This window comes from Carcharodon carcharias, chromosome 6 (assembly GCF_017639515.1).
Source record: "Carcharodon carcharias isolate sCarCar2 chromosome 6, sCarCar2.pri, whole genome shotgun sequence".
NCBI classification, from domain to species: Eukaryota; Metazoa; Chordata; class Chondrichthyes; order Lamniformes; family Lamnidae; genus Carcharodon; species Carcharodon carcharias.
The window spans coordinates 10619940-10828826 of NC_054472.1; the positions used below are offsets into that span (position 1 = coordinate 10619940).

The 208887-nt window shown below is 42.9% G+C and overlaps 1 protein-coding gene and 2 long non-coding RNA genes across 5 annotated transcripts; 1 reads left to right on the forward strand and 2 right to left on the reverse strand.

Moving 5' to 3' along the window:
• Window positions 1-50446: 50446 nt before the first annotated feature.
• LOC121278742 lies at window positions 50447-69462 on the reverse strand. The gene is made up of 3 exons (XR_005943272.1): window positions 69309-69462; window positions 51511-51686; window positions 50447-51378 (listed from the first exon to the last, which is right to left on the reverse strand). It is a non-coding gene; the product is annotated as an uncharacterized LOC121278742 (long non-coding RNA).
• Window positions 69463-69587: 125 nt separating this feature from the next.
• Window positions 69588-207391, forward strand: LOC121278741 (zinc finger protein 236-like). Of its 3 annotated transcripts, none has more exons than XM_041189124.1 (32): window positions 69588-69653; window positions 99849-100006; window positions 104954-105118; window positions 106161-106339; window positions 107794-107921; window positions 112055-112227; window positions 115673-115822; window positions 117436-117612; window positions 118160-118382; window positions 120941-121213; window positions 122804-123004; window positions 130518-130671; window positions 134389-134649; window positions 139329-139597; window positions 144039-144128; window positions 150758-150909; window positions 153038-153141; window positions 154489-154640; window positions 156057-156242; window positions 157754-158024; window positions 161919-162022; window positions 166955-167314; window positions 169335-169483; window positions 180070-180310; window positions 183526-183705; window positions 189396-189566; window positions 190295-190488; window positions 193491-193625; window positions 196065-196262; window positions 198811-198940; window positions 202945-203121; window positions 204975-207391. In XM_041189124.1, the coding sequence occupies exons 1-32, from the start codon at window positions 69605-69607 to the stop codon at window positions 205103-205105; spliced, it is 5685 nt and encodes a 1894-aa protein (XP_041045058.1). In that variant the 5' UTR covers window positions 69588-69604; the 3' UTR covers window positions 205106-207391. The 3 variants fall into 3 exon arrangements, with proteins under 3 accessions (XP_041045058.1, XP_041045059.1, XP_041045060.1); XM_041189125.1 differs by having other exon boundaries at window positions 169365-169483; XM_041189126.1 differs by lacking the exon at window positions 196065-196262.
• Window positions 127517-150863, reverse strand: LOC121278743. Its single transcript, XR_005943273.1, has 4 exons — window positions 150746-150863; window positions 150552-150622; window positions 131443-131507; window positions 127517-128117 (listed from the first exon to the last, which is right to left on the reverse strand). It is a non-coding gene; the product is annotated as an uncharacterized LOC121278743 (long non-coding RNA).
• Window positions 207392-208887: the final 1496 nt, after the last annotated feature.

A 208887-nucleotide genomic window follows, 5' to 3' on the forward strand; every position in this document is an offset into this window, starting at 1 on the left:
GCAAGCTAGGGAACATCAGGAAGGGATGTCCACTGCATGCCTCAGATTGCAAGGCACGATGGAGGACTCTGTCTGTCTTCAGGCTGAGGTGATAAATCTGGCATTGCAACACACCGAGGTCAACACTGGTAGGGTGGCGGCCACCATAGAGACCTCAGTTCAGGACTTCGCTCCTGCACTGCTGCACGGGCTCAACTCCATCACTGATGCCATAGTTGGCCTCCAACAGTGTGTACGCAAGAGGGGTGGCAGGCAGATCGATCTCACTCCAGCTACCTCTGCTCCTTAAGGAGTCAGCCTGGGGCACACTCCGGGCCCATCCCGCCGGGTGACTCCGAGAGTGACCGGCCCGTCCGACTCCCCCCTTCCTGTGACCTCAGCAGCTCTAGCTCCGCAGGCCAAGGAGGGTGCCACTGACACACAGCAGGACCCCGAAAACAGGCCAAGGCCTCCAAATCTTGGCCCTCCAGGTGACGCCCACCAAAGTCATCACAGACAGGGCGTCACAGGCGGTAGGCTGCTTCTACCTCTGCTGTGGATGTCCAGGGGGCAGCAAGATGTAGCAGCAAGATTAGGAAAATTAAGGAGAATTAGTTGCACAGCCTATGCCCGAGTGTTAATCACTTGTTTACACTGTTCACTATTGTCAATAAACTCTCAAGAATATCTCCCTGCCTATGGCTCCTTGTTCTGATGAGCAGTGTTCATGTCACTCAGATGTGAAACCTTTCTGCACAGGATAAAGGCAGGTGTCTCAGTCCAGGGCATCTTCCCTGTGCTTTGTGCAGCCTTCAGACCAAAGTGATGGTCCGGCCTCTGACTCCTTGGACACATTACTGATGTCTTTTCCTTGACAGTGCTTGTGATTGTTGCCAGAATGTAGTGGGCAGGCACCACAGAGTTCCATCATTCTCTCTGTGTGCTCTCAGCACATTTAAGATGGGACTGGCCCCCATCTCTTCAGCATTTGTGGCTATTGATGCCGTGCTCCAGCTCGTGGAGGGCTCAGGTGCTGAAGGCAGACAAAGGTCAGATACTTCTGAAGATTCATGGCTGTATCACTATGATATGGCTCTGATCACAGAGCGCAAGCAAGCTGCCCTCGGCCAGACAGGAGTCAGACATTCTCAGAGGCTGTGTGAAGATCTATGGAGTGTCCTCACTGCATGCTGTCATCATCCTCCTGCAATTGAGCCACCATTAGGGCCTCCACTGCATCCTCCAGGAGCATTCTCAGAGTGTATTTGCACTGCCATAAGCCAGACTGGGGTCAAACACTGACAGATATGATGTGAGGAACTATGGGGTCACATCACTGCATGTCATCATCATCCTCCCCAAGTCTGGCAGCAATGAGGGCTTCCTGAGCACGCCTGCCTCACCTGACCAGTGAGAGGGCCTCATCCCCATCACCATCGCCTCTGAGGACCTCCTCATCCTTATCCCTATCGGTGTCCTCCTCATTGGAGGAGACATGCAGCTCCTCCATCTTCTCCTCAGCCAGCTCCTCTCCCTGTTGCAGCGCCAGGTTGTAAAGGGCACAGCAGATGACGACGATGTGTGACACCCTCTGTGGTCTATATTACAGGGCTCCACCAGACTGGTCCAGGCGCCAGAACCTCATTTTCAGCATCCCGATGGTTTGCTTCACCAAGTTGCGAATTGCAGCATGAGCCTCATTCTGCTGCAGTTTGAGGCCGCCACACGGGTGTCATCAGCCACGTCCTCAGTGGGTAACCCTTGTCCCCGAGGAACCATCCCTACAGCTTCTGTGGACCCTGGAAGACTCCTGGGATCTGTGACCAACTGAGGATGTAGCATCGTGCTCACAGGATGCATTTCTGGTGGTCGCACGCCAGATGCACATTCAGCAAATGGAAGCCCTTGCGGTTGATGTAGTCCACTATGTGTTATGATGGAGAACTGGGCGCCATGTGAGTGCAGTTGATCACACCCTGCACCTGTGGGAAACCCGAGATCTGGGCAAATCCAATCGTTCTTGCATCCTGGCTGTCATGGTCTCAGGTGAAAAGCACAAAGTGCCCTCGCAAAGATAGCATCCATGACCTCATGGATGCATTTGTGGGTGGAGGCTTGAGAGATCCCACAGATGTCACCTATGGAGCCCTGAAAGGAGCCACTGGCACAGAAATTGAGCATCGCGGTCACTTTCACAGCCACTGGCAGTGGATGCCCTCCATGCCCCCATTGTGCCAAATCCTGCAGTAGCTGGCAGATGTGACCAACCAGTTCCCGACACATGCACAGTCTTGGGTGACGCTGGTTTTTGGTCATTTGCAGGGATGAAAGGTGGCATCTATAGACCCTGGTTTCCCGCCATCATAAAACCAATCACACCATACTGTCCACTCACACCACTGATCATGCCCGACGCCAGTGGGCACACAAAATTCCACGCCTGGAGTGGGATTTGAACCCAAACCTACCGAGGTCAGGGATGAGTGTATTACTAACTGAGCCATGCTCAATACTCACAGCCAAGTGCCTGAAATGAAACACAATTCTTTTCTCTTTTCTGGAATTTGGCAATTTAGGGTAAAATAATGGGGTAACGTGGCCTGTTCCATTTACTTCCAAGATAGAATATGGTTAAGGCCTAAAGAATAGCTAATCAGTGCTTTTATGTGGATACAAGGCCCATGTGATTCATGTTGCGATGGAGATGGGCTTTGAGAGGGGAGAATCCTTAGGAAACCATTTGCAGGATTGGTTATAGGCTTTCTTAAAATATCACTGAATCTCACAGGTAAGTTAGTCTCTCCGGATCTGGGAGAGAGGGAGCAGCCAGAGGCCAAAAGCCTCTGTGATTCACCATGCAGGAATGCAGGTGTGACGTTGAGCTCAGATTGAAAAGACCAAATTCATGAAGACTTGAAGCTGAAAGATTTGCCTAACTTGCGCTAGAGAGTGAATCTCCAGGGAAAAAACCCTCACCGTGAAAGACAGTCCTGGGGTTTCAAGTTACCAGGCTGAGAAAGGAAGGGAAGGGAATAAAACCTTCAGGAACCAAGAATCACTTTGGACTGTTTCCAGGAGAATTGAATGTCTACCTAAGGGACAGTGTAAAGTAAAGTTGTGAAGTTGAAAGTGTTAAAAGTAAACAGGAAAGCTCTGTTTGGTTGTTTAAAATATAAGTTGTCAACACAAATTGTGTTTATTGAGTGTTGCTCCTCATTTGCTTCTTACAGTAAAAGCCTTATAATATGAAACTTTGTCATGTCATCCTTTCAGCTCTTAATTGGAAGTTTGAATTTCTTTTTTTAAAAGTTAGTGTTCTCTGCAGAGGTTGTAACATTTTTAAAAAGTGGCGTTGCATTCGTAATATATAACAGTAACAGGATTGTAATGCAGCCTGGACATTCCGAGGAGCTCCTAACAACAGAAGCACACCACAATGAGCATTCAGTGTCATCTGATAAACTATCAATTGTCTTAACAATTTGTTGACACATTTGAAGGAATTTGTTACTTTGTCTTCCTTATCTCACCACTTCCTCATTATTTGGCCCATCATGCCTGTGTCAACTCTTTGAAAGAGCTATCCAATTAGTCCCACTCCCCTGCTCGTAGGGTGACTGACTGTCCCTTGTTTTACAGGATCATCCCATATCTGAGGACACCATCCTGGGTCCTGGGCTGCATGGGGCCAGGCCACAGTTTGTCCCATAACTTGGACCTTTAAATTTCGCGCATGCACAGTACTTGCTTTCCTGTTTTTTAAAATTCATTTTACAGGATGTGGGCATCACTGGCAAGGCCAGCATTTATTGCCCATCCCTAATTGCCCTTGAGAAGGTGGTGGTGAGCTGCCTTCTTGAACCACTGCAGTCCATGTGGTGTAGGTACATCCACAGTGCTGTTAGGGAGAGAGTTCCAGGATTTTGGCCCAGTGACAGAGAAGGAATGGCGATATATTTCCAAGTCAGGATGGTGAGTGACTTGGAGAGGAACTTCCAGGTGGTGGTGTCTCCCATGTGCCTGCTGCCCTTGTCCTTCTAGATGGCAGTGGTCATGGGTTTGGAAGGTGCTGCCTAAGGAACCTTTTGTGCTCTAACAACCTCCCTCCCCGTGCCGCCCCTCCGCCCCCCCACTCTCACAGCTCTAGCAGCAGACTCCTCCGCTGTCCCACTTTCAAAGGTCTGGCAGCCCCCCGCCCATTCCCACCTGTATGGACCCCCAAGGCAGACTGTCCCTTAATTTTCTCCATCAGAATTGGTCAACTTGTCTGTTCGTTCCCTGCAGTCCTGTAATTTTCTCATCAACAAGTATATGTATTTCTTTTGAAGGTTACCACTGAATCTGCTTCCATCCTCCTTTCAGATATTACTAGATCATAACAACTGCAATACCTGCATTTCTTCTTTCAGGGGTCGTGGGTGTCGCTGTCAAGACCATCATTTGTTGTCAATTCCTTATTGCTCTTGAACTGAGTGACTTGCTGGGCCATTTCAGAGGACAACTGAGAGTCAACTGTATGTTTAGGGGGATGGTAGGATAGTTGTTACATTGCTAAAATAGTAATCCAGCAAACCCAGATTAACAATCTAGGGATATGGGTCCAAATCCCACCATGGGAGTCAGTAAATTTAAATTCAGTGAAATTAAATAAATTTGGAATAATAAAGCCAGTGTCAAGAAATGGTGAGCATGAAATTGTCATAAAAATCTAACTGGTTCACTAATGTCCTTTAGTGAAGGAAATCTGCTCCTTATTTATGAAGAGACATAATTAAATTAGAAAGAGTTCAGAGAAGGTTCACTTGGCTGATTCCTGGGATGAAGGAGTGTTCCTATGAGGAAAGGCTGGACAGGCTGGGCCTGTATCTTTTGGATTTTAGACGAATGAGAGGTGATCTTATTGAAACATATAAGATCCTGGGGGATTTGACAGGATGGATGCTGAAAGGATGTTTCCCCTTGTGGGAGAGACTAGAACGAGGGACATAGTTTAAAAATAAAGGGCCTCCCATTTATGATGGAGATGAGGAGAATTTATTTCTCTCAGAGGGTTGTGAATTACAGGATCACAGGATTGCTACAGTGCAGAAGGAGGCCATTCAGCCCATTATGTCTGCACCAGCTCTCCGAATGAGCATTATGACTCCGTACCATTCTCCTGCCTTTTCCCTGTACCGTTGCACAGTTTTTCTATTCAAATAATCATCTAGTGCCCTCTTGAATGCCTCGGTTGAACCTGCCTCCACAACACTTCCAAGCAGAGCATTCCAGACGTGAACCACTCACTGCGTGAAAAAGCTATTTGTCATGTCGCATTTGCTTCTTTTGCAAATCACTTTAAATCTGTGCCCTCTTGTTCTCGATCCTTTTATGAACAGGAAAAGCTTCGCCATTTCTACTCTATCCAGCCCACTCATTATTTTGAACACCTCTTCAAATCTCATCTTAGTCTTCTCCTCTCCAAAGAGAACAGTCCCAACCTTTCCAATCTATCTTCAAAACTGAAGTTTCTCATCCCTGGAACCATTCTTGTAAACCTCTTCTGCACTCTCTCCAATGCATTCACATCCTTCCTATAGTGTGGTGCCCAGAACTGTGCACAATATTCCAGCTGAGGTCTAACTAGTGTCTTATATAAATTCAGCATAACCTCCCTGATCTTGTACTCTATGCCCCTACTGATAAAGCCCAGGATACTGTATGCATTATTAACTACTCTCCACCTGTTCTGCCACCTTCAGTAATCTATACACACTTAAAACCAGGTCCCTCTGCTTCTGCATCCCCTTAAGAATTGTATCCCTTAGTTTATATTGTCTCTCCATGTTCTTCCTTCCAAAATGCATCACCTCACATTTCTCTGCATTGAACTTCATCTGCCACCTATATGTCCACTCCACCAACTTGTCTATGTCCTCTTGAAGTTCTATACCCTCCTCCTCACAGTTTGCAATGCTTCCAAGTTTCATATAATCCGCAAACTTCGAAAGTGTCCCCTGCACATCAAGATCTAGATCATTAAAATATATCAGGAAAAGCAAGAGTCTCAGTACTGAGCCCTTGGGGAACTCCACTACAAACCTTCCTCCAGCTTGAAAAATATTCATTGACCATTACTCTCTGCTTCCTATGTTTCAACCAATTTTGCTACTGTCCCTTTTATTCCAGAGAGCGGTGAAGGCAGGGTCACTGAATATTTTTAATGTAGAGGTAGATAGTTTCTTGACTAACAAGGCAATCAAAGGGTATTGGGGGTAGGCAGCATAGTGGCTTTAAGGCTACAATCAGATCAGCCATGATCTTATTGAGTGGCGAAGCAAGCCTGAGGGGCTGAACGGCCTACTCCTGCTCCTAATTCTTATGTTTGTATGTTCATCTTTACGCACTCTGGCCTACATGTATGTGACTCCAGACTCACAGTGGCTGACTCTTAACTGCCCTTTGAAATGGCCTAGCAAGCCACTCAGTTGTACCAAGAAAAATAGCACCGTGGGTGCACTTACACCATATGGACTGCAGCGGTTCATGAAGGAAGCTCACCACTGCATCGTGTGAACGAATAAACAGATGAAGACACCCTCTGGGGCTGTTTGTTGAACACAAAATGCTATGCAGAGTGGGCAGCTGGCAGAGCCATCACACTAGCGAGAGGCCTAAACCTTTTTCGCAGATGGGCCTTATTTGAACTGGATTCGTAAGCTGCCAACATTAGCGTTTTGGAGGGCAGGTGGGGTGTGGAATCCAGAAGCTGATTGTTCTGGAGGAGGGAAGGGGAGGCAAACGTGGGCCATTGACTCTAGTGGAAAGGAAAATTTGGTGGTGCCTATAACGAGTTGTCAATCTGCCAGCTTCAAGATCACCTCCCGAGCCCACAACCACTGCCACTGAGAAGGACAAGAGCAGCAGGTGTACAGAAACACCACCACCTCCCGATTCCCCTCTGAATCACACATCATTCCGATATTAGCTGCTCCTTCATCATGTCCGGGCCAGTATCCCCACTTAGCAGCACCAAGGGTGCGCCTACACCTCATGGACTGCAGCGGTTCAAGAAAGCGATTCACCACCACCCTCTCAAAGGCAATTAGGGAGAGGCTTTAAATGCCAGTGATGCACGTATCCCAAGAGGGATTTTTTTTTAATGATGTGAAAACGACACCAAAGAGCTGTCAATTGCTGATATAAAACATTTCGGTGACAGGTGGATCACAAAATCATAGGAAGTTTACGGCACAGAAAGGGGCCACTCAGCCCATCGTGTCTGCACCAGTGAAAAACGAGCCACCCAGGTTAATCCCACTTTCTAGCACCTGGTCCATAGCCCTGCAGGTAACAGCACTTGAGGTGCACATCCTGACACCTTTTCAATGAGTTGAGGGTTTCTGCACTACTACCCTTTCAGGCAATGAGTTCCAGACCCCTGGGTGAAAAAGTTTTTCCTCATCTCCTCTCTAATCTTCCTACTGATCACTTTACATCTCTGCCCCCCTCAGTCACTTACCTCGCTGCGAAGGTAAATAGGCCCTTCCCATCCACTCGATCCAGGCCCGTCACAACTTTGTACATCCCAGTCAAATCTCCCCTCAGCCTCCTCTGTTCCAAGGAGAACAACCCCAACCCATCCCATCTTTTCCCATAGCTGCCATTTTCCAACCCTGGCAACAGTTAGACAAATTTTACCGCAATTCCCAGATAGCTTTGGTGCATCGAACTCACAAATCCCAAATTTTGCCCCCCTTCGACACTGCAGATACCTCACTTTTGCTCCAAGATTGCTCTCTACTAAAGAAACGGGATCCTCCCTTCTGGAAGATTTTTCTTCACTTCAATTTTTTTCGCCTTACCCTGGCAAACATTTTTTGTTTCTTTTCTTGTCTCAACAACATTCCATCCAAGTTCCGACCGGGAAAATACATTCACATTAGCTGAAGTGGGGAGAGAAAGGTAGATTTGTATGTTAAACATTAACTGAAACATAAATAAATGGTCAAGTTACATGCCCAACATAAGATGGGAAAGGAATACATAGATGCACACACTTAAAAACTAGCTGAAAAATTCAAGTGGTTTCCTTTGTGTCTCTTTAAATTGAAATGCCAAGCAGCTTCCTTTTAATATCTATTTATAATGGAAGGATTTTCCACATAGCTTTGCAAATATGAACAAAGACTAAAGTGTGGTGTGAAGAATGCAGGCATATATAGGATTCCAAAGGGAGTGAGTAGGAGTGTGTAGGCATATGTCAGAAGGAAACACGCCCTGGGGCATGATTGCTGCAGGGACCAAGGTAGAATTTCCCCAGAACCCACATAAGGCTGGAACTTCCTTCACTCAACATATGCCCGAAATGACGCTGAGATTTATACTGAGATTGTCGATGGCAGCATACACGGGTGTGACGAGTGGAGTCCCACACGGGGTCTGTACTGGGGCCTCAGCTTTTTATGATTTACATCAATGACTTAGATGAGGGGAGTGAAGACATGGGCAGAATTTTGCCCCTTGGCGTGCGGGCTCGGTAGAGGTGGCTGGGGGCTGTTGGGAAACCACCCGCCACCCGCAATCGGGCCCATAAGACCATAAGACATAGGAGCAGGAATTAGGCCATTCGGCCCATCGAGTCAGCTCCGCCATTCAATCATGGCTGATAATTTTCTCAACCCCTTTCTCCCGCCTTCTCCCCGTGACCTTTGATCCCCTTACCAATCAAGAACCTACCTATCACAGTCAATTTCACGCTGGTGGGCCAATTAAGGCCCACCCAGGAGAAACGCGAGCGGCAGCGCTGAGCGGAGCTGAGGTGGGTGGATTGTGAGCTAGGCTAGCGTGACCTTCGCACATGCTCGCGAGTGCGTGCTACATAATCCCCCCGAGGCAGAGAGCTGCCTCGGGGAGATGAGCTGATTTCGATTAGAAAAAAATTAAAGATCTTATAAGTGTTGTGAAACATGTTCCCTCATGTGACTCTGTCACCTGACCAGGGACATGTTTTTAATTCAAGTGCAAAATTTTTATGTGATTTTTATTTGCTTTAGGAAGCCTCATCCCGCCCGTGGATGAGGTTTCCTAAAAAAAAAATGTAAAGGCCGCTTGGCCTTTTCGCCAGCCCACCAACTGTTAGATTGGACGGGCAGCATAAATTTGGATTTAGTTAGCTTTTTATTGGCCTTAATAGGCCTTTTAATTGTCAGCGGGTGCGCTGCCGACTAGGGCGCGCCCCCACCGAATGAAATATCCTGGGGATGTGCAATGATGTCAGGAAGCTCGCCTGACATCATCGCGCATCATTTTACGCTTGGCCGGGTTGTGTGCACACCCGCCGAACATAATTTTCTGCCCATGGTAGCTAAATTTGCAGATGACACAAAGATAGATAGGAAGGAATGTCATGAAGAGGACATGAGGAGGTTGCAGATGGATATAGATAGGTTGAGTGAGTGGGCAAAGGTCTAGCAAATGGAATCTAATGTGGGAAAATGTGAAGTTGTTCACTTTGGCAGGAAGAACAAAAAGGCAGAGTATTGCTTAAATGGGGAATGGCTGCATTATTCTGAGGTGCAGAGGGATCTAGGTTTTCTAGTACATGAGATACAAAAAGATAGTATGCAGGCACAGCAAGTAATTGGGAAGGCTAATTGGAATGCTATCCTTTATTACAAGAGGGATTAAACATAAAAGTAAGGATGTTATGCTTCAGTTATACAGGGCATTGGTGAGACTGCACCTCAAATACTGTGTGCAGTTTTGGTCTCCTTATTTAAGGAAGGATGTAAATGCATTGGAGACAGTTCAAGGGAGGTTTACAAGATTGATACCTGGAATGAGAGGGTTGTGTTATGAGGAAAGATTGGACAGACTGGGCTTGTTTCCACTGGAGTTTAGAAGAGTGAGGGGTGATTTGATTGAAGTATAAAAGATCCTTGACAAGGTGGGTGTTGAAAGGATGTTTCCTCTTGTGGGTGAGTCCAGGACTAGGAGGACATTGTTTTAAAATTAGGGGACACCCTTTTAGGACAGAGGTGAGGAGAATTTTTTTTCTCTCAGAGGGCTGTGTGACTTTGGAACTCTCTGCCTCAGAAGGTGGTGGAGGCGGGGTCATTGAATATTTTTAAGGCAGAGCTAGATAGATTCTTGTTAGACAAGGGAATCAAAGGTTATCAAGGTTAGATGGGAATGTGGAAATCGAAACACAAGCAGATCAGCCATGATCTTATTGAATGACAGAGCAGGTTCGAAGGGCTGAATTGTCTACTCCTCTTCCTATTTCTTATGTTCCTCAGGAAATATTGTAGCCTGATTTCTCACCCAGTCACTTATTTAATTGCACTGATGGTGCTGACCCCACTCAGATGGAAGCCCAGCACTTTGCGACTGATCATTTGAGCAACAGCTGAACGAGACAAGACCAAGAACAGCTCCTGGTCAGCGCAATGTTTCACCGTTATTAAACTATCTTTCAAAGAACACGAAATTATATCAGTTAGCCCCGGTGAGACAAATTACACCCTGAACAGGTTTAACTGGTTTGTGACTCCCTGTTTCTTTTATGGATGGGATTCAGCAACAGGAATTTTGTAGCTAGAGTTTTCCAATTCTGCTGAAGTGATTGCTAAAAAAAAGTACCAAAATAACCTGCTGTTAAGGCAGGGAACTTCTATAAAGCTGGAATTTCCTACTTAACACTTAAATCATGCTGAAATTCATGCTGAGATTGCCAACAGCAACTTTGACTGAAATTCCTGCTCAAGGACATTGGAATATGTTGGAGCCATATCAAAACAATTGGGGCTCAATAAAATAGTGTAGCATAGACCATTCTTTAAATTCTTCTTTATCTCATTCATTCTACGGAAATTAAAGTTTCAAACCATCACTTATGCTCATTAGCATGTTTAAGAAAATTCAATTTTGGGCGTTCATTTTCTCCTTTTCAGGTGACAGATTTTGAAGTCTTAAAAAGGAATTTGAAGGCATAAATACAATGCAGAGCTCAGTAAGGAGAAATAAGTTAAAAACATCACTGATAAAAACCCACGATAAAACACCAGGAATTGGCTTCTGCCTCACTTAACATTTTGGACTTAAACTTATGCCCATTCAGCACTGGATTAAAAATTCTCTCATTTTCTAAACTTTGCCTCGATGGGGGTATGGAGACTGGTGAGTGATGGGTGGTCCTAGGTCAGCGAGATAAGTGGGGTTGGAGCAGTTAGGACTTGGAGTGCTGCAAAAGATTGTGGAAACTCCTTTGTAGTGAGAATCTAGCACAGAAACAGGGTAAGGTACAAACTCGCGACTTTCTTTTTAAAAAAAACGCACGGGGGATAGAGTTCCTGCTTTAATTACATTTTGTACCTAAATTGCACCCATTTTGAGAAATGTATTTTTCCATGCGTTTCCAGTCCAACTCACTGGCATGTAGCCAAATATGAAACCTGCCATGAACCAGCACAATCAGGCTGCATTTTAATAAGTCATTTTAAAAAAAAAAATTGCTTTATAAGATAGCGTCTGCTATATTTAAGAGTGACAATTTGGTCCAGGTTTGTTAATATAGCTGAAAATGAGTTCATCACAAAGGACGTGTTTGAAATCACAGTGTCAATCCACCAGCTTTGAGTAACCCAATTTTAAAGTACTGCAAATTAGATTTAAAAAATATACAGAGCCCTTTGCCAGTTATATTGAGCTACAGTACCCGGTTTCTTAGTAAACTTTAAAAAGAATGAAGCTGAAAAGCTTCTAACACATGCCCGCCTTGGCCTCCAAAAGGACCAAATTAAGTTTGAAGGCCCAGAAATGAAAACAATTAGCATATAACGCCCAACACTGATTGATTTTTGGGAGGGAGTGCCACTCCTATTTCAAAAGCTTGGAAAGGTTCGATTTTATAGGGCATAAGTTGTGCTCATAATTCCACAATCTGTTGCGTGGGTTATGTCAATTTTTGGGTGACTTACACCTCAAGAACCAGTGCAGCCAAGCAGAAACCATACTCATGGTCATTGTGAGAAAATTCCTGGTCTCTACCTTGTAGATTTAATCTGTACGATAGTCTTGCCACTGATTTCGAGAGCCAAGGCTACATTTCCACAAAATACAATTCTGCTGTCCGAATAAACATGAATCCAGCATTCCCTACATAAAGTCTTTTGAAAGCAATTTATTTCAATGCATTGCAATAACAGAATGGTGCCTGAGGGAAATCATGGAAAACAATAAAGGTATTTCCTTATGCCACTAACACGTGCACAATGCAGTCTTTGAGAACAAAGCAAAAACAACAAATGATTCAAGTCTTACGAGACTTCCACCCACAAAACAACAGCTGCAGTCACTTAGAAAACTATTTCTCAATCAATTCCATGTCTCAAAGAGTACTTTCCTTGACAAATTTTCCCATTAAGGTTGTGGTAAATTCAATATTTAAACTGAACCATTTGCGCTGGTTCTGTTCTTTTTATATAATGTTAGCTAATATAATGCTTGCATTTATATGCTTGCTTTAGCAGGTTGGAATATCAAAATACACCATGCACAATGAATTATCTTGAACATAACGGGTGTTATGTAGCCTGTCATTCTATACTAGCATTGGCCCACAAGCAACCACAAGAGGAGGGTCATTTTTTACTGTTGATATTGCTTGAATGACATATGCTGCCCAGGACAGTGGAAGGACCACAAACATTTCTTTAAATAATAACATGGGTGTTTGTAACTCCTTTCAGAATTGCCCTGATCTTCAATTGTGCCTTTGTTGGGACATAGCTAGAGATAGCAGTCGCTTGAGGACACCCCTTCTCGAAAGCCTACCTCATGATCTTGAAGACCTGCCTGAACTCCTTTAACAGGCAGCTAGAGCTTGATTTAGAAACTCACCCTAAGGCAGCAGCATCCCTGGAAATATAGCGTTCCCTCTATACTGTACTGGAGTTAGAACCATCGAACCGTACAGCACGGAAGGAGGCCATTCTGCCCATTGCGCCTGTGCTGGCTCTTTGAAAGAGCCAAGTCACTCATCTACGACCTTCTGACCCAGAGCCAAATGTTATCAATTCAACTGGAGACAATGTTAATGGAAGTAAATGTGGCATAAAGTTAACTCTTGTGGTTGCTGGTGTAATATCCTGGAAAGTTTGAACATTTCAAAGGGTGCACAAAATACCTTAGGAAAAAAGTTTCAAAATAACCAAGAACAAGAACTTGAATAAGGCTTCCCTAATCCAATGGGATCTCTCTTGTGTTTGACTCACTCATGATAAATATTGGAAATTTATGGTTCTGTCCCTATCTTTATTCACACTCTCAGGTACATGCCATTTTTCCCCTTATATAGAATATCTACCACTCGATGGAATGGTAGGATACATATACTCGACTGCAGTTCCACATACAGGGAACAGGAACATACATAGGAATTTAGGAACAGGAGTAGAGTACTCAACCTCTTATGCCTGTTCTGTCATTCATTACCTCATTACAGCCTTGGTCCAAACATGAACAAAAGAGCTGAACTCACGAAGTGAGGTAAGAGTGACTGACTTTGACATCAAGGCCACATTTGACTGGGTGTGGCAGCAAGGCACCCTAGAAAAACTGAAGTCAATGGGAATCAGGGGGAAAACTCTTCACTGGTTGGAGTCATACATAGCAGAAGGGAATGTGATTGTGGTTGTTGGAGATCAATCATCTCAGCTCCAGGACATCATTGCAAGAGTTCCTTAGGGTAGTGTCCTAGGCCCAACCGTCTTCAATTGCTCCATCAGTGACCTTTGTTCCATCATGAGGTTAGGCGTGGGGATGTTCACTGATGATTGCACAATGTTCAGCGTTAATGGAAACTCCCCAGGTACTGAAGCAGTCCATGTCCATTGCAGCAAGACCTGGGTGACATTTAGGCTTGGGCTGATAATGTTCTGGCACACAAATGCCAAGCAATGACCATAACGTCAGTGTTAGGGAAACTATTGGAGAAAATTCTGAAGTAGACAATCTATCTCCACTTGGAGAGGCAAGGTTTGATCAGGGATAGTCAGCATGGCTTTGTCAGAGGGAGGTCATGCCTAACAAACTTGATTGAATGTTTTGAGGAGGTGACCAGGTGTGTAGATGAGGGTAGTGCAGTTGATGCAGTTTATATGGATTTTAGCAAAGCCTTTGACAAGGTCCCTCATGGGAGACTTATAAAGAAGGCAAATGCACATGGAGTAAAGGGTAATTTGATAAGGTGAATTCAAAATTGGCTTAGTTGTAAGAGACAGAGGGTGATGACAGAAGGATGCTTTAGTGACTGGAAGCCAGTGTCCAGTGGCGTACCATAGGGATCTGTGCTAGGTCCCTTAATATCCGTCTTTTATATAAATGACATAGATGACTATGTGGGGGGGTAGGATTAGTAAGTTTGCGGATGACACAAAGATTGGCCGGGTGGTTAACAGCCATGTTGAGTGTTTTGGACTACAGGAAGATATAGACGGGATGGTCAAATGGGCAGATAAGTGGCAGATGGAATTTAACCCTGAAAAGTGTGAAGTGATACTCTTTGGAAGGAGTAATTTGACAAGGAAGTATTCAGTGAATGGCATGACACTAGGAAGTTCTGGGGAACAAAGGGACCTTGGCATGCGTGTCCATAGATCGCTGAAGGCGGAGGGGCATGTTAGTGGGGTGGTGAAAATGGCATATGGGACACTTGCCTTTATCAATCGAGGCATAGATTACAAAAGTGGGGATGTCATTTTGGAGTTGTGTAGAACCTTGGTGAGGCCACAGCTGGAGTACTGTGTGCAGTTCTGGTCACCACATTATAGGAAGGATGTGATTGCACTGGAGGGGGTGCAGAGGAGATTCACCAGGATGTTGCCTGGGATGAAACATTTAAGTTATGAAGAGAGGTTGGATAGACTCGGATTGTTTTCGTTGGAGCAGAGAAGACTGAGGGGCGACCTGATCGAGGTGTACAAGATTATGAGGGGCATGGACAGGGTGGATAGGGAGCAGCTGTTCCCCTTAGTTGAAGGGTCAGTCACAAAGGGACATAAGTTCAAGGTGAGGGGCAGGAGGTTTAGGGGGGATGTGAGGAAAAACTTTTTTACCCAGAGGGTGGTGACGGTCTGGAATGCGCTGCCTGGAAGGGTGGTGGAGGCGGGTTGCCTCACATCCTTTAAAAAGTACCTGGATGAGCACTTGGCACGTCATAACATTCAAGGCTATGGGCCAAGTGCTGGTAAATGGGATTAGATAGGTAGATGGGTGCAGACCCGATGGGCCAAAGGGCCTCTTCTGCACTGTGTGATTCTGTGATTCTGTGATTCTGTGACCTCCAACAAGAGAGAATTGAACCATTGCCCCTTGACATTCAATGACATTGCCATTGCTGAATTCCCCCACTATCAACATCTTGGGGGTTACCATTGACCAGAAACTGAACTGGACTAGCCATATAAATACTGTGGCTATAAGAAAAGGTCAAGGGCTGGGAATTCTGCACTCCTGACTCCCTTCTGACTCCCCAAAGCCTGTCCACCATCTACAAGGCACAAGTCAGGAGTGTGATGGAATACTCCCTACTTGCCTGGATGAGTGCAGCTCCCACAACACTCAAGAAGCTTGACACCATCCAGGACAAAGGAGTCTGCTTGATTGGCACCGCATCCACAAACATTCACTCCCTCCACCACCAGCGCACATTGGCAGCAGTGTGTACCATCCACAAAATGCACTGCAGCAATTCATCAAGGCTCCTTCGACAATACCTTCCAAACCCACGACCACTACCACCTAGAAGGACAGGGGCAGCAGACACATGGGAACAGCACCACCTGGAAGATCCCCTCCAAGGCACACACCATCCTGACTTGGAAATATATCGCCGTCCTTTCACTGTTGCTGGATCAACATCCTGGAACTCCGTCTCTAACAGCACTGTGGGTGCGCTGTACACCACATGGACTGCAGCGGTTCAAGAAGGCAGCTCACCCACCACTTTCTCAAGGGCAAATAGGGATGGGCAATAAATGCTGGTCTAGTCAGCGATGCCCGCATCCCATGATCGATTAAATAAAAAAGAGATGATATATTTTCTGTTACCCAACTCCATATGCCTACTGTAAATGGGCCACATACCAAAGCAATGCTTTGCTATTCAACTGGTTTCTGACAAATATTTACCGTAAACCGGGTGGGTATTTGTGAAACGGCCTTTGATTCTGCCAGCGATTTGTATTAAAGATTGAGAATCGCTGCAGCTTTATCATGAACAAGATCTGTGGCTGCCTATACTGAGTAAATGAAAGCCTAAAAACAAAATACACAAGGCTCGAAGCTGCCTTTTGATCTAACACTTGCAGAGCAAAAGGAAATGCATGCTCAAAAAACTTACTAAGCTTCATACAAAATCATCAGAACCACACTGTAAGCTATTGATGTGGTTTTAATGCATTATTTATGTTTAATTGTACAGCCATAAATTTAGACCAGTGACATTACTGAGCTGTGTGAAAAATGTTGATATACATGTTAAAGAATACAATTATTTATAAGTCTTCAAGCAGTGGAGATCCTGGCAGCTTTAACTCTTTCATTTAAAGATTGAATGTCTACTATCACCTTTTGGATGAAAATTAAGACAAAGGAATAAACACACAAGAGACTGAGAGATTGGGATAAACAAAGGCATTGTATTAGCAAGTATTTAGGATTAATGGGTTAACCAAGGTCAGCCGGCTTGGCATTATTTTAGGAATGCTCTGTTTGACAAATTTGAGTTATTTTTGAAGAAGCGGTTGATTGGATAGGTATTTGGAGTACAGAAGATGTAAAATATAAGGACTTTTCGGAGGGCTTCGATAAGATGGCTTTACGAGAATCTTGTTAGAATATTGCAGGTGGGTAGTGTAGGGGGGAAAATTAAGAGAATAGTTAGAAATTTGGCCAACAGACATGAAACAAAGGTCAGAATTTTACGGAGGGGGGTGTGTTGGTAGGTGGGGGGGGAACATAAAATTAGGTGCCCACCACCCACCTGCCCCTGCGGATATTTTACCCATGTAGGTGATGGGCATAGTGCTGTTGCCATGGTGTCCAAAAGAGGTAGGTTTTAAGGAGTACCTTAAAGGAGGAAAGTGAGGTGGAGAGGCAAAGAGGTTTAGGGAGGGAATTCCAGAGCTTAGGTGCCTGGGCAGCAATGTTGGGGCGATTAAAACCGGTGATGCTCTAGATGCCAGGATTAGGTTTACACAGAGATCCCAGTGGGCTGTGGGGCTGGAGGATTTTAGGAGGGGCAAGGCCATGGAGGGATTTGCAAACAAGAATGATCATTTTAAAATCAAGATACTGGAAACCTGCAATGACAATGGAAAATGCTGGAAATGTTCAGCAGGTCAGGCAGGATCCATGGGGAGAGAAACAGAGTTAACATTTCAGATCAATGGTCTTTCGTCAGAGCTGGAGAAAGTCAGCGATGTAATAGGTTTTAAGCAAGTGCTGAGGTGGTGAAAGGGGTGGGGAAGGGGAAACTACAGAAAGGAAGATCTGTGAGAGGGTGGGAAGGCGGGAGAGATTAAATGGCCAAAGGTGCGGTAATGGGTCAAATGAAGAAACAAAAGGTGGGTCGAGGGGAGGTGTGAAAGGAAAAGCAGAATCGTCACCAACAACTGTTGTCTGAAAAATGGGAGCAGTGGTTATGATCTGAAATTGTTGAACTCAGTGTTGAGTCCAGAAGCTGTAAAGTGCCTGATCGATAGATGAGTTGCTGTTCTTCAAGCTAATGTTGAGCTTCTTTGGAACAGTGTGGCAGACCGAGGACAGAGAGGTTGGTGTAGGAGTGGGGAGGAGAATTAAAATGACAGGTGTGACATTAAAAATGACAGATTTCTACCAGTTTTTGCTATCGTTACATGAAGTAAACACATCATCGAAAACACGTACAACCAATAACATAACCGAGAAAAGAAAGCACTTCTGCTGTATCACAAAAGTGATTGGAGTGTGTGAGCAGGTGCAGTTTGGCGCTGAGGTTGGTTATATTTCGTGCACTGGCAATTTAAAGCCAGACAGTGGGGACACCTTTATGCTATGTTCAAGATTTTTCCAGAATGCATGAGACTTGGATCAAATTCAGAACAGAAGGGGGCCATTCAGCCTATTCTGCCAATGCCGACTCTTTGAAGGAGCGAACAAATCAATCCAACTCAACCTGGCTCTTTCCCCATTGTCCCTGAAAATTTCTCCAAGAAACATTTGCTTTTTTCTGCCATTTTACTGCATTCTAACCTGTTGTGCTTTCAGCTGCTTGAGTAATACCAGAGGGAGTTCACTGTAACTAGACAAAGACATGGAATGACAATAATGGGGTGATTTGTTCAATCCCCAATCTTAGCATTTATTATGGGACAAAACTTAACAAAAAGAACAAAATAATCTCTTCATAAAAGAGCAATGATGAATAAATTGCGATGGACAAAATTTTAGCATAAAATATGCCATTTGAAATTCACATCTGTTAACTGTTTAAAGCATTTCCTTACCCAAAAAATTGAACTAAATGATACATAAATTACACTGCATTTATTATCCCTACAGCTTCTGTTTTATCCATGCATTGTAAGCATTTATAACACATGCTGAAATGTGCATTTTCAAATCCGGAATTTCAAAGTGCTATAGTTTGAGCAGGTTCTTGAATCAAAGGGAACTTACCGTTTTCCTACCTACCTGATGCAAATGGCAGCAATAGTGCCCTTGACTGGCTTGCAAAAAGGACAATTATTTGAAGAGAAACAAGTTGCAGGGGTGTGGGGAAAAGGCAGGGGAGTGAAAGTAACTCGGTACCTCTTGCAGAGAGTCAGCATGGACATGATGGGCCAAATGGCCTGCTTCCATGCTGCTCCCTTTCTATGCTTCTATGATTCATCAGCATTTTGTGTATTGAACTGTTCAAAGGCTCATTTTTGACATTAACTGTGAAACGTGGGTTGCAAGGGCTATACTTACTGGTGTCATGTTTTGTGCTTTGCCAATTATTTTTTAAGATTCTTTTATAAAGTGCTAGCATTCGAAAGTTTAGAAGCAGATTTTTCACTTTATTTCGCTGAGCCTTGATTTTTAAAATTCTCATCCTTCTTTTCAAATCCCTCCATGGCCTCACTCTCTTCCTATCTCTGTAATATCCTCTAGCTTTGTAACCCTCTGTGACCTCTGCGCTTCTCCGATTCTGGCTTCTTGCACATCCCCGATTTTAATTGCTCAACCATTGGCAGCCATGCCTTCAGCAATCTGGGGCCTAAGTGCTGAAATTCCCTCCCTAAACATCTCCACCTCTCCTCCTTTAAGAGACTCTTCAAAATCTACCTCTTTGACCAAGCTTTTGGTCTTCAGTCCTAATATCTCCTTAAGTGGCTTGGCGTCAAAATCTGTTTGACGATGGCTCCTGTGAAGCTCCTTAGGATGTTTCACTGCATTAATGATGCTGTATAAATTCACATTGTTGTTGTTGAGCTGTTTCTTTGGCAAGAGGCCTTACTGATTGTACCTGCAGTGCTGTGCACATGTTCCAACTATAGCTCTCAGCAGCAAAGGTCATTCCAGGTGTGTACTGTGACCTTGAGCATTTCTATGTTATCATCTGATAGCAAGTCAGTTGCCATGCTCCAGTGTTACTGCATGCCATAGGTCTCTCTCTCTCTCTCTCTATGGGCTTTACAGTTCTGACCTATGATGTTCCCCTCAGTGCTGGAGAGTGAATTCAGTTGTATAAATATAGAAACAATAGGCTACATCTTTACTGGGAAAAGGTAGCTTTCCATCGCACCTTAGTGTTGAAGTTGCTCTTTCATGTGTGAGTTGGGTTGCTTTAATCTTGCTGCAAAGAGACGAATGTTGCCAAATCTTTTCGTCTTGCACTCATCAGGACAAATGCAAGAATGCCAAATTTCAAACGATCACAGCGATTTTTATTTATTCGTTCACAAGATGTGGGCCTCACTGGCTGGGACAGCATTTATTGCCCATCCTTAATTGCCCTTGAGAAGGTGGTGGTGAGCTGCCTTCTTGAACCGCTGCAGTCCATGTGGTGTAGGTACACCCACAGTGCTGTTAGGGAGGGAGTTCCAGGATTTTGACCCAGTGACAGTGAAGGAACGACGATATATTTCCAAGTCAGGATGGTGAGTGGCTTGGAGGGGAACTTCCAGGTGGTGGTGTTCCCATGCATCTGCTGCCCTCGTCCTTCTAGGTGGTAGTGGTTGCGAGTTTGGAACATCAAAGGACAATTTATACTCCATTTGTTTTTTTTAATGCCTTTTTAAATTTTATTTTTATTTTTGTTTTATTTCTTTCATTTTTGTGTTGCGTGCAAGACAAAAATCTTCAGCAAAAAGCCTGTCTGTTCAGCAATAATCGGGTTCTGTATTACCAAGTGACTGGGCAGGTTCTCAAAGAGCTGATAAAACCTTATTTCCTGTTTATAATTCTGGTAATCTGAGGTGGAATACACCTTTAAGAGGATGTGAGCAGATTGGCCACGTGACTGTATTACCCAATTGCTGTGCAGCATGGGCTACAATGTTAATCAGTAGTTTAGAATAGGGTCTGGTTGGAGAAGCACACATTGTGTTAGTGCTGTGTGACTTGTGTTAATAAACAGCATGTGCTTCATCTTACATTGGCCTCTGCATCTGCAGTATCTTGTTTACCAACTCACTCACCAGTAGATAGGCGTGCAACCGTGTTCGCTGGGCAAAGCCACCCGACAGAGAAGGAACTTAATAATAATCATCAAATCAGAGGCAGATTCAACCTGCAGCACCAATGAGTACATTCCTGATACTGTTTAAGCTCAATTCTGTTAATGCTCAATTTGTTCCTGGTGACTGTTCTTGTTATATTTAGGTAGAAGGAATTTGCTTCTGATCGGTCTGAGTGGCTGATTCGTAGCCGTTTTGTAAGATGAGTTGGGTATTGGCCAGGTCTCTGGAAGGCATACTTAACACAAATAATCCAGCAATGTTTTCACATACCTCGGTCGGAGGTTAATATCAATATCTCATTTCTGCCTTTTCACTAAATGCACTGTGGTTTGAAACAGGTGGCAGGTTAGCTTCCTGTTTGTCTAATGGAGTTAAAGTATCTTATGAGAGACTTAAAACCTTATTTGTATTTAACAGTATCCTGGCAAGTCCATGATCCTGTCATCCTAGCTTGCTGAGGAGTGAGCAGAAATTAGAGAATTGGGGGCTACAATGTCGTATCTGATCCTTCATCTGACCCATGTCCCTTGCAAGACTGGCTCCTCAATGGGAGTGTACTATCAGCCCTATAACGTTATGTGTGTTTTGTGGGTGTGTGTAGCTTTACAGAATTCCAGAATGGTTACAACAGAGAAGGAGGCCAATCGAGCCATCATGTCTGCAGGGCTCACCAAATGAGCGATGCACCTACTGCCAGTCCCCCACCTTCTCCCCGGAACCCTGCAAATCTTCCCTTTGCAGATAACAATCCAATTTCCTCCCGAATGGCTCGATCGAACCTGCCTCCCTCAATAATTTGAAATAATCCTAGCAGACCTTCCAGCGCATTTCTGCGAGTTGTGTATAGAGGAAGTGAAGTAAATGTATACTGGTACAAATGTGTTATTTGAACATTTCAAATTTTGCAGGAATGGATCAAATTTTGGGGGGAGTTACCTTTGAGGCAATCAATTTTTTTTCCTGGCCTCGTGTACAGTCAAGGCTGACACTCCAGTCCAGGGAGTGCTACAATGTCTGAGGTGCCAACTTTTGGATGAGACATTAAACCCAGGCAGGCCCCGTCTGCTCACTCTGATAGACGTAAAGGTCCCACAACACTTTTTCGAAAAAGACCAGTGGAGAATTCTCCCCACTTTTCTGTCCAACACCACTAAAAGCAAACATTCTGGCCATTGCTACATTGTTGTTTCTGGGAGCTTGCTGTGCGTAAATTGGCTGCCACGCTTCCTGCATTTAAACAGTGACTAGGCTTCAAATGGTGGTTCGTTGGCTGGAAAGCACTTTGGGACTCTCTGAGGTTGTGAAAGGTGCTATAGAAATGCAAGCTTTTCTTTCATACATTTATTCATACCTAATATCACTTGTGGTGGAAACATCATTGAGAGAGGGGAAAAAATTATATGTAAGGGGCTTTGCCTTTACGAAAAACCTATAGGGCAGAATTTTCACCTCAGGGCACAGGCCCATCCCACTCGAGCGTGAAATGACACACAGTGGCGCAATGGTTCAGTTAGCAGGTGCGCATGGGAATCGGCAGTGTGCCCGCTGGAAATTAAAAGGCCTGTTAAAGCTATTAAAATATCGGTTAAGTTACATTTTTCACTGCCCATCCAACCTTATAGTTGACGGGCAGGCGAAAAGGCCAAGCAGGCCTATATATTTTTTTTGGAAACCTCATCCACGGGCGGGATGAGGATTCCAAGGTCAAACAAAACTAAAATGAAATTTTTTGCAATTTCACTTATAACATGTCCCTACTCAAGTGACAGAGGCACGTTTTGTAACATTCTTCTAATCCTTATTTTTTTTTTAATGAAAGCTCTTCATCTCCCTCAGGCAGCTCTGTGCCTCAGGGAGGTTTTCAAGCGCGCACTTAATTGGCCCCGCCAGCGTGAAATGCCCTTCCGGACCGCCTGTGCTGAGCCCACCCGACAAGGGTTAAATTCTGCCCATAGATTTTGTTGTTCTGTAGGAGGGATGAATAATATATAAAAAAAAAGAAACTGGGTCAGTTTTCAAAGTAAAATGCAGCACAGAAGGAGGCCATTTGGCCCATCATTCCAGTGTTGGATCTTTGGTGGAGCTATTGGAAGTTGGTCCCTTTCTCTCTCACACTTTCCTCGTAGGACTGCATTTTTTTTCCTTTTCAAGTATATACCCTTTTGAATCTAATCTCGCCATCCTTTCTCAGGCAGCGCACACAAATCACAAGAACACACCATGTAAAACAAATTCTTCTTATCCCACCCCTGGCTTTTATACCAATTAACTTGAAGTCGGTTTCTTCTAGTTACCGACTGTCCATGTCTTTCTATCAAGCGAGCACAAATGGACTAACCCACTCTTGCTCGTATCTGCCCCCTGTATTACCATTCTGATCAACCCACCCCTGCTCTTGTTCAGCCTGGTTCACTATTTGCCAAAGCTCTTATTCTGGTGTCACCAGAAGGGGTGGGAGATTGTGACCTGTTTCCAAATCTACCTGTCCAGAGAAGAAAGTGGGCCCAGTACAAACTGCTGGGACATAGACCTTCCAATATATCTCCAGACTGAGCAACAGACATTAACGCTAACTCTTTGGGCTGAGTTTTACATGGTAGTGGTGGTGGTGGTGGTGGTGGTGGGGGGTGGGGGGGGGTGGTTGGGTGTGGAGCCAGTGACCTCATCCTGCTGGTGTAAAAGCCCTCCTGTGTCGGCCAGCTCATCCCATAGCCGTTTCGCCGTTGTCTGACGTGCCTTCTGCCACCCACCCCCCACCCCCGATTAGACGGGAAGTCCGGCCTCCGAGAGCTGCCGGCCAATCAAATGCGCAGAATCCCTCTTGTCCAAGCCACACCACCAGGAGCAGTGCGGGCTACTGCTGGGACTTTGGTCAGCACAAATAAACTGGATACTGGCAAGAGAGTGGCGTCTCCTTAGCCGGCGCCGGAGAATCATTGGGCAGGATTGTCAGGTCGTTGGGCCGGCCCAGGGGTGGGGGGGGCGGGGTGGTGGCAAGCCGGGCTTGGCCCATAAAACCGCGATGGGCCCTCGACCGCGATTCCACACCGGCCGGCCAGTGAGTGACCGGCCGGCGTGAAAGGCGCGCTGAAAGGCTCAGCGCTGCCGGGGTGGAGGCAGAAGGAGGCTGAGCGCTGAAGCCTGCGTAGGCGTGGGGGGAGTGCTCAATAAAAGCTCCCCAAAGGCAGGGAGCTGAGGAATTTTAAAAACGAGAAAAAAAAAGGATTTTTGAACCTCGGAAAAAAATTCCCACGTGTGGGACTCAGTGTCACCTGAACATGTAGATAATAAAAATTCTGCCAAAACACTTGTATCTTTTTAAAACTAATCTCGGAAACCTCATCCCGTCTGCCGGTGACGTTCGCTGAAACACCCAAAGGCCGCCCGGCAGCTTCGCCCGCCCGCCAACCGTAAGGGTGGACGGGCAGTGAAAAATCGCTCTTACCCTAATACGTTAATGGCCTTAATGGGCCTCTTAATTGCGGGGTGGGTTGGGGGGGTGGGGGGGGGTGGTGGCACCTGCCGACTCCTGTGCGCGCCCGCCGACCGAAATATCGCGTGAGTGTGCGACATCTTCGCCCGCCATTTTATACGCCCGATCGGGTTGGGTCGCCGCCCGCGGGATGTAAAGTCCTGCCCATAGGATCATAGAGAAGTCACAGCACTGAAGGTGTCATTTCGCCCACCGAGCCACTGCCAGCCCTTTGCAAGGGCAATTTACCCCGTTCCGGTCCCCTCCACCATTCCCCACCCCCACCCCACCCCTTAGCCCCGCAATTATTTTCTCTTCAGCTGTTTATCCAATTCCCTTCTGAAAGCCACGATTGAATCTACTTCTTCCACACTCACAGGCAGTGCATCCCGGATCCTAACCACTCACTGCATGAGAAGGAATTCCTCCTGTCGCGCTGGCTCTTTTGCCAATCACTGATTCCCTGATTCTCAACGCTTTCACCATGACCTTGGCCTGGAGCACTCCAATAGTAGGCTGCCAAAGTGAAATTAGACTTCCGGAAAGGATTTCAAACTCCATGGATTTTTAAGCAGATTTCCCCAAAACACAACTAGCGTGTGCTGCATTTTGCCTCCCCTCTCCTGCCACAATGGGTGCACATGACACATCAATACCAGTCGGGTACTGATTAATGCCAATGGCTGATCCCGAAATCCTGCTGGGTGTTCAGATCTGCATCTCACCAGTGGATGAAGTGGAAGGGTTGGGATGTTGAGGTGAAATTCTCTCCCAGGGAATAATTACAGCAACACAGCTGGTGGGCATATCACCAAGGCTCTGAATTGAAACTGTGTAGCTACAACTAAAGAGCGCTTTTCAACCCTGTTCAGATGGCCATTAACGAACCTAAGCAAAGACGTGTTTGCAAGTTGAGGGGGTTGGTAGAGATACTGAAAACCCCACTCCACACCCCGACAGGAAACTCAAACTTTTATATGGGTGAAAATTGTACATGTTCTCAGGATGCGGGCATCACTGACAGGGCTGGCACTTAATGCCCATTCCAAGTTGCCCTAGAGAAGGTGACAGGAAGCCTCCTTCTTGAGTCGCCGGAGTCCGCACGGTGAAGGTACTCCCATAGCGCTGTGAGGGAGGGAGCTTGGCCCAGTGGTAATGAAAGAATGGCTGGTGTATGTCCGAGTCAAGATGGTGTGCGTGACTTGGAGGGGAATGTGGAGGTGGTGGCATTCCCTTGCGTCTATCACGGATTTGGGAAATGCTGTCAAAGAAGCCTTGGCAACTGTTCATAATGCAGACAAATTGCTGATGAATAGAGGTAATGTACTTCATTCTGACCTCATGCCAGGATACAAGGTGTTGGAAATCAGATAGCCTTGTGAGTGCTGAACTTTACTATCCTCTTAACTGAGTAATGCAAGTGCTGACCTGTGTTTTAATATCAAATCATTGCGGGTGTGGATTTTTAGCCTGTAGTTTCTGTAAGGATAATACCCTTGTAAACTTGTCTCTTGAGTTTTAATAACACTTAGCTGGATAAGGTGGTGAAGATCATTTATGGTCTTCATTTAGGCTTTTCAACATCTGCAGGGCTAGGGCTTGCTTGGGGAAGGGGGAGAAGAGGCCTCAGGCTAGGGAAGAGGCTGCAGGGTGAGGGCTATACTGGGAAAGGGGGGGTATCCCAGGGTGTGTGTGGGGGCACATGTTGATCTGTGCTAGTGGCATCAAGAGGGTGAGGGCTGAGGAGGCGGCCTCCAGAGGAGATGAGGCCAGATGGAGATGTGAGGGTGTGTGTGTGAGAGAGTGAGTGGTGATGTCCCTTGAGCTGGCAGTGAGTGAGATACCAGTGAATGTGTGATGGGTTTGTGAGTGTGTGAGTTTAGAGTGATGAGATGGTAGCCTTACCCTGGAGGTATGGATAAGATCATTCATCCTCTTTCTGCACTGGTTGGCCAACCTCTTGTGTGCGGTGTTGGCACTGACCACCTCTGCCACCGCCTCCCAAGCAAGAGTGGTGAGGCTGATGGGGGCCTCCTGCGGCAGAGCGGGGCTAGAGGACATCGTAGCTTCCACGGCATCCAGATGCATCCTTGGGCATTAGATTTCCCCACTAACAGATGCCCAAGGATGCGTCGCTGAATCCGGTGGGGGGAGGGGGGTGGCTGTACTCTTCTTGGCTTTTGGGGCCATGTCTTCAACGGAACAGTCCTGGGCTGCAAACGTTGAAATTTGTACGTGGGGCTGCAGTATAAATGTGGTGACCCGTGCGAGGAAGCGGCGAGGTAAGTGGCATAGCGGGTGAATCGAAGGCCGCCCGTCAGCAGACAGCGTGTTTCCGGTGGCTGCATTAATTAATGAGGCGGGAGTGGGATGGTGCGGCATGAAAAGCCGCCATTGTGGCAGATGGATAAAACCACTTTTTTCCCACCCCCGGCCTCACTTTGTGCAAACCTGGGACGATTCCGCTCTATATCAACATAACAGAATATGCTGGACTTCAGGCATCACGTTGTTACTTATACAAGACACTGTAAGCTGTGGTTTGCAGCAGAAACTATATTGTATAGAGCTGGACAATTATTGAGCTAAATAATACTGGCTGCCTTTCTGCCCTGTATTTGTCAGTATGGTCTGATCGCTTTGTTTATCTGTTAGTGGGGAAATCTTATTTTGGCATATATATATAGGTGACAAGATATCCCCTCTTAGAATGGTCACAGTTCATGATGCCTACAAGCAAAATACTTTCAGTTGTTGCTGGTGAGGTGATATCTGGGTTATCAGTCATGACACATTTATTGGCAGGAGTTTCTGTTCTCGCCGCCCGTAAATTTAACATGCTTGCTGTAGCGTCTTCCCTGAGTGCCGCCTGTTGGCTGAGTTGGGGAGCTGGAATTTGTTTACTTTTTCATGGCATGCGCATGTCATTGGCAAGGCCAGCATTTGTTGCCCATCCTTAATCGCCTCATACCAGACATTATCAAAGAGATTGTCCATTACGTGTCCTTGGTTAGTTTCTTTAAGGTCTGCAAGGGAATTTGGTAGAGGCAAATTTCCCTCCCTGATTCGGGCAGGATCTTGAGACTTGTGTCACACCACTAAAGGATGCAGCACCATTGCTGTGAGGCTATCGGATTGTGCGATTTCACACACCGCGTCTGTAAGTTTCCTGATTATGTAAAGAAGAGTCACTGAAACAGCAAAATGCAAATGGCTGCGGTGAATCTCTATTGCATGAGGGAAAACACTCAAAATCGCACCTGTGCTTCTAACACAAACAGACAATAATTGGTGGTGCTGCGTTGGGTGCTTGTTCCACTGCAGTTTTGGCAAACGAGCTCCACAGGAAATTTTGATGTAAGTTCTTGCTGGCAGGATTGGGGCTGAAATCACCACCAATTTTGTTGTTATTTCCGTATTGAGTGTAATGCAGGAAATTCGAGACCCAATTGTTCAATGGCCAGTAAAACACAGGGGAAGGGGAAACGAAGATGTCACACATAAAATTATGCAGGAGTTTGATGGGGGTAGACATAGAGAAGATGCTTCCCCACTCCCCCCCCATTTGTGGGGGAGACAAAAATGAGAAACCATAAGTATAAGATAGTCACTGATAAATGCTAGACAGAGCAACTCCTTTACTCAGAAAGCGGTGGGAACATGGAACTCACCACCCCAGGGAGTGAACAATAGAGATGTATTTTAAGGGAAGCTAGATAAACACATGAAAAATGCATAGAAAGATATGTTGATCGGGTGAGACCAAGAGGGATGTACAGAGCATAACACTCCATAAGCATGTCCGATTGAATGGTCTGATTCTGTGCTGTAAATTCTATGCAATTCCACGTAATGTAAAGCACATTAAGCACTTGCATGTTAATATCATACAAAGCAATTTCACCCCACTCTTGTTTGAATTCAGAGTCAGGAACGTAGGGGGTTGGTGGTGGGGTAGTCTTATGATGAATGTTTACAGGTTTTTTTGAGACAATATTAAATGTATTTAATTGTCAGACATATTATTGTGTCTAGCATTTTTGAATCTGTTACTTGCTACAAGGGTGTCCTTTTTAAAAAAAATATATAATTTCTGATTCTTCTTTTTCTGGCTGGATTGAAAAAAAACTGTAATGCCATTAAGACAATGGATGACTGCCAGCCACAATATAGAACTTGCATTCCACCCAAGTGGGATGAAAAAAAGAACAGGCACCCAAATCCCCCGTGGAGTGTGAAAGACCCCATACCCTATTGGCTTTCACACTATCCTGAAACTCTTCAAAGGGTTCTGAGATGAGACATCAAAATGCAATTACCTGTTCTAAAAAAGCAATGACTATAGCCGGCATGGATTCAGCGAATTCCTCTGGAATATACAGCCAGCAGGACTTTAAGAATGGTTTACCAAGTCAGAGAGATTAGATATCAGAATGCTGTACTGAAAGGCTGCAAAGAAGCTGTTTCTTTCCCTCTATCTCTCTCTCTCTCTCTCAGAAGTATTGTGCCAGGATTTGCAAAATAACCATCCTGAGAAGAGGAATCTACTGCAAACCGAGATCTTTTGGGAATAAAATGTGGAAATCTGCTCTATACAACTATACCCAGGAAGGCAAACTGAGTAAAATGGCCATAACATGGAATCACTACATCGAGACCAGCCAAAGTTAACTGGTATATTCCTTTGGTTGTTTATCTTCTTCACAAACAGTAAATAATCTTTAAGCCCATCCTCTTATTCTACCACTAGAGTGTCTGTGGGCCCAGGGAATGTGTGTGACATATAAACGGGGGTTGAAATTTACCTAGTTATTTTTTAATTCAGGAAGTAGTATCAAGAAACTTATCTTGTTCTTTGCTTAAACTTAGAAAACATGTTTGACTAATTCTTTGTAATCTGTAAGCATACAGAGTGGGACTCCAGCAGTATTGGCAAAGTCAATCTTCTCCAAATTCACCAAAAAAACCCTGTTACAGTCAGACCTGGAGTTCTAGGATAGGCGAATCATTCTTTTACTCCTCCTCATGTGGTTGTAACATGCCAAAAAAGGTGAATGGATTTATTCTCTAATGCCTCCCACACCTCACCCCATCACCAGCTCCAGATTCCTGAACAGAAAGCTGCCACTCTCTTTATAGGGTGGGTTCTCCTGATCCCACATTACTGTTAAGGATACCCATCCCCATTATTTGAGTGACCCCCATTCCTGTGAACTGGAGGCTGACAGGTAGATATTGCACCCTGCTGCACATTTGCTGTCATAACAGCACCACTGCAATTTTTAAGCATCATTAAGTCTCTGAACTCTGTACAAGAGTGGAATGAAATTGCATTGTATGATATTAACATGTGAATGCTTAATGTGCTTTGCAGCTACAAGCTTCCCACCACCGACGCACAGTGGCAGCAGTGTGTACCATCTACAAGATGCGCTGCAGCCACTCACCAAGGATCCTTTGATAGCACCTTCTAAACCCACAACCTCTACCAGCTGGAGGCACAAGGGCAATAGATGCATGGGAACACCACCACCTGCAAGTTCCCCTCCAAGCCACACACCATCCTGACTTGGAACTATATTGCTGTTCCTTCACTGTCACTGGATCAAAATCCTGGAACTCCCTCCCTCTCCATACCGTGGGTGTACCCACACCAGCTGGACCACCCTGAAGAAGAGCCAAATGGACTCAAAACACTAACTCTGTTTCTCTCTCCACGCATGCTGCCAGACCTGCTGAGTTTTCCAGCACTTTCTGTTTTAATTCCAGATGGACTGCAGCAGTTCAAGAAAGCGGCTCACCACCAACTTCTCAAGGGCAATCAGGGATGGCCAACAAATGTTGATCTTGTCAGTGAAGCTCACATCCAATGAGCGAATAAACAAATATAAATGGAAATCTTTCTCTACATAGAATTGCATAGAATTTGTAGTAAAGAAACAGGCCCTTTGGCCCAACCAATCTGTGCCGATACTTGTGCTCCGCACGGATCTGTTCACACTCGTCTTCATCAAACCCCATGCTTTTATTCCTTTCTTCCCCAGGCATAAACCTAGCTTCTCTTTAAGTGCATGTATGTTATGTTCTTCAGCCATGTGGTAAAACACATATTTCAAAAGTTATATAAATTCTGATTTATTTTGCCCTGGACTTGAAACTTCTTGTGTAGCTAGAATCCCAGATGTCTCAGAATAATATAATTGATGTTGCGCTGTTGCGTTAATGCCCTACATGGTATATGACATCATCCTGTGTAGGTTAATATATATTGGTCCTACCTCCCTCAGGACTGACTTATATCCTGAGTGTATTACCCCAGTGTTTCACTTTTATTTCGGTGAGGTCCCACTGGATCTCTTTTCTTTATCTGCAATTTCAAAAGTACACTATTAAAGGCAGAATTTGAAAATGAATGTAAGATGTGTTGTGGTTTGAATGCATTTTCCAGCTAGCATTATTTAGTTTTGCCTGAAAATAGCACTTCGGAATCAGGGTCGTGGAAGTATTTGTGCCATCTACTTTGTGATTATTTTAGATTTTAAACAGAATAATTGCCACCTTCTAGATTCTAGTTACGAAAAAGAAATTTAGACATTGCAGCCAGGTGCAGACAATGCGCTGTGGGGATGTTACTAAAAGAAGGTTTGCCTTAATATCACGAATTGATGGCTAAGTTTCCAATAGATGTGTCAGGTTTCCTGCTCGAGTGACTTCTGGGTTTGCCAACCCTCCAGGATTGTCCCGGAGTCTCCAGGAATTAAATATTAATATTCAGGACACTGCCCTGAGCAAAAACCAGGGGAAAATCCATCTAGGGTGTGAAAAACAAAATATTTTTTTAAAATTTTCTTAAGAGTAAAGCATTCAGTTCTGGTCACCACACTTTAGGGAGGGTGTGAGAGTGTTTGAGAGGGAGATTTGCCAGAACGATTTCAGGGGTGACAGATTTTGACCGCATGGTTTGGCAGGAGAACTTGTTCTCCTTAGAGCAAAGGAGGCTGAGGGGAGATTTGATAGAGGTGTACAAGATGATGACAGGTTTGGATAAGGTAGACAAAGAAAAGCTGTTCCCATTAGCTGATGGAACCAGGACTAGGAGACACAGATTTAAGGTTTTGGGTAATTGACACAGAATGCGAGGAAGAACTTGCTGCCTACGAGGGTGCTGGAAGCAGAGACAATTCCTTTTGAAATCATGAATCGTCTTTGCTTCCACCACCATCATTTATGCCACTTCTTCAATCATCTATCTATTTTTTTAAATCTGATACCTGGACCCCTATAATTAGTTATTCACCCAAGTTAAGAACAATTAATATGACACTGAATATGGCTGTAAAAAAATGTATCAGTGCTTTAAGTCTCCCAAACGTAATTTGAAAGGGGACAGCATTATCTAGCACATTTCAAGTGCAGAGGATCCAGACTCACCCTGGTGCAGTTGTGTTAGTCCTGCATTTGGTTAGTGAGCTGAACTGTTCCATCATAACTGACATGAGACCAAGGCCAGCTGTACCTTGGTTGACTCTACAGTAACCCTAGTGAGTTATGCTGTAGCTATTACTGCTGAATGGGTTTTCCATTGGCTTGTGCTTGTCAGATTATACAGAGGATCAACATTGCCCCATTGTGGTGACAATGCGTATTCCCTACAACTTTCTGTATGACTTTGACAATTAAACAGCGGTTCTTCTCCGTTAATATATTTGTGCAACTTGTTTGAGGTTTGGTAGAAACACAGGTCTTTTTGCAGAGTATTATTTTACCAAGCAACATCTGATTTAAAGTAGGCTTGTTCTTTTTAATTTCAGTTTATTTGTACTCTGTCAATTTTCTTGTACCCTGTCCACCAAAAGCATTGAGTCCTTGCTGGTTTCTAGTTCCACATGCAGCAATATTGCATCTGACTGGATATTATTCATGTTTTGCGCATGAAAATAGTTATTGGTGGATCTTTTACCAAAGATAGCATCATGACCGAGCTTTCATTTTATTCATTCACAGGATGTGGGTATCGATGACAAGGCTGGCATTCATTGCCAAACCCTTTGAGGAGGTGGTGTTTGTTGCCTCCTCCTTTCAACACTGCAGTCCATGTGGTATAGGTACACCCACAGTGCTGATGGGGGGGAGCCAGGATTTTGACCCAGCGACAATGAAAGATCTGGACCAGGGCTTTGCCAAGCCTCCCTTGGCTCACCATTGGAGGCAATAGTTATTGCTCAGGCTGGATTATCCCCAGGTCCAACTTACTCTGGCTCCTGACTTAGAGACTGAGCAACAGTGAAGGAACGGCGATATATTTTCAAGTCAGGATGGTGAATGGCTTGGAGGGGAACTTGGTGGTGTTCCCATGTGTCTGCTGTCCTTGTCCTTCTAGGTGGTAGAGGTCGCGGGTTTGGAAGGTGTTGTCAAAGGAACCTTGGCAAGTTACTGCAGTGCATCTAGTAAATGGTACACACTGCTGCCAATGTGCATCAATGGTGATTCTGCCCTTTGCACAAATCTACTTATACACACTTTGAGTAGAAGTGACTGGCTGGTGATCAGGAATGGGCACTGTGGCTGATTTTCTCCGTCCCTAAAATACATGACATGGAATTCCAGCAGGAACATGCTTTCCATGCAGAGATCAGGACCCGCAACTGTTTTAACATGTAAAGGAGGTTAAATGTATTTTTAGACTCAATAAAGACATCTTGGTGAAGTTTTGGTCTCATGAAAAAAGCTATGGAAGGCCAGAATAATATTTGGAAGCAAAGTTTTGCAACATCTGGTCTGGAAAAAATAGGCAGTGAAAATGGGTTGCTGTTTGTATTTTTTTTTGAAGAAGAATAAAGCTTGATAGGTATGTGAAAGTTTGGTTAACAGATATTTACGGGCAGTGCAGTAGCAGAGCTTTGCTCTGTAGCACAGTGCAAGAAGATGCAGATCAACACCCACTCAGTCCAGCTGATGGGCTGAGCTGTACCAAGCTTGGGGTGAGTTCAATAAATAGAGGCGATAGAATCTCTAAGACAGGAGCAGGAGTAAGTTGGACCTGGGGATAATCCAGCTTAAGCAGTAACTATTGCCTCCAATGGTGAGCCAAAGGAGACTTGGCAAAGCTCCGGACAAGATCCTGTACTCTCTGTAGAGTCATAAGTCCACGTGGAATGAAGACCCGCAATTTTTTTCTTAATTTGGAAAAACTCCCATAAAATGATGAATGATTTTTTAAAAATATGACACCACTGAATGAGTTCACAGCACGATATACAAGATGGACCGTTATGCAAAAGTCAGCTGCCTGTATCCTAACTCATAACAAGTCATATTCACCTCTCACTTCCTGCGCTCTCTGGGCTACATTGGCTCTCAGTCCAACAACGGCTCAATTTTAAAATTCTCATCACTGACCTACACTGGCTCCGACGATGTCTTGATTTGAAAATTTTCATCCTCATTTTCAAATCGCTCTGGGGCCTGGCCCCTCACTATCTATTTAACCCACTCCAGCCTGACAACACCTACCCCTGAGATCTCTGTCCTCCTCCAATCCTGTTGCCAGATGCACATCTCCAATTTCTGCTGTTCCACCATTGGTGGCCTTTGTTCAAACATTGGGCTTTACAAGACAGTTATGTTTTAAACTGTCTCCTTTAATTCAAGGTAAAATGGAGTAATTTGGAGAGGAGGATGTGATCTTCTACAGAATCTTCCCAGAGATAAGCCCATATTAAATCTGCCTGGAGACAAACCTGTGTGACCTGGTTGTTATGGAAACAGAAACTCAAATAAATACTTATTGAAAGTAAGGTGCAAGCTTTAACACCTGGGCAAAAAGAAGGAGGCAACTGGCTTTGTTGCCTACAGACTCAGACTCTCAGGCAGACAGAGAAATTAGCGAAGGAGACCCACAACCAATGCAGCTTAGGCTGAAGAAAAGGGCTATTTTCGGGATAATGACCAAGCAGAGTGCTGGCGAGCAGGGATACCTGCTCAAAGAAATGGGGCTTGTGGGGAGTTAAAGAACAAGGAGTCACCAGAGGTACCTTGCTACTAGAAGTCCATTTGTATATGCTCAGGAGATTGAGTGAATGGGACTTTGTTTAAAGTCACTGGAAGATTAACCCTGATGGAGCAAGGAGAAAAGATTTTGTTAAAGCCAGGAGGAGCTTGGGACTTTAAACACAAGACTACAATTCTGTGGAGAGTGAAGTATAATGTATAATCATGGCATGGGGTTTTTGATTGTGTTAAGAATTTAATGGGGAATATAGTTTCTGCATTTTAGTGTATTACTTTCCTACTAAGTAATGTTTAGTAGGTGCTGATTTCGGTTTGTCTGTTACAGTTAAAATCTTAAAATGTGAAATCTTCGCTGTGCAATTTTTTCTGTTGGTTGTTGGGAACTTCATATTTCTTTGTAAAAATTATTGGTCTCTATGGGGATCATAACACCGTGACTTTAAATTTTGATTGATAACACTCTTGTGAAGTATTTTTGGTTGTTTAATTATTACATAAATTCAAGTTGTTGTTAAACTGCCTGATGTCAATATTTAATTTTTCTAATCCTTCAGCAGCAGTTTTGTTTAAAACCGGTTTTGATAAAAAAATTCTATCGAGTCACTTACAGATTATGGAAACTTTGAAGGAAAACATCACTTCTTTCCTTGGGCCCAACTTTGATGCCATGCCGTTTTTGCAATACACTCCAGATTTTCAACATAAACCGTAGCAATAGAAAGATAAAATTAAAATATGGTATCACATATCTGAGATCTGGTGTCACCCTGAAAGTAGAATCATAGGATAACATCTTCATTACATTGACATCTCCTTGGGGGGAAATCTATTTGCGAATCCTTATGCAAAGCTAAGTGATTTAAGTGATGTTGAGTCAATTTAACTGTCAGGCTTATAACTAGGATGGTTGATACAGTGACTGGGTGACAGAATCAAATGCGTAGAAATTGGTTACAACATGGGAGTCAGAGATGTGAGTCTGTTCTAATAAGAGAAGCCATTGAACAATTAATTACTCCTGTCGAAATGTTTGCTCAATCATGGGCAAAGTCTTTACAATCCAATCCTGTTGGGGAGAAAGCTGTTCCTCTAAATTATAACCGTAATATGATTTCCGCTGATTGTCATGATTGCTTTGGACTGGTTCAGAACTGAGCTGTTTCAGAGAACAAACTGCATGAATAAACTTAAAATTGCAAATGAACTTTCAATTTACTATATTGCATGAAAACCCAATCGGGGTAGATTTTGTAATGGCTGTCATCCTCACAGGGGCTTACTTCTGGAAATTTGGAACTCCCGCCTGCCTCAGGTAGTAGACCCAAGGTTGGGGTCCTGTGATGTACTTAAGAGCTTCCTGTGCAGGTTTAACAGAAGTTGGCCAGAGCCGCACCGCCCACATCTCGCCCAGTTTTAGTAAGCAATATAGCAGGAAAGGCATCAAAAAAGGGTAAATTTAACATTAATTTCCTGGGCCAGGCCCCACAAGGAAAGTAAAGATGATGACCTGTAGGGGCCTCTTCCGCCTCGGCCCACCTTCCTCACCCCAGCCCCTCTTCTTCATTCGCAGGAGAAGCTATGGTAGCCTTCCCTATTAAGGTCAAAATGCACATCAGGTCCCACAATAACTTTACAGTGCAGAAGGAGGCCATTCAGCCCATTGAGTCTGCACTGGCTCTCTGAAAGAGCACTTCACCTAGTCCCACTCTCTGCCTTATCTCCGTAACCTTGCACATTCTCTCTTTTCAGATAGCAATCCGATTCCCTTTTGGATACCTCAGTCGAACCAGCCTCCACCACTCTTTCAGGGATGCAATGATATTGCAGCGCGCACATGTAAAGGAGGACCCATGTGGGCTCTGGCTATGTGTCGCTGTTGCCTCCTGCTCACGTAGTGCAGGTTAGAATTGGGAACAGTGAGTTCCTGGTGACTCCAGTTCACTATTCACTATTCTGGTTCAGTAACTATTATGATTTGAACCTGCAGCCCTTGACCAGCTTCTGCTAAGTAGGGAAGGTGAAGTTCGCCTCCAATTGAATTTGGTCGTCTAGGTCAGGGATATGCAATGCCATCTTTAGATCAATACATTTATCTGACCTAGCACCATGCCAAAATAGATTGAAATCACCGTGTGCACAACACACCAAAACTTACAGGTCTTCTCCTCCCATTTGTTTCAAGGGGAATCTGGAGTGACTCAGAGTTATGCCCGCTGACATTTATGGTTGGTGCAAGTACCCATCATGCTGTAAAGAAGAGGGTGGCAGCATCTCTATTGGGGGGATGATTACAATATGGATATGGATAAATAAGAATTTTGAATCGCTGGTAGCCATTGCAAACTCTTTAAATAAAACCAAGTCAAGGGAACTGCAGAGAGCAACGCAAATAAATTCAACAGTGTTATAAAACACGATGCTACAGTTTGTAAGAGGAAGCCAATCATTAGAAAGAATCAGACTTTGTGGTCTGGCGAGAAAACTCAGTGATATAAGTATGTGTCTTTCTCTGAGTTTTACTGGTGGACGGGCCTGTGAAAACTTACAGGACCGAAGAATGAGCAGGTCAGAGGAATTACCGAGGAATTCAACGGTGTCTCACAACCTGTCTCCCGATGTTATCACCAAGTACAGAGCGGGTATAATGGTGGTTGGCAGGCAGGCATGTGGCCAGAAGCTCATCTGGCATTTTAACTGCCCGTTTGGCTCCATTCCCAACTGATGGCCAGGGTTAAAGTCAGACTTTTAGGCTGAAAATTACACCATTGCTGATACAATCTCATGAGGTATTACCAGTCACATTTCAGCAGAAGGTTTTTCTGTCGCCCCAGCAGTTGCTTGGATTAAATTACCAAACGTGCAGAAATGACAGCGCACGCTTTTGAAATCGAAGATTAAATTGAATATCAAATGAATGCCTTTTTTGTGCTGGTGGCAGTTTGAGATTGACATGCCTTGTTATTACAACGATTGAATGATTTTTTAATTTTATTTTCTGCCTGTTTGGTAGTGGAACTTCAGCTTAGTGCAGTTTCTGGCTTGTTCATCTGTACATTTTCATTGCGCTGGAGTCCATTTCTGAGAATTGTATCGACACCTCTGCTGACACATTGTGGATTAAATTCTCATCTTTCAAGCTGATATGTATCCAATAGCAACTTGCATTTATACAGGGTTCCATATCGGGCTGACACCATTCTACTTGGCCAGAATGGAGCTGATAGGGTAATTCTCCTGTCAATCGCACCCGGGGAATACGCTGCAGCAAATGACTGGGATGGATTTACATTGTGTAATTATCCTCCACTCACTGCATTCGGATGGAGGAACAGTTCTGCTTCTGTTGGGAGATGTTGCTGTAGTTTGGGTTGTGTGTTCTGTTTGAAGACAGAATCTGCTTATATGGACTCTGCTGAGTAAATAATCTGTTGTGAAACAGGCTCTGTTTTAATAAATGCTGCCATAAATCCCACCTACCTCCAATTCATTGGCTGGCAGCAGTGCCGATGATCACCATGTAAATATTGTTTGTCCCTGTAATTTTTTTAAAAGCATTTCCCTGTCTGTCTTACTCAACTTGCAGAATCTCTGAAGCTATCAGAGAGATAAGTCAGTAGAGGCAAAGCCACGTCAAAGCCATGATAAAGAGAATTCTGAGGTGCCCTGTGTCTGTTATATTACTGCACTATAAAAAATTATATACATATGATAATAATAACATTAATTTTCCTATGACACAGATTGATAGAATTCCTCAACTTGTTTCATATTTAGATGTTTATGGGGCTATAAGATTTATGATTGGAAGAGAGAAAGAAGGACAGCATTCACCTGCTCTAGCCTGCTTTGCCATTCAAATAGATTAAGGCTGATTTGTCTCTTGATCCATTTACCCGCTTTGGTTCCGTAACTTCTAATACCCTTGGTCGAACAAAAATCAAAAATCATTCTCAGTTTTGACATATTCAGTTATTGGGGAAAGAGTTTCAAATTTTTATGAACAGGTGCTTCCTGACAACAGCTGTGAATGCTTAACTCTAGTTTTAAAGTTATACTACCTTGTTTTGGATTTTAAATATGGGGGCGAGCAGCAGCCTAGTGATATTGTCACTGGACTAGTATTCTAAAGACCCAAGATAATACTGCAGGGACCTGGGTTCAAATCCCACCACTGCAGATGGTGAAATTTGAATACAATAAAAATCTGCTTATAAAAGCCAGATTGTCAAAAAAGAAACACATCTGGGGCTGCATCTTACCTATGTCGGGCTTGCACAGAGCTGATCGGTTGCATGCTGTCATTATACAAAGGTGGGCCTTAACGCGCGGCTGGTAGAGCTCAGCGCTACCTGTGCGGGCTTGGAGAGGAGGGGTGGAGCCTGCCTCAGGGGGATTAGGTTGATAATCAAGGTTTTGAATAAACGAACGCAAAAATTATTTAAACATGTCCCCTTATGTGAGTGCGTCGCATGAGATGGAACATGTTTTCGTATTAATGAAATTTTTAAAATTTATTTAATAAAAGCTTTAGGAAACCTCATCCCGCTCATGGATGGGATTTCCTGAAAGACACGAAGGCTGCTTGGCCTTTTCGCCTGCCCGCCAACCTTAAGGTTTCACGGGCAGCATTTCTGATAACCTTAATCAAATCCTTAACAAAAACAGAATTACCTGGAAAAACTCAGCAGGTCTGGCAGCATCGGCGGAGAAGAAAAGAGTTGACGTTTCGAGTCCTCACGACCCTTCGATAGAACTTAAGTTCGAGTCCAAGAAAGAGTTGAAATATAAGCTGGTTTAAGGTGTTGGGGGGGAGTGGGGGATCCTTAATGGCCTTAATAGGCCGTTTAAATACCGGCGGGGGTACAGCCTACTTCAGCGTGTGCCCGCTGAACAAAACATCACTGCTCAGCACGGTGATGTCGGGACACACGCCTGAGGTCACCCCCGTGTCATTTTATGTGTCGGTGTAGCAGGCCCCACCCCCGCATGCCAACTAGAAAACCCTGCCCCTAGTTTGGTGGTGGGTGTGGAAGTGTGAGTGATTCCTGATGGGCGGGGAGCAGGGTAGGTTGGGATGGGGTGGGGGAACAGGACGACAGTGGTCTTGCGCTGTTCAGCTCGTTACTTACGCCTTCTCCACCGTTACCTCATGGGCTGGAAGGTCTGGGCGCCATATTTAATGGGCAAACGCACAGCCTCCATCCCTTCTCCGCTTAACCTGTCTGCCAGGTCCTGCCTCCACTCCACTGTACCACCTCCACCACCCCACTACTCCTCTCCCCCCACCACCACCCCCCCACCACTACCATGGTGCAGCTTGCTGGCATCTGATGGGTGTGAGTGGTCTCCAAGGAGGTGAAAGCACTGTATACTGATGTCAAGGTAGTGGAAGAAGTGAAGCTCGCCAGGTGCACGCCACTTATATACCGCCTTAAAAGTGAAGGTTCTAACTTCCTGCTGGTGGGGGAGCTTAATTCCAGCGAGGTGGCCATTTAATGAGCCTGCGTGACATTGTTCTCAGGGAAGATCGACCCCCCCCCCCCACCTTTAAAGTCCCAGGAGCATAATTCTAACAGTTCAGCCCCACGTCGGGAAACCGATTTTTTGGCCTCCCCTCTGGATTAGGTTACTCCGCCTACCAAGCTTCCCGCTGCAGGGCGGGGCCAGAATATTCTGCTCGGAGTTTCTGTCGGCCCCACCAACTCATTTAGATCATCTTAATCACAAATTGTAACCATTTAATAAGTTTCTACCAAGACCTCGAACATTACTGACTGGGATACGGTAGAGAATACAAAGGGCAGAATCTTGCCGTCGGCGTGCTGGGGGCGGGACCCGCTCGCCAGCGCATAAATGACACGGGATGATGTTGGGCGGAACCTCCGATGTCACCCCGCCCCATTTAAATATTCAGGAAGGTGGGCAGACAGCTGATCGCGCTATCCGCCCACCGACCTGTCAATGGCCAATTGAGGCCATTGACAGGGTAGTTAAAACAATTAAAGGACCTGCCCGTCCAACCTTAAGGTTGTCGGGCAGGCCAGGAGCCCCAGTGGGCTTCTGGAAAAAACATGAAACCGTTCCTTTTTAAAAAAACTTTAATAACGTTTTTTGTGATATTTATTAACATGTCCCATCTCGTGTGACACTGTCACATGAGGGGGACATGTGAATGGTTTTTTTTTTATTGTTCTATTTTTTTTAAAGTTTCAAAAACTTTCAGCGATCTCCCTGAGGCTGCACTTAGCCTCAGGGAGATGTGCGCTCTTTCACCTGCATGCGCCAAAGAGCGCACTCTCTCATTTGGGGAATCCCCCCCCACCCCCCCCCCCGCCCGCACAGGGAGCGCATAGCGCTTCCCGCCGGGCATCACGCTGAGTGGGCCTTAATTGGCCTGCCCACTTAAAATGGCAGCGGGCCCCGTTTCGTCGCTGGTGGCGATCGGCTGCCCACCTGCCGCCCAGCCACTGCCTGTCCACCCATCAAGGGCAAAATTCTGCCCAAAATTGCTCCTTGAGATACGGACAAGGAACGTGGAAAAAAAGAACCATTATAAAGAAGGTAGCTGTTCTAACACTTGGTGAAATACAGATTTTTGCTGTAATCCAGCTGTGCTTCAAGCACAGGTTACTATAAATACCTGCAGGCCTATCACACTGTGACAATAGCTGGAACAAAACATGTTATCTGATGGTCCAGGTAACTATTTACAGACATGTTGTTACTACACTCACTTTAAAAGAACACGAACTCACATATCATAAGCTGCAAGAAGTGAGAATACACAGATACAGATCTACAAACGCTCAATGTATGAGACACAAAATGATCCTTAGATCAAACAGGTTTGGGTTGCATCTGGCAAGGATGTGCCCAACAACCCCCCATGTCTTTATTACTACTTCAATGCTATGCTGGCTGGCCTCTTGCCTTGAACCCACTGTAAACCTGAGCTCATCCAAAATTCTGCTCTCCATGTCCTAACTTGCAGCAAGTCCCATTCAGCCATCCCCCCTGTGCTTGCTGGCCTACACTGGCTCCCACTCGAGAAATGTCTTTATTTTAAAATTCTCATTCTTGTTTTCAAATCTCTCACAAGGTCTTCTAACTCTATCTCTGTAACTTCCTCCATTCCCACAATCCTCTTGAGGTATCTGCGCTCCTCTCATTCTGGCCTCTTGTGCATCCTCAATTCTCATCAGTCTGCCATTGGTGGTCATGCCTGCAGCTGCCTAGGTCCTAAGCTCTGAAATTCCCTCCTTAAACCTCTCTACCTCTCCTCCTTTACAGCACTCCTTAAGACCCACTTCTGTGACCAAGCCAGTGGTCACATTTCCTACTATTTCTTTATGGCTCAGTGCCAAGTATAGGGTTGCCAACTGCGATTAAATCTATTCCTGAAGGTTTCATCAGACGATTTGCCCCCACACTCCAGCTATTGGTCTTCAGCACATCCGTCCTCGTGATGCTCTGCCTTCCTACGCCAGTTGGATCATTGCATAATTGGATGATGTTTGGCTGCCAGCCAAGCAGCCTCTTTCCCCCCTGTTTTCAGCTTTTCATATCTGGTGAAAGGTTCAAAGAAAATGACAAAAAAAAACAGCCTATCCTTTTTTTTTAATGTTCCAATGGTATTTTTTCCCCTCCGGGGTAGCGCACAGCAGTGTGCTGGAGATTGAGCTTCAATTCCTGGAGACCCCAGGCCAATCCTGGAGGGTTGGCAGCCCTAAGTGGTAGTCATGGCTACAGCTGTGTAAGTCTAAGCTCTGGAATTCCCTCCTTAAACCTCTCCTGCTTTACTACACTTTTCCAGACCTACTTCTTTGAACAAGCCGTTGGTCGCACGTCCCACCATCTCTGTATACAAGCCAGTGCCCAAATACCGTTTGATAATGTGTCTGTGAAGCATCTTGGAATGTTTTGCTATGGTAAGGCCACTAAATGAATGATGTTGCTACGTAGTAGGTTTGGGGGGAAAAAAAAGTCACAGCACATCGCACAGTGGATGACAATGGCCCAACAAGTAAATTTTCACCTTTTGAGTACAGGTTAAATTTTCCTCGGATTATTGGGTTAGAAGTCAAGCAGTGAACTTCTGCAGCACCCCTGGCCTGCTTTCTTTCTGCCTGGAGTAGCCCCGATTATGTATTCACGACAGTTTTGAAGTGGGGCTGCTGCTGCCTGTCAGCTTGCTAACCCCTGAGAGGGGGATGATATGAATGGTGCTGCGGCATTTTAAACCTGACAGCCTTGGCAGATGTCCTTTTCAGCAGAAATGAGGTTCGGAAGTGAAAACTTCCTTAGGATGGAGGGCAGAAAATCCCTTGTCAGGCTGAGTCCGGCTTCATGCAAGGAGGTGACACTGAGTCCAATCGCTACCAACCTCACCTCGTATTTTTTGGCCTGAAAAAGATTAAGGTGCAATTTCCAGACAAGAAATATTTGCAGCTCAAGCCAAACCCTATACTTTTCATAATGCTTACAGAAATCCGGTGATATATCATGCAATGTGAGGATATTAATAGGTTGGGTAAATGTTTCAACAGTTAACAAATACTTTGAATATATGTAATGCTGAAGCTGAATGATTAAATGGCTTTATCAGCACTCCATCAACTAGCATTAATTCTAGGAATTACAGATGATTCAGAGTCTTGCACGTTTTCTTTCACTGGCTGTCTAATATATTTTATGTCTTACAATGTTAATCATGTTTTGTTCATTAAAAAACTTAATTACTACAGATAACAAACTTCACTGCACCAACAGATAATTCAGTCTTCTGTCCTAATTGATAAACACTGTACAGAAAACTTCTTTTGAAAGACAATCATTGGAACAAACCGGAGAATTCTTACAGGTTGACATAGTTTCATTGACCACAATGAATGTCACGGCTGGTGGGTTTTGCATTACATTCACTTTTACGATGAGGGTTCAATTTAATTAAATTTCACTAGACAATACTGAAAGTAGCAATGTACTTAGTTGATAGCACATGTTTTTCTGCGCTGATGTAACATTTTACCTCGTCTTCATGTGGATTAATTTACTCTTCTCACATTTCTGAGTTGGTGAAATATACATTTAGGCTGCTTTCAGCCCTTGATATTTCTTTTGAGGGATGTAGAGCAACATTATATTCCTTAGTTTACAGCAACAAAATCATTGAGTTTTAAACATGTGGCGTTAATCATACTTAAAAAATTTCTTCCTGCATTTCACATTGTTTGGCAACTTTTTGTTCTCTTTACATAGAATATGCAGAACAGAAGTAGACCATTCAGCCTAACTAGTCTGCACTGATGTTTACCCATCACATCTCACGTTCAATCTGCTTCATCTCAGCCTTTCAGAATAACTTTCTATTCCCTTTTCTCCCACATACTTGTCTAGTTTTCTTTCAAAAGCATGTAAGCATTTGCCTCAACCATTTTCTGTGGTAGTAAGTTTCGTATTCTAACCACTCTCTAAATATGGAGATTTCGCCTTATTCCTCTGTTGGATTTATTCATAATTATCCTGTATTTATGGCTTCTAAGTTGGATTCTCCCACAAGTGGAAACAGCATCTCCACATCTAACAATCTTTTCACATCTACCCCATGCAACCCAGTCATAATTTTAAAGACTTCCATTAGGTCTGATCCCTACACGTTGGTGTATTTCCATATTCAGCACACTGTCTTGCCAGGAGATGCCCAGTATTGGGACGAATATTTTGAGTCAGTTGCGTTTCCATTGGCTGGGTCATGTGAGCTGAATGGATGATGGCCACATCCCCAAAGACATGCTGTATTGTAAGCTTGCTATCGGCATAAGACCAACAGGTCACCCACGTCTGCGATACAAGGATGTCTGCAAGCAAGACTTCAAGTTGACCAGGATCGGAGTCAATAAATGAGAAGTCCTTGCTAATGACTGGAGTGCCTGGAGACAAGCAGTCAGGAAAGGTGTGGGAAAAGCAGAGGTCAAAAGAAATGACCAGATGGCAGTAAAGAGAGCCTGCCAGGAGGGAAAAAAATCAGCCAACCTCTGGCCAATACTATTCATCTGTGCCAACTGCCGAAGGGACTGCCACTCACGAATTGTCCTCTACAGCCACAACAGACGATGTTCAGTTCAGAAGTGACACACACCCTGGGCGCAGTCCATTGTCTCCTGAGAGATGCTTTCATCATCATTATCAGCTCTCCCCTAAGTCTTCTTTTTCTAAAGAAACAAGCCCCAACCTGTTAAATCTTTCCAAAAACTGTGATCTCTCAGTCCCTTAGATGAAAGTATAAACCAATGACTCAATCTCACACTTTACACAATTTATAGATATAAAACAAAGGGGCCATGCTGCTTGTATATGTAAATGCATTGTGAAATTTTAATTGTATGATTCACATGGCAACAGCAGTTAAAATTACAGTTTGAATAGCACTTGTTCTCACACTTGCTACATTACGAAATGGTACTTTGGCCAGACTGACACCCTTGAAATAAGAAACATGCATTTGAACTTGGTCAAAGTATGTCTTTTATCATGCTGTAATTACCATGGAGTTGTCACTCAATATTCAGGCTGTTTTCATTTTAGGGTGCTGTTTTATTCAATTAATGTCCTTTGCAAAAAAAAAACAAGCAGAATAAAAAATATGAAAGTGTTTGATAAGGTAGATGTAGAGACTCCAACACTAGGAACCATAGATATGTCATTAATAAGTCCAATGAGGAATTCAGGAAAAACTCATTCCCAGTGAGTGTTGAGAATGTGAAACTTGCTACCACATGGACTAACTGAAGCTGGATAAGAATATGAGGGAAAAAGGAACAGAAGGATCTTCTGATAAGATGAAATGAAGAAAGAGGCCACATGGAGCACAACTACGACATAGATCATTAGGGCCAATGGCCTATAAAAATAATGCAAAATTAGAGCATTTAAGAAAATCATATTCAAAAGTTTCATTCAGCAACAATACTGAGTAAGGACTATGTAACTTGAAGATATGTACATAACTGGCATGTATGCCGAACTGTATTGGTGCAAGATTTCCAGTGATATATTATGCAAGTCTACAAGGAATATCCATTACATGTAATACAGTTATGTATAAGTCAAAATGGAAAAAAATATTGCTAATCGAATAAGAAGCGATTTGGAACAATGCCAAAAATTGAAGAATAAAATTCCCTTTTAAACACATTATCAATTTTCTGAATGTTTGCATATTCGTTTTGCACCAGATATAAGGAGCTTGATCATCAGCATCCTTCCATCTTCGTTAGATGATGGACATGCAGAAAATCCAATCCGTTGGGGATGGGGGTAGATTCATAGGGTGCACTTTTGCAGATGGCTAGAGAGACCAATCTGAGAGAAGCAGGTTCTGCCACAAGTGCCACATACAAAGCGGTTATCAGATATCATTGTGGGTTGTTTTCGATGTTGGTGACAGTTGCAAAACCACTGATAATCACGGTGTTGCACGCCGACCCACTGGTGCTGTCACCCTTTCTCTCTGTCGTCACTTAGTGTCTCCTAGGTGCAAGAATCAACGTTCAGGGCCTTCGTGTCAAGCTTGCAAATGTCCCATGAAGCAGGGTGGTTGTCTGGCTTCAGCCATCTCGCCGTACAGAAAATTGTTAGGTATGCATCAGTCCTCCATCCGGTGAATGTGCCCGGGCCAGGGAAGTCATTTCTACTTGACGAGTGCCAAAGGGAGCTTGATAGTGTTTATATAACCTTCATTTGGCAATTCGATATTAAATAGGAGCTTGGGAAGGTGGCATTCAAATGAAGAACCATGACCTCCACAGAGGCTGCACTCCCCTTCTTTTGAATTTTACTGAAGGGTGAAGGCGAATTTATGAAGAAATGGGGCGGGACAGGGCGGGGCAAGCAGGGAGGAGGTGCAGTGCAGTGCAAATTTTCTTCTTGGTACAGTATGGGTGTAAAAATCATGTGGGAGGATTGCATGCTAATTTTCTGACCAATAATTTAAAATTTGGCCTGTTTGACATGTAGTTCCGAGGCCACAGTTGAATCCCAGGCTCTTGAGGCAGACAAAAACCTTGAATTAAAAAGATTAATCAAGATATTACACAAAAGACAAGTCAGAGAATACATTTCGTTAAAATTATCTTTCTCGAGCCTTACTCCAGACATCAAAAATTTCAGTTCCTGGGAGAAAAATTGTCATTTGTTCACAAACAATTTTGAGTCATTTTGATTTAATATATAAACCATGATAGCAAACCATTTGTATCTTTAGATCTTTCAATGTTTAATTGACATAATAAAGGTGACACAAGGGCCAAAATCTTCGGGTCAGCGAGCAGGGGCGGACTCTGCTCGCTGACACGTAACATGAAGTGCAGTGACGTCAGGCGTGTGTCGCGATGTCACCACACGTCATTCAGATCTTCAGTTCGGCAGGCGCGCACCGGAGTTGGCTGCGCACCCGCCGAACTGTCAAAGGCCTGTTAAAGCCATTTAAAAACCAATTAAAATAATTAACTGAGCTGCCCATCCAGCCTTAAGGTTGGCGGGGGGAGGGGGTGGGGGGGCAGGCGAAGAGCCCAGACGGCCTTCGCATTTATTATGAAACCTCAACCACGGGCGGGATGAGGTTTCATGAAGGCTTTTAAAGTTTAATAAAAATTTTTAATAAAATTCATTGACATTCCCAGCTCATGTGACACTGTCACATGAAAGGACATGTCTTAAAATTTCTTTTTTCTTTATTAAAATTTTTAAAATTCAAACTAATCTCCGAGGCAATTCTGTGCCTCCCGGAGATTTCTGTGCTGTCTCGTGTGCATGCGTGAAAGAGCACAGGCCCGGACTCAGCCTATTCCCCCTGCCCGCACAGGGAGTGCTCAGTTAATTGACCCACCCACGTAAATTGGCGGCGCACACCCGATCGTGGGAGGTGATTGGCTGCGCGTCCGCCTGCACCCGCTCCTGCCTAATGCCCCCCCCCAAAGGAGAGAAAATTCTCCCAAGGTGCTTATTGGTAGGAAGTGTTTGGCATTGCAAATTTTTATGTAACGAGTTTATTTCCTGCACCAATGCACAGTAAGTCAGGGAACATGATTTCTCTCTCTTACCTGTCTCTGTTTTCATTTGCTTTTCCAACCCACTTCAGAGACCCTGCTGATTATGCCAATGACCACAGTGAAGGCTCTCCCCACAACATATCTTCCCTAAAGCTTCTGTGGTTGTCTAGAAACCGAAATATCAATCAGGTTTCAATCAAGTCACCTCTTAAGCTTCTAAACTCCAATGGATACAAACCTAAACTGTTCAACCTTTCCTCATTAGACAATCTGCCCATTCCCAGTATTGATCTAAACCTTCTCTGAACTGCTTCTAACGCTTTTACATCCTACCTTAAATAGGAAGACCAATACTGTACACACTACTCCAGATATGGTCTCACCAGTGCCCTGTGCAACTGAAGCATAATCTCTCTACTTTTGTAATCAATTCCCCTCACAATAAACGATAACATTCTATTAGCTTTCCTAATTACCTGCTGTACCTGCATACTAGCCTTTTGTGATTCATGCACTAGGACACCCAGATCCCTCTGAATCTCAGAGCTCTGCAATCTCTCACCATTTAAAAAATGTATTTTTTATTCTTCCTGCCAAAATAGACAATTTCACATTTGCCCACATTAAACTCCATTTGCTGGATCTTTGCCCACTCACTTAACCTATCTATGTCACTTTGTAGCCTCCTTATGTCCTCTTCACAACTTACTCTCCTACCTTTGCATCGTCAGCAAATTTAGCAGCCATACCTTCAGTCCCTTCATCCAAGTAATTTATATAAATTGTAAATGTTGAGGCCCCAGCACTGATCCCTGTGCACACCACTTGTTACATCCCGCCAACCAGAAAAAAGACCCATTTATGGCCCATAAAAGGCCTCCAAAATGGAAGGCATGTAGCATTCAGGCATTACAACCCAAAAATATGCCACCTGCCATTAGTAAAGGCCAAACAGAAATCAGCGGGCAGTGCCTAAGCTTGAAAGAGGCATTTGAAAATACAAATAAAGGGCCTAACATATGTTTGAAGTCCTCAATTGTGTAAGGCCTAACAGGATGTCATTAAAGACCACAACCCAACAAGGTTGTTATTAAAATATATTTAGCTGAATGTGGAGCAGGGAGGCCTTCCAATTCCACATTCGAAGAACATGTGCCACCACTACCTCCTGATGCAATCAATCAACTTGCAAACCTGTTCAAACTCGCCACCTCCCCCACTCTTTAATTGTTCACTTACCCAAGGACGACTGCTGGTATTATGGCCCAATCTTATCCCTGCATTGTTAGTGAGCTGTCTGTTACATTCTGTGCATATATCAAATAATTTCTAGGCCATAATCTTTATGTATGGTTCACTATCACGCCATCGCATATTGATTAAGTCACATCTTAAAAATCAAATTATCAAGAATGCAAGTGATACCTTGCATTTCTTCTCCGCTGCTCAGCTGGGTCACAATTGTGTCTAACCTTTGCTGTCTCAGTTTGACATTAGTTGCAAGCATGGGTGAGGGGTAGTTTGAAAGATCTATTTTTTTGGGACATGGACTTGCTCTATATTGTTGCACTCCTGTGTCTATCAGTAATAAAAATGAGAACGTTAAAATCAATTTTTCTGCATTAGTAATCATGGGATGGCTGTACTTCAGTTCTAAAATTAAAATGTTGTATACAGAGGACCTTACTGAATAGTTTACATATATCACTTATGCACTTCATATGAATCATAGCCATTTGACTTTTAACAAAAGATAGCTTCATTTTGTTTGATGGAAGGACTATATTTCAGTTTTTAATTAACCTCTTTATAATTTTTCAGCGTTGTTATTCAATTACCCTAGATGGCTGAAGCCAGACAACCACCCTGCTTCATGGGACATTTGTTCTTAGCCTTGTTATTGCCACTCACATCTCAAGAAAAAAATACGAGGCAAAAGAAAAAAATAAGAGGCAAAAGGAAAGCTGAAGAGCAAGATGAGACAAAACTTGAGGGAAAAAAGATGAAAGTGAATGCCTGAGCGAGGGAGAGAAACACTTGGAGGAGACCTAAACAGAGCAAACACAGGAGAGAAACTAAAGCAGAACTGGAGAGAAACTACTGTTTGTGGTATACTCATAACCCAGGATGCTTAGCTAGGAGCACATGAAGTGGTGAATATGCTAATACAACCAAGCCTGATAGAATTTAGAACTAAATCAGGTAGTTATTTTCAAAATATATTGCTCATACTGACAATTGTTCTGGGATGGGCGTGTGTGTAGGCAGGCTGTCAATGTCCTTACTACCAATTTGTCTGGGATTGAGGCTTTGTTTGTGAAATAACTAATGATAATTAGAGAATTAAAAGGGCTTCAGGGACCCTTTCTATCTTTTTATACCTAGAATTGATACTATTGATGACTTTTTTCTCTACTCAAGGAATGGGAATGCTTCCTCCTTTCAAGTAATCTTTTTTATTAAGAATTCAGTTGACAAATTCAGCTTTAAATCCTTAAAATGCTGTTTCTGTTTGATACCAATAATTGCTCTTGTTTTAGATGTCATTTGTAGACTTACGTATCATTAGTATCTCTTCATTAACAGTTTGCTAAGAATGACATCTGTGTATTGATTGATGAAATATTGGCAACTCTACTGGTACCTTACCAGAAGTAAAATTAGTTTTATGTCAAAGTGTGAATATTCCCACTTTTCTTATGTTCATGGGGTGAGCACCACTGGCAAGGCCAGCATTTATTCCCTATTCTTTGTTTCCCTTCAGAAGGTGGTGGTGAGCCACCTTCTTGAGCCGCTGCAGTTCACATGATGTAGGTGCACCCACAGTGCAGTTAGGAGGATGTTCCAGGATGTTGATCCAGTGACAACAAAGGAATGGCGATATATTTCCAAGTCAAGATGGCAAGCAACTTGGAATGGAACTTGGAGGTGGTGATGTTCCCAAGCATCTGCCACCATGTTCTACTAGATGGTAGAGGTTGAGAGTTTGAAGTTATTCGGAGATGAAGAATGCCTGACAGATACAAAATGTGGCAGTCATAAACATTATTGCAAGCCAATATGTTGTGTAGTAAATAACAATGTAGTTATGTCTCAGTTTGCCAAAGATTATACAATCAACTTGGAATGCTATAGTATTGTATAAAAACTGCAAAATGATTTACTGATTTCACAAATGCCCGCTACTGGTAGGAAGCATAATCTCCATGTCAGAAAATCACATGCATGCTCTGTATGGTATTGTCTTAGTACATTAAAATAATCTTCTGATCCAGACTCTAGTATCAAGTTGATTTTATTTCAGTTATTAATTACAGTAAGCAGACAGACAATATATACAGTCCTGTCTACAAGCAAACAGGTCATTGAGATAACCCAGCCCTCCAGTTCTTACCTCTACTCCAGGTACTTCCAAATTGCCCAACTTCTCCCACAAACCTCACCTTTACATATCCCCACATAGCCCACCCCTTCTTGATTCACCACTCTTGACTAATATGGCCAAATGTGTAAGCCAGCAGCACAATGCTCGTTGCCGCCCTGCTACTGCCCCACCGCCCAAAGGCCTCAAACCATGAGTAATCTATTTAGCAAAGGCAAAATTCAGAAGCAACGGTTGTCAAGACAGCCTTCACAGGAAAATAGCATTAGGTGATGATTTAGTTCCTGGTTAATCATATTGTCAGCTGATACCAAACAAAAACAATGAGACAGTCTCACAAAGTCAGAGATAAGGAGGTTAGTTAGTCCTGTATTCAGGGGAAATGTGTGTGTGAATGCTCACTAGTTTTCATACATCCATAGCATTACTAGCCAATCTTGCTCATAACTCTTCACACACAAACGTTTTTCACAAAAATTATCCTTAAAAATATGAGCAAGTAAATAATTGAGGAATTGGGCAAAGAATATTAAGTGCTTGCAATATATGTCCACAACAGGATGCAAAAAGAAAAAGTTTTAACGTATATAATTGAGAATGAGATTTTGTAAAGTGGTAACTAATAAAACATTATTGGATCTCCCATGTTGTGGCTCATAGGAAGCCATCATAAGCATCTGTTACTTCATCAAAAACAGAAAATGCTGAAAAAAAACTCAGCAGGTCTAGCAGCACCTGTGGAGAGAGAAACAGAGTTAACGTTTTGAGTTCGTATGACCCTTCTTCAGAACTCTGTGGGCTAAATGTTTCTGTGCTGTAAGTATACTGCAGTTGCAGAATTGTACTAGCCAAGGGAATGTTATCTACCTGAACTCTTGGATGGAGGAGATGGTATATATCACAGTGAAAGCAGAGGAGAAAGGTAAACACAGCAATACAATTCTATAATTAGGCTTGGAGTATCAAATGTGGTCCAGCATGTTTTCCCCTGATTTGTCCTTGCAACACACGGAATAATGTTTAGCCCATGTTCATGTGATAATCTGGTTGAAATCAAGAATATATTATAAAATTTAGCAATTTTCATTCCTGCTATATACAGCATCAATTCATTATGCTCTTCTATGTACAGAACTGGATAATTATATGCAAGTGACTTATCCAGAAGATCAAAAGTAATGGTATGCTGTACAACATCTTTTCTTTACTTGTCCCATTACTGTCTCATTTTGCCTTGCCTCATCACCTGTTTTGTCATTTAATCTGTCTTCCACCCTATACACAACCTCTCTAGTTCTTTCCTCCTCCCCTGCCCCCTCACATTTCCCTGCCTACGTATTTGCTTAAAATCTGCTACATTTCTTAATTTCTCCCAGTCCTGATGAAACATTGGGCTGATCTTTATGTCCGGCAGGCAGGTGCCACCTGACCCGATTGGGTGTAAAATTGCACGAGAAGAGGTCGGGCAAGCATCCCGACGTCATCCCGCACTTGCATGTTTCGTTGGGTCTGTGCGCGCCAAAGTTGGAAGTGCACCTGCCGACAATTAAGAGGGCAATTAAGCTCATTAATGGCGCAATTGTCTCCAATGTTTCATGGCCCGTCCAACCTTATGGTTGGCAGAAGGGCAGAACGGCTAGGTGGTCTTTACATTTTTCATCAAACCTCATCCAAGGGCAGGATGAAATTTCCATTAAGAAATAAAATAATAATAAATATCTGTGGACCGCATTTTTATCAGCTGTATTTTCAGGTAGCTGTTTGTGATGCATGGACTTTTTTTTGCAGCTTTTTAAACATTTATTTGATGATTTTCAAGTCTGCAGCTCCCTGAGGCGGTTGTCTGCCTTCAGGGAGCTTTCTCGCAGCGCTCACCCGCGCCCGCGGAAATATCATCGCCCGCCCTCTTCCCGCCCCCACCCCGGCAGCGCTGAGCATTTTCAGCGCGTGTTTCATACAGGCCAGCCAGTATGAAATTGCGGTCGGCAGCCAGTCGCGTTTGAGGGCTCATTTCCCGACCGCTCCCAGGCCCACCAATCGTGCGCGCCCGCCAAAGGCAAAATTCGGGCCATTCACTTTTTTCTTCTCTCCGCAGATGTTGCCCGGCCAGCTGAGTATGTCCGGTATTTTGATCTTATTTTGTATTTTGGCTAACGTGGCTTATTTTCCCTTTAGTTAAGGGGTCTGACAGATGATGCTTAAATCTGGTGCAAAGGCCTACAACAGTTATTGCACTTTGAAAGTACTTCATTGGCTGTAAATGGAGGTTGTGAAAGGCACTATTTAAATGGAAGTTTTTTTTCTTTTTGTTCTACCGATGAAGCACCTTGGGATATTTTTCCAAGTTAAAGGCACTACAACAAATGCAAATTATTGTTTTTTTTTGGTTCTGAGTGAATTTGGAGTTAGAAATAGTTTGCCTCCTGTATCAGTAATTATCGGCTGCTAATTGTGGTAGATTTCAGTACTTCGTTGAAAGAGAAGTACTCAAACAAACTGTACAATATCAAAGAATGCATCTAATAGTAATATTGATATTTCATAATTCTAGTTCTATGGAATGCAAGATTTATATGAACATATATCTCACACAATTTATAGCACAGGAAAAGGCTTTCAGCTCCACTGGTCTATGCCAGTGTTTATGCTCCAGAGGAACCTCCCTCTCCAACCTACTTCATCTAACCCTTTTAGCATATCCTTCCATTCCTCTCATCATGTACTTATCTAGCTTCCCTTTTAATGCAACAATTTTCCTCTAATTCTTGTGGCACGTTCCACATTCTGATCACCCTGTGGTTAAAGGGCTTTCTCCTGAATTTATTAGTGACTATCTTATATTAATGACCCCTAGCTATAAGTGAAAGTCTCACCTCTACTTGTATCCTATTGAATTCTTCATAATTTTACAAGACTGCTATTGGGTCAGCTCACAGTCTTCACTTTTCTAAAGAACAGAGCTTAGGCCTGTTCAGTAAGAATGAACACACTTGAATTTACACGCACCTTTTAGGACCTCAGGGTCTACTGGCAATTAAGCATTTTTGAAGTGGTAAGGATGTTCCAATAATTTGAAGTCGTTACCTAACCCTTTTTAAGCCCACCCACTGCAGCTCATTTTTAAAATTTATTTGTTCGTGGGATGTGGGCGTCACTGGCTAGGCCAGCATTTATTGCCCATCCCTAATTACCCTTGAGAAGTTGCTGGTGAACTGCCTTCTTGAACTGCTGCAGTCCATGCGGTGTAGGTACACCCACTGTGCTGTTAGGGAGTTCCAGAATTTTGACGCCTCGAAAGTGAAGGAACGGCTGTTCTCATTACAGCCTTGTTCAAACATAGGCAAAAGAGTTGAACTCCAGAGTGAGGCGAGGTAAGTGACTGCCCTTGACATCAAGACAGCATTTGACCGAGTGTGGCATCAAGGAGCCCTAGCAAAACTGCAGTCAATGGGAATCGGGGGGGGGGGGGGAATTCTCCGCTGGTTGGAGCCATACTTAGCAAAAAGCAAGATGGTTGCGGTTGACGGAAATCAATCACCTCAGTTCCGGACATCACTGCGGGAGCTCCTCAGGGTAGTCTCCTAGGCCCAACTATCTTCAGCTGCTTCATCAATGACCTGCCTTCAATCATAAGGTCAGAAGTGGCATGTTTACTGATGATTGCACAATGTTCAGCAGTATTCGCGACTCCTCAGATACTGTAGTAGTCCGTGTTCAAATGCCAGGCAATGACCATCTCCAATAATAGAGAATCAAACCAAGGCCCCTTGATATTCAATGGCATTGCCATCGCTGAATTCCCCCATTATAAACATCCTGGGGGGGTTACCATTGACCAGGAACTGAATTGGACTAGCCATATAAATACTGTGGCTACCAGAGCAGGTCAGAGGCTAGGAATCCTGTGCGAGTCACATCTCCTGACTCCCAAAAGTCTGTCTACCATCTACAAGGCACAAGTCAGAAGTGTGATGGAATACTCTCCGCTTACCTGGGTGAGTGCAGTGCCAACACTCAAGAAGCTTGACACCATCCAGGACAAAGCAGCATGCTTCATTGGCACCCCTCCCACAAACAAACATTCACTTCCTCCACCACTGAAACAGTGGCAGCAGTGTGTACCATCTACAAGATGCATTGCTGAAGCTCACTCAGGCTCCTTAGGCAGCAACGTCCAAACCTGTGACCACTACCATCTTGAAGGACAGGGGCAGCACACCTGGGAACATCACCTGGAAGTTCCCCTCTTAACTACTCACTATCCTGACTTGGAAATATATCGCCGTTCCAGTTGCTGGGTCAAAATCCTGGAACTCCCTCCCTAACAAAACTGTGGGTGTGCCCACACCACGTGGACTGCAGTGGTTCAAGAAGGCAGCTCACCATCGCCTGCTCAAGGGCAATTAGGGATGGGCAATTAATGCTGGCCTGGCCAGCGACACCCACATCCTGTAAATGAATTAATAAAAAACTGAAAGTCAGGATGGCTTGTGGCTTTTTATTTTTACAAATCAATTACTTGAGCTTAATACAAAAGCAAGAAACTGCTGACGCTGGAAGGCTGAAATAAAGAGAGAGAATGCTCAAAGTACTCAGCAGTTCAGGCCAGTTCTGGCCGTAGGGCATTGACCTGAAATGTTCACTCGGTTTTTCTCTCTACAGATGCTGCTGACCTGCTGAGGTCTAATTTCCAACATTATTTGTTTTTATGATGTTTTACTTTTTTGACGTCCAAATAATTACCACTTCCTTAACTACCTAGTGGCTTTGCTATTTTCAACCTCGATGGTGTAGGGTCTGATACAATCAGAATATGTTAATGGGGAGCCCATGCCTATGAACGAGTCGGTGAAAATAACTTTTTTTACAAATACATGTTATGTCTTGTGGTTCCTAGAAGTTTGAAACAATCACAGTTTAGACTCAAATGCTGGAACTTCATCAAATGTATTTCTCAGATCACACCATGTGCTACAGGCGGATACATTGTTGGTTCAGTACACAAACTGTGGTGCAGTAATGAGTGAGGTGGCACTCTGGATACTTATGCATGCGTACATACATACCCATGAAATAATATAACATGGTTGGTGATCCTTATGCATATACCTTAAAGATCTGAAACATCTCTTATAGCCACAGTATTTATATGGCTAGTGCAGTTCAGTTCCTGTTCAATAGTAACCTCCAGGATGTTGATAATGGGGGATTCAGTGATGGCAATGCCATTGAATGTCAAGGGACCATGGTTAGATTCTCTGTTGTTGGGGTTGGTCATTGCCTGGCACCTGTGTGGCATGAATTTCCTGGGGATATGGTGGTGTAGGGGTAATGTCACTAGGGACAGGGGTTCAAATCCCACCACAGAAGCTGGTGGAATTTAAATTCAGTTAATGAATCTGGAATCTAAAACTAGTCACAGTAATCGATTGTTGTAAAAACCCATTTGCCATCCTGGCCTCTCCAGATCCACAGCAATGTGGTTGACTCTTAACTGCTCTCTGAAATGGCCTAGCAAGCCACTCAGTTCAAGGGCAATTAGGAATGGGCAACAAATGCTGGCCTTACCAGCAATGCCCACATCACATGAAAGAATGAAAAACCATTAACAGTGTTCACAGATGCTGCCTGAACTGCTGAGTATTTTGAGCATTTTCTAATTCTTTTCTGCAGATTTCCTGCAGTATCTTTCTTTGGATAATATATATTTGTGGGCAGTGCACACCTACTAACATTGACAGCAAATGTAAAAACATTTCTTTTACAAATACGCCTCCTCTGGGAGAGCTCTTGTGACAGAGTGAAGCTCCGAGTTCGAATGAGTCCCATTCCAGGACTTGATGGCCATGGGAGGTGCATTCATAATGCGGTTAAACAAGTTGAGTATTAACCTGCAAATCCTTCCGACACACGTCAATGGCAGACGTTAAAAGTAGGAGAGATTTCTGGTCAGTCATGTGGTGAAAAGAACTTTGGAGTTCAGGGTGGACAACTGTACAATATTTCAAGGGATTTCCCCTTATGATTGCACAATCTTCAGCACCATTCGCAACGACTCAGATACTGAAGCAGTCCATGTCCAAATGCAGCAAGACTTGGACAACGTTCAGGCTTGGGCTGATAAGTGGCAAGTAACATTCATGCCACACAAGTGTCAGGCAATTACCATCTCCAACAAGAGAACCCTGACCACCTCCTCACGACATTCAGTGGCATTAAATCCCCCACTATCGGTATCCTGGGAGGGGTTACCATTGACCAAAAACAGAGCTATGGCTGTAGGAGCAGGTCGGAGGCTGGGAATTCTGTAGAGGGTAACTCACCTCATGATTCCCCAAAGCCTGCCCACTATCTACTAGGCACAGGTAAGGAGTGTGATGGAATACTCTCCAATTGCCTGGATGGGTGCAGTGACAACACTCAAGAAGCTCGACACCATCCAGGACAAAGCAGTCTGCTTGGTTGGCATCTCATCCACCACCTTCAACATCCATTACCCCCAACACACTGGCAGCAGTGTGTACCATCTACAAGATGTGCTGCATCAACTCAGCAAGACTCCTTTGAAAGCATCTTCCAAACCTGTGACCTCTACCACCTAGAAGGCAGATGCATGGGAACACCACCACCACCAGCAAGTTGCCCTTCAAGCCACACACCATCCTGACTTGGAATTATATCGCCATTCCTTCACTGTCACTGGGTCAAAAACCTGGAACTTCCTCCCTTAACAGCACTGTGGGTGTACCTACTGGGACTCCCGAAATGAACTGTGACACCACCACCACCCTCTATATAGACTGTGCTGCCAGCTTACTGGTCTCCCTGCCTCACGCAGCCTCATACACATTCTCACACACCCTCCTGACCTCCCTCTCACATTCTCACCCTCCCTATCAAACACGCACACCCCCTGCTCTTGGCACCCATTCTCCCTCCCTTCTGCCTCATCCCCCTCCCTGCCTTCTCCTACCCGCATGCGCAGCCCCTCAGCCACTCTCCCTCGCCTGCCTCCCACGCAAACCCTCACCCCCTCTCATCGCCCTCTCGCGCCACACCGCTGGCTCCTCTCATCGCCATCCCATGCAACTTCGCCGCTCCCTCTCACCGCCCTCCCGCGCCACACTGCCAACCCCTCTCACCATGCTCCTGTACCACACCCTCTCACCAAGCTCCCGCGTCATACCACCGCCCCCTCTCACCGCCCTCTCGCGCCACACTGCCACCCCCTCTCACCGAGCTCCTGTACCACCCCCTCTCACCGTCCTCCCGCGCCACACTGCCACCCTCTCTCACCGCGCTCCTGCGCCACTCCCTCTCACCAAGCTCCTGCGCCACACTGCTGCCTCCTCTCACTGACCTCCCGTGCAACCCCCCGCCCCCTCTCACCAAGCTCCTGCGCCACACCATCACCCCCTCTCACCGCATTCCTGTGCCACACCCTCTCACTGCGCTCCTGCGCCACTGCCACCCCCTTGCCACACCCTCTCAACGCGCTCCCGCGCCACACCACTGCCCCCTCTCACCACGCTCCCGCGCCACACCACTGCCACCTCTCACCATGCTCCTGCGCCACACCACTGCCCCCTCTCACCACGCTCCTGCGCCACACCCTCTCACTGCTCTCCTGTGCAACCCCACCACCCCCTCTCACCGCCCTCCTGCGCCACACCGCCACCCCCTGTCAGCACGCTCCCGCATAACCCCTTGCCACCCCCAATCCCACTCTCGCTCCCCCAATCCCTCATTCCCCACAACGAAAACAGAAAAAGCAGGGAAAACTCAGCAGGTCTAACAGCATCTGTGGAGAGAAAGACAGAGTTAAGGTTTCGAGTCCATATGACTTCTTCAGAGCTCTGACGAACAGTCACACAGACTCGTAACATTAACTCCGTTTCCCAACCTTCCCACTGCGCCCTGCCCACCCCCCACCCCCTTGTCGTCACACAACCACGCCCCTCTCCCTGCCACACCACCAAGCCCTGACCCCCTTCATCCACTCTCACCCACACCACTCCCCTCGCTTTCACTCCCCGATTCAACCACACCATCCCCCCGTCCTCCCCACTTCATCCACTCTCACCCACCACATCCCCCTTCATCCCCCCTCGCCATCAGCCCCCTAATCCCCATCCTCTCGCAACCACCCCCCCCACAAACACCGGTCCCTCCATCCCCTCTCACCCACAAGCTCCCCTAGACCCTCCTGACACGCCCAGCCCCACTTATGCACTTCCCCAAACCCGCACATGCCCCCCACCCCCAACCATTATCACCTTCATCCCCCCCAAACCCCTATCGCTCACATGCTCCTCCCATCACCTCTCACCCATGACCCCGCCAACCCCTCACGCTCCCCCACCCCCACCTCGCAACCCCCATCCTCATCTGACGCCCCCATCCTCATCTCGCCCTCTCGCACCCACTGCATCGCCCTCCCCACAATCCCCTCTCAAACTCACCCCTCTATCCCCTCCCGCCCACCCCCAATCCCCTCGCCCCACACACACACACCCCCCCATCCCCTCCCCACCCCCCATACACACACACACACATCCCCTCCCCCCATACACACACAAACCCCCATCCCCTCCCCTCCCCCATACACACACCCCATCCCCTCCCCTCCCCTCATACACACACACCCCCATCCCCTCCCCCCATACACACACGCCCCCCCATCCCCTCCCCCCATATACACCCCCCCATCCCCTCCCCCCATACACACACACCCCCATACACACACGCACCCCCATCCCCTCATACACACACGTCCCCCCATCCCCTCCCCCCACATACACACACGCCTCCCCATCCCCTCCCCCCATATACACCCCCCCATCCCCTCCCCCCATACACACACACCCCCATACACACACGCACCCCCATCCCCTCATACACACACGTCCCCCCATCCCCTCCCCCCACATACACACACGCCTCCCCATCCCCTCCCCCCATATACACCCCCCCATCCCCTCCCCCCATACACACACTCCCCCATACACACACGCACCCCCATCCCCTCATACACACACGCCCCCCCATCCGCTCCCCCCATACACACACAACTCCCCATCACCTCCCCTCATACACACACGCCCCCGCCATACACACACATACCCCCATCCCCTCTGCCCATACACACACACACACCCCATCCCCTCCCCCCATACGCACACGCCCCCCCATCCCCTCCCCCCATACACACACACCCCCCCCATCCCCTCCCCCCATACACACACACACTCCCCATCCCCTCCCCCCATACACACACACACACCCCATCCCCTCCCCCCATACACACACACGCCCCCATATACACAACCCCCCATCCCCTCCCTCCACACACACACACCCCCTTCCCCTCCCCGATACACACAACTCCCATCCCCTCCCCCATATACACACCCCAATCCCCTCCCCCCATACACACACACAGCCCCCATCCCCTCCCCCCAAACACACACGGCCCCCCCATCCCCTCCCCCCATACACACACCCCCCCATCCCCTCCCCCCATACACACACCCCCCCATCCCCTCCCCCCATACACACACCCCCCCCATCCCCTCCCCCCATACACACACCCCCCCACCTTCCCCACCCCCCATACACACACACCCCCATTCCCTCCCCATCCCCTCACACACACCTCCATCCCCTCCCCCTCACACACACCACCTCCAATCCCCTCCACCTCACGCCCCCCCAAACCCCTCCCCCATACACACCCCCATCCCCTCCCCCCCATATACACCCCCCAATCCCCTTCCCCCTCACACACACACCCCCAATCCCCTCACACTCCCCCAATCCCTTCCCTCTCACACCCCCCCCCCCAATCCCCTCCCCCTCACACACCCGCCCAATCCCCTCCCCCCACACACATACACACCCAAAAAACCCCTCCCCTTCACACATACGCCCCCAAAAAACCCCTCCCCCTCACACACACACCCGCCCAATCCCCTCCCCCTCACACACACACCCCAATCCTCTCACACACCCCCAATCCCCTCCCGCTCACACACACACCCCAATCCCCTCCCCCCTTACACATACACACCCTCTCAATCCCCTCCTCCCTACACATACACACCCACCCAATCCCTTCCCCCTACACACACACCTCTCAATCACCTTCCCCTCCCCCCCACACCCCCAATCGACTCCCCCTCACACACACACACCCCAAACCCCTCCCCCTCACACACCCCAATCCCCTCCCCCTCACACACCCCAATCCCCTCCCCCTCACACACCCCAATCCCCGCCCCCTCACACACCCCAATCCCCACCCCCTCACAAACACACACCCCCAATCCCCTCCCCTCCACACATACACACACCTCCCAATCCCCTCCCCCCCACACATACACACCCCTCAATCTCTTCCCCCTCACACACACCCCCAAACCCCTCCACCCTACACATACACAGCCCCCCAATCCCCACCCCCACCCCCTCACACACCCCCCCCAATCCCCTCCCCACTACACACCCTACCAATCCCCTCCCCCCTACACATACACCCCCCAATCACCTACCCTACACATACACACCCCCCCAATCCCCACCCCCTACACATACACCCCCCAATCACCTACCCTACACATACACCGCCCAATCCCCTACCCCTACACACCCCCCAATCCTCTCCCCCTACACATACACACCCCCCCAATCCCCTCCCCATACACATACACACCCCCCAATTCCCTCCCCCTCACACCGCAATCCCCTCCCCCTCACACACACCCCCAACAATCCCCTCCCCCCTACACATATACACACCCCAATCCTCTCCCCCTACACATACACAGCCCCCCAATCCCCACCCCCTACACATACAACCCCCCCAATCACCTCCCCTTACACATATAAACCACCCCAAGCCCCTCCCCATCACACACACCCCCAATCCCCTCCCCCTCACACTTGCACACCCCCACAATCCCCTCCCCTTCACACATACCCTCCCCCAAATCCCCTCACCCCTACACACGCCCCCAATCCGCTCCCCCCTACACATACACAACCCCCCAATCCCCTCCCCCTACACATCCTCAAACCCCTCCCCCTACAAATACACCCCCCCAATCACCTCCCCCTACACATACACCCCCCTAATCCCCTCCCCAACACAAACACCCCCCAATCCGCCCCACTACACAAACACCCCCCCAATCCCCTCCCCCTACACGTACACAACCCCCAATCCCCTCCCCCTACACACACACCCCCTCCAATTCCCAACCTCTACACATACACACACACACCCCCCAATCCCCTCCCTCCTACACATACACACCCCCCAATCCCCTCCCCCTACACACACACCTCCCCAATCCCCTCACACACCCCCAATCCCCTCCCCCTCACACACACCCCCCAATTCCCTCCCCCTCACACACACCCCCCAATCCCCTCCCCCTCACACACACCCCCCAATCCCCTCCCCCTCACACACACCCCCCAATCCCCTCCCCCTCACACACACACCCCCCAATCCCCTCCCCCTCACACACACCCCCCAATCCCCTCCCCTACACACCCCCCAATTCCCTTCCCCTACACATACACACTCCCCCAATCCCCTCCCCCTACACATACACACTCCCCCAATCCCCTCCCCCTACACACTCCCCCAATCTCCTCCTCCTACATATACACACCACCCCAATCCCCTCCCCTACACATACACACCCCCCAATCCCCTTCTCCTACACATACACACCCCCCAATCCCCTTCTCCTACACATACACACCCCCCAATCCCATTCTCCTACACATACACCCCCCAATCCCCTACACATACACACCCCCCCAATCCCCTTCCCCTACACATACACACCCCGCAATCCCCTCCCCCTACACATACACACCCCCAATTCCCTCCCCCTACACATACACACCCCCAATCCCCTCCCCCTACACATACACACCCCCCAATCCCCTCCCCCCTAAACATACACACTACCCCAATCCCCTCACACACACCCCCCCAATCCCCTCCCCCTACACATACACCCCCCAATTCCCTCCCCCTACACATACACACCCCCAATCCCCTCCCACTACACATACACACCCCCAATCCCCTCCCCCTACACATACACACCCCCCAATCCCCTCCCCGTACACATACACACCCCCCAAATCCCCTCCCCCCTAAACATACACACCCCCCCAATCCCCTCCCCCTACACATACACCCCTCAATTCCCTCCCCCTACACATACACCCCCCCAATCCCCTCCCCCTACACATACACCCCCCCAATCCCCTCCCCCTACACATACACCCCTCAATTCCCTCCCCCTACACATACACCCCCCCAATCCCCTTCCCCTACACATACACCCCCCCAATCCCCTCCCCCTACACATACACCCCCCAATCCCCTCCCCCTACACATATACACCGCCCAATCCCCTCTCCCTACACATACACGCCGCCCAATCCCCTCCCCCTACAAATACACATCCCCCAATCCCCTCCCCCTACACATACACACCCCCCAATCCCCTCCCCCTACACATACACACCCCCCAATCCCCTCCCCGTACACATACACACCCCCCAATCACCTCCCCCCTAAACATACACACGACCCCAATCCCCTCACACAGACCCCCCCAATCCCCTCCCCCTACACATACTCCCAATTCCCTCCCACTACACATACACCCTCCCAATCCCCTCCCCCTACACATACACACCCCCAATCCCCTCCCCCTACACATACACACCCCCAATCCCCTCCCCTACACATACACACCCCCCCAATCCCCTCCCCCTAGACATACATACCCCCCAATCCCCTCCCCCTACACATACACACCCCCTCAATCCCCTCCCCCTACACACCCCCCAATCCCCTCACACACACCCCAGCCCCCTCCCCCTACACATACACCCCAATCCCCTCCCCCACACACATACACACCCCCCATCCCCTCCCCCTCACACCCCCCCCAATCCCCACCTCCCCTACACCTACACACCCCCCAATCCCCTCCCCCCTACACATACACACCCCCGCAATCCCCTCCCCCTCACACACACCCCAATCCCCTCCCACTCACACACACCCCAATCCCCTCCCCCGACATATAAACACCCCCCAATCCCCTCCCCCTACACGTAAACACCCCCCAATCCCCTCCCCTGCACATAAACACTCCCAATCCCCTCCCCCGACACATAAACACCCCCCAATCCCCTCACCCTACACATACACCCTCCCCCAATCCCCTCACCCTACACATACACCCTCCCCCAATCCCCTCCCCCTACACATACACCCCCCCGCAATACCCTCTCCTACACATACACACCCCCGCAATCCCCTCTCCTACACATACACCCCGCCCAATCCCCTGCCCCTACACATACACACCCCCAATCCCCTCCCCCTACACATACACACCCCCCAATTCCCTCCCCCTACACATACACATCTCCCAATCCCCTCCCCCTACACATACACACCCCACCAATCCCCTCCCCCTACACATACACACCCCACCAATCCCCTCCCCTTACACATACACCCCCCCATTCCCTCCCCCCTACACATACACCCCCCCATCCCCTCACACACCCCTGCCCCCTCCCCCTACACCCCAATACCCTCCCCCACACATACACACCCCCCAATCCCCTCCCCGTACACATACACACCCCCCAATCACCTCCCCCCTAAACATACACACGACCCCAATCCCCTCACACAGACCCCCCCAATCCCCTCCCCCTACACATACTCCCAATTCCCTCCCACTACACATACACCCTCCCAATCCCCTCCCCCTACACATACACACCCCCAATCCCCTCCCCCTACACATACACACCCCCAATCCCCTCCCCTACACATACACACCCCCCCAATCCCCTCCCCCTAGACATACATACCCCCCAATCCCCTCCCCCTACACATACACACCCCCCAATCCCCTCCCCCTACACACCCCCCAATCCCCTCACACACACCCCAGCCCCCTCCCCCTACACATACACCCCAATCCCCTCCCCCACACACATACACACCCCCCATCCCCTCCCCCTCACACCCCCCCCAATCCCCACCTCCCCTACACCTACACACCCCCCAATCCCCTCCCCCCTACACATACACACCCCCGCAATCCCCTCCCCCTCACACACACCCCAATCCCCTCCCACTCACACACACCCCAATCCCCTCCCCCGACATATAAACACCCCCCAATCCCCTCCCCCTACACATAAACACCCCCCAATCCCCTCCCCCTACACGTAAACACCCCCCAATCCCCTCCCCTGCACATAAACACCCCCAATCCCCTCCCCCGACACATAAACACCCCCCAATCCCCTCACCCTACACATACACCCTCCCCCAATCCCCTCACCCTACACATACACCCTCCCCCAATCCCCTCCCCCTACACATACACCCCCCCGCAATACCCTCTCCTACACATACACACCCCCGCAATCCCCTCTCCTACACATACACCCCGCCCAATCCCCTGCCCCTACACATACACACACCCCCAATCCCCTCCCCCTACACATACACACCCCCCAATTCCCTCCCCCTACACATACACATCTCCCAATCCCCTCCCCCTACACATACACACCCCACCAATCCCCTCCCCCTACACATACACACCCCACCAATCCCCTCCCCTTACACATACACCCCCCCATTCCCTCCCCCCTACACATACACCCCCCCATCCCCTCACACACCCCTGCCCCCTCCCCCTACACCCCAATACCCTCCCCCACACACATACACACCCCCCATCCCCTCCCACACACATACACACACCCCATCCCCTCCCTCTCACACACCCACCCCAATCCCCACCTCCCCTACACATACACATCCCTCAATCCACTCCCCCTCACACATACACACCCCCCTAATCTCCTCCCCCCACACATACACACACCCCCAATCCCCTCCCCCTCACATACACACCCTCCCAATTCCCTCCCCCCTACACATACACACCCCCGCAATCCCCTCACACACACCACCCGAATCCATTCCCCCTCACACACACCCCAATCCCCTCCCCCTACACATACACACCCCCCCAATCCCCTCCCCCTACACATACACACCCCCCCAATCCCCTCCCCCTACACATACACACCCCACCAATCCCCTCCCCTACACATACACACCCCACCAATCCCCTCCCCCTACACATACACACCCCACCAATCCCCTCCCCCTACACATACACACCCCACCAATCCCCTCCCCCTACACATACACACCCCACCAATCCCCTCCCCCTACACATACACACCCCACCAATCCCCTCCCCCTACACATACACAGGCCCCAATCCCCTCCCCCTACACATACACCCCCCAATCCCCTCCCCCCTACACATACACCCCCCCAATCCCCTCACACACCCCAGCCCCCTCCCCCACACATACACCCCAATACCCTCCCCCACACACATACACACCCCCCATCCCCTCCCCCACACACATACACACCCCCCATCCCATCCCCCTCACACACCCACCCCAATCCCCACCTCCCCTACACATACACACCCCTCAATCCACTCCCCCTCACACATACACACCCCCCTAATCTCCTCCCCCCACACATACACCCCCCCCAATCCCCTCCCCCTCACATACACACCCTCCCAATCCCCTCCCCCCTACACATACACACCCCCGCAATCCCCTCACACACACCCCCCGAATCCCCTCCTCCTCCCCCTCACACACACCCCAATCCCCTCCCACTACACATACACACCTCCAATCCCCTCCCCCTACACATACACACCCCCCAATCCCCTCCCCCTACACATACACACCCCCCAATCCCCTCTCTTACACATACACAACCCCCAATCCCCTCCCCTACACATACACACCCCCCAATCCCCTCCCCTACACATACACACCCTCCCAATCCCTTCCCCCTACACATACACACCCTCCCAATCCCTTCCCCCTACACATACGCACCCCCACAATCCCCTCACACACACCCCCCAATCCCCTCCCCCTCACACACACACCCCAATCCCCTCACACACACCCCAGCCCCCTCCCCCCTACACATACACCCCAATCCCCTCCCCCACACAAATACACACCCCCCATCCCCTCCCCCTCGCACACCCCCCCAATCCCCACCTCCCCTACACCTACACACCCCCCAATCCCCTCCCCCCTACACATACACACCCCGCAATCCCCTCACACACACCCCCCGAATCCCCTCCTCCTCCCCCTCACACACACCCCAATCCCCTCCCACTACACATACACACCCCCCAATCCCCTCCTCCTACACATACACACCCCCAATCCCCTCCCCCTACACATACACCCTCCCCCAATCCCCTCCCCCTAGACATACACCCTCCCCAATCCCCTACCCCTACACATACACCCCCCGCAATCCCCTCTCTTACACATCCACAACCCCCAATCCCCTCCCCTACACATACACAACCCCCAATCCCCTCCCCTACACATACACACCCTCCCAATCCCTTCCCCCTACACATACGCACCCTCCCAATCCCTTCCCCCTACACATACGCACCCCCACAATCCCCTCACACACCCCCCCCAATCCCCTCCCCCTACACATACACACCCCCAATCCCCTCCCCCTACACATACGCACCCTCCAATCCCCTCCCCCTACACATACGCACCCTCCAATCCCCTCCCCCTACACATACACACCGCCCCAATCCCTTCCCCCTACACATACACACCGCCCCAATCCCTTCCCCCTACACATACGTACCCCCACAATCCCCTCACACACGCACCCCAATCCCCTCACACACACCCCCCCAATCCCCTCCCCCTCACACACACCCCAATCCCCTCCCACTCACACACACCCCAATCCCCTCCCCTACATATAAACACCCCCTAATCCCCTCCCCCTACACGTAAACACCCCCCAATCCCCTCCCCCTACACGTAAACACCCCCCAATCCCCTCCCCCTACACGTAAACACCCCCCAATCCCCTCCCCTACACGTAAACACCCCCCAATCCTCTTCCCTTACACGTAAACACCCCCAATCCTCTCCTCCTACACATAAACACCCCCAATCCCCTCCCCTACACAAACACCCCCCAATCCCCTCCCCCTACACATACACCCTCCCCCAATCCCTTCCCCCTACACATACACCCCCCCGCAATCCCCTCTCCTACACATACACACACCCGCAATCCCCTCTCCTACACATACACACCGCCCCAATCCCCTCCCCTACACATACACACCCTCCCAATCCCTTCCCCCTACACATACGCACCCCCACAATCCCCTCACACACACCCCCCAATCCCCTCCCCCTCACACACCCCCAATCCCCTCCCCCTCACACACCCCCAATCCCCTCCCACACCCCCCAAATCCCTCCCCCTCACACACCCCCCAAATCCCTCCCCCTCACACACCCCCCGATCCCTTCCCCCTACACATACGCACCCAATCCCCTCCCCCCTACACATACGCACCCCCCAATCCCCTCCCCCCTACACATACGCACCCCCCAATCCCCTCCCCCCTACACATACGCACCCCCCAATCCCCTCCCCCCTACACATACGCACCCCCCAATCCCCTCCCCCCTTCACATACGCACCCCCCAATCCCCTCCCCCCTACACATACGCACCCCCCAATCCCCTCCCCCCTACACATACGCACCCCCCAATCCCCTCCCCCCTACACATACGCACCCCCCAATCCCCTCCCCCCTACACATACGCACCCCCCAATCCCCTCCCCCCTACACATACGCACCCCTCAATCCCCTCCCCTACACATACACACCCCCCCAATCCCCTCCCCCCTACACACACACACCCCCCCAATCCCCTCTCACACACCCCCCAATCCCCTCACACACACCCCCCAATCCCCTCCCTCCTACACACACACACCCCGAATCCCATCTCACACACCCCCCAATTCCCTCCTCCTCACACACCCCACCAATCCCCTCACACACACCCCCCCAATCCCCTCTCACACACCCCCCAATCCCCTCACACACACCCCCCCAATCCCCTCCCCTCTCACACACCCCCCAATCCCCTCTCACACACCCCCCAATCCCCTCCTACACACACACACCCCGAATCCCATCTCACACACCCCCCAATTCCCTCCTCCTCACACACCCCCCCAATCCCCTCACACACACCCCCCCAATCCCCTCTCACACACCCCCCAATCCCCTCACACACACCCCCCCAATCCCCTCCCCTCTCACACACCCCCCAATCCCCTCCCACTCACACACCCCCCAATCCCCTCACACACACCTCCCAATCCCCTCCCCCTACACATACACACCCCCCCCAATCTTCTCCCTCCCCCCCCCCCTCAATCCTCCCCTCACACACACACACCCCCCAACCCCTCTTCCTCCCACCGGCCGCCATTTTGCTTTTCTATCCTGTCAGCGAGTAAGAAATGGGGGGGGGGGGGGGGGGTATATAAAAAAAATATTCCCGATTCGGGCCCTCTGGAAACATGAACACGTCCCGTAGGGAGCGGCGGTAACGCCTGTGATCGAGAGCTAACGAAAACGGTGGAGGCACCCCGGTCTCCCCTCTCTCCCTCTCTCTCGCTGCCTTACCGGTTTCTCCGCCGGCCGCCATTTTGTCTCCTCCTCCCCGCTGCCGAAGCGCCGCCCGCGCGCCTCCCGCACTCGCACAAACAATAATATGGGCAAATATCTCCCGTAAAGCTCCAGTCTGCGGGGTAGGGTAGTGTAAAGTCGGGGTGGTGGTGGTGGTGGGGGGGGGGGGGGGGTGGTAATAGAAAGAAAAAAAAGAGGAGGGGTGGTGGTGGGTGTGTGTGTGAGTGGGTGTGTGGTAGGGTTGGGGGTTGGGGGGTGGGGGGGGGGGGAGGGTTGGGGGAGGAAGGAAAATAATGCCGCGCGGTCGACCTCCTAAAACACCGGTAAAGAACTCGGAGGCGGGTAAGTGGGTGATTTTTTTTTTGGGGGAAGGGAAAAAAATCTTTTTTAAAATTTACATTTAAAAAAAATATATACATATGATTCTTCGGATGTTATGAAGAGCGCTCGGGGAGAGAGAGAGAGGGAGAGAGGCGTGCGGCCTGCTACGGCCCGGGCGCCACCCCCCCCCCCCCCTCCTCCCTCCCTCTCTCTGTCTCTCTGTCTCTCTCTCTCTCTCTCTCTCCGGTCCCCGGTGATGAGGCCGGGGCGGGAGGGTCGCCGCTCTTACTGGGGAGGGAGATGGCTGAAATATAGTCCCCGGATATTGTCCTCACTCTTGTCAAGTCAGTCAGTGTGCGGGAAAGGAGGCGCAATGATATATATCTATATCTATATTTATATGGAGTGTAGTGTGTTTTTTAAACCAACGCCGTCAACGGTTAAGAAGAAAAATTAAACCCCCTCTCTCTCTCTCTCTCTCTCTCCTCACTCACTCTCTATTATTGTCTCTGAAGATTTGACCTGAGTGAGTGATGGTCTGGCTTTTTTTCTTTTATTTTTTATTAAATATAAATATATATATATATAGAGAGAGAGAGAGAGAGAGAGATAGATGTAATATTTAAAACAAAATGAAAATGGCCGCGTTTGCAAACCAAAAGAGAATTTAAAGAGAGAGTCTTCATAGAAAATATTGAGAGGGTTTTCTTTATTTTTTTTTTGTTTATTGTTTGAGGAGGAGGGGGAGGAGGAGGAGGACGGGGGGGCAAAACAACCACCTTCTCCCCTGGCCCAGGTCTCACCTTGTAGGATTATAACCATTTCATCTCTCCCCCCCCCCCCCCTCTCCCCTTAATTGTTCTATTTTTGTAAGCTTTTTTAAAACATATATATTTTATTTCTCTGTGTGTATGTGTGTTACCCCTTCCCTTTTAGTTTTGTTGTAGATCATCGTTTTATTTTTGTAATTTTTCACATGGAGAATTGTGTTTTCTCTCCCTGTCCCTTCTTCCTTCTAGTTCTGTTGAAGAGCATTTAGTTTTAGTTTTGTGGCTCTTTTACTTAAGTATTGTCTCTTTTTTCCCTCTTTGGTGTTGTTCCTCCCCTATGGTTTTGTTGCAGATCATTGTTTTATTTTTGTGATCTGTTTTAAATTTAAAATTGTGTTTTCTTTCTGCCTCCCTTCTAGTTCTGTTGCAGAGCGTTTAAGTTTTATTTTTGTAAGCCTTTTTAAATTTAAATACTGTTTTTTTTTCTCTTTCTTTGTTTCTGTCTCTTCCTCCCCACCTTCTAGTTTTCTGGCAGAGTATTTAGTGGCCCCTTTTGCAGTTCTGGCTTGTCTTAAAATCACAGTGCAAATTATGTACAACAAAAGTGAGAGGAGGAGCAAAATGGCGAGGCCTTTCTCTAGAAAGTTATATTTTTGAGAAGTGCCTTCATTATGTTTTTCTAAATGATGCAAACCTGTTTTTTTTAAACGCCCCCCCCCCCCTTTCTCTGGTTCATTTGTAATAATTAAATGTCCGTAAACCTACAAGAACCCAGCAAAGTTTATGGCTTATACACTCTCATGTTGGAGGTATGTGAGATTGAAAACATTAAATAGAAGTCAACATTAATAATGTTAAATGTGCCATTCATGCCAAATGGAACAGTTAAGTTGATTTTTTTCATTGTGAACTATTTTCTCCTGCATCTGGATTTGTTCATGTACTGCAGGAAGAACTGAGGTTTCACTAGGTTGCGATAGGCCAGACCTGATCTGTCACTAACAAATGGATGAAGCTAAACTTATGTGCTGTGTATTTAAGCTTGACTCTGATGTTCTTCCCCTGAAATTGCCCCTGCTTATTCTTGCAGTTTCTTCTTTATAATACTAAGGGAGGGGGTGGGGGAAGAAGCAAGTGTCCCCCCCCCCCCACCATTGTCTTTTCTTCCTTTCTGAGGGGAAGATTTGAAACTTGTCTTTGTATTATATTATGGTGGGTTTAACATTTGGTATAGAATCAAAAAATGCTGGAAATACTAAGCAGCCCAGGCAGCATCTGTGAAGAAACAGAATTCACATTTCAAATTGTTAACCTTTTGTCAGAATACAAACAATTCTTCGGAGAGATCGACAACCTGAAATGTTAACCCTGTTTCTATCTCCACAGATGCTGTCTGACTTGCTGAATATTTTCAGTGTTTTCTGTTTTATTTCAACAATAATTTGGCTTTGTATTAACATTTGATATTTTTGCGTTACTATCACATAATGAGCAATTTGACTCGGAGTGGCAAATGCTGATTAAAAACACTGGAATTATTCAGGAGACCATTGGATGTTATATTGGGCATTACAAGATTGTATAACCTGACATCCTCTTCATCTGTACTTTGTATGTGCTTGTTATTCCTTTTGGTTAGCCCTTCTCTTTTGCTGCCATTTCTGTGGTATAATAATGCTTAAAGGGTACTTTCCTTCATGCTAACAGTGTCTTTTATGATTTTCCTCTAGTGCTGATAAATTAGCCATAATCATTAGTATTGCCAGGTGCTGTTATAGCAAAACAAAGTCTGATTTCAGGAAGTCAGTCCGTAATGTATTTTTTTCAACACTTATTGGATGAGAATGCCTGTAAATGATCATGTTTATTTCATAGTATTTTGCTGCACAATTATTTAGGATTTTCGATTTATGGCCTGAATTTTGCATTTGTCAGGCGTGTGTGATCGGCGGGCCCGGAAGCGGACATGAAATGCGCTTCTGCTCACAATCGGCCCCAGGCCGTAATCTTATCCTGGATGGCCAATTAACGGCCAGCCAGCATGAAACTGAGAAAGGCACAGCACTGCCATTGGGGGCAGGAAGAGGGCGTGCGCCGACGTCACCCCGGGCGCGGGTAAGCGCTTTGAGAGAGGTCCCTTGAAGGCAGGCAGCTGCCTCAGGGCGCTGCAGACCTGCAAGTAAAGCCCAAAAATGCTGCAAAAAATGTCCATGCAGCACAATCAAGCAACTGAAAGCAGAGCTCATTTGAAAAAAAACAGCCCCAAGATATATTTTTATTTTAAATCCTAACGGAGATTTTTTCCCACCTTTGGTACCAAAAATGTGAAGCCCGCCTGGCCGATTGGGCACCTGATTTTTGTGCACGCCCACTGAGCAAAATATCGTGCGAGTGCATGATGACATCAGGATGCTCGCCCATCATTTTGCGCAATTTCACACCTGTTTGGGTCGGACGCACCCGCGAAACATAAAATTCTGGCCTATGTGTAAAATCAGTGCAGGCGTTACCTTTAGCAAGGTACAAACGGACTGATGAGATTGGACAAGGTGAGGCTTTGGAAAGGAGAAGACTGAGGGCTGCCCTGATGGAGGTCTTTACAATGATAGGTCAGACATAGAGAAGCTGTTTCCACTTTTGGGAAGGACCAGAACTAGGGACCAAAAATGTAGGATGGTTACTAATAAAACCAATAGATATTCAGAAAAATACATCCTTGGCACAGAGAGATGCTTAAGTGTGGAGCATGCTACTTACTACGAGAAATAGTTGAGGCAACTAGTACTGGTGCATTTTAAGGGGGAGCTAAATAAACACACAAGGAGGGGATGGCATAGTGGTATAGCCGCTACACTAATAATCCAGAGACCCAGGGTAATGCTATGGGGACCTGGGTTCCTGCCTCAGCATGTGGCAGAATTTGAATTCAATAAAAAGCTGGAAATAAAAGTCTAATGATGACCATGAAACCATTGTCAATTATTGTAAAAACCCGTCTGGTTCACTAATGTGCTTTAAGGAAGGAAATCTGCTGTCCTTACCTGGCCTGGCCTACATGTGACTCCAGGCCAACTGCAATGTGGTTGAATCTTAACTGCCCTCTGAATAAGGGCAATTCAGGATGGGCAATAAATGCATGCCTAGCCAGTGATGCCCACATCCCATGACTGAATTTTAAAAAATGAAGGAATAAAAGGATATGTTGGTGGGATCAGGTGAAGGGTAGGAGAAGTCTTGTGTGGAGCATAAACACCAGCATGGGCCATATGGCCTGTTTCTGTGCTGCAAATACAGTTGCATAATCATTTAAAGACCTACAGTTGTATTGATATGTCTAAGCTGCTAAAAGTTGCTCCGCTCATTCGAGTCCTGTGTTTAGTCTACTTGCATGTTGTTTCACCAAAGGGGTTAAAGTATAAGACTGGTAATGATGTGCTCACAAGTATCAAAGCTCGAGCATCAAAGCTCTGTTAGAACTTTAGCAGTAATGATAACTCCTGATGAAGTAATTATGAACTCTTCTCTTTCCTCACATCAATCAGCTTTCTTCTCTGTACACACAATATTTTGGGATGACTTGTTTTACTAAGGCACGCAAGCTGAAACGGACTTTAGTCAAAACAGAAGTTGCTGGAAAAACTGAGCATGTCAGACAGCATCTGTAGAGAGAGAGAGACACACACACATAATCTTCACGGATGCTTCCTGACCTGCTGAGTTTTTCCAGCACTTTTCCCTTTATGTTTCAGATTTTTAGAATTTTTAGAAATATTAGAATATTTTGCTGTTTATTTTTTTTTGCTTTGAAGAGTCAGCTTTGAACAATTGAAATTTGTATTTAAAAAAAAGTTGGGTGAAACCTTTCTTTTGGAACTGAGACCATTGCTATGGAGCAAAAGTTATCTGATGGAGCGTTCACTTTCCAAGTACTTTTAAATGATTGTTTCTAGGTCAGGTAACAATGCCTTTGACTGCCAGGGGTGCTAAGCCAACCATAGAGACAGATACTGAGGCAGTTGTTTAAAAAAACTATACAATTTAGTACTAATTTAATAATTTATAACTCCCCTTCTTTAGGTTCCTTTTTAATTCTAAGTTACTACATGCATGGAGCTCTGGTCTGGCGGCTTGTGTTATTTTGTTCTGCTACAGTTCAGTGGCAATTCTGGGCAGTGTCTTGGCACAAACTGCTGTTAGGGAAAAATGCAGCATATGAAATGAGAGACCTGGTATTACTTTGGTTTTATTTTTACCTGTTGTTTTTACGGGTAAAATTGATGATATCAGTACTTATTTTAATGTGTACATTAATTGCTGAACCTTGTGTTGATGGCATAAATCGCAAAACTGCAGAGTACTTGTAAGCATGCAAGGAAATTTAAGAAAAAGAGTGACTGTGGGGTGGTTTATGTCAGAGTCACCACATCACATATGTTAGCCTTACATGATTTCCAAGGTGAATGTGGGACAGTGTTAAATAGGATATGTGTATTTGACGCAATGCTGACAGTATGAATATTGAGACTGCTCCTAGTTTGACTCTGGGTATATAAAAGAGAAACCTTGATAAACATTGGGCATGAGGGGAGGGGGAAATCAATAACGAGACACATTTTGCTTTTGGTGTCTCACTGATCAGACTATTTGAATAAGCCACTGTCAATTTTTAACAGCAGAGAATGAAATTTCTTCTGAGCACTCATGAATTCAGGGTTCAATGCTGGCATTTTCGCCTCTGAATCCGATAGTTTATGTCCCATTCCAGAGACAAATAACCACATGGAGTGATGAGAGTGGTTACATCACAGAAGGAGGTCATTTGGTCCATCAAGCCTGTGTTAGATCTCTGCATGGTAATTTTAACTAGTCCACTCCCCCGTCCTTTCCTATAGCCCTGCATTTTTTTTTCCCAGTCGGGGTTTATCCAATTCTCTTTTGAAAGCAATGATTGAATGTCCTTCCACCGCCCTTCCAGATCATTACCACTCCCCATATTTCAAAAAAGATTTTTTTCTCAAGTTGCCTTTGGTTCTTTTCCAATCAGTTTAAATCCGTCTCCTCTGGTTTTTAACCCTTCTTCCTGTGAAGAACCATTTCTCTCTAGACCCCTTATGATTTTTAAAGCCTCTATCAAATCTCGTCTCAACATTCTCTTCTCTAAGGATAACAACTGCAGCTTCCCCAAACTACCCATGTAACTTTACAAACCTCAATTAAATCAATTATCTTTCTTTCTATCTCCACTTGAGGAAGTGCTTTTAATATCTTGTGAGCCTGAGCACACACATCCTTCAGCTTTCCTTAAAATCATAAATTTTAATTAACATGTTCAGGGTTACAGGGAGAAAGCAGGAGAATGAATGGCACTAGGTGAAATGGTCAGAGAGCCAATGCACACATGATGAGCTGAATGGCCACCTTTTGCACTGTGAATCTGTTAACAAAATGAACCACCGCATGTTTACTAACATTGAATCCAACCACAACTCTTTTTTAAACTATTCCATTCCATCTTCAATTTTTTGCCTATTCCATCATGTCATCAATATGCCTTTGCAGCCTCTTTGGTCCTGGTAATTATTTACCATACCTTCATGTCAATATTACCTGTAAATTTAGCATTCTCTTTAGCCAGATACTCAAATCATTGGTACACATAATTTAGGCTGTCTCTTCCGTGCAGCACTGAGGGAGTGCTGCACTGTCTAGAAGTGCCACCTTTCGGGAGGAGACCGTCAACCGAGGCCCTGTCTCTTACTTGTGTGTTACAGATCATGTGCCACTTTTTGAACTGCAAGGACATTCTCCCAGTGTCCTGGCTAACATTTATCCCTCAACCAAGATCACCAAAATAGATCATCTGCTTAGTTATCTCGTTGCCGTTTGTATAACCTTACTGTGTGCAAATTGGATATTGTGTTTATCTACTTTACAACTGTGGTCAAACTTGAAAAGTACTTCATCGGCTCTGAAGTGATTTTAGAATATCCTGAGGCTGTGAAAGACACGCTCCTCCAGCAATTGCTTCACACTTTAGCTGAAGTGCTGAGAAATGCAACAAAATATGAAACTTAAATAGAGAATAGTTTTCCATTTTTGGCATATTGTATAAATTGGAAGTTAAAGTTCTTTTAGGAAATCAAAATTTATGTAATTGTGGTAGAGGATCTGCTGTGACGGGACGTGGTGGTATAGTGGTAATGTTACCAGACTAGTAATCCAGAGGCCTAGGCCAATGGTTTGGGGACATGGGTTCAAATCCCACCACTGCAGCTGGTGGAATTTGAATTATTTTAATAAGTCTGGAATTAAAAAGCTAGTCATGGTAATAGTGACCATGAAACTATTGTTGATTGTTGTAAAAACTCATTTGGCTCACTAATGTCCTTTAGGGAAGGAAATCTGCCATCCTTACCTGGTCTGGCCTACATGTGAATCCAGACCCATAGCAATGAGGTTGACTCTTAAATGTCCTCTGAAATGGTCTAGCTACAACCCTCAGTTGTATCAAACGGCTACAAAGTCTACAAAATGGAATGAAACTGGTCAGATCACCCGGCATTGACCTAGGCATCAGAAGTGACAACTGCAAACCCAGCCCTGTCGACCTACAAAGTCATCATTACTAACACCTGAGGACTCCTGCCAAAATTGGGAGAGCTGTCTCGCAGACCAGTCAAGCAACAGCCTGACCCAGTCGTACTCAGAATCATACCTTACGGACAATGCCCCAACATCACCATCCCTGGGTCTATCCTGTCCTACAGTGGCGTACAGTTGGGAGGGATTGCCTTGGAGTTCTCACATTGACTCTGGACCCCATGAAGTCTCAAAGCATCAGGTCAAATATGAGCAAGGAAACCTCCTGCTGGTTACCACGTATCACCCCCTGTCCCACCCCTCAGCTGATGAATCCGTGCTCCTCCATGTTGAACACCACTTGGAAGAAGCACTGAGGGTGGCAAGGGAACAGAATGTTCTCTGGGTGCGGGATGTCCCTCACCAAGAGTGGCTTGGTAGCACCACTACTGACCGAGCTGGCCAAGTCCTAAAGGACGTAGCTACTAGACTGGGCCTGTGGCAGGTGGTGAGAGGACCAACAAGGATAAACCTACTTGACTTCGTCTTTGCCAACCTACCTGTAGCAGATGCATCTGTCCATGAAAGTATTGGTAGGAGTGACCATAGTACAGTCCTTGTGGAGGTGAAGTCCCGCCTTCACATTGACGATACCCTCCATCATGTTGTGTGGCACTGCCACCTTGCTAAATGGGGTAGATTTCGAACAGCAACTCAAAACTGGGCATCCATGAGGCGCTGTGGACCATCAGCAGCAGCAGAATTGTATACAAATACAATATGTAACCTCATGGCCTGGCACAGCCTTCACATTACCATTGCCATCAAATGGGGGAGCAACTCTGGTTCATTGAAGAGTGCAGGATGGCATGCCAGGAGCAGCACCAGGCATACCTAAAAAAACTGAGGTGTCAACTTGAAGCTACAACATAGGACTACTAGCATGCCAAATAACAAAATCAGCATGCAATCGACAGCTCAGTGATCCCACAACCAAGAGACCAGATCTAAGCTCTGCAATCCTGCCATATCTAGTCGTAAATGGTGGTGGACAATTAAACAGCTAACTGGAGGAGGAGGCTCCACAAATATCCTCATCCTCAATAATGTGGGAACCCAGCACACCAATGCAGAAGACAAGGTTGAAGCATTTGCAACAATCTTCAGCCAGAAGTGCTGAGTGGATGATCCATCTCGCTCTTCTGCTGAGACAACCAGCATCATGGATGCCGTCTTCAGCAAATTCAATTAACTGCACATGATATCTGAATGCACTGGATACTGCACAGGCTATGGGCCCTGACAACGTTCCAGCTTTAGTACTGAAGGCTTGTGCTCCAGAACTAGCTGTGACCATAGTCAAGCTGTTCCAATACAGCTACAACACTGGCATCTACCCGGCAATGTGGAAAATCATCCAGGTGTGTCCTGTCCACAAAAAGCAGGGCAAATCAAACTGAGCCCCATCAGTCTACTCTTGATCATCCGCAGTGTGGTGGAAGGGATCATCAACAGTGCCATCAAGCAGCGTTTATTCAGAAACAACCTGTTCGCCAACTCCCAGTTTGTGTTCCATCAGCGCCCTCAGCTCCTTACGTCATTACAGCCTTATTTGAAACATGGGTAAAAGAGCTGAACTTGAGGTGAGGCGAGAGTGGTTGCCCTTGACATGAAGGCCGCATTTGACCAAGTGTGGCATCAGCGAGCCTAACAAAACTGGAGTCAATGGGAATCTGAGGGAAAAATCTCTGCTGGTTGGAGTCCTACCTACCACAAAGGCAGATGGTTGTGGTTGTTGGAGATCAATCATCTCAGCTCCAGGACATCACTGCAGGAGCTCCTCAGGATAGTGCCCTGGGCCTAACCATCTTCAGCAGCTTCCTTCCATAAGTGGGGACGCTCGCTGATCATTGAATAACGTTTAGCACCATACATGATACTCAGATACTGAAGCAGTCCGTGCCTATATGCAGCAAGGCGGGGACAACATTCACGTTTGGCCTGATGAGTGGCATGAATGTTACTTGCCAGCTAAGTGTCAGGTGATAACTATTTCTCATAAGAGAGAACCAGCTATCTCTCTTTGACATTCAGTGGCATTGCCGTTGCAGAATTCTCCACTATCAACATCCTGGGGGTTACCGTGGACCAGAAACAACTGTACCAGCCACATAAATACTGTTGCCACAGGAGCAGGCCAGAGGCTGGGAATTCTGCAGTGACTAATTCACCTCATGGCTCCCCAAAGCCTGTCTGCCTGACAAGGCACAGGTCAGGAGTGATATGGAATACTCTCCACTTGCCTGGATGAGTGCAGCTCCATCAGCATTCATGAAGATTGACAGTTCGCTTGATCAGCACCCCCATCCACCAACTTAAACATTCACTCCCTTTACCACTGACGCATAGTGGCAGCAGTGTGTACCATCTACAAGATGCGCTGCAGCAACTCACCAAGGCTCCTTTGATAGCACCTTCCAAACCTGCAACCTCTACCACCCAGAAGGATAAGGGCAGCAGACACATGGGAACACCACCACCTGTAAGTTCCCCTCCAAGCCACATACCATCCTTGAAACTATATCGCCGTTCCTTCACTGTCGCTGTGTAAAGATCCTTGAACTCCCTATAAGACAGCACTGTGGGAATTCCTACAACACATGGACTGCAGCAGTTCTAGAAGGCAGCTCACCATCACCTTCTCTAGGGAAATTAGGGAAGGGCAAAAAAATACTGGCTTAGCCAGCGACCCCCACCCCGTATCCCATGAAAGAATGAAAAAAAGCATACTCATGGATGGTCCAGAGCATATTTGTGATTATTTGCTAATCTGGCCAGTCTCTTTTAAGCCCACTATGCTCAAGTAATCCCTGTGCAGGAAGTGATATAAATGGACAAATCCAAGTTATTGTAGGTAGCTGTGAGTTCAATTCATGGGACCCATTTACGTGTAAATTTTGGGTCGAGGTTGAAATTGTCTTCTCAAGGAAGAAAAGATTATTTCACAAATAACAAAAGTTTGATGTGTGGTCAACGTAATTTTAAAAAATGCATATGACTGGAAACTTTACTGACTTTTTAACTATAGTTACAGGAATACACATTTGGTTCAAATCCCCTCTTGCATAAATTATACAAAATAAACAATTGAGTCACTTTCATTGATATTGGCACCAAAACTTAGAACTAAAATGAAAGTGCAGTTCTGACAAAAGGATCACAAAAATGTTGGAGGCAGATTCAATCAGAATTCGACAGTCACCTGAAGGGAAAATTTACAGGGCTCTGGGGCAAGTGTCGGGGAGTGGGGCTAGCTAAATTGCCCTCGCAGAGAGCTGGCATGGATCCAGTGGGCCAAACAGCCTCCTGTAACCATTCTATGATTCTATCATCACCTGAAGATTTAATTTGCTTTCTCTCCAAGATGCCAATAAACATGCCAAGTATGTTCAGCAGTTTCTGTTTTTACTCGTGTTTTTTTTAAATAAAAACCGTAAGGTGTCATTCTGCAGTGCAGTATTAATGTACATTATTGCTGATTAGTACTTTATATAAATATTCAATCAATCAACTAAAATGCTGGAATAAGGATATGTTGGCTCATTGAATTGGTTCAATGAATAGTTGTGAAGGTGAAAATTGCTGTGCAATTTGGAGTAAATTTCATACCATAATTGAAATGTGTTGAATTACTTTACTTTTCCTGTCAATTGCTGGTAATTTATCAAGTACATAACATATTAATATTTCAAGTGTGTTTACATAATATGAGAAGCAAACTGTTTTTTGAGCTGTCAGCATTTCTTCATTACCATCTCTGTTGCAATTTAAAAAAAAATACTTTATTAGTTGGTAGTTTTGCTAGTGCAAGCTTTGTGTGATTTGAAATGTCTAACACACAGAAAGCAACAGTAGATGCAGTGTTCCCAGTGCAGTTCTTACACAGAACTTTTATTTCGACTTCTCATTTGCATTGCCATCTGTGCAGAAAGTTTGAACAGGGCTCCTTGCGTGGGAAACAGCACTTGTAGGCCAAATTACTTTCTACTGTTTGCTATAATATATGTGTTGCCACTTGTGTTTCTGTCGTCTTGGCTGCTTCCCTGCAATCCTTGGCTGCTTCCCTTTCCATGTGGGTTTATTCTCTTTGAGCACAAATGTAAATAACCTGACGGAGTGAATTAGGGAAAAATATGTTTATTTAGGGTGTTGAGATGAAGAGAAGGGGAAGAAAAAGACCATTTGAGTAGCAAAGACAAGCAAAATGAATGATAAATGCGGTTAAAAGAATTCCAGTGAAAAGCTGAGAGAAATTGTTTTGTTGCAAGATGTTCATTCTTGTTGTTTTCTTTGATTCTGCTGCTTTCAGGATGGATTGTTGGAATATTGCAGTCCTTGTGCTTGTTTCCTGGGAGCATCACTGAAGTGCTTGTTTAAAATCATTGTAAATCAGTTTGAATACATGTTACACTGTACAAAAGGAGATCAGTGCTGTTTAACTGCTCTTCTATGCAAATACATTATTTTTAAAATTACATCTGGCAATTAAATGCTAATTTTGTCAATTCATGTATAGCTATAATTTGCATTTGTATAGCTGCTTTAATATAGTAAAATGTGCCAAACTGCTTCATAGGTGCAAATATATGTTTTTTATAAAAACCATCAAAGCATAACATATTATGAGCTGTGACCAAAAGCTTAGTCAAAGAAAAGTTTTTTTTATTAGGAGGATTTTAAAGGAGGAGGCAGAGGTGGTAAGGAAGAGAATTCCAAAGTGTGGGGCCTAGACAGCTGAAGGCAGAGCCACCAGTGATGAGACAAAGGGATGAGCACGTGGCTCGAGTCACAGGAGTGGAGAATTTCAGGGGCTGGGAGGAGATAGAGGTTGAATTTAATCATGAGGCCAAAATGTAAGACTTGAGGAGGTGTGGGACTAGGAGCCACTGTCGATCAGCAGAGGGCAGGGGTGATGAGCAAATGAGATTTTGCGTGGTGTAGGAAACAACCAGACAGAGTTTTTGTTTGAGTTGATGTTTGCATTGGTGGAGGATGGCAGACTGCCAAATAATGAGATATTGGGAAGGGTGACTTAAAAACTTGGTCAGAGTGGTTGGGTTTAAGCAGGAGCTAACAGTTTATGGAAGAAATCCCAGAAAGTGTGGCCTCAGCGGTTTAAGGCATGATGCAAATGGTGGAATCAAGGGAGGGGTTAAGCACAATGGTGCAGTAGGAGCAATAAAGTTTTTGGTGGGGTGGGGGGTGGAAGTGAGAGTCCTCTAGAAATTGAGAAATTTATGGAAATGGGGAAGGTTGAGACCATGAAGACACTTAATTGGACAAATGAGAATTAAGTTTGAGGTAGAAGGGAACTGAGAGTGAATGTAATTTAGTGTGGGCCTGGGCAGTGGATAAACGGGGCTTAGCACTCGATGAAAAACGGGCAGCATAGTTTGGGCGTAGTAAAGTTTACAAAGGGTGATGGATGGGAGGTCTTCCAGACTGCTACAGGGATTGTCAAGTTTGGAGGTGATGAAGGGCATAGTTTATTGTGCTAGATGGGTTGAGGTGGGGAGGGAGGCGGGTGATAGCTTGGAGGTGGAAGCAGGTGGTCTTTGTGATGGAAAAAATATGGAGTAGGAAGTTCTGATCAGGTTGATTAGTACGCTGAGGTTGGGACCAGACTAAAGGATATGGAGTTTTGAAAATCTGCCTCAAGTAAGTTTTTAAAATTTAACCACAAAGTTTGTAGTTTGCATAAGTTTAACGTAGCCACTTAATGAAAATTGCAACTTGCTTCATTTAGAGAACTTAGCATTCAACAACTTTCAATGCATCTTTTCTAATCACCAGCAGTCCTCATTGGTTTTGGGAATGAACATGCATACAGAAAGGTCAAGAAATGACCAACTGGTCTATCCAGGTGGTCCCACCCGATCATGCCGAAGCTTACTTGCATCGTCAACACATCCACATCCTCCCTCCCTCTGTGAAAAAACCTCCTGGGAAACGCAGTAAAAACCATAGGCCAAATTAGGTGGGGAAAGTCTCTGGGAACTCCTCCAACCCCAAGAAAGCTGAAAGAGATTGAAATAACTTATAATCAGTCATGTTTACTTTTTGTAGCTCAACATGTCTTTGCAGGAACACATCCAGCTCTCTTTCTGAAAGCCTGTAGTAAATCCTTACCACACATTTTGGCAATCTGTTCAGGGGTCGCTGACTCCAGGAAAAGAAGTACAGATCTGTGGCAGTGTACAAAGGATGATTAGGTTTTTAAAATAATTTTTGCAGCTTTTTACTGTGTTTAATGGATAGACATTTTAACTTCCAGTAGGAAAAGGAATTAAATGTGTTTGGAAAAAAATGCACCTTGTCTATAATTTTCCTCAAAGCTGAAAAAATGGAGTATTCAGCCAATGTTTTTGCAAGGGTTCGGTACTTCAAAATATTTTTTGAACTTTGACATTGATTTGCTTTTTTTTTTGAGATTTTTGAGCTTAGTTTAGAACATTCTTGTGAAATTTAGATTCCAGTCTATCAGTTTAATCCAAATTTTGACTTATTTTTGGTGATTAATTTCCCCCACTTTCTGCCCCCTCTGTGCCATTGCCCTTCCTTGCCTAATTGCTTTTGTTTGTGTGTGTGTGTAATGTTACATTTTTATTTCTTAAAGCATCTGGCTGAATTTTTTTATCTGATAAAGATTTAACAGAAGTAAAAGGTGCCTGAGTTTGACTGAATCTGGGGCCACTTTGCTTATTTCAAATTTGTTTCTTTGAGGTAATTCAAATCACTTTGGATCTATTTTGGAAAGATTTACTGTCCATAACAGATATTTGTGTCAAAATTTATACCAAATCTTTTATTTTGAACAGTAGGCAAAGTGTTACACTTGGGCCCACTGGGGCTGAATTGCATTAATGGGTCCATTTCTGCAAACTATAGACCCTGAAACAGGTTGCTGTCATATAACAATTTTTAATGTAGATAAATGTGCCAAAGTACTTCTTGGAGGGTGTAATTTAATCAAAAAATTAGGGGTGATCAAAGTTTTGGTCAAAGGATTGGGTTTTAATGAGCGTTTTACAGGCGGAATGATCTGGGAAGGAATTGTAGAGCATGGGGGCCTCGACCACTGAAGGCATGATCACCAACGATGAGATAAAGACAGAAACACAAGAGGCTAGAGTTAGATGAACGGAATGTTCAGAGGGTGATAACACTGGAGATTAGATATAGGGAGGGATTTAAAAATGATGAATGTTACATTTGTGTTGTTGAATCTGGGAGCCATTGTAGGTCAGCCAGGGGAAGGTTTTTTAAAAACTTGGTCAAAGATAGGATTTGAGCAGTAAAGTTTTGGATGAGCTGAAGTCAGTTAGATGATTGGGAGACTGGCTAAGAGAGCATTGGGGAGTTGTAAAATCTAGAAGTGAAGATGACATGAATGAAGGTTTCAGTGGCCGAAGGATAGGGGCTGAGGCGGGTGGTTAACTAGGTGGAAGTAGGTGACCTTAATGATGGAAAGGATATGGGGCTTGAAGCTCAGCTCAGGATGAAACAGCACTGCTGAGATTGCAAACCATCTTGTATAGCCTGAGCCAGTGGCCAGGGATGGGGCTGGAATTTGTGGAAGGGCTTTAGTCTTTGCGGTGATTAGCTGGAGAAAATTACACTCATCCAAGGCTGGACTACTGGATAAACAGGATGGAGAGAAAACTGATGGAGGTTGAATGTATAGTGTCACCACATGGAAGCTGACCAGATGTTTTCAGATGATATTGGCAAGATGCTGCATGGAGCTGAAGAGGACGAAGGTACCAAAGATGGTGATGGACAAGGTGATCATGTGAGGGTTGGAAAAGAAGCCATTGCTAGAGAGGCTTGGCTACTATTGGATAGGTGAGAGTAAAACTAAGTGAAAGCAATCTCCAATGCACTGGACAATGGACAAAAAGCTTTAGACAAAGATGGTGTGATTGAACAATGGCTGCCAAATGATCGAGAAGAAATCATCTAATGGGTAACAGGTGGAGAATGCTGTTCATAACTGTTAAAGCTGTTTTAGTGCTGTGGGAGGAGTGGGCACCTAATTAGAGATTGTGTTTATGGAACAAATGGAACTAGGAGACAACAGCATATTCAGTGGGTTTGGGGAAGAAAGGAAGCTTGTAAATGGGGTGTAAGTTGTAAGCACAGAGGGCCTAAGGGTGGGTTCTTTTGAAGAAGTTGTGATATGAATTTTGAAAGGGAACTGAATAGTGTCTGTTTGCTGTGTCAGGTAATATGGGAATTAAGCGGTGAAGTTTGGGGCTCCGCAGCTTAGTGCAAATGAAGTTGAGGGAGCAGGAGGTGGATGCTCTGGACAAAGTAAGTTTGGAGAGTGTGGGGGAAAGGCATGATGTAATGGGAAAAGGAGCAGCAACAGCTGAGTTAGATGGCCATCATCTTTGTGACAGAGATGTCCAGCAGCTCTTTGAACCTGATTTTTAGGCGATAGTCAATGATAGTGAAAAGAAGCAGGAAGGAGTGTTCTTTGTTGTCCAGGTTTATCCTAGAGTAGTGGGTTGTTTTGGCAGAGGATTGTGGGGCCAGGTGGAGCTTGGTGTGGTCCAGGTCAATCTAGTAATTGATGTCATAGTAAGCCAGATATGCTGTAGTCTGTAAGATACAACTTGATTTCCAAAACCTTGGGCAACTCTTCTGAGAATTTAAAGGAGGTATTTTAAGCAGTTGGATTCTTAGTTACCAGAACTCAGTTTGCAAAGAAATTGGCTACAAAAAATTTTTCTGCTAGTTGGATGAAGCCCAACAAATGGGAGCAATGCTATGGGAACCTCGGGATTAGCCGCAGCTGTTTTCTTGCCTCACATCATAGGACTTTGGAGAATGAAAGTGGTGTTTTTAACAGGTTATCTGTAATGTGTGTCTCTGATAACGATGATAGGAACTTTGAGGGGAAAACGTTTTAATTTCAAGGTTGTTACTGGACAATTATTTACTCATTTTAAATAATGGCTGCAACTACACGTCTATTTTCTCCCCCCGTACAAACACACCAGTCAGCTTTTTTTCAAAGGCACTGATTTGGGTTCCACGAGTATTACCACACACAGGGGTGCCTTCCCAAAGTATGCATTTTCCTTGTTAACCAGATGTTTACTGATAAATATTCAGCTGTGGGCCATCACAGCTAAGTCTGATTCTGTCCATAATTGACAGTTGAAGAGTCACTGGATAATGGTCCTCAGGCAAGTTGTGGCTCATTTCTTCCCCCCACCCCCTCTCACCGCCTGCATTCAAGCTCAGGGGGGCTGAGGTCATTTTAGCAGTCTATGTCTGCCCCAGCTGAGAGCAAATAATTAAATGTTGAATCTGGACTTTTCTGGTCTGTATAGTTTAGGTCCTGCAAAAGGCATTGTATTTATCAAAGGGGACATCGCAGAGCTCTCTACAAGTCTACTTTAATGAGCGTACCAGGCAACTGTTATAGCTGGGCTTGTAGCGTCTGAAAATAAAGTAATTTGATCACGCTGTGCCGCTTCCTCTACCTATGACTTTGTGGATTGGATTTCTTATTCTGTTTGTAAAGCACCGTACAAAGCTTCTTCCCAGAGACAATATATCAGTTCCCTTTCCAATTTCGTTTGGGAATGTATCTTGACCTAACTTATTTTCAGTACAGACTTCAGAAATACAATAATGCAATAGGACTGTGTTGAAGGTAATGCCAAACAAATAAGTTGCAGTCACAGTACTATTGCCTCTGAAACTTAGTTACAATGAGTTAATTGTGTGCACTAGTTTTAATTTTAAGACTCCATTGGAGAGAATGTTAATTTAAAAGGCAAATGGATTCAGCTGAGGAAACTAAACCAATCCTGAATAGAGTTGTAGCCTTGTCTTTCTTTTTTCCAGGACCACACAAGTTGTTTTTAATGTTTGTCCTGTAAACAAATCAAATGTCAGTATTTTTAAGATGTTAACATGAGAACTTGTTTTGACGTTATACACAAAAGTGGTTAGAAGGATAGTGACCTTTTTAATAGTATCATAGAGTGGTACAGCACAGAAGGGGGCCATTTGGCCCATTGTGCATGTTCTGGCTTTTTGGTAGAGCTACCAATTAATCAATTTTTCGCAACATTATTCGTTCCATGCTCATTTGTTCCATAAACACTATCTCCAATTAGCTGCTTCATAAATGACTTCGGAATTTCTGTACCCACTACCTGTCCTTTTGTGCAGAGTTTGATATCTGTAGTGGCTCACTTTTTTTAAACCTTGATAATTAATCAATGGGTGTGTGTCAGTTGTAGCATTCTGGCTTCTGAATCACAATTCCAGGGCTTGAGAACAAAAATCAAGGTTGACACTCCAGTGGAGTAATGAGGGATGAGACGTTAAACCGAGGCCCCATTTGCTTACCCAGGTGGATGTAAAAGATCCCATGGTGCTATTTTGAAGAGGAGCAGGAGAGCTGTCCTCGGTGTTATGGCCAATATTTATCCTTCAATCAACTTCACTTAAAAAAAGCAGATTATCTGGTCATCAAAACATTGCTGTTTGTCGGAGTTTGCTGAGCACAAATTGGCTGCTGCGTTTATGACACTACAGCAGAGACTACACTTCAAAAACTGCTTCATTGGCTGTAACACCTGGTGATCGTTAAAAGCACTATAAAAATGCAAGCTTTTTTTAAATAGTCCTATTTCTCTGATCTGGAATAAATCTTGAATTGTATCAGCTTAACATTGTACGTAGAGGCTTGTGGCTCTTCTATAACTATTTTAAAGTTGGCCATTGGTGATCAGAATTAGGAGGAATAAATGGTCCTTTTAAATAAGAACCTCATTAATAGCAGATAAAAATTGCCCTCTTATAAACTGAGTACAATATTAGGTGATGTTCCGCTCACCACCACCTTCTCAAGGGCAATTAGGGATGGGCAATAAATGCTGACCTAGCCAGTGACACCTACATCCTATGAAAGAATAAAAAAAAGCTTGTTTCTTTTAATTTTGTTCATTTGGATATCCCTTAATTTCTATTGTTGCCATTGCCCATTGTAAAGTTTTGCCATTGTTTGTTTTTGTTTAAAAATGTCTATCCTTTCAAAACGTTTTATAGCTTTAAAGACCTCTGTCAAATCACCTCTACCTAGAGAAAAGAGCCCCAGCCTCAGATGCAATATTTGCTCTCTCTCATTGTAGGATATGTCCCCTAAATTTTTGATAGGAATGTTTTGCTTTTATGCAATTTGGGAAGCAAAGAATTGGATTTTGGTGGTTGTTGTTTACGTGGAGGGGTAGGAGCACCATGTGGGTTAGGAGGCTGAATCTGGGGTCTGGGAGAATTGAAACAGGATTGCAGGATGTAGTAACTCTGAGTTGGTGGGGAGAAGCATGGCAATTTTGAGTGCTGGGAAGGTGCACCAAATTGGCTTGGAGTGTTCAAATGGCACCCATAAATGTGTTTTCTGAATGGTTCAGAAGAAGATTGATGAGCTCAGCAATTTCCCATGCATCGAGCTGGGCATCACTGAGTCCATCTTGGCATGAATGACACTTAGGAAATGACATCACCACATGGATTCAGTAACTTTGATTATACTGAATACCATGATGGCATCTACACCTACTGGTTGTAATTGTTTTTGAATTCATGGCACTGACTAAAGCCAATGTCTAGGTAAATCAGGGGTAGATTACAGAAAATCATCCCAAATTGGTAATTCAGTCCAGTAACATCAGACTCCTTGACAGGGACCCATCAACTCACAGGTTCTGGGACAATATTACTGAAATAGCCCAGTCTGCACTGGATACCTTTCAGACCATCACCCATTGAGTGGTCAAAACAAAGTATAGTCTAGGCTGACGCTCCTGGTGCCGTACTGATTGAGCGCTGCACTGTTAGAGGCATCGGCTTTTGGATTAGATGTTAACTCCCGTCAGGTGGATGTAAAAGATTCTATGGCGCTGTTAAGAGGAGCAGGGAAGCTGCTCCCAGTGTCCAGCCAATATTCATACCTCAACCAACAGAATATGTGCTCATTTATCACACTGCTGTTTGTGGAAATCTGTGTATAAATTGGCTGCCATGTTTTCTAACATAAGAACATAAGAAACAGGAACAGGAGTACTCCATCCCCACCCCCTTTCTGTTTCTTCCCCCTTCCTTTTGCTTTTTCCAATAAATTATATAGATTTTTCTTTTCCTACCTATTTCCATTATTTTTAAATATTTTTAAATCTTTTATGCTCCTCCCACCCCCACTAGAGCTATACATTGAGTGCCCTACCATCCATTCTTAATTAGCACATTCGTTTAGATAATATCACCAACTTTAACACCTACGTGTTCTTTTGTTCTGCTTTCCGTGACATCTTTTGATTATCTGCTTCTATCACTGCTTGTTTGTCCCTACAATCACACCACCCCCCTCCACTTCTCTCCCCCCACCCAACCACCACCCCCTCCACACACACACAAACACACACCTTAAACCAGCTTATATTTCACCCCTTCCTGGGATTCACCTAGTTCTGTTGAAGGGTCATGAGGACTCGAAACATCAACTCTTTTCTTCTCCGCCGATGCTGCCAGACCTGCTGAGTTTTTCCAGGTAATTCTGGTTTTGTTTAGGAACAGGAGTAGACCGTTCGGCCCCTCGAGCTTGCTCCACCATTCAATAAGATCATGATCATCTTGTGTTTCGATTTCCACGTTCCCATCTAATCCCGATAACCTTTGATCCCCTTGCCTAACAAGAATCTATCTACCTCATCCTTCATATTCAATGACCCCACCTCCACCTCCTTTTGAGGCAGCCATATGACAAGGGCTTTTGTATGTCTTGGCCTTATGAGTGATTCAAAAGGAGGATGATAGAGCAAAGGATGTACTGGTACCTCTTATTGGTTGAGTAGATATTAACATTTGGTTTTCATGACAGAGTGGAAGTAGAATCCTACCTTCCTATAGAGGGGTTACCTTAAATGAGAAATGGAGAGCAATTATTACATTTGAAGCTGGGGTTATTGTCTTTAGGAAATGACAGAAGTGATTTGATAAGAGGTCTTTAACACCAATCAATGAAACAATTTTATCGGATAGATTTAGAGAAGATGTTTCCACCAGTGCAATTGGGGTAATTTATAGGGGTTAACTTGTGCAAGGTCTGTAGGAGAACTTTCGAATTGCTACACGGCTGCACAGTTTGGAGAGAACATTGCTCCCAACCATGCAGCAGCAAAAATCAGACACAAGCTCTTATGATGAAATGTTACAATGGCCTTTTGTTTCAAAATGAGAGAACTGCCCAAAACACCATATACAGGGAAGCAACCTAGGGTTAATTGTCATTCCACCAATCCCTTGGAATTTTCCTGAGCATCTTCCAATTGATAACGTAAAATGGTTATCACTTGGAATTATCCTCATGCATTATTTAATGCATCAAATGACAATGCTTGGCTGATTGATCCTGACAGCCTGTGTTATGACTCCAAAGCCAGAGTTTTCCCTCCGTTTTGTTCAACATTGATATCCTTCAGTTAGTATGTGGAAAGTGTAGAGGTGAGAAGCAAAAAGGCAAGTTATTTGGTGTTACCTATATTCTTTGATACATATCCTTCATAGGCAACAATCCCACTCCTCTGCGAGTCAGTGGGGTAGACTCTCTTTTACCAGTCAGAAGTTTCTACGTTCAAGACTCACACCAGAGACTTGAGCTCATAATCTAAGTTTACACTCCGCCTAGTACTGAGGAAGTGCTGCACTGTTGGAGGTGCTGTCTTTTGGATGAGACTTTAAACCATTTTCCCCCTCAGGTGGACGTAGAAGATTCCACAGCACTAATGTGAAGAAAAACAGGCTAAAACTTATTACGAAAACAGAATATCTGGCCATTGCCTCTCAGTTGCCTGGGAACTAGCTGTGTGCAAGTAATGTAGGAGTCACAGCATCCAACACCAGTGATTCTAATTAGAGAAAGTGTACCTAATTGGTTGTAAAGTACTTTGGGTTGCCCTAAGGCATGAAAGGTGCTGTAGAAATGCAAGTTTCTCTCTCTGTCTCTGGAGGCCATACAGAATTGTAGCATTTGGAGTTAGGTGTTTAGGCAGTTAGTTGCAGTTTAGCTTCAGGCTTATGTGCAGTTGTAAAGGTATTTACACCAACCAAGAATAAGAGACCCCTTGAAACAATCATCTGCAATGCCTTGACAGTATTTCTACTCGGCATGCGGTTTCCCTTGAATTTATTAAGCCAGCCTATATTAATAAGGTCTGCAGCTGGAGAACATAATTTAGAAAGAAAAAGACTTGTCTTTCAATGGTGTCTTTCACAACCTCAGGCCATTCCGAAATGCTTTACAGACAACAACATTCTCTTGTAGTGTAGTCACTGTTGTAGAGCAGGAAATATGACAGTCAGTTTGCACATAGCGAGGCTCCACAGACAGCAGTGTGATGACAAGGTAATATGTTTTGGTGGTGTTGCTAATGAATAAAACAATAACAGATCTGTGATCATATTAATGGGAAAAAAATATACACTGTGATCTTTTGCGTTATCCGGCACTCTACCAACCAGAATTTCTGTTGGGTTGCTTTTTGACTGGCGATGCATCTCATCCCTCAGAAGCTGCCATTAACATTGGTTTCCCCATCAGTCCCACTCTCTGACAACCATTAAAATTGTCAGACTCACAGGTAGTTGTTATCGGCAGCCTGCCCTTGATCTGGTCTCAGCCTCCCACAGTTCCGCAGCATTCTGTTGTCTCAGCACCGCTCCCAGATTCGCACTCTCGCACCTCTTGTGAGACCTCAACACCCGCATCACTGCAAGATCAGCAGCAGCTTTCTGATTGGTTGAAAACGCAGAACTCCTAACCAGTATTTTTGATTAACTGGTATCACCCATTCCTTGCGCATGCTGGATAATAGAAATGTTATTTTCCTTATCTTACTATGGCCTGTCTTTTTATACTTCCCCACTTACCTTGAAAGGGGAGCATTCCCATATGTTTGTCGGCACTGATTTGCATCAGGCCTTTATTCGCTTTCTTCAAGACCATGCAGCTGACATTGGAAAACACCAATCAAGAAATAAATCTTAGGCTTAAACTTATATTCTATTATTTGTGCACAATCTTAGTTGCATGACACTGTTAGTTTGGCATAATGTTTTTGGTATGTTACTTAATCATTGAGAATTGGAGTCTCTGTTTGTGGGGGTCAGTCGGACAAACCTGATATACTCTATGCTCTTTCCTCTAATACACATAGAAGGCAAGCTATCTATCTGAATCCTGTACATTAGTCATGGCAATTGCAGAACTCTGCAGCAAACTCTTAGAATGGTTACAGCATAAGAAGTAGGATATTTGGCCCATTGTGCCTTCTCCAACTTCCCTGCCTTTTTCCCCATAATTCTGCAATTTTTTTCTTTTCAGTTAATTATCCAATTCCCTAAGCCAGGATTGAATCTGCCTGCAACACACTCACTGGTTGTGCTTTGCTGATCCAAACCACTCGTTAATAAAAAAAAAAAGTTTTTTCCTCATGTCTCCTCTGGCTCTTTTGCTAATCACCTAAGTTAAGTGTCCTCAGGTTCTGGACCCTTCTTCCAATGGAAACAAAGGGTCATGAGGACTCGAAACGTCAACTCTTTTCTTCTCCGCCGATGCTGCCAGACCTGCTGAGTTTTTCCAGGTAATTCTGTTTTTGTTTTGGATTTCCAGCATCCGCAGTTTTTTTGTTTTTATATTCTCCTCATCTTCTCTGTACAGACTCCTTGTGATTTTACACACCTCTATCAAATCTCCTCTCAACCTTCTATTTAAGGAGAACAACCCCAGGTTCTCCAATCTATCCACATAACTGAAGTCTCTTTTATATCTGGAACTATTCTTGTAAATTTTTTTCTGTCCCCTGTCCAATTGCCTTCGCATTCTTCCTAAAGTGCGGTGCACAGAATTGGACACAATACTCCAGTTGAGGCCAAACTCATGTTTTATTAAGGTTCACTGTAATTTCCTTGCTTTTGAACTCTCTGCCTCTGTTCATAAAGCCCAGGATCCTGTATGCTTTATTAATCACTTTCTAAATCTGCCTTATCAGCTTCAATGATTTGTGAGGATATACCCCCAGGTTGCCTCCCTTTGTTCTCCCTACCAAAATGTATCACTTCACACTTCTTTGCATTAAATTTCATCTGCCATGTCTTTGCCCATTCTACCAGCCTGTCTTATGTCCTCTTGAAGTCTATCACTTTCCTTCTTACTGTTCACAATACTTCCAAGTCTTGTGCCATCTGCAAATTTTGAAATTATGTTCTGCACACCCAAGTCTTGGCCATTAATATAGATCAGGAAAAGCAGTGGACCTAATATTGACCCCAGGAACCCCGTTTCATACTGAACTCTAGTCCAAAAAAACAGCCATTCACCACTACTCTCTGCTTCCTGTCACTCAGCCAACTTTGTAACTATGCTGCTGCTGTCCCTTTTATTCCATGGGCATCAACTTTGTTGACAGTCATGTTATGTGGCACTTTATCAAATGCCTTTTGGAAGTCGATGTACATGACATCAACCGCATTACTCTTATCAACTTTCCCTGCTACCTCATCAAAAAACTCAACTGGAGAATCAAACTCAAAACTTAGCAGTTAAATGTGATTTTCCCTTAACAAATCTGTGCTGGCTATCCTTAAATTAATCCAAATTTGTCCAAGTTAATTTTGTCCTGGATTATCCTTTATAAAAGCTTTCCCACCACCGAGGTTAAACTGACTGGCCTGTAGCTGGGATTATCCTTGCACCTTTTTTTTGAACAAGGGTGTAACATTTGCAATCCCCCAATCCTCTGGCACCACTGCGTATCTAAGGAGGATCGGAAGATTATGGTCGATGCCACTGCACTTTCCATACTTCCTGCCCTCAGTATTCTCAGATGCATTTGTTCTGGTCCTGGTGACTTATAAACTTTAAGTACTGCCAGCTTATCTTATACCTCTTTATCAATTTTTAGCCCATCCAGTGTCTCAACTACTTCCTCTTTCATTAGGTTACATAGGATATACAATGCAGAAAAAAGCCATTCAGCCCAATCAGTCCATGCTGGGGTTTATACTTCACCTGCCCTCCTCCCATCTTTCCTTCTCTAAATCTGTCATCATAACCCTCAATTTCTTTCTGCCTTCTATGCTAGCCCAGCTTCCCTTTAAATGCACCTAGGAGTTTGGCAGCATTCTTTTCCTTGGTAAAAATGGATGGAAAATACTCATTTGGTACCTTAGTCATGCCCTCTGCCTCCATGCGTAAATCCCCTTTTTAGTCCCTAAATAACCTTTTACCACCCTTTTACTGTTTAAATGCCTATATAAGGCTTTTGGATTCCCTTTTATGTTGTCTGCAAGTCTCGTATACTCTGTTTTTGCTTCTCTTATTTCTTTCACTTCCACTGTAAACTTTCTATAGTTAGCCCTGTTCTCATTTGTATTATCAACATGACGTGTCATACGTGTCCTTTTTTCTGCTTCATCTTACTCTATCTCTTTTTTGATCCAGGGAGCTCTGGATTTGTTTGTCCTACTTTTCTTCCTGGTGGAATGTAGCTTGATTGTACCAGAGCTCTTTAAAGGCAACCCAGTGTTCTGTTACAGTTAGAACTATATAAAAATTATGGCACAGAAAGAGACCATTCAGCCCATGATGCCTGTGCCAGCTGAAATAAAATACTAGCCGCTCATCCTAATCCCACCTTCCAGCACCCAGTGTTTAGCCCTGTAGGTTATAGCACTTTAGATGCAGATCCAGGTACCTCTTAAATGAGTTGAGGGTTTCTGCCTCAACCACCAACTTAGGCAGTGAATTCCAGGTACCCACCACCCTCTGGGTGAAAGGTTTTTCCTCATGTCCCCTCTAATCCTTCTACCAATCACCCTAAATCTGTGCCCCTTGGTAATTGACATCTCCGCCAGGAGAGACGAGTCTCCCCTGTCCACTCTATCTAAGCTCCTCATAATTTTGTACACCTCAATCAAGCCACCTCTCAGCCTCCTCTGTTCTAAGGAAAACAACCCTAACCTACCTAATCTTTCCTCACAGCTGCAATTTTCCAGTCCTGACAACATTCTTGTAAATCTCTTCTGTTCTCTCTATGGAGCAATTATGTCCTTCCTGTAATGTGACCAGAACTGTACACAAAATCCCAGCTGTGGCCTAATCAGTGTTTTATACAGTTCCAGCATTACATCCCTGCTTTTGTATTGTGAGTACGAGAGAAAGCTAGCTGGAAAGATAAAGATGATAGTAAGAGTTTCCAAAGATATTTAAATAAGAAAAGAGTTATAAAATTGAATATTGGTGCTGCAGAAAGTGAGTGTGGGAATTATAATGGAAAGTAAGAAGCTGGCAGATGAATTGAACAGGTATTTTGCATCGGTTTTCACTGGAGGATACAAGTAACATCCCTGAAATAGCTGTAAATCAGGAAATGGAAGAGAGAAAGGAAAATTATAGTCACCAGAGGAAGTGGTATTGAGCAAATTGTTGGGGCTGCAGGCTGAAAAATTCTCAAGTCCTAATGGACTTTATTCCAGGGCCTTGAAAGAAGTGGCTAGTAAAATAGTTGTTGCATTGGTTTTAATTTTTCAAAATTCCCTAGATTCAGGGAAGATTCCATTTGATTGGAAAGTAGCAAATGTAACTCCTCTTTTTAAAAAGAAACTATAGGCCTGATAGCTTAACATCTGTCATAGGTAAAATGTTAAGCTATTATTAAAGGTGTTATAGCAAGGCACTTAGAAAAGTCTAAGGCAATCAGGCAGAGTTAACATGGTTTTGTGAAAGGGAAAGCATGTTTAACCAATTTATTGGAGTTCTTTGAAGGAGTCACATGTGCTGTGGATAAAGGGATAAAGGTGGATTTACTGAGATTCCTAGAAAGCATTTGATAAGGTGTCACATCAAAGGTTATTGTGGAAAATAAAAGCTCATGGTGTAGGGGGGTAACATATTGGCATGGATAGAAGATTGGCTTGCCAACAGGAAACAGAGGGTAGCCACTAATGGATCTTTTTCTGGTTGGCAGGATGTAACAAGTGGTGTACCATAGGGATCAGTGCTGGGACCTCAACATTTTACAATTTATATAAATGACTTGAATGAAGGGAACGGAAGAAGTGGTGGCTAAATTTGCTGATGACACAAAGATAGGTAGGAAAGTAAGTTATGAAGAGGATGTAAGGAGGCTTCAAAGTGATTCCAATTATCTGGTCCAGATCCATTCCTACCCTATTGAAATTGGCTCCCCTCCAATTAGTTATTTTTAGTCTGGATTGCTCCTTGTCCATCGCCATCCTTAACCGTATGATACTACGATCACTGTTCCCACGATGTTCCCCTAATGACACTTGATCCACTTGTCCCATCTCATTCCCTAGAATCGGATCCAGCAATAACTCCTTGTTGGACTGGAAACATACAGATATAGAAAATTCTCCTGAACTCACTTGAGAAATTCTTTCCCCTCTCTGCCTTTTATGCTATTACTATCACAGCCTATATTAAGGTGGTTAAAATCTCTTCTTTTTAGTTTTTGCACCTCTCTGTAATTTCCTTGCAAGTTTGTTCCTCTGTATCTTTCCTGACTATCTTTCCTCAATTTTGATATCAATTCCTGTACAATACATGTTGGCATTAAAGTTCTTTTATTAGGTCATTTCTATTGAGCTTCTTTTGATTTTCTGAAAGTATGATTCATATAACCGGAAAGTGTTTCTGTAAATTTCTTGTAGCATTTTCACAAATGACAAAAGTTCTTCATTAATTTAAATACTAAATAGCTTTTCATGAATTAAAGTTTTGTATTGGGGCAGATGGTCTTATTGCATGATTTTTGTATTGTGAAAATAACCAATTGGGCAGACCGTTGAAAATTAAGTGCACACATTCTACTTCAAGTCAAATACATCCCATATGTCATAAAATTGTCATTATGGCTCACAGGTGTGCAGTTATCCTTATATAAATGATGCGTTTTAGCTTTGTCATGGTGCTGAAGAATAGCCCATGTCTCCTTAATTATATAGGAAGAGCCATGTTACTCAGCAATATAAAACCTCATAAATGAGGGGCACATAATAGGGGAATGATGTCAAGATTAAGTAGTAGGAAAATCTAGACTCCATTTACAATGTTTGCAGATGAAACCGTCACATTATTGAAATTTGCGAGGGAGGAATGGAAATTCAAGTGTTGACTTATTTAATGATAAGCAAATATTACATCAGGCATGCTGTTTAACTACACAGAACCTGTTGTGCTGAATGTTAGTTGATAATTTAATGCTGCAGTTTGATTTTGAGATTGCTATTACAAATGTATTTGAAATCCAGTGTTGTCCTTTTTTGCTTCTTCAGAATGGGTTAATGGAACCCCCGATTGAAATGATTTTTACTGCCGTCCTCTAATTAGATTTTGGATTAATATTGAAAATAGTTACATCAGCGGCTGTTGCTGTGTTCTGTTATCTTGTCCTTGGGACTTTGATCAAGTCTAAACAATTGCTTCATCTCACCTGCTGTGTTCCTGTGAATAGTTTGTACCTGGAACACTGCCGTGTCACCTTAATTACTTTAAATATTCTTAAATTTTCAATATAGTTGAAGGGAAATTTATTTTAATCGGCTTTCTTTATCTTTTCAGTTTGAAATAAACTGGAGTCTATTTGAACTTCTGTTTATGTAGACAAAGTATATTAAACACTTCATTAATTTTTAAGGTAACTTTTAAAATGGCTTTTTCTAATGATAACAGTAACTTGTATTTATATAGCACCTTTTATGTTGCAGAATGTATTGCTAAGGGTGTTTTATAGAGAGAGGATGAAATAAAAGATAAGTGCAACAGATGCTAAATCATAAGGGAGAGATGAACATGGGTGACCAAAGACTTGGTTACAAAGATAGGTTTGGAAAAAGTTTTTAAAGGGGAAGAGAGAAATAGAGAAGTGGAGGGATATAGGGCAGAAGTTCCAGAGCAACAAAGACAGCTGGAGTTTCTGTCATCAATGGTCGAATGATGTTTTCAGCCTTGACTCATTGATGTTCGTGGCTCTGGGTCAGAAAGTTGTGGGTTCAAGCCACACGCCAAAGATTTGAGCACAACATCTAGGTTGACACTTTGTTGCGCTGTCAGAGAAATCATCTTTTAGATGAGGCATCAAACTGAGACCCTGTCTGCTCTCCCTGATGAACTTAAAACATCCCATGACACAATTTGGGAAGGTCTTCTAGTTTCCTGGGCCAGTAGAGCACCTGATTTGATTGTTTATTTAAGATATTTGTAGGAGCTTGCTGTGTGGAAGTTGGCTACTGAATTTCCTATATTACAAGTGATTACACTTCAAAAACACTTAATTGGCTGAAAGTCTCTTCGGAATCTCTGGAGGTTGTGAAAAATGCTATATAAATGCCTTTATTTCATGAAAGGAGGGCAGTGCACAAAAGGCCAGATTGTGAAGACCAAAGGATGCTGGATTGGCTGGAAGGCTGGCAGAAATTGCAGAACCAGAGTGAAGGGAGGCAGTGGAGAGATTTGAAGATGAGGATGAGATCCTGTGTGTGTTGGTGTGAATGGTGCTGATGGATGGGCCTTGGAGAGTTGAGTTTTGTACAGGCTGGAGCTAATGGGGCATAAAAGATTGCAAACCATCAAGGAAAGCATTGAAGGAACAGAGGGTCGAAGTAAGAGAGGCATGACTGAGGGTTCCACATCAGAGAGGCTGAGTTAAGCAGGATGTCGAGGGCTTCACATGCTCTGATTCAGCCTAAGCGAGTAGGGAATAGAGGCAGTGTCTCAAGACTCAAGAGAGTTGAGCTTACGCTGGAATCAAAAGGAAATAACATTGATCTTCCAAATATGGGAAATAATGTTAACTCATCCATAACCTGGATTAGTTTGGCCAAATTACATTTTTCCGTGTTGCAGCTACTGTGTATTTCTATATCCTAATAAATGTTTGTAGTAGAATCTCTACTCGTTGGATAAAATGTGAGTTGCGTTTAATTGTAAAAAATGCTTGTTTTTTTGTCATTGGTTTATCAAAATACCACAATACAGAACCTACAGTAAAATGTTCAAAACCTTCAGAATGACAGATGGGATATGCTATTTAACCCTTGTAGCAGTTTTATGTTGTTTAAAAATAAGGTTTGCACGGCAATGAAAGTATAATCATTAATCTTTTTAGTACAATGTTAATGAGCAAGCTGACACCAGTTAGCATAGTGGAATTTTATAGATAAACTGCTTTTTGCAACTTAACTGGTTAAGGACATTGAGTAGCTGAACCATGCAGGTCAGCAATGTCCTTGTGTTGAGTTAACTTGTCTCAGTCATGGTAGAAGTAAGCACTACAATGAGTCCCAACTCCCTCAGGTTCAGGTTAGGTCAGAGTTCCAGCTCCTACCCATTTTGTAGTGACCCTTGCTGAAAATGTAAGGGTAGAAGTCAGGCATGATAACTTTGGAGCTTGTCTGACATAACCCAAACCCCCTGAGGTGCAATAGCTTGCTTACTTGGCTGTTTAGGCTTGTGAATGCATAACAGCTATATGGGTAAGCTGTGCTGTGGCATGAATTAATACCTTTGTGAGAGGGGAAATGAAGGAGAGAAAAATGGGTCAAAAATGAATGAGGGGTTAAAAAGGTTTTCTTTACAGTTTGAAAACTGAATAGATAATGTTTGATCAGTAAGTCTGGCCATATCTCCATGAGGACAAATTTTAGTTTAGAACCATTCTTTGGCTTATGCTCATTTTGTTAATAATTCTTTGCTTTACTTTTACAGATAACTTGCTGGAGCTGAATGCAGACAATACAAATGGGTTTCTTGAGCCCCAGGAATCTCAGTACCATGGTGCTCATAAATGTGATGTCTGTTTCCAAACTTTTCCCAAGTACAATCAGTTACAGCGCCACCTCCGGGAGCATGAGGAAAATGACAAGGTAAGCCCACTGCATCTTCAAAGCTTCAAAAATCAAAAACCTTCCAATTAAAATTATAACAACAAACTTATTTAACTAACACCATAAAAGCAATTGTACCAATATCAAATACTCAATGTAAAATAAACTGCCTTTTCTCAGATGGCTCAACTGGTTAAGGACAGTACCTAGTGAAATCCTGGAGGTTGGGAAGAGTCCAGATTCTGTTTCATTATTTGTTCACTGATCTCAGCTGATATTGCAGTTGGCCTCGGTGGTGCTGAGTTGAAGGTGGTGGGGTCAAGGGCAAGACTGACCAGGGTCGCCTGTACTGATGCTTGCTGGAAATGTGTGCATGCAAACATTGGGAGAAAGTGATGCCTCTTGTAGTTAAACAGCCTCATAACTCTCCAAATCTAGGCTCCTATGCGATTAATAACTACTGTATATACTCATGTAAATGTTAATCTTCTGTAAAAGTTGACCTCATGACTGCTGACCTAAAAAAATATAGATTTTCCTCCACTTTGTGTGAAAGTTGGCTGTAGTTTTTTAAGGATCATATCACATTATGATTATTAATTACTTACCGACAATTACTATGGTCCATTAATTTAAAGGCATGCATGGGTTACATAGCACACTAGCCTTTAGATTTTTTGTCTGCCAATCCTAACAGTAATCTCCCAGCCAATTAACAAGACTAATGTGCAGCACGTGATCCATCGCAATGCCTTCAAGAAAAATAACAAGTATGCAGTTCAAACTGGAGACAAGTATGGCAGGATTAACAAGCATCGACAAAAATGGTCATATCATCAACTGCGGAGCTATCTGATGCCGTGCCCTCAGAGAAGCAAAGAAAGGTGGTATTTAAGAATTCAAGTCTCGTGGCAGGTGGTGCACAAAATTCATGAAAAGACTCAATCAGGAAACAAAGATTTCACAGTGTCTGCCACCTGAACTCAACGATAAAATCATCAAATTCCATTGTTTTGTCATCTGACATTGAGAGAAGTGTATAGGTTGGCCTACATTGGAACTGCAGATGAAACACTAAATTTTGACATGCCAGCAAACAAGACTGTTACCAAGATTGGTGAATAAACCGTCCTTGTAAAGACAAATGGCCACGAGAAAATGCGATTTATGGTTATTCCATCTTCCGTGGTGGATGGCACAAAATTAAAGCCAATGGTGATATTCAGTGCAAAACTTTCACCAAAGGGAAATTTCAGAAAGGCTGTATGGATGAAGGCCATTATAAGAGATGGACCAAAGAAGTATGGAATTTGAGATCAGAAAGATTAGACAAAGAAAAAAGTTTGCTTCTCTGGGATATGTTCAAATCCCACCTTGTCGACAATATAGTTCTTGATGTGAAATCAACCAACACTAGCATGGCAGTTATTCCCTGTGGTCTTAATAGTGTTGGTCAGCCTCCTGATGTGTGTATAAATAAACCTCTTAAGGACAGTATTTAAAAGTTGTGGAGCAGTTTGATTTTTGAAGACGGAAAAACATTCACAAAATGTGAGCACCCTTACTAGTGACATATGACAATGGGTCATGGACACATGGAATGAACTTGATTCCAATATTGTCAAAAATTAATTTCTAAAATATGGGATATCAAATGCACTCGTTGGTACAGAGGGCAATTACTTGTGGAATGATAATGCAGAAGTTACTGGTACTACCATGATGATGAAGATGAGGCAGATGATGATATACAACCAGGCTTTTGGCACAAATTGGGCAGTGATTCAGATAGTGATTGGAATGATTTTGAAGGATTTTGTTGTGAAGTGCTGTAATTAATTCATTAAGGAAGGATGAAATGTACATCGTTTGTAATGTTATAAAATAAATAAATGTTGGAGATTTAATATGAATTCTTAGGTTAGTTGGTTTTTACTTTATTGTGAGGATTTTTTTGGGCTCAAATCAAGCACACACATCAATCCCTCAAAAACATCATCCATGTAAAAGTTGACCTCTGTGACCTTTGGTCTAAAAAATTAGTTATCAAATATTTGACTTTTACATGAGTATACATGTTATTTGGTGAGGATGAAGATAGTAAACTACACTCCCTTACCAAATTCAAAAAAATGTGTCCAGGATAAAATTCAGGAGAATAAATTGACAGAAAAAGGAGAAAGGAAAAGACAATAATGTTTAGCATACAAATTTGAAAGTAATGTCTGAGGGAGAGTGTTAGTTTACTTGCCCCCTCTCCACAGGACAATTGCTTTATAATTTTCACATGGTGACATAGCTGCATATCAGATATCATCATTCCAATAACTCAGCCTAGAGAATAGCTGATGAATTTAATATAGATAAGTGTAAGTTCATACATATCAAAACAGTAATAGTGAACATGATGGCATGTTAGCAAAAGTGGGAAGGGAAATGTAAGGCCCAGTTGCATTCACTAAAAGTTTCTAGCCATTATCTGCCAGTCCAATCCAATCAGTTTTTGGTGTGAAACTGTGTGAAGGGTAGAGGCCCTTCATGTGGAATAGTGTCAAGATTTGAAAAGATAACTGAAGATGAGGCAAGTCAGGAGGCAGTGGTTAGGTGACACCAAGCTTGGCTTTTAAAAGCCTGCAGATTGGCAGAGAAAAGAAAGACGAAAAAAGCTATCAAATTCTACAGTTTCGAGGAGAGTTGGAGTTAGAATCGGAAACTGTGTCCAATGAGTCTTTATCTAGGGAGGAAAAAGTCTGTACAAAAATGTATACGTGGATCATGAGAATAATGTTCAGAGGAGTAATGACCGTCTTAATATTGGTAAAATAGGGAGAGAGACAAGAAGGGTGGTGATGATGAGAATTGGAGCTTGTACCTGGAATTTGCGCAGTAGTTCTTGGCAGTGTTTTCCCCTTGGGAAATGGCGTAAATAGCTGTAAACATCTGTATAACTGTTTGTGTCCTTTTATTTGGGGAATTGCCCTTGCTGCAACAGGAGACCTAGAGAATTCCTTTGAAATTTGACCACTAGATATCTGGAGCTGAGAGAAAGATCATCTATTAAGTGAAAAACATTTTTATGTGCTAGATCCTGGGCAAGATTTCAGCAGCCATGAGTCTGAACTAGAAGTAGTTATCTACACCTTGTATCGAGCACAGTGGCGGTCATACATACAATATTGTGTGCAATTTTGGTCACCTTATTTTCAAAAGAACACTGAATCATTGAAGAATCTTCAGAGAAGGAAAGAAGTTTAATTCTGGGCCTTGGGGTTGTGTATTAGGAGGAACTTGTAGAGCTTTATTTCTTTTTTTTTTCTGGAGAAAAAGTTGAAGAGATTTTTGACCTTTAAAATGTTGAAAGACATAGCTGGTGCTAATGTAAGCAGATTATTTAAGGTAGATTAGGTGGCGAAACAGAACGTTGAAAATCAGCAAGTGTCAATTGAGACTAGATATGGAATGCCTCTTTTCTCCAAAGGCTAGTCAGGGCGAACAGCTAATAGAAAGAGTTGTTGCTGTATTGATTAACCCCTTCATAAGAATCTGGCAAAAAATATGGTTAGAAACAGTATCAAATGTTACCAGATGGTTGAACGCAGCGCAGGATGTGATTGTTGCTGTGCTGTGTGGTAAATGTTGTTAACTGGAGCTTGCCAGGTTTGCACACTGAAGTTGTGATAAAGTATAAACATTCTGCTTGAGACCAAGAAGCATTCCTTCAGAGGATTGAAAAGCTGAGTGACAGTCCATGACTGGGTAGATTGGATGTTATTTATGCAGTACGTGAACTTGATGGCTAAATGGCCTTTATCTCATTGCATACTTTCTTACTTACTATCCTGTTCAAAGGATAGCATTAATTAAAGGTTTGTACAATTTAATGTTATCTACTCAATTTTGAAAGTTTAGTGAAATTTTATACCATCTTACCATTTCTTTTGGGAAGAGGTGCAAAAGGGGAAGAATAGTTGAAAAGTAAAACCTGGGCCTAGAAATTGACTCATGTGCCTGTTTATTCAGGTGCAGCATTATCTCCTAAGTCCCCTAAATGGTGGCCAGGAAGTTTGTCTGACTGGAGGCATGCTGCTTGCCTTATTGGACAAGGGCAAACGGGATGTTCTTTACCCATGACTGAAGCATGGGCAATTAAGTGGCCTAGTACTTGCTCCAAGCCTCTGCTCTGAGATTGGTGTGCTCTGAGGCAGCCCATGTTACTTATTTTCCTTCTTGCCTCCCAGTGAGCTGCAACGATATTGGGTTTCACAAGACCATATGTAGTATGAGAAGCAGATTTTGGCTTATGACCACGGACTGTTTCACCTGCTTGCACAGGAATATGAATGTTAACTTGCTGAAAATGTTTTCTTAAAAAAAATTTATATACATTTATAGCAGAATTGGTAAAATTACAATTTTGTCATCAACAATGTAAAATTATATTGTATTTTCCTATAGGTAAGGGTATCCAGGGATGAAAATCCATTGAGTTAAGATACTGATCAAACATGATCTAATAGAATGATGGAACGAGCTTGAGGGTTGAATGGCCTACTCTTGTTCCCAAGTCCCTATCGTTATCCATAACCACTATTTGGCATTGAACAAGAAAATGCCTCTGAGCTGTTGACAACTGGATATTCACCATCAAAATACCTTGCGGACCCAAGATGAAATATTTGAAAAGCTGTAAAGGTTTGCAAATGTTTGCTGGGTCAAAACCCTGGAACTCCCTCCCTAACAGCAGTGAGGTTATACTTATACCACATGAACTGCAACAGTTCAAGATGATGGCTCACCACTGCCTTCTCTAGGGCAATTAGGAATGGGCAATAAATGCTGGCCTAGCCACCGATGCCCACATCCCGTGAACAAATGTGAAAAAAAAATTGATGTATTGCAGGATGGCTCTGTTTTAGCTAAGAAACGTTGTTTACATTTTGAATCCTTTGAAACTCCTAACTACTTTGCTTTCTCTGTGTAATGCAGCCTTACCGGTGTGATCAATGCCCGACATCCTTTAATATGGAGATTAACCTCATATTGCACAAAGCCACTCACAATGCAATTGACCCAACTTGCCCTGTCTGTAGTAAAAGGTTCTCCCGTGTGGCCAGCCTTAAAGCTCACATCATGCTACATGAAAAAGAAGAGGTGAGTGTTGATTGCTTGCAATCTACTTTAACTTTATACCCAGTCAGATCTAAAATACACTCTATTCATTATCATCACTTTTTGGCACATAAAATGTTAAATTACTTGAAAATGCCTTTGAAACAAAACAGGGAAATGAAAAGTCACTGAAAAGATGTGAACTTAAAATTATCCAGCTCTTAATTAAAATCTTAATTGAAACTGACAAATGTTTCAATGTCGAATGTTTCAAAGAAAGCTAATTCATGATTTTTTTTTACAGGATTATGATTCTTAAGTAATAGTGTATCTTCTGTAGTGTTGCTCATGGTACATTAGATGATTCACATTTTGTAAGGACAAGAATGTTATACCATAGATAATACACAGGTTAACAAGAGTTTAACTCTTGTTTGATCAGGGAACTTTTCAGATTGGAATATAATTGTCCATTGCAGGCTGCTCCCAGTAGCATCCAGCATTTTAAGATTGTTTTGTAAATGTCGCTACCTTAATTGTGAAATATTTATGTGCAAGACATTGCTTTACAATTTATTATTATTTCTAATGGATTATAAAATTATTATGGGCATGCTAGAAATTTAAAATATATATAACATATACATACCCACACACATTTATACATGTATAAATACATACATTAATGCATAAGTTCAGTTAATCAGTTAATATTTGTATTTATTTTCCCTTTGCAGTCTAAGGTTATCCAAGGTCAGATTAAATCTCATGTAATTTTTGACTTTTGATAGAATTATTTCCAGAGATTGACATGATGGCAGAGAGCGATTGATTATAGAATTGCATTGGTTTTTCCTGTTTATTGGTATACTGAGTGTGTGGAAGGGATGTGCGAATAAATATGATAGCAAACAAAAAAAATCAGCAGTTTAGCTTTGTAATACAATAGTAAATTTTTCTAATTAGTTGACAGAGTGTGTGAATTTATTCAATAGTGTAAAACTCTGTGGGAATTTTTGGTGCGCAGAAAGCTGTACAGCTTCTAATAGTCTGACCTTTTTGACTTAATTTTCTCCTTCTGTAGAACTTGATCTGTACAGAGTGTGGAGATGAATTTACCTTGCAGAGCCAACTTAGTAGACACCTAGAGGAACACCGGCAGGAGCTGAATGGGAGCCGAGTGCACAACTGTAAGATCTGCACTAAGGAATTTGAAAGGCCCTCCCAGCTGCGAGAACATATGAAATCACACTACAGAGTTAGGTGTGTAAGATTTTGAGACAAAAGTGTATGGTTCGGTTACGATGTGAATTTCTGGCAATGTTCCACAAACTCAACTGAGTTTCAATGAAATGATGAGGTACAGAGGTATCTAAATGCCAATCGAAACTATTAATTTACTGGGAAAGGGGAGGAGTGGGGAGGAAAATTGGATCCCTTGTTTATAGTTGAATGATTAAAACACATCTGTTTCTTTCCAGCACCCAGCCCCACTATCCCAAGCCATCTTCAGGAATCCAGCTATAAGTTTATGCAGGAACCGAATTTAACTGTAGAGTCAACCTACTGAATGTTTTGGCTGGGGAGGGTGTGGGAGGTGAGGGCGGGAGGCTACGCTAAACATTACTATTTATTTAGTGATAATTTGTATAAGCAAAGTTAGATGCTGACAAATGACCAATATCAATGGGCACATTGATTTCACTGCCAGTAACGAGAGTCTCTTTCCCATACAGACACAGAAAAAAAGCCATGAGACTTTGAGGGAGGAAACAGTAATCTAGATTTTCTGATTGCCATTTTTTAAAAAACTGGTACTAACCTATTCATTTTAAATAGGTTAGCTGTAGCATTAAAATTACACCAATTGACAATGCTGGACTAGTAAGTCAAAACTCAAAGTTGATTGGCCTGCCTTATTAGCTGGGCATTGAGCGTGGTTGTGAGCAGAGCGCAGAAGACAACATTTAGTGGCATGCCAGAAAGAGAACTTGCCTCATTTTCCTTTTGTTGGAGTTAAGGAGAATGTGGTCAAATCTTTAAGGAACATGTGATCCTTCACTATCGGATTTTCCATTTCTTTGCGCTGTGCCCAGGTGGTACTGGCACAAATCTACCTCCACAGTGTTGAGCGAAACAAGAAAAGGAAGAAGAGAGAAATGGCTGTGTTATTTAATATCTTTATACATCATAAATGCAAGTTGCTATAACACCTTTAATATTGTAAAGCATCTCATGGCTCTTCATGAGCGTTAATCAAAGATTGATGCCAAGCCACATAAGGAGATATTGGGACAGGTGACCAAACGTTTGGTAAAAGAGGTAGGTTTTAAGGGAGGTGAGAGGGGGAGAGGTTTATAGAAGGAATTCCAGAGCTTGGGGCCTTGGAAGCTTGAGGCATGGCCGTTAAAGGTGGCACAATTAAAATTGGGGATGCACAAGAGACCAGAATTGTAGATGTACAAATATCTTGCAGGTTGTAGGGCTGCAGGAGGTGCAGAAATGGGGAGGACCAATGCCATGCAAATGAGAATTTTAAAATTTGAGGTGCTACTCGACTGGGAGCCAAAATATATTTTAAAAATGCTATTGATGCGTAACTACTTAGGGACATTACACGGGTGAAGAATGCTAACAATGAATGCCGAATATTGTTTTTTGTTAGATGTTGAACAAGCTTCAGTGTGATATCGGTTTTTGAACTCCTTAATTTCCAGGTCATCCCTGTGTACCAAACAGTACAAACGACATGTTGATAGATCAGGGTTCTCTCATCGCTGTGAACACTGCGGAAAAACATTTCAGAAGCCTAGTCAGTTAATTCGACACATCAGAATACATACAGGTGAGATATACTATTGAAGCTAATACAAGCCAATTTATTGGAATGACTTTTACAGGGATCATTTAGATAGTAATCGATTTTTAATGTATTCTAATTGCAGGGTATAAAAATACTGCTTTTTAGGAACGAGTTATGTATGGTTTTCAGTTTATTCCTATGAAATAGTGGCCCCTTTCTTCATTAATGCAGATAAGTAGATTGTTTTATGGCAATAACCAGGCTATTATAATATTGAAAAATCTGAAATAATATTGGAGAACTGTCCTTTCCTTGAAGTTAACAAAGAATTATTTGAAAATTTGAGTTATTGCGTTGTAGTTGCTCGTCCTTTATCGTCAAATTTACTGCTGCATACCACATTGTTTAAAAAAAAAAGGTGTCTGTACATTGAATGCTCATAGCAACCACATGACCCATAAATATATTGTCTGCAACCCCTGTTCCCAGTCAATATTCCTGGAATATACAGTACAGAAGAGGGCCACTTGGCCCAACTGGTCTATATCAGAGTTCACATGCTCCACATGAGCCTTCTCCCACCACTTCTGATCCTATCAGTGTAAACTTTTACTTCCCCCTCGTAATTATCCAGCTTCTTAAGAAATGTATCTACGCTATTTGCCTCAGTCACTCCATGTGATGGCGCTTTCCACAGTTTCTCCTGATTGCCCTTTTGGATTTATTAGTGACTGTCTCATATTTATGGTCCTTAGGCTTGGGGCAGGATTTTTACCTTGCCGAGTGAGCGAGCCTGGGAGTGGCCATTAAACTGACTGCTGCCCATGATCAGGCTCTGACCGTGATTTCACACTGGCTGGCTAATTAACGGCCAGCCAGCATGAAAAGCCCGCTTAGAGCCTTAGCACTGCCAGGGTGGGGGCGGGACCAGTGTGAGCGCTGAATTGTGCACAAACACGGGGGTGCGCTCAGTGAAAGCTCCCTGAAGGCACAGAGCTACTTAAGGGAGCTGAAGATTTTTAACATTACAAATAAAGAATTGAAAAATAAGGAAAATATATCCCCTCGTGTGACTCAGTCACATAAGCAGGGATATGTTAAAAATGAGTTTTAAAAATTCTTAGTTTTTAATGACTGGTCGAAACCTCATCCCGTCTGTGGTTGAGGTTTCGGGAAAAAATGCAAAGGCCGCTTGGCCTATTCGCCACCCCCCCCCCCCCCCAATCCTAAGGTTAGATGGTCAGCAAAAATTTCAATTTAATTAATTAATCAATGGGCTTAACAGCCCCCTTAATTGTCAGCAGGTGCACTGCCGACTCCCACGCATGCCCTCCGACTGAAATATCACGCACTATTTCACGCTCATATGGATTGGGTGTGCACCTGGATGCTGAGCTGAAAACCCTGGCCTTGGTCTTCCCCACAAGTGGAAAGATCTGTGCTCTGTTTTTGACCTGTTATTGCTCTGAAAGTCTGCTTCTGGCTTACCCTGTCACCGTCACTGTTTTCGCATGTCTGCAGCACGATCCCACCCTTGTTCCATTTCCCTTCCACATGCCCCATCCCTTTCCAGACCTGAACTATGGTTGCTTTCTCTCCCAGACTGAACCACATGCTCCATCCCATCTTATGGCCCCAAATTCTCTTTTAACAAAACATAAGAGCATAAGAAATAGGAACAGGAGTAAACCATTCGGCCCCTCAAGCTTGCTTCGCCATTCAATAAGATCATAGCTGATCGTCTTGTGTTTTGATTTCCACATTCTCATCTAACCCCAATAACCTTAGGTTCTTGTTAGGCAAGGGAATCAATCTACCCCTGCCTTAAAAATATTCAAATGTCCCCACCTCCACCACCACCTGAGGCAGAGAATTCTAAAGTTCCACAATCCTCTGAAAGAAAAAAATTCCCATCTTTGTCCTAAAAGGAGGTCCTTAAAACAGTGTCCTCTAGTTCTGGACTCACCCACAAGAGGAAACATCCTTTCGACATCCACCTTGTCAAGGCCATTTGAAATCTTGTATACTGCAATCAAATCACCTTTCACTCTTCTAAACTCCAGTGGAAACAAGCCCAGCCTGTCCAACCTTTCCTCATAAGACAACCCACTCATTCCAGGTATCAATCTAGTAAGCCTCCTCTGAACCGCCTCCAATGCATTTACATCCTTCCTTAAATAAGGAGACCAAAACTACACACAGTATTCGAGGTGCGGTCTCACCAATGCCCTGTATAACTGAAGCATAACATCCTTATTTTTATGTTCAATCCCTCTCGTAATAAAGGATAGCATTCTATTAGCCTTCTTAATTACTTGCTGTACCTGCATACTAACTTTTTGTGTCTCATGTACTCGTACACCTAGATCCCTCTGCATCTTAGAGTTATGCAGCCATTCTCCATTTAAGTAATACTCTGCCTTTTTGTTCTTCCTGCCAAAATGAACAACTTCACATTTTCCCGCATTAAACTCCATTTGCCAGATCTTTGCCCACTCACTCAACCTATTTATATCCATCTGCAACCTTCTCATGTCCTCTTCACAACATACTTTCCTACCTATCCTTGTGCCATCTGTAAACTTAGCTACCATGTCTTCACCCTCCTCATCTAATTGATGTAAATCGTAAAAAGTTGAGGCCCCAGTACCCTGTGGGACGCCACTTGTCACATCCCGCCTATCAGGAAAAGACCCATATAACCATGTGTGTTGAAGCAAAACTCCTGAGTGCCTCAGTACTAACTAATGCCAAAACTCTGGCTACATTAGGGTATGTGTGTATTACAAACCGCCTCCTGGCTTTGTGTTGCTTCGCAGTTCCAGAATCCTGACTGACCTCACTCCACGCCCAGCCCCAGTTTCTCTGTTTTATATTGCAGTGGCCCTTATATATGCTGTGCGTTCTAATTATCACTAAAGCCAAAGGTCCATATTGAGCAAAGTGGTAAAGGAATGTGCTTTGTGAGGGAAGGGAAAGTTAGGACTAAAGGGACATAGTCTAAAAATTAGAACCAAATCTTTTAGGAGTGAAGTTGGGAAACACTTTTACTTGCAAAAAGGTGGCAGAACTTCTGCAAATGGCAGCTGACGGTCGGTTAATTGTTAAATTTAAAGCTGAGATTGATAGACATTTGTTAACCAAAGATATTAAGGGATATGGGGAAAAGGGAAGTTTATGGAGGTTGGTCATAGATCAGCTGTAATGTCATTGAAGGACAAAACAGGTTTGAGGGGCCAAATGACCTACTGTTGATCCTATGTTAAGACTGAGAGACAACCAATAAGTCAGTTACAAGAAGGATGCAAGATATTTCAAGCAAATTCTTCCTGACCAATGCCATGGGAGATCAATTGTGCATTTAACAAATAATAGATACATGTGAATTATGTTAACTATATTGTCGATAAGTGGACATAAAAAATATGGTGGTTGATATGATAGACCTTGAGCTATGAAACTAATTTGCGGGTGGTGGGGGTAAGTAGACGGTTTGCAGTATGAAATATAAAGTCTGAAGACGAAATGGAATTTATTTCAGATCCTCAGTATTGTGTTAGAATTTACACCGCCCAGCCACCCATCTTCAATTCTTTGTAATGTTATAAACTGCTTACCTTCGGGGGGAAAAAAAACTTTGCATTTCAAAAAAAACATTCAAATGCTTTAATTTCTACCAGGAAGGTACTTGACTTGCTCCATTGCTAGTCCTGTCTTGTGATCTAGTGCAAAATAATAGTTATGCAGCTAGTCGCTGAATGTGAACTTCAGTAACTCATTAAGCAATTAAAATCTATACTGTTTAATACAGTTGGCAAAACTAGAATCTGTCTCTTTTCATAATTGGTGTTACAGTTGTGTTTTTAAACAAGTGCCTGTAAATATTTTCTATTCAGTTGCCATAATGTTTAATTATTTATAGGAAAATATGAGAGACCTTGAGCATTTACTATCCTAAGTAAATTGTCGTGGATTAGCACACAGTATTACTTGTGCTATCACTATTAAGTTAGCCCAACACCTGGTACATGTAGTGCTATTGCCATAACATTAGCCCAACACATGGTATAACTAGAGTTATTGCCAACACATTGTACAATAACTGCACTGTTTAATATTTTTTTGCTACAAACTTTTCTACGCTTACCAGCTTTTATTTTTATTCTGTGACTTAGGCGAACGACCATTTAAATGCGGTGATTGTGGAAAAGCTTTCAACCAGAAAGGGGCGCTGCAAATCCACATGATCAAGCATACAGGCGAAAAACCCCATTTTTGTCTTTTCTGCCCAGCATCTTTTTCACAGAGGGGCAATCTGCGAGCACACATACAGAGGGTTCACACTGAGGTATTGGTATTCCCATAATGGATAGCAAGTGTTTCAACCAGGCTTCATGTCTTCATCCTGAATTGAAGTGACGTAAATTTGGCTATGTTAGTACAGTACAGCTACTTTGTAATCTCAAAACTGCAACTCATCTTGCCTTTAAACTGACCAGTGCGTTAGTGCTTCAGTAAAGTATAGTACTTTCTGGAATCCTTCCCCCTTTGACTAATTTTAATTTCTTGTTACTTTTTCTTTCTTGTTGTCAGCCAATCATTTATTAATTAACCTTCCACTATTTCTATGATTTTCATTTTTAGATGATTAACAATGAATGTTAAAGCAAGTATTCTCTGTGGTTCTGGAATGAAATTTAAAAGAAATTCCAACTGCAGTACCAAATAGATTATACTAAATAGATGTTGCTGCCCTGCTGAATTAAGGTGCCTCCTGCACCTTGCCAAAAACTTTCAGCAATTTTTCACCCCGAGACTTTATTTAATTGTTTGCCTCCCTTTAAGTGCACTTGCATGCAGTTTTCTGCTGCCAGCACTAGTGTGCACCCTGCACTTATTGAAACCTGCATCAGGAGCCATGTGTAACTATGATAATGAACTAACTTCAGAGACTGCACATTTCCACCTGTGTCAATTTAAAAACTCCTTTTAGCAATTCAGGTGTCAACTATTCAACAAGAACAACAACTCTTTTTAAAGGGGTGTTATTTGATTGAGACACAGAAGGAGTTATTAGGACAGAGGGTTTTTAAGGAGCCCCTATAAAGAGGAGAGACAAGGGCAGAGAAACCGAGAGATTTTTGGAGGGAATTCCAGAGCTTGGAGCCTAAAGAACTGAAGGTATGGCTGCCAACCGTTAAGCAAAGGAAACCAGGAGTACACAAAGCCAGAATTGAAGGAAAGCTGAGATCTCATGGCGTGCAATCCTTCCTTGTCTCTTGACTTGATTATTACAAAGCTGCCTGGCCAGTCTCCCACGATCTATCCTCTGTAAATGTGCCGACATCCAAAACTCTGCCCATGTCCTAACTCATTCTAAGTCCTGTTCATCCCTGTGCGTGCAGACCTCCATTGGTTAAACATTGCCTTGATTTCAGAATTCTCATCCTTGTTTTCAAATCCCCCCTATGGTCTCGTCACCCTGTATCTCAATAATTTCTACCACTCCCGCAAGCTTCAAATATCTGCGCACCTCTAATTCTGTCGCTTTGAGTATCTCTGATTTTAATCACTCCACCATAGGCTTCCTCCTAATCTCTGGAATTTCTTCCTTAAACCTCTGTGCCTCTCTGCCTCGCTTTCCCCCTTTAAGACACCCCAACACCTACCTCTTTGGCCATGTTTTAGCCGCTATGTGTCTTGGTGTCAAATTTTGTCCTGGACTGCCCCTGTGAAATGCATAACTAATGGAGTGCCACAGGGATCAGTGCTGGGGCCACAATTATTTACAATATATATTAATGACTTAGATGACGTACTATCGCCAAGTTTGCGGGTGACATAAAAATGGGTGGGAAGGCGAGTGGTGAGGATGACACAGAGATCTGCAGAGGGATATAGACAGGTTAAGTGAGTGGGCAAAAGCTTGGCAGATGGACTATAATGTGAGAAAATATAAGGCTATTTCCTCAGGAAGAATAGAAGAGCTGAATATTACTTAAATAGAGAAAGATTGCAGAAAGCTACAGCATAGAGGGGTTTGGGAGTCCTTGTGCATGAATCCCAAAAAGCTAACATACAAATTCAGCAGGTTATAAGGAAGGCAAATGGCACGTTGGCCTTTATTTCAAAGTGAATGGAGTATAAAAATAGGGAAGTCTTGCTAAAACTATACAAGGCACTAATTAGACCACACCTAGAATACTATGAACAGTTTTGGTCCCCTTACCTAAGGAAAGATATACTAGCATTGGAGGCAGTCCAGAAATGTTTACTAGGTTGATCCCAGATATGGAGGGATTTTCTTATGAGGAGAGATTGTGTAGGTTGGGCCTGTACTCATTGGAGTATAGAAGAATGAGAGGTGACCTTATTGAAATATATAAAATTCTTAGGGAAATAAAAGCAAAATACTGCAGCTGCTGGAAACCTGAAACAAAAACAAAAAATGCTGGAAAAAACTCAGATTTGACAGCATCTGTGGAGAGAAAGACAGAGTTAACATTTCGATTCCATTTGACTCTTCCAAAATTCTTAGGGAGCTTGACAGGGTAGATGCTGAGAGGTTGTTTTCCCTTGTTTGACAGTCTAGGACCAGCGGGCATAATCTCAGAGTAAGGGGTTGCCGATTTAAGACAGAGATGAGGAGGAATTTCTTCTCTGAGGGTACTGAATCTGTGGAATTCTTTACCGCAGAGGCTGGGTCGTTAAGTATATTCAAGGCTGAGATAGACAGATTTTTAATCAGTACGGGAAATGAGGGCTATGGGATAAAGGCAGGAAACTGGAGTTGAGAATTATCAGATCAGCCATGATCTCACTGAATGATGGAGTAGACTTGATGGGCCGAATGGTCTACTTCTGCTCCTATGTCTTCTGGTCTATGGGAGGGGAAAGAAATGCAGGGTGAGTCCAGGGCAGGGAAGACTACAACTTTACTTTGTAGGACCTGGAGCATCGCACCTACTGGCCCCATAAAGGGGCAGTTTTACACTATTCTTCAGAGGGTCACTTCTGCCTGCAGGACAGGCGCAGATCTGCTTTAGCCTGGCAGGGAAGCTTTGGTAGCTTCCCCACTTCCCCTGTTAGAATGCAATTGGGGCCCCAATGATATAATACAACCCCGATTTGCATGAATATATGAGGCTATTTTAGATGGAGCACCTTCTCCGCCTACAGTGCCCTGCAGGATAATACGTGGGGGGAGGAAAGGCTCTAATTCCAAGCTGGATAAGTAAACTGCTCGTTTTTAACTACTCACCTGAACGATGGTGTTAAAATCAGTTAAATTAATTTAATTGGTTTGTGATATCCTGCACATGGTTTTAGAGGGAGAGAGATTTATTGTAAAGAGAGGTCTGAAGTGGCAGTTCAGATTCATGATTCGCAATTAATTATTTTGTTTTACATCCCCCATCCTTGGATTAGCAATGAAAGTACTGTATTCTGTCTCTTTATTTACAGGAAATAATTTAATATGTTTCAAACAGCATTACCAAACAAATGTTTTTGAGGGATTTTTAATAACACTTTATGCTGCCTTTGATGGCCAGAATGCCACCATCTTTAAGCAATGTTTCCACTTGTTGTTTTTCCTTGCAATGAAGATTATAATTACTGAAAATACTGTGAATCATTGTTAGTGTTTAAAATCTCGGTAACTTCATTGGCCCTTTTGATTAAATTACTGTAGCTCTACTGTTTAATTTTAATGTTAGTATTTCCTTTCTGCTGAAAATATTTTGTCTTTCATTTGATCCTTTATTTTTTATTGTTTTATTTAAAAAACACAGGTGAAGGATGGTGACCAGCCAGCATACCAGTGTGAGGAGTGTAGCTGTGTATTCAGAAAGCTAGGCAGCCTTAATGCACACATCAGCAGGATGCACTCAGATGGAGCAGAATCCTCGCGAGTGATCACTGACACTGCACACAGTGTACTGGTAAATTAAACTTGTATGACTCGAAATTTATTGGTAGTCTCTGGTTAAAGAAAGATTTTTCTCCAAATTTATGCCAGTATTGCATGCTCTATTTGAAAAAAAATCTAAAGTGCCAAATATCAACATTACAGCAAGCCTGTGATTTGTCATGTATAATAGTGCAGCTTTTAAAATGTTGTACCCATTTCTCTGCATTTGACTGTATCTGCCACCTGTCTGTCCGCTCTGCAGTATGACCTCTAGTTGTCTTCAGTTTGTCACACTCCCTGTTAATGATGAGCAAACCTTGATAACATTTTCTTTTGTACCTATGTCCAAAACATTTACAAAAATGGAAAACAATGGAAACCTTAGCACAGATCCTTGGGCATGTTACTACCCATAATCATACTCCTATCCCCCCTCCCACCAAAAATTACATTTACTTTCTGTTTTCTCGCCATCTATATCTGTATTCCCTTTAATACCTTGTACTTTAATTTCTTACGTAAGATCTTATCAGGTCTCTTCTGGAAAATCTACAGTATCTACTACATTTCCTTTATATATGTGCATAAACCTCAAACATGTAATCCATTTTACAGGATAATTGCCCAGTAATGCTTTGTTCCCTCATATTGCCTATATATCGATGATGTGTGTTATAAGTGAGCCTCTTTTGTATTGTAAGAATTTGCCATGATTTGACAAATGTCCTTGACTTCATTGTTATTGAAAGGTGATTACATGAGGACACTTAGCTTGTCATTTCAAATATTCAATCAGTACTTGCGCATAAATGCGGACTGCGGAATACTGCAATGTCAAGATGGTCAAGACTGTTATAACTTTTGCAGATAATCCTTGATGCATTGGAAGAAATGCAATTATTTAAAAATAGTAATGTAATGCATAATGCATTATCAGGATCACTGATTCATAGTGACTGAAAAAGCCAAATTCTGTTTTGTTACTTGGTATTTCGGGATCAAATTCTAAAACTCTTGTAAAGATAATACTTGAGAACGAACATACTGCTTTTTTTGCTGCATAACATTTGCAGGAGTACTGATTGTAACAGGCAAACGGAGCGCATTGTTTGCTATTCCCATGTAGCAGAAACATCTCTTTGGGAAGCAGGATGTTAGCTTACTGGCGACTGCTACGAGAGCGAAGAATTTCAGTGCAACTTAGTAACTGTGTTGCTAAATACCATGGTGGTTTTCCAAAGAAACACAACATTTTCATGGTATTTCTGCAAATGCACATTGCTGAACGTTGAAGTAGAACTGGAATGTAAATAAGGCTTTTGCTTCAAAATTGGAGTCTTTGAATATTAGCATAACACAATGTATGAAATTCTTCTACTATTTTAAAGGGAATTAACCCTTAAAATAAACAGTTTAATGAACAAAGGAACCAACCTTAAGTGATCAGGTTTTCCAGCCTAATATTTGAAGACTCCAAATGTAAGTTAGTTTTGCACAGTTTTAAATGAGGATGCTGCAAACTGCAAAGCTCTTTTGTTTTGATTCCCAAATAATAATGCGCTTCCTTCGAGTAATGAATGACTGTGACCTGATTTAAAACACAGCCTGGTTTCATCCCCTTGTCTATTTTGCTCACGACAACAGACAGCTGGGTCATCACCTGTAACCTCTGCAGGAGGTCATCAAGGAGCACAAGCCGTAACTGATGTTATACAGCAGCTCCTGGAGCTATCGGAGCAGGTGACTGGAGAGGGGACGCAGACTCAGCAGCCAGTACAGCAAATCACTATAGAGGGCAGTATCAATCAGGACATCTTACAAGTGAGTTCTCCATCGCCACGTCAACTATAGAAATAGCATTATGATGCCAAACCCAGTTCTGAAATGTTGAATGCCTGACAGTCATGTATTAAAGAATTAGGCAACATCTCAGTTTTCTTTAAACAATTTTGGAGATCTGAATTTAAAAACCAATTAAGTGGGGACACAAAATTGAACGATGGCTCTCTGGCCTTTATTGTTTACGGGTTGATAGGAGAATAACTACCTCACTGAAAATATGCGCATAGAACCTGACTGAGAACCTTACTGAATGGTTTTTATGAAAATGTGTAGAATTTTGTATCCTTTTAGTTTCACACCCTCTGATATAAGTGTTGATATTAGACTCCCCCTTGTGATTCTTTACGAACTGCAATAAAATGTTTTTTGGTTGCATTGCTGTCAAAGTTAGAGCCACCACATTTTTTAATGTAACCTCGTTAACCCATGCTCTTTTGTTTAATTTTATATGCTAGCTCTAATTTTTATCAGATATTAAATGTAATTTAAAAAAACAACCCTTTTTTAAAAAAAAATTTAATTCCAGCAAGCCTTAGAAAACAGTGGGCTAACAAGCATTCCCATTCAAGCACATCAACCTGATCCTGGTCAACCGAGGGTTTCGTTATCTCAAAGTCAGTCCCAGGATACACAAACCACGCCTCTTCAACAGACTCAGTCTTCAGCCCCGCAATCCCACCAACAGCGGATGGAAAAACTATCCGGCAAGGAGAACGTGGATGTGGTGAAAAAAATGATGATGTATCCTGGTAAGTCTGAAAATATCAGGTCTGAGAGGACTATCCTTTCCATCTATCACATGTTTAATATGAATAGTATTAGACATGAAGGGCTTTGGTAGAGTAAATAAGAACAAGCTGTTTCCCGTGGCAGAAGGATTTAAAATACTTGGTAAAAGAACAGGAGGTGGCATGAGCACCCACAGTGCTGTTCGGAAGGGAGTTCCAGGATTTTGACCCAATGACAGTGAAGGAACAGTGATATATTTCCAAGTCAGGATGGTGAGTGACTTGGAGGGGAGCTCCCAGGTGGTGATGTTCCCATCTGTCTGCTGCTTTTGTTCTTCTAGATGGTATTGGTCATGGATTTTGAAGGTGTTGTTTCAGGAGCTTTGGTGATGATGCTTAGAGCACAGTACCAACTTCACATGCTGTCATACTATCCTCGTGTAAGGTACATGATCCCTGACCTTAGCAGTAGAACTTGAGAGGAAGTTATGCTTGAATATAATGGCACTGCATATTGGAAATGAAAACCAATATAACTGGTAACTTGTTCAGTTTAGCATTTTAAAGTCATTTGCATTTATTTGAAATTGGGTTTTTAACAAGTGGTGGACTAGGTACTTTGATTAAAAATATTTAGTTTTTGTAAAAAAAAAATGCATTTTCAGCTGTATTTTTTAAAACTGCACCTTGTTACCATTGGAAATACCTATGTATATTTTCTATTTTTTTTGTATATATAAAAGCAAAATGTTTGTTTGTTAGCAAGTTCTCTGAGGTTCTTGGGCCCATCTCAACCAAACTGATGGAATGATATGTTGGACCCAGGGGAATGTCGTAGGGTAGTTGACATCTAACCAGCCCCACGTTGTTGGGGGGAGACCTTTGTCTTCCTATCAGGGGGTCCCACGGTCCTGTCTGCGCTATATCTGTAACTCAGACATGTTTTAACCAATGTTAACCATACACTCCAAGAAAGAATGCAACAAATTTACATCAAAAATCCCTGACTTTATTTCATATTTAATTTTCTTTTCTCATAATTTACGTGGAACAAATAAAATATGTTCCGAGACACGGCGCATTATTACTTGGTAAGGGAAAGTGACAGGTGATATGCAGAGCCAGGAAAGGTGAATAAGTGAGAGCAAAGTGGCAAAAGGGTCGGGCAGCAATTACAGCCAGGGAAGATGAAGAGGCTAGAACGAGAAGATGAGAAGTTGACAGAGAGCGACAGAATGCAAGAAGAACAAGTGCTGCAAGTAACAGACCAAGACCTAGAAGCTTTCATTTATGATCCTCATCATAATTGAGAGTCAGACCCAGACTGACAATAGACAAAGGTGTGTGAATATTGTGATGCAAAAAAAAAATGGAAAAAAGCCACCTGTGCAAATAGTGAAGTCCAATTGCCACCCTTAAATGAACCACCTGGGGGGCATTTAAGAGTCTACCACAATGCTGGGGTCACATGTAGGCCAGACCAGGTAAGGATGGCAAATTTCTTTCCCTAAAGGATATTAGTGAACCAGATGGGTTTTTACAACAATCAACAATGGTTTCATGGTCATCTTTCATTCCAGATTTTTATTGAATTCTAATTCCACCATCTGCCATGGCAGTATTCAAATCCAGGTCCCCAATGCATTACCCTGGGTCCCTGGATTACTGGTCCAGCGACAATACCACTACGCCTTCTAAGGAAGAAGGAAAAACTTCCAATGTCATCTATCATGAAATATTTAATGTTTCAACAAACATTGAAAATGTAGAGGGTGATGCCATAGATGATGCCTTTGACACTGATGATGAAATATTCAGAGTATTAACAAACATTGAGGAAATAGGTGTAGATGTGGATTTTGATCCTGAGGATTTTGAGAGTGACACTGTGGATGTAGAGAATGATTAGTAGAAATGATATAGTAAAAATTGTAAATCTAATTTGGATTGAAAATGTAGAATCCTGTTGTATTGTTTTTAAGCAGCGCGTTGTTGTGACCTGGAATGTTCTGTCTGAAAGGGTGCAGTGGAAACATTTCAATAGTAACTTTCAAAAGGGAAATAGATAAATGCTTGAAGGGAAAGGATTTATGGGGTAATGGGGAAAGGGCAGGGAAGTGGGACTTACTGGATAGCTCAATGAAAGATCCAGAATAGGCAAAGTTCACCTACCCTGCCACTGGTGAAAACCAACTGAAAGGTCAGATTTACTAAGTTGACTTCAGGGCTCTAAATCATGAAGAAAGTGACTAGACTTGTATTGAAATTTGTTGTACCAATTTCTATTTGGTTAAGGTGCATAGCACAGGAAATCAATGTTGACAACTAAGGCGAGGTGAATCAAAGTAGAGATGGAGCAGTATGAACTTGGCAAAGGGATGACTGGTTGATGTAATTAGCTCCGCAGTTTGAGGTCCTGATAAATAGGAGATGGTGCAATTATTCTTCATTTCAAAACAGGATGCAACTTAGGGGATACATAGATTTTGCTTATCTGCTCCATCTGTGTATTTATTAGGACATTGTGAACATTTTTTTAATTTCAATTAGCTGATGTTCTGATTCTTTTATATCCTTAGGGTCTGTCCGTCGAGTGAATGGAATTAGATGGCACATGTGTACATATTGCACAAAAGAATTTAAAAAGCCTAGTGATCTAGTGCGACATATTCGAATTCACACTCATGAGAAACCTTACAAGTGCACTCAGTGTTTCCGGGCATTTGCTGTGAAAAGTACCCTCACTGCCCACATGAAGACTCATACTGGTATCAAGGAGTTCAGATGTCCCATGTGTGCAAAGATGTTTTCTACTCAAGGAAGTTTAAAGGTTCATCTTCGGCTACATACAGGTACCTTTGAAAAGACCCCTGTATCAATTCGAAATGTTTTCTGGAATAATCCAGAGATGTTCTGAAAGAGAGCTTTGAATAAGTCATAATAAAATGGATGCTGTTAAGGAGCATGGAAAAAGCACCCTATCTATGGTATGCTCCTTGTTTTAAGAATCTTTTAGTATTGATTCCAAAGAGCGTTCATAAAATTGTTCATTGTATTTTTATCCATATTGCAGTTTATAGATATGATTGAGCTGTCAATTCTAGAGTATCAAACTAGTTGAAAGAAGTAATATGCTATAGAACAAAAAAGATTTGCATTTATAAACAGTGCAGTTCATGACTTCAAGGCAAACCAAAGTGCTTTACAGCTAATGAAGCGTTGTTGTGAAGTGTGGTCACTATTGTAATGTAGGAAACGTGGTAGCCAATTTGTGCACATACTCCCACAAACAGCAATGAGATTCCAGGTAATCTATTTTTGTGATGCTATTTAAAGGATAAATATTGGTGATATTTTCAGAATAGTGCCATGGGATATTTTACATTCATCTGAGAGGGGAGATGGGGCCTCAGTCTAACATCTCATCCCAGAGAGGTACCTACCTCCAACAGTGCAGCATTCCCTCAGTACTGCACTGCGAGTGTCAGCTTTTATTTTTGTACTCAGATCCCAGAGTGGGACTTGAACTCTCAACTTCCTGACTTAGAAACGAAAGTGCTGCCCACTGAGACACAGCTGATATTCCGCTGATGGAGGTTTGGGGGGAAGTCAGCCATGCTCTCGTCCACTGTGAATGGCCCAGAGAGATGCTGTATTCTCGGACAATAAAATGAAAAACTCACCCAGGCATCACAATGTGTTATTTTAATCCAACTTTTGTTTCTTAGAGTGCCTTTTCATGGCGCATTCAACACTTAGGAAGCTTCTCGCCTTTATCCCTGAAGGGCTAAAATTAGCATAAAATACATTTTAAAAGGTGCTTGATATTGCACCGCCAGTTGCTGGGAGAAATTTAATTTGGTTAGGAAGTATATGGGAGCGGATGAAGTGTGGGAGGTGGCATAGTGGCAATTGGGACAATTTAATGTGAAGTTGGGAGGAGCTCACCTGCATCTTCCAGCTCCACATTCAGATATTATTTACTTGTGATTTCTGGTGTTCTGCAAATTTGGCTTCCTTGATGTGTTGCTTTAGCAAAGCAACGTTGCAGCAGAGGTTTGAAGCAGGTACTAGGCCTCTTATTTGCTTCAGACACTGGTAAAAGGCGCCAGTTGCCCCTCTCCAAAATAGTGGGCAGCCCTTGTCCAGTTGGGGATGCATTCCTGATTCCTGTTCAGCATTTTGAGGCATTAGATGCACAGTTAATGCCTTAAGAGAATCAGAATTCACCTACCTTGCCACTAGGAAAAAGCAAGAAGCCATGTTTAGAAATGGGTCAGAAGTATTTTGGACCACTCACACAGTTCCAGGGTTATTGGAATGAAATCCAAAACTAGGGGGGAAAAAAAATCTCATTTAATCAGCTGGGTCTTGCACCAATAATTGTTTTTTTTTCCCGACTATTTCTTCATTGGTTTTCTCTTTCCTATTTTTATCATCAGGAGCCAGACCTTTTGACTGTCCGCACTGTGACAAAAAGTTCCGCACCTCAGGGCACCGCAAAAGTCACATCGCTTCCCACTTCAAAAACTTGCAGCTTAAGAAACGATTTCCACGCAAACCAGCCAAGACGCGGATTTTAAAAAGCAGCATCACATTAACTGACATACCTCTCCAGGAGCCTATCCTCATCACTGATTCAGGTGAGGGTTTAGATTATACAGGAATTAATGGGATGAGACACATATTTTGAAATGAATCTCTGCAGAAAACAAAACATAAGTTCCATATTTACAATGGTAAGGCAATGTTCATTGGTGAACAGAAAAGAAAATTTAATGATACTTGTGCGCACATTATCACATTACTTGTAGGAAACACAGCTTTGTTTTAACCTTTGGAAAGATTTTGGCGTGCGCTTCAGGTAAGCTATATGATTAAATCTTCGGACGAATCCATCAATTTAAAAAAAAATGCAAGTTTACACTTTTAAAGGTAACATTTCTTAAGTTTTAATAATGTGTGCAGAACTACCTCATGGATTTTTTTGAATGGCTTGAAAATAATCGATGTCTCCTCATGTTTCCTCTTCCGTAAGTGATGTCTTTGCTGCACAGAATAACCTGAACAGGCTAAGACTTTTTTTTTTTAAAAAATAGAAGGTTGAGGGGTGACCTAACATTATGAAGGTGTTCAAAAGGGTAGACATAGAGAAAATGTTTTCAACTTGGGTGTAGTCCAAAAATTGGAACCTGCACAATTGAATCAGTTACACAGTGTTTTAAGTGCATTCCCAATAACAGTTAAAAGTAGATTTGATTTTGGCTGATACCTTCTAATGTACACCGTGAAATGTGATGAGTGTAATAACAATTGTTGTCACTTTGCTACAATTTGTGTAAATGCTTTGAAGCCTGACCTAAATATGCTAATTGAAACGGCAAGATAATTGGCTGACTCAGCAATTCTTTTTGCAGCCTCTGATTCAAGGGGTTCTCCTGTGGGCATAAAGGGCTGGATTTGATGGAGGTGATGTGGGTCTCGCCCACCAGCTGGAGAGCCCCGCAGTGCCTTTTAGAGAAGACCTGCCACATCTAGTGCCACTTGGGCACTTAACTGGGCAGAGCTAGGCCTTCCCTGGGATCAAGGACCCTGATTGAGGGTGGTGGAGGGTGGGGGGCAGAAGATAACCCCGCCTGCAGAGAGATGCTGGCCAATCGGAGGCCGGTAGCTCTATTGAATGGCAACATCATTGGGAAGCAGTGACTGCTGCTGGTACTGCACCCATCTGAGGCTTAGGATCGTTGCTGAACCCCAGGCCACAGGTGAGTGATGGGTGGCAGGGGTGTCGGCAGCAAGGGCAGGGGTTGACTTAGAGTGGGACCCCTTTCCAATGCCTGGCCCCTCAAACTGAGTGCCTTTGAATGAGGGACCCCCCCATCCCAGATCCCTCAAGCAACCCTGAACTCCACAGGCCTTCCTACCATGGGCTTAATCAGGATTGGAGTGAGAAGGCAACGAGATCCCCAGCTGCCATCCCCCCACCTGGTTAAATGCCGCCCCGCCCCCCCAACCCTGCCGACACAAAACTCACCAGGTGGGGAGGACATTAAGACATTAAATTCCACCCAAAGTCTCAAAACCAGTAAATGCAAGGTCCTACGCCCAGTGTGCTAGAGGTACAGGTAATGAGATCCAAAATTACTTGGGCTCCCCTCTAGCCAGCGTCTCATTTCTGAACTGATGACACAACATCTGGCCACCATTCTGCCCAGATGTTGACTCTCTCCTAAATCCCAGGGATGGAATCGGTCATGTAAAGTGATCAGACCCTGCGTAGCGAACCAGAAATATCAGGCCAACACCTTGCTGTTGTTGATGTTGGGGGAGAGGTTTCAGCTGAAGAGTGGACCCTTATAAGAAAAATGACTTTATTTTCACCACTTTCAGCTAATGGCAACTGCTGGTGCTGACTGCCCCTTCGAGTGACATCAGGTTGGGAGAAGCATCTACGCTTCCCCATGATGTCAAACTTCCACAATATAAACAGAAGAACGTGGAGACCTAGCAGTAGATTTCCCGCTTCAGATTCTGTTCATGCCCTCGTTCTGTCCTCCCAAGCCTGGGAATTTTGGTGCCCTACCAGAGTTGGAAAACTGGAAGGCGAACTGATTTAAAAGAGAGCTTGTTGAGCACTACACGATTGCTTTGCACAACGCAGTAAACATGAAGCTGGCCCGGTGAAGGGGCTACACATTATACTCCAGTGTGGGTGTATGTCACTGTATTTTTCATGTTTCTGGATCCTAGTCTTGGCTGTTGTTTCCTTTCCTTTGACGACAAAAGCCGTTCATGTGATGGTCACCACTGCTTTGTCATTTTAATTCAGCTTTGCCAATGCTTTTTGTTAAATGGTTAATCACTTTGTACCACCTCTTTAATGGAGGGAGATAGGAAGAGAGATTCTCCCATTAATAAAAAATGCAAAGGCTCTTCTGCCATTATATTATGCCATATTCTTTCTATGTCCAACTTAAAAAGGGCCAGTAATTGCAAAGCTAATCAATTGTTAACTAATTTTTAATATGTGTCGACAACAACAACTTGCATTTATATAGTTCCTTTTAACATAGTAAAACATTCTAATGTGCCTCACAGGAGTGTTCGAGTTTGATGTGGGCGTCACTGGCAAAGTCATCATTTGTTGCCCATCCCTAACTGCGCTCAAGAAATGGCAGTGAGTAGCCTCCTTAAACCACTGCAGCCCATCTAGTGTGGTGGGAACTTACGGATGGTGGTGTTCCCATGGGTCTGCTGCCCTTGTCCTTCTAGGTGGTAGAAGTAGTTATTTTGGAAGGTGCTGTTGAAGGATTCTTGGTGAGCTACTGCAGTGCATCTTGTAGATGGTATACACTGCTGCCACTGTGCGTCGGTGGTGGAGGGAGTGAATGTTTAAGTTGTTGAATGGGGTGCCAACAAGTGGCTGCTTTGTCCTGAATCATGTTGAGCTTCTTGAGTGTTGTTGAAGCTGCATTCATCCAGGCAAGTGGAGATTATACCACCTCACCCCTGACTTGTGCCTTGTAGTGGTGGGCAGGCTTTGGGGAATTAGGAGGTGGGTTACTTGTCGCAGAATTCTCAGCCCCTGACCTGCTCTTGTAGCCACAGTATTTCTGTGGCTGGTCCAGTTCAATTTCTGGTCAGTGGTAATCCCCAGGATGTTGATAGTGGGATTTCATTGCTGGTAATGCCATTGAATGTCAAGGAGAGATGGTTAGATTTTCTTTCTCATTGGAGATGGTCATTGCCTGGCACTTGTGTGGATGAATTTTACACTGAGCCACATAAGGAGATGTTGGGACAAATGACCAAAAGCTTGGTCACAGTGGTAAGCTTTAATGAGCATCTGAAAAAGATCACCGAGAGATGGAGAGGTTTAAGGAGGGAATTCCAGAGGCTGAGGCCTAGGTAGCTGAAGAACAGGCTCCCCATTGGTGGATAAAATCGTGGATGCATAAGAGGTGGTAAGTGAGGGGTCTCGGAGAGATATGGAGCTGGGAAGGTTCCAGTGATGGAGAGGTCGAGGCCATGGGTGGATTTGAAAACATGGGTGAGAATTGTACGCAATAGTTATGTGACCCCTGAGCCAGTAACGGACATTGCCTTATGTGGCTTGGTTGCATATTCTGTTTTACGATGACTCTGTGCAGTGCTTTGGGATGTTTTATCTTGTTAAACTTGCTATATAATTACAGACAGTTTTTTTTGTTTAAAATTGAGGCAATGATGGACTGGAAATGAATGTAAGTCAGCGAGAGCAAGTAAGCTGAGCTCTCCTGAAGAAGAACAGAAGCTGTGCAAATATAAATAGAATATTAGTAATTTTTTGCAAGGTACTGTTCATGCTTTAATAAATATAAAAAACAAAAAAACTGCGGATGCTGGAAATCCAAAACAAAAACAGAGTTACCTGGAAAAACTCAGCAGGTCTGGCAGCATCGGCGGAGAAGAAAAGAGTTGACGTTTTGAGTCCTCATGACCCTTCGAAGGGTCATGAGGACACGAAACGTCAACACTGGTCATGCTTTACCTAATGAAATTACATAGATATTAAACTACCTTCTTTAATTCCTGATGAGGATTAAATCAAGTTGCAATTGTGTGGGTGTAGATAGCAGATATTCCTGTTTCCATTGCAGCATCAGCTTATAACTTGCAACACACCAAGGCTCCTTAGACAGCACCTTCCAAACACACAACCACTACCATCTAGAAGGACAAGGGCAGCAAACACAAGGGAACACCACCACCTGGAAGTTCCCCTCCAATCCACTCACCATTCTGACTTGGAAATATATCGCCGTTCCTTCACTGCCACTGGGTCAAAACCCTGGAACTCCCTCCCTAACAGCACAGTGGGTGTACCTACACCACATGGACTGCAGCGGTTCAGGAAGGCAGCTCACCATCACCCTCTCGAGGGCAATGAGGGGGATGGGCAATAAATGCTGGCCTGGTCAGTGAAGCCCACATCCCTTGAATGAGTTTTTAAAAAAATGACGATGGGAGCTTGGCATTTTGAGATCTGTTAAACTTTTAATTGCAGTCTCTGAAGAAACCACAGATGTAAAGTTTTTTCTTAAGGGTAAAAATTACATTACTATGAACCTACTCTTCACTCAAGTGATTTATGAAGCTCAGACTTGGTTATCAAGATATGCCTTGGGCAATCTTTTGCCTTTTATTGAACATGCATACTTCAAAATAGCATATGAACCAATAACTTGCTGCTTATTTTAGGTTGGACAGGCAGAGTATAAAATGTGATGGCAGAAGGGCCTTTGCTTTTTTTCTCTTGTGGAATGGACCAAGAGCCTCAGAAATTCCTCCCAGTTATTTTTGAGCCCGGTGGGCACAAATCTGCCAGAGGTGCCTGGTGGACTAAATACCAAGGCAAAACATGGAGTCCAGGTAGCATTAAAGGTTATTTCATTAGCTGAGCCATTCTCTCTCGTGGGGCAACTTACATCATGTAGAATAGCTGCAAAGTATGTCGTTTTTCTTCAACCCATTAGTTAAATGGACTAAGCTGAGCTGAGCTTTCTTCTCTGCATCCAATCCATCACCAGGGCAACTTTCTTCCACCTTCATTCCTACCTCTGCGCTATGAATGCTGGAATTATAGTCTGTGTCTCTGTCATTTTAAGGCTGAACTTCCCAAGGTTTCTTCTGGTCATCCACCACCTTCGACAAGCCATGTCCAGGTTGTGATTGTCCCGAGTCACCCAAATCCTTCTCTCTCATTCACAGTCTCAACTGAAATTAAAATAGGCAGTTAGAGTGTTGAAAAAAAACAATACTGGAGATCTGAAATATAAGCAACAATTGCTGTAAATGCACAACCAGTCCATAGGTGTCAGCCAGGCCGCGGGAAGAATAATAAGCTATTGTTTCTGGCCAGAATCCTCTCTCCCAGCTGTAAAAAAAAAAGCAAAAAAAACTGCGGATGCTGGAAATCCAAAACAAAAACAATAGTACCTGGAAAAACTCAGGTCTGGCAGCATCTGCAGAGAGGAACACAGTTAATGTTTTGAGTCCGAATGACCCTTCGACAGAACTAAGTAAAAATAGAAGAGAGGTGAAATATAAGCTGGTTTAAGGGGGGGTGGGACAGGTAGAGCTGGATAGAGGGCCACTGATAGGTGGAGATAACCAAAAGATGTTGCAGACAAAAGGACAAAGAGGTGTTGACGGTGGTGATATTATGTAAGGAATGTGCTAATTAAGGGTAGAAAGCAGGACAAACAAGGTACAGATAGCCCTAGTGGGGGTGGAGTGGGGGTGAAGGAATCGAAAAAGGCTAAAAGGTAGAGATAAAACAATGGATGGAAATACTTTTAAAAATAATGGAAATAGGTGGGAAATTTTTTCCAATAATTTATATAGATTTTTCTTTTCCCACCTATTTCCATTATTTTTAAATGTATTTTCATCCATTGTTTTATCTCTACCTTTTAGCCTTTTTCGATTCCTTCACCCCCCACCCCACCCCCCCAGGGCTATCTGTACCTTGCTCGTCCTGCTTTCTACCCTTAATTAGCACATTCCTTAGATAATATCACCACCTTCAACACCTCTTTGTCCTTTTGTCTGCAACATTTCTTGGTTATCTCCACCTATCACTGGCCCTCTATCCAGCTCTACCTGTCCCACCCCCCCCTTAAACCAGCTTATATTTCACCTCTCTTCTATTTTTACTTAGTTCTGTTGAAGGGTCATTCGGACTCGAAACATTAACTGTGTTCCTCTCCGCAGATGCTGCCAGACCTGTGAAAAGAAAAGGAAATAGCTTGTTGTTTTGCTCAGCTTAATAAAGGACCTTCCTTGCTTTCCTCTTGCTGATAACAAAAGCATTGATGCACCTTTGCTATTTTCAGATGTCAATTGACCTGCTGTGTGTATTTCTGGCATTTTTGGATTTTAATTTTAATTTTGGCAAAACACTGCCAGTTAACAGCACCAAACTTCAAAAGTACTCCTGAGTAGCTGAAGCTGGAAACAGAAATATCAAATGGGACTCTCATCCAAGTTTGGAAATCGGTATTTGACAAGTTTACAAAGATGCCATTGCGTATAATATATACTTATTAATAGATTTATTAAGCAGTTGCATTTTTGTTTACAGTTTAGCTATAAATTATACATTGCCAGTATGGAATTTGATTGTTTATGGTAAATTTCTTTTAACGATTATGAGGGGCATGGACAGGGTGGATAGGGAGCAGCTGTTCCCCTTAGTTGAAGGGTCAGTCACAAGGGGGCATAAGTTCAAGGTGAGGGGCAGGAGGTTTAGGGGGGATGTGAGGAAAAACTTTTTTACCCAGAGAGTGGTGATGGTCTGGAATGCACTGCTTGGGAGGGTAATGGAGGCGGGTTGCCTCACATCCTTTAAAAAGTACCTGGATGAGCACTTGGCATGTCATAACATTCAAGGTCATGGGCCAAGTGCTGGTAAATGGGATTAGGTAGGTAGGTCAGGTGTTTCTCACGTGTCGGTGCAGGCTTGATGGGCCAAAGGGCCTCTTCTGCACTGTGTGATTCTGTGAAGTAGAGGCAGGGTCATTAGTATTTTTAAGGCAGAGTTAAATAGATCCTTGACTAACGAGAGTCAAAGGGTATGGGATTAGGCAGGAAATTGGAGTTGAGGCCACAATCAGATCAGCCATGATCTTATCAAATGTCGAGGGACCCCAATGGTCTGTTGCTTCTAATTCCTATGTTCATATGTTGGTTCTCTCAGGCATTATGGTTGTTCTTGCATCCCTTTTTTGTCCTGTTTTTCCTGCATCAAAAACCATTATTGACCTTTATTTTGTGTGTTGCTGCAAAGAAATCATTTCCCAAAGTGTGTAAATAGCTGGCAGCTTGCCTGTAACAACCATCTGACTCATTGTGTTGTGGGATTCATGGTATTCAGCCCAGCCAAAGTACATCGAGAAATCTCGCTGTTCAGCATCAGTCATGTAGTGTGTTGTAAGTTTAATAAAATATATGAGAACTACATAGTGGTAAACAGTGACAAAGGCAATGTCTGATTCATTTTGTATTCGCCTCTATTGACTGCTTTGTTTTTCAACCTGGGATAAAACTGTGACTAGCTTCTTAAGATACATAAAAATGAAGTTTACTTAAAAGCTTGGCTTTTTTTCAATGTAGGTCTCATCCAGCAGACACCACGGAATAGCCAGTTATACAGTCATTACCTGGCCAATGGCATCATGGCTGACGGACTAAGCGGGGATAGGCCGTACAAATGTGCATATTGCAACAAGGGTTTTAAAAAATCTAGTCATCTTAAACAACACATCAGGTATGAATCATAAGGTGGCTTATTTTTAGTTTGAAGTGTCTTGGACTTGGTTGTAGTTTTGTGGCAAGTTTGCATTTAGTTTCTGTACTGTTATAGAATCATGCAGTGCAGGAGGAGGCCATTTGGCCTATCATGTCTATGCCAGCTCTTTAAAAGAGTTATTCAATTAGCCTAACGAAGCTGCTCTTTTCACATCATCCTGCAAATTATTTCTTTTCAAAGATGTATCTAATTCCCTTTGAAAGTTACTGTTGAATCTGATTCTGTGCTTGAAGATTTTTTTAAATGAATTTCCTTGCATACATAGTGGAAAATATTTTATATTTTTACATTTTATATTATAGTTGCATATTAATCAATAAATTACTCTCAAGCTTTGCTTCTAAAATTTCAAATAAAAAAGAGAGAAGTTCTACCCAGAGCCAATTCATGTAACTAGATGAAATGCTGGATGATCTCTAAAAGAGAGATATTATGGAAACTTACAATGTCCGCCTGTCACCATCAAAATACAGCTCCAATACTAACCCCAGCTTTCCAAATACTTGTAAGACTCCAGCAGTGGTCTTCTTAATACTACTTAAGGCTTATCCTATTTGGTTTCATATCTGTTTATAACTTTGCTTTGTTCTTTTTGCCTCCAATGTCCTCTCCTACCTTAGGCGCTGGCTCTTGCTGAAGAATAGTTCCATAGGCTTGAATTGCCCTCCAAAGTAGCCATGTTTCATATGTTAGCGTGGACATTGGGATTTACACCAAGCCCCCACTCACCTTTTTAGTTTGCCCCAGTTGTTTCTGGCAGCTATGAGATGTGTCAGCCAGTTTTCTTCATTTGCCTGCAAACGAAGGGAAAAAAATTAGATTGTAATCTAATTTTCTATATTTTCATTTCCTGTAGCCCAGTTCCTCTTCTGGCCCATGGAAAATGAGTGTTCATGATTGCACTCTGGTATGGGGAACCCAGAAGTGAATTTAAAATGTCTAGTATTGACAGAGGGGATACAGAGAAAGTGCAGAGGAGTGGGGCAAATTGGCAAACTCTAGGTGAGCCAAATGGCTGTCTTCTATGTTGTAAGGTTCTATGACATTGATAACTTATTTAGGCCTCCCCTTTGGAACTTGTTTTGGTTTATTTTGCCTTTGCCAATTACTTGGACCTCTGCTTTTTGTGGCATTGCTATGGGGTGCCAAATTTCCTTCCTTTAAAACTTGCAGTAGGACTTTAACTTTCCAGTCCAAATGTGTATTGTGCTCAATTCTGATCCTCGTATTACAAAAAGCATGTGGAGGCACTGGAGAATGTGTAAAAATAGTTTGCAAGCATCATACCAGAGCTGAGTGATTACAACTATCAGGAAAGATTAATCAGGCAAGGGCTCTTTAATTTTTCTTGAAAAGAGAAGCCTGAGATGTGACCTAATTGAGGTATTCAAAATTAAGAAGAGGTTCAATTGGGCAATTAGAGAGAAGAGGTTTCCATTTGCAGAGAAGTCCAAAATTAGGGGCCATGATAAATCCAATCAAGAATTCAAAGAGATTTTTTTTTACCCTGAGTGATGAGAATGTGGAACTCACTACCACATGATGTAGTTAAGGCAGATTGCACGGATGCATTTCAGGGGAAGCTAGATAAACACATGAGGGAGAAAGGGATAGAAGGATATGCTGTTAGGTTGGGATGTGGAGCATAAATACCAGTGTAGACAGGTTGGGCCAAATGGCCTGTTGCTGTGGTGTTAGTCTATGTAAAATATAAATGCCACCAATAACTAAAAGGCAAAAGGAGACTAGCAATCCTGGGGGAGAAAGAGCAGTGTTTTCTTAAAATGTTAAAAATGCAAGCATTGCAATGCATAGAGAGTGAGATTTCAAATGGAGAGTGAGAGTTGTGGGGCTGTGGAATTCAAGAACAATGCCAACATTCAAAATTTAATTGGATCGGTGAGTGAAGGAAAAGGGATGTAGGAATAAGGATGGGCAGATGCGATTAACATTATTTGTCCATGTGGGTCTATAAAAGTTGAGAGTGTCTTTTTGGGCTGAATGGTTTGTTACTATTATTGAAACTTTATATAGATAGGGTGGATTTCTGCTGGTAAATCCATTAGTGTCAGTAATGGTTTCGTTCTTATTTTTAAATCCCTCCCATAACTTGCCCCTCCCTATCCCTGTAATCTGCTCCAGCCTTACAACCCTCAGTCCTGCGCGCCTCCAATTCTGACCTTTGAACCATCCCTGATTTTAACCGTTCTACTAATGGTGGCCATGCCTTCAACTGCCTTGTCCTAAACTCTGGAATTCCCTCCAGAAACCTCTCATCTTCTCTACCGCTCTTTTCTCCTTTAAGACACTTCTTAAAACCTACCTTATAAACCTAGTTTGTGGTCACTTGTCCTTGTGGGGCAGTATCAAATTTTGGTTGATAACACTCCTGTGAAATGTCCTTTACTGCATTAAAGGTGCTATATAATGAAAGTTGTTGAGAGCTACAACCTTGGAACTAAGCCCATGAGAAGTGAAATGCCAGCAACGTTAAAAAGAAAAACATTTCAGAAATGACCGCTGCAAAAACAAAAATACAGTGGATGTTAGAAATCTGAAATAAAAATAGAAAATGCTGGAAATTCTCAGCTGGTCAGACAGCATCTGTGGAGATGCCATCTAACCTGCTGAGCATTTCCAGCATTTTCCGTTTTTAGTTAAGAATTAACTGAAAACACTTGTTTGCAGGCTTTGGGTTCATAAAGTTAAGCTGCTTTTTAGGCACAAGGTCATTTTTTAAAAAGCCTTCAAACATTATTTTTTCTAATTCACTAAGAAACTGACCACGGGTTCACCAGTGTAACTGCTCAGTGGTTCGGTACAGTTTTCAATTATTTAAAATTGGGTTACTCACAATTGGCAGACTAGACACTTTTAAAAATGCTTTTTTTTTTGGTGAAAAACCTGTGCTCAGCCATACTAATAAAACTACAGGCTACCACTTTTAAATATATCGAGGAATATTTTGTAATGTTAAAAACAAGATCATTCTGAAGCATTGCCAGATTTTGCCGGTGCGTGGAAGATTTCAACTTCATGCTACGTAAATAACCTTGATCAGAGATTTGAGCAAAATAAAAACTCCTGAAAGGCAGCACAATTTGCACCTGGATTGGCGATCCTGCCCAAAGTGAAAACACTTGGCCAACTTCTTATTGAAACTTTATATCCTGAGCAATAAGGAAGACGCCTTTTGAAGTTCAGGGAAAAAAGTTATTCAGCTTTAACGTTCTTAGCAAGTGGTCGTCACAAAGACGCATGAAGAGTGCATTTCTCCTTCATGTACCTGATAACGTTTACAGCATAGAAACAGGCTATTCTGCCCAAATGGTCCATGCTGGCCTTTGAGCTGCATGTGAGCCTCCTCCAGCACTCGTCACCTAACTCTAATTCTTCTGTTGCTTTCTCCCTCATGTGTTTATCTAGTTTCCCCTTCAGTATATCTGTCTTATTCATCTCAATTACTGCATGTGGTCGTGAATTCCGCATCCTAACTATTGTCTGGGTAAAGAAATTTCTCCTGAATTTCCTATTGGATTTATTAGTGTGACTATTTTTTACTTAGTACTTATTATCACTGAAGCAGAAATGAAGGAGGGAAAGTAAAAGCTCTGCAGGAATATTCTACTCACACGGTGATGATGGTTGTGGCCAATAAATTTGTCCTTGTTTCAGATCTCATACTGGTGAAAAACCTTTCAAATGCTCACAGTGTGGCAGAGCCTTTGTTTCATCGGGGGTCCTTAAATCACATATCCGGACGCATTCTGGCCTCAAAGCCTACAAATGTTTGATTTGTGATGGCACTTTTACTACTAATGGCAGTCTGAAGAGACATATGTCAACCCACAGTGAGGTGCGTCCATTCATGTGCCCCTATTGTCAGAAGACTTTCAAGACTTCCATGAATTGTAAAAAGCATATGAAGACACACAGGTAAGAGCTTTTGAAGTCGCTTTGAAATACTTTTAGTTACAACCACTTCAATCCTACTGTATATACAGACTTCCTCTGAGCTTCTTGTCATGAGGTTATTTAATGGCAATTGAATGATTCAGGGAAACCTCTTATGTGTGCTAAACAAAAAAAGGTGATTGCAAGGTGATGTGGTGCAGAATCCTGCTGCTGTGCCCTTGGTTTTTAGAACACTACACTACAGCACAGAAAAAAAACAGGCCATTCGGCCCTTCTGGTCTGTGCCGAAATTTTATTCTGCTAGTCCCATTGACCTGCACCTAGTCCATTACCCAGACCTCTCCCATCCACGTATCTATCCAATTTATTCTTAAAACTTAAGAGTGAGCCTGCATTTACCACGTCTGATGGTAGCTCGTTCCACACTCCCACCACTCTCTGAGTGAAGAAGTTCCCCCTAATGTTCCCCCTAAACCTTTCCCCTTTCACCCTAAAGCCATGTCCTCTCGTGTTTATCTCTCTTAATCTAAGTGGGAAGAGCCTACTCGCATTTACTCTGTCTATACCCTCATAATTTTGTAAACTTCTATCAAATCTCCCCTCATTCTTCTACGCTCCATGAAATAAAGTCCTAACCTATTTAATCTTTCCCTGTAACTCAACTCTTGAAGACCCGGCAACATCTTAGTAAATCTTCTCTGCACTCTTTCAATCTTACTGATATCTTTCCTGTAGTTAGGCGTCCAGAACTGCACACAATACTCCAAAGTTGGCCTCACCAATGTCTTATACAACCTCACCATAACATCCCAACTCCTATACTTAATACTTTGATTTATGAATGCTAGTACGCCAAAAGCTTTCTTTACAACCCTGTCTACCTGTGACGCCACTTTCAGGGAATTATGTATCTGAACTCCCAGATCTCTTTGTTCCTCCGCACTCCTCAGTGCCCTACCATTTACTGTGTATGTCCTACCTTGGTTTGTCCTTCCAAAATGCAACACCTCACACTTTTCTGCATTAAATTCCATCTGCCATTTTCTGGCCCATTTTTCCAGTTGGTCCAGATCCCTCTGCAAGCTTTGAAAGCCTTCCTCGCTGTCCACCACGCTTCCAATCTTAGTGTCATCAGCAAACTTCTTGATCCAGTTTACCACATTATCATCCAAATCATTGATATAGACAACAAACAACAATGGTCCCAGCACAGATCCCTGAGGCACACCACTAGTCACAGGCCTCCAGTCTGAGAAGCAATCATCCACTACCACTCTCTGTCTTCTCCCACACAGCCAATTTCGAATCCAGTTTACAACCGCTCCATGGATACCAAGTGTCTGAACCTTCTGAACTAACCTCCCATGTGGGACCTTGTCAAAGGCCTTACTAAAGTCCATGTAGACAACATCCACAGCCTTTCCTTCATCTACTTTTGGCCACAGGCTGGTTTTTTTAAAATTCATTCACGGGATGTGGGCATCACTGGCTAGGCAGCATTTATTGCCCATCCCTTATAGCCCTTGAGAAGGGGCTGCCTCCTTGAACTGCTGCAGTCCATGTCGTGTAGGTACACCCACAGTGCTGTTAGGAAGGGAGTTCCAGGATTTTGACAGTGAAAGTGAAAGAACGGAGGTATATTTCCAAGTCAGGACAGTGAGTGGCTTGGAGGGGAACTTCCAGGTGGTGGTGTTCCCATGCACCTGCTGCCCTTCTCCTTCTAGATAGTAGCAGTTATGGGTTTGGAAGTTGCTGACTAAGGAGCCTTGGTGAGTTGTTGCAGTACATCTTGTAGCTGGTACGCACTGCTGCCACGGTGCATCAGTGGTGGAAGGAGTGAATGTTTGTGGATGTGGTGCCAATCAAGCGGGCTGCCTTGTCCTGGATAGTGTCAAGCTTCTTGAGTGTTGTGGGAGCTGCACTCATTCAGGCAAGTGGAGGGCATTCCATCACACTGCTGACTTATGCCTTGTAGATGGTGGACAGACTTTGGGGAGTCAGGAGGTGAGTTACTCGCTGCATGCTTCCTAGCGTCTGACCTGCTCTTGTAGCCACAGTATTTATATAGCTTGCCCAGTTCAGTTTCTGGTCAATGGTAACCCCCCAGGATGTTGATAATGGGGGATTCAGTGATGGTAATGCCATTGAATGTCAAGGGGTGATGGTCAGATTCACTCCTGTTGGAGATGGTCATTGTCTGGCACTTGTGTGGCTCAAATGTTACTTGCTACTTGTCAGCCAAAGCCTGGATATTGTCTAGGTCTTGCTGCATTTGGACATGAGCTGCTTCAGTATCTGAGGAGTTGCAAATGGTGCTGAGCATTGTGCAATCATCAGTGAACATCCCCACTTCTGACCTTATGATGGAAGAAAGATCATAAAGCTGCTGAAAATGGTTGGGCCTAGGACACTACCCTGAGGAACTCCTGCAATGATGTTCTGGAACTGAGATGATTGACTTCAACAACCATAACCATCTTCCTTTGTGCTAGGTGAGACTCCAACCAGTAGATAGTTTTCCCCTTTATTCCCATTGACTCCAGTTTTGCTAAGTTTCCTTGATGCCACACTTGGTCAAATGCTGCCTTGATGTCAAGGGCACTCTCTCTCACCTCACCTCTGGAGTTCAGAGCATTAAGAAGCTTTGTGGAGAGTGTGGACTGTAGAAACCTCTTGGGGGTGAGTTGGAGGGGTTCAGGGTGGTGAGATAAGTTTTCATTCTATACCTCATTAATCCAGCGGGCCCAAGGCAAGCACAGGGTTGGGAGGTCACGGGTGGTCAGCACTTGCAAAAATGGAAAGGGGAATTTGTAGTTTTTGGATTGAGAGGAGCATTTCTGCACCTCCTTGCCCCACAAAGGAAAGTTTAAAACTTTACCAGGAATGGCCTCTTTGGTCAGTTGTCCAGGTTTCAGCTGTCAGGATGACCGCTGCCAGCAGCCCGCATAGTCCCGCCTACAGACAACACTGGGGCTCCAGATTTGCATGAAGCTCCTGTCTGAAAAACCAGGGATTTTAAAATTGCAACTGAACAGGAGCAGATTGGATATATCACCTGTTCCATTTTAGCTGTCATCGCTGTTGTTTTTCTACCCCCCTCAACCCACCCACCCACCCAATTACCTGGTTTTCATCAAACAAGTTAACCGCAAACCTGCCTCCTCTCCGCTCCCCGCCCCCCCCCCCCCATCCACCTGCATCGATTATTTAACACATTGGTAAGTACTGTCAGCATCAAACATTCCCAGGCTAGATATAGAATGCAAAGTAAGTTTCCTTTCACTCTGTCCAAATAATGTGTCGTAACTTCACCTTCAGAAGATCGTCCTGAATTTATAGCCATGTGTCATGTTTCCCTTTCCAAAATCTTATGATCTTTCTGGGTGAGGCTGCCAGTTTATAAAGCACTTTTATGCTATGGACTCGGGCCCATCCATTAATTTAGCTGGAACCAGCCAAACTCATTTTACTTGCTGTTACAGCACTGAAAACATACTAGGAATGCTTGATGTCGACAGTACATACCAATATGTTGAATAATCGATGCGGGGGAATTGGCGGGGGGAAAGAGTGGAGAGGGGGCAGGTTTGCGGTTGACTTGTTTGATGAAAACCAGGTGATTGGGGGGTGGGGAGAGGGTTGGAAAAACAACAGTGATGGGGAGGCGGTGGCATAGTGGTATTGTCACTGCACTGGTATTCCAGAGACCCAGGATAATGCTCTTGGGACCCGGGTTCAAATCCCACCACAGCAGATGGTCAAATTTGAATTCAAAAAAATCTGGAATTAAAAGTCCAATGATGACCATGAAACCATTGTCAATTGTTGTAAAAACCCATCTGGTTCACTGATGTCCTTTGGGGAAGGCAATCTGCTGTCTTTACCTGGTTTGGCCTACATGTGACTCCAGACCCCACAGCAATGTGGTTGACTCTTAAAATTAGGGATAGGCAATAAGTGCTGGCCTAGCCAGTGACGGCCACATCTCATGAAAGATTTTTTTTAAAAATTCAATCAGCCTGAGCTGAAATATGTCAATGAGTGATCCAGAGCCATCTTGTTTTTCAGTAGGGCAGGTTCAGGTAGAGGGAAATTGACAGTTTCAATTGAAATTGTAATGAAAGAAAGAACTTGCATTTCTGTGGCACCCTTCACAGCTTCAAGGTATCCCGAAGTACTTCTGTAGTGTAGCTTGGAGGGAGACAAAGCAGTTGCATTTAATTCTTGAAGACTAGTGACTGGTATTGATGCAGAAGTAAGAGTTCATACAAGTAAAACGATTCTAATGAAGACAATTGCAATGAAAGTTTGTTTTAATTTGTTCTTGAACTCTGGACAACATTGAACGAGATAAAATTTATTTCCCATCCCTAATTACACTGAGGGCCTTTTGAGTCAACCATGTGGTGTGTAGGTCTGGAGTCACTGGTAGACCAGACAGGCTAGGGGTGGCAGATTTCCTTCCCTAATGACAGTGAACCAGTTGGGATTTTATGGCCATTTTCTGGTGCCAGCTCATAACCTCGGGTGACCTAGTCCTGTATAAGCCAGTATCATAAACATGAGTTGACTGCACGTTAAGAGACTTTTAGCTTAATTCATGGTATAAAACAGAAATGTAGATGTGCTTTTTCTACATGAGAGCAATGTCAACATCAAATTTTGATTCATAACCTGCATAAATATGTTTCACTGTGCAGGTATGAACTTGCTCAGCAGATACAACAGCAGCAGCAGCAACAGCAGACATCTCTGGACGATGATGGCTTGGTCGAATCTATGGAACAGCAGCCTGACTCAACTAATGGCCAGGCGCAAGCCCAGCTTCAGGCTGAGGAGCTGCAGCCATCTTCGACAGTCGGCGCTGACCAACAGACCTTGTTAGGCCTAAGCCAAGAACAAGTTGTGGGATCTCAGCAAAGTGGGCTTGGCCAACAGCTTGCAGACCAGCAGCTTGTCCAGGATGAAGGTAAATTTAGGAAAACTCAATTAGAAGTAGTTCACATATTGCAACCAACATTGAATCTTAGATCAGTAATGTTATTCTTTTTCAGTAGAAGTAGGAAAAGTCTTTTCTGGATTTTTCCCAAACTTTGGTGGGAGATCAGTGGATTTAGACCATATCTTGGGGAGTTCTGCCAATCTCCCGCTTGCATTATGCCTGAAAATCAGAATGAAACCTGCAAAATTCAGAGGCCATGTTTTTTAAAGTAGGGGAACAGCAAATGGAGGGTGAGAGAAGAGTCCACAATAGAATTATCATAAATGGGCTGAAACAATTGGGTGCGATAGACAAAATGTCCTTTCCTTGTGTTATTTTTTGGTTGCATTGCATTGTTCAGAATATGGAAAAGGCAGAAATAATCACCCACCTCTATTTTTGTACTGGAAAATATATAGTGCAAAATAAGTACAGATTTCTTTTAAAGGAGTAATGAAACACAGTCTAACAGGAAAGAAATAATCAAACTTTAATGTTATGATCTGGTTAGGAACCGTTATTGTCTAAAGAGTAATGCAAACACCTCATTTTAATCGATAGAGTTACGCCACAATAATTCACTTTTTTAAAAACAAAAACACAAACTTAATATGATTTATAACTACGTATGTTATACACTCAGTTTTACTTCTTACTTACCCCAAGAATTCTCTTGCATCAATCTTAAAGTTAAACTTACTTCAGAAGGAACTACCCATAAGTATGCCACAGTCTTCTGGAGATTACTTTAATTCTCCTCAGCTCTAGCCATCCTCAGAAGTAAAATTTTTATTTACTACCTCTTGACTTTGGATGCCACAGTCCCTTATTCTGGTTTACTTTTCCAATACTTCCAAGCTAATCTACTGGTTGCTTTCTTTGTCACAAGACCCTATGGAGACCATTGTAAGATTCTTCCATAAGTTTCAAACTCAGCAATCTTCCGGCTTTGGTTTCTTCACAGAATTCACACTGAGATTAAGCCTCATTCCCATTCTACACGGTGAATGAAGAAGTTAGATTTTTACTCTGCTTACAGTGCAGGTCTATCTAACTGTTATTGACTTTGGCTATATTCTCTCAGTGAGCTGAAAACTGCACACACCAGTTCCAAGCTGCCACTGAGCTTGGATGGTTCTGTGTCCCTTTATATAGCCTCAACCAGTTTCAGTCTGCCCAGAAGTTTTGCTTCCAAACCCCAGGTTCAGTTTTTGTTTCCTTAGGAACGTGGAAGGTCCGTTTCCTTTCTCTGTTTTCAGTTTCTGTTTTCAATTGGGGTAAAATTTCTCCACCTGCTGTTTTATAGCTCTACCTCTTCTATTCTGACCTTTTCAGTGTAATAATCTTCCAGCTTGTTTACGTTGCATTTACCCCATTTCTGCAGTTAAAACTTAATTCTTAAAACTACAAATTATATTCTAAAACTACAAGGTATATTCTAAAGCACATAAACCATGAACTAGATATTTGCAATAATACAATGTAGAAGGAGGCTATTTTGGCCCATCGAATTTGTGTTGACTCTTTTGAAGAGCAATCCAGCTAGTTCCCCCACAGCCCTCCCTTTCCTCACAACTCTGCAATTTTTTTCTCCTTCAAGGATTCATCCAATTTCTTTAGATGGCTATCATTCAATCTGTATTCACCACCATGTCAGGGTGTGCAATCCAAATCCTAGCCTTTCATTATGTAATGAAAGTTTTCCTTATTCGCCTCTGGTTCTTTTGCTAATCACCTTAAATCTCTGCCCACTTGTTATTGGCTTTGAAAACAGATTCTCCTTATTTATCCAACTGAAATCTTTCATGATTTTAAACACCGCTATCAAATTTCCTTTTAGCCTTTTCTGCTTTCAGGAAAATAATCCCAGCTTCTTAGTCTATCCACATAATTTGTAATTCCTCACGCCTGGGATCAATTTAGTGAAGGTCTTCTATACCCTCTCCAAGGCCTTCATATTCTTCCTAAAGTGTGGTGTCCAGAATTGGAATATACCAGCCTGGGCAGAAATAGTGATTATATACAGATTTAGTGTAAGTTCCTGGCTTTTGTATTCCAGGCTTCTATTTATAAAGCTTGGGATCCTAAATGCTTTATTAACTGCTTTGTTAACCTATCTTGATAACTACAAAGGTTTGTGCACAAACCAACTCCGGTCCCCCCTGGTGTCTCTGTTTTTTCAATGGCTTCGGCCATTGTAATGTAAGTAGGCCGAGGCCTACATGGGATATCTGAAAACTGAAATTATCTGAAATTCGAAACGCGGTTGGTCCGAAGGGTTCTGGGTAAAGGATACTTGACCTGCATAAATATATAATGTCCCTGTTGCTCAATTTATTTTTATAAAATTTTATAATTTAAGATTTCAAACGTTTCAAATATAATTTAATATCTGATCATCATTTGGTAGACTCGCAGCAATTACATCAGTGGTTCATCAAATGACAATGCAATTTGCAGCAACTATGTGGTGTGTCCAAGCTGTTATTTAGCATGATACCTGTTATCAGGTAATCACTAATAAACCCAATTCATAAGAAACTTCTTTACCCAGAGGGTGATGAGAATGTGGAACTTGCTATCACATGGGGTAGTTGAGAAGAATAACATACTTTCATTTAGGGGGGCACTGGATGGATTCATGAGGGAGAAAGGAAAAGAAGGATAGGCCGATAGAGTTAATTAGGAGAAGGCTCTTGTAGAGTAAAAAAACTGGCATAACCTGGATGGGCTGAATGGCCAGTTTATGTGCTGTAAGTTCTGTGCAACAGCAAAAGCCAATTAGAAAAAAAACTAAATGGAAGTTGTTCTCACCAACTATTCTCAAATGATGCTTGCGGTATTATTGCTTTACATCTTTCTCTCTTCCCGCCTCCCCCTCTTTTTCTCTCTCCATTGTTTTACAATATATTTATATTATAAAACAAAGCCCCAACATTATCACACTTAAAACATGTCTACTTTATTTGGTTCAGGAAGTTTACCTGTATAAAGCCACGCCACTAGATGGAGGTGCAGAGACTAACATGCTCCTCATCCTGTTTGAATCACATCATGCAATAGTTAGAGAAGCATTGACAGTGGTCCCCTGTCCTTCACACCCCCTTGACAACTGGTTTACAAATGAGAAAATATTAATGCTACATAAGCTAGTATTATTGGTTTTCCTTGCTAACCTTCCTTCACCGGAAAGTGAATGTGCTTTTGCAAGTTACATTATAACACTGAAACAGGCTGTTCATCCTAGCTTGCCCATGCCGGTGCTTATGCTCCACACTAGCCGCTTCCCACTCTACGTGACCTCCCTCTGCCAGCATATCCTTCCACGTCTGATAGTGCTGCTGGTTGCAAAGTGCTAGAATATCCGGGAATGACTGATTTGTTTTGTTTAATTTCCTTTTCGGGAAATGCTTTTCATTTGTTCTATTTGGAGATTAGGAATCCCAGGTGTAACCTTGCATCTCTCCCACCTCTGATGCACAACAATGGATTTCAAAAGTGCTCTGCCAACATACCACCAAAAAGTCAAACGCTTTATCAAATAAAGTAACAGGTAGATTTTATTAAACAGTGCACTGAGAGTGTTTGATGTGAAGAGAGTGCAATTTGGGAATCCTGGTGGAAAGATAACTCTGCCTGCAAATTTTCCAACCGTTTAAAATGTTTTTCATGTAATTGCTTTTTGTTTTCGCATTTATACAAGTATGCTTTAAAAATGGTCATAAAATATGAATCCCATTTAAACTAGTTTACTGCAAAACTTTAAATAAAACATATTTTTGATTTTGTTACTCTTCCTGTAGCTGAACATATTCACTGGCACTATGTATCAAAGTAGATCTTCCTGCACAAACAATGCAAAGGCTTTAAGACCATATTCAGAATGCTATATTCTTAACAGCATAATGCATGACCCAAAAGAGAATGGGCTAGTCTGAGGGAAATCAAAATAAAGACCTCAACAGCAAAGGATTTCAAAATTCTATGATTCCAACGGAGCACTGATAATTTTTTACTGCCTAAAAAGTGCATGGGGCCAGACATGTGTTGCTATGGTGTGTTGGTAGGACTTGAAACCCCCTATGTCTTATGTTACTCAATATTTTATTCACTTTCATGGTACTATCTAAATGTCTAACTTCTTTATTCAGAGAGTGGTGAAAGTGTGGAACTTGCCACCACAAGGAGTGGTTGAGGCAAGATGCATTTAAGGGGAAGCTGAATAATTACGTGAGGGTTAAAGGAATTGATGGATGAGATGAAGAGGGGTGGGAGAAGACCTGTATGGAGCATAGGCCAACTGGGCTGAATGGCCTGTTCCTGCACTGGAAATTCTATGTAATGTATGTTTGCCATGTTCTACTTTAATCTACATTCATGAGCAATGTCAAATTGAGTTTTTTGTTTGTTATTTATTTTCCTACTCCAGATTCCTTTGTGACAACACAGCAGAATATCAGCCAATTTGATCAACAAGCTATGACGCAGCAAACCTTTGATCAACAGAGCCTCACCCAAGGTTGTAGTTAAAGTCAATTTGGTGGCTCATAACTGGCTTTTGGAAAAATAGTGCAACACTTTTGAGTCGCTGTAATTTTCTCAAATAATTGAAGTAAACATGTGCTTTTGTTTGAATGTGAATTAAGATATTGATTAAAGTTATATTGCACTCTGCTGGGGGCAAGGCATGCCAGCCAAAAACAACTAACGGAAGCTAGTTCATGGTGCTGATTAAACAATCTGTGCAGCAGCATAACCTTGAATTGACCAGGGTCAAGTTTAAAAATAGGCCTTTTGGCAGAGTAAGTGGTGAGGACCATGGTTAGCATTGCAAAACTGTTAAGCTATTGCATCATTTGGGGTTTTAGTTCTGTATTGTCACTACATTTTTTTTTAAAATAAGGAGCTTTTTGTATTGATAAAAACAAAAAAACTGCGGATGCTGGAAATCCAAAACAAAAACAGAATTACCTGGAAAAACTCAGCAGGTCTGGCAGCATCAGCGGAGAAGAAAAGAGTTGACGTTTCGAGTCCTCATGACCCTTCGACAGAACTTGAGTTTGAGTCCAAGAAAGAATTGAAATATAAGCTGGTTTAAGGTGTGTGTGTGGGGGGGGCGGAGAGATAGAGAGAGAGAGATGTGGAGGGGGGGGGTGTGGTTGTAGGGACAAACAAGCAGTGATAGAAGCAGATCATCAAAAGATGGCAACGACAATAGTACAATAGAACACATAGGTGTTAAAGTTGGTGATATTATCTAAACGAATGTGCTAATTAAGAATGGATGGTAGGGCACTCAAGGTATAGCTCTAGTGGGGTTTTTTTTTATATAATGGAAATAGGTGGGAAAAGGAAAATCTTTATAATTTATTGGAAAAAAATGGAAGGGGGACCGTCTGTCCGCAAGAATGACCCAAACCTCCCTATCGCTTGCCATTTTAACACTCCACCCTGCTCTCTTGCCCACATGTCTGTCCTTGGCTTGCTGCATTGTTCCAGTGAAGCCCAACGTAACTGGAGGAACAACACCTCATCTTCCGACTAGGGACTTTACAGCCTTCCGGACTGAACATTGAATTCAACAACTTTAGGTCGTGAGCTCCCTCCCCCATCCCCACCCCCTTTCGGTTTCCCCCTTCCATTTTTTTCCAATAAATTATAAAGATTTTCCTTTTCCCACCTATTTCCATTATATAAAAAAAACCCCACTAGAGCTATACCTTGAGTGCCCTACCATCCATTCTTAATTAGCACATTCGTTTAGATAATATCACCAACTTTAACTTTAACACCTATGTGTTCTATTGTACTATTGTCGTTGCCATCTTTTGATGATCTGCTTCTATCACTGCTTGTTTGTCCCTACAACCACACCCCCACCTCTCTCTCTCTCTCTATCTCTCCGCCCCCCACACACACACCTTAAACCAGCTTATATTTCAACTCTTTCTTGGACTCAAACTCAAGTTCTGTCGAAGGGTCATGAGGACTCGAAACGTCAACTCTTTTCTTCTCCGCCGATGCTGCCAGACCTGCTGAGTTTTTCCAGGTAATTCTGTTTTTGCTTTTTGTATTGAATTGGAATGGTAGCATGGTGGTTTTGTTGCTGGACTACTAATCCAGAGGCCTGGACTAATGGTCTGGAGACATGAGTTCAAATCCTACCACAGCAGTTGGGGAATTTAAGTTCAATTAATTAAATAAATCTGGAATAAAAATCTAGTGTAAGTAACGGTGACCATGTAACAGTCTGATTGTCATGAAAACTCATCTGGTTCATTAATGCAGTTTAGGGAAGAAAATCTGTTATTCTTACCTATTCTGGCCAAATGTGACTCTAGATTCACAGCAATGTGGTTGATTCCAATCTGCTACTCCAAAATGGCCTAGCAAGCCATTCAATTGTATTCAAGAAGGTGGCTCACACCACCTTCTCAAGGGCAATTAGGGGTGGGCAATAAATATTAGTGATACCCCCATCCTGAAAATAAATTTTAAAAAGAGTGCATTACCTGCTTTGTGATATTATATCTGCAAAGCAGATTTTTGTTTTGTCAGTTGGTACAAGAATTGGAGAAGTTTATTCTTTATCTATCATCATCTGCGTAGATTTTGTTTAGCAACAAAGCCTCCATTCCTTTAAAGAAGATTTGAACCGGTTTCCAAGACAGATTAATGGGCCAAAAAGTTTAAGTTAGATGGTCCCTCTAATGTAGTAAAGTGCCCTGTGCTGTGTGACAGGCACGTTATTAGACAGAAAGAGACCGAGACCGAAGGATCTATTCACAAAGGTGATGGAAAGCTTGATCAAAGGTGGATGTAAAGGAACACCTTAAATAAGTAGAGAGTGGTAGAGCAGCTGCGAGGTTTCGCAAAGGAATTCCAGAGCTTGGGATCTAGACAGCTGAAGACATGGCTGCCAACAGTGGGGTGAAGGAAATTGGGATCAGTAAGAGGCCAGAATTGGATTATAGTATGAACTCACAAGGATTAATTCCAAGGCTATAATTTATAGCTTAGTATTATGGCACAGCGAATGGTAAATGCTGTGCTGCTCAAATCCCAGAGGGAAACTTGAAACAGCTTATTAGACAGCAAGAGACAGAGACCAAAGGATCTATTCGCAAAGGTGATGCAACTGTTTCGCAATTTGTACTTTATTTTGAGATGCGTGCCTTGAATTCAGTAGTAATAAGTCCATAAAGACATAGAGGTTTTTTACAACACTAAATTAAACATTTATTAATAGAAGGAAAGATTTTAAGCACACGCATAGGTCTACAAAACACTGTAATTACTCCTAAATATCCTAATTAATCTAGTTCCCAGCCACACCACCATTAAGGCAACAGTAAAACAAAATAGATTTCAACAGGCCCAGGCAAAGAGCACAATACCCTGGACAGTGATATTCACAGTGAGCTTTCTTAGCTTCAGTTCCTGTAGACAGCAGCTTGATGCATGGAGGCTGGAGGCTTTTCACAGTTGTGTTAGATCTTAGAATGCCTCCCTCCTTACACATAACCTCATCTCCTTTATACGTGTTGCTCCCTTTTTAATGTAAACTCCATTGATCCAAATATGTCTTTGCAACTTTACTTTTTCCATAATATTAACCTTTCATAGTACTCATAATTTCAGTAACCTTTGGTAAAAATAAACACACTATTTGACTTAGCTTCATATGACTAGGTGCAACATCTCATCATCTCTTTGAAATTCAAACGACTCTGGTTTATCTAAAAATGCAGATATTCCTTGCACTTCATATTCTAAAACTTCAGCCATGTTTACATATTTAGTATTTCAAGCCTAGCTTCCTTTTGATAACTCAAGAGCTCCAGACTAGCTGCCTCTAATTCAATTAAAACCACCACAAACACATCCACACAGAGAAACTAATCCAAACCCCACTATTAACCTACCTTTACATTAAATCACAATAATATGAAAATTATTATATTTTCATGGCACTTGGATGTTCGGATATTGGTTATAAACTGAATGATTCTTCTCAGTCATAGTCATAGAGGTCTACAGCACAGATAAAGGCCCTTTGGTCCTTTCGGGTCTGCACCAGTCAACCAAGTACCTAATTATTCTAATCCCATTTTCCAGCACTAGGCCCATAGCCTTGTATGCCATGGCATCGCAAGTACCCATCCAAATACTACTTAAATGTTATGAGGGCTTCTGCCTCTACCACTCTTTCGGGCAGTGAGTTCCAGATTCCCACCACCCTCTGGGTGAAAAATATTCTTCCTTACATCCCCTCTAAACCTCCTGCCCCTTACCTTAAATCTATGCCCCCTGGTTATTGATCCCTCCACCAAGGGGAAAAGTTCCTTCCTGTCTACCCTGTCTATGCCCCTCATAATTTTATACACCTTAATCATGACCCCCCTCAATCTCCTCTGCTGCAGGGAACATAACCCCAGTCTATCTAATCTCTCCACATAACTAAAACCCTCCAGCGCAGGCAACATCCTAGTAAATCTCCTCTGCACTGTCTCTAATGCAATCACATCCTTTAATTCGTATTCCAGAACTGTAGGCAATACTCTAGCTGTGGCCTAACCATCGTTTTGTACAGTTCCAGCATAACCTCCCTGCTCTTATATTCTATGCCACTTCTAATAAAGACAAGTTTCCCATATGCCTTCTTAACCACTTTATGTACCTGTCCTGCTACCTTAAGGGATCGGTGGATATGCACATCAAGGTTCCTCTGACCCTCGGTACTTCCCAGGGTCCTACCATTCATCGTGTATTCCCATACCTTGTTTGTCCTGCCCAAGTGCATCACCTCACACTTATCCGGATTAAATTCCATTTGCCACTGATCAAACCATCTGACCAGCCCGTCTATATCCTCCTGTCATCTAAGGCTATTCGCCTCACTATTTACCACCACGCCAATTTTCGTGTCATCCGCAAACTTACTGATGAACCCTCCTACATTCAAGTCTAAATCGTTTATACATACCACAAACAGCAAGGGGCCCAACATCGATCCCTATAAAACCCCACTGGACACAAGCATCCAGTCACAAAACCACCCCTCGACCATCATCCTCTGCTTCCTGCCACTCAGCCAATTCTGGATCCGATTTGCCAAATTGCCTTGGATCCTATGGGCTCTTACCTTCGTTATCAGTCTGCCATTCAGGACCTTATCAAAAGCCTTGCTGAAGTTCAAGTAGACTACGTCAAATGCATTGCCCTCATCTACACACCCAGTTACCTTTTTGAAAATTTCAATCAAGTTGGTCAGACGTGACCTCCCCTGAACAAAACCATGCTGACTGCCCTTGATTAATCTCTGCTTCTCCAAGTGTAGATTAATTCTCTCCCTCAGAATTGCTTCCAGTTGTTTCCCCACCACTGAGGTTAGACTGACTGGCCTGTAGTTCCCGGGTTTATCCCTTCCTCCCTTCTTGAAAAACATACCACATTGACTGTCCTCCAGTCCTCTGGCACCTCTCCTGTGGCCAGAGAGGTATTGAAAATTACTGCCAGTGCCCCTGCTATCTCATCCCTTGCCTCACTCAACAGCCTTGGGATACATTTCATCCGGGCCTAGAGACTTATCTACTTTTAAGCCTGCAAGACCACTTAGAACTTCCTTCCTTTCTATGCTAATTTATTTCATTATATCACAGTCCTTCTGCCTGATTTCCATAACCACATTGTGTCTCTCACTTGTGAACACCGACACAAAGTATTCATTTAGAACCCTATCTACATCTTCCACACACAAATTACCACTATGGTCCTTAATGGGCCCTACTCTTTCCCTAGTCATCCTCGTACTCTTAATGTACTTGTAAAATAACTTTGGATTTTCCTTTATTTTACCTGCCAATGTTTTTTCATGCCCCCTTTTTGCTCTCCTAATTTCTTTTTTAAGTTTCCCCTTACACATTCTATTCTCCTCTAGGGCTTCCGCTGTTTTGAGCCCTCTGTATCTGCCATAAGCATCCCTTTTTCTCTTTATCCAATCCTGTATACCCCTCGACATCCAGGGTTCCCTGGATTTGTTGGTCCTACCCTTTATCTTTACTGGAGTATGTTGGCTCTGTACACTCCCTATTTTCTTCTTGAATGAGTCCCACTGCCCTGACGCAGATTTACCTAAAAGTAGCTGCTCCCGGTCCACTCTGGCGAAATCATATCTGATCTTATTAAAATCGGCCTTCCCCCAATTTAGAACTCTGATTTCTGGCCTATCCTTGTCCTTTTCCATAACAACCTTGAATCTAACGGAGTTATGATCACTATCTGCAAAATGCTCCCCCATTGATACCTCTACCACTTGCCTGGCTTCATTCCCTAAAATTACGTCCAGGACCACCCCCTCCCTGTGGGACCTTCTATGTACTGGCTTAAAAAACTCTCCTGGATGTATTTTCAGAATTATGCTCCCTCTAAACCTATCACACTATGACTAATCCAGTTAATGTTGGGGAAGTTGAAATCCCCCACTATTATGATCCTATTATTTTTATGCTTCTCTGAAATTTGCCTACCTTACCTGTTCTTCCATTTCTCTCTGACTGTTTGGAGCCTATAGTACGCTCCCAGCAATGTGATTGCTCCTTTTTTGTTTTTAAGTTCTACCCACATGGCTTCATTTGAGGAGCCTTCTAAGATGTCATCTCTCCTTACTGCTGTAATTGATTCCTTGATACCCCCTCCTTTTTACCTCCTTCTCTGTATTGTCTGAAGACCCTATATCCTGGAATATTGAGCTGCCAATCCTGCCCCTCGCTCAACCATGTCTCTGTGACAGCAGTGACATCATACTTGCATGTGTTAATTTGTGCCCTCAACTCATCTACCTTATTCGTCAGACTCCTGGAATTAAAATAAATACCATCCAACCTTGCCAAACTCCCTTGTGCCTTAACTGGCCTATAATTTCGAGGCCTTCCAGACTCACTTGCTCTCTCTTCTGTTGTGATTTGTGACATCTGAAGTGCTGGATTTGATTGCTCTCTTGTAGCCATTATTCTATTGAATGAAAGAATACAGGGACAGAAAAGTATATACTCTTGTTACTTAGCAAGGTGACAAATAGTTGTTCCATGTTATCATTTAGATATTAATTTGAGTGAACATAAAATAACTTATTACTTTTTGTGCTAGGTTTTACCATAACCGATAGCTTTGGCCAGCAGAGTCAGTTCACAGCAGTGCAACAGTTACAGGATTCCAGTAGCCTGGAGTCACAAGCTCTAACTCCCAGTTATCATCAACAGAGCCTGCTTCAGGTTCCTCCCACAGACAGCATCAATGTGGTGAGTATCAAACAAATGATATTTTAAACCGTATTCTTCAGAGACTGTTCTTTGTTCCACCTTTGTGCTGCAGCTTTGAGGCATTACTATTATGCATTGAAGGGTTAATTTATGAAATTGTAAATCAACCGTATAGAAATGTAAACTGATGATAAATGGGCCAACTGAAGTTTTTGGTTATCTATAATAAAAGATGTGAAATGCCCACTCTGGTATAGTCATAATCACCAATGTGTTTTACTGAGATTAGATTGAATTTTTTTTACGTCATAGAGTCATTACAGCACAGAAGGAGGCCTTTTGCCATCTGGATATTTACTTAATAATCATCTCCCACATTCGGTCCTATATGAATCCCTAAAAAAAAAATTCACATGTAGGCCAGAATGGGTAAGGTTGACCAATTTCCTTCCGTAAAGAACAGTGATGAACCAGATGGGTTAATTATGACAACAGGTTGCACAAGTTTGGCTTGTTTTCCCTTGAGTATAGAAGATTGAGGTGTGCCCATATCGATGCATTTGAAATGCTGGTAGAGGAATGAAGAGTGAGGAGACATAATCTTAAGATTAGAGCTTGTTTGTTTAGAAGGGAAATGAGGAAGCACTTTTCCACACAAAAGGATAGTAGAGATTTGTAAATTCCATCTCCCCCACCCCCATCCCATTCAAAAAACGTGATGTGGATGCTAGGGGATAATTGAAGACTGAGATTGACTTTTTTTTTGTTGAGTAAGATGTCCACAGATATGGAGATAAGGTGAGTAAATGGTATTGAGGTACAGATCGGCTATGTCTAATTGAATGGCAGAGCAGATTCAAGGGCCAGACTAGCCTATTCCTGTTCCTATGTTCCTAGGCTGTGTTTAGAGATGCGCTAAGTGTTTGGTAGGAATAATTGTACTGATTTTCACTCTCAAATTATCACCGAGGGGGACTATTCCCTTTAGAGTTTAGTTACACCCATCCCATTATTATGTTTAAATAAAATGTGCTTTGTAACAGTTGAATGCAACTGTTGTAATTTTGCTTTTTTTTTTAAAAGTTCTAATTAAGGACCATGTTTTGAAGCTTTTTTTGTGAAGATGCACTCAATTGTTATTGGTTTAATGAATGATAGTGATGGAAAGGCTTCATTCAGGGCTTGGTAGCCCAATACAGATTATGCATCTGCGTGGTTAGAAGGAAGAGTGAAGTCACTATCCTAATGAAAAGAATAGCATACCTGGTAACCTGAATGAATTGTCATTATGTTTACCCTCTGGTGATGGTATCCCAAACCAGGAGCATTTTGACCCGTAACAGCTGAAGAAAACCAGGAAGCTGATCTCTCGTATTCATATTATACTTGCAGATGACTGTAAGCCAGCATGTGACAACTAGCGTTAAAACAGGGAGAGGATTTTAGCTCTCTTTATTACATGCTGTTCAAAATCTTGACAGATATAAAATATGAGTACCTTGATAGTTAAAATGAGGAAGGGGAAAGTGTTCTATGCAAAATAGAAGTGAAATCGTAGGCAACTTCTCTTTTCTGTGGTGGCATGGGTGGGGTGAATTAGGAGTTTAGATTCTTGTATTTGCAAAAAAAAAACGATTAAAGTTCAGCAATCATTAGGAAATTAAGTAGTAAATTATTGAGTCAGATTTTTGCCAGTAGAAATTGATATAGCAGATACCTTTTTTTGTTTGACATTTCTTAATCTTAGAAGCTTGTGTTATAGACATTCTTAATTTTAGAATTCTACACTGTACACTTTACTTCAATTTGTATACTTTGTACACTAATTTAGGTTCTGGACCAGGTTATTTCAACTAATTTTTGAATACTTGGTAGCCAGCAAGCAAAAACTTGGCTGTTGATGATCGAAGTCTCCTTATTGGCTAATGCAATATTTCATTTATCACCTTCTGTGGATGTGTTGGATTTTTCCTCTTTGTAAAATCTTCCAGCCTTATTATTGTGAAATATGTGGAATACTGTGCATTGGTGTGAATGAAATCTGTATCCATTCAGTAAGGTTGAAAATCACTCGCATTGTAATACTGTCTGCATATCAGCGTAATTCAACATTTCATTACTGATTTTTAAAAATTCCTTTTGTATCTTTTTCATGCACGTTCTACAGACGACCCGACTTATGCATGAACCATCATCAGGAAACTTACATCTTCAAAGCCATCGCTCAGCCTTCCATTCCGACAGTGAGGACCAAGTTAGGCGAACATACAGGTTAGAGTCAGTGGGAGTGTTTTTACAGCATGTTCCCATGTATTGGAGACTTGCTGATAGGTTCTGAAGTGTCTATCAGGTTTGTTTGTTTGTATTATCTTATTTTCCACTGTTCTCTTAAAAGAAAAAAAGAGTCCTTTTTGTAGCTGGAAAGAAAGATAGGTATTCATGTAGCAGCCCACCAGTTGTGAAGGATCAGATCAGGCATTGGCCAAGCCACTCATTATGGATAAGACCTTTAGTGCTAATCTTGGCTCCATGGTAACATCCTTGCCTCTGAATCAGAAGGTCATGGGTTAGAGTCAGGATTTGACCACATAACTGTGTAAAGTTTCAACTACGTTGTCCAAAGAGATGTTAGAAAAATCCTTTTGCACTACTTAAGAAAGGGCAGAGTTGTTCTCCAGGTAAACCAGCAGTAGAAGATGCTAGAACCACACAGCTTATGTGGAGTTAGCAGCCAAATAATGTTTCCTTCTAAATGGTGTCCCAACCAATGTTTGCCCGATCCAGGTCCGACTTCTTTTGGAACAGCAGCATCACCACTCTTAATTCCTGCCAGATCAGTGGGTGGGTCACTCCAGTTGTACCACTGGAGATGTAGCTGACCACTTGGTCTCATGACGCCTTTCTGGGATTTGGGATAGGGAGTAATGCCGTGGAAAAGCAACAAACAGAAGTCTGATCCTGTTGCACTTCCACTCCCTTGAAGGTTCCGAGGAATTTCAACCTGTCTATGTTTAAATCAGTGCAGCATCAAGTACAAAATGTAAATGAAAGGCAACAACAAGAATTTTTAAGTAGCTAAGTGGTGACGTTTTTAAAGTCCAATTACAGTGATACCAGGTATACATTAATCCTTCAGTGTCGGTCACAACTGTGTTTACTCTTTTTTTTAAATTCATGTTTGACCCTGTTTTTAGAATTTGCTGCCCCTCCTGTTCACCATCTGAAGGAATAGGAATCACAAACCTGGAATATATAATCCTGCGTCACACCCATGCTGATTGTTTTCTCCATCATTCTCAAAAAAAAATTTCTCCTCATCTTTGCTTAGTACTGTGCCTGACGCCTCACCTGACTGGTTCCATGGGCCCAGCCCTACCCATAGTTCATTTTGTATTGTTTACTCCCTCATTAATGTGATGGGACCTCTTGCCTATAACAAAGACCTGTCCTTAAATCAACTACTATAATTTTTGTAATCATGTCCACTTTTCTCCCTGTGTTGCCTTAAAGTTCTCTAAAACAAGGATTCCTTTTGTAGATTGATACTCCTTGAAGCTAAATAATCTATTTTTCTTTGAAGAATGCTGATGACCGATTCTCTTCCCCTTCATTTCCCAGGTGTGAGTTCTGTACCAAAGGTTTCAAGAAATCAAGCCATCTGAAGCAACACGTACGTTCTCACACAGGTGAAAAGCCCTTCAAATGCCTACAGTGCAGCAGATGTTTTGTATCCTCAGGAGTTTTGAAAGCACATCAGCGAACGCACACAGGTATTGGTTTGAGCAAATTGGCAAAAAAGAAAGAACTTTTGTTTATAATGCCTTTCATGACCTCAGGACATCTCACCTAAATATGTTAGACACTGTAATGTTTACTTCTCAGGCTCTGTACGAGCCTGCAAACCAAACTGTTCTCTGTGCAAGCATCGCCCACTCAAACAAATTGGAAAATAAAATTAGTGCAGCCATCTTTGGTGATTTTTTTTTGGTAATGGGTTTGCTGGTGGACAGTGTTTGTTTCAGGCATGTCATCGAGCAATTGCTGGGCACCAGTTGTAGTTGAGTTGGCCTGACTTGGTTCTTGTGGTTTGGACCTTATTAACATTGGTTAGCAGAATTGGAGTTGCTAGCACTAATCGTGTTCCTTACAGGCAGTTTGTCGATTGGGAGGGTAGGAAATCTGTTAAGGCAACCAATCTTGATGGGGTTCCGGCAGCCCCCTAAAAGGTAGGGCTGTAAGTGTCAAAGTGGAAGGGAGCAGTGGTTTGCAGTGTCAGGGATTTTTTATTTGTAGTGCCCACAGCAGCAAGGAGATCATAGAGTGAAGTTCATAATGCTCAGAAAAAGACCTATGCAACAATAGTAAAAATGAGCACCAGACCTGCTTCCAACTTTACTTTAATGCAGGGAATGAGTCCATTAAATATTGTTAGAAATTGCTGCCTCCCACTTTTGCTGCCCATGGTTTGTGCGTGAGTTGATGAATTGGTGGTAGAGACAGAAATGGCATTGGATCCTTGTGCTGTATCACCTGAGCCCAATTTTCACACCTTGCCTGTTCCTGGTGGGACCTCTGACCAACTAGATTGAGGTTCACCTGAAAATTGGAGTGAGTGGATGATCAGCAGGAAATCAGTGGGTCAGTCCTCTGCACATTTTTGGTCCCACTGTCATCTTGGCTTTAGGTGGAAATCAAATGATAGCAAGACGTAAATTGCCCCAGTTTGTCTGTACAATTTGAATCAAATGTACCAAGAAATTCATTTATTTATAAAAAAAATTCAGAACCAATCAAACACTTATCTGAACAGAACTGCTTGTCTCTCTCACTTGGAAACCAAACTGAGACAAAATGACTGTCTTGCTGGCAATCAACTAGTTGGAAGCAGGTTTAATAACTTCTGAAAGGGAAGTGGATCAATCTGCTGGCTATGGAGAAATCAGGGGAGTGAGACTAATTGGATAGCTCTTTCAGAGCGCTGGCACAGGCATGATAGGCTGATTGGCCTTCTCCCTGTGCTGCATGATTTTATTCTCTGATTTGCTTTTGGATTTTAAGCCCATGTAGTGTGACATCATTAATAATGTCAACACCAACTTCCACTTTCATCAGTCATTTTGATTCCACTGATGTAGCTTATTTTAACATTTATAGATATCTGGAAATATGTCTCTATATGTTTAAAGGTATCAAAGCTTACAGATGCAATGTTTGTGATGCCACCTTTACTACCAATGGGAGCCTTACAAGGCACATGGTAATTCATACCAGTCTGAGACCTTTTAAGTGCCCGTTCTGCGATGACACTTTCCGAACATCACTTCACTGCAAGAGGCACATGAAGATTCATCAAGTAACGGTAGGAGTTGGAGGTATGGAGTGCTTTGTCTCAGAACACTAAGTCATACTCAGTTTTATTTAAAGAAAGGACTTACAGTGAAATTTTCATCATCTGCTTTCCTTATTTCCACACTCTTCAATGAAACAAATCAGATTCTGAGGGGGTTTGACAAGGTAGATGCTGAGAGGATGTTTCCCCATGTCGTAGAGCCTTGAACTTGGGCCCACAGTCTTAGGATAAGGCATTATTCCTTTAAAACTGAGATGAAGAGGAATTTCTTCAGGGCTCTTAGAGGGTTATGAATCTTTGGAATTCTCTACCCCAAAGGGATGCAGATTATCAGATTTTTGGACCCTAAGGGAATCCAGGGATAAGGGGATCAAGCAGGAAAGTGGAGTTGAGGTTGAAAATCAGCCACGATCTTATTGAATGGTGGAGCTGGTTTGAGAGGGCATATGGCCAACTGATCCAATTTTTATATTCTTCATTATTCTTGAAAATGTGACACCTATCTTAAGCAAAACTAGCATTTTTTTTTCTTCTTTCGTGGGATGTGGGCTTTGCTGGCAAGGGCAGGATTTATTGCCTATCCCTAATTGCCCTTCAGAAGGTGGTGGTGAGCCGCCTGCATGAACCACTGCAGTTCATTGGGCATAGGTGCACTCAGTGCTATTAGGAAGAGAATTTCAGAATTTTGATCCAGCAACAGTGAAGGAATGGCGATATTTTTCCAAGTCAGGAGGGTGAGTGGCTTGGAGGGGAACTGGCAAGGATGGTGTTCCCATACATCTGTTGCCCTTGCCCTTCTAGGTGGTAGTGGTCGTGGGTTTGGAAGGAGCCTTGGTGTGTTGTTGCAGTGCAACCTCTATATAGTACATGCTGCTGCCACTGTGTGTCGGTGGCGGAGGGAGTGAATATTTAGTTTGGTGAATGGGGTGTCACAAAACATGCCTGCTACAAAACTTCCATGTTTGGTTGTGATTACTTGTGCTCTGTAGCTTGCAATCTTCAACTTACTCATCCATATCATCATCCCATTTAACTGCCATTACAATTAATCTGAGTATGCCAATATTCACTCCCCTGGTTTAATACTGGCTAAGTAATATTACTTTCTTGCCAAGCAAGCATTTTCAAAAATTTCTCCCACTTTCAAAATGGATTGTAGGAACCAGGAGAAAGAAGCAGCAACAGGATAGTTAATTGAGTTTAGGGTTTTTTCCAATGGTTGGTAAAGAATGGAAAAGAAGTGGAAAAATGGATGCCAGCACCTCATGTTAGGTGCTGTTTTTAATTTTAGTTAAAAGTGATTTAAAGTGCTTTTGTAGTTAGGATTTCTGCATAAGTAATAAAGGTAATTTTGAGAGAGTTTATTATTGTAATAAATATTTCAGCATTGAACTGTAAACCAGTCAACTTGTGGTGACCCATCATTTCCCTGAACCTGTTGGCAGTCTACACTTCAAATGATTTTTTTCATTGAGAGTGGAATCTATTTCAAGTATGATACAAATTCTTCTCTTTCTTTGTCCTATCATCCAGATGAAGAAGATGAAAATCTGGAAAGGCCTGTTGTGCGAAGGTCACGGGTTGGCATCATCACGTTTACTGAAGAGGAGACAGCGGAACTGGCCAAAACCGAAACGCGGTTAGATGCCACGGTCTCGGAAAAAGTATTAGTCCAATCGGCAGCAGAGAAGGACCGGGTCAGTGAAATCAAGGATAAGAACACAGAGGTGGAGGAGGAGCCGAAACATGCAAACCAATGCTCATTTTGCACAAAGAGTTTCAAAAAGCCAAGTGACCTAGTTAGGTGAGAATTGACTTGTTTTCAGTTTAGCTTTATTGTATGCAGCCCATTTTCTCTGCAGATGATTCTCTCCTCTCTCCCCTTCTCTTCTCCTTTTGACATTGGACTTTGCTACGCAAGCATCTGTCTAATTGCCCAGTTGACTCGACAGCAATCTTGTCTTTGATTTTGAAAAGTTGTGGGTTCAAATCCTGCTTTAAAGGTTTAATCCCTGCTCCAGGATTTCAGCATATAATCCAGGCTGACACTTCAGTACAATATCTGATCTGACAGTTACAGTGGTTCAGGTGCAAGTTAAAGGTCCAATGGTCAATTGAAGAAATGAGGAACTCTCCTGGAGACCCAGTTATTGTTTGTCTTTCAACTAATGCCATTAAAAGAATTTATCTCATTGCTGTACATAGGATTTAGCTGCCCTTAAAATGGCACAATGCTTGCATCGCAGTAGTTCAAAGTAATTTGTTGTGTGCAAACTACTTGGGAGATCTAATGAGGCATTTTTATGTAAATCCAGATGTGTCTCTTTTTGAATGGTAGTGTGTGTTTGTGCCCTGCAACACCTTAATTTTGGGGGAGAGGGACTAAGCAGTAGGTGAGGTACTTCCTCACCGTGAGGGAAGGATAATTTAAAGACATCTACCTGCATTGTTGTCAGCCTATGTCCCTATGTCCAGTTATGGGAGACAGCTGCTTGTTCACCCATTCAATGTATGGTATTGGGGGGAACATAATAAAGTGATCACTGGCAGATGGTTTTAAATCCAGACCAAACTGATGGAATAAAACTCTGATTATCTTTTTATGTGGTTGTGTAGTCCTACATAAAATGAGTTTGGGGAATTTTAGCCTAGTTCCTGGTATTTATGAATACACTGCGTAAAATTGATGCTGATTTGACATCAGTTGGAATAAGTTGTTTGTTCATGGGATGTGGGTGCCACTGGCAATGTCAGCATTTATTGCCCATCCCCAGTTGTCCTTAAGAAGATGGTAACGAACCGATTTCTGTCCACGTGGTGTAGGTTGTCAGTTGCATGAAGCTTGTTGGAACAGAATAGACAGACTCGTAAAATGCACCTAACTGATCTGTGCCGAATGTGTGACTTTTGCTTAAAACTAAGTGACAAAATGGAAAGCACTCCATTCCCAAGTATTGAGGTTGATTAGGCTAAAACAAGACCCATACAAAAATGTGGAGAAAAAATATTTTCATCAACAGACTTATGATACTCTGGAATAATGTTCTCTACTATTTAGAATTCTTTTTATGAATTTGGAATATGTTACAGGATGGGCTCCCAGTTTGCATACATCACAAAATTATCTTGATCGCAAATTTAAAAAAAAGTTTAATCAATGGTAGATTGAGAAAGTGTTGGTCTCTGAACCTCCTTTTTAAGAATTAATATAGAAATTTTCACCTGAGAGACTGATGCTGAAGCAGATGCTAACATGACAGTGATAAAAGTAGCCCCATGTCAGACATAGCTTTGTCTTAAAAATGAATATTTAAGACAAATTTAGTTTTGAGTAGTTGTGGAGAGTCCTTGGCCAGGATTTTCCGGCCCTGTTGCGGGTGGGACTCACCGCGGGTGAAGCAGCGCCCCAGCCAGAACTCGGTTAACTTGCGATGGGACCGGGAAGATCCCCGTGGCGGACGGGTGCGGAAAATCCCACCCCTCGTCTAACCTTTTCCATTCTCTCCTTCTTCCTTTTTGTTGCTATAGTTATAATCGTTTACGTTTTTCCTAATTCTATACATACACTCTAACTTATTTTTCTTGACTCACTTATTTCTTATCCCTTTTATTGTCTGTTTTACTTTCCCTTCCTGTTTTTACTGTCTCTTTTAGAGTTGGGAGCATTTTTCAAAACAAAATCAAGCTTTCAAATCATGAAAAATCTGACTTTCAGCCAATTGAAACCTCTAAAGTCTAAAGCAAACAAGCCCTCCAATACCCAAAGATAGCACTTGGGAAACCCTGTGCAATCCATCAATATTTAAACTGTCTTTATTGCTGTGGTATCCTCCATAATTTCAGTATCCCGTGGGAAACATCAAAAAGTCAAATCTTGGTGTAGAAATGTTAAGTGGCACTGCGTTCATGTTAATTATATAGATGTTAGCCTGCTTAATTGGCTTGATATGTAAAACAAACTTGATAAAATATGTATTAATATTTTAAAATTCACATGCTTCTTAAATTATCTTAGGCAAATATAAATTAAATATCTGGACATCAATATTGCCATCGTAGTGGACAAGTTAATCTGTAATCATCTCTGTTCTTCAGACCCGATAAAATGATTGTAATGTTGAACATTTCCCGTTTAAAAAGAAATTGAAAAATAAACTAAATTAGAGGGAAAAGAGCAAAACTCTTCTGCAAATTGCCCGATAAAGTTCTGTGATATTCCCGCATCTGCTCGTCTTTCAAAGTAAGACTATCTCATTTGTTCTCGCTTTTAAGCAGGACTGTGCTATAGACTTCTGCCATTCAGGACTAGTTAGAGAAAAGCAGTACTAGTTTGACTGGGGGTCCAAAGTTCCTCACCTGTGTGCCCTGTAGCACCTGTTTCACTGCTGACCATGCAAGCTTCAACCTAGAATAAGCAAGAGTGGCCCTGAGGCCCCTCTCGTCCTTCTTGTCCCTTTGCACTGTTTCCGAGGGGCCAGAAACTAAAGTTGGTTGAAACTGGGCCATCCAGGGTCACCAGTGCAGGCAAACAACTTTAAGCATACAGTCCTACAGCAAAGAATGAGGGCCATTCTGCCCAGTGTACCTATGCCAGCTCATTGTAACAGCTATTTAATTAGACCCAGCACACTTCCCCTGCCATTTTCCCCATGGTCTTGCAAAGTTTATTTTTCTTTTTGTTTGTGTATCTTATCTATATGTTTTCCCCCTCCAAATAAGCCAGAATAATGATTTTTGCTGCGATGCTCACCAAAGACTGTGGGCTGAATCCAGGACTGTCAGAGAAAATGAATTAGTTACAATTGCAATTCCTAGAGTTGCACAACACAAACTGCTTCCAATTTGACAGCAATTGCCAGTTGCATTCAGTAAGTGCCCTCGTGTCCTGATCAGATTTCTCTTAGAATTGGCACTTCTACTCTGAAATTTTGTAGTTTCCCTGCATTTGGGCATGAATGCACATCTACTGTTTGCAGATATTCTGACTTGTGCATATAAGGTTTTCGAAATGCAAAGTTATAGTTTGCAGTGTCGTCCCGCATTGCTCCCCGCTTCTGATTGATTTTCTGATTTAACTTTCCTTCAGTGGTTTCTGACTTCTTTTTGATCTTTATCAGTAACTTTTCTGCACCTGTTTCATCCCCGTCTACTGTTTTCTGTGCAGTGTTAATCCTTCCATTTGATTGTGTTTCTGAAGCCCATGATATGCGGCATGAACAGAATTGCTACTGATGATATTGTATTTTGATTGCTGAGGTTATAAATATATCTTGCTTCTTCTGGAGCCATGTCAGCAACGGTCCAGAATAACTTGCCCAGCCTCCTCCCCTGTTATCATAGCTCCACAATAGTCTGGGTGTGTCTGTCATTCACCCCAGCTACTTTCACAGTTTTCTCTAAGTCTATCTTAGCTTCTTGACTGGTGTTAAGTTTTGCAACATGGACTTGCCAGTGTGAGATTGGTTTCTTATATTTTACACACTCCCATGAAACGGGAGTTTTTCAGCAAATATATTTTAAAATGATATAAAACTGTGCCCGACCTAATAGCTGTCAGATTGATTCAAAGCTCTTAAATCTTCAGACTTCTGTCACTTTATTCTGTGTCTTCAAATACTAAATATTTTCTAAAATTGGAAATATCCACCATTGATCGTTTAAATAGTGCTGATAAAACATATCTTTTCATCCTACCTAGACATATACGAATCCATACTGGGGAGAAGCCGTTTAAGTGTGATGAATGTGGAAAGAGTTTTACAGTCAAGTCAACGCTGGACTGTCATTTAAAAACCCACACAGGTTAGTGATGGTTTTTCCATTAAGTTATTGCAGAGAGGGAGAATATTGGAAGCCATGCCGGATGATGGAAACCATAAAACAGGGAGGCAATTTACCAGAAAGCTTATATTTGCAAATGTAAAGCTAATTGTTCATCTTGTTTCAGTTCTCATTGCCCTTCTTTAGATTCGCTTCAAATCAGCTGCATTCATAGGTTTTTTTGTGTCCTTTATGGTGAAGAGCATGATCTAATGTAGTATGCATAGATGTGTAATAAAGCTCCTTGTACTCTGTCCCAACACTAAGGCTGAGTCCAAATCTCCAAGCAGCCTCCTCTACTTCAGCAGTGTGGCATATTTCATTTTCCATACCAACCATCCTGTGTTCTTTCTTTGCGTAAATGGGGGAATATTGTGGACCTCTGCCAGTGGGAACTGGGTTGCTTGCCTACTCATAAGCCCATCACAACCAGCGGACACCGAGCGTTTCACCCATTCAATCAGTCTCAGCCAGACTTGAATTGACATGTAAGAGATGAAAGACCATTGTCTGGCAGAGTACACATGCCCAGTTTCTGTGTATTTGTAGACTTAATTCTAAACGGGTATTGTGGCTTGTGTTTAAGCTTTAAACCTACAAGCCACGTTTGCTTATTGCACAGATACAACTATATAAGGAGGCTTGTTTGAAGGTAATGAGATTGGACAGTTTCACTGCAAAATTGTGCACGCTAATAATTTCTTGCAAGTAGAGAGATAAGTTTTCATCTTCAGTGCTTCTGGTGCCAAGCTTCATGAGCTAAGAGTGCTAATTGCACTGTCATGCTTTCACTCATTAAAATTTAAATGGATGGAAAATTGGGAGCAATGTACAAACAGTTTTCTGCTACCCACTTGCCAGTACCTGAAGCTGAGGTTTGAAGATTTAAAACTTGCCTCATGGTGAAATATAGCAGGTACTTGAATGCTTGAAATTGAAAGCAAGTGGATGTTTTGTGAAACTGCCACTTCAGATTACCTTTGTGTCAATAAGTGGGTCGTGAACTTAATTTGTCAGTTGCCATTTTTTTGAAATGAAGTGAAGGGTTCAGCTGTGTTTTGGGAAACTTAACAAATGGACTGAGGTGCAATCAGCACCAGGCTGAACTGTCACAATTTGATTTAATATCCTATAAAGTCTGGTATGATTACTGCACCAGCCTCAACTTATGGACAGCCAGTTCTTTCAGGAAGAAGGTAAAAGCAAGGCTTCTCATTTAAAAAAGAATGAAGAATAACTGCATCTTCGCATTGCTACCAGTAAAAGCTCACTGGCGATGCATTTCTATTTGATAAAGTTTAGGAATGTGCTAGTGGTTGTGGCAGTACCAGTATGATTGTTGAATTACGCTGTTCAATTTCACTTGGAAGAACTGATTAATGGGTGCAATTTCAGGGTGATTGCTAAACATTTCGTTCAATAATCAGACCAGATTAAGTAAGCCCATCAAAATTAAACCATCTTGAAACTGCAAGCAAAGCTTGGCATGTTCAAGTGTATGCTTGAACGTTTTGGTGATATTTTGTATTATTTATAGTTGTACAACCTTCATTAAAACTGATTTTGGGTGTACAATATATTGTCTCAAATGTGGGTGGGTGTATTGATGGAGAGAAACTATTTCTGACTCTGGGGAGTTCAGAACCAAGGGGCATAATAGAGCCACTCCATTTAGGTGTGATGCCAGGAAGCACTTCTTCACAGAAAGGGATGTGGGAATCTATAATTCTCTTCCCCCAAAAATCTGTTTACAAGGAATGTACTGCACAAACAGATAATTTGTCTAACAGGTTCCTCCTGTTTATGCGCCACATGAGCCTCCGAGTGCTCCTTTTCAGCTAACCCAGTCAAGAAAACCTTCCATTCCGTTTTGCAGAGTGTTGATTTGCTTCCCCTTAATTTATTTTTGATTTTGTTCGTTGTTTTTGGCTGGCACAGCTAGGTCCCAGCACACAGTGCAGTATGCCTTAACTCATTCACATTTAAGCAAAACCACACTATTGCAGCGATTACTCAAGAAAAATGGAATGTTTCTCAATCCTTCAAAAGCCAGCTGTAAAACCAAGTTAAAGTTTGGGAATTCCAAATCTGTGATTGATCGATTTTTGTTAGACAAAAGTATTCAAGGTTATGGAACAAAAGCACCATAAGTGGAGTTAAAATACAGATGGGCCATGATAAAATTGAATGATGGAACAGGCTCAAGGGGTTGAATGATTGCCTCCTGTTCTTATGAAGTGAATTGCAAGTTTGGAGTTTGGTTCCTGGACCATAAAAATACAGGGTGACCAGTTCAACTGCCCAACCCTTGGTGTTTTACAAAAAATAAGTGTTGCCTCTTCCATACACTATGCTACGCTGCTATAGGATTTAGAAGTCTGCAACAGTTATTTCCCTCCCTCCACCATGCATCTACCGATTGCAGGTCTGGAATCATGCGGGGCTTCATTGACCTAGGGAAAATCTGGGATCAGGGGTGCAGACATAGGGGCTTGAAGGAAGTTCAACTCTTTTTAATTCGTTTTACAAGATGTGGGTATCGCTGGATCAGCATTTATTACTCACCTAATGCCCTTGAGGTGGTGGTGAGCTGCCTCTTGAACCACTGCAGTTCATGTGGCATAGGTACGCCCACAGGGAGGGAGTTCCAGGATTTTGACCCAGTGACAGTGAAGGAACGGCGATATATTCCTAAGTCAGGATGGTGAGTGTCTTGGAGGGGAACTTCCAAGTGGTGGTGTTCCCATGTATCTCCTACCCTTGACCTTCTGGATGGTAATGGTTGTGGGTTTGAAAGATGCTGCCTAAGGAGCCTTGTTGAGTTTCTTCAGTACATCTTGTAAATGGTACACACTGCTGCCACTGCGTTGGTGGTGGAGGTGGGGTATGTTTGTGGATGAGATGCCAGTCAAGTCGCCTGCTTTGTCCTGGATGGTGTCAAGCTTCTTGGGTGTTGTGGGAGCTGCACTCATCCAGCTAAGCAGAGAGGTTTCCATTACACTCCTGACTTGTGCCTTGTAAATGGTGGACAGACTTTGGGGAATCAGGAGGTGTGTTTCTCGCTGCAGGATTCCTTGCATCTGACCTGCTCTTGTAGCCACAGTATTCATATGGCTAGTCCAGTTCAGTTTTGGTTAATGGTAACTCCCAGGATGTTGATAATGGGGATTCGGCAACGGTTATGCCATCGAATGTCAAGGGCCGATGGTTAGATTCTCTCATGTTGGAGATGGTCATTGCCTGGCACTTGTGTGGTGCAAATGTTACTTGCCACTTAGCTTGGCCTAAATAGCCAAGTGGTTATGGTACTGGGTTTGTAACCCCAAGATCAAGAGTTCAAATCTCACAATGGCAAAACTATGAAACAATGTAACTTCATCTGAATAGGAACAGATGGAAACGTGTTTGTACTCGGAAGAGTTACTTGCCACTTGTTAGTCCAAGCCTGGATATTGTCCAGGTCTTGCTGCATTTGGACATGGACTGCTTCAGTACCTGAGGAGTTGCGAAGGGTGCTGAACGTTGTGCAATTGTCAGCGAACGCCCCCATTTCTGCCCTTATTTTGGCATAGCCCTTGTATATTCCAAACCTAATTGGATCTATTTTCAGGTGTAAGCATCTTGCTTACAAAGAGTTCTGGTGTCTTATTTAAAGTCCATCAATAAAATCTAAGAAGTCAGATTTGACACTCAGTTCACATCTCTGCTAGCATACAAACATACAGATCAGGAGTAGGCCATTCGGCCCCTCAAGGCTGCTCCGCTATTCAGTGAGATCATGGCTGATCTGATTGTGGCATCAACACCACTTTCCTGCCTACCCGATAACCTTTTGACTTCTTTGTTAGTCAGGTACTGCCACTGATGCTTCATGAGTGTAGTTGTAAGAATGTTTTGAATGTGTTTTTCAGTCGATAGTGAAGTTTTACTTGGAGCTGGTGTATTTGGTCACAGCCTTTGTCCCTTCCGACACGGCGTGCTTAGCCAGTCCCCTGGCAGCAACAGACGCACAGTGGTCTAGATGTCCCAGGAGCTGATGGTCCTGCACTTGTTGTAATGGATCAGGCGGGTAGCTCACTCGTGATGTGCTTGAAAATATACTTCACAAACAAATTCATGATGCTTATAGCCTTGGAGGAGGATGCCAGTGTTGAGGTGAACCTGTTTCATCACTATGTAGATGGAGTAACTCTCCTTCCTCGACCTTCGCCACTTCTTCGCACCCTTTGCTGCTGGTTTCTTTAAGGCTTTCTTTGCCCTTTTCTTGGGAGTTGGTTGATTCAGATTATGAATCACCTTCTAATGATATAGTTAAAGCACTTGCACCTGAAATGTATCAGAAAAGGGCACCTGGTGCAAAGGGTTAATTTACCAGTGATTCCTAGAGATTTCGTCCAGGGCTGAATTTGAGCAGATGTCAGATTCAAACTTGCCCTAGCACAAAATTCTCTGTATTTTCCTTAGGATGTGAGCTTTAGACAATATCTACCTTTGTGTCAATGAGGTAAGAATGCAGTAAGTGATTTTAGCCATTGCTGGGAAGTATTGGAAGCAGCTCTGAAAATAGCTGGTGATATCCTTTGGTGAGAAGTATTCATCCAATGGAATGGTACGGAAGGGGGCAAAATCACTTACACTGGCTAAGAAATTCTGCACATTTCTTAAACCCCCTCAAGATGAACTTATTTATAAATGTGTGAATAATTCATGATAGGGCTGTATCATTTATGAAGTTGACAGGAAAATTAATAGCAAAATTAGAAAATTCAATGTCTCACATTCTAAGATCATAGTTCTTTGGCAATGATATTTAAATATTTGGGCATCTTATCAGTTTCCATTTTGGATGTGCATATGTTTCTGCTCTTTTTTTTAAATGATACGGAAATGTACTTTTGCATTTTTGAAATTCAGGTCAGAAACACTTCAAATGCCACGTATGTAGCTCTCCCTTCTCGACAAAAGGTAGCCTAAAAGTTCACATGCGACTGCACACTGGAGCAAAGCCTTTTAAGTGCCCGCATTGTGATGTGCGTTTCCGGACTTCTGGACACAGGAAGAGTCACATACAATCCCACTTTAAGCCCACATCACTGCCAAAGAAAATCCGGAAGCCTGTAACACGTCAATCAACTGAGAGCTTGCAGCCTGTAAACCTGTTGACTACTGCAAATGTTTACATCACTAACAATGGAGTTCTCACCAGCCAGTTTGATCAGAACCTTCTCCAACAGGGATTAGTTGGACAAGCTATTCTTCCTGTCTCTGTGTCAGGTAATGTTTTTAATCATTAACCATTTCAATATTTTAGCATTTCTTAATTGCATTTATCACAACCAAAAAGTATCGTGGATAAGTTCATAGAATGAGACAGCACAGCACAGAAGGAGATCATTAGGTCCATCATACCTGTTCCAGCAGTTTGAAGGACCTACCTAATTAGCCCCATAGCCCTGCGGCTTTTTCCCCTTGGAATATTTATCCAGTTTCCTTTTTAAAAAAATTATTGTTGAATCTACTTCCATTGCCCTTTTAACAGTACATTGCAGGTAACTTGCGATTTGAAAGAAAAATTCTTATCATTTCCTCTCTGGTTCTTGATTTTTGGCTCACTTCAAAAAAATTATCCATGAATCTTTTCCACAAACATATGTACAATGACAAATGGGAAAAGACCACCCTTGTCCATCCAACCTGCCCTGCTGAACTCTGATGCCTTGTGCATCACTTACATATACTCCCCATCCCACCCAAAACCATATATATGTATGAATATCCGCATCAGGGTGAATGAGCATTTTTGACCTATTTGGTGAAGTAGATCCATGTTTGGATTTGCAAAAACAAACAATTACCAGAAAAGGACTAATGATGATCTTCATATTCATAAATTTCCTCCTTCATTAAAGGGACAGTGATGTAATTTGAATTGTAATGCTAAACGTGAAGGAATCTTGCCCAGACATTCACATCGGCATTTTTTTTAACTTTAGTTTTCCATAAACTCCCTTGACAGATTTATTCCCATGCCCGGCATAACAAAACCCGCACAAATTGTCCATTTATAGTTTTACCAAATTTTTTTAATAAACTTAATAAGGAGATTTGGCACAAATACCTTCTTACTCTATTTGTTATGCATTGCTCAAAAATAACCCTAATGCACAGTATGAATAAAGCATCTGCTTAGCTTTGCTTCCTAGGATTATAATTTTTTGTACCTAATCTGACCCTTGAATAATCTTACATCAACAAATTTGGAGACCCAGCCACAGTTTGGCATCAGCAGGAGCTATAAATGTGGCTCTTAACACAAGTTAACTTTTAGCTCACCTTAAAGACACCCAGGATGAAGAGGAGTCTGTTTGTTCCATCACTTTATTTCACGATTGCTAATGTAGCCCAGTGTAATACAGTTGTAAACATAATTAACAAACAGAATACATGTACCCAGTTGATTCAGTGTGATTTATTTCAGAATACAATGTCACATGCTTCAATTGAACATCACAGAAAGTAACACTGAGTTTCAAAGATTATGGTGCATCCTTGGCAAAGCTAAGCTTTTGATGTATGTGTGGATATGTTAACAGGTGCCAATTGTCTGCTTGCCTTTTGATTGTGCTAAGCTATGCCTGAATAAACTTTAATGCTTTAAACATTTTAAGATGCATTGGGCCGGAACTATTATTTTAGGAGGTGGGTTGGGAGGGGTGGGAAGCATATAGCTGGTTTCAGTAGAGCTGGTGATGCATCAAGAGTTGAAAGTTTGGTTTGGTCTGTTGCTGGTGACACAATATCCCTCAGATAAGCACTGTTGGGGAATGCTTAAAGTCAGTGCATTTATTTGGGTAAATTAGGTCTATTTTCAAACTGGCTTCAATGTACAACATCTATAATCTATTCATTTCAGCTTTATGATTTGCTTGTGATTACATTAATATTTTTGGTCTTTGATTATTTCATATTTTGCACTTGTGCACCAGCTTTTATTGATAGGTGTACATTGATATCTAAATCCTTTGGCAACAGCTTTCAGTCTCTCTCATTTTAAAAAGAAACACACACTGATTTGTCTTTCTTGGATCCAACAATGTCTATTAATTTCAATTAAGCTTCATGGAATGTTACTGCAATTCCATTAATACTTTGACCAAAATAGTTTTACATCCATTTACCAAGCATCAAATCTGTTAGCTGCAACAAACACTTGATCAATTTTAAGTCATTTATAACATTCTGTACCACTTTGCTCACTTAATAACCTGTTTGCGTCCTTGGATTTATTTGGCAGCCGGAGGTGATTTGACATTGTCACTTACAGATGCCAGCTTTGCCACTCTCGAGGGAATACAGCTACAGCTTGCTTCCGCTAACCTGGTTGGGCAGAATGTCCAGATCTCCGGCATTGATCCCAGCAATATAAACAACATCACACTACAGGTATAGTGTGTGTCATCACTGTTGCTGTGATGAATTTCAATGATGTAGATTGTTTTTCATTACAGGGCTGCCATTAACATGTGTTTAACCAACCAGCATAACCAGGTTCTATTACTTTGAGGTGTTTGATTTAAATATTGGAACCTTGCATTTCATATTTGAGAGCATGTAACAAGTAGAGGTGCCTCAAATTTTGGTGAGACGAGAGTGTTGGGGGGGTAGTGGAGAGATAGGCCCAAGGTACGTATAATATTGGACTTCCAGCCTCATTATCATCAAACCAACAGGCTGCGCAGAGGACTTAAGGAAGGGGCTGCTCTTAGCGTAACGGCCCTCAGGTAAGTCCTTTAAAGAGGGCACAGGACTTTGGATAGTGGGAGCCAATATTGGAGAATGGGTAGGGGAGCAATGGCTGGCAGTGGCTCGTGTGGTTTGATTGTGAAGTTGAAAGAAACACTGCTGCCCCTCCCAACTTCACGTTGAGGTATTTTAAACACTTACCTTGTTGATTGTGGCCTGCAGCGGCCCCTTTAAGGCTGCATGTATGCCTGATTCTCCTGAACACCAACTTCAATCAGGGCAACACAATTTTGCAGTGAGAGCCTCAACTGGATGCCAGGCCCTTCATTCTTTCTGGAATGAGGATAATGCCTGTTTCAGACTTGGATCGTCGATGATTAATTTTCTCCCCTACAGCAGTCTAGCAACTGTCTCACTTCTGACTCATAACGAGTGTGTCCTTCCTGCCTGCAAGCCATATTTGAGGCCTAAACACCTGAAAAGCGGCATTGCACCATACAGTTTACAGGCCAGATATCCCTAAGACAGGGCTTCCCAAACTGGGTCGTAAGACAAAATGCTGGGGTCGCAAGCCCCGAGGCATCAATGGCTGATGTGGAGCTCCAATTGAGTGTTAACAGCTGAGAGACCCCTTTAAATCCTTGTGTTTTTTTTAATGGTGTGCGTTACCTAAAAGTTTGGGACGCACAGCTTCACCAGCCACATTCAGCATGCGCAGGCAACTTAGTCAACAATAACACCTTGTATTTATATAGCACCTTTAACATCATAAAACATCTCAATGCGCTTCTCAGGAGCATCATAAAGCAAAATTTGACACCAAGCCACATGAGATATGAGGATGGCCAAAAAAGCTTGGTCAGAGATAGGCTCTAAGGAGCATCTTCAAGGAGGAATGAGTGGTCGAGAAGTGCCGAGGTTTAGGGAGGGAATTTCAGTGCCTAGGGCCTAGGCAGCTGAAGGCATGGCCACCAATGGTGGTGCAATTAAAATCGGAGATGCACAGGAGGCCCAAATTAAATGATTTAAGATATCCTGGAAGGCTATGGGGGCTGGAGGAGCTTAGAGAGAAAGGGAGGGCGAGGCCATGGAGGGACTTGAAAATGAGAATGAGTGTCTCAATTTTGAAACATTGCTTGATCAGGAGCTGTTGTAGGTCAGCGAGCACAGGGCTGGTGGGCGGGCGTTTACATGTGTAAGGACATGGGCAGCAGAGTTAAAAGTTAACAAAAGGTAGAATGTGGAAGGTTGGCCAGGAATGCATTGGATAGTCAAGACTCGAGGTAACAAAGGCATGGGTGAGAGTTTCAGCAGTAGATCAATGTCATACATAGGCCACAACATGACACAACATACAGAAATATGACCCTACCAACCTGCCTTTTGAACTTAAGCTTTGAATTCAAAATACCTTATAGATTACAATGTAAGCATTGTGTACATCTGGGTGTGGAGGAGAAATAAAGGAGTTTCACTCCAAAAACATTGTACATTACCGAATCAATGGTTCTATCGTCTGTTCAGTATTCTCTGCTGTACGCCAGTAGCACATGTGGCATAATAGTGTTTTCTGGGCTGCTCGATCTCTCTGGTGACATCAATTGAGAGGAGCATTGACAACAACTTACATTTTATTTGGCACTGTAACGTAGTACAATGTCCCAGTGTGCTTTATCCTGGAACCATTCTATTGTGGACTGTGGCAATTCATCCTTAAACCAGTTTGATAGTTACTTGAGTCCCCGAGTCTGGCAAACTGGGCTACATGCACCTGATCCAATTTGATGTTGCTCTTCGATAACAGACAAGAAACAGTGCATGGTGGGCCCGCGATTACCCATCCAACTCACCTTGTGAGCCATTCCCCACCAGGAGCACCAGTCATGGATTTAGCCCTTGAGTCATTGATGGTTGAGATTTTCTGTAATTCTGTTTCACAATAATTGTCCGATTCACATGAGGAAGAGTTCACCATCTTTTAGAGCAGAGAAAATTCAAGGCGGGATTTAAGGAAGGTATTCAAAATTATGAGGGTAGTAAGAGTAAATTGGGAGAAATTTTCACTTAGGAGGATTGGTAACCAGAGGACAGAAATTTTAATTTAAATAATTGTCCAAAAAAGACAGGCAAATGAGAATTATTTTTTAATGGAGTGAGTGAGTTGTTATGATCTGGCATGCACTACCTGAAAGCGTGGGGGAAGCAGATTCAATAATTTTCTGAAGGGAATTGGGCACGTAATTACAAAGGAAAATTTGCTGGGACGTATGGAAAGAAAAAGGGAGTAGAATTAATTAATAACTCTTCTAAAGAGCTGGCACAAGCACAATGGACTGAATGGTCTTATGTGCTGTATGATTTTATTTCTTGTGGTTGAATGAAATATTGAAGAAGTAATAGCTTGAGAAATGCACATCCCCTCATGTCAATGTCAGCTTTTTGCTCGCATAATAACAAAACTAATCACACTGCCCTGCCTACTTCCCATAACCTTGTATCATCTGCTTCAAATATTTATCCGTTTTTCCATTAAAAAATATAATGGTCTCTGCCTCAACTACTCTTTGTGGCAAAGTGTTCCATGTCTGATTCTGCATTGGTGTATGAAAACATTTCCTCTGACCTCACAGTGTAAGCCCTAAAGGAGTATAGAGTGTGTAGGGGGAAACTTAAAAAGGAAGTTAGCAGAGCAAAAAGGGGCATGAAAAACATTAGCAGGTAAAATAAAGGAAAATCCAAAGTTAATTTACAAGTACATTAAGAGTACGAGGATGACTAGGGAAAGAGTAGGGCCCAATAAGGACCATCATGGTAATTTGTGTGTGGAGCTGAAAGATGAGGGAAGGGTTCTAAATGAATACGTTGTGTTGGTGTTCACAAGTGAGAGACACGATGTGGATATGGAAATCAGGCAGAAGGACTGTGATATAATGAAAGAAATTAGCATAGAAAGGGAGGAGGTTCTAAGTGGTCTGGCAGGCTTAAAAATAGATAAATCTCCAGGCCCGGATGAAATGTATCCCAGGCTGTTGAGTGAGGCAAGGGAGGAGATAGCAGGGGCACTGGCAATAATTTTCAGTAGCTTTCTGGCCACAGGAGAGGTGCCAGAGGACTGGAGGACAGCCAATGTGGTACCATTATTCAAGAAGGGAGGGAGGGATAAACCAGGGAACTACAGGCCAGTCAGTCTAACCTCAGTGATGGGGAAACTATTGGAAGCAATTCTGAGGGAGAGAATTAGTCTACACTTGGAGAAGCAGGGATTAATCAGGGACAGTCAGCATGGTTTTGTTCAGGGGAGGTCATGTCTGACCAACTTGATTGAATTTTTCGAAAAGGTGACCAGGTGTGTAGATAAGGGCAATGCATTTGACGTAGTCTACTTGAACTTCAGCAGGGCTTTTGATAAGGTCCCGCATGGGAGACTGATAACGAAGGTAAGAGCCCGTAGGATCCAAGGCGATTTGGCAAATTGGATCCAGAATTGGCTGAGTGGCAGGAAGCAGAGGGTGATGATCGAGGGGTGTTTTTGTGACTGGATGCTTGTGTCCAGTGGGGTTTTACAGGGAACAATGTGAGTCCCTTGCTGTTAGTGGTATATATAAACGATTTAGACTTGAATGTAGGAGGGTTCATCAGTAAGTTTGCAGATGACACGAAAATTGGTGGGGTGGTAAATAGTGAGGAGAATAGCCTTAGATTACAGGAGGATAGACGGGCTGGTCAGATGAACTGATCAGTGGCAAATGGAATTTAATCCAGATAAGTGTGAGGTGATGCACTTGGGCAGGGCAAACAAGGCACGGGAATACACGATGAATGGTAGGACCCTGGGAAATACTGAGGATCAGAGGGACCTTGCTGTGCATGTCCACCGGTCCCTTAAGGTATCGGTTCAGGTAGATAAAGTGGTTAAAAAGGCATACAGGACATTTGCCTTTATTAGACAAGGTATAGAAAATAAGAGCAGGGAGGTTATGCTGGAACTGTATAAAACACTGCTTAGGCCACAGCTAGAGTATTGCATGCAGTTCTGGAATCTGCATTATAGGAAGGATGTGATTGCACTAGAGAGAGTGCAGAGGAGATGTTGTCTGGGCTAGAGAGTTTTAGTTATGAGGAGAGATTGGATAGACTGGGGTTATTTTCCCTGGAGCAGAGAGATTGAGGGGGGACATGATTGAGGTGTATAAAATTATGAGGATCACAGATAGGGTAGACAGGAAGGAACTTTTCCCCTTGATGGAGGGATCAATAACCAGGGGACATAGATTTAAGGTAAGGGGCAGGAGGTTTAGAGGGGATGTGAGGAAGAATTTTTTCATCCAGAGGGCGGTGGGAACCTGGAACTCTCTGCCTGAAAGGGAGGTAGAGGCAGAAACCCTCATAACATTTAAGAAGTATTGGGATGTTCACTTGCGATACCATTGCATATAAGACTATAGGCCTAATGCTGGATAATAGGATTAGAATAGTTAGGTACTTGTTTGACTGGCGCAGCCTTGATGGGCCGAGGGGCCTTTTTCTGTGCTGTAGACCTCTATGACTCTCTGACTCACCCACCACACTCTGTGTTAAATTGATGCCCACTCAATGCTGATTCCCAGACAATAGAGAGGGAGAAATTTGCTCACATAAGACTTGTATTGATTCACCAGAGCAAACAACACGTTCTTCAATGATATCAGTGAAGAACGCTGCATGGGTGCTGCCTGACCCAGGGGGATCAATAAGTCTGCATAGCAATCCCACGTGAACAAATTTCTCCCCGTAGTGTTTCCCTGTTGGCTCAATCAAATCCTTCATAATTGTCAAGACGGCATTTAAATTTCCTTTTGGCCTTCTCTACTCCAGTGGAATAGTACTAGTATTTCAAAACCTCATAATTGGAATTTCCCATCCTTGGCTGCATTCTGGTGAGCCTACACTGAATGCTCCCCATGGCTTTAATGTTCTTTCTATAATGAAGTGTCCAAAACTGCACACACTGTAACTGTGGACTTAGTGTTGCCTTGTGCAAATTTATCATTGCCTCTTTATTGTCTGTAGCCTAGATTCAAAACACTTAGCAAAGAATTTTTCTTTTGTAAGTAAAGTACTAAAATGTGGTATTTTGTAACTAAGGTGGAACTACCTTCCAAAGCTTCATTAATTCCTACAACATGGCCTGATGATTAGTTCTTTGTGCCTTGGATCAAGGTGTTTGTCTGATTTAATTGTAGTCCTTCTTTGTCCTTGTTTGTTTGTTAGCAGCAGTGTTCTTCTGGTAATTATTGGTGCCTTCTGGTTTATGGGAATCGTGAAAGGCTGAAAGAAGTGGTTCATTTTAAAAGCAAAGCAGACAAAATAGAGGGGGAGTTATTCTAATGAGATCAAGTCAAGATGTCAGGGCTGGGTGTGGGTAAGTTTTCAGTGTCAGCATCAAGTATTACTATGTCAGATGTAGCAACGTTGTACTTCAAAAGATCAGTCCTACGTACACCAGTGTCATTTTTCTTTTCATTTCTTGCATTACCAATCTTGTCTATAGAGTGGGATTGACATTTTAGTGTTGACTTAAGGGCAGTTTTGTAGTTTAATCTAGTGCCCATTTGGAACTGATTTTGAGACTGCCCCCAGTGACTTGATTAATACCTTCCAGTTCCAGAATTGGGTCACAGTATATGGTGTATCCTTGGCCAGGATTTCCTGGTCAGTGAGCGGGCCCGCTCGCCAATGCGTAAAATGACACAGGATGATGTCGGGCGGAACTCCGACGTCACTCCACCCCATTTAAATTTTCGGGTCAGCAATGGCTCAGCTGAATCAGCTCTGCGCCCGCTGACCTGTCAATGGCCAACTGAGGTCATTGACAAAGTAGTTAAAGTAATTAATGGACCTGCCTGTCCAACCTTAGGGTTGGCGAGCAGGCCGGGAGCCCTGGCGGACTGAAGAAAAAGCATGAAACCTCATCCACGGGCGGGACGAGGTTTCATGTAGGTTTTAAAATTTTTAATAAAATTGTCAATGAAAGTGATGGATATGTCCCAACTCATGTGACAGTGTCACATGAGGAGACACGTCAGGGAATTTTTTTTTTTACTGTTTTTAAAATTTTTTCAGGCAGGAGCTGATCTCCCTGAGGTTGCACTTAGCCTCAGAGAGATGAGTGTGCTCTTACGCGTGCATGCACGACAAAGTGCACTCTCGACTCTGGGAATCCCCCCCCCTGCCCGCACAGGGGTGCATAGCGCTTCCTTGCTGATGTCACACTGGGCGGGCTTAAATTGGCCTCCACACACCTGCTCCCAAACTTCCCACCCCGACCGGAGGAAAATCCTGCCCCTTGTGTTCTGACATACTGCACACCTGTCATGATAGCTGATCTTGCTTCAGTGAGTTGCCTCTGTTAAATGTTTCATTATCAGGCATGTAATTTTGACACTGACCTGACCCCAAAGAACTTTCCTCCGAGCAGGAGGATAGGTAATGATTTTAAATGATGAGTAGTTACAGCATCTATTAGTGCCACTTGTTAGGGGCACATGGAATTTTCTGCAGTGCTCTACGGACCTTATTCTGCACCTAGCTTTGTTCATCTGAGAGTTAGTCTCCCTTTTGAAGTTGACCTTCTTGTCCCTCTGACAGTTTCTTCTAGAGCAGCCTCAAGCCACTGCTATCAGTATAAATGGGCATTTAAATTTTCTTTTTAGGGATTATTTTTACATAACCGGGCTCCTAGTGGAAGACTTCCCTACCACAAGTTCAAATTGAGAATTCATGGATGGGTTTCCCACAATTTTCTGGCTATTTAATATTAAAAACTAGAGTACCCTCCACACTTATGCCACAAATACACACATGGGGCAGAATATTGCCCTCGGCGTGTGGGGGGGCGGGCCTGACACACCAACCCGTAAGATGACCTGAGATGATGTCGGGCGTGCGTCCCGGCGTCATTTAGATATTTTGTTCGGTGGGCACGCGCCGGAGGCGGATGTGCACCTGCCAAATTGTCAACGGCCTATCAGGGCCATTAAAAAGACAATTAAAGTTGTTACCCATGCTGCCTGTCCAACCTTAAGGTTGGCGGGCAGGCAAAGAGCCCAAGCGGCCTTCGCATTTTTCAAGAAATCTCAACCGTGGGCGGGATGAGGTTTCCTGAAGCTTGTATAAAATAATTAATTAAACTTTGCAAAATTCACAAACACGTCCCAGCTCATATGACACTGTCACGTGATGGGCCATGTTTAAATAATTTTTTACTCCCTTTTATTAAAACGTTTTATTACCAACTTGATCTCCCTAAGGCAGCTCCGTGCCTCGGAAAGATTGCTGTGCTCTTTTGCGTGCATACACGAAAGAGCGCAGGCCCCGACTCTCGCTACTCCCCCAGACCGCACAGGTGGCGCTGAGCCCTACGGAACACGTATTACGCTGGGAGGGCCTTAATTGACCCACCTGCGTAAAATGGCGGTGCACAGCCAATCGTGGACAGCATAGGTAAGATTCAGCCCATGGTCTAGAAGCCAGTAAATTAGATGATGTAAAAGATAGCAGAATTTTGGGCGTAGGTATTACTGTACAATATGCGCAAGTCTCCAAGTACTCTTACTCATTAATGCCCCTCGATTAAAGTATTTGTCTGAAACAATCCATGCCTACAAAACTGACCATGCCCCTGACTCTCAGTTGCAATCAACTTCCAATTGCACTTGTTTGAGGAGGACTTTCATCATTCGGATCAGATCTTCAGGCGCAGCAGGGAAGGAAGTAACATTTTGGTTTTATAACTGGTATTTTTTTGTGTCTTCAATACAAAGTTATTATCCTTACTGCGACCTGCTCTGATTTGTTTCTTTAAAAGTTTGATTTAAACATATAAGATCCTGAGAGGTTGTGACTGAATGAATGTGGACAGGATGTTTCCCCTTGTGGGACAACCTAGAACTCACTGTTTAAAAATGAGGGGTTGTCCGTTTAAGGCAGAGATGAGAAGAAGCTTCCCCTCTGAGGGTCGTGAGTCTTTGGAGCTCTCTTCCTCAAAAGGCGATGGAAGCAGGGTCTTTGAATATTTTTAAGGTTGAGCTAAATAGATTCTTGATAAGTAATGGGGTGAAAGATTATCAGGTAGGTGGGAATGTGGAGTTGAGGTTACAATCAGATCAGCCATGATCTTATTGAATGGCAGAGCAGGCTCAAGAGGCCGAGTGGCCTACTCTTCCTAATTCGTATGTTCGTGTATATTTTTATGGCAAAGTATAAGTCACATTCAAAATTTTAAAGCTTCCCCCAATTGTGAGTTCTTAAACATGCTGAACCTGATGTAAACTAATGGTTAAATTTGTTGACATTTCTCAAAAAAGAAATTAACTGGCGTGGGTTCAGTATTGGAGGTGTCAACTTCTATAAATTCGAGAAGAACTGTTGCAGCAACAATTGTAGTAACAGACTATCTGCTGCCACTGGGAGAAAGCACGTTAGAGCATATCAAGACAAAAGTAAGAACAAAGATTAAAAGGTTGCAACAGGGAGGAACTCCTTGATTTTAAAATTCTCACCCTTGATTTCAAAACCCTCTGTGGTCTCGCCTCTCCCTGTCTCTGTAACATCTTCCAACCCTCCTAAATCTCTGCACTCTTCCATTTCTGGCTTCTTGTACATTGCTTGATTGCCTTTGTACCTTCAGCTGCCTAGGTCCTAAACTCGATTTCTCTCTGCTCTTTGACTTTGCTCACATATTAAGGTATTTCATAAAGCCTATGTCTTATATTTTGGTCATTTATTCTAATACTCCCTTGAGTGCCTCAGTGTCAGAATTTTATGTGATAACACATTGTGAAGTGTCATGGGATATCTTGCTATGTTAACCTTGAGTACAAGTTGTTATTGTTAAGGTCTGCAGCGCAGGCTAACGATGAGAGACGGACCAGCACACAAACACCCATTGCAACAGATGTAGCCTGCGTAGGCAAACAACACTTAAAGCCCAGGACTAAACAAACAGGAAATGTTAATAAGTTGGAGGATAAACAGAACACAAACACTCCTGTTTGTGTCAAAATAAAAATACATTGACCACCACAAACTGACATGACGGGCCGAAAGGGCTCCTGTGCTGTAAGAAACTATTCACTTTATGCATTATTGATCTAGATGAAGGAACTGAGGGCATCCTGGTTAAGTTTGCAGATGATACAAAGATAGGTGGAGGGACAGGTACTTTTGAGGAGGCGGGGAGGCTGCAGAAGGATTTGGACAGGTTAGGAGAATGGGCAAAGAAGTGGCAGATGGAATACAACGTGGGGAAGTGTGGGGTCATGCACTTTGGTAGGAAGAATAGAGGCATAGACTATTTTCTAAATGGGGAGAGAATTCAGAAATCTGGGGTGCAAAGAGACTTGGGAGTCCAGGATTCTCTTAAGGTTCATTTGCAGGTTGAGTCAGCAGTTAGGAAGGCAAATGCAATGTTGGCATTTATTACGAGAGGACTAGAATATAAAAGCAGGGATGTGCTGCTGAGGCTTTATAAGGCTCTGGTCAGACCACATTTAGAATATTGTGAGCAATTTTGGGCCCCGTATCTCAGGAAGGATGTGCTGGCCCTGGAGAGGGTCCAGAGGAGGTTCACGAGAACGATCCCAGGAATGAAAGGCTTAACATATGAGGAACGTTTGAGGACTCTGGGTCTATACTCGATGGAATTTAGAAGGATATGGGGGGATCTGATTGAAACTTACAGAATACTGAAAGGCCTGGATAGAGTGGACGTGGGGAAGATGTTTCCATTAGTAGGAGAGATTAGGACCCGAGGGCACGGCCTCAGAGTAAAGGGAAGACCTTTTAGAACAGAGATGAGGAGAAACTTCTTTAGCCAGAGAGTGGTGAATCTATGGAATTCATTGCCACAGAAGGCTGTGGAGGCCAGGCCATTGAGTGTATTTAAGACCGAGATAGATAGGTTCTTGATTGGTAAGGGGATCAAAGTTTATGGGGAGAAGGTGGGAGAATGTGGTTGAAAAACTTATCAGCCATGATTGAATGGCGGAGCAGACTCAATGGGCCGAATGGCCTAATTTCTGCTCCTATGTCTTATGGTCTAAAGCCTTTTTGCTCAGATTTCTCCTGCGTATTTAAATGAGTTTTCAATTTTTCGGTTGAGTAAAGGTTAAAGACTCTGGTATAAATAAACCAATTGATAGATTAATTGTCTATCAAATGGTTATTCTTGATTTGATTGAGCAAACTGACTTTTTAATCAAGCTATCTGATTAGTATTCAACTGGATTTTTTTCCCCTCCCTGCAGATTGATTCGAGCATTTTGCAGCAGACGTTGCAACAGGGTAATATGCTCACTCAACAAATGACTACTGACCCGAACCTAGCTCAGCAAGCCGGGACTCTCCAAACAGCAGATAATACAGTACCCGCTAATGTGGTGCTCCAGCCACTCACCAGCCTGCCAATGCAACCGACAGTAACACCGTCAACTGCCATGACGATGGGAAGTCTGACCGAACAAGAAACTGCGCTGACGAGCAGTTCTGGTGAGAAATATTCATCTCTTCTGCATTTTAACATTTGCCTTAAGTTTTTGAGTCCTTATTTTTACCTTGTGCCACAACCTGCTGTCATATGGTATGAAAGAACATTTTTCAAATAAGTTTGCTTTCTCAACACAGCATACTTGATGTACTTTTTAATTGCATACCATTTGATAAATATATGAAGTTTATGACGAATCTTTCTTGCACTTAAAAGGATGAAATTATAGTAACGTGTGCATCAGGTAAGTCAACTGTGTCATGCTTTTAGTTGGAGCCTAGACTTCCGGACTAGTTTGGCACTTGGTTCATAGTGTAATGTGTGCCTCTAATCAAATACGAAGGATATTAGTTGTAGTTTAAACTTTTATATTCCAGATTCAGGACCAAAATTGCCGTGAGGTATTATAAATTAAGTTCTTGGACTAAAAGTAAGTAAGAGAGCATATCTGTTGTGCAACGGACAGGCTGGGTGGGATGTGTTGGGAAGCACTTGGGAGATCTAGAGCTGTCATAGGCCCTGGGTGCCTTGTCATTTTTCAGTGGCATTTGAGTGTGCTATGTCCTTGAAACATCATTTTATGCTATTAATATGTAAAATGATTGTTGTTCTCACTTTATAATTTTTATTCAAACGTGGGCAGACTTATAAACCCATCTGATTTTCTGAAATCATAAGTTTTGGGTCCTGGAGATTTTTCGGTTCCAAAGTGCGAGACACCCTCGATAAGGAAATCTCAGTGCTTGAGCATTGCTTTGCCAACTTTCCTGGATTATCTTGGAGTCGCCAAGATTTAATTTCCTGCTACAAGCAAACCAGAGGAAAGAGTCATAAGACCATTAGTATGTTTTTTTTTTCATTTACTTTGAGGACTTTTATTAGTTATAAAAATATTGGAAATGGGGCAAAAGGCTGTTTGCGCCACAGTGGTTTGAGGCAAAGGGTCATATCATGGAATATCCTAGAATATGTCCAGCCAAAGTTGGCAACCATACTTGGTTAAATATTGCAGGGAACATAATTCCTTTGCAGTGTCAAATTAGGTTTTTAAAAAATGTTCAAGAGACCTGTTGACTGGGGATTTTTAAAAAATATTTATCTTGCAATCGATCTGAGTGTTTAGAGAATGTGGATGCTTCTGCTCACAGCCAGCTAAGCATTTTTAATTTTACGTGCTGGACGGGGAGTTTATTATCAAGAGAGTTGCAGTTTGAGCCAGGAAGAAGACAGGCTTCTGTAGACATCAGTCACAGATCAGTAACTTTTTCAATTATTGTAGTTATTTTCCAATTATTGTCTTTATGTATTAGGACTAAATAGAATTGTATTTCAGAATGTGGTATAGAAGTAAAGTTATAGTTGAGTAGGAGATACACTGTAACTTAAAACTTGTTAATATTAACTTGCCCTGCAAATAACAAGCTACTAACAAGCTATGAGGTAGCCATCAGGGATTGTCTGAGATTAGCTATGAGTGACCGGACACTCCATTGCTTACCTCGAATTCACTTGATGAATACTCAACGGAATGATGCCAAGATTGGGATCTCATGATGTAGGGCAGAACAGATCAGACATGATCTCGCTGAATAGCAGCAAAAAAGGCTGAATGGCCTACTACTCTTCCTGTGAAATCAAGTGTATGCCCATGTTCTATCCTTCCCAAAACTCTTCACAACAATATTTTTCTTTCTGCTTTATTCATTTGAGTAATGATTTGATCTTCAGTGGAATGGTTGCTCATGCTGGGGGAATTGTTTAGCGTATGTTATCATCAACTGGTTCTGTATGGGGTACCACAGAGAAAACCCTTGCAACAATTGATTGTAAATTTAAGTGCTGATTTCATAAAGAACCCTTACAGCAGATCTGAGCTGGAATTAAATCCATTTTGTCAAAGCGAAAGGACACAATGCGTGCTTCAATACCCCTGACAGAGCCAGTTGTACTTCGGATTATTTTGTTTCTGTGCTTATTCAGGTGAAGTCTGAGCGGAAAAGAATGATGCACCTTTTCACTTTAGCTATCGAGCACAGCCAGGTCAGGTTCAGGTGCAAGGGCTGATTTTTATAGAACATTGACCTGTTGGGGAGCCTCGCTTGCTGGGGGTGCATATTGGACATACAGGTACATTATATAACCACCTCTCCACCACCCCACCCCGCCTTCCCACCGCCCCACCATCAACAACAACAACAACTGCAATGATTTTCCACCAGTTAAAAGAAATAGATGGAAAATTGCACAGTGCATGTATCTGAATTCCAGTATATATTCCCAGTGAGCAATGCTTCATGGTGGGCACACAAATTTGTGTGAACTAGTCTCTTGCCTCAGTGTCACCTCTGATTCGAAAGGTTGTGGGCTCAATCCCACAAGAAATTTGGGCATGTAATCCATTCTAACACTTTAGTGCAGTATTGAAGGAGCACTGCAACGCAAGAGGTGCAGCCTTTTGGATGAGTTGTTAAACTGAAGCCCTGTCTGCTTGTTCAGGTGGACAAAAAAAATCTCCTGGCGCTATTTAAAAATGAGCGGAGGAGTTTTCCCAGTGTCCTGGCCAACATTTATCCCTCACACAATATTAAAACAGATTAGCTGGCCACTTTTCTCATTGCTATTTGTGGGACCTTACTGTCTGCAGAATAGCTGCCATATTTGCCGTCATTACGACAGTGGTGTCTGCACTTAAAAAGATGCTTCCATTGTTTGCGAGACACTTCAGGGTATCTGGGACATGAAAGGCACTACATCTGTGCAGATTTGCTTCTTATGCCATAACCCTAACATGAGGAGAACCTTCCACACCACTGTGTTCGTGAGAATTTACTATATTTCCGTACCATAATCTTAGTTAAACTTAGTTAAGCCAGGTAATTTTGAATTATGGTTGCTTTGATGTTTAGATTCAGACCCACAAGGAATTAAGATTAATGTAAATTCCCTTTTACAACCTGCAGAGAGAATAAGCTGTCAGTTCATCAGTATTAGCTGGATCATACAGGCCCTTCATGCTGAATAAATAAGCCCATCACTTTTTCTAGTGACATCTTGTCCTTTTAGCTTATCTTTTTGTCTCTTCAAATTTAATGAAGGTTAAGCGTTTTACAGAAATTCAATATTAATCAATAGCAAGTCATCTATTACTGAATGGAAGCAATTTTTCTATGTCACTGCTGCAACCAAGATGTTTTTTTATTTTCTTTTTTTCTCTTAGGCTCACAGGATATTTCACAGTCCATGACATCCCCAGGGCTTGCTTCAAGTTCCAGTGGTAAACAGGAAATGACATTGACCATTAATAATTCTAACCTCAGCCAGGTACTAGCGCAGGCTACCAATGCCACATGTGCCAATCCAACAGGACCACCGCAAGAGATATCACTCACAATATCAGGTTTGTATTAGCTGTGAAGGGGCCTGTCACAAAACCAGATGGTTGCCTGGTAGCCACTTTTACCAACACTTTTTGTGTTTCATATGCGTAAGAATCACAGAATTTTAACAGCACAGAAGGAGGCCATTCGGCCCATTGTGTCTGCACCAGCTCTCCAAATGAGCATTATGACCTAGTGCCATTGCTCTGCCTTTTCCCTGTACTCCTGCACATTGTTTCTATTCAAATGATCATCTAATGCCCTCTTGAATGCCTTGATTGAACCTGCCTCCACCACACTTAGAGGCAGTGCGTTCCAGACCATAACCACTCGTTGTGTAAAAAAAGTTTTTTTTCATGTCACATTTGCTTCTTTTGCAAATCACTTTACATCTGTGTCCTCTCGTTCTTGATTCTTTTACGAGCGGGAACAGCTTCTCCCCATCTACTCTGTGCTGCTTCCACTAGCATTTTTGTTTCATTAGTGTCGAAGTGTATATTGCACATTAAAAAAAGTGGACCAGTTTATTAAATAATTTGAGACTATAGCAAAAATCTAATTTGTATGAAGTATTCGCTGGAAAGATAGATTTGAAAAGCAGAGACAGCTTGGTCAGATCACACTGAATGCATGATACCAGAACTGATAAGCTAGAACCATCTGGAAAGCCTGAACAGGTTTGAGGCTCTTCTCTCTTTTAAAACTAAGTAAGGCTGGGCGGGGGAACTGAATTGAGATCTTAAAATTATGAGCGTTTGATAGGGTAGATATAGGGCAGGATTTCCCAGTCGATGGGCGGGACTCCCGATGTCACACCACGCCATTTCAATTTTCAAGTTGGCGGGGGTGCAGCCGAATCATCTGTGTGCCTGCCAACCTGTCAATGGCCAATTGAGGCCATTTAAAAAGTAATTGTAGTAGTTAAAGGACCTGCCCGTCCAACCTTAAGGTTGGTAGGCAGGCCGGGAGCCCTGGCGGGCTTCAGAGAAAGCATGAAACCTCATCCACGGGCGAGATGAGGTTTCATGTAGGATTTAAAAAATTTAATAAAAGTTTAACTAAAAGTGATGGACATGCCCCAACTCATGTGACAGTGTCACATGAGGGGACATGTCAGGAAAATTTTATTTTTCTATTTTTAACATTTTTGAATTCGGCGCCAATCTCCCTGAGGCAGCACTTAGCCTCAGGGAGATGAGTGTGTTGTTTCGCGCACATGCGCGGAAGAGCACACTCATGGCTTAGGGAAACCCCCCCCCCCCCCACAATTGCCCATCCGCACAGGAAGCGCATAGCCCTTCCTGGCGGACGTCACACTGCGCGGGCCTTAAATAGCCCACCCACGTAAAGTGGCAGCGCGCCCCTGATCAGGGATACACGCCTGATCCCGCTCCCGAGCTTCCCCCCCAACGGGGGGAGAATTCTGCCCATAGAAAAGATGTTTTTGCTTGTGGAGGAGACTAAAACTAGAGACCATAAATAAATATAAGACTGTCGCTAATAAATGCAATAGGAAATTGAGAAAAACTTCTTTACCCAAGTAGTAAAAGTGTAGAACTCATTGCTTCAAGAAGCAGTTAAGGTAAATAGCATGGTTATATTTAAGGGAAGCTAGATAAGCACATGAGGGAGAAAGGAATAGAAAGATGTGCTGATTAGATGAGATGGGAGGAAGCTCATGTGGAGCATAAACACTGGCATGGATCAATTTTGGCAAATGGCTTCTTTCTTTGTTGTGAATTTTATGTAATGTAATTCTATGCAAACGATACCAAAATAAGGTAAATAGGGGTTACTAGCTAGCTGGCAGTGAATCACTGAGCAATTCAAGTACATCAGATAATCATATAAATTATGGGCAGAACTTTACGGTCCTGTTTCAGTGGGGACGTAAAATCCCGCTGCCATAAAATTTCGCCCTATGAGATTAGCTGCCTCAGGAGTTTAGCTGCAGTAACTCACCAAACCTCCCTAGACAGCACCTTTAAAACCTACAACTGCTACCGTCTAGAAGGACAAGGGCAGCAGACACATGGGAACACCACCACCTGGAAGTTCCCCTCCAAGTCACTCACCATCCTGACTTCGAAATATATCACCATTGCTTCACTGTTACTGGGTCAAAACCCTGGAACTCCCTCCCTAGCAGCACTGTTGGTATACCTACACCACATGGACTGCAGCAGTTCAAGAAGGGAGCTCACCACCACCTTTTCAAGGGCAATTAGGGGTGGGCAATAAATACTGGCTTAACCAGTGATGCCCACATCCCATGAATGAATAAAAAAAAGTATACCCAGAACGTGTATTATTCTTGTTATAATAGGTTTTTTTTCACTATTTTGTGGCAGTCTTGCTGTGCTAGTACAGGCAATGCAGCTTTGGTAAAAACCCTCTTTATGGTGGCAGTGTACCGGGTCTGGATTAATAACCTGGGTTTAGATTCTTAAACTTTACTCAATTTCTTTTGGGGTTTCAGGAGAAGTTTTGGTAAGTTTCTTCACTTTGAGTTTGTGAGCAAGAAATCTTCAACTCTGTTGGGAGTTTGGATGGGTGGCAAGGCAGATAGTACTGTATGTGACCTCATTTAAAAGAAGCAGATTTTTAGTGGGGAGCTCTTCCTAGATCTGTGCGCAGGAAGTATTGCAAAAGCAGGAAATTTGGTGTACACGTTTTTAAAGGAGCTCACCCGATTTACCTTTCATTTAAATTTAATGGAGAAAAGTTAGCCAGGTCCCTTTACAGTTGTGTACTCCACTCTGCAACATTTTTAGAATGCCCAGGCGTACAGCGTTGCAAACTGCTTTATAGCAATCAAGTTTACAATTTTACAGCACCCTCTGCACTTAGTAGATTTTTGTTCTATATTATAGAAAGGGTGTCGAGGTTAACTAATGCATGCAAACTGGAAAAGCAAGTTTAGAATTATGATTTGTAGCTCATTAACACCATCTCACCTTAGTGGCTTAGTGCATCTTACAATTTATGACATTGTATGTACAAGACACTGTAAGGGCATGCTCATTTTGTATGTTTTAATAAATGGAATGTTTTTGATACATAAACCAATAGCATTTGTATATGAATGCATCACAGTGGAATTGTTTTAGTGAGATTTTGTTTCGCTACGACAAAATTTCATTGGTACATCACTGTCAAGCTGATTGCCAGCAGAGAAAGTAGCAAGTACAAATTCAGTTGTAGTAAATGATTTGAGTTGAAGTTAGTGCTTTCTCACTATTGGCTTAAAGACAGTTTCATTGACAGTGTTTCTGATTTGTCAATAGCATGCCAGACTTAAAACTGATTTGCATGTGTTTTGAAAGAATAATAATTCTGTTGACTATTTCCTATGGTTAATCTAAAATTTGTGAAATTACACAGGCTGTTGCTGATTCCTTTAGAGTTTAAATAGTTTGTAACTGGAAACACTGCTCTCCATTTATGAAGTGCAATGTTAAAAGAGTAATTCATCCATTTTTATTAAGTGGGTAACAACTTTATATAGCCATAATTTATTTGGTTACAAAGCAAATGAATTGGATAATGTGGAATATTTTCATTGCCTTTGAGTTCACTTGAAGAGTTCTAATTATCAAATTTAACTACTGTTCAAGTCCTTGGGATTATTCATTGACTTTCAAGTGCAACTTTTAACCTGATGCTTCTATGTTAAAGTAAATGTTAAAGATAAATAAGCAGTGCACTTGCCAACTTCTTCAAACTTCCATATCTTTAATAGTGAGGTGTGAGCCCTGATTTTCCAAGAATTCCCAAAATGGGGTTGACCCAATCCATTGTGCAGTTTGCCTGATTTTGCAGTTTACATGGTTGCCCACCATGATTTATGAGCCAGGAATCTCCTTTAATTTGAATACTCTACTGGCACATGGAAGGCTTGGCCTGCAGCACACTTAGTTGGGAAAGCAGGAGTCTATGAAGGAGTGGCTGTGGCATAAACGTGAGCTGACTGATCACAGAATGCAGCGGAACTACACAATTACTTTTACTGATAAGGAACTGGGACTCCTGTTTCAGTTGGCGCTCCTGTTTGGAGCTAGAAGCCATCCTCCAATAATCATGCAAGGGCAAAGAGGGTAATCACCCAGTGCCCTGTTGTCAGATCAGTATGTCATCACCAGCATAATAGCTGGTTGTAAGTGTTTGCTGGCATCAAGAAAGAGGTGAAGGTATGTGCGTTCTTCACTTTTGTATACATTTCTTGTGAGGCCTATAAAGCAGGGCTGCACATGAAGTTGGGAATTCCACACCCTCTGAGGGGTACTATTTAAAGCGTTGTATGCAGGAATTCCCCTTTCCACAGGGAAAAGAAGTGCTGTTGCTTGCAAACGTAGGATTTGTCATTATTCTGACACAGGTGTATACTGGGGACTTTGGGTGAGGTTCTGCCTATATTGGACACCTTTCCCATGTACAGTAAACACATTAGGAGCTTGATCTGACTGGGGTCCCTGGGGTGGTTTGAAAGGACCCGGTGGTCCTTTGGAAGCCTTGTGATGCACTACAACCTCTTTGAAGTTGTCTCCTGCCATGTTAAATGAATAATTAATAATTAGTTAACAATAATTAAGGTTGCTGTAAAATATTTTAATTGTTTTGTTTGCAATGGATTAAAGTGATTTTCTTTTGCTTTAAATATAATTCTTTCGCTTGTTTTATATTCGCTGACCTGTGATAGAATACCATAGAGCTGTCAAAATTCATTCCATATCGGAAAAAAGATGTTTCCACACCTAATACAATTAGGGAATGTTTTGTTTAAATGTAAATATAAGTTACATATGGTGAAAGACTTTTTTTAATATTCCCAAATGAAAATCTCAGCTATTATTTTTACTCTAATTCATAAACTTAAGGATAAACACACATACTTTTGTTCTGTTAAACGATCAATGTATGGCACAATAGTAGAAGAGTAAAAGGCTCAAATTTTATGTGACTTTGTTGCTAACAGAAGCAACATTAATGAATAGTGTAGCAATTTGATCTATCTCAATAGTTCTGCAATCTAAAATAAACCCTTAATTTTAGTCTGCGTCTGCAGCTATATGATACAGCTGTCTATCTAAATAAGCACAAGCTAAAGAAAAAATGGACTGGTACGCTGATAGGATGAGACGAAGAGGAGTTGGAGGAGGTTTGTGTGGCCTGAATGGCCTGTTACTGTGTTGCAAATATTAGCAGCGGAAATCAAAAAGCACTGATATGTAATTTTGGAGCAGAGGTTCCATAATTTGTGAATAGTTGCATGTACTATAACAACACGCCATCATGTGCCTTGAATTCTTTTGGAAGGTGGAAATATATCGCTTGGGCATGATGGTTGTTGGAAGTTCCTAAAGGGTCATCAAGGCCATTTCTGATTTGTGGACATCAAAAGTGAACTTCCACATATGAGAACAAACTTACCCTGTATCATATCCAAGTCTGTAGTTGCAATGTGCTTATAATGAGCTTGGATTACCAAGTCATCTTTGGAAAGCAGCCTGTTGAACATTTATTTTGTAAAGTCGGTAGTTTTCTCTCCGTATACGCTGTTTGAAGTGAAATTATAGAAGAAAAATGTGGTTTACTGGAATTTGAGGAAACATGAAAAAAAACACTTCGATCTGCATAACCCTGCATCTTGAATGTTTTACAGTGATTTTATTTTTAAATTTCTAGCCCTTTCTTTCTCTTTCCCAATCAGGTCAAGATATCATTCAGCAGCATGACAGTACTGGTAATGGTGAAATGAATGGAGGGATCCGATTGGAAACATCAGTGAATAATCAACCTAGTACTGCCACATTGACCATCAGCAATGACCAGCTCCTGAATCAGGGAACCACTCTTAACACAACTAGTGCCAACATACCAGGTACAGTAGTAGGTGGACTAGGGAGAGGCGAGAGTGTTTAGCAATCCTTTTATCTGCAATGTATATTTTGCACTATCTGCGCAATAGTTTTTTTTTAAATCTGAGGAAATACATGCATATTGTTTTTGGCTACTTAAATTGTGCACAGGACTTGTATCTGAGAGATGTACCAATCTTCGATTTCAAATCTTTGAGCAGTGCACTTATAAATTAAAATCATTTTGATTGCTTGTAACCCTAGTGTTTGCTGTCACGGGAGAACTTTTACTTTGTTAGCCTTGATTGTGATGAGTAACTGGCAGACAATATAGCATCGCTATTCTTACAAAATCATTACACAAGACCTGGTCTTAGATTGTGGATTGTGAATTCTTATTCCCAGTTACCCAATAGCAATTTAAAGCAGTAACCCAGAACTAGAATACCGTTACAAGTTGACTGAATCTTACGGCCATTCAACAAAACCTGTAGCTATTATACACTTAATCTTGAGTATATACCCTCCAAGGATTACTGGTTGGAACAAACTGCCAACGCCAAAATTCTGTTTGAAAGACATTTTCTGCCTTTAGTTGTATTTCTTAAACCAGGTCTCCTTTGAGCTGGAATGTGATTATCGTGCACTGGAAAATGAATGAATGAAGGATAAAAGTAGATTGCTCACCATTTGTTCTTTGTTCCACAGAGATACTGAAATTGATTCATCATTGGTTTTACATCCCTTACAGGGCTGAGTTCAACTGCAAGCAGTTTGACATCTTCCCTTGCAACATCCCTTTCCCAAGCTACCATCCCTACCCAGAACCTGGAGATGTCATCTGCTAATGTCGGTGGCGATGGCAGTGTTACTCTTACTCTGACTGACACACAGAGCATGCTCTCTGGGGGCCTAGACTCAGTCACACTCAACATAGCTGCTCAGGTAAGGGTGAACCAACAGGACACCTCCAAACATTAAAGCTTTCATTATTGAATGCTTTTATAGTTGTCATTTAACATTTGAGAATATATTGGTATTTATGATGGGCTTTGAAGACTGTGAACTGTGGACTCCCTTCTGCCACTAATGACTATATAAAAATTACCAGCAGTGAACGTCAGCATTGACTCTATAGATGTAATAAAAGCCTTTTCCTGGTGCCATCCCTGATAAAACAGTATATGGCCTAAGCTGAATGGCTCAAGGTAAAGTAGAAGACGAAATGAACTTCTAAATTAAAAGGTGAAAGTATGTGTAGGGTGGGTTTGGGTGGGAGTGGCCTTTCCCATTTCAGTGGCAACCTTCATCCATATAGAGGGTCAACAAATTCTGTCTTACAACAACAACTTGTACTTATTTCATCTTTAATGTATTAAAACATCCCAAGGTGCTTCGTGGTAGCATTGTAAAACAAGATATGACACTGCGCCAAATAAGGAGATATTAGGGCAGGTGACCAAGAGCTTAAGTCAAACAGATTGATTTAAAAAAACGTCTTAAAGAGGGAAAGCGAGGTAGAGAGGCAAAGAGGTTTAGAAAGGGAATTCCAGGGCCTAGGCAGCTGAAGATATAGGAGCATTGGAGCAGGAGTAGGCCATTAGGCCTGTCAAGCCGCCTTCTCCATTCAAACCGATCATGGCTGATCACCTACCTCTTTCCCACCCCCCACTATCCCCATATTCCTTGATATCATTAGTGTCCAGAAATCTGTCAATTTCTGTCTTGAACACACTCAATGATTGAGCTGCCATACCCCTCTGGGATAGAGAATTCCAAAGGTTCAAGAAATTCCTCCTCAGCTCAGTCCTAAATGGCCTGCCCCTTATTCTGAGACTCAGCAGCCAGGGGAAACATCCTCTCCACAGCTACCCTCTCACAAGCTGTAAGAATTTTGTAAGTTTCAATGAGATCACCTATCATTATTCGAAACTATAGAAAATACAGGCCCAATTCCCTCAGTGTCTCCTCATAAGACAATCTGGGGATTATTCTGGTGAACTGCTGTTCCACTCCCGCTATGGCAAGTAGATCCTTCCTTAGATAATGAGATCAAAACTGTGCACAATACTCCAGGTGCAGTCTTACCAAGGTTCTATACAATTGCAGGAAGATATTTTTACTCCTGCACTCACATCCCTTTGCAATGAAGACTATTTGCCTTCCTAATTACTTGCTGCACTAATTACTTTCCCCATAGCCCCAGATCCCTTTGGACATCAACATTTCCCAACCTCTGTCCATTTGAGAAAACTCTGCCTTTCAGTTTTTTTCTACCAAAGTGGATAATTTCATACTTATTCAGAATATATTCCATCTGCCATGTTCTTGCCCATTCACTTAGCCTGTCCACATCCCCTTGAAGCTTGTGAGCATCATCCTCACAACTCACATTCCCACCTAGTTTTGCATCATCAGACATAGCCACCAATGGTGGAATGATTAAGATTGCACGTTTTCGTGTCTGGAATGCAGATAAGACAGCCTCAGAGATCCATCCGGTACTTTCTTAGCATTTCACTTGTCTCTAGAAAATCACAGTATTGAAGTTTCACCTAGTGCCTCATGCTTCCTCTGTTGGAAGAACATATTGTAAAAGTCCAGTGAGGTAGAACCCATGACCCCATCACTGGATAGCATAACACTAAGTAAGAAGAGAGACACAAAAAATTGAGGATGATCTGAGGATTTTAAACCTTTTTAAATTTTCATTATATTAATGTTAAAATATTTTAAATCTTCAAGCATATAACTCGTAAGAATTTTAATAAGCTTGTTGCGGGAATCACTTTGCAATCAAGAGCACAGAAATTGGTGTGGTGAATGACCACAGGACATGGATGTGGGTTAAGCAAATCTAATTCCACTCTGTACTTCAAATGCATGCATAACGAAAGTATAGAGCCCATCAACATTGAGTGGTACATATAACCAAGGAGCAAGAGATTGCAGACCTGTTCAAATATAGAAGAAGGAAGGAGGCCGTTCAACCCATGGTGCCTGTGCCAGCTTATTAAAAGAGCTGTCCAATCAGTCCCAGTCCCCTTGCTCTTTCCCCATAGCCCTGCAATTTTTTTATTTCCAAGTATGTCTCCAATTCCTTTTTGAAAGTTACTATTGCACCTGGTTCCAACACCCTTTCAAGTTGTGCTTTCCAGACCATCATAAATCACTGTACAAAAGCAGTTTCTATATACATATGGGGGAGAATTTTCTCCCCGTTGGGGGCGGGGTTTGGACAGGTGCGGGCGGGCACGTAGCTGATTGCCGCCTGTGATTGGCTGCACGTCACCATTTTACATGGGCAGCCAATTAAGGCCCGCCAGCGTGATGCTCACCCGGAAGTGCTGTTGTACTCCCTGTGTGGGCGGGGGGAGCAGGCTGAGTCGGGTCCTGCGATCTTTTGTGCACATGCGCAAAAGAGTGCAAAGATCTCTGAGGCACAGAGCTGCCTCGGAGATTAGTTTGATTTTTGAAAATCTTAATTAAAAAAATTTTATTAAGATGCCCCCTCATGTGACAGTGTCACATGAGCTGGGACATGTCAATGAATTTTATTAAAAAATTTTATTAAACTTTAAAAACCTTCATGAAATCGTAGCATTCTGTAATTGAACAGTATAATGGTTCTGCAAACAATGATATGTTTTGGATGTGTTCTTATCTAATAACAGATATTTAGAATGCCAGTGCCCTGACTTTTAAATAGACTATTGGTGCTTTCTTTATAAATTTGCAAAATCTACTGTTTGCTGTGAAGTTAATAGCAATAAAAGATTTAAAGCAGTGTTTTTAATCTTAGTGAAACATCTAATATAGAGTTTGCGGACTGAATTGAAAATGAAATGATGTTATCTGCACGACTATTATGAACAGTAGAACAAAATTTTGGATTTGTTGTTGTAATAATATCAGGTAACTTATATTTTTTCCTGTTTTGAAAACAGGGGCAACAATTTCCAGCAGTGGTCCCTGATTCGACTCTCCCGGGTCAAACTGGATCAGCTCATCCTCAGGTGATATTGGTGAGTCAGGCACCACAGGACTCAGCTGGTACACAAGAGGAGGCTGCCTCATATCAGGTACAGAACAGTGAATTCATTTATAAAATCATGGAATCATGCAGCACAGTATGAAGCCAGTGGGCCTAGCACTCCCATTGCTGGCTCTTTGAAAGAGCTATGCAATTAGTCTTATTCCCCTGCTCTTTGCCCATAGCCCTACAAAGTTTTCCTTTTCAAGTATATATCCAAATTATTTCCTGAAAGATACAATTGAATCAGCTTCCACCACCCGTTCAAGCACTGTTTCCAGAGTAAAAAGCATTCTCCTCTTCCCCCCCTCTGATGTTTTTTTGTCAATTATCTTAAATCTGAGGCCTCTTTATACATACCCCGGTGCCTATGGAAACAGTTTATCCCTAACTAGTCTTATCAAGGACTTGAGGTGTGTCTGAAAGAAGAACAAGGTGAGTTTTCCCAGTGCCTCAGTCAACATGCCTCAATAGTCACCACAACATATTTATGGTTTGAGTAACCTAAGTTTGGAAATTTGTTGCTGGGTTTGCTTACGTAACAGTGATTACATTTTAAAAGTAATTAATTAGCTGTGAAGTGTTTTGAATCATCCTGAAGACATGAAAAGTGTTGTGTAATGGCAAGTTTTTTTTCTTTAAATGCGCATAAGGTCAATCAATACAATTCCACTTCCACTGTGGATTTTTGCAAGAGAATAATTGAGTCATCCAGACCAGTAAATGTCAGTTTAACTTCTGGACTTTGACTTAACTGATTTGAGTGAGTGAGCAAATGCATGGCAGATGCAGTATAATGTGGATAAATGTGAGGTTATCCATTTTGGTAGCAAAAACAGGAAGGCAGATAATTTATAGCCATTCAGATAATAGAGAGAGGGGAATGTGCAATGAGACCTGGGTGTTCTTACACCAGTCGCTGAAGGTAAGCATGCAGGCACAGCAGGCGGTAAAGAAGGCAAATGGTATGTTGGCCTTCATAGCCAGAGGATTCGAGTACAGGAGCAGGGATATCTTGCTGCAATTGTACAGGGCCTTGGTGAAACCACACCTGGAATATTGTGTGCAGTTTTGGTCTCCTTATCTGAGGAAGGATGCACTTGCTATAGAGGGAGTGCAGCGAAGGTTTACTGGACTGATTCCTGGGATGGCGGGACTGACATATGAGGAGAGATGGAGTCGATTATTTGCTGGAGTTCAGAAGAATGAGGGGGGATCTCATAGAAACCTATAAAATTCTAACAGGACTAGACAGGGTAGATGCAGGAAGGATGTTCCCGATGGTCGGGGAGTCCAGAACCAGGGGTCACAGTCTGAGGATACGGGGTAGATCATTTAGGACTAAGATGAGGAGAAATTTCTTCACCTAGAGAGTGGTGAGCCTGTGGAATTCGTTACCACAGAAATTAGTTGAGACCAAAACATTGTATGCTTTCAAGAAGCAGTTAGATATAGCTCTTGGGGCAAAAGGGATCAAAGGGTATGGGGAGAAAGTGGGAGCAGGCTATTGAGTTGGATGATCAGCCATGATCATAATGAATGGCAGAGAAGGCTCGAAGGGCCGAATGGCCTTCTCCTGCTCCTAGTTTCTATGTTTCTATCTCAGTCAGGGAAGCAGCAGCAGCTTGCTACTGGTGGCCTCAACACCCACAGGGTTAGGCCAGGGAAAACTAGCCAGGGTCCTTCTGTTTGTTATGCAGCAATTCCAGCTAGTAGCACAGCTGGGATGGCCTCAGTTTCAAAATGCCAGGAAACAATAATGCGCATTTTTATAGAGTCTTTGAATTAGCAGAACAACCCAAGGTTCTTCACAGGCGTGACCATCAAACATAATTTGACACCGAATAATTTGTCACATAAACAAATGCTTGGACTGCTTGGTCAAAGAAGTAGGTATTAAGAGGCATCTTAAAAGGGGGAAAGAAAGGTGGGGAGGTTTAGGGAGGGGATTCCAGAGCCCTGACAACTGAAGACATGGCTGCCAATGGTGGGGTGAAGTAAGTCAGGTATGTGTAAGAGGCTGGAATTGGAGGATTGTGGCTATCGTGGAGTGTTGTATTGCTGGAGGAGGTTACAGAGATTTGTTGGGCATTTCATGTTTAGGCCACTCGTGAAGAATAGTCACTTGGGGTGGTGCCAGGGAGTGTCCATGGAACTATACCACATCAGATCCCTTCAGGATAGAAAAGGGAATGGGAACTGAGCAATTAGAAAGCAGATTAGCCATCAAACAATGGATCATTTGTTGGGCTACACCATCACCCGCATGCAGATTCATGACTGCACATTGACCTTGCTTTACCTTTAGCTCTTTTATGTGTGTCTCTAATTTTCACATACACAGTAATGTTGTGCTCCCATAACTCATGCTCATGAGATAGCGAGAATTATGCAGCTCGACAAAGCCAAGAAAATTGGTTTTGCCATTCTGACAAAATTTGCACCAGCTACTAATCATCATGAACTGAATTTGCACCTTCTGGTTTAGGTAACTGAGACAACGATTAGTTTTACAGAGGACAGTCAGACAGATGATGAGGGCCAGATAAATCACTGTCCCAATTGTAGCCAAAGCTTCTCTTCAGGCTCCATGCTGCGTCGACATTGCCGAGAAGCCCACGGGGAGGAAAGAATCCACATATGCAACGTCTGCAGCAAAGCCTTCAAACGAGCAGCCCATCTCAAGGTAATTGAATAAAATCAAAAACGTATCAGATTTGCAACTCATGTTGCGGAGTTTTTATTTGGGCATCACCCCATTTATGCTTGGTGCAGCAGCAGGACATTATTTGTATTTCTTTAGGCTGTTATATCAAAACCTCTATCTCCCTCTATCTCTTCTCCCTCAAGACGCTCTTTAAAACCTACTCTTGGACCAAACTTTTGGTCACCTGCCCTAGTATCTTCCTATGTGTTTGATAATCACTCCTGTGAAGCACCTGGGGACATTTTGCTGTGTCAAAGTCATTATTGTAGAGAGGCACTAGCAGATGCCTGTGAACTCGTCAGCCTCCATCTTCCTTGCTGGGAATCCAACATAGTTTGATGGATACAAGTAGCACTTTTTCCATTGACAACTTTCTTCATTCACAAGGTGTGGGCGTTGCTGGCTAAGCCACCATTTATTGTCCTTCCCTGATTACCTTTGAGAAGATGCTGGTTAGCAGCTGCATTGATCACAATTGAGTGGCTTGCTAGACCATTTCTGACAACAGTTAAGAGTCAACATTGTAGCAGTTTTTATTTAATTCGTTTAAATTTATTTAATTCCTTTCAAGTTTATTTCCATTATTAACGCTATAGAAATAGTTTCATGTTGTAAAATCTTATTGTACAGGTTCGTAATGGGCATCATAATATAAAAGAATTTTTAGGAATCGGATAGACATTTCAGCACTAATAGGAGGATGAAATAACAGCTGAATTACACTGAGCCTGAATGTAGTAGAAACCTTTGCTTCACAATTGCCTACCTATTCCCTTCATCTTCTCATGTGGCAGGATGCCAATTATGACTTGGTCTAAGGGAGCATAATGATTTTTGAGCCTTTTTCTACCTGGGATGTATTCTCTTGAATTTTGTGCCGTCTGGCTTTGCAACCAGAACCTTAAGATGCTGTAAGTTGAAGGAGCACATGTACAGTGATGGGCATGTGGCTAACATGTGCCCATAACTGGCCAGGCGTCATGCAGCTAGGTTGTGTTACAGTGACTTGATGTGGTGACGTAATTGAAAGGTGTGTTGCTGAAATATAGGTTTGCATGAAATGCAAAGATAAATCTGTAAGGTAACAAATGAGGATTTGCATGGGTGAACAGCAGGTGTGGCATAAGTAGCAGGTATCAACCTGCAGTGCGGTCTTGTGTCATGGTAAACAATATTGTTGTCTATTTTTTTGTCTATTGTCATGTTCCTTAACATGAACAGTGCTGTTCCAACCTCCTACAGCACCATACAAACCTATGAACCTGGTTGCCACCTCCTAACAAGCAGGGTGTACCACAGTTATCTGTTGAGGGTGCCCTGAAATGCCAAATAGAGCACTGTTCCTCATGCCGCACTCCAGCAGCCACCAAAAGATGAGCGATTTCCATACAACTCCACCATTTACCCGCACAACTCTGTTCCCTGCTTGCACTTTGAAATGAAATACTGTGAAAGAAAGCTCGACTTTTCTGCATGCCATCCCTCCCTTCCTCTCCCCAAAAAGCATGAAAAATATTTCAAACCTATTTTGATCCTTTATGAAAGCTGTTCTAATATTTGCCCCTTTCTGGGCTGGATGCTCCCAATTTTCTGCATTTCCCCGTTAAGCTGGCATCCAACACAAGGATATAGCGGACTCAAGTTGCAGGATAGTTGCACGAATAAGATGATCCCTAAAATGTGCAGGCAGTAAGTTTTATGTTGAGCTTCACTTAGCCAGAACTAAAATACGTGCCTGTTAATTTCTGAAGTTCCTTCATGATACATTTAATGTAGGGCCAATTAACAAAAAGTGCATTAACAAGCCGCATCCGCCCACTAGCGTTAATGGCCCACATATACATTTGGGAGCCTCATCCACTGACTTGAGCTTTATAACTTACTAGTTAGACCTCAACTGGAGTGATCTGGGCATAACACTTCAGGAAGTGTGTAAAGGCCTCCGAAAAGTGTACAGAGGGGGTTTATCAGAATGTTATCTGGGATGGGGGGGTCTTCAGTTATGGGAAGTTGGAAAAGTTAGGACTGCTTTTCTTGGAGCAGAGAAAATTAATGGTAACCTGATAGCAGTAACGATGAGGGGTTTTGATAAGAGTACTTAGAGCAGAAATGTTCCATTTAGTGAAGTCGTATATTTGAAATCAATTATTGGTAAAGTATCTAGAGGGGAGATGAGATTTTATTTTTTTCTCCAGTGTTGTCAGGGTTTGGAACGCTCTAGCTGAAAAGTTGGTACAAGCTGATTCTATAAATAAGTTTAAAAGGGTGTTGGAAGGCACTTGAGGTTGAGGAACTTACAGGCTTACCTACAAAAAGAGGGGCTGTGGATCTGGCGTTTTCAAAGAACCAGCACTGTCACATCAGGCCATAAGGCCTCTCCCTGTGCTGCATGATGCTATAGTGAAAAATTATGTGCCGATAAAATTATGCCATAATTATGTATTAACTATATTTTCATGAAGCATTTAGTATTTACTGATGTGTGTTGCGGAATTGTAAATATTAGAAATGTTATTTTTAATCAAAGGACCATCTTCAGACCCACCAACCTGGACCTTCACCTAGCAGTCAGAAGCCTAAACTGTACAAATGTGAATCCTGTGACAAGGCATTTGCTAAGCCCAGCCAGCTGGAGAGGCACAATCGGATCCACACAGGTATTCATCAGTCAATATCTCGGATATTATGGACAATGTACAAGGGTGGAATGATGGAAATTTTCCTTAAATAAATTTCGTATGGTTCATATTGAAAAGTTTTGGGAGATTTAATAGAGGTGTTCAAAGTTATAAGGGGTTTTGATAGAATAGATAGGGGGAAACTATTTCTATAAGCAGGCAGGTTGAGAACCAGAGGGGAGAGATTTAAATCAGCAAGCAAAAAAAAAAGCCAGCGTCGATGAGAGTTATGATGATCTGGAATGCACTGCCTGAAAGGGTGGTGGAAGCAGATTCAGTAGTAACTTTCAAAAGGAAATTGGATATATACTTGAAAAGGAAAAGAATTGTAAGACTGTGGGGAAAGAGCAGGGAAGTGGGACGATTTTGTGGCTCTTTCAGAGAGCCAGAACAGGCATGATGAGCTAAATAGCTGCCCCCTGTGTGCTGTATGATTCTATGAATCATTTTCAATTGTGTTGAATTTGTCTTAAGGCTGACTGGTAACAGAACTGCAAATTATTTCAACTATTAAGTTTTTGTTTAAGAGGACCAAAGAAAGAGAAAAAGAAAAGTCGCCCGGGGTGGGGGGCGGGTGGTGTTGGTGTTGAACTGTATTAGCAACCTAATTTATTTATGAATTTCACAACCTCATTCTGAATTTTGATGACGGAAGGGTGTGCATAATTTAGACTGTGCATCTTAATCCCTCCATCTGAATTGCTATTTACTAGACACAAGATTGAAGATGATTGCAGTTCTTGTTCACTTATTGGGCATATGGCGACTGAGATCATTTACTGCAGTGTAGAAATTTTTGATCATTATTTGTTCAGAAGTAGTAATTTCTCAAATGCATTGTAATTTAGCATAAGAATTATAAGGTGGTTGAAAATGCATTGGACTCTTGCACACTTCAAAGCTTTATTTCATTTTGTTTAATCTAGATTTAAAGCCACATCAACATACAATTTAATATCTACAATTCTAACAAAATATGACATGACAGTTTCAGTTCATCTTTATCCAGTTAGAGAGGAAGAGAATTGATCTGAATTTGTCTAGTATTTCACAATTCTCCCCTCTACCTCTTGTTATAAAGAGATTTTTGTTTAACAGTCATCATGACATGATACAACATGACATGATTTATTATATTTTTCCGCTTTCTGTTTTGAGTCTGAAGTTATATACACTTGTTGTATAGGATAGAATATTTTCTTGCCTTTCACACCTCATCTGTGCCCAGTAATTCTGCAGGTCAACTACTGCATGAGTTAGATGCAGCGTATATTTTCCCACTTCCCCTTAACTTGAGTGTCAGGAAATAACCACTTACTACACTACCAATGTATCACTGTACCCTTGTTGGGTGACATTGCCTATTAGGTTGAATATAGCTTTGTATTGTGAGCTTGCATGCACTGAAAATTGGATTGAGATTCGGCCCCACCCCTTCAAAACCCCTCCCACAACAGCCATTGCAAAAAGGACTTCTAACCCAATAGATATGATAAACACTGGAGGAAGAGTTGGTTGTGTGTTCTAGCCATTCCTTTTCCACTTTTTTTAACTTTCTTTTCTCATAGTGAGGGCATTTTAACTATTTTTCTCTCTTTTATCCACCTAATATGACGACTCTTGCTGTTGAGATAGCTGGAGCATAGCCTGTCCTCCGATCACCCCAGCGGCCACAACCAGCTGCTTGCAAACTCTAGAGACTGTCTTGAAAGGCTGTGATTGACGTTTCCCCCTTGCTGGTGATGTGGAACTCTCCAGGCAGCAACTCCCCCTGCAAAGAGCGCTGAGATATTGAGGAGATCAGGGCTCAAATTTGATTCGGTCCCTCCCTTCTCCCTGTGCAGGCTTGTAAATGAACAAGGTCATTTCAATGTAAAGAAATAGACACATTCAGAATTTTAGTTTCATTTGTCAGCTGAAGAAAAACATACTAAAATTGTCCCATTAATATTTTGAGTGAATTATCTTTTACGCACAAGCCAGTGTTTCTCAAACCATATTCAAAGGTTTATTGAATTTAGAGAGATTAATTTTAGTTGCATCAATACATTTGTGCCTAACTTAAAAGAATTTAAGTTCAGCAGATCTAACAATTTACATAAAGTGTCACTAAAAATTTACTCCCCTTCATGTCCTTATTAGCATATGACCAACCCATTTCAATTTGAGTAGTACCCCACTAATATCACAGTCAAAACAGCTGTTTATCCTTTTAAAACTAGTTTATCTGCTATCACATAGGCTGCTTAAGAATATTTATTTTACTTATTATCCAAGCATTCTTTCAAGTTGTACCGCCTGTATTTCTTTGTGTGCTGTCTTAACAACTCTGTTCAATGACTTCAAAAGCTGTTTCTAAGGAGATGTTAGCAGTGCATTCAAAAATGGTCAAGGGATTGGAAGTCTTCTGGTATTCTGTTGAAATACTTATGCTGTTTTAAGGGTGGCTCCTGTTAGTTAAATCAAATGCCTCACTAGATATTTCCTATATAAATGAATAAACTCGAATTATATTGTTGGTTTAAATTTTTATCCAAATCATGATTAAGGACTTAGCCATGTTGGGATTTTGGAAAGCCTTGTCCTGTGAGAGTGGCGCCATGAGTAAGCAATGATATTACATGAGGAAACACTGTAAGCAGAATGAATTTAGTTGTGGACTGAGAAAAAAGGGAAGGTATTTGAGGCTTCAGAATCATAGAGGTTATGTGAAAAACAGAGATACGAATATTTGGAAGATGATATTGAATCAGTACCATGACACGTTTTATTCAGAATTAAAGAAAGGGTGAACATCAGTCTTGGTGTAATACATTCCTTTGATGTAAGGTTCTATTCTTCGTATCCATCAGGGTAACAGAGTATGTGATTCTATCTAAAGTCACCTTACATACTAGTGAGTCAATATCAGGAACTTTCCCAGCACAAAGCACCATTCAAATAGTCATTGCTTGTTGGTGCTTTAGATCTTTGTGTTCAAAAAGCTTACTGTTGAGTCCTGTTTATTGATAGACTTTGAATGTGTACCAGTTTGGATGTCATTGTTCCACATTCATTATAACATTTCCATTTGAAATGGTGCTACTACTTCAGTGCATTCTACAATCAATGGGAAGTTATTTTTTTATTTGGGATACCACCTTTATGACAAATTGCTTAGACTTTGGGGAAACAAAATTCTGCAATCCTCCCTAAAACTCCCCCCCCAAGGTGTTTCCTCACAATAACAGCTACAGTCAGAACTCAGTAATGTGGGGCAATTGTAAGATTCCAACTGTTACTTTACTGTGCCATCCTTGTATAAATACTCACTGGAATGCTGCATTTCACACAGCTATCTAATGCTGTGTGGAAGCTATTACATTGACTGTGAATTGTGTGTTGGTATAGTTTAAAATTACCTGCTAATAATTGGGTTTGAGTCTTGGAGGCTGAGGGGAGAAAACTTTCATTTTATGTGCTCAGCTAGATTAAATGCCTATTTGAAAAAGATGAAAGAGCGCAGTGCTCCAATATACTTTTGGAACCCAGATCCCCACGAAAATTGTTCTAGTTTTAGAAAGTAATAAAGATGAACTTGTATGCTTACCTTTAAGAAGTAGAAGGCTAGGAGGGGAGTTGAGGAGAAATTTTTTCACCCGGTGGGGGTGGTGGGAGTCTGGAACTCACTGCCTGAGAGGGTGGTTGAGTCAGAAACTCTAGTACCATTTGAGAAGTTTTTAGATATTCTCTCGTGTTGCAATAGCCTCCAGGGCTATGGGCCAAGCGCTGAAAAGTGGGATTAGTGTAGTCAGATCTTTGTTGACCCGTGCAGGCACGATGGGCCGAATGGCCTCCTCCTGTGTTGTAGATGTCTGAGAGTCTGAGCTTTTGCCCGAAACTTTCAAAATTATTTTCAACTTGCTGGTGTATCCTGTAAGAATGGATGGAAATACATTTGAGAATGGTCATTGTAACTGAAAGTATTTTATGCTGTTTTGCAGGTGAACGGCCATTTCAGTGCAGCCTCTGTGAAAAAGCCTTCAACCAAAAAAATGCACTACAAGTACATATGAAGAAACATACTGGTGAGAGACCGTATAAATGTGATTACTGCGGAATCTCTTTCACACAAAAAGGCAATATGAAGATACACATGAAGAGGGCACATGGCTTTCCTGGTTAGTGTTATAGTGATTGTACCTGTGAACCATTCTGAGAAACAAAAGTACTGGTACGGGTGTAAAAAGCTGTCTGAGAAGGCGGGGTGGCGTGGGGGAGTGGGCTGTATTTAAAAGGTGAATCACCCAGAGGTGAATGAATCTCTTGTGATTCAACTCTGCAGCTGCTGTAAAATCTCTCTGGCCACTCCCCAGTTGGAGATTATGTGCATGTCAAAATTATTGTATTCACCCGCTACCCCAAAAACTCAGCTTTCCCACACTGACAGCTTGGAGACTCAGTGGAAAATCTAGGGATACTAGCCACTCCTCAGATGAACATAAGTATAAGTACAATCACAGAATTGTTACAGCACAAGAGGCTATTCAGCCCATTATGTCTGTGCCAGCTCTTCGAATGAGCAATGCACTTGGTGCCATTCTCCTGCCTTCCCCCCCATATTCTTTATAAAAGATGTGAAGGTATTAGAGTGGGTGCACGTTCTTCCTTTTCAGATAATAATCCAATTCCCTCTTGAAATCTTCGATTGAACCTGCCTCCGCCACACTCTCAGGCAGCACAGATCCTAATCACTCGCTGCGTGAAAAAGTTTCTCCATGTATCCATTGTTCCTTCTGCCAATTACCTTAAATCTATGCCCTCTGGTTCTCAAACCTTCCACGTGTGGAAACAGGTTTACCTTCTTTACTCTTTCCAGACCCTTCATGATTTTGAATTCCTCTTATCAAATCTCCTCTCAATCTTCTCTTCCCGAAGGAAAACAGCCCCAACTTCTCCAATCTATCCATCTATCTATCTAACTGAAATTTCTCCTCCCTGGAACCATTCTCATGAATTTTTTCTGAACACACTCTAATGCCTTTACATCTTTCCTAAAGTATGGTGCCCAGAACTGAGTTACTAGTTTATGTATTCATCACAACGCTTATTCCACAATATATTTCCTTGAGGGGACACATTACATCATGATCTTCCAACTGGAATGGCAGCTATAATAATAATTTTCCTGTTGCATTTAAATTTGCAACTAAACCTTCGTGTTGGAGTTATTTAGTGCAAGTTTACATGTATTAGGTAAAAACAATGAGGAATGAAGTGGTCTCTGGTGCTTGCCTTTTGTGGATGCACATCTCATGTTGGGGGATCAACTTCCAAACACAACCTCTGTTCAACCTCACCTTAATCCAAATTGGGAGCTCAGGGCACCCATCTAGTACAGGCATTGGGTCTCCTGAATGTGCTAGTCAGGGGCCTTTCATGTTATTTTGGACCTCAGTGCCAGATTCAACAGAAATGTGCTGTTCATTTTTTCCAGGTCATCGTAGCCCTAACCAGAAACCCTCAGAGGGCACCTGCAGAACAGGTTTTTGTTAGCTACCCACCATGGAGCGTGAAGGTGCAGGAAATCCATTGATACTGTGGACTTTGATCACCTTGCACACTTTGCCTCCACTCCCATTCACCTTAAACCCCTCCCTGGGCTCAGCTGCAGACTGACTGGGTGTCAGCCAATTTGGGGACGGCTCCATCACTGCGACATGCAGTTGATGTCCAGAGCTCATTTGTAATACGGATACGAGGCATGAAGCCCAATTGGGAGTGAACCTCAGGCCTTTGTTCGAGGTGCTTCATCACCGTTGCACCAGGCATTGTCCACAAATCCTACTTCTTCCTCCCCAGTGTGGAGAAAAATCATGAAAGCTATTGAATGATCCGCCCTAGCAGGAGAAAGAGCGCTTAGCTACAATATTGGAAATTGTGCATAATTAATACACATCCTTTGGGGGGGGGGTCAAAAGACCTAATGATTACATGAGCTTAAAGGATTTTCATTTTTTTTTTGGTCCTGCAGGCGGTGGTCAGGACGCAGGAAGCAGCCAAGAACAAGAAGGCGATGATGTAAGCCGTGGCCTAGACTTGGTGGAAGTCGTTCCAGAATCTTCTAATGAATGGCACTGTAGGATAGCTAATGTATTCCATTAACTTATTTCCCTGCCCCCGCCCCCCCACACTGCTTGAGTGCAAGAAATTGCATGTTCAACAAACTTTTTATATAGGTCAAATTATTTCTGCTGACCTTCAAATTATTCTATGTCAGGAGTTTGAAAGGTACCACACTTGAGTCATGCAAAAAGTCAAACTGGCACCAGGTTTGTTTATCTATGTCAAAGTAGAAATAAACTGCTAAAACAAGGAATTGTCCTTGAGCTTAAAGGGCTAAAATCATGAAGTACTTTGTGTATGTCTAGCCAGCATGCAATGCTAAATGGTATTCTAAAGCAAAAGCGAATGACCTCCCAAGTTCAAGAAGATGCAGGATAATGAAGTGTACTGACACATACTTATCTATATTTGAAGACCTGTTGCGGAGGAAGCCTTGGCTCGTTCCTGCTGTGCAGGGCGCAATTACTGCTGTGGTATCAAGAGTAGCACCGCAGACCTGAATTAGAATTGGCCTGGTTGCTTAGTCAGAATGACAGACAGCGGTGGGGGTGGAGGTGGGGGGAGCTGTGCTCCATATCTCCCATCACCTGACCGTTCCATAGCTCTGCCACCGCCAGAGAAAATCAGCTGCCATATTTCCAGAGAACTTTTAATTATGATCTGCCTGGTAGTTACTCAGAATGTTTTAACTCATCTGTAGTGTTATGACTCGCCACTGGTGTGACTGACTTTCAGAATATATAATTATTCCGTGTATCAAAATAAATAGCCGATTGTGTAAAGGTGAATTTTGTTGCATTCCAAAGATTATTTTTATAGTTGTTCCCCACTTTACGTATGTAGCACAATGTTTTGTGCATTTGATAAAACCTTTAGTCTCTAGACCGGGGACTTGTGCATAGCTGTATATATTGTCTACATCCTAAGGCTAAGGTATTTTCGGTTTGCACTGTTGCTACACGGGCACTTCTTTCCAGTATTGTACTTTTCGCATTGTATTATATAACAAAAGTGTTAATTTTGCCCCCCACCCTGATATAACCTTGTGCATCATTTTTTGATTTGACTTTGGAACATGCTGTAAAAACTCTGTGACATTTGTAAAATCTGGTAGCATATAAATCTAACAAAAAGCATCTTGAATGATGATCAAAGGATGAACCTTTCTTCTGTCTCCAATGGAGCTTGTTTTTTGGTTTAACAATTTAAGTACTTTGTATATAAATTGTATAATTTGTGACACAAGGGTATTTTTTTTGTAAGTATGTGTAATGTATTTAAATCAAGATATTTCAAATAATACTATTGGTTTTTAATAAGCAGCTTTGTGCTTTTTAAATTATTTCAAGTGGACAATAACTGTTGTGTTGCATTTTGTTTCTGGGAAAATGCATTGTTTCCCAGTTTGTTCCCCATCTCTTCTGGAGATGCTCATTTTCGTTGGGGGAGTGTTCCATGAAAGCTTTGGATAAATAATTATTCATAAATGTGTCAGTCAGTCATAGAGGTCTACAGCACAGAAAAAGGCCCTTCGACCCATTGAGTCTGCGCCGCTCAAACAAGTACCTAACTATTTTAATCCCATTTTCCAGCACTAGGCCCATAGCCTTGTATGCCATGGCATCGCAAGTGCACATCCAAATACTTCTTAAGTATTATGCCTCTACCACTCTTTCAGGCAGAGAGTTCCAGATGAAAAAATTCTTCCTCTAATCCTCCTGCCCCTAACTTTAAATCTGTGCCCCCTGGTTATTGATCCCTCCACCAAGGGGAAAAGTTCCTTCCTGTCTACCCTATCTATGCCCCTCATAATTTTATATACAGTGAATGTAGAGGGACAGCATGCTGTTTGATTGTGGAAAATTTTCCGCCAAACTCAACAGATAAAAATTAAAAATATAAACAGAAAATGCTGGAAACACTTGGCAGAACAGGCGATGCCTGTGGAATGAGGAACAGAGTTAATGTTTCAGGTCCATGACCTTTCTTCAGATCTGGGAGAAGCGATTTTAACAGTTTTTACACAAATAGGGAGGCAGGGGAAAAGGATGAGGGAAAGGACAAAAGTCGAAGGTCTGTGATAGGGTGGAAAGTGATGAAGGGATGATGATTCAAGGCAAAAGGGGATGCTTTTGGGACTAGTAAAGAAACAAAAGCTGGGTATAGACCAGGTGTGAATGGTAACTTTGGAAATATGACCAGCACCTGCTTCTGCATAAGTAGTTAAAATCTGAAGTTATTGAAATTAATAACTAATTAAAATTTCAATGATTTTCTGTTGACTCCAGAATGTTGTGAAGTGCCGAATAAAAATTGGAAACCTAACTTTTTTTTTCCGTTCTCTCCCCATTCATAGGCCAGAGGCACTGTGTGCAACTGTGGCACCTCAACCCCCAGCTTTCAAGCTTATTCTTGATAATTGATTTAATTTTGTATTCATGGGATGTGGGTGTCGCTGGCTAGGTCAACATTTATGGTCTGTCCCTAACTGGCCTTGAGAAGGAGGCAGTTTCTTAACAGTGGCAACCTGTGTGCGGTATGTACTCCCCCAGGGCTGTTACAGAGTTCTAGGATTTTGCCACAGCAAAACGGTCAATAAATTTCCAAGGCAAGGTTCCCATGCGCCTGCTGACTTCATTCTTCTAGGCAGTAGAGATCGTGCATTTGGGAGGAGGTGTCGAAATCTTGTGCATCTTGAAAATGGTACACATTGCTGACATGATGTGGTGGAGGGAGTGAATGTTTAAGGTGGTGAATGGGGTGCCCATCAGTTGGGCTGCTTTGTTCTGCAGGGTGTTGAGCTTCTTGAGTGCTGTTGGAGCTGCACCCATCCAGGCAAGTGGAGAGTATTCCATCACACACTTGACTGGTGCCTTGTAGATGGCGGGCAGGCTTTGGGGAATTGCTGCACAATTCCTAACCACTGACCTGCTCTTGTAGCCACAGAATTTATATGGCTGGTCCAGTTCAGTTTCTGACCAAGAGTGACCTCAAAGATGTTAACGATGGGGAGAGTCCCGGCCTTGCTGCATGTGAGCACAGACAGCTTCGTTACCTGAGGAATGGCAATGGAACTGAACACTGTAATCATCTGCAAATATTCCCACTTCTGACCTTTATGGTGGCAGGAAGGTCATTGATTAAGCTGCTGAAGATGGTTGGTCTCAGACACTAGCTTGAAGAACTCTTGCACCAAAGTTCTGAGTTTGAGATGATTGGCCTGCAATGACCACAATCATCCTCCTTTGTGCTAGGTGTGAGTCCAGCCAGTGGAGACTGAGCTTTCCCCCAATTCCCATTAGATTTCCTTTCCTATAACGGAAACTTGGCTTGAGGAGATCAGCTCAACATCCCTGGATATAGAGTTTTCAGGCAGGATAGGGAAGAAGATAAAAATGGTGGTGGTGCAGCTCTATTGGTTAAAGAAATTACAGCTGTGAGGAGGGTTGATATACTAAATGAAGCATCAAATGAGGCCATATGTGTTGAGCTCAGAAATAAAAAAGGGGCAGTCACATTGCTAAGACTGTACACATAGACCCCCAAATAGTGGAAGGGAGTTAGAAGAGCAAATATGTAGACAGATTTCTGAGTGCAAAAACAATAGGACTGTAATCGTTGGGGACTTCAACTACTCTAATATCAATACAAACAGTGTGAAGGCACAAAGGGTGCATGAAATGCATTCAAGAGAACTACTTTAGCTAGCACATAACAAGCCCAACGAGAGGGGGTGTAAGTCTAGATTTAGTCTTAGGAAATGAAGCTGGGTAAGTGGATGAAGTAGCAGTGGGAGACCATTTTGGAGATAGTGACCATAA

Excerpts from the sequence above, each read along its gene's own strand:
- LOC121278741 (XM_041189124.1), top strand. The coding sequence starts at position 69,605 with ATGCCGCGCGGTCGACCTCCTAAAACACCGGTAAAGAACTCGGAGGCG. Across the intron at positions 123,005-130,517 it reads TATCCTCATCACTGATTCAG|GTCTCATCCAGCAGACACCA; the intron begins GTGAGGGTTTAG and ends TTTTCAATGTAG. Across the intron at positions 153,142-154,488 it reads CAAGTTAGGCGAACATACAG|GTGTGAGTTCTGTACCAAAG; the intron begins GTTAGAGTCAGT and ends TTCATTTCCCAG.